The sequence below is a fragment of the Sander lucioperca genome, chromosome 18 (genome assembly GCF_008315115.2).
Source record: "Sander lucioperca isolate FBNREF2018 chromosome 18, SLUC_FBN_1.2, whole genome shotgun sequence".
NCBI lineage: Eukaryota > Metazoa > Chordata > Actinopteri > Perciformes > Percidae > Sander > Sander lucioperca.
The window spans coordinates 19590243-19877275 of NC_050190.1; the positions used below are offsets into that span (position 1 = coordinate 19590243).

General features: G+C 40.4%; 14 protein-coding genes and 1 long non-coding RNA gene across 28 annotated transcripts; 7 read left to right on the top strand and 8 right to left on the bottom strand.

Moving 5' to 3' along the window:
- Nucleotides 1-1111: 1111 nt before the first annotated feature.
- Nucleotides 1112-63021, bottom strand: LOC116057619. Of its 2 annotated transcripts, none has more exons than XR_004895763.1 (3): nt 62878-63021; nt 60879-61113; nt 1112-1877 (listed from the first exon to the last, which is right to left on the bottom strand). It is a non-coding gene; the product is annotated as an uncharacterized LOC116057619 (long non-coding RNA). The 2 variants fall into 2 exon arrangements; XR_004106858.2 differs by lacking the exon at nt 1112-1877 and adding an exon at nt 14870-15271 and having other exon boundaries at nt 62878-63019.
- Nucleotides 63022-66546: 3525 nt separating this feature from the next.
- On the top strand, nt 66547-70714 carry LOC116057642. The gene is made up of 6 exons (XM_031310202.2): nt 66547-66978; nt 67077-67151; nt 68220-68507; nt 69839-69967; nt 70055-70082; nt 70181-70714. Exons 1-6 carry the CDS (start codon nt 66933-66935, stop codon nt 70293-70295), a joined length of 681 nt encoding a protein of 226 aa, XP_031166062.1. The 5' UTR covers nt 66547-66932; the 3' UTR covers nt 70296-70714.
- ptafr (platelet-activating factor receptor) lies at nt 70712-73846 on the bottom strand. The gene is made up of 2 exons (XM_031310201.2): nt 73754-73846; nt 70712-72747 (listed from the first exon to the last, which is right to left on the bottom strand). Exon 2 carries the CDS (start codon nt 72739-72741, stop codon nt 71560-71562), a length of 1182 nt encoding a protein of 393 aa, XP_031166061.1. The 5' UTR covers nt 72742-72747; nt 73754-73846; the 3' UTR covers nt 70712-71559.
- A 7536-nt stretch (nt 73847-81382) lies between these two features.
- Nucleotides 81383-129642, top strand: luzp1 (leucine zipper protein 1). Its single transcript, XM_031310179.2, has 8 exons — nt 81383-81796; nt 99378-99432; nt 111352-111691; nt 111886-114163; nt 114394-114986; nt 115117-115293; nt 122610-122893; nt 123656-129642. Exons 3-7 carry the CDS (start codon nt 111560-111562, stop codon nt 122850-122852), a joined length of 3423 nt encoding a protein of 1140 aa, XP_031166039.1. The 5' UTR covers nt 81383-81796; nt 99378-99432; nt 111352-111559; the 3' UTR covers nt 122853-122893; nt 123656-129642.
- A 2975-nt stretch (nt 129643-132617) lies between these two features.
- Nucleotides 132618-146255, bottom strand: kdm1a (lysine (K)-specific demethylase 1a). Of its 4 annotated transcripts, none has more exons than XM_031310181.2 (22): nt 146038-146255; nt 145199-145250; nt 144314-144607; nt 143784-143952; nt 143361-143494; nt 143177-143255; nt 142969-143061; nt 142620-142726; nt 142247-142328; nt 141907-142001; nt 140925-140942; nt 140477-140619; nt 140238-140328; nt 139679-139813; nt 138293-138366; nt 137301-137412; nt 136963-137095; nt 136434-136621; nt 135061-135175; nt 134791-134918; nt 134088-134234; nt 132618-133620 (listed from the first exon to the last, which is right to left on the bottom strand). In XM_031310181.2, the coding sequence occupies exons 2-22, from the start codon at nt 145241-145243 to the stop codon at nt 133420-133422; spliced, it is 2583 nt and encodes an 860-aa protein (XP_031166041.1). In that variant the 5' UTR covers nt 145244-145250; nt 146038-146255; the 3' UTR covers nt 132618-133419. The 4 variants fall into 4 exon arrangements, with proteins under 4 accessions (XP_031166041.1, XP_031166043.1, XP_031166042.1 ...); XM_031310183.2 differs by having other exon boundaries at nt 133420-133620; nt 145214-145250; XM_031310182.2 differs by having other exon boundaries at nt 133420-133620; nt 143784-143949.
- A 105-nt stretch (nt 146256-146360) lies between these two features.
- On the top strand, nt 146361-152462 carry tmem30b (transmembrane protein 30B). Of its 2 annotated transcripts, XM_035994884.1 has the most exons (9): nt 146361-146545; nt 146999-147196; nt 147497-147604; nt 147704-147811; nt 149340-149430; nt 149516-149653; nt 149950-150156; nt 151686-151884; nt 152145-152462. In XM_035994884.1, the coding sequence occupies exons 2-8, from the start codon at nt 147008-147010 to the stop codon at nt 151877-151879; spliced, it is 1035 nt and encodes a 344-aa protein (XP_035850777.1). In that variant the 5' UTR covers nt 146361-146545; nt 146999-147007; the 3' UTR covers nt 151880-151884; nt 152145-152462. The 2 variants fall into 2 exon arrangements, with proteins under 2 accessions (XP_035850777.1, XP_031166045.1); XM_031310185.2 differs by having other exon boundaries at nt 151686-152462.
- Nucleotides 152463-152978: 516 nt separating this feature from the next.
- dync1h1 (dynein, cytoplasmic 1, heavy chain 1) lies at nt 152979-183629 on the top strand. 2 transcript variants are annotated; one of them, XM_031310203.2, is made up of 78 exons: nt 152979-153357; nt 154400-154487; nt 154686-154859; nt 154998-155253; nt 155366-155552; nt 157307-157578; nt 157762-157989; nt 158176-158829; nt 158987-159409; nt 159545-159724; nt 160252-160401; nt 160546-160692; nt 160887-161027; nt 161239-161415; nt 161895-162005; nt 162155-162274; nt 162391-162630; nt 162838-162993; nt 163178-163291; nt 163400-163510; nt 163610-163819; nt 163966-164112; nt 164204-164370; nt 164481-164654; nt 164809-165163; nt 165264-165458; nt 165556-165838; nt 165951-166051; nt 166152-166311; nt 166569-166809; nt 166898-167081; nt 167200-167412; nt 167621-167859; nt 167977-168133; nt 168225-168449; nt 168556-168786; nt 168923-169063; nt 169209-169442; nt 169715-169921; nt 170050-170171; nt 170287-170452; nt 170642-170805; nt 171034-171163; nt 171295-171428; nt 171541-171655; nt 171734-171895; nt 172045-172259; nt 172388-172592; nt 172676-172849; nt 173004-173123; nt 173332-173452; nt 173656-173851; nt 174605-174722; nt 174813-175028; nt 175127-175339; nt 175816-175943; nt 176084-176237; nt 176349-176495; nt 176674-176824; nt 176995-177248; nt 177442-177576; nt 177672-177766; nt 177863-178037; nt 178201-178276; nt 178400-178560; nt 178645-178756; nt 178849-178909; nt 178994-179117; nt 179239-179352; nt 179448-179618; nt 179836-180053; nt 180164-180267; nt 181439-181647; nt 181932-182085; nt 182248-182390; nt 182502-182670; nt 182891-183015; nt 183168-183629. In XM_031310203.2, exons 1-78 carry the CDS (start codon nt 153108-153110, stop codon nt 183294-183296), a joined length of 13923 nt encoding a protein of 4640 aa, XP_031166063.2. In that variant the 5' UTR covers nt 152979-153107; the 3' UTR covers nt 183297-183629. The 2 variants fall into 2 exon arrangements, with proteins under 2 accessions (XP_031166063.2, XP_031166065.2); XM_031310205.2 differs by lacking the exon at nt 173656-173851 and adding an exon at nt 174041-174236.
- Nucleotides 183630-184655: 1026 nt separating this feature from the next.
- Nucleotides 184656-186943, bottom strand: LOC116057732. 3 transcript variants are annotated; one of them, XM_031310326.2, is made up of 5 exons: nt 186705-186943; nt 186449-186504; nt 186228-186299; nt 185749-185841; nt 184656-185648 (listed from the first exon to the last, which is right to left on the bottom strand). In XM_031310326.2, exons 1-5 carry the CDS (start codon nt 186742-186744, stop codon nt 185010-185012), a joined length of 900 nt encoding a protein of 299 aa, XP_031166186.1. In that variant the 5' UTR covers nt 186745-186943; the 3' UTR covers nt 184656-185009. The 3 variants fall into 3 exon arrangements, with proteins under 3 accessions (XP_031166186.1, XP_031166185.1, XP_031166187.1); XM_031310325.2 differs by having other exon boundaries at nt 186228-186302; XM_031310327.2 differs by lacking the exon at nt 186449-186504 and having other exon boundaries at nt 186228-186302.
- Nucleotides 186944-187543: 600 nt separating this feature from the next.
- Nucleotides 187544-194931, top strand: wdr20a (WD repeat domain 20a). The gene is made up of 4 exons (XM_031310317.2): nt 187544-187850; nt 190333-190515; nt 191207-192547; nt 193854-194931. The coding sequence occupies exons 1-4, from the start codon at nt 187587-187589 to the stop codon at nt 193905-193907; spliced, it is 1842 nt and encodes a 613-aa protein (XP_031166177.1). The 5' UTR covers nt 187544-187586; the 3' UTR covers nt 193908-194931.
- An 880-nt stretch (nt 194932-195811) lies between these two features.
- On the bottom strand, nt 195812-202909 carry LOC116057729 (MAPK/MAK/MRK overlapping kinase). Of its 4 annotated transcripts, none has more exons than XM_031310319.2 (12): nt 202523-202909; nt 200569-200683; nt 199881-199970; nt 199717-199787; nt 199510-199588; nt 199367-199415; nt 199087-199265; nt 198717-198818; nt 198405-198578; nt 198073-198232; nt 197787-197984; nt 195812-197017 (listed from the first exon to the last, which is right to left on the bottom strand). In XM_031310319.2, the coding sequence occupies exons 1-12, from the start codon at nt 202704-202706 to the stop codon at nt 196940-196942; spliced, it is 1479 nt and encodes a 492-aa protein (XP_031166179.1). In that variant the 5' UTR covers nt 202707-202909; the 3' UTR covers nt 195812-196939. The 4 variants fall into 4 exon arrangements, with proteins under 4 accessions (XP_031166179.1, XP_031166178.1, XP_031166180.1 ...); XM_031310318.2 differs by having other exon boundaries at nt 198405-198581; XM_031310320.2 differs by lacking the exon at nt 202523-202909 and adding an exon at nt 202086-202299 and having other exon boundaries at nt 198405-198581.
- A 17-nt stretch (nt 202910-202926) lies between these two features.
- LOC116057727 (nuclear export mediator factor NEMF) lies at nt 202927-213233 on the top strand. The gene is made up of 32 exons (XM_031310316.2): nt 202927-203117; nt 203241-203309; nt 203699-203801; nt 203972-204097; nt 204223-204371; nt 204497-204564; nt 204664-204753; nt 204900-204973; nt 205074-205144; nt 205252-205327; nt 205459-205599; nt 205790-205998; nt 206089-206262; nt 206349-206412; nt 206656-206744; nt 206864-206967; nt 207066-207128; nt 207226-207338; nt 208101-208158; nt 208281-208339; nt 208418-208538; nt 208626-208890; nt 209023-209065; nt 209167-209216; nt 209398-209539; nt 210038-210115; nt 210297-210497; nt 210622-210657; nt 210858-210964; nt 211045-211088; nt 211173-211252; nt 213015-213233. Exons 1-32 carry the CDS (start codon nt 203059-203061, stop codon nt 213090-213092), a joined length of 3204 nt encoding a protein of 1067 aa, XP_031166176.2. The 5' UTR covers nt 202927-203058; the 3' UTR covers nt 213093-213233.
- A 6-nt stretch (nt 213234-213239) lies between these two features.
- Nucleotides 213240-220725, bottom strand: klhdc2 (kelch domain containing 2). 2 transcript variants are annotated; one of them, XM_031310323.2, is made up of 14 exons: nt 220615-220725; nt 219708-219992; nt 219528-219607; nt 219323-219440; nt 219005-219117; nt 218706-218790; nt 218418-218501; nt 218077-218157; nt 217882-217940; nt 216104-216213; nt 215944-216016; nt 215704-215791; nt 214882-214934; nt 213240-214795 (listed from the first exon to the last, which is right to left on the bottom strand). In XM_031310323.2, the coding sequence occupies exons 2-14, from the start codon at nt 219960-219962 to the stop codon at nt 214672-214674; spliced, it is 1323 nt and encodes a 440-aa protein (XP_031166183.1). In that variant the 5' UTR covers nt 219963-219992; nt 220615-220725; the 3' UTR covers nt 213240-214671. The 2 variants fall into 2 exon arrangements, with proteins under 2 accessions (XP_031166183.1, XP_031166182.1); XM_031310322.2 differs by having other exon boundaries at nt 219708-219989; nt 220615-220722.
- A 1649-nt stretch (nt 220726-222374) lies between these two features.
- pole2 (polymerase (DNA directed), epsilon 2) lies at nt 222375-229652 on the bottom strand. Its single transcript, XM_031310208.2, has 19 exons — nt 229530-229652; nt 228214-228314; nt 228002-228077; nt 227813-227890; nt 227556-227649; nt 227360-227434; nt 227172-227255; nt 227029-227085; nt 226883-226931; nt 226450-226522; nt 226091-226263; nt 225904-225993; nt 225733-225787; nt 225181-225240; nt 225019-225096; nt 224735-224843; nt 222893-223069; nt 222682-222749; nt 222375-222564 (listed from the first exon to the last, which is right to left on the bottom strand). The coding sequence occupies exons 1-19, from the start codon at nt 229598-229600 to the stop codon at nt 222546-222548; spliced, it is 1587 nt and encodes a 528-aa protein (XP_031166068.1). The 5' UTR covers nt 229601-229652; the 3' UTR covers nt 222375-222545.
- Nucleotides 229653-231297: 1645 nt separating this feature from the next.
- On the top strand, nt 231298-236659 carry LOC116057647 (kelch domain-containing protein 1). Of its 2 annotated transcripts, none has more exons than XM_031310210.2 (14): nt 231298-231394; nt 231757-231873; nt 232682-232752; nt 233008-233125; nt 233376-233488; nt 234124-234211; nt 234537-234620; nt 234776-234856; nt 234997-235055; nt 235176-235285; nt 235369-235441; nt 235530-235614; nt 235772-235824; nt 236268-236659. In XM_031310210.2, exons 2-14 carry the CDS (start codon nt 231766-231768, stop codon nt 236407-236409), a joined length of 1185 nt encoding a protein of 394 aa, XP_031166070.1. In that variant the 5' UTR covers nt 231298-231394; nt 231757-231765; the 3' UTR covers nt 236410-236659. The 2 variants fall into 2 exon arrangements, with proteins under 2 accessions (XP_031166070.1, XP_031166069.1); XM_031310209.2 differs by having other exon boundaries at nt 231309-231394; nt 231760-231873.
- A 168-nt stretch (nt 236660-236827) lies between these two features.
- Nucleotides 236828-239295, bottom strand: LOC116057702. The gene is made up of 3 exons (XM_035994807.1): nt 238506-239295; nt 238277-238344; nt 236828-237837 (listed from the first exon to the last, which is right to left on the bottom strand). Exons 1-3 carry the CDS (start codon nt 238998-239000, stop codon nt 237735-237737), a joined length of 666 nt encoding a protein of 221 aa, XP_035850700.1. The 5' UTR covers nt 239001-239295; the 3' UTR covers nt 236828-237734.
- Between the last annotated feature and the right edge of the window lie 47738 nt (nt 239296-287033).

Genomic DNA, 287033 nt, shown 5'->3' on the forward strand with positions numbered 1-287033 from the left:
ATGGGCACAGAGTTGCAAGGCCTCACTCACAAAGCCACAGTGTATTGATCTTCATGCATTATAGAAGCAGCTTAGAGGCCATCTGATGTTGGAAGGCATAGCTTGCTCCTCCTCTGAGCATACACTAACATGCCCACTGGACCATAGCAGCAATAATCAGACACAGGTTGGGATGATAAACATATGGATAATAGATCTATTATAGTATCGCTGCACTCTGGTTGATAATTGTTTATGTGATTATGTTCGTTACAGACACTTTAATGCGTCCTCTCTATGGGTAGTGTATGTCTCTTTGAAACTGTCAAAAGCTCACAGACTTTAATCTTAAATAGATTACAGGCCATAGTGTCACTGTGGGCCGTCAGGCTTTTTATTTTTTTTAGCCTGAATCGTCAAAGTAAGTCCATTGAATGCTGCATGCTTCAAAGTATGACCTCCCGGGTGGTGCTTTCAGCAGCCTTGGCAACACCTAACCAACCAGAGAATTGAGCTCTCCTGTCACCCACAGGTCAATGTCACATGAACCTGAATGTGTGAACAGTGACACCAGTCATCCCACCGGGACGCACAAAGGCTGGCTTCTTCAGCACACGCCTCCACTGTGGACATGGTGTTAGGGATAGTGAAGAAAGAGAGAGAAGGAGAGAGTGATGGGATAATGGTGTTTTTAAACTGTAGTACCTGCTTTGGAGAGTCCTATTAAAAAGCTCAGTGCTGGCTGTCAAAAACACACACAATTTAGCGTGAATAGAAGGCCAGGGGGGAAAGGTGTTTTCAAATGTCTCTGTTTAAGCTCCATATAATTGTCAGGTGATATCAACTATAATGAGATTGCCACTGCTGGTAGCTCAAGTCGGCCAGTAATTGTAATGTTGGTGGTTCGATCCCCTGTTCTTCTCGTGCACATGTTGACGTGTTCTATAGCAAGACACTGCTCCCCAAATGTAATTTACTATGGATACAATTGTCTAAAAATGTAATTTAATGTGATGACTGCACAACTATAAAACAGTGAATTAAATGTATACATTTATTTATAGAGCAGATTTTAAAAAGTGAGAATTCGAGATATAACCTGGCGTGAAATAGGAAGAAAGGCCATTCCCTTTTTATGTGACTGGCTGTATTGAAACTAATGAAAATAATGCCAGAGAAACTCGGAGGTGACATAGCTGAGTTTTCTTTACCACATCGTAGCCTCAAAGCACCCTTTTGTGTTTACCCAACTGCCATTAAAATAAGGAGAAGAAGAGATATTGATGTTGACAGAAAAATTTAAATAAGGATCTGAAAACACTGATATGCATTAGAAAAAACTTTCCACCCATAAATTATACATTTTCAAATTCATCCACATTAGTCAGTAACGTGAAGTGTATAAATGTCTGATTCTCTCCGTCTGAATACTTTTTTTTTAACAAACAATTCAAATGCCTTCTTCTTCACAGACACAAACACAAACAGAACATCCCTGCGGCGACAAACTGTGTATGGCAGGGCAAATGCAATTTGCTTTTATTTTAGAAAAAAAAACAGCATGCCTCTCATTCACCTGACTGATGCTTCTCGGCTCTGTGTAAAAACATTCAAATAGAAAGAGACAGGCATTTATAAAGCCGATATATTTCAAAGCAGATTCCCCTAAGTAAAGATGATACTGGGGATCCTTGCACATATGGGCAGATGGAGGTAGGGAAAGGGGGGACAAGAGGAGTTTTTTCCCTCCCGAGAACAGAAAAGTCATCTCTGCTCACATCACATCTGCCTCTCTTTTCCTGAAGCAGGAGGCTCGAAGCTTGCCTCTCCGGTGTTCCTGACATATTGGCTCCATTAATTGCAACGTTTGCCGGCCGTATTGGTATTCACGTTAGGCCCTGGAAACAGATGGCGCTTAACTTTAAATATTATTAACACTTCCCAGCATTCTAAGATCCTGGGTGGGGGTTATGAGGACAAGCAGACGCGCAGGTGAATTTAAAACAATTTCCATAACAGCATCAATGGAGGAAATTCATTGTATGGTTTTCCATTTGTCGTAATTGGTGTGTGTGTGTGTGTGTGTGTGTGTGTGTGTGTGTGTGTATTTAATTTTTTTTCATAACCACCCTTTTAATGTTTGTGTTTCTTGTGTGCATCATTATTCATAACATGTTTTCTATCTGTTTCTCTGTATGTTTATTTGTGTGTATGTAGCTATACTATATGTTGTATCAGTATTTCTAAAGGTTTCCACAATGGTAACCACACATCAAAAATGACAAACCATCTATCAAATAATATTGATTATTGCTATTTTATACTGACATGTATCTTACATATTACTGTAAATACTGTAGCTTCATCAGTAAATGAACATGCATAACTATTACAAATGCTATGTACTCTATGATTGTAAAATATAAATATATATATCAGTGAATTACAATAAGAAATATAGTTTATAATCATCAACAGTGTTTGAAGGAGAACCCTTTGAAGTTGTCTGCTTGTGTCATTTTAAAAATTTGTCATTTTGAAATGTTGTAGTAAATTAATAAATTATAACTTTTTTCCAATGAAAGACATCCCCTTAAGCCCATAGAAGACACGTCAAATATTGTATTGACCCACTGTGAAAAGCATAAGTACATTTTAATGCGAGAGCAAGGATTAGAGCATTACATTCAATGAATGTCTTATTCAAGAACGAAAAATGACTCCATAAAAGCCACAGTGTGAAGGTACGCCCTGTGTAGCCTCTGAATGCGCTTTGAAATGCCTTTGAATATATATATATATATATGACAGCCCTATCTGAGACAGTCTGCAAATGCACTTAACTGTTGGGTGGTAGGAAAGGTGTCGGAGAGGTGGGATGACGTGGAATGACTGGAAGTCATCACGGTGGAGAGGAGTGAGCAGGAGGAAAAGAGAAGCTGAGACCAGAGAGAATAAAAGCAAGCTGTTACTTTTACATAGTGTAGGGCAGAGCGGCTGCTTTTGATGACAGCCACAGGGGGAGTAGAGTGATGTGTGCGTGTGTGCGTGTGTGTGTGCGTGTGTGTGTGTGTGTGTGTGTGTGTGTGTGTGTGTGTGTGTGTGCATGTGTGTGTGTGTGTGTGTGTGTGCGTGTGCGTGTGCGTGTGTGTGTGTGTGTGTGTGTGTGTGTGTGTGTGTTCATGCAAGAGTGAGTAACTGCCTTTCTCTCTTTGAGTGCCTTTGTGTTTCTGTGTCTGGTTTTGTGAGAGAATAGAGAAAGCTTTTTTTCTTGTATTTATGTGTCTGTTCCTGTGTGTGTGTGGGTGTTTGGGTGCCAGAGACAGAAACAGAGGGGGTAAAAAAAAAAATAGTGCACCAGTATGAGTGAAAGAGGGCGATGTACTAGAGCATGCACTGACATGTCACATCGTATTTGTCACATTCGAAGGGAGAGCACCCATAGTCTCTGGTGCCCTGACCCTGCAGCTGGGTGGTGCTGTCTTGCTGTAGCCACACAACAGCTACCATCTCTGGGATTGTGGGGCTCCAGATCACTGACTCTCAGTAACCCCACCGGCAACCTCTGTAGAGCTTAGAAAACTGTCGTCTGCTCATCCCACATATATTGAACTCTTGTCTGTACCACGGAGAGGCATTGTATGTGAGGGCTCGTCTGTGTGTGCGCATGTGCGCACGAAAAGAGCAAAATATCACAGCCCCCTATCAAAATCAGCAAACATGTTCAGCTGATTGCTTAATACAATGCAGTTTAGCTAGATTCCCAACGTGATATCATGACTTTGCGTAAACATACACACCACTTTCACACGGGTGTTATCTGTACGCATTTTGAGCTATCCGCATGTATGTTTACGCTGTGACGTTGCAGACGGCAGTCTGCAACGTCACAGCATAAACATACATGCCATGTGGCACTTTCTAAAGTGTTATCGCGAGGCTACGGTTGGGTTTAGGGAACGTCACACGCAGGTTGGGTTTAGGAAAAGAAGAAACGGTTGAGATTAGGAAAAGAAGAACGGGGTTGGGTTTAGGAAAACAACAAATGTGGAAAGGAAACATCATACTCGGGACACAAAGCCACACACGGGACGCGATTCCCACTATCCTGGGTTAAAGTCCCGTGTTTTGCCCATCCTCCACCCCAACCAATCTCCCTATGAGGATTTTCGCCCTTTCATACTACTAGCTACGGCGTCAATTCACACTCACAATCACAAGGTAATATAAGTCAATGGAGGCCAAACGGCATTGATAAACATGCTAAAAAACGAGTATGCGTCTTGACAACACGCCAATAATGGCATACGAATTGGTCATACATACACCACTTCATGAGATCAGTCTGAGATTCCCCACCAACACTGCACAACACCCACTGAAATGCTGCAGGTCTGGTACTACAGGAGGTTATTAATCTATGAATAGAGGAGATGCAGTCTTGCTTCTATATCATCTGTTCTCTCTGTTCAGTACTTAACAGGTGCAAGAGTTACTGCTTTAGTTACCCTGGAGACAGCAGTTTGAAAGGGCAGACGAATCGGCTCCAGGATTCATTGGGTTAATGGGAAAAGGCTAAACTATAATGCTGCCACTGTGGAGACTTGAGTTTTCTGTGAAAAAATAAAGCGAATACCTATTTGTGTTTGTTCGACCTTTTTCTGAAAATAACACTGCATTTTATGTGCATTTATTGTAGCCTTTGCCACAATAGCTGTTTTAGCACCTTAAAACCTCATGCATGATGCAAAAGTACTGTGGCCCTGAAGTGCAACCATGGCACCAAATCCCACAATGCCACAGCAAATGCCACAATATGACAGCAATTCGCCACAACACTACAGCATTAGTAAGACTGAAGTGGAAAGGGTAGGTACATATTGGACACTGATCCTCATCCTGATAGGTTGCACTGTCTGTAATTTACAAATGGGTCCATATACATTTTGATAGTTTATTTTTTTCATTTGACAATCAAACATGAAAATGATGACAAAAATGATTTTCATTTCAATTCAAAAACGAAGAAATGAAAATGCAGAGCTGTATTTCCGTTTTTTGGTTTCTGATTTCAAAAAATTAGAAAATGACATTACGAGAGGATGTTACAGAATGGCCATTCTACACGCTTGGCTTTTATTTTGAAATATTTTACTTCTGTGTCACCTCACCCACCTCTCATAATGTCATTCAGTCAACGAAGAAAAGAAAAAAAGGAATTTGCTAAAAATGCAAATCAGAGCGTTTTTGGAGTTTGGGTTTCTCGTTTTTGAAATCAGAAACCAAAAACGGAAATACGGCTCTATATTTTTATTTCTTCCTTTTTTTAATTGAAAAAAATTCCCAAAAAAAAAATGCTATTTCTGTTTGATCGTTTCTTGGTTCAAATGAAAAAACACAAACGATCAAAATGTACACAGACCCATTTGCAAATGACAGACTCAGTCTCCAATATGTACCTACGCTTTCCGTTTAAGTCTTACTAATGCTGTGGTGTTGTGGTGAAATGCTGTTGTGTTGTGAGATTTGATGTTGTGTTGTGGGATTTGCTGCCGTGGTTTGCACTTTAGGGCCACCGTACAAAAGAGCACTGTGACAAATAAAAGAAAGCTCTATAAGCTTCTTCATGCTCTTTCACCCAGAAACACATGTGTACTGTACATGCTGGTAGAGAATAAGTAGGCTTGTGTGTTTCACTACTTCCCTCATCGATTTAAAATCTGTTTTCAATTTAGACATATTTTATATATATATATAATATTTGTCTAAGTTGCTTATTTACAGCAATCACAATGTGTTTTGTCTATTATTGAACTGTTGTGGGAATCAAACATGTGTCTTCTTATGGCTTCTCAACCACAATAGTGTGGGGAATTGCAAAAGCTTTTGCATTATGTTATAAAGGTAATAATGTTTAATTATGTAATTGCAGTGTGTTTAAAATTGATCATCTTCAAGTTCTTGAGTGTTTAGAGGAAATTACTAATATAATTTAGAATATAAATGAGGCCTTTGAGTATCTTGTTGTGCAGTATGAACACACGTACACAAACTTATTAAATCACAAAACAAAGAACAGTTTGTTTTCCGGCCTCCGTTCTGAGTTCAGGCAAATGAACAGACGGGTCATTCTGGTGTTTTGCTGGGCTCACCCCTGGGCTCCAACACCAGTCAAAGCAATTACACAAATAAGCCTCTGCAGTTCATTCCTGTGTGAGACGAACAGACGTGCCAGATAGCTTCGCAATTCTAATTGAGAGAAAGAAATCCTTCTGCAGACTCGCGCCTGTTAACAATGCCTCCCACTCGAGGCCCTCCTCACAGAAAGCGGCTGCTGTTTGCCATTTGCCACTGCTTGTGTTGTCCTTCATGTCAAGTGTTTATATAAGTTCTTTAATTAAATAGCTATTTATAAAAAAAAAAAAGGCTAATCACAAGCAGGTCAAAAGCTGTTTATGTATTGTACTGTCGTGGTGATAGAAATCTCATGTGTTCTGCTATTAAACATAGTTTTAATTAATTTATTGATAACCACAATGACGATGACACCTCACATGGGAACAATATGTGTATGTGAGAGTTTTTCTATTATCCTGTAAATTATTATTTTTTCATAAAGATAATAATGCATGAAACTACTAGGCAACATCGGTGCTGAAAAATGAAGCCAACGCTGAAGTGCCAAAAACTGCACTTCCTTAATGCCGCCCACATTGAGCTTCATTTTAGCTCTTCAGAAATCTATGGGTGATGTCACTGAGACTACGTCCATATTTTATATGGTCTATGGTCTCAGCACTATTATGCGCAATGCCATGACTATTGTGAAGAACACGTTATGCAAGAAGGAGAGAAATCCAGACCTAGTTTAATGAATTTGGAGTTTGATCAAATAAATTCACCAGAAATCAGTAGAAATCTGAACTTTAAAGCTGCTATAACCAATAGTTTTATATTAACAATTGAGCAAATGTGTAATGTGTAATGTGTCGTTCATAGTGATGACCCACAAAGAATTATCGTCCAACTCTCTCATATTTCAGGTGTTGGTGGAGACCAAAAACAGAGCTAAAAGAAAGTGGCTATTGGACTTACATTCACTAATGAATGCTAATGTTGTTCTGTATCTGCTGGATGTGTAAATGAGTAAATAAGTTTACCATATTAACTTTTTAAGGTGATATGTCACTGTTGTTTTTACAGCTTGTTTCCCCTGGCCCAAAGTGACCAAGAAATCAGATCATGCAGGTTTAAAGCATTTACAGAGGAAATTACCCCAAAGGCTAAGGTGATTATTAGTTCATAGGGATGTACACAAAGAAAAGAAATTGATATGATTGCTGGATTAAAAGGCACATATATTGGCCATATACAGTATCTGTTGTTTGTCCTGCCAATAATGCCATCAGTGAGCTGCAATAAGAATCCCCTGCAGGATGATTGAGTTGTAATAGTATAGCCATGACTCTTAATGTGTCCCTCTGTTTAGGACTTGACTGAATAATTTATGCATGAGTAAAATGATCAGAAGTAAAGCTTTTAGAATCAAGTGCTATTTCCATTTCTGCAACAACATCCTGCAGGGGCTATGACCTTTGCCTTGATGTACGATACCAGCTTGAAAGACTGAACTGTGGAAAAAAACAGATTAGCAGGGAAACTTGGAGGCAGAGAGACAAATGACAAGAGGCAGGCAAATAGAGGGACAGATTCAGCGAGAAAAGAGTTGGAAACAAAAGAGAGAGTGACGAAGCAGTGGGAGGTATATGCTGTTTGTCAGTACAAGGAGAGCAAAATGTCAGTTTTTGTGCCGCATCAGTGAGTGATGGCTGCTATTATCCCACCCAATGGGTATAAGGAGGCGATATTAGCATACTGTTTCCACACCCAGACAAAACAAGCAGAGTTCTCCACAGTGGGGATACCCAGAGCCAGCATGGAAAATGGAGTGTGAAAGCATGCGAGGCATAAAGATTGGTGGGGGGAGATATTAAAAGACTAGGGGAAGGGGGAAAAAGGAACTAAAGAGATAAGGAGCAGGTGTCGCCACGCACTAAACACAAAATCACAAGAAGGCTAGTGTCAAAAACGGAGGAAGAGAGGAAGTAAGAAACAAAGGAACTGAGTGTCCCTGTTGTTTCAGAAGATCCTGCAGTGTTTTAAATATAATGTTCTCTCTTAACATAGACCACATGGTGTGATCTGACATCCACTGAACAAAGTGGCTTAGGCAGATATGGTAGCACTGCAGAGGGATGCACACAAACTACCTGTGATTGTATTAGCAGTATGAATGGGTATGTATGCGTGTGAGAGAGAAAGGGAGAGAGAGAGAGAGAGGGGGGGGGGGCAGAGGTTATAATGCATGTAAATTGTGTGAACTGAAATCCGATACACATACTGCATGATACCTACAATCACATGCCTCTTAGGGGTGAAAAGTGTGTCATGTTCCCAGATGTAGTCATACGATTTTAGAAAGCACCTAGGATCTACTGTGTGTAGAAAACATTTCTGACATTTAATGCATATAAAGATCTGCATTGTTGCTACATGTTAAAATACAGACCCAACAGAGGAAACGAGAACTTCACAGTGACGGTTCAGTGTGGAAGATATTGCAGAACAGGTGTTTCTACATCAGTGTTGTATTTGTGTTGTACATGTGAAGTATTTTTACCCATGGAATGTAAACAAAGAGGCGTGACAAAGAGATAGAGAAGAAAAGAGGGAGAGAGGGAGAGAGGGAGAGAGAGAGAGAGAGAGAAATCATACCTAGAAATATCATTAAAAACCATGTTGTGTATTGTCAATAACATGATGATGTATACTTAAAATATCTGTCTAAGTAATAAAAGCAAACGCAAGATCATTTTATAATTATAATATGTATATATATATATATACACCACGTGGTGAACCTATGAACCTAACTCATATTTAGACATCTGACGTTAAAGATTTGTGTTGTTGTTGCCCAGATTAAATGACAGAGAAAAGAAAAACAGACATAAGATCCTTTTTCAGTACACCAAAACGCCAAGTAAGTACAATAAGTCCATATCAAGACAATTTGGTAACATCTTTATAAGAATGGGTGCTTATGGAAATACTAACGTCACTATGTCACAGGCAAAGGAGACAGAAAGAACTGAGGAAGGAGACCAGGGACAGTCAGGTGTAGAGTCTGAGGTAAGTGTGTTGAGCTTAGTTAATATTTTTGGAGGTGTGTGGCCGTCAGGGTTAGCAGATGAGCTTTACCAGTGGCTCACTAATTTACATTATGATCAGCTAATTTAACAAGTGTACAAAAGCATTGTATTTCTTTTATATGGGGACACTTTTTCAAAATAATTCATTATGTTTTAAGGTATTGTTATGGCTTGGTTGTAAACAACTTAAAAATAAATAAATGGTTTTTTTTGGTCAGTTTAGTCAGCTTTATCATTGAATCAAGAGAAACACTGAAAAGAAGGATAATGGTAAAGTCTCCATGCTACACTAATGATAGTATTAAGACAAGTATAAGTGTGGCTGTATTATTTGTGTCCCCTTCAAAAATTGCTCTTCAGAAATTTACAAAAAACTGTTAGATGAGATTTACGCCCATGGTTCTGGGTACTCTGTCAAGTTTATAACTGCAATTAGTTTGCTGCTTAAATGTCCGAAGATATTAGTTGCAGTGACACTACTGCACGCATGAAAACGTTTACAATAACGGAAAGCTGTGCCGCTCGTCATATATAATTGATGTCGCTTTGAGACGGCTTCGAGGCAAATATGTTTGTTAAATGCCTGTAGCCTTGACTCCTCTTTCCTTAATTCTCTTCCTCGACTCCTCAGCTCGAATCTCCTGTGGGCAGGACTAAAATGCAAAGAGAGGAGCTGAGGAGAGGAATCAAGGAGAGAAAACAGGGATGCACAAACTGGGAATTGGGAAAGGGCTTATGTCACTTTTTATTTTTGATTGTGGAACCGAAACTCTCCAAACCCACACCATTTATTTTAAATGGTATTTATTATTTGTTTTTCATGCCCTGCAAAAATAACCTGTGTATGCTAATTGTTCTTTCATTTTTCCACCAGTATTTTGGTAACGAGAGGAATCTGTGCCATCCATCACTGCAGGAAGCTACAATTCACAGTGTATTGAAATGACAAAGCCAGCAAATTAGAGAGGCATTAATACACAGGATATGTCCCATGTAGGATATATCCTGTCTATTGATTAGTTTCTCTTATACCATTTTCCAAGGCGAGCACCAGACCCAGTAGGTTCTCATCTTTGGAAGTTTTAATAGACACCTCCTGTGATTTGAACTTACGAGGAAGAGGTATTGTATCAAAATGCAAAATACTGTAATAATAGCATTGCTTTTTTATTGGCTTTAGCAGTTAATTGGCCTGAGAGGGTTCATCTTTTGGCAGATGAAAGCATGAGTAGGTGTTAGATTTAATGGCTGTGGTTTATTACAAGCTGGAGTACAATCTGGGAAGCCAGTTTGAAAGCCAGGCAAAATAATGACTGAGTTGGCATTGATCAATAACCCTGTCAAATCCCAGCAGACAGGCTATACTATGATGATTGTGTGATTGGACAGTAAAAATCGTATAAAAATCTTATGGTCCGTTCAATAACATTTATGACTTAAATTTAATAGTTGATACAGCCATGATAAGCCTTTATTTGCCTGTATTTGCCTTTGCGGTGCAGAATAACCAAACATTCAAGTGAAAGAAAATATGTTTTCCAGATACTCAGAAATGCTATTATTTTCTTGGCACAAACAGGACAACATGCTGGCATCTGCATGTGTCAAGATGTAGCTGCTGAGATGAATCTCAGATTCAGTCCCCTGAGCCTTCAATCAATGTTATTCTTCCTCTGAGATTTGTAATGGCACTTTTTTTTTACCTTCTTCTCTATGATGATGCAGATAAAAAACAAAAAGAATGACTCACATAATCAAACCATTAACAGAAAATGTCATGGTGAGTCAGAAGTACAGAGGAAGTTTGTACACTCTCAACAAGTAGCCCAGGTGCATACATCTTTTGAAATGGCGCACTTTCTTTGTCAATCTTGTCCACACTTAAGTGCAGCACAGATAAGGTTGAAATAGCAGGGGAATTCAGAAAGATGGGCCTTAGCAATTTCAGAGCCAACACATAGTTCAGCCTATATCTAACCACATCTCAGTCAATTCACAAGCTGCGTCTCACCTACTCTCTCTCTCTTCCTCAGTGTCTATCTCTATATAAAACAAGTCAACAACATGAAGGCAGCAAAGCAATCAAAACAAAGGCCTTGCTGTGTACATCTGATTGAGAACTCAGGGGAGGTGAAGAGAGGTGATGCTGAGAAAACTGTAATTCTAGACTACAAGACTTCCTCTCACGGGACACTTGGAAATGAACCGAAAATGGCAAGGTGTCAGCATCAAAAGGAGATTATTTGTTTTCAGCATTAGAGGAGGGTAGAAGCACAAGTCACACGTTAAGAACTGGAGAGGTGATGTGGTGGCACCATTTTGTCTTTAATACAACCACAGGCACAGCCATAGATGGGATTTCTGAACAGGCCTACCAGGGGCCCAAGGGTTCAGGGAGCCTCAAGGCCAAATCCTCTGTTTAAAGTGACTCTTGACTCTTTTTTGTTTGAAAGTCAAGCTAACGAATACTACTCAAAATGACTACAAAGAGACACAAAACTACTATAAAGAGACGCAAAACGACCACAAAGAGACACAAGACTACCACAGAGACACTTACTCACAAATAACTGAGACACATAGACAAAGACACATAAAGAGACGCTATAGAGCTTAACAGTGACCGGCCGCCACATTTTTTAAAGGCTCCGGTTCCAGAAGTGATTTTCCCCATTTAATTGCTCCATTGATGTTTCAGAATATGCTTGTGTAAAAAGTTTTAAGCCTGGAAGCAAGCCAACCAACTGCGAGATGATTTGTGAACATTAAACATTTAATTCGGCGCAAAAATACATTTTGAAAATTGAAAAAAAGGCAAAGGAACAAGACTGTGTACATAAACGATCATAGACTTCAGTGGTAGCAGCTCACTAGCCGTTCACGGGTTTGCGGGTGCGGTAAACACTTTCATGGTAACAGAGAGCTCCACCAATCAGAGACGTCGCTGCTACGCTTAAGATTGTGGGCAGTGTAGTACTTCTCCATCGCAAATTAAACATGTTTTTCTTAAAACAAGGTTGATTTCATGAGAACTTGTAGCTCATGGTAAATCTACCTTGGATGGTTAAGACATTTTGGCTAATACACAAAATCCTAATGCAGAATATGAATGGGATTTTCACCTCCGGAACCACACTGTTGAGCTCTATATGATCATAAAGAGACACAAAACTACCACACAGACAACTACAAAATGACTTCAAAGAACCCATAAAAAACGAGACAACAACAACTCCAAAGAGATGCAAAATGACCACAAAGAGACATACAAACTACCACAGAGACACTTAAATACTACAAAATTACTTTTTAAAGATGCAAAATTACTACGCAGAGACACAAAACTACAAGAAGATGTAAAATGTTGTTTTGCTTCTGGGTGTCTTGCTCTAATGTAGGAGGGATGGGGGGCCCTCTACATGTCTGTGCCCAGGGGCCCATTGTCTCATAATTTGTCTATGGGCACAGTACACACACAAACACACTCTATGGTTGGAAACTATTGATACAGATACTGGCGGATACAATAATGCCTCAGTGGTAACATTTCAACCTAAACTTAACAACAAACATATACACTTTTGTGTCTTCACCTCCCCTCTTACCTCGTCTTGTCTTGAGCGGTGACAGTTGGCAAGGCAATGAGAATCAGATCACAGGAGATGATTGTGCTTTTCCATCAACAACCAGCGAATGCGTTCATTGTGCCTGTGATTGTAAGAGTGCTGACAATTGGTTTAAAAAGATCTTTTTCCAACAATGTCTGCAAATGATGCTATCTCCCACCTGCTGTCAACCTTCTCTCATGTAAGCTTTAAACACCTCCTGCAGACATTTCTGGCAATATTCATCCAGATTGAACTAAATGAGAAAAGATGTCAGGGAGTTCCATTTTTGGGAAATGAGGACAGCGTATGCCTCTTCCTCTAAATCAGCTCCATCAGTTTGGTGAACTCCGTTCCTCGCTGTGACAATTGAATATGTGTGGGTGACAGTACAAACAAAGGTGAATCGATGCATTTCCCCGAGGAAAAGACAAAGAGAGGTTGAGAGGAAGACAGAGAGTAAGAGAAAGATCGGGAGAGATGAAGGTGGCAGCATGACATAGGGAGTGTGACAGTGTCATGCAAGCTGGTTTCATCGTTTCTCCCCAGCGCCCTAGGGAGATCATTAGCTCACAATATGGAGTCTATCAATCCTCACAGAATACCACTCTCCCCTCCGGATACATGTCCCGTCTGTCTGCCTCTCTCTCTCTCTCTATCTGTCTCTTTGTCTACATGCTGCTCATAGATATACATTCAGGATCATGAAAATCTAGTTAGTAGGGAAAGGGTTGCATGTTTTCTAGCCCTTGGGGGTCTTTAATGGAAAAAGACAGTAGCCTAAAGAGTAGCTATTATTCCCTATGAAAGTAAACCTCAACACTCAGTGTGTGCTTGTCAACATCCTGTCGTTTTATTTGACTTGACTTGAGGTTTAGGATTATATTGTCCACATGTTCAATTACTGAAGAATTGAACTGACAAATGTAGTAAATGTTGTTTGTTCAAAAACAAGGTCAGCAACAGGTAAAGGAGAGAGGCAGGCAAGCACAACACAAAACACAAAGGCTCAAAATAATGCAAATAAGTGAAGCTACTGTATGTATAGCTAGTGCCTAAATAAGGGTTAATGAGGGGCAGTTGTGCAGGAAACAACTCCTAGACATGATGGGTATGAAAGGGTCTGGAATGACAAAAAGGCATGGCAATGACAAGGCATGACGATGTTTAGAAAAGTGTAGAAATCAACTAAGGTGAAGCTGAGTGCTTGAAACACTCATATTTCACATACTATCTCTTCCATGGATGTATTTGTACATATTATACAGTGCAGTACAGTTTATCTGAAATAAAAATAAATACGTTTGAAGTCCATATAGAATAACAGAGTTGGTTTTGAGGATATGTGTTGGCTCATATACTGTATTATAGTACATATAAATGGTAACTATTACTAGGGGTGGGGATTCCTCGGTTTATTGGTCTATATTCAGTTTATATACCATTTTCCTATCTCATCATCTCCTGGGGTATTATAACTGTATCTCCCTGTGCACAAAAGAGTATTTCAGTGCATATGTGAAACTTTAAATTACAGAGCAAAGTAGAACTGTAAGCAAGCTGGTGGAGTTGGCAGGTGCACAACAAATGTTACGAGCTTGTACAGGTTTGATTTTATTGACATGGGTGTGTTCTTGTTGAAGAAATGTTGAAAATCATTTGGGAGTTCAGTTGCTGTGATTGATGAGGTTTCTTTCAAAAAATAATTGGTGCATAGCTGATCTATATCCACGGCATTCCACTTCGGGGATGGCTCTCATTCTGCCACGTAAATTCCGCCGGATGTCACTCTTTCGGATGTCCGTAACCTTCTGCTTTCTTTGTGTTGTAATTCTAAACTCCTATGGTTAACTGCTTCTCAGATCTCTGCAGGGTAAATCCAGACAGCTAGCTAGACTATCTGTCGAAACTGAGTTTTCTGTTGCACGACTAAAGCAACTTTTGAACGTACACGTTCCACCAAAACAAGAAATGGCAATAAACCAGAGCACGTTTTTCTCCCATCCCGGATTGCTCTGTGGACTAGCCAGACCCTCCTCCGCAGCACTGTGAAGAAAGGTCTGGCAATGCAAGACTAGTGCATAGCTAAAAATGATTATTATCCCTATTATCACAAAATACAGTACACTGTGTTGTCAATTAATGAAAGGTACACCTCTGTAGCATGTTTTCTCACAATGTTCGTACTGCCGAGTATTTAAAATACTTTAACAGCATAATGTCTTAAAATTTAGTCCAATTCTGCAGGCATTCAGTAGGGATGTGTTTTCCAAAAAGAGGATAATGTACCAATAACCCTGGTGGCAAAGAGGTGAATGTGTTCCTAATTGGAAAAGGATGTGACACACACACACACACACACCTACAGAGACCCTATGGGAGGTAATCTCTCTTCCTGTTCCGGCTATGCCTGGCCAGCCAAGCGGAGCTGCCACCTCATTGTGTCCTCCTGTACTAAGGCTCTGTGCGATCTTCCTGCAAGCAGAGAGAGAGAGAGAGAGAGAGAAAGAGAGAGATAGAGATAGAGATAGAGAGAGAGAGAGAGAGAGAGAGAGAGAGAGAGAGGCGATTTAGTCCGCACCAAGATGCATAGAACACACACATGGCTGCATGGAGCCTGATGCCCTGCAGTACAAACAAATAGATTTTAGGCTGCAGTATCAGATTCACAGTCTGCTATTTTCTTTGTGTGTGTATCTGTGCATGTGTCTCACCTGCGAGTGGCAGGTAAATGGCAAGTAAATGGTTTGACTATAAAAGCAGCTAAAAATAGTTGAGCATTAAATACCAGCTGCTCTAGAAGAAAAAACAATGACTGAAGAATTCTTGGCAGCAGTGTATTTTCTTTTAAATGTACAATATGTAACTTTCTGCCGCTAGGGGTCTCTCAACCAAAACAATGGATGGTAAAGACAGACGTTTGATGACGTTGGGAAGTTGCATGGAATTATGGGAGTTTTTATTGCTAAACACACTACACACTCGTTCACGGACGAGTTTACCCATTCAAATTTATTCACGTTACGTTTAGTAACGTTTATTCATGTCATACTAATAAAATAGCTGCAGTTTCCCCAACATAATTACGTTTTTCTTGATTCAATCTGTATTGGCAGCTAGCTGACCAGTTAGCTAGTGAGTCAGCAAGCTAACATTAGTGGCTAACGTTAGCAGGTTTTAGCTGCTGGCTAATGATTAGCCAGCAGCTAAAACCACATTATCACAGTATATTTCATATGCCAATGTCACCTTTTGGATTTTACCGGGCGGACGGGGTTTGTTGTAACACTAGCTAGCTAGCTACTCAATGAGGCTGAGAGACAGGTGTGGGTGGGGATTGCAGGGGGACTCTCCGCGACGGCGATGATGTTCGATTGCTGTTGTCAGCAGCATGAGAACATCTCCCAGCTGCCATATCTCCCCCTTTACTTTTCTATAATCTTAACTATTCGTTTTGTTGCTTAACCCACCTTTTGTCGGGTTAATTTAGCTAGCTAACTGTAAAGACAGCTAAACGCGAAGGGGGGAGAAATTCGGCAGGGAGGAGATTTACGGTACAAACACCAGTAACACTAACAGAGAAGTAGCTAGCTAACATTATGGATCGCCGATGTTGTGACTAGGGTGCCTGGGTCTGCTATTCTCTGTTTCCCGATGCTTCATTAAACTGCTGTTAGCGTCGTAAGCACACGGCACCGGCTGGGGCTAACGGTAACTAGTTATTGCTACATGTCCCGGATGTTGTCAGCTATCATCCCGAATGAAGTCTCTTGGTGCCGGGGGAGTGAGGCAGGCAGAGCGGGGTGTGCTAGCTGGCTAAATTAGCATGAGATTAATCGTCTATCTATACAGCTAACGTTAACGTTACTAGTGAACTTATTTGTGGGTCATCGCAGTGCTGCTTTTATCCATGGTTAAAACAATCATACTACTAATAACTTTATGAGCGTGATGAACGATGTTGTAACACTATAATGTTATCCACCAAGCATTAGCTAGCATTAATGTTAGCTACTTGTCAACCAGCACTCGAACGTAGCATCTGGGTGCCCGTGTTTTGACGGAAGAGTAACTAGATGGTGAAAGGTTATATGACGCCACTGACGGCGACTAAATGAAACGTGATGTGTCTGAAAATAAAATAACAGATTTCTCTGGGTTTGCCATTTGGTGGAAACATTTGGGATAGTGTAACTACACAACTCAAAAAATATATAACATATGGTCGTTTTTAGACATTTTAATGCAGAAAAGTTACATATTGTACCTTTAAACTGTCTTTTTTAAAACACAACATACTGTGTGTATATATAGAGATGGTTTAAATGACGCATGGGTCAAGAGAAAGTGAATCAGTAAAGACAGTTGAAACAGGTTGAAATACAATGTACTGTACATGATATAATGGAAGATGTGGTTGCAACAACAAAATGGCCAGATGGCATTTGACAATTTCAAAACATAGAATTTCTGTCCTTCATAATATGTGTTGTATTTATGAAAATAGCCAACCTCTATTTAATGCTGTAATGTGTGACTACTGTACCTAAAATGACACAAAGAAAATGCGTTTGTTCTGATTTTGCACACGGAACACCCAAAAGGCACTTTTGGGTGTTCCGTGGGAGGTCAAATAAAAAGGAAATGAGCCTGGGGCAATATGAAACACAAACTCACGATGCATCAATACATGTTTACAGTTATCAACACACACACACACACACACACACACACACACACACACACACACACTTTCATTAATGTATGCACACAGAAAAACTAATTTTGGCAATCTTTTTCATATCATTTAATTCAGTGTATCTGGCATCCAGCACCCTCCTCTTTACTTTCCTCAGTTTTTCAATTTGTTTCACCTAAGAGGTTTTTAAAAATTCATTAACATTTTGCTCAAAACACTTCTGGGAATCTTATATTGATTTCTTATTAATAGGTTGTTTGTTGTAATAAATTATTTTGTTCTTAAGGCAACAAATATGTTAAGTTGGAATGCAGTTGGTGGAAAAGGGTTAGGGCCCCAGGTGCTACAACCAGCAGAGAGGAAAAATGCCTTTATTTAATTAATAAAAATACAAAACAATGCTGAGGTAATCGTTAACTGTCATTTTCTACAACACATAAATGTATGATCGTTCTCACTCAGTTTTGCTCCCCGAGTGTTATACTTGTGATCAATATGCGTATATATCTGTGTGCGTGCATGTGTTGTCTGTAATATAAGAATGACATACAGCCACTACTGACACAATCCATTTCTATGAAACTGAATAAATATAAATAACACACTGCTTAGTGAAGGTTTTATACGATCAATATGGCCTTGTCACTTTCTAGCATCTCTGAATGTCTGTAGTTGGGACTGTTAGCAAAGACAGAGGTGAAGAAACAAAGATTGACTAAAAGAAAAGGAAATGCTACTTGTTTTTATTCCACACATTCCTAATCCTTGACGAAACCGGGTGCCTACATTACCCACGATGCAACCTGTCCACCGACATTGGTGTGTTATTTAGTAGCAGCTAATGTATCCTCAAGCAGAGATGAGGGCCATACAGATGTCAGGTAAACTCACTTCTTCTAGATTTCTTTCATTTTCAAACTTGTAGTCTTCAACCCCAACTAATGCTTTCTTATGTGACATCACTTGAGGCAATTATCAAACTTCATCCACCTCCCTCTGGAGCCATGAAAGCCTTTGTATAACTTTTCTTTTTTCACATATGCAGTAGTACCCCCCCCCCCCCCCCCCCAATATCTGTACACAGACTCCTTCCGACAACACAAAGCATATTAAGGCAGTGAAGACTGCAAATTCTCTGGCAGCTGTTTAAAAGCTCAGGGGGTGGACAAAATAACAAGAATATTTTACAATATTGTAATCCAATCCTCAATAAATGCTACCTCTGACAGAAGTTTATATAACTCTCGTATTTTCTGAGGCTGCTTGTGTCAGCTAAATGACATGTAATGTAATGTGTTAGTGTTAGTGTAGTTGTCATTGTTGATAGCATTATATATTGCCAGATAGTCCTACTATTGCACAGAAAGTCACGGTAAAACATTACCATAAGGAAGTAATTTAAAAGAATATTTACTTAATTATGATTTGGAATACATTCAGACAGAAACATGCCACATTCATACAGTGCACCCACAGTAGCTTGTCTTGAGCAGCCTAGCAGCTCTTGTTAATGCATTATTGGAGCTGCCATCCCGATTCAGTCTATTTATCGCCTTTTTCAAGTTTGTTTACTGCCGCCCGTAACTCATGGCAGCAACAGACAGACCATTCCTCTCTTCTGCCCGTATGAAACTTTTACTGGGCTAACAAACTGCAACCGTTGACAGGGACGCTGGTAGACGGTGGAGGGAGAGAGGAAAAGGAGGTAGAGAAGAAAAGGAAGGATTTATGGCTGCTTGTAAATTTGTCCATCAGGGCTTTCGTTCTTATCAGCTACATTTGCTCTCTTGGCTCCACAATGAGCCGTCGAGACTGCTGCAAATGAGATCAATTCTGCCCTTCACACACAGTATGTTCAACTTAAAATGAAAAGATGTTTCATTTACGGGAGAGGGAGAAAATAGAAGTCTTTTTCAAGCTGCTAAACATTTCATTAGCAGATGGATCCTGTTTCACACATAAGCGAGAATGAAATGAGAGGTAACAGAGAAAAAGCTTTAGAGATAAGACTTTATGCAAAGCCAGAAAAAAAGACCTTTGTGCCACACCAGAATCCCATTCATTAGCTTTATGAATTTAACATCATGGTGGAGAAAGCCAGATCCTTCAGCCAACCTGCTCTGTTTGTTAGGGGAGCTGGTGATTATTGTTTATTACTTCAATAAAAGCCATACAATCCTCAGCCTTCCTGTGCCCATCTGGTATAATGACAGCTTAAATATTCAGAGCTGTGCAGCCGTAAAATAAAAACAGAATGAATAAAAAAAATAAAGTGTGTGGAGACGCTGGCTAGCTTCTCTTCAGGGTTTATTTTTTTGTCATACACTTCCAGTTTTAGATTGAGAAATAGACGAGCATTTAAAAGCAGCCGCTTGGCTCTTCAACAATGATGCATTAGGGGTAATTTCTTTTTGTTTACCTGCATACATGCATGCACGTACGTATGCCCGTACACACTCCAACAAAGACATAGCCACACACAAACATGCACAAAGAACTACACACTAATCACATACCCAGAGGATATGATTTAACGAGATAAACCACAACAATTTTGCATGCACAATAATTACACCTAAGTATCATACGTACACTGCACCAATTAAGCTAACACAATTAACTCCAGGGCCATGGAGGCTCTTAGAGGCTTGGTGAACCTTGTGAGGGTTTGTAGCAGGTCCCAGTCAATCTTCATTTCATATAATTCTTCCAAGTATCATGTAACCGTCTGCGTTGTGCACCTGTGGAGTATTAGGAGGGCCATTTGGCTCTGATTACATTCTCTTTCACTGCCAAACTGTTGTGCTTTTGCAGGAACACTTAGTTCAACATATCTGTCTCTCTAGCTTTCTCTGTTCAAACCTTTCTGAAATCCTCACTGCATCATTTCTTCGCCTCTCTCTGCTCCCTCTTCACGTCCCTCTTCTACCCACCCTCCCTCCCTCCCTCTCGGTCTCCGTATGGCTGTGAAGAAGGCCACTGTAGGCAATCCATACCTGACAATGTGGCGAAATCATATATTTTTCCTCTTCTTTAGCAAATTCAATTTGGTCCTTAACATTCCAGTGGCTTTAATTAGATGCCCACGGTAGCAAATTGCAATTTACATTTTTATAGTTTTTCGAGTTAATTAGCTTGCTCACTCAGCCAGACCCGACTTGTTTATGCTCCCCCCCCACACAATTCCTTTTCTCATTCTGCCCCTCTTGCATACTTTTTGAGGCCTCTGCTTATGTTGTGTTTACAAGGGGAAAAAAAGCTTAATGTCACATAATTCCTTCTAGATAAACTAAATAAAACATTAAACCGACAAAACACTTCTTTTATTAGCCATTTAGAAGATAAGGTGCCAGCTTTGGTGTGTTGTTTTGACTATATGAAAAAGTTTCCCAGCCTCACCAATGTTACGTCCCATTGCACAAAAACATTTAATCATCTCTTTTATCAGAACAGACCTTTTCAAAACCAACTAACTTGCTTGGGGGTTTTTTCCTGTTAAAACTCTTTCCTTCAACTCCTTCTGGTCCAAAAGGATGTGTTGTATTGAGTTTTCTCTGGCACAGACCACTCCTGCTAGTCTTTAACAGCATCAGAGTGAGAATGATTGTTTCTTACTGATTTATGTACAGATGTACAGACATGATTCTGTCACTTAGCGATGAGAGCACAAAATGAATATGTCACTACCAGTCCAGTTTCGACTACATGTCAACTACATTTACCAAGCTTTTTAACTGGAAGATTGTTATGTTTATCTTTAACACATTAATATATTATTATATATACATTAATATATGTAAGCTAGTTAATGTCAATAAAAGGGGCTTTTCAAACTATGCAGACATGACGGAGGCAGTGTTTAAAAAGAACACAGGCTCTTTTGGTGGGGGCATGTTGTTTCAGGTACCAGTGAGACAATGAAATATGAACCAGGACGTCCAGTTTGAGTAACAGATCCGTGAGTTTGAAGGCTTATCAGATGACAAAACACTGCACAGCATGGTATTACAAGTACAGGATTTTACAACACTAGAAAGTTATCAGAGTGGCAATAATTTGATCTTCTCATGCAACGATTGCGAGGTAAACCGTAGTAATACATGCGTTAAAGTTACAACTTAATCTGCGTGCGCTTGCACATATGACTGTGATGCATTGTGTTCAACTTTTTTGCCAGATAACCTTACAGTGCCCTACGCATCAGCACCCTGGCTGCGTCAACAGAGTGGCCTCAGGGCTACTGTTGGTCTGAACATGGCCTTAGACAGCAGTGACTGCCATTCTTGTATGCTCGCAGCCATTTGTCACTGGCACCAGAGTTGATGATCATTGAACTCTTCCGGTTCGCACTGCAGCTTGACGTGTAACCGTGGCAACCACAGGAACCACTACAAGGAAAACAAATTATACCCAGTTAATGGTATCTGAGTCCTCTCGAGAACAATTACCTATACTACACCAGTTTGCAAAGATATTAATGAAGGAGAAGGGCTTGGAGCAACGTCAGCTTCAAAGTTAGATTATCCTTTATATAACCAAAAAACAATGTTTATATAGCCATTTTTCCAACCAGTCTCTCTCCTTTGTGCTACAACAACTGCATTTCACATATTATATGATGAGAGCAGAAATGTGACAACCACTTGCTGTCTGAAAGCACCTTCACTGCAGCTTTACAGTCGATTCAATTTAAAAAATAATCAAACTTCTCCTCAAGTCAAACTGCTGCCCCAGAAATATATACCTCTGTAGAGCTGCCCCCTGCCAAAAACAGCTGACCTAAACTGCTGGCAGCATTTGTGCAAAAAAATGAAATTGCAAAGTCAATGCTCTGACCTACTGTTGTCAAAGAAAAGACAAGAAACAGTATCTCCTTGTGTAACTTATGACAGTTTCTTTATCCCAACACATTATCATGTTTATTCCAAAACTAAACCTTCCTTTTAGATGACAGATATCCACAGAAGAGAGAGAGAGAGAGAGAGAGAGAGAGAGAGAGAGAGAGGGAGAGAGAGAGAGATGAAGGAGGAGAAGGGGTGGGGGGGGGAACAGAGTGGGAGATAAAGCAAGAGACGGGGAAAGTCTGTGAGTGCAAGAGAGTTAGATAAAAAAGCGAAAGACAGCAGGAGAGAGGGAGAGTCAGTCAGTCAGTGCTGCAATCAGCCAAGCAGACAGGCGAGTCACCTCTATTGTCAGTCACCACTCCCCTCCTGTGACCGGAGGACTAAATGAAACACGGCCTTAGAGGTCCTTCATGTTGTCTTCTGTTTCGTCCTCTTCCACTATCACTCCTCATCTCCTTAACAGACATCTACCATTTAGTCATGTAGCCCTGGAGACTGTGTGGCTGCTTGGTGGACCGAGGGTTTGCTGACTGCCAAGAGACCATGTAAGCACTGACCTCCATTACAATGCAATTAAACGCCTTGTGTCCTCCCGTGTTTGACTCTTCCCCCTTCTTTTCCTTTCCGTCTATTCCTGCTTCCCCCACCTCACTTATCTTTAACGGCATCCCTTTGTTCCTCATTAAAACATCACATGCATTTGCCGAAGTCTACACTGACATGTTGTTCAGCGTGTTGTTATTGTGTGACCCAGGCTGTAGCTTCCAGCACCTCCTGAAGGCAGCGAGGACAGACAGGAGCTAATGGCAATGTCAGCCACTAATTTAATTTTAATTTTTTTTAAATTTTTTGGGGCATTTCTGCCTTTATTGGATAGGAAAGCTGAGATATGAAAGGGGAGAGAGAGGGGGGAAGACATGCAGGAAAACCATAACAGGTCGGATTCAGATTCTGCGTCAAGGAATAAACCTCTGTATATGTGCGCCCACTCTACCAACTGAACTAAACGGCCACTAATTACGGTTTTTATGCTGATAAAAATGGGGTCAGAAGAAAAAAAATATCCGAAGATCTTCAGACATTCTCCTGGTAGCAAAACATGAATAGACAATACGTTATAACCTGCGGCTGTATGCTGCAATGATTGTGGAAATGGGGCAAGTAGAAGCGTTCCATCACTTGGCAAAGAGACAGTGAGAGCATCAGCATTTAAACATCAGCTGTCAGATCATTTCATGGACCAGAGAAAGCGAGAACGCATTTGTTCTTTCTGTGTGCTTTTAAATACCACAGAACAAATGAATGAATCAATCTTTCACTTTTACACTCAAGCAGGCTTTGCCAATTTAGGAAAGACAAATAACCCTGGTTAAGATCTTATAAAAAAAAAAAAAAAAAGGAAACTGGACCCATCCATGGGCTAAATTAACAGAACTCCTGATGGGGGAGAGGGAGTATTTTGAGTTTTGGAGTAGTGAGTGCAGAAAAAAATGCCTTAATTTTAAAGTCTGTGGGGATACTTCTACACCCCGCAGGCTGCATCATTATAGGCGATATGTTGGCCCAGGGAGCAGCTCCTGGCTCTGAGAGTACTGTTTGAAATCATACAGACTCTTTGAAAGCAAACTTTAGTGTTGGTTTGGAGTTTCCGAAGCCTCTCTTTCTTATCCAGTTATGCGCTCACCTCAATTGAAATTCACCCTTCTCCTCTAATTATAGACTACTTTTTTTCTATAAGCCCAGCTGTTACTTTGAATTCAGAATGCTATTCATCTTATTCTCCTGACAGCTTGTTGCTGGTTTTGTTTTGAAGTACCTTTCAATTGTCCTAACCTTATTTTGCTTCACACAGATGCTCTTTTTTCATTTGTTATACAACCATTCTGTCTTTAAGACAATCGCAAACACGAAGACAGCCAAGACACCAGTCCAAACAGCAGCATAATCTCAGCCTGAGGGATAGAGGGGCGACGGTGAGGACATGGGGGTGGAAGCAAGAGGAGAGCCTCTGACCTGATGTTCTCGCCCCTATCTGCTAATTACTCCTATTCACTAACCAGATGCTTATAATTAAATTTGCATGCAGTGCTGAATAGCCGGATAAAAAAAGAACAGATCCATCAGGAGGCCACGAAGGAGGCATTCAGCGACCATCACATGTTGTGTAAAATACACAAGAACATAAAAAGCTCATTAAGAGAGACAATAAAGGGAGTAGACCCCCAGAGCACTTCAAACACCATCTTTAGCTGTGCCCTGGAAGCATCCGCCCACCTTCACGCTCTCTTCTCAATCATGTTAGACCGTTGATTTGCACTTTCTCTCTTTCACTCTACACCTGTCGCTACGGTGGGTTGTTTGTTATCATGCAGACGATGTGCAACTACCAGAGGCAGACCCTCTCCCCTCTGGAGATGTTCAGAGGAGTAGAAGGGGAAGAAACAAACAGGCTCCCCTTTAATGCAGTTTTGGCACAGTGCCGTGGCTGATAGAACAAGCTGCAAGATGTAAACAACAACACCACTCCACAACAGTACAGCCTTACTCACTCACTTACTCCCACTTCGATGCTCTGGCTAGTTAATTATTGCTCAGAGCTATTTAAATACACCTAGGCTAATTAAAACAAATGTAAAGCAGATCATTAGTTGAAAGATGTTCGCTTCCTGTTGTAGGGAAACTGAGAGTGTGGGCACGCAAACAATAAGGCACCCTAGGTTGCTCTGTGGTCAGTGGCCGCTAAGAGGATTGAGGCCGATGGAGAATAAACTGGAACCAAAATGCCATTTCCTTTAGATTGTAAAAAGGCAAACACAAATTTAATTTCTAGCTAAAGACAGCGGCCAGCAGGCTGCATGCTGATCAAACCAAGTACATACAGAGGCCAGATCATCAAAAGTAAATATCAAAGGATCTGACAACCAGAGGTCTTATTCCTGTTATTTTTCTTGAGGTCTTCCCCTGTTCTATAGATAAATAAACTTGAGCACAGAAGACAGGCGGTGTAGATGCAGAGAGAACGCACAGAGCACTCAGCAGGATGAAGGAAAACTACATTTAATAGGCCATTTTCAAGGAAGACATTTGATATGTCATAGCAGGATGCACAAGTGTAATTTATAACATTAATAATGATGGCTGAATTTCATTTAGGTGTTTCAGTTTCATGCTATTTAGCTTGCTCATTGGCATAGATTACTGGTCCTTTAAATGGAACAGAGCCATCGTTAGGTCTCCTGCACTCCGCCTGCGTGGCGTGAGCGTGGCGTTTCTGTTGCGTGTCAGTAGCGTGGCGGCTGCGTGGCGTTTTCTATGTCTTTGCACACCAGAAACGTGTCTGACGCGGCGCTGCTGCTGCTAGCTTTGTCTGTACACATGTATCTTTCCCATTGTGTAAATTTACAGAATATTTCGTTCTGTATTGACAGGTGCAATATTTAAAAATCAATTTATTATTATTAATTTTTTTTTTTCTTTTTTTAATTACATTTATATCTGCATTTATGTCAAAACCTAGAGACTTTCAAACATCAAAATGTCATTTATTAAATGTATTCGTGTCAAAATGACATATTAACATCTTTTCGTATTCTATTTTGCCTGGAAACGCTTCCAACACGTGTTTGAAAAATAGGCGTCGATCCTATTTCTAGCACGCACGCGTTTTCGGCGTGTGACGTGTGTGTCACGCAGGCAGTGTGCAAGCTCTAACCTGTTAACATGGGAGCCGAAATAAAAACAGACACGCCACGCAGCTGACACGTTCCCGCCACGCAGGCAGTGTGCAGGAGCCCTTAGTGTATTTGTTTTATGACAAGTCAAATTGTCTGTAGTTGTGAATTTTCATGCACAACTATGTCAAGAAGGTATGTGTCATGTCTGCTCTGCTCTTATTGTGTTTTCTGTTTGTTTTCATGGACTTCCTGTTTTATTTTGTAATCCACTGTTTTTCTTCATTCACTTCACTTGTCTTCCTGTCTTTGTTTGTTTCCCGCCATTTTTGATTACCTGTCTCCGCCCTAATGTTATTCACCTGTCTAGTTGTCTTCCCCTCCCCGTGTATATATACTCACCTGTATTCACTTGTTCCCTGCCAGATTGTTGTTACTAGAGTTGAGCCGGATACTCGGCTGAAACGAGTATCCGGTACGGATAAAGCACTTTTGCCGAGTACGTGTATTATACGAGTAATACGAGTCAATATCTGTGCTCGGATTGAATAAAAATCTTCATTTCGCGTTCTGTGATAGGCTAGTCGTCACAGCGCCCCTCCCCTACACACATACAGATTTATTGTGTTGCTGTGTCCCGCTCTGCTCACTCACACAGAACAGCTCTCTCTCTCTCTCTCTGTCTGTCTCTCCCTCACTCAGGTTCGCGGGTCTTTTCCGTTAACGTTGAGGGTTTTTTCAGCTTCAGGTTTGTTTTTTACTTCGGTTTGTAGTACTTACTTATTAACCAGTAGAGTTCTGGTAAACGTGGGGTTTGTTCAGACGTGGTGCTTGGTAGAATGCGACTCGCGTTGCGTCTCTGCCTGTCGGAGATTTTTTTTCTTTTTTAAACCGTCAGCTGGCTCTAAACTGATCTGAAAAACAGCGTCGGACTATTTGATCCGTAGAACACAGTCCCCCCCACCCCCCTCTCTCTCTTTCTCTCTCTCTCTCTGTCTCTCTCTCTCTCTGTTACTCACTCACTCACTCACACACACACACACACACACACACACACACACATACCTGGTGTGGAAATAAAAAAAATAAAAAAGAACCAAAAAAAAATAAAAATCACACTGATCATAAAAAAATTAAAAGTTAAAAAAAGAAAGTTATGTTGAGTATAAAAACTCTTGTTCATTACATTTTACTTCATAATTGCAACCGCATGTGTTGTATTCATTGTTCTTGTTCTGTATATAGTTTGTTATCGTGATCAAAACCATTGATCTGAAGCTCATATGGTTAACAGATACAGATACAGATACAGATACAGATACAGATAATGCTGTTCTCGCTCATCCGTAGTTGTTACTCCTCGTGTGTCTCACTCTCCAGCGTTTCCTAGTGTTTGTTTTCCAGTGTTTCCCGAGGCCTGTACTACGAATCAAGATCAACATGTCCTGGATTTCTTTCAGTGATCCGGCTTCACCTAACCTAACAACCGCGGTCCCGCATAAGCTGTATCACGACGCTGGTTATCAACTAGTTCAATCAATCCAGGGTTTCCCAATCCAGCGGCGCGCACGTTCACATAAAAGAGGCGGTGTTTGCGCACTATGACCAATCGCAAACATCTACCAGAGCTGCATATTTTAAACAAGAAGAACAAACTATAATTCTACATAAATATGAAGAACACAGACACGGTTTTACAGGCAAAACGCAGGAAGGAAAGCTGGCAAAAAAAGCCGACGCTGTTATGCGTAAATCACAACGTTTAGCTTATCAATATCCAGTGGTGTAGTCTACGTGATAGTAAGCTCCAGAATTTCCATATACTCACTTAAAAATGCACAATGACACGTAACAACATACTTTCCATTATATGTTTGATATATTTTGAATTGTCATCTGTTCTTTATTCTTCACATAGGCTCAATGGAGGTATTTCACCATAAATTGGTGCATAAAAGTGTATCGGAATACGCCAAATCTCGCTTCGTAGTAAGGCCTCAGATCTTTTGTTTGTATTTTCGACCACATCTTCAGCCTACTGGATTTGTACCGTTGCCTGGATTGTTTATTTATTAATAAACAGACTTTCCTTCTACTCCGAGTTGAGTCCAGCATTTGAGTCCGACATTGTACCCGTGACAGTGACAAGACCCAAACTCCAGTCTTCTGCATGAACGCTCCATCCACCACTGGAACATAAAGGGCACACTACTTCCAGCACTGACGGTTGGTATTTGGCATAAATTGTAAAGTAAAGAATAATTGTCTGATGTGGATGTAATCCCAAGGCAATGATGGCCAAAACTATCTGTAATAAATTGTAAAAAAAAGAAAAAAAAAGAAATATCTTCAATGTAAAAAGAGAGAGAGGAGAAAAGAAGAATAAAGGTGTAAAGGTAGGCTAAATCAGGGAAGACCCGTTCCACCCTTCAGCAGTATGAGGGCCCTTCTCCCATGTCAGCCTTTAATTAACTATTGACCGTGCCACCAACAGGAACCAAGAAGCAGCAGACAAAAAAAATCTGAGCTAAAGGCTAATGGGCTGAGAACTTGATACATCCCTTAAAGGTCCTGCTCTGCTCATCACTTGTCCCAGTTTAGGCAGCGCTTCAAATCCACACTCAGTTCAGCCTCCTGCAGCCAGCACACACTAGCTATGTTTCCATCCACACGTTTTTATCCAAATTAAGTGATCGACTCAAAGGAAATACGATCGGTCTCATCGGATTTTATCTTGATCAATATACGGCTTATGCGATAAACGCTGATGGAAACGTTATTTGCCGAATAAATAATGAATTGTGATTAAGTTTTAGGTCATTTTATGGTTGCAACCCGCCACAAAACGAAGAAGAAGAAGTTTTAGTTCATTTCCGCCCAGTATTTCCGCTCTGTTTGCACACATGGCGGGTGTCAACAAAGACAGATGTAAGTGGACGAACGAGGAGACGAGAGACTTTTTGAATTTAATTTACAAGCAAAATATAACTCTGTCGTTCCCACACCACAGGCCGCCTCCGTTGTCGTCGGGCATTTACGTGCATCTGCATCATCATAGCATTGTGTTGATAGCGTCATTGTTTTCTTATTATAGCTTGATATGTCGCTATCAGCTGGCACATAAGCACTATTACAACTTTTGCAATATTGATCATTTGTTGGTAGATGGCGCGATCCATTTTGTGTAGCAAAACTTTGTTCGCAAATGTTTGCTTGAATGTTGTGCGATTCAGTGCGAAAATGAATGGAAACACCTTAAAATGTCTCAATTCAATTCGATATACCAATTTGACCGCAAAACAGCATGTGACGTCATTACGCACAGGTTTTTATTCGCTTTAAAGCCGTTAGATGGAAACACACTTTCACCAGCTTTAATCGCATGAGATTTTTTTATACCGAACTTCAGATAATTCGATTGACAAGTGGATGGAAACTTAGCTACTGTCAACAAGTTCAGTATTCCCAGAATCTACGATTTGTCTGATCCAAGTCTGACAACAATTACACACACTCATAAAGGCATCTCTGTGCACACACGCACACAAAGACATCTGTGTGTGTGTGTGTGTGTGTGTGTGTGTGTGTGTGTGTGTGTGTGTACCTGTATGATTGAATTGGCAGAAAGACAAAGCAAGTGAAAAAGAGGAAAGCTGAAAATGTCTCTGAATGCGGTAGAATATGCAAAGGCATTACTGCTGGCATAATTAGCATCATGTTGGAGGGACACAAGCACACACACACAAGTCACATGGACCCTGCTTTCACTGCCCACAGTCTGACAGGGGCACATACGCAAAACACATACGCCAACGCACAAACTATATATGCACAAAGGGAGAGAAACAAACAGTCTTTCATTTATGCACTGCAGCACGCCAGGGTCTGGTCCCTATGGACTGAAAACTTGAACCACCGACAATACGCATCTGATAACAAGTCAATCATTTTCTCTTACATAAAGAATAATTACCACCTGCAGCACAGACGTGATGGTGTACAGCGCCGCTTCATATGTGTAATTACAGTGACGTAATGCTTAGCAGAATGTATTACCACACATTTTATTGAAATATAAGCAAGCACATTTTGTACAGTATTTGCAGGCCAGGCAAAAGCAAGACAAGGTAAGTCAAAAGGTACTTGGAGGGGACACACGCTTGGTCCGCTGGTTCTCCTTTATATTATAATGAGTCTCCGTGGTCTACAAACATGCCCATACATTTTCATAACTGGTGGGTGGACCACAGTTGGCACAGAAATTGAGCAAATGGCTCAGTCTCAGGCATAATGAATATCAATGAAAGATGGGGAATATGACTGTCTTGACTAAGCTGGGACTGGGCAAACAATTCTCCACCACTTCCAAACCCTAAACTGGACCACACAATTGTCCCAAGGCTCATGAAGACCATCCTGTTTAATTCTGCCTTCATTATGTTTTTACAGTGTTTACAATAGAGTCCAAATCAAATGTGAGTTTCTGCTAAGACTATTGAGAACTAGTCAGCACCATTTCAGTGTGAAATGTTTGGTATGAAGTATGATATCTTAATTTGAAGGTATACATGCCTAAAGAAATGATCAAGCTGCACAATGTCAGACAATAGAAATCAGTTGATTACAGTCTAATTGTGGCTTATCGTGTTCAACCCTACTAAGCTAAACAAATTGTCCTAATGATTGTGCTAATACAATCATTGTTAACAATCTTGATCACTGCTAAGGAAATTGGCAGGGTGCTCCACAGTAGTTTGGGTGTTTGTTCAGATTTTTGCTGGAAAGAGGCAGGTTTGTTTCCCAGCACAAAACAGAAAGCCAGTTACCACTCTTCCTTCAAAAATGGAGCTGAAGCTTTGAGAGTTTCTCATGATGGCAGATGGTTGAATGGGTAAAAGGCTGATGGAAAACTCACTCATGATTAAACATGTTTATTCTCTTCAGACAGAGAAAACCTCGCAATAACAACTGGCATATGTGTGACAAGAAGCAGTGTGGTTTTAATGTGAATTGTACTACCAAATCAAGGCTATCAGTCATATTTTCCACAGTCTCATTTTTTCAGTAGTTATACCAATGTATCACTATTTTATTTGACAATGATATATTGATGTTTGATGTTTTGACCATTCTTTTTCAAATCTCGCTCTTGCAAGTCTCCTAACTTTATGGAAATACAATACTAAAACACTGGAGTGCTGTTGTTAAACGTACAATATGTAACTTTCTGCCGCTAGGGGTCTCTCAACCAAAACAATGGATTGTAAACACAGACGTTTGATGACGTAGGGAAGTTGCGTGGAATTATGGGAGTTTTTATTGCTAAACGCTATCGTTAATTAGAATGCTGTTCACGGACGAGTTTACCCATTCAAGTTTATTCACATTACGTTTATTCATATCATGCTAATAAAATGGCTGCAGTTTCCCCAACATAATTACGTTTTTCTTGATTCAATCTGTATTGGTAACTGACCAGTTAGCTAGTGAGCCGGCAAGCTAACATTAGCGGCTAACGTTAGCAGGTTTTACCACACTATCACAGTCTATTTCACATGCCAGTGTCACCTTTTGGATTTTACCGGGCGGACGGGGTTTGTTGTAACGCTAGCTAGCTACTCAACGAGGCTGAGAGACGGGTGTGGGTGGGGATTCTCCGCGATGGTGATGATGTTCGATGCCTGTTGTGCAGCAGCAGAACATCTCCCAGCTGCCCGATTTCCCCCTTCACTTTTCTTCACTTTTCGTTTTGGTGCTGAACACACCTGTTGTCGGGTTAATTTAGCTAGACGCGACGTGGGGAGAAATTTGGCAGGGAGGAGATTTTCGGTATAAACACCGTTAGCGTTTACGGAGACGTAGCTAGCTAGCTAACATTATGGATGGCCGATGTTGTGACTAGGATGCCTGGGTCTGATATTCTCTGTTTCCCGACGCTTCATTAAACTAGTGTAGGCTGGGGTAACTAGCTATTGCTACATGTCCCGGCTGTGTTGTCAGCTATCATCCTGAATGATGTCTCTTTGTGCCGGGGGAGTGAGGCAGGTGGAGCGGAGTGTGCTAGCTGGCTAAATTAGCATTAGATTAATTGTCTATCTATACAGCTAACGTTAACGTTACTAGTGAACTTATTCGTGGGTTAGCGCAGTGCTGCTTTTATCCATGGTCAAAACAATCATACTACTAATAACTTGATGAGCATGTTGAACGATGTTGTAACCCTATGATGTTATCCACCAAGCATTAGCTAGCATTAATGTTAGCTACTTGTCAACCAGCACATACATTGTAGTTAACATTAAGCTGGATTAATATTGATATGTATCAATAAATAAGGTTTCTGCTGTATTACTGTGTTGCAAAGTGGCATGTTATTAATCACAAAATGATGCATTTTGGCAGAAAAAGCAGTGTTACCAGTATTTTTCATAGACATATATAAGAATGGACCAACAGATCCCGTTGCTCTGGACGGAGACCAGTGAAGGCCATTAGAAGCACTTTTCCGGTGAGCGCCGAGCGTTACTGCACAGCCTCCAACTGAGAGAGACGACGTAAATGTGACGTGAGCAACGTGTCTGAAAGTTGTAAGTCTTCTGGTAGCTGTGCCAAGAGAAATCTCAATCATTCCCAATCTTGCAGAGACGGAGAGCGTAGGTAAGGAGATAACATAGACACAGGCTAATTATTGCTAACTAAAATGCTAGTTAATATTAGTAATTAAACGTAAACAGCTAATGTAAGTCGAAACTGCCTGCGAGCTTCTCGTGTACTATACGGTAATTCCTCTACTATGCGACAGTAAGTCGCGTGGTTATGACACAATCGTTTCATATTTTTACAAAAACGTCTGCTACGGAGCCATAACGTGAGATACAAGGTAATGGAGCCTTTTATACATTGTCGTGTTTCTTTAGAAATAAACAATGGACAAATAGAGTCTTTAAACGCTTTAGATGTAAAGTTATTCGCTGCCTTGGTATTTTTTTCTGTGACATTGTATGATTTACAATTACTCTCGAACATATCATCTAGATGCCCATGTGTTGACGGAAGTTACGAGTAACTAGATGGTGAAAGGTTATGACACCACTGACAGGCGACTAAATGAAACGTGACGTGTCTGAAAATAAAATAACAGATTTCTCTGGGTTTGCCATTTGATGGAAACATTTGGGATAGTGTAACTACACAACTCAAAAAAATATATAACATAGGTATGGTCGTTTTTAGACATTTTAATGCAGAAAAGTTACATATTGTACCTTTAAAGGCAGATTATTTTACACTTTATAAGTCAATCCTTAAAATGTATATCACTATACTATTAACTGTAAAACTGCCATTATAAAAGAAACAACTTAAATTCTTAATTGACATTTTATATTTTTGAATAATGACGTTTTAATACTTTAAAACTTTTCCAGAGCCTAAAAAAAGTCATTTTAATGTAATTTCAGTGCATGGGTCCAGTGGATGGCTCTGGGTAAGGCCAGGGGAAGAATAACACTATTATCTGAATCTAATGTTAGATTAAATGGTCTCCATCTAGTCTGGGATCCACTTCATCCATGTTTGGATCCTCACTGCTCGGTGAACCAAAATGTTTCTAACCTAATGTGAAAAATAAGTTATCAATCTGTTCATTCATACTTTAATGGATATACATTGTTTTATGTGAGCTTGTGTTGTGGGTATTACTGAATGTTCTACATATTGTTATCACACCGTTTGTGTATTTTGTCATGTTTTATGTTCAAGACTGTGTGTGTTTGGTGTTTTACTTGGCTGGAAGACAAATTTCACCTTGCCCCCAGGGGACAATAAAGTTAAAGTTGAATGCCTAAAAGCTATCATATGTATTTAATGTGCTCATCTAGCAAATCTAATGGACAAGCATTAATTAACTCAGAGCTGGTGTCAGTGTATTAGAATAAGTCTAACTGTGTCTGCTTGGAATAAATGAGAAAAGGGATTACGGGATTAAGGGGTTACCTGTTGGCTCCGATAGTTACAGGAGTCAATGGACAGTCGGCCCTTCCACTACAATACTATTATGAGCATGATGGATTGTTGAGTCATGACATCAATATCTATTTATCCATGTGTCCATCTAGAAATCGACTGAGAGGAATGTGATTAAAAGGCTGTGCGATTCATGCTTTCAATCCTATTGATCTCCTTATATAAACCATTAGTGGAGCCTCAAACACATTCACACACATATCACATAGGAACACACACAGGCCAAGAGAGAGAGAGAGAGAGAGAGAGAGAGACACACACACACACACACGCTCCGTCCATATCTATAAATATCAACCTGAGGTAGACTGACTGACGACCTTATTATTTCCTCTCCCTCACACATACAAACACACGCACACACACACACACTGAAGTAACGCAGGCTTTCATATTGCCGGGGCAAGCTAGACAGCTAGTTTGCTGTGAATTTAAAGCGATAAGCTGAGCAGTGGCGAGCTGTAGCTATTCCTGTATGTTAGGTGCACAAAACCGGGCACTGCCGGAAGATTTATCTTCTCCTCTGAAATTTCATTTGGGGAAGGAATAATAAGGCATAGGAAATGAAAGTTAATCACGAAGCCTGGCTCACTTTCTCCGTCTCCTCTCTCTCTCTCTGTGACATTGGCTTTGAGAGCTTAGCTGAGGCCTGCTTTATTTAGTTGGGAACCTTTGTGTGTGTCCCTCCAACCTTCTAATGCTTCATAAATCAGAAACAATGCGCACACGTCTGATGTTTTGTTTTCCTGCAGAAACTAATTACAATGAGAAAGCCTTTACACCAGTGAAACAAACTACAATGAATGATAGTTCGCTATCTAACGCCCATTAGAGGGGTAGGTTAAACAGCATAAGGAGAAGATTGGGAATGGGCATTCTTTCCCTTTAATCACATTTCTCAATTTCCTAGACAGTATATTATGATTATGTGGAATGTAACAGTATACTGTATAGAGCAATACTGTACATACTGATATAAAGTAATTATCTTTGAAATCTAGTTTGATTCAATCAGAAACAATATTACCTACACGCACAAAGCTACTGCCACGTTATTCTCCAGTTAAGCTCTCATTCTAGATGAAGGAATAGTTAACTCCGAAATGCAAATTCAATCAAGGTTTACCTCAAGCCATTCAAGGCATTTTATTCCACCAAAAAGCATCAAATGTCACTGGGCAAATGGCCTACACAAGCTTATTTTGAAGGATTACCTTGATGTTACTCAAAACCCAAACCTTAGATTCCGCTGGATAATTAAAATAGTTTTTGATTATAAATGTTTCAAATTTGTTTCTGAAAATCATGTAATTTTTTTTTAACATTTGGAACACGACAATTTTTTAGCTTAGAATTGATATCACGATCCTCTGCCACGATTTTTTTCTCACGAAGTGTAATGTTTATTGCACACATGAACCATGACAAAACAAAACAAATTGGCAGTACCAAACCTAGATATTTTTTTTGGTACCTATAGCACATTGCGCATCACCACAAGCCTGTAAACATAGAGGCGTCAATGAATAAAGAAAATAAAGTACATACTGGCCATTTAAGTACAGTAGGCTACCAAAAATAACGACATTTAACACAGTGAACTAAATATGGCCCTGATACAGGCTCTATCTATCTGAACTCCGTGAACATGTCTTAACATAATTAAAACATGTCAATGCAAATGCTTTCAATAAATTAATTGAAGGAGAAAAAAAAATAAAAAATTAAAGTCGTTTAAAAATTAAATTGCGAACAGGGGTGAATCGAGATCGCAATTATATAACGATTTATCATGCAGGCCTAACGACAATGTGCATATTCTGCTGCAATCGTGTCACTGTACCAGGGTTAGCAACTTTAAAGTGGATGGGTGGATGGTTGGACCTGTACAAATGCTTCAAAGCTCAAGCTATACACTTCTACTTTTCCACATCTCATTTCTCTTTTTCTATCTCTTTTAGAGAGTTTAATAGATTCATATTGGACTAATTTTTACACCTGACCTTCTGTTTTGATCACATGTAATTGAACAGGGCCAGTGGTGCCAAGATAAGAGAGGAAAAGGGAAGAAGTGAATTGAAGAGAATAAAAAACTAAATGAACCAAAGAGACGAGCACTAAAAGGTGTTTTTAATGCTCTAAAGTAAGACACAGAGCAGCTAGATTGAAATACCCTATTAAAATGACCTTGGGATCTGCAGCTACTCTTCAGTTCTCCAGTAAAACATTAAAATACACTTCATGCAAATAGGTGGAAACATGCAAACAGACTCCATATTAGCATAGTGGATATAGGGCTGTTTATTGCTGTAGTTTATGATGGGGAACCCAGAGAGTGATTTTTATAAGGCATGGGGATGTAAAGGCTTCAGGCTTTATGGTTGTTGAGCACTGATAGCAAAAACCAATAGCATATTACTCTAAAGCTGGTTTCCCTTATTGAGATCATAAGGTTTAGGCATTTAGTCAGACATACATGTGAGCAAACACACGGATAAATACACCACAAACACCTTCTAATTTGTTAGATGAAGTGTAGTCAAAAGCTTGAATGCAACCATTAAGCAGTGGTTGATGAATCCAATTTTCTTTGAATAAAGGAAAGCTGCTGTCTGTCATTCCTCTCAGCAAGTCCCTTAACCCGAATCGCTTGTGTAAACACACGGTGGGATAAATGGGTATTATCTTAGAGGAGGCCAAGAGCCGGCAAAGCAGAGGGGTGACGGAGATAACTAGAAAAAAAAAGCTATCGCTTCCATTTCCTGGACAATGTAATGAGAATTGTGTGTGTGTGTGTGTGTGTGTGTGTGTGTGTGTGTGTGTGTGTGTGTGTGTGTGTGTGTGTGTGTTCGAGGGGGAGCAGGAGAAGGATCGAGCAGCGGCGACTGGGAGAGCGAGACAGAGAATCGTAGGAAAAGAGAGAAAGCAATCACTGTAATGAGGTGTCTGGGATGCTGATGTGTTTTCAGCGATACACAGCGCAAAGCTAACAGTTCTCTGAGCATGGTGCTTTTACATATTACATATACTGACCAAGCCGAGCTGATTCAGATTGCCTATCAATGATGTGATTGCGGTGAGAATGGCTGTGATTGGCTGCTGTGCCTACCTGTTGGTTAGAAAAGTACACTTTTTGGGCGCCTGGATAGCTCAGTTAGTAGAGCGGGCACCCACTTGAAGTGCAGTAATAAATCACTTGAGTACCTTTTAAATGCCGTTTCTGTGTGTGGCATGCATAGTCAAAAATGTTTGTGTTTCCCATGAATTAAAAATAGCGTATAAAATATCTCTGCAGCTTTGGCACAGCAGCATTTTTTTTTTTGTCCGTAACTGTTGTCTTGTTAACATGGGCTGCACAAATGACACAAATGATCTCAAATGAGGTGTACTGATTATAAGATAACTCCAGAGATCTGTGACTGGTGAAAGTGATCAGGAAATTCTCACTGTATATGTTTGTCTGCGTCCTCCGTCTTTGCCCACTAATTGCCTGTTGCACTCTAATTGGACACTGTTCATCTCCCATCTCAGACTCATGGTAAAGATGGGTTTTGGAACCGCTTGAACAACCAAGAGCCTGAATTCTGTAATGACTCGAGGGGTTTTGGTCTCATATCCCCAAAGTTTATTTTTATTAGCAGTACTATCCCTTAAGCATTTTTCGTTTGGATTGCTTGGTGCTCTGTAGTCGATGCATCCCCCCACCCCGCTCTGTTATCTGTTCTCTCCTACCAAGGCCAAGTCTCCTGCCTTATGGAAAACCCTTGTCTGCCAGTGGAAGCTAACACAGCACTAACACATCACCCAGCGTGACACAACAGCCACAAAACTGTGCGTTTGTGTTTATGTACGTCGTACATGAATGTCTGTGTACATGTGCAAGTGTAGTCTCAAAAGCGTGTGTATGAGTGAGTAGGGAGCACTGCATGCATCGTTTTCCAGGCAGACAAATAAGAAAATGCATGACAACTCTTGCATGACAGCCCTGTCATCATCCATCCATCAATCAACTTTGCAACACACACACACACACACACACACACACACACACACACACACACACACACACACACATCATGTGAATGTAGAAATATGCTGATGGAATGTCATGTAATGTATTGTCCAATATACAGCAGAATGAGAAATGGTGAGAAATACATTGAGGGCTGAATAACTGAACATGACACCTCAAGAAACCTGGCCACAAAACCATTTTTCTCCTTATTTCTGTTCATTTGGTCATCACTGGATATTTGTAGGATGTCACACCAAATTCTGCTCCATCTTGGTCGACAGATGAAGACAGGAGCTACTATCCGGACAGGTGGATGGAGATGGTGAAGGAATAAAAGAAGCTGACAGATTAAAAAAAAAAAAGTACCTTAAAAGGCTCGTCTGCCGGTTACAATCTCACTCTTGAGTGAGCTGTCATTTGTTTTAGAATCATTTCAGGCGCTATCTGCCAGTCAACTATCCTTAATCTTACCAATACATCATTACAGTATGGAAATTACCAACCACAACTGTAATGTCAACCAGCAAGTCTCTCTCTCTCTCTCTCTCTCTCTCTCTCTCTCTCTCCTTATCTTTAAGCCATATATTGCCTTTTCCATTTGGCAATTTCCCCAAACTTAGCCCACCTCTCCCCTCAAGACTTTTGAAGATCGGGTTTTATTGGTTGGGGTCTCCTGCAAGTGGATTCAGAAAAGTATGAGATGGGCAGGAGAGGGGACATATAGATTTATTTGCGGTAGAGTCAGAGGAATGGGCTGCCTATTCAACCAGTATTTTTTTCAATTGTACACAGTAGATATGAAACTGGTGCTCCGCTGTACTGTGGAACTGTTTGGGAAAAGGTCACAGCGCTGCCTCGCTCACTGCATACAGTCAATTTGTTCAGTTTGAAGAGATTCAATTCTCAGCACAAGCTGAACCGGAATGAGAGGACAAGTGTAGCATTTCAAATGTGTCATCGTGCTTCACTTACTCACTTTAAAGAATAGTCATTAGTATGATTAAATGCCTTATCTAAAACACAGAACATGATGCATATTGATTATATCATTACTATTTGTGCCATATCCAATTGATTCTACTCCCAGCTTGATATTTTTTGCAGGGAGGCTGCAGTAATATCATTTGAGTGACAGCTGCAAGCAGCAAGGCTGAGATTGGAAAGGTTGTTATATGCCAAAGGCGTGGTCATACAGATAAAATATGGTTCCAGTCATTTTAAATATTAAATGTATTATGCATGGATGGCTCTCATTTATTTTGTGCGTTTTCAAGTTTGATAAGTCCATGTAAATGGATTGTGTTTTCAGCCACAGCAGAAGCTCATTGCAAATGGGACATCACACGAACACTGCCATCTTTCTGGGAATAATGACAAAAGCAGTGGGTGAAATTTTTCTGAGACTCTGTTTTATGGCGGTTTTCCATATAGCTTGAAATGCGGCTTATTATAATTGCTATTTGTATAATATGAAGCTTTAGTTTCTCAAAGTTATTGGGTTAATTTTTTTCTTTTTTATGAACTCAAAGAAAAAAAACACGGACGTTGTTAAAGAAATCTGCTAGATAACAGGAATCTTTCCATTCTATTCCATCCAGTGTGGAAGAGTAACATTTGTGGAACAGATCGGCAGAGCCCTGTGAGAGCAGAGCAGATTCACCATAATCTGCTGTATGATGTCAGCATGTTATTGTTCTCCTGTTTAGAGCCGTGATTAGACAGCAGATTGAAGACATTTGTTGTGTGCAGTCCCACAGATTACTAAGAGACACGGTGACAGAAAACAACCAGCGCTTCCAGCCATACATCCGAGAACAGAGGGGGGTTTCTGCTGCACAGTCGTGATAGAAAAATGAAATGCGCCGTGTGTCAAACACGTTTCAAACACATCAATAGAGATTACACACTCAACGACACATTATGCATGTTATTACACTCGGTAACACGTGTAAACAGCAGCATGCATACAAAAAAACTTTAAAAACTATTAAAAAATATTTTTTAAACTACAACTATAGACGTTCTAGAAAGTAGGAAATAAAATTGCTTCACAGTTGAAACTGCAACTCACAGAATATAACGAAATAAATTGGTAAAGGTGTATTATAGGATAAAGCCATGGCAGATTATGCAAATCTATACCTTGACTAATGACATGAAAATGACATACCACATAACCATACACACATATTCACACTCACACATACGTTAACAAGACTTACAAGAATGTGCTGATGTGCTGTCCGTGACAGATCTATATACACATGAGCTACTGCTTGTGTGTTGTCCGTGCCTGTGGGTGTGTTTTACTGCGTAGAAGTGCATGAGTCTGTGTGTATACAAGTGCCCAAGCACGTACGTGTGTGTTTTCCTCCCCCTGTCTAGCGCTCTAATAGTGTGTCCTCTGGATTAAGTGATATAAATGGATAGCTTTTCCTCCTGATGCACCATCCACCTGCAGGAAAAATGGGCCCCCTGAGGGGAAACATCGTCTCTCCCACCCCCCCCCCCCCCCCCCCCCCCACCCCCCGGAGCGTGGTTTTCCAGGGCCACTGCTGCAGTCGCTGAGGATAAGCAATGAGGGAGACAAATGGAGAAGCAGAGGTAATCAGCAATTCAGATCAGATTCAGTCTCGCTGTCAGAGGATGTGGGTCATAATTTGTATTGGTGTAAAAACGACAATGAGATGTGCCGCCAGGAGGGAGCAAAGGCAGTACTCAGTAGCAAAGACCTCTAAATGTGTGATCGTCGTCAAGATAAATAAGTCTTTATATTTTAATTTGAAAGGAAAAACCCTGCATCCTTCATTAATTGGTGTATTTTTCTGTAGGCATACAGTAATGACATACTTGGAGTATATTACTATGCATGGGTACAGTGGCAGAAAACTCTTCAGCTATCCAAAGCATCACTGGTAAATGTAACTTTTTTTAAATAGTGTTCCCCCGAGTCTAAAAGCAAGAGCTTTACTGTTTTCTATTTCTCAAACATGAAGAATTCCATTACAGAAGAATGATTTCTCCACTGAAAATAGAACATGAGACCATAATGCATTGGAGCAACATGGCTTGAATTGAAGAGATTTGAAGCTTAATTTGTCCTCAGTGGAAAAACTCACACTCTTGCTCTTACATTATAGCATCACTCTCTACCACAACACAGAGACCCAGCAAGTGTTCTCTTGGGTTTGTCAAAAGGCATCTCAGGAAATGTTGTAAAATAACTACCTGAAGCAGAATTTGGCAGCTGAGGGGAAGTGGATTCAGCACAAAAGTAGATTTCAGGGCTTGATCACTGGATTATTAATTAAATGCCTTTAACATCACAGATGGTTTATATCCAAGTATCTGAGGGTAAAATTTTACTTATGGCGAGAGTTATATAACCAATGTAAAAGAACGTCTGTTGCTTGTACCATTACAGAACACATTTTTAAATATTTTACTACAGATCATACGGAGCCGATGCAAAGTCGTCAGGTTTTCTACTTGCTCTCTGCAAGTATTTTAGCTTCACGCCTGTTTTGCAGAAATACAAAAGTTACATAAAACTCTATTTTTAAAAGGACTTTAACCTAAATTTGAATCATGCAAAAGTTTCTAATTTGCATCACAACATCTTCACGCCGTTTGCCTTCCCGTGGCTCTCCTCTGTCTTCCTCCTGTCTCCCTCCATCACCTCCACACCTTCTCTTACCTCGCTACCACACATCAGTAGCAATCTCATTTACCGCCCCATTAATTGCTGGAATCCCAGACACTGGTGTGTGTGTGTGTGTGTGTGTGTGTGTGTGTGTGTGTGTGTGTGTGTGTGTGTGTGTGTGTGTGTGTGTGTGTTTGCAAGTAGCAGCAGTGTATTGAGGGAGGAAAGCAGAGAAGCTACCCAGAATGTTTCAGTGACAGTAAACCTCCCCCTTGTGCTGTAAAACCACTCTGTGGTCTCGCTGATGAAAATCCATAAATGATGACATTAATACAGGTAAAAGCCATTATTCCTCATTCACCAATAGTCAAAGGATACATACTGTAGATAAAGAGCAGACGAGTTAGACAAATATTTAGTTTAAGACAGTTGAGATGTGGATTAATGAAATTCTAATACTTTTATGATTTGTACATTGAGTACTACTACTGCTGCAAAAGCAATGGCACACAAGTGCCTGTTTTCCCACCATATCATCTATATACTGTAGCTCCATTCAAACACACACACCACACACACACACACACAACAAAGACATTGGCAAACACACATAAAAAGCACAAAAAGTAGAGTGGCACATTAGCAGGAGGCTGTTAATGAAGTGAGTCCCTGCTGCAGTAATGAGTGTGCAGATTTAACTACATTAGAATCCCATTCCTCCTCAACAGTGCATCAGGTAGTGCATGACAGTGCACAGTCAGACACATTAAAGTTATTTTTCGCATCAGGATACTGCTGCTTTACTAGCAAAGGGGATGCAGCGTGAATTTTGTAGTAGTGTAAGTTTTGCGGATTCGCTTTCAGCTTTGTTTGTATTTGTGGTAATGCTTCGAAAAGGCTTCCCGTTTGCTGCAGTGTTTTCCTTTCATGAGCAGCACGGGGGAGACTTTCCTGATCCGAAAATGTGATATAAACCATTTTGAAAGGACAAAAAAAGAAGGCTCTTTTTTAACAAAACAAAGGCTGGCATAAAAGGAAACCACTAAACTGCTGAAATCATTATTATTAACATAACACACATTATTTGTTTAAAAAATGTAGATCATTGTCTTTTTTTAGAATGACATGGGAGCAAAAGCACTCTCTTTCATGACTCAGGGATGCCAGACTTCACAGTTCATCTGAAGCAAGAAGATACCTCCACTCAGTTATAACCGCCACATCTTTTGCTGAAGTTATTTTTGCCATTGTACCCTGACTTTACATACACTTGTGCTCTCTACAGGCAGATGCCAGTTACATTTCTGGTGTGCAATAACTCTAATGAGGGTCTCTGCATGCAGGGCACATCATGTGGATACTTGGCCATGAAATGAAAGCATAATTACACCAGGGAAGTGCTTTTGTCTCTTCATTTTCTCTCATCTTCACTATTCTGTGCTCCGTTGCTCTCAGGTGGCTCCGGTTCTTACATGAATGCACTCAGGGGCAGTCTCTCTCTCTCTGTCTCTCTCTCTGTCTCTCTCTCTCTCTCTCTCTCTCTCTCAGATACCCCAAACTATTTGTAACAATCATTGTCAGGGCAGGTTTGAAGAGAGTGAAATAAATTGAGAGAAAGGATCTGAGTGTATGATGGGCCTGAGTCCTGGATAAAGGTCAAGCAGATTGATGGTTGTAAAACAGTTGGCGCAAGGACGAAAGGTTATGACATCTTATATCACCACTGTCACTGCCGCCAATGCCATCAGCGTTGTCTCCATCACTGCAAGTTTTATATTACCAGTAAGTGGCAAGTGCTATCTGACATTCCAAGGCTTTTGCAAATTGTTCTCTCGACAGTTCCGAGTTAGTATTTCTCTCTCTCTCTCTCTCTCTCTCTCTCTCTCTCTCTCTCTCTCTCTCTCTCTCTCTCTCTCTCTCTCTCTCTCTCCTCTCCTCTCTCTCTCTCTCTCTCTCTCTCTCTCTCTCTCTCTCTCTCTCTCTCTCTCTCTCTCTCTCTCTCTCTCTCTCTCTCTCTCTCTCTCTCTCAGGTTTTAGTTCGAGATGAATAGGAATGTTTAAGTGGTGGCTCGGGACGCCGTCAAATCGTCCTTGAGTGTCATACAATAGACACAAAGCGAAGTAGAGAGGGTCGAGAATGGAAGGCGGAAAGAGATAAGAGGAAGAGGGTTAACAAAGAGGCTGTCAGAGACTGAGGCGCTTTGTCATTGTCTGGAGCATTTAATGAGCAAGAATTAAACAATGACAGCCCGTAATAACCTGAGAGCAGGGTGTGTTTGTGTATGTGTGTGGGTGTTTGTGTTGATACCTGAAGGTTTGCTTCTGCACTTATATTACATGTAAAATGATGAGAAATAACTGACCAGTTATGTTAAGCATTTAACTGAAATGAACACGCCAACCAAAAAGAATTGCGTTCATATACTAGCAGTATGTATGTACTGCTTGAGTTCTAATAACTAAATCACAAACACATTGCTGAATATGGTAAAGATTCAGGAAAACAAGTAGGCTACTCATGTTATGAGATTAATGATAACAGCTGTACCTGCTTAGGATGTTAATTGTGATGTCCTCTATTGGTTTTCTGTCAGCTATCTAATGATACAGACTAAATGTAATGTAAATAACCTAAAACAGGAGAAAAAAAAACAAGACTTAGCAGCCATGCTAGCAGCTCAGTGAGGCAGTACTTAGGCAAAGCAGTTCTTCAAGCTAAATGCTAATGTCAGCATGCTAACATACGCATAGCCTAATAACAATAATAACAAACGGATTGTTAGCAGGTAACGTACCATATTCAGCATCTTAGTTAGCGCACTAACACGTTGCTAAATACAAAAGTACAGCTGCAGAATTGGACAAACTAAAATTTTGTCCTGATGATGGCGCTGGCTAGATGAAGAGTTAAGGCGTGGCTGAAAATGTCTTATATAAAAGAGCAAAGGCAAGGACTGTTTTGCAACTGACAATTATTTTTATAATATATGATTAATTCAGCTGTGTGAAACACTGATCAGCAATACTGTAGTTTTCTCTAGACAGCATGTTTGTGAATCAGCGTGCTGCCTTTCATCTGACCAAACTGTAACAAAGGAAGGCTTTACGCTTGAATTTAAACATTGCAACATTCACACTGAAAAGGAGCAGAAGAGGCCACCCACAACTGCTAAAAACACTTCCTTTGTAATTGTTTAAAGGACCTACAAACATGGACACGGTGTATTTACTCATCCTAGTGTCAGTGGAATCCACGGTGAAGCTTGTATGCCAGTAAACCATAGAGGATATAACTGAGGTGGGTGAAATCATGTTTTTTTGAGGTCCAAAAAAGGCAACAAAGGACAATATAATGACTATACACAGATAATGCAGCATGAATTAAGTGTTTGAAAGGGTTTTAGGTGATAATAAAAACCCTTACCCACTGGTCAAATAACCCACTTACCCCAATAACAGAGATCTTCAACAGGGGGTCCGGGACCCCTTGGGGGTCCTCAGCGTTACTGCAGGGGGGCCACGAAATTATTGTGAATGTTTGTTGTAAGTTTTGTCAATAATTAAAATGTCTTAACATGAATCCAACATATTATTAGCGAATGTAAATCAGCCTATTCGTGAAAAAAACACAGATACAGTTAATCCTAAGGATTCATTGGGCCAAATTTATGTTTACCATTAAAAGATGATTGAGATGAGGTATATAAGGTGTATAAAGGCTTTAGGCTGCCTTAGGCCCAGTTTATCATGCAAATTAATTTTATACAATATATGCTGTCGGGGGTCCTTGATCCAAATTAGTCGGTACAAAGTTTGAAATAGAAACTGATTAAGGAACAGATATTTAAAAAAATAACCACTGTAACATTTTCACTGGCCTTCATGCTGCTTTCTACTGTTTACTTGTAAGAATTGTAAGGGTCACACATCTCTTTTGGTGAATAGAAGAGCCAGTACGTAGTGTGTGTGTGTGTGTGTGTGTGTGTGTGTGTGTGTGTGTGTGTGTGTGTGTGTGTGTGTGTGTGTGTGTGTGTGTGTGTGTGTGTGTGTGTAGTGAGGGAGAGAGTGACTCATTCGCAGTGAATGCAGAGCAATAGGGTCTGAGCGGTGGACAGTTTAAGTTTAGTAGCGAAGATATCAAGTGAATGTACAGCAGAGTTTGCAGTTTTGTGCACTATATCGAAAAGCTGTGGCAAGAAAAGTTAACATCTGTTTTTCGGCGTGTTTGTAACGTTGAACCAGAAACACCAGGGGAAAAAAACGAAAATAACTTCTGCGCCACAGTCTCTTAATGAGCATAATCCTCCATGTTTGAATCTTGCTGCCTAGTAAAATATTTGGCCACCCAGTTTCTCTGCTTTCCAGCTGATTCCAATTAGATGCTCCCATTAAATGATATTGTAATGCAGTGGTTTACTGAAAAGAGAACAGGACAGAGAGGAACAGAGCGCATTAAGGAAGCTTCTCGACTCCAGAGGTTAATCTTCCATTTTCAGCCTAATTTACAGAGCACCAGGAAACATGCAAATGAGAATGCAAAACAGGGAGAAAAAGGCAAGAGGCAGTACAATCAGTGGGGAGAAAGCAAAATTATAGATAAAGACAAGATGCGGGACATAGACTAAAAGAGATATATATATGTATATATATATATATAGGAGGAAACAGGGGAAAGGCCACAGCTCTTCCTGGATTCTGACCAGGCAGCAACGCTGCATGTAGCAGACATTTAATTTGCTGTCTATTTGAGTGGAAAATGACTGGTTGTGATCCAATCAGACTGCCTGTCACTGGGACGTGTGAGTGAGCAAGCGAATATGAGGAAACGTACACAGACCAGCCTTCTCTGCTGCAAGCATCAATCTCCCCCATCAGATTAAACACGCTGAAATTAATCCAGACCAACTGGGTGATATGCAGATCACACCGCCGTATGTAAATGATAGAGCAGATGTCTCAAAGGTGGATCGAAACCCAGCCTTGTGGTTTTGTCCAAAAAGTCACGAACAGTACAGATATAGATGTCTGCACTGATTGCTGTATCATAGGATCAAACGTTCCTACTCGGTAAAACGAAGGAGGATCATTCAGTTGAAGGTATCACATAAATGTCAAATGAGGCAACAATAAAGTTGTGAATATGTTGAAATAGGTCAAGTTGAGTGCAGTTGATCTGAGGTCTTTACACAGCAGGGTGAGCTGAACCCGTGAGGCAACTGTGTCAGAATTGAAAACACACCAACGCACGAACCAGACGACCCTTTCTCTCTGGATACACAGCACCTCCTAGAGGAAAATCCAAAACAGGGACTCCCTTCATGTGTGTCCGTGCGTGTGTGTCTGTGTCTGTGTCTGTGTCCGTGTGTGTGTGTGTGTGTGTGTGTGTGTGTGTGTGTGTGTGTGTGTGTGTGTATGTGTGTGTGTGTGTGTGTGTGTGTGTGTGTGCGCACTAAGCAGTAGGATAGGCCGATCTGAGAGGGAGACTCAGTGACTTTATACTCCTGATAATCTGGATTAAAACCCTCTGGGACAGCGTTAAACACCGCCGGCTGGGCATTACACACACACAGAGAGACACAGAGACACAGACACATCTCTCTCTCTCTCTCTCTCTGTAATTCTGTGTCTTTTTTAAAGACTACATGATTTATTTTACTAAGACTATAAGTGTACATTTGCATGAATGAAAATGAAATGCAGGCTTTACATGTATCTATTGATCAGAGTGTGTTGTAATACTGAATGTTCACACCTATTTCATCAAAAGTCTCTTGTACCAAACACCTACTTTAAATCCTTTCATACACTTAAACCAGTTGACGGTGAAGTCAGTTTTCGATGAGATGATGGGAGGGATGGAAAGTTGATGGGCTCTGCCATGCCTGGCCCAGTGGGGGTATTAGGTTTGATTGGATTGGGGTTGGGGATTTGTGTATTAAACTGAGATTACCATGTGATCCAGCATTTCACAGGGAAATCCCCACAGCAGAGCTTGCGAAGGGAGTTCGCTGACCTCCTGTACGCTGCCTGATTCAAATTTGCCTCCGTCCTGCTGGGTTCTGGCTTCTTGAGTTGTGTCGAGTTTACATTTTTATTTATTCTATCCCACTGTCTTCTGTTCCCTCTGTTTTGGTTCTGTTCTCCTGCCTACTCTATCTACCCGAGTCTGTCCCATTTCATTATGCTCAGTTCCGTTCAGTTCTTCCTTATCCTGTTTGTTCTGATAAGCATGTTGTGATCTGTCAGTGCCTTCAAAACCATCACAAATCCCAATTGCAAAAGTAAACAAGAAATACGCTTACTTTCATTTAGCGAGTTAGATGATGAGATTAATAACACTCTCACATGTGTGTAGTGTAAACGTGTAGCCAGAGCCATCTAACTCTATGCAAAAACACGAAAAAGCGTATTGCCCAAAATTTCAAACTATTCCTTTAAAGTTTGGTTAGGTTGAGGCACAACAATTACTGTCGTGGTTAAAAGAAACCAATGTTGACTGTCCAGAGATAACAGGAAGCAAAAAAAAACAAAAAAAAGTCAAAGTCCAACCATTTGTTGACCCATCCAAACACCCTGACTCACTTCCCCTGTGTGCTTTTGTGGCTCTACAACAGTGTCACTATTTCCTCCTTTGCTCTCGACAGTAGTGGTGTGCGATACTGCAATATTTGGTATTGATCCGATACCAAGTCAATACAGGGCCAGTATCGCCAATACCGATACAATACCGATACTTTTTAATAATTAAGGAGGATGAATTTTCATGACCTTTAGCGTGACCTTAAGTGTTTTTGTGATTTTACATTTGGATTATTAATAAGTTAAAACCAAGGACAGAATTTCCATATGCTTGTATACATTTGTTGTGTTACCACTGTATCTTACAGCCTTTTTACAAATTATACAGCTTGCCGTTGTTTCATTTTCGGCCTGAAAATGTAGCCACACAGTGCTCCTCTTCCTCTCTGCCATTCTTCTGCTCCGTCTCTATACTGCTTGTGTGTGTGCTGCTGTCCGCTGCCGAGCCTGGCTGCTTGCTTGCTTGTTTGCCTGGTGCCGCTGAGTCACGTGATGGTACAACATCAAATCACAAGAGGGGGGAGGAGCAGCAAAGTGTTGGTATCAATATTATCGATATCTGGATCGATCCGCCCACCACTACTCGAAAGACAAGAGTCATAATTTCCACAGTTGCTAAAGGTCTTTGTCACTTAAAAAAAAAAAACATTTTTTTGCGCCTTTGCTTAAACCTGTGATGATGTTGTTTTCCTTGGGAGGACAGTCTCATAGAACATTACGTTACATCCCTATATAATAAATTCATTTTTTGACAAAAAGAAGGAAAAGCTAATAAATTCACCTTGGGGTAAATGTTTTTTGACAAACTGCTTGAAGTAATTACTTTTTTTTCCGAGAAAACAATTTCACTAAAAGGCCCATTTAGTAGCTGTTCTGCTTTCGATCATATCACATGGGCTTCATCAACAGATGGAGTTTGCTCTGTTGTCATGCAATTGTAGACGTGCAAATTTCACCATCATCTGATATGATTAAAAGTTACTAAATGGACATTGTGGTGAGGCCGTTTTCTCAACTGCTGTTTCCAAGGTTGTGAATAAACTAACCCTCAGTAATTACATTTTATTTTACATATGCACGTGGTATAAAGCACATATTTATTTTTTCATAATCTATTTTACATGACAATCCCAAGCTGTGTGTATGAAAACTATAAGTAAATGTTCAGGCAGTTCATGTTCCTTACCTAGCTTTTGATATTTTTTGACTGCTTTTTGCATTTTTTTTTGCTTATTTAATATGTTCTATAAAGCTGTTTTTGCTGTTGAATCATATTACTTTTGCTGCTGCACCAAACTAATTCCCCCAAAGGGATCATTAAAGTTTCACTTTTTCTTATCTTAAAATTCAAATTGGAGTTCTCACACCTTCACTGCAGATTTTCACACCGCTCCCACATTACTTGCCTCAGATTCAGAAAGAACCACATTTGACTGCCAGAATGCACCATGAGACTGTGCACAACCTGTACTGTTTAAATCTGTTGATCTCTTCTTTCCATTTTCCTCATTTTTGTCGGCCTGTTGTGTTCTCCAACATCCTCCTCTAATGACTCTCTAAAGTTAAGCTTATCTGGTTAACCTGACCCCATTGTGGGACGTTATGATGGAAGTCTCTGGCCCTAATGCTTTTCAGAAATACAAATGGCATTGTGCATCCAGTGTACTAATCCAGTGTGTTGTCTCAGTCCACTTGGTTGTGTGCGAGCATGAGAAGATTACAGCTCACAATGGAAATTAAGATTCAGTGAAAGTAGATGTGTGACAACTCTGTCATACGCCACCGACATGAATCCATAGTGCTTACAAATGGTCAACCGTCCACCAGCCTTTATCCCTCTTTCTCCCTCTCTCTCAATGTACAGCAGTAGCAGTATTGGGCCTACCGAGTGGGTCATTGATTTTCTGTCAGCAATGCAAGGGCCGAAGCCCATTAGGCCTGGACCAGGCAGACGGACAGCTATGCACACACACACGTGCACCCAACACACAAACTCACGCACAAAGTTAGGCCATTTGATGTGCCACCATGTGCATCCAAATCAACTAATGTTTCTGCATACATTTCCAGTGTTACATTAGATCAGGCAGAGTTAAAAGAGATCTCCAGCAATTGCCATCTCTAGTTGTGTGTTTCACCTCTGACTACACCCAGTATAAGAGATAAGTGATGTGTGGTCAGAAGTGTGCTTTGTTTTCCATATGTAACATCTGTTATTGACCTACTCTGAGCAAACTATGGACATTGGCGAACAATACATCAGTCAAGGAAGGTCAGTGTATGCTGGATTTGCCCTATGTGTATGTGTAAAGCCAGGGGCTGATGTTCCGGGGGGGATGCATGGGGTTTCCCCATTTCTGATCTACATGTCCCTGCCTCTCTTTGAGACCGTTCTGTTTAACCAGAAACAGCTCTGAAGTCGCTAGCACTAAACCCACCAGACTCCATTAAAAAAAACAATACTTTTAGCATGTAAAGAGGTAAACTATGTGTTAACTTTAGGGATGCACCGAACCCAGATTTTTGGGGTTCGGCTGAATACCGAACCCACTGGTTAAAATTCTGCCGAACCCCGAACCGAACCGAACTCTACTCCCATTCTCTACTCCCATCTTTTATTTTATTTTTAATATTTTATTTTTAATTTAATACATACTGTATATTGTGTACATATACTTAACTTGTATTGTTTATATTCTATTTAGAGAATGTGTGACATGCACCAACAACACCAAAACAAATTCCTTGTATGTGTTAAAAACGTACTTGGCAATAAAGCTTTTCTGATTCTGATTCTGATCCTAACCAAGGGGGTAAGCTTCGCTTCAGAGCTCGAACGTCCTATGGCGCCATTTTGATGCTACAAATCGATCACCCGACGTTAGCATTCCATTGACTGCCATTCATTTTGACGTCACATCGAATAACTTTACATCTGAAGGGTTTAAAGACTTTATTTGTCTATTGTTTATTTCTAAAGAAACACGACAATGTATAAAAGGCTCCATTACCTTGTACCTCACGTTATGGCTCCATAGCAGACGTTTTTGTAAAAATAGGCTAACGATTGTGTCATAACCACGCAACTTACTGTCGCATAGTAGAGGAATTACTGTACAGTACAGGAGAAGCTCGCAGGCAGTTTCGACTTACATTAGCTGTTTAAGTTTAATTACTAATGTTAACTAGCATTTAGTTAGCATCATGTGTCCATGTTATCTCCTTACATATACCTACGCTCTCCGTCTCTGCAAGATTGGGAATGATTGAGATTTCTCTTGGCACAGCTACCAGAAGACTTACAACTTTCAGACACGTTGCTCACGGCACGTTTACGTCGTCTCTCTCAGTTGGAGGCTGCGCAGTAACGCTCAGCGCTCACCGGAAAAGTGCTTCTAACGGCCTTCACTGGTCTCCGTCCAGAGCAACAGGATCTGTTGGTCCATTCTTATATACTGTCTATGATCTTAACACAGTAAACACATTAATGAAGTAAACAACGTCCACAGCCTCTAAAATAGTTAAATGTAACAACTTAATGTTGAATACACACGCTCTTTTCACATCGTAAGAAGGCAAATTTTCACTATGATGAAGGCATGTTGGGTGGGTTGTGACTGTCCTTTCTTACCTGAAGTTGCTGCATTTTGGCTGCTCCTTCATGCATAACTCATACGCAAATGTCTTAACAGCGGCGATGTTATGTATTGTTTAGCCCCACGAGACAAATCAGCATTGCAAATTGAACATGTAGCTCTACTTGAATCACCTTCTTTTGACTGAAAGTACTGCCAAACAACACTTTTTCTGCTCACAAGTTCCATTTTCACTTTCTCACAGCCTACTGCATTGACCGCTCCACCTACGTAAACACCTTCCTGTAATCAACGGTGCCGTCATTACGTCGACCAGCATAGCGCGCATAGTGCAAGCGTAACTCTACAAAGAGTATAGAAGGAACAAGAGGCTAAACGCAATAAAACGTTGTGTTGCGTTCAGTCCAATATGGTGGAGCTGCACCTCGGTCATGGGTGCGTTTGTTGCAATGGAACGTTCTATTGAGTTTTGCCTCTTGTTTCTTCTATACTCTTTGACAAGAGCAGAAACTCAACTGCTCAACTCTCCCTCAACTCGCTTCTTGTTACTTCTCTTTGGTAGAGTTCGGTGGAAAAAAATTCTAAAGTTCGGCAGAACCCGAACTCCGTCAAAAAGCCCAAAGTTCGAATGTGTGATGGTTGGAAAAGTGGAAAGACGACCCAAAACGACGTTTCATAGTTTTATTTTGTTTCTGTCGAATTTGAATGAAGTGTATTTTACGTTGATTTACATGGAGTCTGGTGGGTTTAGCAAACGCAACTCTTCAACAGAAAGGTCGACCTCCTTAGAAAACCTTTACATAATGTTGTCAGACACTTAGAATATTAATCTGAGCCTGTCAGCGGCAAAACAAGCACATTTGTGAAGGTAAGTACAAGCTGGACAATTGCCCTATTAACTTACATTGTAGCTTGTTTTGCCTCTGCCGACTGCAGCGATCTTGCTTAATAATGGACCAGTTTCAAAGATTGTTGTTTCCATCAGTCACTTAGACACAAAAAGAGACAAGATAGGGTCCAGGTTGAAAAAAAACGGTAGTTACCCTTAAGTTTAGGCAACAAAACAACTAGTTAAGTTTAGGAACAAGATCGTGGTTAAAACACTCCAGAGGAACGAACGAGCGTTTCCTGGGTATAAGTATTATGTATTTCGCCGCAAAGTGAACTCCGCTCTCTGGCTTGAAAGCGCTGTGTTTTATGTTGACACCACATTGTGCTATTTCATTTTGAGATACTTTTCCATTGGATATTAAAATTCATAAATTAATGTTTTGGCATGGCTGGCCGAGAGGCACTATATCCATGGTATTGAAATGGGGATTTAATTCTTGCACGTTTTGTTTTGCATGATCAAAAAACATCCACTCCTCTGCTTTTTTCACAAATCGCACCCTGTGTAAAGCAATTATTTCTGAGTTGATCTGTCTACAAGTGTTGATGTATGTTTGTGTGAATATGCGTGTGTAGTTGTTGGGACTGTAATATGTCACTGTATCTGTTTAAAAAGTCAATAAACAACCACACCCAACAGTGATGTCACAGTGTATTGACACACCCTGTATACCTGTACATCACTGCAGCAAAACATGAAGTTAAACCACTGAAGTCCGGGAATGACAAGATCTTCCGCTGATGTAGTTGCTTTTGAAGGCCAGGGTATGCTTAACATTTGTTCAAAGAGTCTTTCGATAACGTCTATGGGCAAAAGGGTTGGGGTGGGGTGTAGAACACGGCCATAATATCGTGACATCAGAAAGGTTCACAGATCCAGCAAGCACTTCATTTGTAGAACAGTGATTCCTTTATTGGCAGCAGATTTTAAACATAATGGTTAAATCAAAGCAGCACAGGCCAAGAAAACCCCTAATTTCTTTCGTGACATAGGCTTTGCGTCAAAAAACATTACATTTTCAAGCCCTAGCTGGGTTACCCAAGGAATGTCACTTAAGTAATTTTCTCGGACTTGATAAAAATCCCTGAAGGACCGCAAAAGACATTATACAGCTATTTTCACAGGCTGTGTTGTACTTCCTGTGACGAGTCATTTGACTTTGCCATGTTTTAACAATGGTGTGCCCCTTTAAAGTAATAATCTCAAAGATTTTCATTTGAATGCCTCTAAGTCACTGTCTACTGCCGAATGAGGTAACACAATGGTGATTGAGCCTGTGGCCCACTGATGAAAGTCCTTGCATTTGCAGTATTACGAACTGGGTGTCTGTGACGACATACTCAGGAAGTGTTTGGTCCGCCAGAGAGGGTAGGCTGAGCTAACGCAACAGACTCGCTCTTCAACTTAATTGTGTGTGAAGTGCCGTACTGATTTTTTCCGGTCTCTGCTAGCAATGCGAGTAAACCGTTACTGTGGCCAAATAAACAAAGAAAAGAGCAATGAAACTTTAAAAGTCAAACGTAGATCCAAAAACCCACCTGCAGTTATCTCTTATCGCCATAGGTGCCGCCAAAGACAACAAAACGGAGATATTTGAGATTGTGACTTTAAGTATGAAATGGTGTAGCACAATTGTGTGAAAATCCTAAAATATTGCATGTTTGTTGATCATTCAATGTACTTATACATACAGTATTGTTACATGGTCGGTCTCTCTCTCTCTCTCTCTCTCTCTCTCTCTGACATTTGGTTGATTGATTGTGGTCCAGGCGTTGGTTAAGAGCCTCCAGGTGGAAAGCTGTTATCAGCTGTTGGCCACAAGATTACCTCCAGCAGCTTTCTGCTCCAACTTTTCCCTCCTAAATCCTCCCATTCACAAGCTTCTCCCAAGACACACACACACACACACACACACACACACACACACACACTTGTGCAGATGGCGACACACAACCACAGAACAGATTTCTTTTTTCTTTGATGTTTTTCCAACATATTTCAAACTCTCCTTCGTCTTTTTCTATCTATTTTTTCTGTCCGTCCAGTCAACATCTTTAAGTCAACACAGCGATACAGGATGTCTCAAAAAGACCTCAGACTAGAATACTTTGGTCCGACTCTCTTCCATGTATTGACCCTTGGATTCAATCTATCTGCCTCACATTTCCCTGTCACTCTGCATGATCTCCAACTGTTTGAGCTGTTAAAATATTAACGGAGGGTATATTCCGACTCGCTCTTTGAGTGGCACTCTGTGAAAGGTCTGACACCAGAATATGAGAGGAAGCTAACACCTTTAAAGAGTTTAGCAGCAGCCACAGTGAGAGTCAGTGTAGTGACGCCTTTCACCTCCAGGCTGCTTTTGACTCCGAACTGTAAACCCGAAAGCACGCAAGCAAGCAAGAACTTCATCATCAATTATCACCAAACTGGTGTTCTTTCATCTGTCAAGTTAGATTTTCTGTTCTCATCTTCTTTGTCATTTGTGTCACTCATTTCTGGTGCACAGTATGTCTTATTTGGATTTAGTGTAAGCACACAATGTCAGTTCCAGCCTTAAGGATGTGAAGATTGATGGGCTTCTGGTAGTGAAGCAGTACGTAAGAAACGTTGGGTAGGAGAGAGCAAGCCGACGGGCTGGCAGAGACACAGAGCTGCCATGCAGGCTGCTAAAGGGCATAGTACAGCCTGCAGAGGATGGCAGCAAGATGGATACAAAGACTATTATGCAGGCAAAGGAGATAAAAGCAGCCAGGTTGAAAGACTAAAGTGCTGTGAAGTCAAAGGTACTACTGTATCAAAGTGACTGGCAGTGTCAGAGGATAGACAGAGCTGCAATGCAAGGTGTTGTGCGAACAGCGATAAAATGTATATTTGTACAGGCTAAAACAGTATTTTTCACCACCAGCTTCTGTGGTTTGATTTGTTATGAGGACAGGGTTGGGACTCAAGAAAGATGTTCAGTAAGGTGAGAAAAGAAGTGAATATTTAATCACTTGCTGCAATACAGTCAATACTGGCCTTCTGTCTTACTCACTCTTCCTCCTTCCTCTCTGTCACTCTTTAGCTGTGTCCCATTTTAGACGTTGCCTTCATTGCAGTCTACGTTTAATGACCAAATACACAATAACTTGTGTTGTTGTCAGCATGTCCATCCCTGAGCAGTTGGGAGTTCAGTGCCTTGTTCAAGGGCACCTCGGCAGTGCCCAGGAGGCAAACTGGCACCTCTCCAGCAACCAGTCCACACTCTGTACTTGGCTTTGGAACCAGAAGGTTGCCAATTCAATTCCACCAAGTCCCCATGACCTGAGCTACTGCTGCCCCATCTGTATCTGTCCTGCACTCTCATTTGCATGCTCTCCATCCCTCCACCCCTCATTGCACTGTGGCACTTCTGGGTCAGCCTTCTATCACGACAACAGGCAGCGGTTCAAACTTGGAGAAAGACTGAGCACAAGGAGGGTACAGACAAGAGTAACAGAGAGAAAACAAAAACAAAAAGAGAAGGGAGACAGAGCCAGACAGAGGGGGATGGATGAAGTGAGGAGAGGAGACATACGGATGGACACAGTCCAACAGACGGAGAGCTATAGGGACATTTGGAGGATACATGAGGCAGTTATGAACCTATTTGGTTTCTTCTACAGGAGCGCCCGAGTGTCACTAATGGCAAAGTAGGGGCTGGTAAACACATTTCTGTGACGGCACGACACTGCCGAAAAACAAATTAAACTCTCTTCTCGCATTTCACACCCTCTCAACCCTTTTCTCTCTGTCTCCCTCAATTACTCATTTCTTGCCACTCTGGTTTTCCATCTCTGTCTCTTTCTTCTCTCAGTCTCTCTTCCTGTTCATCCGTCTTATTCAACCTATCCTTCTATCTTGTCTCTGTATTTCTGATGCTTTCCCCTCCTTCATTCATCCGCTCTACCTCCTTCTCTCTCTCCTCTTCTTTCCACTGTGTACACCCAAAAATGAAAAACAGGGCCATATGCGTAGGGACAGCTAGCCAAATTGCGCTCCTGATGTTCATGCTGTGGCAGTTAAGCAGCTCTTTTCAGACCGCGCCCACTTCAGCCTTGCCCAGGACATGGGGACAGTAAGCAAGCACTGCAGCGCCGAACAACACGGTGGCTGCTTTCTGGCTGCTTGTACTGTGATGAGACTGGGAAGTGGGAGTGTAATGTAGCTTCTGGGTCCTTGTGTTGACTCACTACTCCGTGTACAATGGCTGTCTGAGCTGCAGGTGCGGAACTGGATGAGGGGTGTGTAAGCTCCTCTTGCAAGAGAACAAAAGACGATGAGGATGGATCTGTATGTATGTATGGATGACCGGCGTGACCTGTGTTCATATGCACACAGATTCACACAAATTGTATTCACAATGAGAGAAAATGAAAAAAAAGTCCTCATTACAGGCTCGTGAGTTGCCTTAACTTGTCCCTTTCTGCATCCTCAAATGAATTCTTTCTTCAGTGGCTAGACGTGAAATGGCCTCAAAGTGGAATTTTGACATCAAATGAAAGCATGAAAGCCAGCGTTAGCCTCTCCCGAGACGCCTTCTCCTTTTCTCATAGACTTAACTTGGGTTAAAATAATTTCTAAACATAGCTTACCTCTTTCTGACCTTCACTTCGGGAGAGATTTAAGCATGTGTCTATGTGTCACTTCTCTTCACACTCACTGCCTGTTGTCCTTCAACATATCGATTGAGTTACATGTTCTTTCTTTCCTTCAAAGACTTCGGAGCTAATTTGTTTGACACTCTAACTAAAGCACTGCTGTATCCCCTGACCCTTGCAGTATTAGAGTACAATTTAGTGTGTAACATCACTGTCTTCAAGGTATATTGGAGGCTAATCTACCATGCTTATAGGGTACTGGTGCTTTTCAAAGACCAGATGATGCACTATGCAACACTGTGTTAAACTGCAAAACAGTGGCAGTATGTACAAACATGATGACAATAGAAAAAAAAAGTCCTTGCATGTAGTTCTAGCATATGAGTGATTCAGAAAAGCGTTCACAGCGAATCAGTGCAAGCGAGATTTGTATCTTTGAATGTTATGTTGTTGCTCCGTCACTGAGGATGATGCTATTTTAAACAGTCATCGATTGATCTTTTTTTACCATCACTCCATAACACTGTCAAATTTTGAATTTTACTAACTAACACATTAAGCTTTTATTGGTATGGATGCTGTAAACATGACTTTTCTGTCACTGATGGTTCTAGGAAAGTTTAGGAATATGCTCTAGATTCTTTGCTCAAAACTGTACAGTGAGGAAGTTGAACCACAGCGGGTTGCTGCGAACAGATGGAATTCAATTTTAAAGTTGGATGTTTCTCAGAATAACTTCAATGGTATGTACTACTTTTATGAAGATGGCTTACCAGAAGATGGCAAAAAAAATGAAAACAGGTTGTAAGAAAACTTTCACGGGGTATGTAATTTTTGCTTATAATTGTCAGATTTTTGAAGGTTAGTGTTAGTTAGTTGAGTTATGTGACTTCCCTTATTAAAGAAAGGGCCGAATCATGGCTATTATTTACTATTATTATTTGTGATTCTTTTACCTCAATAAGGTTGTTTTCCATCCTTTAAATGTGGGTAGAGTCTGCAAGGGAAATATGCAATTACCTTTATTTATATAACATGACATGACACATGCCACAACCTAACAATCACATAAAGCGCAATGTTACCAACAGGAAATCAGATTCCCAAGCCACAATAGTACTACTGTACTCCTTGTACATTAAAATACAGCTCAAGTGCTCAATGAGGCCTTGTTTTGACACCACATTACACTAATGCTGACAGTGTGACACAGCTGCTATTAGCTCTTCATTCAATCTCCCTTTACTCTTTTCCTCACTCCTCCCTACTCCTCATATCTCACCCCACATGCACTCGCTTATCAGGATAGGTGTCAGAGAAATGTGCTTAACACTTAGAGCAAGTAATGTCTGTATATGTGTGAGTGTGTGCCCGTATTTAGCGAGGTGACACTCTGGATCGACCATGCGCTACTACTGATGCCTGTGTGTGAGGGGTTGCATGGGTCACTAAGTCACTAACTACTGCTGAAGGAAAGCCAGTAGGTGGTTGCTGATGTTTACAGAGGCCCTCACTAACACCTATACTGAGCTGACAGTGTGTGTGTGTGTGTGTGTGTGTGTGTGTGTGTGTGTGTGTGCTAACCTCTTCCTGGACTTTAATTCTTCGGAGGAACATTAGTAACAGACCAGCACTTTCCCATCTGCCACTGCTCTGTCCTCCCATCCTTTTTTCTCTCCTTTTTTCTCTACTTGTTTAATCATCTCTGAGCTCCCTCTTCTCCACTCCCTCGCTGTATCAGTTTCTACTAAGTGGCTCCTATTTTCTTTTTGCTTTCAAGGTCTCTTTTCAAAAAGGTTCAGCCACTCCTTTGTGCATTTTCTTTCCATTTCCTCCTCTCCTCATTCTGTCATTCCCGCCACCTGTTCTTCTGTGTATCCATGTACCGTATCCCTCCCAGTGTGCTGCCATCCACTTCTACACCTCACACACATTTCAATACTTTCATTTATGTTCACATTTAAAAGTTAAATGTTGGATGATACACAACCAAAACAACCACCACTGTTGAGAGCCCTCTTTGTCTCTGCCACTGACTTTCTATCTAAATATTTCTCACTGTTTCTGTTTCATCACCTCTCTTTCTCTCTCTTTCTCTCTCTTTCTCTCTCTCTCTCTCTCTCTCTCTCTCTCTCTCTCTCTCTCTCTCTCTCTCTCTCTCTCTCTCTCTCTCTCTCTCTCTCTCTCTCTCTCTCTCTCACACACACACACACACACACCTGCCTCAGATGTGGTGAATAGTAAAACTGAACACAATAAACGTTATCACAACAGCCACTGAATTCGGAGAGATAAGAAATTCATTAGGCGCCAGCTTGCTAATGACGTGCACAGAGATGAAATTATGGCAAGGACAAAAACGATGTAAGAGATGGGAGTAGGGGAGGAAGGAGGGGAGGAGAAATGAAAAAGGATGTGCAGGAGAAAATGTTCCCCAGGATGGTACACCGTATTATGGCATGCTGTAATGGAAGTTCATAACCTTCTGCCATGGTGCAACGTGGGCAAAGAGAAAGTGAAAAAGAACCGTGTTTTTCATGTTTAGGGCTATTATCCACCTGCATCTAGTGTTGAGGATAATAGCCCTAGATGTGGCACATCAAAAACACACTAACATAATCCCAATGTCAGTGCCTCAGCATGCTTAACATTCCCTCTAACATACATACACATCCGCCATCTGGTGCCCGTCCTGCCCCATGTTATACCCCGCTCTGTCCCGTGCTGGATTACACCCTCAGTATTTTACATCTTGCAAATCCAGCCGGCAGCCTCTGATAGCCATCTGTAATCTGAAGGTCATATTTGCAGCATGTGTGTGTGTGTGTGTGTGTGTGTGTGTGTGTGTGTGTGTGTGTGTGTGTGTGTGTGTGTTCACGTGTGTATCAGCCTGTAATTTGTTCATGCTCAGCACAGGGACAGTATCAGCATCCACGACATCTGTTCAACACAGGGCCTACACAGCAGAACTGGGCACATCATTTGCACCGCGCAGCACAGGGATGAAGCTGTCACACACACACACACACACACACACACACACACGAAATTGGTGTGTTTTTCAGCTTTTATAATGCCTTTAATGTTGTTTCTTTCTGTTAACGTTGTTCGTTTAATCTTCCACTCTGTTGATAAGACATTGCATGCCTGCCCATCTCGGAAGAGGGATCCCTCCTCTCTTGCTAGTTTGTTCCTTTTAGTTTTTTCTCATCCGAACTGAGGATTAAAAAACTGATTTGTACACACTGTAATTGCCCTTTGAGGCAAGTTTGTTATTTGTTGAATGTAAACTGTCCAAGCTCAACCTGAACTCAAAATCACCCTGAAGACCTCCTCAGGGTTTTTTTTTTTTGTCTTTAGAAAGCTCCCCCAGAGGCACAGAGGCACAAATATTAGAGTTTGAATGCCCAATATTTCTTGCCAATGATGACAGCAACTGAAGTGGGATCCACGCAGAGAATAAGAACAAAAAAACTGAAAGGAATTTACAGCTCACCCGTTGGGGGATGGATGTGTCGAGGATGAAGTGATGATCATCTCTGTTCTCTGCTAAAATGAAATATGATGGCGAGGGAGCTCAGTGCCATTTCCTGCCTGGCACAGGAAGCGCCCATCTGGTGCTGAGTGCTGTCTGTCCTCTGCTGTTGTGTTGCATGGCGTTGTAATAGCTCTTGTCACCGCTGTTGCTGTTCTCAATGCTGTTATTATTTCTGAAGCACCACACAGGTCAGCTGAGGGAGATGGGGGAGAAAGAAATGATATTCATGGTTTAAGATGCTGTGTTGTGGATCGCTGAGGAGAGGACTGATAAAATGGACAATAAGTGAGGAGTTTATTATTTGAACTGGGGAGGGGGGGGTGTAATAGAGGCAGTGGAGGGGAGTCTGTAGGAGAAAGAGCAATGAGACGCATGCTGGCAGCTGCCCGTAATACTGTCACATCCCACCGCCCGCCACAAAAGCAGAAGGAAGCCACTCGTCATCACCGTGACAACCAACATGTGACAAGAGGAGGGAAAAAGTTATCCATCAAAAACATTTTACAGGGGTGAGTGCACTCCTCCATCTCTCTGCTTACACACACGCATACACACACAAAGACACACAGAATGTCATCATATTTCATTTGGGTCATCAGGAACAATTGTCTCCAAGAGGAAATCTCTGACTAGATTTCATGCTTTCTCCACTCAACAACATGATAATGTATTTTCCTCTGTAACGAAGTGACAGTAACCCCCCGCAGGGATAATGTTCAGAACTGTAATGTTCAGTTCAGAGAAACTGAAAGCACAAGAGGAGGGAAACAGCAATTCATGTGTGAACTAAAAACACCCCAGAGCCAGAGACAGTCACACTGAAGGCAAGTGTGTGGTTGTGCTGCAGACAAAAGAATTAATTCATTTGAAGGAAATTAATCTATAAATCAGAGAATAGTCTTCTCATACACATAGATTTTTTTATACATAATCTAAAACCAAAGAAGCAGACTGTAATCAAGATTTGAATTATATCTGACTCAATTTATCATCAAAACCAAAATGCTTGTTGTGTCAGACAAATTTAAATATATTCAATATCCCTGCAATTAAGTGACACTTTCCAATCTTCCAGTGCACTGGAAAACCTGCCTGATGGATTTCTCCTTAGTTACACAATTTAGATATGGGATTTATAGGCAGTCATCCATATGAAGCAGCTTCATCTAGCAACTAAAATTGCAGACTGATGGTTGGGGATCACATGGGAAAAGCCTGAAAGGAAGGCTACTGTACTCTCTGAGGCTTTGATGCATCAACATATAGAAAGGGATGGAAACTATGAGTGCTGAGCACCACCCAGTGGTTGATTATTTGCTCAGTTAAAGCTCTCAATGAGAAGAAACACACATTGAGGGCCTGTAGCTGCAGAGGACAATTGAAAGTCCACCCTCAAACGCACAAAGCTTGTACTTTTCACACTTTCAACAGGTTTCGTATGCTAAAATACACCTTTAAGGGTGACTGAAACGTAATCAAAGGGTCCTAATTTGTTTGTCACTGTTGCGCTTTGCATCGTCTATAACCGATATTTTGTAGCCTGTATACGATGTGTCAAATGTGAAAACAATGTACAACGTGAAAGAGGTCGAACAAGCTTTAAAGCCAGTTTGTTTAGCTGTACCCCGCCCTACAACTTTAACGTTTTGGCTCACTATCATGGCTCTCATGGCATCATTTGCAGCAAAAACAATGCTCCAAAAACCCACTGTATGCTACCTGCTCAGCACCATATGGCAGACAGTTAGCGGCTGCTGGTTAACAATTTAGCAGCTAAATGGCCAGATATTTCCCTCAGGAGTTCGTACAGACAAAAACCGAACTAAAAGAGACTAAATATTGGACTTAAATTCATCAGGTGGCCAGAAACACGGTTCCAAATGAATGCTAATGTTGCTACGTAACTTCTGGATGTGTAGCAAATTAAGCTGTTCGTTAACAAGTTCGCCATACTAACCTGGACAGGGCTTAAAAGGTGATGATTTGTCAATGTGTTCCCAGTTTGTTTCCGCTGTCTCCAAGTGGCCAAAATAAATATGGTATTGCAGGTTTAAAGCATGGGGTTTAAAGTGAGACTCTTTAAAGACTCTCTTCAAATTAAAAGTTGAATCCATAATTAATAAAATGCACCCATACTCATGGGTGCTGCTATAGCTTTAGCTTATGTTAGCGAATGTTAGGAAAGTTGATATTGCTGTGTAACTGACATTACGCCTGTTACTCTAAATAAATCTTCCATCAAACCTTAAATTTCATTCACTGGATCTCTGTTAAAAAAAATGTATGTTAGACATCTACTTTATGTATGGACCAAACTGATCCATAATCAAATTAAAGCTGTTTATTTTTCTTTATTGATTTCTTTATTTTGTTAAATGCACCAATGAAAATGTGCATTGTGTGTTTTTCTGTGCTGTTGGAGTGCTGAATACCCTCCTTAGTTATTAACTTTCTCTTTCCCTATTCATTTTTATTTTCTCTTTGCACACCTGGGAGTGCACAACAGCCTGGTGGTATTGTAGATGGTACTCTACTCTTGACATTATTTATCAAAGGAAAACTGGCAGGTGATGACTGTTAGAACTTCTTTTTCCTCATCACATTTCCCCACTCTTACCAGAATTCACACTATTCATTATCTGGTCTCAAATCAGCTTCATCAGTCACATGACAGATGATTCCCCCTAGAGATCAAACAGATAATATTCATAGGTAGTCACAGGAAGTCGATAAAGTATAACACTAATTATGCTATTTGCATTTGTCCAAGTCGATAAAAACAAATATAAACAAGTGCAACAATATTACATGTGTATATGCACATGCACACATCACACAAACTTCATTTCATTATTCCAATGTCATCTATTGGCAGGAGGGCCACAGTGGTGTCTGCTGTGCAAACCAACAGGCATGACTGTAGCCAGCGGTACAGGCAGAATAATAAATGAGTAATGAATAATAGAGGAATAATGAAGAATAATGACTTGGGGAAATGCATCATACACACACATGAGGGGAGTTATAGATAATTGTACGGTGTCATCATCTATCTTTCTTTTAGAGAAAAGAGGGAGGGAGAGAGAGAGAGAGAGAGGGAGGGAGAGAGAGAGAGAGAGAGAGAGAGAGGTGTTCCTCTTTCCCCTCTGTTATACACAACTTCATTAAGAGGAAGTCACAGATGAGCACAGGGTATGTTTAGAAACACTATCTAACACCATCTCTCTCTTTTAGTGCAAAAGAAAAAACATTTCAGGAAATAGGGGTGCAGATAAGTTCACCCTCTAAAAGTATCCTCATTTCTCAAAACAAATCATATTTCACATTTGATGCTGCTTTGAAAACATTAAGTCGTAATGCCATTTTAGCAATGTGACTTGTGTGCCTTTTTCCAACCATTTCTTCATTGTGTCTATTGCAAATTTCACAGTGACCATGTGGAAATGAAACCAAGTTGTTTTTTGTTGTTGATTTCAGACGTAATTCTGACATTAATTCTGATTTGCGCTGTTTATTTAGAGGCACTACAAAGAAGAATCATTGTTTGAAGCTGTAAACCTTGGCTACTATAAGTGCTAACTACAGCTGACTCGATATGATTGTAAAATGGGCCTCAATGTCAGGGTTTTGGTGTTTTGTCTTATTGTGGTAGTCTTGTTTTTCTGTTATGTTCTGTTTCCTGTTTTATTTTGTAGTCTGTCTTGTCTCCCTTGTCTATTTACTTCCTGTCTTTGTTTGTTTCCCACCTTTTTTGATTGTTCTGCCCCACCCTGATTTGGTCCACCTGTTGTATCACCTATCCCTTGTTAGTCCTCATTACCTCTTGTATTTAGTCTTTGTGTTCCCCTTGTCTTGTGTCAGGTCATTGTATTTTCTGTGGATGGTTTTTCTGTGTTGGAGTTTGTTTGTTCTACCCCTTTTTTGGTCTGGGTGTTCCTGTTATTTTGACTGTTCCAATTTTGGATTCTGCCTGTTCTGCTCGTACTCTGCCTGCTGTTTCAGGACACTTTGTTTGGTATGAACTGTGATTCATTATTAAATCTACTTACAAACCTACACTACCTGCCAGTCTCTGCATTTGGGTCCAACTCATTCTCTGTAGCCATGACACTCAACTCAAAGAAAAGATGATCACGATTAAGAAATGATAGGGTTAAACTATTAGAACGCTATGAAGCTGCTCCCGACAGTACATACTGAAGTACTGCACATAGGTCAAATTCAGTTTGCTCAAGTATTTTCATTTTTGTTACTTCACGTTTGACACTTTTTGTTGATAATACTCACTTGCATCATTGTGGCCCAAGCACCAACAACGTCAGTTGGCAAAGGAAAAAGGAAGTGGTTTGTAACTAGTTTACATTGTCCAAGCTGAAATTTGTAGGATGCATCATTGCACTCAGCACAGAGTTCCTTTTTTATTGGTGACAGTTTGCTCTGTCCTCTATACTTTAGCCACACCCCTTGCACAAACCATTTGTTGTAGACACTTATGGACACTGGTACATTTGTAATACATAATTTCCAATGCCACAGACTCCATGCAGGAAATACAGTCTTACTAGCGCAGTGTTCGACAGTTGCATAAATGCACGGCCCGCTTTGACCAACTTCCCGCCAGCACTACCGACATGCGAGGAGGTGCGGGGGCCCGTCATCGCTGCTTGCAGCTTAAATTTGAACTTATTTATTCTTGTACAAGTTTGTAGTGCTACATCTACTTCTGTAAACGTTTTGAATATGTATTTTATTACTTTGTGTTATGGAGCTGTTATCTGTTTACCTACAGTAGATGGTTTTGTTCTGTGGTGAGAAACGGAAGCTGTTAGTATATTTAAGTATAACAGTTTTATGATGCAAGAGAGAGCACTTCCTGCATTTCAGGGACATAACTGTAGGGTCTAACTTTGTTTGTGCCAAAGTGTATTATCACAAACATAGGCAGTTATCAGCATGAGAATTCAGGAATTTAATCAAGATGTGGACAAAAAGCTGTTTGCATAGTGACTATGTGATCAACCACCCATCTGGGGACAACCTTTACTTTGGTGTTAACACATGGAGACGATCATGGTTTGAACTGCACACAATGGTGATGGTTTGGTTGTGATTCAGCATGTAGTGGTTAAGGTTTGGGTGAGCTTTCAAGAAATACGCAATGTTCTCACATTGATGAAAACAAGTGGCCATATGTTTGTATGAATGTAACAAGTACACCGAACAATATTATGGAATTCAATACAACTAAACCATGAATTAGGGACTTTAATTTCTGTGGCACTTGTTTCTCCTAACCTGCTCTCCATACGCTCTGGCAGCCAGTGAGCGTTTGCCTCAGGTGAGAGGTCTGGTGTCAAACTGTCCAACAGCAACAATCTTAGCTGTCATCACAGCCTGAACCTGAACGTGACCACCATCGCAGATATGAAATGTTTAAAACCAAGTGTGTGTTGAGAGTCTAATAGAGTTGCCTGCCAGCTCTGAAATAAAAAGAAAACAAAAAACTGCAGTCTGGTTAACTGTTTTTCCTGAATTGAATGACAAATTTTAATTTCTACAAACTGAAGGCTTTCATGGATGAGATTAGGTTTAATTATGATTATCTTTATGCTCGTTTGTGCATTAGTATTTATATTTACTCTTATCCATTTGGTTAAGCTAAGGTTCTATGATTTTATGTATAATAGTTTTTCCTTTTCCTATTTTGACTTTCGTTTCTGCTTCCTGTGTACCTTGCTTATTCCAATAACATGGTATTGGAGGTGGATACATTGCATTCTGCTGCTTGCCCTGTATACAAAATTGGAGAATGTTCTTTTATTATTTCTGCACATTTGTTTTGCTGAATATTTGTAAAAAAAAAAAGGAACTTGAAACTTCGCTATCTTTCAGGTTCCTATTCTCATACTTCCTCCATTCTCACCTGTGCTTTGATTATAACATTTGATTCATTCTTGTACCTGTTTGCCTGAAGTGAGTGTTGCATTTACTTTTTGTTCATCTCAAAACAACATGCGGCTTAGCTTTTTTCTCCTGTTCTTTTTGTGTAAGAGCAAAGGTAAGGACATTTGTATAAGTGATTATAATAACAGAATCCAGGGTATAATTTTCAAATATACTGTCAACCTTTATTTGTGCTTCTTGTTGTATTTACAGGGACATCCACAACTACAACAATGCCTATAACCAATGTTACTTCCCTGAATATTTCTAATACTACAGCTGCAGAAGGTGATGCAGAATTACATTTTTCAGTAATTCCAATCAAATGAAACTATTAAAAACAAGACTAAGAGTATTTAGCCAAGCTGGCCGCTCTGTGAAGATGTACACTAATAGACACAGTAGTGTTTAAAGCTAAATGTTAATGTTAGCATGCTAAGGGGTGGGGGCTGGGTCCGCATACTGTGTTTCCATTTCAATTTTTTCTTGAAATGCCTTGCTCAAAGGTACTGAACACGGGACTCGCCCTGGATGATGTAACAATGCTTTAGGTTTATTTTACTAGTTTTAATGATTTCATTTCGGAGAAATCATGTCTTGTACTTAATTTTAGTCTTAACACTAATACCCATGAGCCTCAGCCACCATTGCCATAGAGAAGAGGCTAGTCAGAAGCGTGAATCAGAGTAGTTGTAAATTTAAAACACTTTATTGTTACAGTTGTGAATAACACACAATGCCATATATAGTAGCTGAATTTACCCACAATTGACCCAGAATTTTAAAGTTAATTGATTTAAGATGCAGATTGTGTTTTCAGTTTTCTTAACAGCGCAATCTTCCACACGCCATTAGTGGCACATGGAACTGAATTTTAAGCTACTACTTTGGAGTTCACATCTAACTCAAAGTTTTTATGAACACAGGCTTCTGCTTTTGTATATGGAAATAATTAATGGGACTTTTACTTCTGGAATCAGGGCAATATGCTAACATTTGTTCATTACCACTAAACACAGATGAGTCTGATGGGAATGGCATTCATTTTGCAGTTATTTGATAAGAAGCAAAGCAACATTTTGCCACGATAATGGAGCTAGATGAAAAGTTAGAGGATTGCCAAAGTCACCAGGACTCATTCTCTGGGGAACATGAATGTCTGTCTGTAGCCTACCGAATTTCATGGCAATCCATCCAATAGTTTCTGAGAAATTTAAGTCTGGACCAAAGTGGTGCATAGACCAACCAACAAGCGACATTGCCATCCCTAGAACAATGCCACTAGTGTGGCTGAAAAAAAGTATGCAATTGTTAAACTATTACCTCACCCTCCACCCCACCCTTCTTTCTCCCCAGAAAAGCTATATTCTCTGCAGCTGGTGGCCACACCAGACTACCCAGTTGCAGCAGGTCAGAAAGTTGACCTGCACTGCACGGCTTTCACCATCCCAGTGTCCATCAAGTGGTCCTTGCAACGCCTGAAAAATCAGACTTGGCAAGACGTGGGAACGGATAGGGATATGATGACCCTTACCAAACCGGAGCAGAGCGGGCTTTACAGGTGCCGTAGCGAGACCAGTTCCTCTCAGGAGAGCGTGGTGAGCGCTAACCACACTGTCTATATCATCTCCGTGAATGCAACAGGTTGGTGGTCTGTTTTGACACTGCCGTTTCCCTCAGCTCTAAGGAGCTTCATTGCATCTTTCAGCTCACTGTTTAGCTGTCCAGCCTCCAACTTGGCTGTTTTGGTTCCCTCTCAATGCTCTCATAGCTGTTTCTTGCAAGCTGTGTTTTAGCAAAAGGGCTCTAAAAACCTTGCTATCGGCTACCAGTTAGCATCTCTCTCCCCCTTTCATGTCTATCCACTGTCACTATATAATAAAGGGAAAAAGCCCCCAAAAAATTATCTTTAAAAAAAAAAAAAGTATGCAGTGTACAGATCATGTTAAGCAGATAACTAAGGATGTTAAGTTTCTATATGGGAGGGGCGCAGTCATTTGAACTGTTCTGCGCTGAGTGAAAATTGTCTCCCTGTTTAAGACATTTGAAATTTCCAATGTGTTGTGTATTGTTATCTCTTCTGCTTTATTGGAACAAATGTATTGAATATATTAATCTTAAAGCTATACTGCCACAAAGGACTTCTGTAGCATTGATAAGTAGCCTAATGTTTTGTTTTGTTAAATGTTTTGCATGTTCAACGCTATAGTGCGTAGTTTATGTGTGAATTCTAAGTAATGACGCAGTTGCTAGTAGCCAAGGAGGACACGGAGGATTAAAAAAACATGATGGACTCTTCAGAAGAGGTAATTATCTTCACTCGATTTTATGCGCGTGAAAGTCGTGGGATGACACCAGTTTCTGAACTTAGACATACTGACAAATACAGAGAGAGTTGTGTGGAGCTGATAGTCTTAATTAGCTTTGTAGCAACTCACTTGGCAATGGCTTGAATGTAACTGATGTTCATTAATATAAAAAATATACACACTAAAGCTTTAACTTAACATGCTTATTTCAGACAACATGACTCCAGAAAAAAAAAAGTTTAGTAATGATTACTTATGTATGATTTGTCTACTGCATCAACTTACTGCTCTGTGTTAATACAACTTGACCTGTTAAATTTCACCTTGTGTAAAAATTTAGACGGTCTCAGCTTTCCTATCCAATAAAGACAGAAATGCCCAAAAAAAAGAAAGAGAAAATGTAATTTGTCAGTGCCCTCTGGTAGACAAATAATGCAATGGTACCACTGTTTCTAAATTTCCATTTGCATTATACTGAGATTTCTTGTTACTTTTCAACTAACATATAAGATATCGATATATCTGCAGTATGCTAATATATCTGTTATTTGAACAACTAAGAAAAAGTTTAAAGTGCAGTTTTTGTCTTTTCAATTGTTTATCTTTTTTTTTTGGTGTGACCTACAACTAAGCCTTTCTCCTGCAATTCTTTGCTGTTTTTTGCAGTCGGTGAGTGTTTAGGAATTGCTGCCTTTGTCCTTTCTCTCCTGGCCTTGAGCATCAACCTTGCTATTCTTTTTTGGCTGGGCTGGCAAAGACTTGGCACCACACTGACCATCAACACTGCAGCTAAAGGTAAAGAACACCATAGAGCATTTCCTGTTGGGTTCAATTTTAAGCAAATGTTCTGTAGATGATTTTAATTTCTTGGTTTTCTTAAAGGTTTTCCTGGACCTGAAAAGTCACCAAAGTAAGTCTCAATAGGAATATATATAGAGATGTCTTTAAGCCAGCTGAGTTAGAAGGTTGTATATAATAAAAGTCTGATCACATTTTTCTACACACCAGGGGAGGTTTGCCACAGACTGAAAGTGACGGAGATGTGTACATGAATTACACAAGCCAAGCCTACTGTGATCTGGATCCCACCACTGTTGATAATGTGTACTCAAGTCTGTCATGAACATTCATGGAGACAAAAAGAGCATTTTGTTAGCAGCAGAATATCTGCAAATAGAGCTTAGCATTACATTTAACCATGTTTGATTTAATCTAATTTCACACAAAAAAAATTAAACACAATCTGCAGATCTATAGTTCTAACTAGGTAAAATGTTCCCACCAAACTTCCTTCTCTGTGTTTGTACATTTTAATGAAACCTGTAGTTTGCTATAATTTTCTGTCTCAAACTGCATGCACGGTTTTCTTTTTCTTTTTTGTGTACACAGATTGATAGATGTATCCCAGCTTGTTGATATGTCAGAAATTGACTTTTTAATTTACTTTAGTCATCACAATACAGCAAATGAAAGACAAATAAAATTGTAATTACAAGAATTGGCTGTATGGAGTAAAACCAGCATGTTTTCCTTTTGGGAGATCAGAATAACATTACACAAACCTTTGAGTACCATACAAGATAATGAAAAGTGTTCCACTGAATAAAAATGCTTCATACATCTGTTATTCAACAGTAAGTAATGACAGTATATAAAAAAAACACAGTAGATGGGTGAATATTAATACGTGTTGGGTTTCTTTGTCACATGAATCACGTGAATCATGGGATTTTTACCATGAGACATATCCAATGTCACAATATTGGATGCCAAAGGGGAAACATAGCTCAAGCATTACTGTTTCCCTTGTTTCACAATACCGAATACTGATATATCAGGTGTGGCGAGTAAACCTACTAAGTTGTGTGTGTAATCTATAGAGAATCTCCACTCTTAACACCCAAGATGACTAGGCTCTGTATATAGATGTGACATCTCTTTTGTGTTTAGTGCCCCACTTTGTGCAGAACAACAACTGTGGGAGGATTTAAATAATGTGTCTGGTCTTTCATCAGTTCATTTTACCAACTAAAGTGTCCTGCTGCAGAATTTTCAGTCATTGTCGATTTATTGATGTACTTATGCTTACAAAACGTCTGCTTTTCAGCTCGTACTTCAAACAGGAAGAGCAGGATGGCTACTGCAATTCTGACCGCAGCTCCTACAGTATGCGGTGATTAAATGTCAAGATAACGTGTGTGAGGTCACATTCAATTCAGAAGGTTGTGGAGTCACCAACACTAAATTACATTACAAGGAAAAACTGCTTATAGTTCTGGAGGTGCAAAAACAAAATACTGCATGTCATCTAATATTGAATCAGTGGCAACATGAATGTCACACAAGTGACAGATATCTACATTTTTGTACAAATATTACACATGTTCTTATCGATCCATTTCCGGCTGTTGGGGCTCGCTATTGAGTTTCTGGCTATGATTCCTGCTGTCCATGGAGAGCTGCGTGGTGAGCGTCTGGGAGCACCCCTCTCCCCTTACTACCTTTTTAATGTGGGCCATGATGAACCCTCTAAACTTCCTTGTGGCGAAATAGTAAACTACAGGATCCAAAATGCAGTTGAGGGCCATAAGAAGCAAAGTGAGCTGATGTACGTCGTTGAGTGTCTGACGAGTATTCTGGTCCCAGTCTACGTGGCCCCAGCCCTGTGTGATCTGCAACACCGCCAGTGTCCAGAAGGATTGAATGACATGGTGCGGCAGGAAACACAGAACAAACACTCCCACCACTGCTAACAACATCTGCAGAGCTCTCCGTTTCACCCCTCTGGGCCTTTTAGTTGATGAGGACATGGTCCTGTTGGACTTTCTTGATATAATCGTTGCAGACCGGAACTCTGACTGAGGAGGATTTTGAGAAAGTAACGCTCGAGCAATAAGGAAATTACACACCACGACCAGAAAAAAGACAACAAAAAACATTCCAGTTATTGCGAAATGAGTGGCAGCCACTTTTTTCTTGTAGATATCAGTTTGATTCTGGTACCCCTCAAAACAGCGAGTGACGTTCTCATCAGTGTTGGTCCCTGGAGATGCCAGAAATGGAATAGCCAACGCCACGGTAAACACCCAGATGACAACGCACACGATGATCCCACGACGTCTGTGGTTTGAAGAGGCCGCATCCAGGGGCCGGGTGACTGCCCAGTATCGGTTGATGCTGATGGCCCCGAGGAAGAGGATGGAAGAGTAGGTGTTGATGAAGAACAACGAACCGGTCAGCCGGCACATGAAGTCTGTGTAGACCCAGTTGCCATGCCGACTGTAATAGCCAACCCAGAAGGGAAGGGCACAGACAAAAAGGAGATCAGCGATGGTCAAGTTTGTCATGTAGATGCGGATTTCGCCCATGGCCTTGGCTTCACGGAGGCAGCGCAGGACAAACAGCACGTAGAGGTTAGCGAAGAGGCCCAGGATGAAGATGATGCCATAGACAACCGGGAAGAGGATGTAACGAAACTCAGAGTCAAGGAAGGTTGAGCCATTACCGGCTGAAGATCCCAGACCAGAGGTCCATGTTACGGCAACTTGTTCTGTAGTTGAGGCCAGCATTTCTGTCTGTGGGAGACAAAACACATCAACATCAGTGTAAAGCATTCTGGTGGTTCTTTAAGTGTGTGTGTGTGTGTGTGTGTGTGTGTGTGTGTGTGTGTGTGTGTGTGTGTGTGTGTGTGTGTGTGTGTGTGTGTGTGTGCGTGCGTGCGTGTGTGTGTGTGTGTGTGTGTGTGCATGTGTGTGTCCGTGCCCAAAAAACAAGATGTTTTTAGATAACAATAGGCCTAGATAGATAACAATTGAATTCCCCATTGCAGGGTTAATAAAGTATACCTCCTTCTTTATAATTTGGAGGCTGTGCCGTTGAATTGTACTGTTTCTATTATTTTGTCCACTATTTCTTTCAACAAAAACTAAACAGGTAATTAGTAGCAGGTAATTACTAAAAGTAGGCCTACGCCCTCTCTGTGGTGGCTTTTCTGAGAGCTGCATCGTCTAATTTATTAATGAATTGATAAAATTCAAGTCGCAGCTCATTTGTGAGTTTGAAGGCTGTTTCATTTTGTCCAAATCAGTTTCACAGTTTAAAACAGGCTTGATTTAATTTGCATGTTTTTTCTGAATTAATTGGATAACAGCAACAGAAACAGCTGTTCCATAGACGTACGGCGTACACTCACTTAGTTCCTTGATAAGGCTATTGCATGCTTAAATCATTTCATTCTTATTTTATGAAAAAAAAACGTCTGTCCGTCTGTCTGTCTGTCTGTCTGTCTATTTTATCTATCGCACATTCGCAGCAGGAAACGTATGCTACTTCATGAAGAGACCTTGATAATGAGAGAAAAACAGAGATTATTTTTCTCAGATAGGGATAATTAATATAATCTCTGAGATAATTATCTACCTAATTCAGAAAATCAAAGGAAAGTATTAGGCTACTGTTTTGTTTTTTAAGAAACAAATTAAAAAAAAAAATGTAGGTTTGTAACCATATACTGTTAATATTAATAATATGTATATATAATATTAATAATGTTAATATTAACAGTCTACGCTTGTAACTCACCAGACTGCTTGTTGTCCTCTCAGGAAGTGAACACTGACTGCCTCAGCAGCTGTAAAGTATCGTTAAATTGACGGAATGGGCGTGGGTCAGTGCTTCAAAATTCAAGACGAGGGAGGTGTGAACTACACGTCTTCTTCTTAGGAAAACCCCGTATGGTGCAACACGCACCACCTCCATGTTTTCATGTTTGTTCTTGTCTGTCAAAACGAAAAAAGAAAGCGCCCACTATGGAGAAATTTAAGAATTGTGCGGGTCTTTCTTCCCCTGATCATAAAAATGTGTTTTCATTTTTCTAAGCAAGTAGGGACATCGCCAATAATGTGGCGTAGTTACATTTTAACGTAACTTTTCAATGTAAAACATCAATGCTATATTTCAGAAAGCAACATCAGTTTCTTGTTTTCCCTTAAGAATAACTTAAATCATTATAGATACAATTATAGTTGAGCTATGAGGTTTACCGAAATTACAGTAGCCTACAAGAGAAAAATAGAATTTTGGTGGTTAAATATTTCAAGGATTTTGTTCAAATATTACACAACGTTAAGGTAGCCTATTATAAATCTAGTATAAACCATTATCACAACATGGCTACTGTATCTTGGGGCATAGGGTAAAAAACAACAACATGAATATCACTTTAAACTCACTTCTGGGCATTAAAAACAATCACTTTATTTCCCTCTAGAATTAGGTTATCACAACGCTAACTTCAATTTCCCCCAAATTGGAAACAAAAAATCAACTTCAAGTTTTACTTTCTTTTTATCTCCCACATTGAATTATGAACAGCTGTAACTGATTTACATGCTTGTCAGACCTCTGATCAAACCAATTTATATCTCCATGGTGAATCATGATTGGAGCTAATAGTCCGAATGATGACAATTAATCGTCTAGTCTAAATACAGCTATGACTTGCACAGACATTTGAGGGTCATATATATTTTTTGCAGGAACTGTTCTTATTCTGCTTTCTTGGCCGTTGCAGTAATGCATTCTAACCACACGGGGGAGGAAGAGGCTAAGGAATCTTGCTTCAAAAAGTGAACAGTGGTACTGTGGTTTTAGCCCGCAGGTAAAAAGGCTCCATACAGCACTGTGTGAACTGCATGAACTACCACTCTTGCTCTCTGCGTTTATTTCAGGCTCCTATGTACAAGCACATAACACAACACGTCCTACTCCCCCTGGTGCCACAGTGTAATTCCTAGATTAAGGTTAACGAGCCTCCCCAACCGTATTGCTGTTATTATGGCTTGGCGGTGGAACAAGACAGCAGAGCTTTTTGGTGGTTGTGCCCTGCGTAACTGCCAGACGTGCTGTGCCATTGCTGGGTATACAGGCTTCCACTGTAAAAAGAGAAAAAATATATTTTCGCGATACATCTTGCTGCTCGTGGTTTGGGTGGGGATTGAAAAGATTCCACAGCAAGCGAGTGAGATTTGTCTTGGTCATGAAATGGAGAGCAGTTTATGTGAGATGTGGTTTGGTTCAAAGTACGGTGTTGGATATGTATAATTGTTTGGAAATATATTGTATACAGTTTAAACACAATAATGCTCATACTTTTATTTTGTACTGCCTATGAATAATTCCAATTTCCCCTCTGGGGATAAATTTGGGGTGAAGAATGTACAAAACTATTGGCCACAGTTGGGGGGGGGTGGCAGGCATAATAAATCAGGGGCACTGACCCTCCCTTAAAACCGCCATTGCAGCCAGCAGCCTGTTAGCTTAGCACAAAGACTGGAAACTGGGGGAAACAGCAACTCTTGTGGGTTCCGTTACCTTATGACAGAGCCGGGCTAGCTGTTCCCCCTTGTTTTCACTCTTTGTGATAAGCAAAGCTAAACAGCTGCTGGCTGTAGCTTCATATTTACCATTCAGACACCACTCTCAGACGTGTGGGTCACGGTTGTTTCCTCTGATAATGAAAACAATGCAAACCATGATAAAGATTAGTATCTTCTGCCGTCTACCCCCTACACTGACTTCTGCAGTAGCAGAGACGGCCATAAGGCCCGTGTGACACAGGAAGAACTAGCTCTTCGAACTGAGAAAATATCACTGGTAGACAAATTTGACTATAATGGTTGCCATTGTGACTAAACAGTTGTTGATTCACTCACCTTTTTAACGTAGCATTTATCAATCAATTAAGGGAAACCTACTTTTTTTTAAGTTGAACCAGCTTGCAATGTTTTTGAGGGTAATGTTAAATAAATGTTGGATTCAAATACAGTACACATCCCACGTTACACTGGCAGTAGTGATATGCTTCACAAATTCTTGTATAGGCTGAACACCTGCGTCTGGCTCCTGCCTGCATGCCATCTGATTTTTTTTCTAAAACAAACTCCTACATTTGGCCTCTAAATGGCCCAGAAAAAAAATGTAAAATAATCAGATACAGATTCATGCAGGTGATCCCTGATGTTCTGCACTGCTGCACAGGTCAGTCCAAGGAATGTCCTTACTCCCAAGGAGTGGTTGTACTTTCAGTCCAGGTGTGCAGAGACAGGGAGAGGGAATACTGCCAGGGCCTCATAATGTTTTTTTCCTTTTTTTAATGGGATAGATGGCTATATAGTTAGAGTCATGCATTCCTCAGGGAGGCAGGAAGGGAGGGAGCTGCCTGTGTGCAGCTCCTCTTGTCCCATTAACACCTTTTCACAGTTGCTCCTTCACCTCACCTTGATTCATGGCACTTTGCTCTGGCAGACATGAAACGGCCCAGTAGGATATTTTACAGACGGGTAGGCCTTGGCTGTATGCTCAGGCCACTTATGAAGAACATGGAGAAGCTGAGAAATGATGCATAGCTAGCTGCACGTCTTGCTTGGCAGAGGGTTCATGGCAGAGCAGAGAGTGTAGGGTCAGGCAGATCTACTACATGCCAAAGGCTGAGGTTTGAGGAATTTCCCCCTGCAGTGAGAAAGAGAGGGCCATGGGAGGGTGAGCTAGACAGGCTAAGGCTTCTGTACTTCAAGAATAATATGGAACCTGACAGTAAAGACAAGCTATTTATTCCTATCAAAGGATTTGGAGATTTCTCTCTCTCATGGGACATTCTGTGTATTTCCAAATGAAGACAAAACCTCAAATATCAGTAAGAGCTGTTGGAAGTCACCCATTAGTGATTACAGTAGAAAAGACTGTCATGATTTTAAGCTATATAGATTCACATGACAGTATTGGACAAGTGATGCTGTCTTTAAAAAGCCTCCCCTCAAATATAGCACCTGCACGGCATGCTAGCCTACATTGATGTTAGCTTACACAATGTTGCACAGTGTTGTCAGTGTTGATGACATTAGATAAGTCCATGTTTCCCCTCCATGACAAGCTGTCCCACATTTTGATCCATCAGGGTTACATCTGTTTAAATACTGGCCAAACCCACTCAGAGAGGACAGTGAATTAAGCACATTAATCCTTATCCCGGCTGTAAAACAAACACAAAGTAGGAAAGCTTTAGTCATATTGTCGCATTAAATCCTCTTACTCTGTGCATATATTTTTCTTACAAGCTCATTTTGTAATGAAAATAATATTGGCAGGTGACTATTGACCTGATATTCGCATTGTAGTACTGGCTGCTTGTAGTTTTGGTGATCTATGCAGGGTTATTAGAGATTAGTCTGCTGCAGCCACTGCAAGCCGCTCTGGATAAGATAAAATACCCAAAATGTGAAATACAAACAGCAAAATCACAGGGCTTCCGTTTGAAGACAATCAAACAATGCCTTAATTTGATTATGCTTTGTGCTGTTCATCCACAAATTTGTATTTGAATAAACAAGTGAATGTTGTTGGGTAGTGAAGGATGTTTGTGATTAGGAAGGATGTTGGCTTGAACATTGCTCTTCCTGAATCCTGTGTGTGCTACAGTATGTGACATTACATTCCTTGCAATCCTGTCTTTGTGCATTAGTTTGCAGTCTGCATTATGCATTTGCATTTATATAATTTGATGTATTAAGGCAAATTCCCAGAATGACAGAAACTTGTCTGTGCATGAGCCAGGCCTCTCAAGACGGATGAAACATGGTTGATACACGGGCTCATAAAAAAAGGCATTTTCCATGCCTGACTTTACTTATATGTCATCTTACTGTTTCTATTGCCCTGATGGATTGTTTTGTGCTTTGCTTCTTCATAGATCAAGAGTTGTTTTAATGTCTAGAGCAGACCAGTAGCTCGGGAAACTGAGGGATAAGCCTGTCTTCTACGGCTCCTAAAACAATGTTTCTCTCTTACGCTGTGCCTTTATCTTTCAAGATACATTGACATAAGAACTATACAGACAGAGTTTATACAGCAATATGTATGCACACATATTTACATACACCTGCGCTTGGCTTTTCTGCTGTGGCGTCTGGGCATGCCTGGTTATGCCTTTAGCTTGCAGCAGCTTCTGAAATAATTTAATTGGTCTTTGATTACTTTGTATCTTTGGCCTGTTCCCCACCTGGAGAGAGTATGTGAAATGATATGATAGGGCGCTATGGCTTTTTACAAGGATGTTTAATGAGGGGGAAAACAATGGCTTGACTGTGGGGATCTCCACAAAAGACTGTTTAAGTCACACAAAACACAGTCATGGTCACTGATGAATGTGACGCTTTTGATATCCAATAACTGTATTTTCCAGTCTTTCGCTTTAACAGAGAGCAACAGTGTTTGAATTGCAATCAGGCAGTATAGATGTTGTTTTTGATAATACAACAGAGTTCTTAAAACAGAGTACTAAAATCGTGGCAGTGTATATGTCCTCCTCTGCTGCTGACTAAAGCAGTGTTACGTAAAAATTCTGTCTAAATTGTTCAAGAAATAGTGTGTGTGTGTGTGTGTGTGTGTGTGTGTGTGTGTGTATGTGTGTATAAGAGGTAGGAGGTATTTATCATCTTACTGAAATCATTTTCACAGTTATGTAACTGAAAGACAATGAAGAATTTACTGCCACATCATAATCATGCAGCAATACATAGAGTAAACAATAGGCTTCTGTTACAGTTATCACGCTGTATGACTGTAGTGCACTTGAAGTTAGCACACTCAATGGCACCAGTTAAAATCAGGAAGTATTTCATACCCAGCTACAGTGATAGAAGAGAGGTTGCACTGAGTGACAGCACAGATTGATCCGTCGCCTTGTTCAAGCTGCTGAACGATGTAGCAACTCTTCAACATGATCCACCATCACAGAGCCACAGATTGAGATTTAAAGTTAAATAGGAAGTAAGTGTCTTGTCATGTAAACCAATGTATGTACCACAACAATCTTGTGCTTTAATAAATATAGACAACTAAAACAAACTAAAGTATGATCAGATGACCATTAAGGGTCTTTAAATGGGTTCAAAAGGGTCCTGAGGAAAAGTAGGAATAGTTTATATCTAATTTCCGAGAGGGTCATGACAAGTCATTACATTTTACCACAAAAAAACATACAGAGAAACAGAAAAAGGAAGATTTTTTTTAATCCAGCAGAGGTTATGGTTTTCATTTGTGATGGTAAGTTACTTCAATCAAAAGATGCCTTAAAACATAGTGCTTTCTTACTTGTTTCTGTAGAAAGCGGATCAGTGTCAAATACATAAATAAATATATTTAATAATAAAAAGTAAATATATTGATGTATATGGCTATAAAAACTGCTTCAAATTAACTTGTCGTGCACCGACTTTTTGCATCAGAGGCTTAACTACCTTTGGGTATAAGGTTTAGTCCATATCAAGTCACATTTACCAAATGTCAAATTGGGGCCCATGGTTCTCAGTTGCAAATATTTTAGGCTACTGGAAAAGAACCCTTGCCTTAAATTCCACACAGAACATTAATCACAGCAATGCCACTTGCATTTCTCAACCTGACATCATAAAAGTTGCATAACTTTAATTGTGGTATTTGCACATTTATAAGCATATGCAGAATAATAAGCATTTTTATTCTTCTTCAGTTTATGGGCACTACACTGCACACGAACCAAAAAAAGCGTTATGACACTACAATGGGGATTTATGATATGTCTATGCTACTGGAAATATAGACCTAGTAATCAGTATTTATATGTTAGCATTATTGTTCCTTTTGCCTACTTATAGACTCTCTAACATTGCTACGGGTGTTGCTCACTAAGTTTATAGCTACTATATGATAATCTTGGTACTTAATTCCATGACTATATATATATATATTATATACGGGAAAATAAGTATTGAAAACATTTTTCCCAGTAAATATATTTCCAATGGGGCTATTGGAATGAAATTGTCAGTAACAACCCAAGTAATCCACACATACAAAGAAATCAAAACATGTATGTCCATGACAAATGTTATGTGTAATAAAGTGGAATGATAATGGGAATAAATATTGAACACATGAAGAAAAAGGGGAGTAAAAGGGCATGGGAAGCCAATAAACCAGCTGAAATCTGTCAGTATTTAGAAAGTAATCCTGCCCCCTATTAGTGCAAATTAATATCAGATGGATTAGTCCTAAATGATGGCCTATAAAAAGGTTTCTCATTACCAATGTGTCACTCAAGAAGCATTTCATGATGAGTAAAAGCAAAGAGCTGTCCCAAGACCTTCGCAAGCATATTGAAGAAGCAGGTACAGTTGTTTCAAAGAAAACAATTAGTACTGCACTCAATCACCATGGCATCTATGCACACACACCATGCAATACACCACTGCTCAAGAAAAGGCATGTGGAAGCTTGCTTAAAGTTTGCTGCACAACATCTGGACAAGCCAATGACATACTGGGAGAATATAATCTGGTCAGATGAGACCAAAATTGAACTCTTTGGCTGTCATAGCATACACCATGTTTGGAGGAGAAATGGCACTGCACATCACCCTAAAAACACCATACCAACAGTGAAGTTTGGAGGTGGGAGCATCATGGTGTGCGGCTGTTTTTCAGCATCTGGCACTGGCAGACTTCATATTATTGAAGGAAGGATGAATGGAGAAATGTACCGTGACATTCTTGATAAGAATCTGCTGCCATCCACCAGGATGCTGAAGATGAAACGAGGGTGGACATTTCTGCAAGACAATGATCCCAAACACACAGCCAAGGTCAACTGGTTTCAGAAAAAGAAAATTAGAATGGCCCAGTCAATCACCCGACTTGAATCCAATTGAAAACCTCTGGAAAGAACTGAAGATCAGAGTTCATAGAAGATGCCCTCGGAACCATCAAGATTTGAAGACAGTTTGTGTAGAAGAATGGGCAAAATCCACAGCTGAGCAATGTGTGCGACTAGTTTCTTCATACAGGAGGCGTCTTGAAGCGTCATTACCAACAAAGGCTTTTCTACTAAGTATTAAACAAATTTCAGCAAGTGTGTTCAATACTTTTTCCCTGTGTTATTTCACTTTATTACACACAACTTAATTTATGGACTTATTTGTTTTTATATCTTTGTATTTGTACGCTGTATATATATATATATATATATATATATATATATATATATATATATATATTATATTTGAATACACTCCGAGTTAATCTCTCTTCACACACAATATATAAACTAGGAGTATATTAAAATACTCGGACTATCCACACAACCTCAGTTTGGATTCATCCTCCCACCGGCCAGACTTGCCTAGGTTATGTGGGGAAGAGAGGCGGGACCTCGCAGCCGGGAAGGGCGTTCTCTTTGCGGTCAGACAGGGCAGAGTCATCCCGAGGGGTGGGTCCTCCGGCAGCAGTAAAGGAAAACCCACCTTTTTTCATTGTTAAGGACGCGGTGGAATGTGATGGTTTGATCTCAAACGGACCAGGGAGGGGAATATCTGAGAGGAAAGAACTGACGAAAGTGATTTAGGGAAAGTGGGAAGCCTAAAAACGCAGTCCCCCCTGTCGCCTCAACTCTCTGGTTGTATCTGAGGATATGTGGATGAACTTGTTCTCGCCGTGTCGGCAGCAGCGAGTCCTACCGTCCGCATGAGCTCAAATCGTGTGAAGTTGTGGATTTACCGCTGCGTTTTTCTGACCCGGCGGTGGACCAGCTAAGGTAAATTTGAATCTTTATTTTTTGTGTGTTTGGGTTTGATTGGGAACGGTTTTGGGGGTTCAGACAACGGCTTCCTGAGTTGGATCCACTCAGTCGGGACTGCAGAAGTCTGAACTGCGGCAAGTTCTTTAACCCTCCTCCTCCTTGTCCTTCTCCTCCTCCTCTGCTCGTTTTGTAGCCAAAAGGAAGCAACCAGGACTGCGGCGAAAACCTCAGGTGGTTAAAATGTAGCGGTGCATACAACATTTACATCTTATTTCGTTAACACGTCGAAGTTTTTACAAGGTTTTAAGCATTTGGCGGCATAATTGTTTCATGTTTGCGATTCGCTTGCGTCTACGCACTTAATAACGCCAAGCTTTTTCATATAGGCTGCTGCATAACAAGCTATGTAGTTCAGAACATGGGGTTAATGAAAACTATTTAAAAAAAGTGTTGGCTACTCGAAACGTTACATGCTCTTGATATTAATGTGCATACTAGTCTATGTTTTGGAAAGGATATTATCTTCAAAATGTAACTTACCAAACTGTCTAACTGTTTCATTAGGGATTTTAGGTTATTTTTATGAATGAAGTCAAAGTGTTTCAGTTTCTTTTGGTGATATTCAGGATCAGCCACACAAGCTAGCATTTCTAGACTTTGTACCAGACTGCCAGAGGCACTGTTTTTGGCCCTTTTTACCATCAGGAAGCATGAAAACAGTTTAACCATACAAACAAATATAGCCTATTTTCTACACTTTAGAGTCAGTGTGTAACCAGAAAGGAGATACTGTAAGCTATATGTAGTAAATATGATATTATGTTAGTAGCTGCTGCAGTTGTTTTTGTAACTTGGCATACAGTATATTGACTGGCTAAATTATATTTTGGGGTTAGCTAAATCACACTTAGGGCACTATAAAATCATCATAAGGACATTACCCTCACCCAGGAATGGATTACATACCACTGAAATAATATTATAGTGGTTTTACACTGAATGCCATTTGAACACCACCTGTATTTAGGTCTTTAATCTGTTGAATGAGTTCACTGTTAATTAAGTCATTTTGACAGCAGCTGGAAGACAGTAATGATAAGTGAGCTGTGCACATGTTCCTGTGTGCATGGGTCAGTTTTGGATGGTGGACAACCTCAATGTAAAAGAATTGAATCCGCTTTTGATCTCATGCATCAATAGACAGAACATTAGTAATTTATCAAGGACAGTGCCAAATGGTTCCAGCTTCTCAAATGTGAGGATGTGTTGCTTTTCTCTGTCTAAAAAAAAAAAAAAAAAAACAACTAAAAAAACACACACAATTTGAAGATGTCACCTACAGCTTTAGGAGAATATGATAGGTGTTTTACACAATGTTTTGACAAAACATTTTATAGGCTAAATTAATTCAAGTTGACACATTAAACCATAACTAAAAACCAATAACTAATAACGAGAAGTTGCGAAACATGCTTTGTTCTGTTTGAGTATGTGTGTGTTTGTTTTCCTTCATGTGAGGTGGAATGTGTTGTGCTGCATAGGCTACACATACATTTATGAAACTAAGGTGGCAGAGCCCAATGTCTGAACAGTATGTGCCCTGTGCTGCCTCACCAGAATGTGTGTGTGTGTGTGTGTGTGTGTGTGTGTGTACAGCAGAAAAGGTAGTTGTAGTGGTGGAATACTTATCTGCCAGGTGGGGCTTGTAAAGAGCAGCACAGTGAGGGAAGGAGATGGAAGGGGACCTGCCTTGACCTGTTTCAGACATGAAGGAGACAAAAAAAAATCACTGATGACTTTCCAGTAAGGCTCGCCCTCCCAGCCACCTGTAGATTAAACCAGCTGAGCTACCAGCTTGAGCTGCTGTGAACCCCCTTTACTCCTGGACTCTGCACAGGAACTTAGCATGGCAGTTTGTCATGGCGGAAGATGTGCGAATAGGGTTTCCTATGGTATTTTCAAGGGGATTGTGACACCGCATGTGGAGGGAATGTCTGCAGTTTATGCTGTCAGTTTTGGAATGTTGGGATAAATGCAAAAGGAAAGTTAAATGAGAGTACCAGCAAAGTGAAGAGTGAGATGTCTTAAGGCGCTGACACACCAACCCGATTATTGGCTGTCGGACAGTCTGGCGAGGTCAGTGACTCGAGTCTGTTCGGTGTGTTCCGTGCCGTCGTCAGTCGACGGAACCGTCGGCCTTCATTTGGGCCAATTTTACTTGTTGAATCGGCCAGTGGGCAGTCGGACTCAATGACAAATCTGATTGGTGGGGTGCTAACCCGGAAATGAAGAGCATGATGAGCGTGATGAACGCCTCTCAAAATCTGACAAAAATCTTTTAAACTGACCTTTGTCGATCTGAAATGAAGACAGATTCAGCAACTGCATGGCCTATTTCTCATTTAAAATGTTTTCAGAAACACGTTTCAGTGAACTGATCTGAACTGATACAGATTAGCGCCGCCTGCTGTTATGGAGACGTATTACGTCTCGCGCACGCGCAGAACGTACGCTCAAGTCGGCGTCGCTTCGGTGTGTTCCGAGGCACTTTTTTTGACCAAGTCGGGGAGGCAGTCAGTCCGACTGCCTTTTCTGCCAACGGTCGGTCGTCACTTTCCCTGATCACTGCTTGATCCATGCGTTTACAGTCTTGGGAAATCATACTCCAAGTTAGGTTTGGTTAAATTGGCTTTCAGGAAAGATTCATTTCCAAGTAAACATGATTCCTTAGTGCAGTGATAGAGTGAAGAGTGCCACCACCACCACCTGTTTTGTGATCTTTAAAGGGATCTCGTTGCTAACAAGGGAAAGACAGAGTTTGCACCATGTCCTGTCCAGGAGTTGTCGCCTGCCATGCAAAGTAATAATCATACCCCTCGCTAGTCTTTTATGACCTGGGCTATACCACGCATGATTGGTTTTCCACTCCGCAGAACGCCGCGACCGCCCTATGAAACTGCCTGCACTGCTTTGGGTGAAACCAAAAACTAATCATTATGGGTGTCCAATAAGGGTAATTATCAGACTAAGCACTGGACCTGGGGATTACGGAGTGGCTAAATGACTGCTCCGGGGATTAAATTAAAATATTGAGGTTTTCTGCCTGGGAGAATCAAACCGCTGGGAATGTCAAACCCAGCTTGTCGGTGGTAATATTACTGCTACTCTGCACATCAAGGTTTATGCACAGAGCCCCTGCTGTTTGTGTAGTACCATCACATCAGTGTGGAATTACAGTACGTGGACATTGACGTCATTTGTTGCAAGTGCATCAAATGATGCAAATAAAAAATAAAAAACAGTTGCAGATTAATTTACTGACGATTGATTAATTGTAAACATAATGAAGACAACTTAAATTGTCACTTGTTCCTTATCATAGGAATACTGTAAAACGGTAAAAGCAAAACCGGATGGTGTTAGTTATTATTAGTGGTAGACTCTCACTTTTAGCCTCCGTAACCCTCTCACCCAGGAATAGAGCAGCGGAGGATGCACACACAGGACACAGAGTGATATTACAGGCATTACAATTTGTGGACCTCCTTGAAATAGCACAGATAAATCATGGTCTTTTAGAGGCTTGTATTAAAGCCCACACACAGCCTGTGTGTGTAGTGTATATCCTTTTGTGAGTGTGTGTGTATGTTTGTGTTTTGTGATAATGCAATAATGGGCTCAGGATCCGGGACAGACGCTGCTGTTGACAATACGCAGACCAGCTGGAGTTGCTGTCTGTCTATTACCAGACGTGGAGGAGGATTGCTTAATACCATAAAGACGCCTAAATGAGACTGTGCATGTACATACTCTATCTCTGGAGTGTGTTATGTGTTGGAGGCGTAAGTCTATTAGTCAATTGACAGAAAATGAAGCTGCAATAATTTTGACAGTTGTTTTATAAGCAAAAAATCTAAAACATCTTCCAATTTCTCGGTTGTTGAACTTAATGTTGGGTTCTGAGAACTTGAAATAATAATCACATATTTCATAATAAAAAGTATATCAGACTCTTGAAATGGTTCTTCTTCAACCTTTTCTTTCCCCATCACTTCCTTCTATTTTGTCTCTCTCTTCTACTAAACGCATTACATTTACTTTTTATTCTTACTCCTTTTTCCCCTCTCTTCCCTCTCCTCTTCCTGTCTGCCCTTCCTGCCAACTTTCTTTATCAGTGGTGGGCCAGTGACAGGACAGGGTTCTGTGATTTCAGCCGGAGTTCTGTGTGTGTGTGTGTGTGTGTGTGTGTGTGTGTGGCCAAAGCACTTTTGCTCACTGCTGTTCCCAGCCATGTCGATCTGTCATCAGATACTAGAGGCAGAGAGTGTCAATCACTCAGCGAGTAGTAGCCAGAACTCCATCTCAGCTGTGAAGATTCACACCCCTGTGACACACAGAGCAACAGATATGTGCTCTCGCTATTTAAGAATTCAAAGCAAGAATGGATTCTGTTCATACAATTTCTTCTGCGTGTGTGAATGAATCCCCCTCGTTAGTCTCCAAAACGTGCCAAACAGCCCCCTCATTACCAGCTGCTCTGCTGGGCTTTCTGTCCTGTGGTGGCGTGGTCACTCACTGAGGCCTAACCACACACACACACACACACACACACACACAGGTGACTGTGACCCAACAGTTTCATCACGGAGATCTGCTCCAGCCCAGGGTGCAGGTGTGGTTAATGTGGTTAAATCCAAATATGTAATTGTATTTACTGTATATATGATGACAAACTTTTGTGTGATAACATAACCAGACTCTATCTCTGATGAAAACTCAAATCACTTTGACAAAGTTTGTCATTCATTTTCTTTAATTTGAACAAGTATTCACGTCTCAGAGTCTTATCACCTCCCAACCTCTCTGACTGTATTTAGTATCTTGTATTTGGTCATAATCTTCAGCAACATTGCCGGATTGTGTCACCATGACTCCTATTTAAGCAGTCAGCCAAACTGACATCTGACCTGTTATTGAGTTACTATGTGTGGCTATTGAACCTGTTACATGAGTGGGTGGTTATGAAATAGGATTTTTTTTTTGGGCAAATTAGGCTGTTGTTAAATGTTCAACTTTGAACACTTGGCACAAACTTTTGGTCAGAGCCAAAATCTGAGGTCCATAAAATCAAAGCTCTGCCACTGAGTAGCTGACAACAATGAGTCATCAAGTTTGAGGATATACGTGTGTCTTTAAAACATTTACTGAAACTTTACCCAGGCCTCTGCTCCCTGGGTACTGCTGGGCACTCTGAATTACACATTTCCTTGTATTCTTTTATATGTGACAAGCTGGCTAGCCAGTTATCAGCAGTTTTGGCACATGGACATTGCCTTTGTCATTATGAAGAAATCCTCACAGCTCAACGCAGAGCTATAATCGTACCAAATTAAGTTTGTAAATAATTTTGCTCTGTATGTAGCTGAACGCCACATACCAAGCCAAGAGGATACCATGACAGCATTCAGACCTTTTAGCTGCTAAATGTACCTTGGGCTCCGTAAATGATGTTATGTCGATAGAGAAGTTAAAAACTGTAAAACGTTGACTTAAACTAGGCCCAAACATGTGGCTGTTAGAACACAACCCTGATTATTAGCAGAACCCTGATAAGAAATGCAATTCTGGGCATCCTTTTATGTTAAATGATAAAACTGGCTCAGATACTAGACTCACTCTTCAGCGTACTGCGTCAAAACAGATGTTTTCAATGCTCCTCTATCACGATTTCTCAGAAATTATCTGTCGGTTGTAATGCAGACCTGTACCAGGCTTCCAACCTGCTTCCTAGTGCTATATTTCAGGAATTTTAATTTATGAACACCTATTGCTCCCCCGAACCCATTAAACCTAGGCATCTGCCCTGCTGTTGACCATGTGGTGGTTCTAAAGCTAAGGTAACTGAAGAGGGGAAAAAAAATCACCATCTGGTCCTTATTTTGCCTTCCTGACCCTCTACCATTTCCTTATCACATGGGAGCAGAGGGAGACGTACTTAGGATCGAGTCCATATATGCTACTGTATACCAGAATGTCATTTATTATTTGTGGTACTTTTGATTGATATTTCATGTATTCTTTCCCATGTTTTCCCCACTGCTTCCAGTTGATCTTAAATCTAGGCTCAAGCTAACTGTGAATCAGACTTTGCTCTAAAGGTTTCTCACGAGAGTCATATTTTGAAGTCTCATGTCTGCCTCTTTGTCTTACTTGTGCAAACAATAACATTATCTGGTGCGGATGTAAACTTGTTGCAGCTTATCACTGGCGTCAACATGGTCGTCAACATGGTTGATATCCTGTTATCACAATGGAGTTCTATGATTTTTAGGCTCTTGCATGTAAATCGTGGCTTTGTCTGTCTTTCTTTTAAACTGTCTCCTTCTCTCACACCCCCTGCCCTCCATGCTGAGAGCCAGTTTATTTAGCAAAACACTCCGGCCAAGAATGTGTTTGTGGCCATTAGATATACCCTGATAGCTGCAGGTGATAAGTCCTATAATGTTTAATCAACAGCCTGGCCAGCAGCCACACATGGCTGGAGTTTGGACCACATTGACTAATAATGTGGGTCACTCTGCTACTGTGTTTGTGTTTTACATGCTTGCAGGTTGACCTGAAACACAAGTTCCCTCTTGGTTTTGGGATTTAAAAAAAAAAAAAAAAAAAAAATTCCATCTGGTTTATGTGTGGGATTTAGGTTTCTGTTGGACATTTCAGCCTCCAATAAGTTGTTTTACAGAAGCTCCCCTGCGCGCCTGTTTCATTCCTACACTGTACAAGCTTCTCAAAAAATGGCTACCTCGTCGATCCTGGAAGAAAAGGAAAAAGAAGTGCAACGAAGACTTCAAAAGCATGTAGGAGAAGAGAAAGGGATTGAGACGGGTTTTTTTACAGGGGAGAGCTACAGTTAAGATTTCTTGTAAATTCCTCAGCCACACTTTTATTTTTTTTAGGTGTTCTCCTCAACGGGCCAATATTTCTCCTCTCTTTCTGATTGTTATCTTGTCCCACTCACTCTCTCCTTCTCTTTTCACCTCACTAACTAGGAGACCCTGTCACTCCCACTTCTCCCGCCTGGGCCAGGAGTATTTTTGGAACAAAACGAAAAGAGAAATCTGAACTGCTTACCCTTAAAAGGCATGTCTGGGTCAGCTGGGTGGAAACTTGTGTTATTAATGTCCTTAACATTTTCTATGTGAGAGAGTCATCTGTGATGGTAAGTTAGCATGCAGAGTACAGTGCAGGAATGCTGTGGGTTGGGGGGCTGGAAGGGAAGGAGGGTGGGCTAGCAAGCAGGCCTACGTCTTCAGGAAAGGAGGGGGGTTAGGGGCATATTTGGCATATTTCAGGAGCCATTCCAGTCTGGTTCATGATGCTTTCTTCTTCCTCGAGATCTGGCCGAGCAGCCAGACAAACAATGATCAAGGGAGGGGAAGAAAGGTGGACATCCTGCACTCGAAAATACCTCCTCATGCCACCTACATACTGACACAGATGTCTTACCCCCAAAACAGGTATATAACCTCAATAATATCCATAAAAGGCTAAATGTTGAACCAAAGTCCTTCACCCAGCAGCAGGGTTTGTATGTCTTGGGTACCGTCACTACAATTGAATGAGTGTTTATATGCAGAGAACTGTAATATGTCTCTTTCAACCTCTCTTCTGTGGCCTTATATTCACTGCTTTCACTCCCCTAGAATTTATGATGTTTTAGCCTGTTATTTGCAGTCGGATGGCTACTGACTGACGTGACAGTGGTTGGCAGGAGTTCACTGCGGCGGTACCAGTCCAGTGCTCAGCAGAGGTCAGGTTCATCGTGAGGTCTTGAGTCTGTGTTGAGGACTGGGTTGGAGCAGAGTGTACGGATGCATTTCTAACCAGCCAAAACTTCGGTTTAATCCTTACATTTCTGAAACCTGCAGAAAAACATTTCCTTTATTCTACTGCGTCTCGACTCAAAATGACAGAGCGAGTGCCCATATGCAGAGGCTCAGTCCTCGACGCAGCGGCTACGTGTTCGGTTCCAACCTGCGGCCCTTTGATACATGTCATTCCCCATATCCCTCCCCTTTCATGTCTAAAGCTGTCCTGTCGATAATAAAGGCCTAAAAATGCCAACAAAATAATCTAAAAAAAAAAAATAAAAAAAAAAAATAAGAATATCACATACTTCTACTTTGTGTTTATGTCCTGACTCTGATGCTGCTGTTTCTGGGTTAGGCCCAGAGAGACGACCTCAAATGTGCCTGCTGTCTGTCTTGTGCTTTGATGCGTCTGATATTTTTTCTTATGATTAGGGAACCACCACAACTGTCGCAAAGGAAAAACCTGAATAAATGAGTGCAGAACAACTGCAGATGCTTACAGAATGAAATGTTTGAGTATGAAAACAATGTGTCATTTAGATCTCAAGCTAATTGAATACCTATGAGAGATCAATGTTGTAAACAGAACTCTCCACCATCATCAAAACACCAAATGTAGAGCCGCATTGACTTTTAGAATCTATGCCAAGGAGCAATAAAGTTGCCGTGGCCTAAGACACTTTGGGCCCTATTTTTTGCACGGCGTGAAACGCCTGGCGCAGGTGCGTTTAGGGCATGTACGAATCCACTTTTGCTAGTTTAACAGAGTAAAAAAGGGTCCGTGCGCCAGGCGCATGGTTTAAAAGGGTTGTACTTAATCAAAGGTGTGTTTTGGGTGTAACATGCAATAAACCAATCAGTGTCATCTCCCATTCCCTTCTAAATGCCAGGCGCGTTTGTACCTTGGCGCATTGCTATTATGATGGCGGATTTGCTAAGCAGGAAGGAGAGATTTTCAGAAGAAGAAACTGATCTGCTTGTGCGTGAAGTGAAAGCGTGCAAGCGGATCATATAATACTATTTCACATTGTAATATATTTATTTTTAATCTTTTGCATGTTTGTGTGCTGCTGCGCATCCCTGTGTGTAACAAGCATAGTGTGCACGCGCTGTGTACGAGCCTAGGCGCATTTTACTAATGCGCTGTTAAAATAACAATGAAATGCTGCGTTATTGACTTTAGACCAGGTTTTTGTTGGTCAATGGCGCGATCACTTTGCGTGGCCTCAAGATAGTAATACGCCAAGAATGCACCTGAACACACCTCCCTGTAAGACCAGCATGCCCATGGGCGCACAGATGGCCGCAGGTGCATTTGCTATTAAATTTGTCATCTATTTGTACTCTTAGTGAGTCTCACGAAATGGTGTTGACCTTCTGAATGAATATAACTTCAAATTTGAGATATATGCATACAAAATAGTCTTTTGAAGACAGAGGCAGGCAACCAGGAGAGAGGAAGTTACTGGTCTCAACTAAAAAGATATACTGTATGTTGACACATAACTCTGTAAAAACGCTTTGACACTTTAGTTTTTGTACCTTTTTTAAACAAACAAGATATAAATTGGTGAGCTGTAGACGTGCTTTTTTTTTTTTTTTATTCACTTCAAACGGAAGAAATCAACAGACTGAGAAGTTTGGTGAAAAGAAAGATGGACTTTGAACTTGTGATACCTGTGTCAACATCCTCAAAAGTGGCCTTCATAAATTCACTTTGTTGTACAGTGTGTGTGGGTGTGAATGTTTGTTCACTTGAACAGTCTGTGTTTGGATCCTCACATGCTCTTCCTTTGCAAATGATCTGTCTCATGATAGTCTTTGCTCCTGTTCCTCCACCTCAACTGTACTAGGGCTATACACACTCACATCCACACACACACACACACACACACACACTCTCACATACTCATGTCTGACCTGTTATAATCCTTGGATCTCCAGGGCGGCTCTCAAAATAAAATTCCTCTCGCAGATTATTTTTCTTGTGATCAAAAAATATACATGTTCTCAGAGAGAGAGGAATGTTCAGATGCCATGGCAACCTGACGATTGCTCACTTCCCCCTCTTCTGTTTCTCTCGTCCCCGACTATTTTGTCTTATGTGCTGTGTTTCTACCTAACTTTATTTTTTGTTCCTTTTACTTATTTACTTTGTAGACAGTTCTACAATAGGTTGGTGAAGCTATAAACCTTCAAAAACTTGTCACAACCTTCGTCATGTACATGACCTTTTATTTAACTAAGTTCCTATATTTTTTGTTTGTCCCTTGTTCTCACCTACTCTCCTTTTTAAACTGGTAAGATGTTTTTCTTCTTTCCAACAGACATCCCTCCCTCCGTTCCTCCATCCATCCATCCATGCATTAGCAAGGTTTTAGGAGCTTTTATCATTGTGGTGCTGATGCATGCACCCCGACTGCAAGGCTATTTTCAGCCTCTCTTTCCCCTCCTCTGTACCCTTTCCCCCCCTCTTCTCTTGTATTTTGGAGGAGATCTCTACACTGCTGCCTTTTGTAAAGGGCAGTTAAGGGCTGGGTTGGCCGTTTTTTCCCCCATGCCAACATTGCTCCTTCTCATGCTAGCTGTCCCAACCAGGGGAAGTGAAGCGGCACAATGTGAGCCATGGCGAGGCCATAAAAATAGACTACGGCCGAAGTGCAATTTTTCCTTCAAGAGGCATGCTTGAAACCCTTTCATGTCCAATATTTTTGTAGTAGTGGTAGAAGAAGAAGTTCATTTTTGTTTTCTGTTTTTCATCTTTGTGTAATAGTCAGACAGGAAACAAGGGAAGTATGACATGCAACAAAGGCTACAAGTTCCCCCATTTAATGATTATTTTAATTGATTCACTTGTTGATAGTCTTTTCGATTAATTAAGTTAAATAAATGTCCAAAAATAGTGAAACAATGTCCTCCATTTCCCAGAGCCCACGAGGATGTTTTCAAATTAGCGCTGCAACTAATGATTATTTTCATTATCGATTAATCTCATTTTCTCAATCGATTTGTTTGGTTCATAAAACACAAGAAACCGTGCAATGTTCATCCCACGTTGTGAAGGTCCAGGGTGAAATTTCTTGTTTTGTCTGACTAACAGTTCAAGCCCCCAAATCATTCAATTCATTACAACATAAAACCAAGAAAAGCAGTAAATTCTCAGAAATCTTTGCTTGATTTATTGATTAACTGACTAATTGTTTCAGAACTTTTTCTGAGTTTAAAATAGCCCGAATCACTGGAGCATCTCTGTAGTAACCAAAACACATTGAACCACTCAGTGATAACACACACGGTGGTCCCTGTGCTAACATTTGGATTTTGTATAACAAAAGACACAATTTAACCAAATTGTAGTTTGTATTAACTGTATAGTAAAGACAGTAATTATTTATCTAGTTGAATTTACCTTTTTATTATCGAACGTCACACTTTTAACTGGTATAGCATTGAATGTCTGGCAACAGTTAAGTTTTGTGTTTGTGTGTGTGTGTGTGTGTGTGTGTGTGTGTGTGTGTGTGTGTGTGTGTGTGTGTGTGTGTGTGTGTGTGTGTGTGTGTGCGCGCATGTGGACACATTCAGACACAGGAGCCTCACAGGAATCCCATAACACTCCCAAGTCCCTGAGTGGCTCATTTGTGCACTGTGGAACATTATGGAATACCAGGCATATTTTATGATCCAACCTTCAGCTGGCTCCCTCTCTTTCTCCCAGGTCTGGGTTTATTTGTGAAGCTAAGCCGGTCTGGCCATCCATGCCCCCCTCCTCTCTCCTTCCCTCTTCAGCAGAATATTTCAACATTGCCTTATAGACATTTAGCTGGTGCCTTTTATTCAGAGTAACGTACAGTGAGAGGGTACAGTACGCTTCTCAGGATTGTTCTCCTCGAATTTGGAATCAAATGTGAACTTGAGACCATGGGATGATTTACACAGCATGGTTTGTCACACTGTGAGAAGTTTAGGTCTCTACGTGGGTTGACATGTATGCTTGTATAATGTATATGTGTATGTGTATACGCTCTTCTTGTGGCCTTGACAAACAGGCCTACCACATGTGGTGGCATGTTTTGACCGCCTCGGCAAACAAGGGTACAGCAGAGCTCGGTGCCCGTGGCAAAGAGCAACTCTCGCCCACCCACTTAGACAAACTCGCTGTAGTTTTTACCTTTTTTGTTTTCACCCTCTAGTCATACATTTTTTCTTCTGTCTGTCTAAACCTCTTCAAATCTTTTGCTTTGCAACCTCCTGTTGCCTATCTCTTTCCCACTTGTCTTAAATACTCTTTCTATTTCCATCTTTTTCTCTGCCTGCGTCCCTTCCTCCATCTCTCTCTAGGTGTGGACTGCACAGAAGAATGCAGTTAAATTAGTGTTTCTTCTCTCCTGCCAGCCAGCTAGCAGCATCTTACACTCTCAGCCATGCCAAGCATCTGAGACACAATTGACCTTAAAAGGAAACCATAGCAGCCTATCAATTCTGCTCTGCCAGTCAAGGAATGGCTCACTCCTGCATGGGCAGGGTCCAGCTCGCACACACACAACAGAAGGAAGTGTTTGGAAACTGAACTTTGTGTGTGTTTCAAATGTTTTCCCAGGTCTGTAAAACCCGCAAATTGCCAGAAAACATACACATGACCATAGTGTCTTCAATGTGTGTATTTAAAAAAAAAAATACTTCTACTAAACTAACACAACATGTATATGAATTAACTTGAGCATAACCCACTTTGCCATGTAAGTGTCAAGCTTGTGTAGCTGTAAGGCAGTTGCATTTACCTTTATCCATCCATGTCAGAGTGACTGCATTTTGGGAATGCCTCTGCTTGAGTACAATGCTCGACCTGTTTTGCATATACACTGAGAATGTTTAGCTCTATCAGTAGATAGATAGATAGATAGTAGATAGAGATTAGCATCTATTCAGTAATTTGTCAATTTTAACAATTGACAACCCTGATGTGTATGAACAACTTTATCATCCTTAGATATATCATCCTAAGAACTATTGTGCCAGCAAGTGCTGACTTTGCTTAAGTGTTCTTGAGCAAGACACTACATCTTCAAAATGCTTTAAAATCCCATTTGCTGGATTTTTTCAGCAGACTGGCACTCCTTTTCTAAGTCTTGTTTATAGTGGATTTGACCTTTTTAAAGACTCCTGACATGTTGCCTAGTTTACATGCCAGGAGGTTCCTATATTGTTAAGGGTGTCCTGTGACATTGCTAGTTGTCATACTACTGTTTGTTGTATAAATGAAAAATAGTCGACACTAATCTATCTGTGTAGTCAGCAGTAGTGTGCGAAAGCCTCAGCTGTTATTTGTGGAACAGGCAGGGCTGAAAATCATTAGATATTAGGACAGGTTCTGCAGGTTTACGGTGAAGTTAAAGAGGTGGATGGTTTTCTATTTGACAGCTCATCAGCTTGTAGACCAATTCTTACAAAACCTTTGCTGCTCAGCTAGAATGCAAATAGCAGCAGGAGAAATGCTGTTTGCAGTCTTCACTGGCAGCGAATAAAAACATCAATCCTTTGCAAAGCCACCAAGCTCTCAGGCTAGCAGGATGCCCAGCAGAGAATTCAATGTCGGTGTTCAATTCTTCCACACTTGCCTCTGCCCCCTTTTGATAGCGATGGACACAGAGATGGACTTACTTGTCTACGTAGTCGGGATCGTAGCCATAGGTCGTAGCTGATGGCCATCTTCACCTTTTCTTCTGTGTCTACTCTGAAGTTTACATTTGAAAACGTTGACCAGCCAGTCTAGCAGAGTCCGCAGAAGGCTAGTGAGTTGATGTCCCTATCCTGATGAGCGACTCGTCATCATGACATGGCCGCAGAGATGGTCTTGCTAGTTTGAGCTCATCTTCTCCACCTTTTCCTCAGTGTTTACTCTGATGTTTACAACCGAAAACTTGACCGGCCAGCTGGCTAGCTAGCCCAGGCTAGCAGAGTCAGCGGGAGTTAGTTTTTCTCTTGTGCTCCCACCTTTCTTTTGTTTTTTAGCTTCTTCTGTCTGCTACTCTCTAGATCTCTGACTGCTTCCTGTCTCTCCCCATCTTTCTCTTCACTGTGTATCTGCTTACTCTTTCTGCCACTCTGTCTTGTTCCCTTGTCCCTCTCTGTCTCTAGGCATCCTGTTCACTGTGTTTGATTTGGGCATTCCTTTCCTCCCCAAGCAGACAAAACAACCCCAGACCTCTCTGAACTGCAACCCCCAGTATGCGCGCAACACACACACACACACACACACACACACACACACACACACACACACACACACACACACACACACACACAGACAGACACACTCCCTTCTGCTAATCACACACAGGAAATGGGCTCCCATGCAAACGAGGCCTGCTTGGCCAGTGGAACCCAGGATGGAGTTTCAGGCCTTGAAATGTTCTCTAGGGGAGGAAATTGAACATGATCTCTCTCTTCCCCCTTCTTTCATTCTCCCTTATTTCCCCTCTTGTTTTACTCGCCGTGGTTCCTCTGTCCTTTTCTTTTGACACTCACATGCTTCTGTTTTGCTTTGAGACATTGCCATTAATTAAGACCCAACTAATGGGCACATACAGAGTTTCTCCTTCTTGGAAGCGTTGGTGAATGTCACATTTTCTGTGCTTGTATTGAAGTGAAGCATTATTGTGTGTGTGTGTGTGTGTGTGTGTGTGTGTGATAACTTATCACATTATACGTAGGTGGGATAAAGCTGCACTCAAAGATAAACTTAACATAATAAAAATGTTTATATAGAATGAAAAGGTGAAAAGGGAGGAGAGGGTTATTTGTGCTCTTTTAACACATTGTTAAGTTTGTAGTTAGGTAAGAAATATTGTGTTGCTTTGTAATAGTTGCACACTTACTGGACATGTATTGTGGGCCAGGACTAGAAGTGCTTAAATACAACTAGATCGATAAAGATACAGAAATGTCTCTTGATGACATTGGGACAGAGGTGTTTTGACAGATCATCATATCACAGAGTGACACAGATTGTACAGGTTTCCTTTGGTACAATGCAGAGCCTGATAATGTTGTCAGGACAGGCAATAAGTGACACAGTGTCACAGAATATCTGTTTTTGAATATATATGAAAATGGATAGAATATGGTCCAGAACCATGAGTTAGCTCTTCACAGAATACCAAAAAATTATTAAAGGTTGCTGTGTTTTATTTTGAGTAAAAAGGGTGCACTCATTTCTGATTGTCTTTTCTCATTTTTGACTGAAATCATTTTGTAAAAAAGTTTAAATTCAGCATTAAAAAAAACAACCAGATAATGGATAGGGTTACCACATCAGATAATAAAGATATTAGGGCTGGGCAATGTCGGTATTATGGTTTGTAAATGTATTAATAATGTGATGATATGATCTGGATTATTTTGTGTGTGATATTGCATGCATTTGGAAAATATGCTCATCAGTCATAATTATTTCAAGACTGTATAAGTTCCTAAGTTCTGTTGATTAAGTTCTGTTCATATGTTACATATGCATGTAAATATTGTATTGTATTGTGCTGGAAATGACAAAAAGTGTTAAGGGAGCTGACGGCTGGTTCAGAGACGACCCTGGAGGACGTGCCACCTCATACTGTTTCACTTTATTCTGCTGAGTAATGAATGAATCCTCCCCATCCTTAGATGCGGTGTGCGTGAGGGGAAGCAAGTGGGAGCAAGGGATGAGAAAGAGACAGCTGTTTTTCTTGGTTACGGGTTGGCTAACTGTCTGAATGAATGGCTCCGACCCCCTCTCCACACACGCAGCCCAACAACACATTCAAACATGTGGTCTCTGGTCACCAGGGTATTTGGCTTCTTCTGGATTGCTAAGAATGTGTCGAATCTCATTTGTAAAATCACATATTTTCATTAAAAGCAGTGTTTTATTGATCCCACGGCACACCAAAAAGCTGCCGTTGCACTCTGCACAATAACACATTTTGTTGAGTGCAGCCGAGAAGCATTGTGGTGTAGCGTGAGAACATCAGATGATTCAGCAAACCTGTGCCGGTGTTGTGCCGCTGTCCTCATGAATCTCGCATGACAAAGCTAAGTCCAGAGCAGCAGGACTGTCTCCTTCTTGTAAAGAAAAGATATGGAGAAAGGATGACACAGACAGGACTTCAGAGTGGCAGGAGCTACTAAAAGACTGGTTGTTTCCGTCCATCAGTAGCTACTTACATGATCGAAGTGTCTTAGAGCACATCACTTGCCTCTGCTTTCTCAGTTAAAGAGAACCCTCTTTCTAAGTCAAAAGAGAACCCTCTTTCTGAACAGTTTATGAATATTTCATGCTTTTAGAGCTGAAAACGATAAGTTGATTAATTTGCAACAGTTTTGATAATAAGTTACTCTTTAAAGTCATGTTCCAGCTGCTTAAATGTGAGTATTTGCAGATTAATCCTCGTCTTTTGTGGTGGTAAATTGAAGCTGTTTGGGTTTTGGACTGTTGGTTGAAAAAAAATCATCAATATGAAGACGTAACCTTTTATGGCAGACCAAAGGGGCCAAAAACATGTTTAAACTGACAGCAGAAATAACGTGTTGACTTGTCAACATGAGGAAAAATGAGAAAAAAACGTGGAAATTAGCTGCATTTTCCCCTATTTTCAAATAACAATCCATTAATGAAGTGCATGAATAATCAGGAGATTAATCCATAATGAAAATAATCATTAGCTGCAGCCCTACATGCTTTTACAACAGTTTTTCTTGCATCTTTTTTCCCATTTCCTCTTCTTCCGTGTTATAGTAAAAGTCTTAATGTACAGGTGTCGAAATCTTTTTCAACTTAATGATTACTTGATTGCTTGTTCTGGAGCTTTTAAACGTCTCACACAGACTTCCTCAGCTGATTGAGTTTCCTTAGTGAAACTGTAGATGTTCAAGCTTTCCATTATTCCGAGCACCTCCTGGACTTAGTAGTCCGTTCTTCAATGTATGTTGTATGCAATGTTCCTGTTTCTGTACCAGAGTGGGCTGTTGCTGCTTACAGTTCACAGGAATGTTCCCTTTCTCCTTCAACCTCCCCCTCCTCTTCCCCATTTCTCCCCCTCCCTCCGCTTCCCTCTCTCATCCTTTAAATTCAGTCCAGACTTCAGTCTTAAATCTGGATTCTCTGTGCTTAACCAAACATATGGAATGCTACTGTAGTGGAATGCTCCAAGTCTGGTGTGTGTGTGTGTGTGTGTGTGTGTGTGTGTGTGTGTGTGTGTGTGTGTGTGTGTGTGTGTGTGTGTGTGTGTGTGTGTGTGTGTGTGTGTGTGTGTGTGTGTGTGTGTGTGTGTGTGTGTGTGTGTGTGTGTGTGTGTGTGTGTGACCATGCACATGCACATGCACATGTTTTGAAGCAGATGAGAGCTTCTAGGATGATGATGATTATGATAATGGTGCGTGTGTGTTTGTGTGCCTCCTCAGAGAACTGAATAGGGCCTTCTGTTGTCGTGGCCAAACACTACTTGTCTGCTCATGCATGAGTCTATTGCAAAGCCTTCCGAATGTGTCCCATATCTGAGCAGTTAGCTCATTCTTTAGCCCGATAGCTTGACTGTGAACAATCTCCCCCACAGTGACTGCATTGTCAGCCCAGCCACAGGCTCAGGGCCTTGCCAACTGCCAAACATAACAAGGGTAAAAGATTGTGTGTGTTTGTGTGTTGTGTGTGCATTTACTAACCTTATGCCCTGCTTGTGTGTTTTACACCACAGGATGGAGACTTTGCGAAGAGGAGCTTAACGTGCGACCGCCAAAAGGATCTAAAATGTAAGTTATGCATTCATATTGATTCATTTCTGCTCTTTCCTGTTTGTGCACATATTCGGGGTGTCTCTGGGTCACCGAATGTCTGTTTGCAGTGAACGATTTACATATTGCCCTAATGCAGGGTTCGTACCTTATGCAATCTATATGCTTCACTCAACACAATTGTAATTTATGTCTCTCAAAGGAATAGTTAAACATTTTAATAAATATGGTTGGTCTTTAATTTTTCTCTTCGAGAGTGAAGATTGATATCACTCATGTCCGTGTGTTCAGTATGGAGGTAGAGCCGGGGGGAGGGGTGATTAGCTTAGCTTAGCATGAAGAATCGGAAAAAAGGGGGAAACAGCAAGTCTGGTGTTTAGCAAAGTTTTAAAATACGCCTACCAGCACCTATAAAGCTTAGACATTTGATCGTATTTGTTTAATCCGTACAGAGAAAGTGAATGTAAAAACAGTTTGCAGTTTTTTTCTGTCTCCCTAGTACTTCTCTACAGAGCTTTTCCAGTTATAGCGCTGCTTGTCTGACAACTTTGACTCCGGAAAGTCGGTGTGTTGTTTGCCAAGGAATAGTTACAGCACGTAACTAACCCTAACCTCAGACTGTTGTTTTTTTTAAGAGTATTTCTTTACTTTACAGATAGCCATGCCAGCTGTTTCCCCATGCTTCTAGCAGCAGAGGGATAATGCTAAGCAAAGCTAATTGCTTCCTTGCTCCAACGCACAGACATGAGAGTGGTTTAGCTCTTTTCATTTAACTTACAGAAAGAAAGACAAGAAGTCCATTTTCCCAAAATGTTGATTATTTCTTAAAATGTATCGATCTCCTGCTGTCTTTTTTTATTGTAGTCACATTTAATGCTGTGTAAAATTGACGCAGCGCGCCCAGGTTCGACTCCGACCTGTGGCCCTTTACTGCGTGTCATTCCCCCTCTCTCCCCTTTCATGTCTTCAGCCGTCCTGTCGAATAACGGCCTACAAATGCCCAAAAATAATCTTTAAAAGAAAAAGAAAAACATGGCTTTCTAAAACCTAGAGATACCTTAGTATAGCTATTCGTGTAATTGTGTTTGCCAGTCAGACAAAATCGATTCACAGCATTGATAATGTTTATTTAGTTTAGTTCAGTTTAGTTTATTATAGGCATTGCCTGAAATGAGTACCAGCACTTCAGATTTTTGTCCACGAGTACACTTACTTCTAATTGTTATTACCAGTTTTATTAATAGGCTGGTATTTATACCAAAATTGGCTGTATATCATGATTTATTGAGAAAAAACAAGCAGCTCTATGTAAAATGAGGCATTCTGCACCCCCATATAGCCCGAATGGAACGATCCTTTGTTTCATAACCACATTTTCAGACACTGCAACTATTCAACTATGAGATTGGTAGTCTAATAGACTCCTTAGATGGAATCATCAAATAGTCAACTATTCGGGGTCCCCCTTACAAGCTATACATATAAATATTATATCCAAGACACATTCAATGATTTGCTCACCTTTTGCTCTATTCCTTCTCCTCCTCCTCCTCCTCCTCCTCGCCTCTTCCGCCCCTCCTCTGCTCTTTGTGAGTCTGTTTCCTGTTGGGCACAAACGCTGGCGCCGCATTTCCTTCCCTGTAGCCTGAAGTCACATTAGCGTGGCAAACAAACATATATACCATACTGTATATATTCTGTAACATATGGGTCAGTGCGTTCAAGTGCATAAACATTCACACTGCTTTCAGGGAAAGCAGCTTGCGTGTGTGTGTGATCAGGCCAGGTTAGTAAGCAGAGACAGTATACAGTATGTGTCACTCTCTTACCATGTCTACTTGGCTGTCTGCTCACACAACAGTTTAAGGTCAATATGTGGCCAAGGCGTGTTCTGTGCATCTTCACTGAGCTGCATTTACATGTACTTATTATTCCGGATGCTAGTTCACATCCTGCTTGAGCTGAATTCATCCTAAATAGTCCGAAACTAACAAAGAAAAGTAAAACAGGAAAAGGAGCTTCTCATGTCAGTGTTCTGCTACTAAAGGCACGTCCCACTTGTACTTTGGGTTTTCATACAATTAATCACACATCATGAGCTTGATTCTTTTAAAAGGGGATGTAATGACATCCCCTTTTAAAAGAATGAATTTGTCTTATTACATTATCTGAGTCACATAACAGTGAGCAAAAGATGCATCCTGGATCCTTTAATTTGTTTAAAAAATGTATTAATATAATTTTTTTTTTTTTAAATTTGACTGAAAGAGACAGTTATATTGTTAATTGCAATTATTTCCGATACAATTAATTGTACAGCAAAATTTGGAATCGTTACAGCTCTAGATTCAGTATCTCACGTCTGATATATAACTTCATTATTTTACATCCTGCTCCTCTTCCCTACCTCCATCCTGCAGCCAGTGCTGCATTCCTGCTGCAGTAATCCACTCTGGCAGTTACCTGCTCTGCATTCTGTGGAGTCACTCCCTTTATCTCACTCTCTCCCTCCTGCTTGTATGTTTTCCTCCCTCTCTATCTTTCTTTGCTTACTTCGCATTATTAGATACATTTCTGCAAATTTGCCCTATCTAAGCTTTTCCGCTGCTACATCTCTCTCTCTCTCTCTCTCTCTCTCTCTCTCTGTGTTCTGTTTCTTCCTCATCAGAGAGCCACTGAGGTCTCCATTCAGCCGCAGCAGGCAGCTAATGCCAAGGCTCAGGCTGATGAAGCCCTGCCAAGCTCCGCCAACCAGCTCTGTGTGTGTTCGTGTGTTTGTGTGTGCGTGTGTGGAACTGTGTGCTCTGCTAGGATGGGAAAGCAGTGAATGAGCTGGATGTCAAGCAGCCAGGCAGAAGGTTGAAGGGCTGTATGTTGAGAGCTATTGATGTGTCTATTAATCAACAGTGTTGGTAGGCAGTTGTCGCCAGCCATCAGAGGGGGCTAGGCTGGTAAAATGCCCGATGCATCATCACTGGAGAATTTGATGATCAGCCGTCACCTCCTCCTCTCTTAAGCACAGTGGCAAGGATGTATAAAAGCAGCAGGAATGCAGGGGAATAAGGACGAAGGGCAAGGGAAGGAAACAGAAGGAATGCAGCAGCAGAAATGGGAGGGTTTGGGGGGGTATTTAGAGGTAGAGGTCACATCAAGTGACTGAGACTGATGGTAAATAGGAGAGAAAAAGAGAACATGAGGAAAGAAAATAATAAATAGTAATAAGATGGTGTTCTTCTCTACCTTTCACTGTAGGAAATATACAATATATAATTGCTGACCTTCCAGCTCAATTTCCCACACAAGTCATTTCTTTAATTGTGAGACTGACTTGCCTTTTTTTAAAGTGTCAAATACACCACCATCATTACATTCAAATTACATTATCATTGACCACATATAGTTTACTACATGATTTGTTTGCTGTGTTATGTGCCACAAACCTATGCTTAATTTACATTCTTTAACCTTACGCTGCACAATCCTCAAAATGTGTTGGAAAATGTGTTTAATAAGCATCTGGATTTTTTATTTTGATCTATGTAAGTGCAGGAGTTTGAGAGAAAAGCATTTTTGAACACATCTAGCAATATAAAGAAATCCTGGAACTAGCTCCCACACAGATCACTTTTTCTTTGGCTTTCCACCAGATTTCATTGATTTATTTTAAGGTTTTTGCGACATCGTGCTAACTCATAAACAAAGAGACAAACAAATAGTATAGGAGGAAGTCTGATATTTTCTGTTCTTATCACTCTTTAGCTCTCTCTTAACTTTGTCTGCCTCGCCTCATTCTTTCTCTGCCTGACTCATACTTACTATTCACACAGACACACACACACACAGACTGTTAGTAACCCAGTGCTGAGTCTGACAAGTGTCATCATGTTGAGATGTTTTCATGTTCTCTTATTGGTATGAAACGTTGAGAGACACACACACACACACACACACACACACACATATTCCTGAGCAGTTTATCGTTGTGTGTGTGTGTGTGCACTCATTCAGTCGTATAACGTTTTTGCTGACGTCTGCTGACACCCGAGAGTGTCTGAACAGCTATTAAGCATAGCTTTAAATAGGTAGCTGGTGTTGGTCAGAAAACACTGTGTTAATGGGAGGTCAAAGAGTTTCTCTTCAGTTAAATTATTCAGAATGATGCTCTTTTGTTATCAAAGCAAGCTAACCACAAGGTCAATGTTGTAGCTATTCTGGAGCTTTTGATCGTATCACAGGATCTTTGCGCACTGCAAACCTATACCTATAACCTATAATGTTGTTGGACTCACGATAGACAGTTTGAAAAAAGTCTAAAAATTGATGCAGCAGAACCAGATATTTGAGATGCTGACAGGCTCTCTCTCTCTCTCTCTCTCTCTCTCTCTCTCTCTCTCTCTCTCTCTCTCTCTCTCTCTCTCTCTCTCTCTCTCTATCTATCCCTCTCTCTCTCTCTCTCTCTCTCTATCCCTCTCTCTATCCCTCTCTCGCTCTCTCTATCCCTCTCTCGCTCTCTCTCTCTCTCTATCCCTCTCTCTCTCTCGCTCTCTATCCCTCTCTCTATCCCTCTCTCTCTCTCTCTCTCTCTCTCTCTCTCTCTCTCTCTCTCTCTCTCTCTCTCTTCTCTGATCATCCTATCTGATCACAGCTCATATTAATGTCACAGTGTGGTTGGACAGTTGTGTCTCCTACTGGAGTCTTCTTGTCATCACTTCACAACTGGGACTTTCTGTGATTGCAAACCCATGCAGAAGTTTACTGACCCTTAAAGTCTGAACTTATTAAAATAAAAATGTATGGCCTTGACGCATTTTATTCTTAAATGTAGTTTAGTTTTTTGTGCAGCTGGCTTTTACTCATTACTCACTAAGCACGACTCAAGTGCATTTATTTCACTCATGTTAAGTCTGACTTCAGTAACTCATTTGTTAGAGAATATTATTAACATTTCATTGTCTCCCATATTTGAGGTATCCATGGGTCTTTTGTTATCCGTACAAAAACCACACTAGCAACAACGCTTTATTCTCATTTCCCACATTCTGGTCAGGCTAATGCAGTTCAGCTCAGTTTGGTTTGGCTTAGCTGCAGTACAAAACAACACAATATGCTCTCCTAATGAGGACCTCACTCCTGTTTGCCCCAGTGTTGTGTCGAGTATTTTTCATGTTTACAGTGTCAGTGACCTCTGACCTCAAACACAGAGGGCAGCAGGCTGAGGGCATGCTGGATTAGAGTTGGAAAATATTTCATGGAAACATGACGGCAAGTCACATGGGACATACATTTGTGTTTTCATCAAGTATTGGCAAAAGTACTGTTTATATATATATATATATATATATATATATATATATATATATATATATATATACATACATACAGTAGTATTATTTATACATTATAGCAGGTTTAAGACAGTCAGCGAGTGGACATTTTAATTATGGTCTGAGAATGGACACATACGTTTGGGCTAATATGTTTGTTTGGGAGTCCGTCTGGAATCATTTGTGTATTGGACATAATTTGACATGGGATCAGTTATCAGGAAAATAATCTGCAACTATTTTAATACATTCTTTATTGTTAAAGTCAATTTTCAAGCAGTAATTCCCCCTTTTAGCTTCTGTTGTGAATATTGGTTTAATTTCAAACTGAACATCTTTGGGTTTTGGACTGTTGGTCAAACAAGACATTCGAAACTGTCACCTTGGACTTTAATAAACGGGGATGGACTTTTTTTTTCTTGTATTTTTTATATATATATATCTCTAATCATATTAATCTAATCTAATCATACCGTAAGTCCTATGTAATTAATCATATTAATATGTATGTATGCTATACTGTACAATAATCAACATATTAATCTATAATGAAAACAACCGTTTGTTGCTGCCCTAACTGACTCAATGCTGAGACCAATACAGTACAACTCAACCCAATGAGACTGAATATGATTTAGACGAATTGTTAGCTTTATACACTACAAATGATGTGACTGTTTTTTTGTTTGTGCCGTTTTGGGGCGAGTGTTCAACTGGACTGGAAGAATGGTAGAAGAGTAGCATGGAAATGTAGCGAGTGTAGCAATCTTTGACCTGTTTTGGTGAGCATCCATCTGGTGTGTGATATTCTGTGTTTCTATCAGAACTGATTACATTTAAGTTGCTCCAGATCTCCTTGGCTGTAGATCTGCCCGAGGCCTAGCTAGCAACTGACTGGCTAGTATTTTCGGTTGCTGCTCTTTTTTAAATAGAGCATCTGATTTTCTTCCCCTGCTCTGCTTCTTTGTTGCAGCAACAGTGAATGTTGCAAGTACTCCTATGTGTTGTGGTGATGTTTGATCAAGAACATGCTCTAATTTACTGTTATGCCACCAAGATCAGGAGCCGGGATGAGAAGCTCTGAGGGCATTGAGTTTGATTCAACCTCTTCAAAGTTACATCTGCAATTAGGTCATAAACAGAGAAGCCAAACATGTAGTGCATGTGTAAAACCATCATACTCTTGCATGACAGCTGACGGATCAGACACCGTAAGTCCTCTGGCTCTCCCTGTTCTCTGTCATGTCTGTCTTACCCTCTCTTCCAACTTTCCCTGGCAATTCTTATCCCCCTCCCCATCTTTCCTTCTCTCATATTCTTATAATGCCCCCTTGCATAAGCACAGTGCTGGTTTTAAGCCCCAGCAACAAGACTCTTGATGTAGACAGACAGGGGAGGGGAGGAGAGACCTAGAAAAGGCTCTGGGTTACTGGGCTAAGACCGGAGAGAGAACTGTTACTTTACAGCCACGTTTTCCATCTGAAACTGATCATGATGTTCACATATATGTTTGTCATAAGGACAACATTCATCTTAAGCTTCACCTTTGGACCACACTGGCCTAAAGGTGTCAAGTTTGACCTTATCTCACTTTCTTTTTTGGGATACAGAAGAATAGTGCATTGCTATTAAGATTTACAGTCATATTTATTATTATAACCTTTCATGATTCAGTGTATGTGTGTGTGCTTTATTTGCATCAATTCAAGTTTTTTTTTTTTTTGTATCCTGCACCTGTACCAAACTGGGGTTAGTTGTGCATGTTATCCACCTTCTTTGCAACTTACAGGTATTTCCATGTATGTAAGAATGTCATAGGGACTTTTATTTAAAAAATGTACTTCACAATTTCCAGATATAAAGAATACATTTTTTTTTTTTTTATACATAGGATTGATATTCGGCTGTTGATGTCTGGTCAATCCAGACAGCAGCTTCCTTACCCAACAATAGACTTTTTCTTGCACTGTCTTCATTTTCATTTTTTTTCTTCCTGCTCTGTTATTTTGGCTTTGTAACTCCCTGTGTTCAAAACCATAAAGAGCCACTGTTTCTCTTAAATTGTAAAATGAGTTCAGACTGTTAACAAATGACAGGAAATCCAAACTGAAATGAAGCTAAGTGTCCATGCTGATCATTTCCAGTCATTGGCAGCAAAGCCTTGTAGGAAAGACCCTCAAGAGTAATGGAGCAAAACTGTGATGTATCAACTCAGTTTCTATATTATTCTTTTAAGAGGATAGATGAATGGTGGAAAAAAGGGAAATAATGTCACTAAGGAATATCTTAACCTTAAGTGATTTTGCCCTAACAAACAGAAAGCATCTGCTTATTCGTTAGTGGTATTGTGGTTAACTTCCATGTCCTCTTCCATAAACAAATCTATTTTTCTACCAGAGACGACGTTTTATTTACCCACTATTTCGCCACATTTCAATACTTATACCGTAAGTTGTCATTTCAGCTGGGATTTTAAGGAAAAATCCAAGGAGAGTAGGTATTCCCATCCCATTTCAGGTTGCTCTAATGAATACGCCACATGACCTTAGTTCCTTATCCATTTTTCTGCTGAAATGCAACACTGCTTTTCATTTCTTTACCATTTTTCCAGAAGCTGTGCAAAACTGAAAGGGTGAAAAAAAACAGAGAAAAAAGGAACATGACAGCACAGGAAACGACAAACCGAACATTATGGGATGCCGGTTTTCTCTTTCTTGGAAAAATGAAAAAATGCAGGCCAAGCATCAGGTCTCCACCATCTTGTGGCTTCCAGTGCTGCGCCAGCATCCATCCACTGCAGTCGTCCCTCCACACACACACACACACGCACACATGCACGCACACACGCACATGCACGCACACACGCACATGCACGCAAAGTACTGTCACATATCCACAAATGCAAACTGACGATAACCCCCTACATGAAGATGTGGTTGAGGCATTTTGATTGGACTGCAGCCCTTTATTAACTACTGTTTATGAGGCAGAAGAGCTTCAAACCCATAAGTTCCAACGTCAAGTGCAAGAGAGAGGGGATTTCTTTTTCTTTTTCTTTCCTTCTCTTTTTCATGGAGAGAACAGAATGTACTAAAGGCAACAGGCAGGCAGGAAGAGAGTGGCTAAAGCCCTAATGATATAGTGTATGATTGTAACCTTGGTGTGTGTGTGTGTGTGTGTGTGTGTGTGTGTGTGTGTGTGTGTGTGTGTGTGTGTGTGTGTGTGGCAGAACCAGTTTAGACCTGCAAATGTTGCCATATTGATGTTGCCTCCTATAGGCAAAGAAAGTAATGGCTGCTGCAGTTTTAACACTTGCACCTGCAGGGAATGAGTGTTACAGTTTCTTTATAGATGTGGTTAGCTTGTGTGTTTGTATTATTTCCAGTATCCTAGAAAATATGTTCAAGTTAACAAAATCCATACATTTGAAATGTAAAACCTTAAACTCCAGTTGTAATACTCCCTGAAGGTGGTACAATAGTCAACATTGCAGAAGCTGGTGGCCGGGTGGTTTCAGGAAGTGGAAGCTGTTAAGTCGTACAGTAGTGGACTGAGCATTTGAGTTTAAGCTGTTTTCAGTGTTCTCTTTAATTTATATGGGGTTGTGAATTTACTTACAGATGCTGAATCACCTTACATGGCAAAGACAATCGCAGGAATATGTTCACTGAAATCCAATCTGGACTCCAAATTATCCTGATACAGAATAAAGTAACATCTTAGAAATATTTGTATATACTCCCTGGGCCCTTGCCATCAAACCTAGACAATGCCTTGGTTAGGAATGGGCTTCTGCAGAGAGAAGGCTTTGAGAGAGCCTGTGAGTGGCCTGGTTAAGAGCAGACAAGGCAGAGCAAGGGACTGGCAGTGCCCTGGTTAGTCCGTCATTAGGAATGTGTCTGCGTAAAAGGGGTCAGTTCCCCTGCCTCGCAGCTCATACCCCCTCCAGGTTTTTCATAATTGTCAAACAACGCACCGAACAGGGGAATGAAACTGAGTTCAGTTTGAGCTGCCTCAGCGACTCTCCTGCAAAACTTCCTTCCCTTCATTCCCTCCCTTCTCCACGTTTTCAAACATGTTCTTGGCCGAACAGCATCAACCTTTTTGCTTGAAGATGAATAATAAATCAAAGAAATACAGGAATATTAGTGTTCATGAACACTAATCTATGTGGGTCATGGTCCTCCTTCACTCCTCCATAATTTCTTCAGCTCTAATCTCTCCCCCCAGTTTTTCCTTCGACATCTTCTCATTTCTTCTCTCCTTTCCATCTCACCCACCATTCTTCTTATTCCCTCCTGTCTTGTCCCGAATGTAGCTAATGAGGCCCCAGCCTTGCGATAAGTGAATCAGGTATGTTGATTGGTTTGGCAGAGGCTGGCCCTTGCCAGAGTCGCTATGCACGCACGGTCGGCTCTTTTAAAGTGCCCACTTGGCCGTGCTGGTGTTCGTGTCTGAGAGAGATGGAGGGGAGAGATGAGAGAGGGAGGTAGAGAGCTGGCAAAGAAATAAAGGGAGAATGAAAGGAGAGGTAGGCAGCCTGCCAAGACAGGAGTAGCTGGACCTAGTGAAACACCATTATTAACCAGGACAAGCCTCAACCAGAGCTGCTCCTTGAGTTGTTGAATTTCAGAAATCGTGCAGAGGCCCAAAACTCAACCCGAAGATAATCAGAAATCTGTTAAAGGCAAAATAATTAAGACTGAACTTAAAGGACGTTTTATTGTTGAATGGGTAGTTGTAGGACCACCATCTACCATCTGCAAATACATGCTGCTCAACATCAGAAGGATGTGTCCCCTTCTAACCCAGAAGGTGGCTCAGGTTCTTTTTTCAGGCTCTTGTCATCTCATGTCTAAGACTACTGTAACTCCCTCCTGGCTGGCCCAAAATTACTTTATTGACTAAGGTGTTTTCACATTCAAGTGGACAGCTAGGCTAGCTGTTTTCTCTTAACATTTTTCCCAATTTGTCTCTTTTTCCTACTCCCTATTCAGTCCATGTACGTTGCAGTATTTCCTCAAAGTCTTGTACTCACTGAGAAGATTACCAAACCACTAGACCTCATGAAAGTAAAGCATAATTAAAACGCTACAGCTAAACGCTTTGAGTTCCCATTGTGCTTTTTCTTAAAGTAATCGTTGCCATATTGACTTTCAAAGCTTATTGCATTGGTTTATGTTTAATAAGACATTTAATGAATTGTGGGAAGAGTGGTTCGGGCTTTTTACACCAAATGAAACGATAGAAAATATATGAAACTATGCTGGAGTAAACCCTAATGGCAAGTTATACCTTGTTGTATACCATGTACGCACATAGATACAAAAAATCTACTAAATTTACTGCATCAGTTGATGTTTTTACAGCAGTAAAAGTTATTTAAGGTACAGGAAAACTACAGTAGTCTTTATATGTAGTGGTTTGTAGCTTCAGAGAGGCAATCTTTGAACATGGTATTGTAGATGAGGGGAAAAAGGAGGCATGGCGCCAGTTTTCAGGGGGTCGATAAGTGATTATGTGTGCAGATGTTTTGTCCTACCCTCAGGTCGATTTTCCCTCGCGGTCAGTGGGGGGAAGCTCAGTAGAATGAGGGGGGAAGGGGAGAAATAGGATTTAGGAAAGCACGCTACCTGAATAATGCATGAGACAAAAGCTTTAGCTGTTAGATGTATGTAGGCCATGCCGATAGACATACTGCTGTGTGCTAATAATCTTTTTTCTCATCACATAGAGCCATGCTGGGCCCACAGATGGGTAATGGCACATTGTAATGGCTGTAGAAATAGAACCTCTGATATAATTGTACTGATTAACAAGGCAAAGGACAACGCAGCTTCAATATCCTTCTTTGCGATTATATTTCTGATCTCGTATCGGAGCTAAATAATTTCTGCCTTACAGTCTCTGTCGCAGAGTGAAACACTTTTCTTTTATCATCGCATCCGTCCTGTTCAACCATGAATGGTGTAGTGCTGTGACGGGCCTGTGATGTTGTGGTTGCCGCGGTGACGGCTGTGTATGTGAAGGAGGCAGTGTTATTGAGATATGCTACTGTCAGCGGAAGCAAGCATAAATCGATGTTGGATACAACAGTGTGCCTGTGCAGGTATGTTGGAACCCCCATCTCCTTCAAAGGACAGGCAAGGTGAAATACATGGGGGTTCAGTGGCAAAAAGGAAGAGAGGTGCAGTGTGTGTGTTATGGCCACTTAATGCACACTTGTTTGTCATGATGATGAATGGTACACCACGGATAATGTAATATTTATTTTTATAAGTGAAAAGAATGTAAACTATAACTTCATGGTGATTGAGATACTAATTCCTTGTCAAATTTGTAATTGTTATAAAATGTAGCAAGAGAGAAATTAGTTTCTGTATTTGTACGAATGTGTTTTTATTGTACATGCGTCTCTTGCGCTTCTTTGAGTCTCTTCCTATGGTTTGTGTCATAGCAATTAGATTGAAGTGTAAAATCATACAGTATTCTACTGACTGTTTTGGTGTGCAATCCTTCTCCTCACCTACTGAGCTACTTTTTGAGAATCCAAATGACATGTCATTGACACATTAGGGATGACTAAGTGTTATTTCCTCTCTCCCTCCTACAGATGACAGATTTGTCTGCTAAACACCACTCTCAAACTTCAAAGTCTTAAAGTGACAGTGACAGACAGACCGCTGAGAGGAAAGAGTATTTCCCCAAGAACCTAAAGGACGTCATAACACTACCACACAAATGTGGACCTCCCAAAACATTGTCATCAAATAATCTGAACAAAAAAAAACATAAGATATAACACAAAGTATTTTGTAGCCATGTCTGACCATAAAGACATGACACATCGCCACCTGCGGCACAAGCTACAGAGTCTCAGTCGAAGACTGGATGAACTGGAAGAAGCAACCAACAAGCTGCAGAAGTCTGAGGATGAGCTACTTGACCTGCAGGTCAGTACTGGTTGACTTCAGACAGTGTTTGTTTGTGTGTGCATATCAGAAGCAATGAGTGGAAAGAGGTGAAATTGATATACACTATATGAAAAGAGTAATGACTGGTTGAACTCTCTCTCTCTCTCTCTCTCTCTCTCTCTCTCTCTCTCTCTCTCTCTCTCTCTCTCTCTCTCTCTCTCTCTCTTCTACAGGACAAAGTCATCCAGGGAGAAGGCAGCAACTCAGCCCTGCTTGGAGATGTGGAGGACCTGAGGAAACGTCTCCTAAAGATCCAGGGTAAGGATGAGGAGGTGCGCAAAGCTGAGGATCTCTGCCGCACAGTCAGAGAGAAACTGGAGGAAGAGGAAAGCCTGACACAGGAGCTAAAGGCAGAGATTGAACGTCTACAGCGGAGGATGGCTGAACTGGAGAAACTGGAAGAAGCTTTTGGGAAAAGCAAGTCTGACTGCAGCCAGCTCTGTCTAAGCCTCAATGAGGAAAAGAACTTGACCAAGAAGCTCTCGTCTGAGTTGGAGGCCCTCAAAGCACGTTTGAAGGAGGTGGAGGGGTCTGAGACAAAGCTAGACAAAGCAGAGCAGGCTTTGGCTATGGAGCTTGAGAAACTGAAAGGATTCACCCAGACCTTTATGAGTGAGCGTAAGAGGCTACTGGAGAAGCAGAGGGAAGACGAGAAGATCATTCTCAAGCTGACAGAAAAATTGGAGCACCAGAAAACCCTGGCAGACCCTGGTCGGGCAGATTTCATGAGGTCACGAATTGAGGATGAGCTTTCATCCACAGTGCCCCTCACAGGTAAACTGGCTGGACGCAAGAAGAGCCTTGAGTACTTGAAGTTGGCTGATGACAACATTGGTCTTGTGAACAAATCGGAGAATGAAAAAAACAGCGGCCTTGAAAGCTTGCAGGAGGACAACAAAGTAAAGGAGCTGACACAGGAAGTAGAGAGGCTGAAGAACCGCCTTAAACAGATGGAGATAGTGGAGGAGGATCTAAAGAACTCCGAGTCCAAAAATGGCGAACTTCATGAGAAGTTCCAGATGGAACAAAACCGGGCTCGCCAACTGAGCGAGCAGGTGGAACAACTCAGGACGCAGCTGTGCGGAAAAGGTGGAATAGGAAGAAATGGAACCAGTAATGTGGATAAACACGGCAATGGGAGCACTAACATTTGCCCCAACAACCCCGCCAAGGTCCTGGAGAATGGCAAAGCTGAGAATGAAGAGATTATTGTGAAGGGAGGTTTCAGACAAGAGAAGCCCAAATATAGGAGTGCTGCAACTGTCTCAGAGCCGAGTTCCCCCAAACACAGGAACAGGGAGCTCTCTCCTCAGCATAAGAGAGAGACCAAACTGAGAAGCAAAGATCACAGCCACTCAGAGGAGATCTCTCCTAAGTCTGTGAGGAGACCTCTCAGTCCTGCTCACAAGAGTAGAAGGACACCCAAAACCCCAACTACTGCAATTTCATCTAATAATGGAATAAGAGACACAGGACGAGGAAATGAGGAAAAGACAAGAGGATCCATGTCCTGCTCTGTAAACACATCCTCTACTGATATTAAGAAAGCGCCTGTTCTTAGTCGCTACCCTCCAGCAGCTAATGACCAGAAGCCACTGAGGACAACTCACAAACAGACAGATGGGGAGAATAAAAAGAGCAGAGTAGAAAAGTATTCCAAATTGTACGTAGGTAGTGATAGCGAATCAAACAACTCTGACGTAGTTCCTGACAGTACCAGTAACATCAACAGTATCTCTGCTTTAGAGAAGGACACAGCGTCTGCCTCAGATCAGGAATCAACAGACCAGGTTCAAGAATCTGTCTCTGCGTCCGCCGCCTCCACCCTGTCCAAAGCCAATGGATCCTACACAGCCTACAGATCCCGCATCACTCCACTGTTGCCCAACGACCAGGGATCAGAGGGTCATTCATCTGCCTCCGAAACAGAATCTACTGGTTCAAGGCCCTCTGAACCAGAGCCCGTTACTGAGACGACTACTGCAACAACCCTAAACAGTAAGACTCCAACCTCCAGATATCCCAGATACTCCCTTGTCCATGACTCTCATTCAGAGGGTTCTTCTTCCCGGAGCTCGTTTGATGAGGAGCTCCACAACAGACCACTGTTAGCTGAGGGAGGCCAACAGGGGCCCACGCATACTGCATCAGGGATTGGGATCCAGCGAGTGTGCAGCCCACGGGAGGCGCTGAGGTCAAAAGCTATCATCAAGCCTGCGATTGTTGAGATTGACAGGAAGGAAGTGATGATTTCAGAACCTTTGTCTACAAATGGCAAACCCAAAATCTCCACCAAACCTATCGTGACCACCACAAGTAAAATGACCAGTAGTATAACCATCTACCCCAATGACCCAAGCTCTTCCAGAACAAGCAGTCGTAGCAGCAGTGTGTCCAGTGAACCTGTGCCGATTAAAGAACGCCACACCTCCACCAGTAACATCCTCATAGGTAAGTACCACATGAGGTTTTATGTAATGCACTTCGATACGATTTAACAACTGGATTAGCACATGAGGTGTAAAAACAATACTAAGAGTCTACAGCCATGTTATCTGCTGTGAGGCTGTATTCACAGAAGTGCTCTGAGCTGTCAGCATGCTAACATGCGTCAGTCACACTGTCAACTTGTTGTGTCTTTGAATTGTTTTGATTAAAAAAACAATTTTACTTATTGCCAGGCCCCAGCAGTGAGCACCATGGCAGTATCTCCATCCCGTACGAGATCTCCATTCCTAAGAGCGAGATCACCTTGCGGTCGTGCCTGGACCAGGACTGTGGGCCGGACGAAAGCAGTGATTCCTCATCAAAGTCCAAACTCCACAACACTTCCAGAGTGGAGACCACCACCAGCCACCTGTGCTGCCAACGCAGCAACATCAGCCTCCAGTCCTCGGACACCACTCCCGCAGACTTTAACGACACAGAGTCGGGCTTCGAAAGCAGCAGCAGCAGCACCACCACCACGTTCACCAGCTGGAGACACCAAAGACAAGGCCATCACTCCCAAGACGACAGTTTACCAGACATGAAGAATGTGACTATGAGAAGCACCTGGAAGAACCGGGGCACTTCGTCAGTGGATGAGACAAGACGAGGAAGAGGGGGTGCAAGAACAATGGCTGATGGTGGGTCGGAAGATGAAGCAGAAGCCGCGACAACATGGAGGGCTTACCGGGCAACCACCATTGATACAGAAGAAACGATACACAGTGGAACAGGAGCTGGAGGGAATGCTGAGTCACAGAAGGGAGCCAAGCCATCCCCTGCAGAGGTGAGCTATTGAATACATGTATGAGACAAATGAGTACATTCTTCACACAAAGGTAATAATAAGTTGCAGGATAGGAGTGAACTACTTCATAGCTGCATAATGTTGCTCTGTGTGTTGCTCCCTGTCCCAGGTGTACATGCGTAGAATCAACAGTACTACTAACACCAGAGAAGTTGAGGAACCAGTGCTTCGCCGAGGCAAACAGTCACAGTCTCCCACCATGGAAGCAAGTGGCCTGGGAAGGACCATACCCCACGCACCTGTTACCTCTCAGTCCTGGGCCCGATCCTACACACAGGAACCACAGGTAGGACGACCAACTTTAGGTTTTTACACTTTGCTGCTCTCATAAGATGTTGTTTTTAAATGATGCAGGTAGAAAGAAAGTGTTAATATAAATTGATTATTTATTAGTCTTCATCAAATGGTAAGCACAAAACAAGTGTCAATTTTCGGCAAAATTTCACTGATGATTTTACATGCTTGGTGTATATAGTGTTTGACAATATGAAAGGACAACTCACTTAAATAAACTGAATCACTATTTCATTTCTCCCTTGGAAAATTAGTCCTTGTTTCTGCTTTAAATTTCTCAAACATTTCTGACATTAAACCAACATGTGCCTGCACTATTACTGCATGGTGTGGCTTTTAAAGTACCCTGCATTACTGTGCAGGTGGAGGCATTATCCGCACCACTCTGGAAATAGTTTTGTCTTGAAGATAAAAGTCCAGAAAGTACAACCGCAGGGCTAAGCTCCTGGTGTGTCCACTTTGCATGAGAGCTCAGCTTGTATTTTTCCCTGACGCCAGGCTCTGTGACTTCAAGCTTAGCGCAGCAGTTCTGTAGGCCCCACTCCTGCTGCCCCAGTAAGCACAAAGAGAAAAGGGTGGGACAAAAAAGAGAGGGAGGATGGAAATGAAAAAGACCTCAACAGGGGGAAAAGAAGGTTAGGAAAACCTCAAGGAGAAGAAAATAGCTTTCTTGTATTTAAATGTGCCACCACAGTCTGTGCCCCAGTCAGGCGACATTGCTATTCTACGCAAACATTACTGAAAATAACAGTTTGAATACTCACCCCCACATAGTGCATGTATAGGATTAATGTGTTTGTGTATAGATTCACATCTATGCTTCTTTCATCACTGGGCAAGAGCTTATATCAGGTGGTTTTAATTTGAAGTTATTATCTGCCATTAGTTATTATGAGATATTTAGTTTTTTTCTTTTCACATCTCGTATGGGAAAATGTCCACCACTGTAAGCACAACCTGACATATAACTTCTCCAACACTTAAGACTGATTGTGGAGCTACGTTATAAACAACAAATTTCTGTGCAAAGAGCCAGATTGAGCCCTCTGATTTCATGTATGTGTGCCTATGCATCAACATGTAAGATTGTATGCATAGCTACAATTTAATTAATGTAGTGTGAAAGTTTATACAAGTCATCAGAATGATAAGGTGAAAACTACTAATGGGGTACAGTATTAACTTACTTGTCTATTGGTATATAATATATTCAAAGTTGAAGTCAAATGGCTGTAGTACTGCTTACAGAGTGGGCTCCATGGCTACACTAACATGTCAGTCTGTCAGTTTGACAAATTATGCTGGACTAGAGACCTTTGGGTAAAATCTCTTGTGTTTTCCCCTATAAATAAACTGGACGTTGCCACGGAGACAGACACACACATGCAAAGTGTACGCTGTCTCATTCATCATCTTTGCTCACATTTGCAATCTAGAGCAATAACGTTCTCTGGAGTTAAACTCTTTTTGTCTTGCATTTATACAGCACACTGAGATCTGCTATAGAAGATAATCCTAGAGAGATTTCTTAAGACTTAATTATTTTTTTGTCTTACACGGTATACTATGCACGAGTAGATATACCGTTGTTTTTGTAGCTGTTATGCTGAAGTCATGATTTAAGGGTCTTCTTTTAGAAGTAGTGCACTCAAGAGTTATTGACCAGGTCAGTCCAATTTCAAGGGGTTACAGGGTCGGGGTTGTGTTTTGCACCAAAGTCGTGTACTGCTGTTCGGGATTTATTGTCGGGGCCAGTTTTCAGCTCATGGGTTCTCTTCCTCTGAGAACTTTCACTAAGGCTGGGCATCCACTCTTTAGGTAGAGACCAAAATGTTTCAGAAAATGTGCCTAAAAGCTAACATTGATTGTCTGTCTGGTCAAGTTCGTAATTACTTACTCTTTGATCAGATAGTTCTTAATTTAAATAATGTTTTTGCCAAGTTTGGACTGTTTGATTTAAGGTATTGTACAGTCACTTGTGTGTAGACATCATTTTATACAGTGGCACTCATAAGTTTATGAACCCATGCTAAAGTTGACTAAAAAGAGGAATAAAAAAATCATCTTTTGGAAATTGATCTTAATGCCTTAATTAAAATTAAAATTAGGAAAAATCCAACCTTTAAGGACACCAATTTTCTTTGTGAATGAATAATGTATCGTAAATAAATAAATGTTCTTCCTTAAAATACAGGGGGCATAAGTAAGTTCACCCCTATGTTAAATTCCCATAGAGGCAGACATATTTTTATTTTTAAAGGCCAGTTATTTCATGGATCCAGGATACTATGCTTTCTGATAAAGTTCCCTTGGCCTTTGGAATTAAAATAGCCCCACATCATCACATACCCTTCACCATACCTAGAGATTGGCATGGTTATATTTCAGTTAGCCTAATAGCTCATTTGATTTGCATTGAGAGATGATTTTATGAAAAGTACCCCATGCCAATCTCTAGGTATGGTGAACGGCATGTGATGATGTGGAGCTATTTTAATTCCAAAGGCCAAGGGAACTTTATCAGGATGCATAGTATCCTGGATCCATGAAATATGTGATCGCGCATGCGCCCCCACCCCATCTCCACACAGTTGCTAGTAGCCAAGGAGGACATGGAGGATTGAAAAAACATGATGGACTTTTCAGAAGAGGTAATTATCGTCACTCGAGCTTCTGCGCGGGAAAGTCACCGGACATCACAATCTTCTGAACATAGCCATACTGAGAAATACAGAGAGTTGTGTGGAGCTGATAGTTTTAATTAGCTTTGTAGCAACTCATTTGGCAATGGCTTGAATGTAACGGATGTTCATTAATATCAAAATGTTACGCACTAAAGCTTTAAGAACTCTGCTGCTTATGTTCAATGAGCAAAGCACTTGTTAACATGTTTTTCAGTTCGACGTGAACATCAGTTGGAGTATCATACAAACACTCACACGAACACACTCCAGTATGCTCCAGTCACAGCAAAGATAATGAACATAGCTGGGGTCTCATCTCCAGCTAGATGATACGTTGCATAGAAACATACCAACTCCTATGACCTTAGAGCTGTAATTGCCTACAGGGCCCCTCCCTCTTTTTAGCTTCAGCGGGCTCAGTGAAATCTGTCTATCACTGAGCCTTAACACCCGCCTTTAGCACTGATATAGACAGGTAGAAAAAGCATTAGGCACAACCACCTTTTGTCATGTCTCCGACTCCTCCCCTCCCTTCCTCTCTTTTCAACCCGTCCCCCATCCCCACCTATTTAATTTGTCATCCAAGCCCTGACATGAACAAAGTGGTTTCAAGTCATGTATTTGAGGAGCTCTGTCAGGGTCAGTGCCTACATCAGTTCTACAACATGGCCTTGACCCCAGCTCCACATTATTCTTTTCTCACTTCAATTCATAAGTCTCCTGCTCTCTTTTTTTCTGACCCTGTCCCACATCACTAACCCTTCAGCCCTGGTTATCCTCCAGCCCTGAGTCAGTGTCCTGTCTCTGATGTAGTGAATTAGCAGTGAGCTGACGAACTGCCTTTCTTGTTGTCACTTCTCCATTTGTGTCCGTTATGCACTTCGTTATGGGAATTTCCCAAACCCACTTAGTTGACTCTGTGGTACAGTAAAACCTTGTTCATCCTGATATTTGATGCACGAACTGGTCACTCCATTTGGATAGCAATTATGAACCAAAATTGCTACAGTGCAAAAAAAACATACTTCAATTCATAATTGGACTTTGAAGCATGTCTTGGAGCACAGCCGATCATCCATGGTTTGGATTTTCAGAACATTTCAGTGGTCTGAACAGCGTCCATTCCCATGAGGTTTGGATAAATACAGCTGTAGTTAGGACAGTGGGAGGTTGGGATTAGTTTGTGATTACAGTGTCAAAGGTTGATAGAAGAGGTTTGTGTTATTACAAGTTTGTAGATGGAGGCGAATGGGTTGATGGAAGAGGAATGTAGCTAGTCATCATTATCTGACTTCCCATCTATCTTTCTTTCAGCACTGCTTCAGCTAAGGCTTGATCTATTAAAATTACAGTCTGCATGTTAATAGCAGCTGTTTATCTATGATGTTATTGTTTTAGACATATAGATATTAGAGATTAAAATCTGTCTACATGACTTGCATTTCTTTTAATGACCATTCGCGTGAAAGGTTTGCCAGTGTTGAGAGTAAAACAGACTGAAAATCAGCTATCGATAAATAGTCGTTAAGAAGGAGACAACACTCCCTGTTCCTTTAAGCACCCTGGGCAAACTGATAGCTTATTGATTGGCTTTCTTTTTTAAACCTCATGTATACTGTATTTAGATGTAATTTATTCAAACCTCTATGGGACAGAGAATGACATCTTTTCATCTAGTGAAAGGTCAGGATCGTTATCATCGTGGTCCAAATCCATGGCTGCTGTTTAACCTTTACTGTTGCCTCTAGTTTGTCCAAACCAGTATTGGCATGGCTCTATGAATGGCAGTGTCAGTCTGTTCGTCCACCACATTGGTCCAGAACGAAATATAGCACCACCATGATGTTGATAATTTAGATTTTTTTTAGTGAAATATCTCAACAACCAATGGATGGATTGGCACAAAGTTTTGTACATTTCCCAGACAACTTATTCGATGACTTTGGTGATCCCCTGACTTTTCCTCTAGTGTCACCATGAGGTTGACATTTTTTTTTTAGTTTTGAGTGAAATGTTACCGTATTATTGGAAGGATTGCCATGACATTTAGTACAGACAATCACGTCCCCACTGGATAAATTGTACAGCAGAACAGGTAGCACAGAAGGACATACAGGACTTGGTCCAAATCACACTTTAAGGCCAATTATGATATGAATGATGATATGAATAAACAGGTCAGTGTTAGAATGGGGAGTGCATGCTTTCTGTAGCAGTCACTCCACACCTCAGAACAGAACAGTATTGTAGTAATTCCTCCCAGTCCCCGCTGTAGCAGTAGGAAACCTCAGCCTGTACATGAATGAACCGTGAATTATGTTTGGCTGAGGACAGCGGGGCCGATATGGCCGATGAACGAGATACCAAAACATCCTTTGTTGAGTCAAAAGCCAGTGGCAGCAAGGTAAAGTGTGGGATCAGAGCTGTTCTACTATTCTCTGGTCACCTGATGTGACCTGTGCAACAAAAAAAAAGCCCTTTGGAATAACAGTCTGTGCAGCAGCTGAAGTTGGACTGTGTAATGCTTTCAGTTGTAGATCAGACAACAGCACTGTAAAAATGCAAATAAAGCATAAATGTAACCTTTTCTGAAAAATTTCACCAGGAGTGTCAAAAGTGTTGTCTTGCTGGAGAGGTGATTTAAGAGTTTGGGTTGGCAAGACAACACCATTCCTCAAAATTGGGCAAGAGACCAAGGGCAGACAGATTTAAAGTAGAGATATAATTCCTTCTGCAGATGCTCTGACACGCTACTTTCTGCTGGCCTTCATTCGGTATTAGAAAGCAGAGTCTTCTCACAGCGTCTGTTTGGTTGTCAAGGTGAACTCTTGAAACTGTATTGATAATTCTTGAACAGAAAGCCTCCTTTTCTCATTAACCTATGTCTACACATAAAACCTAAAACACCCACCACTCTGTCTGTATGATAAATGAAAAAAATGAAACTGCAGCTAGCAGCTGGTTAGCTTAGCTTAGCATAAAGACTGGCCAAGAAATAGACCAGCCCATAACTTGTTGTACAGAATAAACAAACTTAGGATCAATAAATATCTATCTATCTATCTATCTATCTATCTATCTATCTATCTCATGATAATTAGGGAGCTTTAGAAGTGCTGGTACGCAGGTTTTGATACTGGCTCCTGCCTCCAACTACATATTCACTTTACAGATATCAAATTCTCGGCGAGAAAATGAATAAGCATATTGCGCCAAAATGTCAAACTATTTCTTTAAATATCACCGAATATGACTGTCCTGTTCATTTGATATATACAAGTTGGTACAAGTTATGTACCTAACCGCACTCCTTCTCTTAGTCCCACCTTTTCTGTTTTTTTTTTTCCTTTTTTGTGTCAAATCATCATGCTGTGCTGCCAGACGTGATTTAGTGTTTCTGATTATAACAGCCTATAAAAGTGGGTTTTCCAAGCTGAAGGCATTCTGGTGTGAGCTGGAGCAGGTCTGTGATGACAGCAGCACTTGCTGTTCCAGTAGATTTCCTCTGCTGTTGCACATCAACTTACTTAACAGCATTTATTACAGGCTGACGTTGCTCTTGCTCGAATATTTTCTTAAATTAACTTTCAGCCACTTGGGGAAAAGCTCTCCGTTGGCACACACACAGAAGTTACTAATTTTCCTTTGACTGAAGTCACAGATCTTTTAAAAGCCATTTAGTTCTATAGAGCATTACACTTCTTGTCATTTACGAACTTTTGCTGTTAACTTTCAGCTAAAACATGCCAAATCTTTATTGTTGTGTATTTGTATTAACTTTTGCTATTTTAAGTCTGTTACAATGTGTTGAACAATGCACAAGCCTCCTGTTGAGTGTAGGAGGAACACTGGAAGTGCATTACATGGCAACCTTGTGAAAGCCCCCGGTCTTGCAGCAGTAGCTTACCATAGAAGGAGAATATGCCACTCTGCCGTTTCCTCCCCTCGGTGACTGGAGCAGGAAGTGACCACACTGAACACGCCTATTTGGCAGGGTTTGCTGGTGACTGATTTCCTGTCTGTTACCCTTGGAGACCAAGGGAGTCCAGCAGGGCTCCATTAAAGCCAATTAGTGAGGATGCATTCTAAAACTGCATGAGAAGCCAACTCCAACCCACCAAATGTCACTAATTATGGTGCTTTTTTAAAGCTGAAATTACAGGAGCGGGGTGCTGTTTCTGTGTGCTTTAGGAACTGCATCGTCATCTAACTCTCGTTTTCGTAGAGCAGGGTTACTGAGGTTATGAGAGGGGACGTGCGGCTGTAGCCACCACAGACTAGTAACGTGGGGTTTGTTTTCTAGTCAGCCCACCAAATTATAAATCTCTCAGCTTGGGGTATGTTTGGGGTTTCTGGTTGGGGATTTTTACCCTGGCAGAAGTCCACATGGCAGTTTTTCCTTGTCACACACCAGTTAACATAAGCAGCATGTATTTAATGCCCACATAATACAAAAGTCGAAACAAGGCCCCAAACCGTCCAAACATATGGGATTGAATGAACTAGTCTCTGTTGTGATGTTTGTTTCTGACCATGCCAATGCCAAAGCAATCCATGTATTAAACTTACTGCAGCTGCCAATTCAGACTGTGAATCTTACTATCAAATGTTCTAACCTTTCCAGGCTGCTGATAGTGTAGAGCCCAGTCCAAACCCGAGCCACAGCCCAGCCTCCTGGAGGCGGCAGCTACCCAGCAGCGACTCTCACCACCTGGGGAGCTCTTATGACCGGGCATCCAAGACAGCAGGGGCCTCCTCCAGAGGGGATCTGTGGTCCAGTCGGGGTCAGGGGTCAGGGGCCAGAGCAGAGGGGAGGAGTGGAGCGGGGAGCAGACCGTGGAGCCATCGCCACTCTGAGCATCATTAGACCAGCTGGGTCTGAGCAGGACTTCTACAGCAAGAGGACAGGTAGGAGAGGGCAGGACCTTTTCTTTTCTTTTTACTCCTGAAACGCAATGATTAAAGGAAACAGATGTTAATTACCGCTGTTACAATGATGTCACATCTCTTAAGGGGGTTTTAAATCAAATTTTCAATATTAAGCTGAACCAACACTGCTGTAGCACATTTAGCTGCACTGGGTTTAGCACATCCATCATGGTGGTTTAATAAGTAAGCCCCAGCTTCACTGCATGTTAACAGTTAGCATCCACCCTGCTAAGGTGTCCCTGAGCAAGGCATTTCCAGATGAACTGTACTGTAGCTAGAAACCTGCAAGTGAGAAAAAAAATCCTGTATTGTTCGTAATTCTGAATATTTTCCTCAGCAGTTCCCTGGGAAGAATGTACTTCAGCAGTAATTAGGAGACATTTTAAGTTTTCTTGAAAGAAAAGCTCATTTTTAATATTCAGTGATTATTCATTTCTTTTTGGATACTTTATTCTTCATACATGTTGACTTGTATACTAAGAAATTCCAAATGTTTACATGTTCAGCTGATCTGCTGTGCGCTGAGTAGAAGACTGGAAATTGATTTTAATTGGAAGTGAACCAACTGAACAGTGTCTCTATTTTCCCTATAGTTAATGCCAAATTACCTTGTTCTTTCTGGCAAACATTCTAGGAAATTATTTGGAAATTACAGAACAATCATGTGTCTAAAGTAGATGAATAGTTGTGTTAAAAGGAGGAATTAAGCAAGCTCTTTCTCTTCATTTCTTTTCTTAACAGCACTCCATTAAGCTCTCAATGGCACAAGGAAGGCCAAACATCAATCTCCCATCAACTAATGGCTTCTACCATCTCCAAAAGTCAACATCTGCAGCTTTTATAGCAAGTAAAGCAAAGAAAAATAGCAGTTGCAGCCATATAGAACAACAAACCACAGACCTGACATCCTTACTCTGACCTTAAATGTACGCTGAGATGTGAACAGCTTTTACTATCCGGACGTTTCTCTGTCCCAAAAGAGGCATGAATGGAAAGACAGTGCCTGTACAGTGTTTTTGGAGGTTGCCTCACCAGCCCATGTATCCTCTTCTGCTTCTCGTGTTGGATGTATAATAGTGTAATCCCGAAACTTGACAAGGGAGAGGTTGGCATGCTGGGGACGGCTGGGGATTTTTCTGCGTGCCAGAGGGTTTAAAGAGAGTGAGAGGAAGAAGGACTCAAACGTTGAGAATGCCTTTCTCAGAGGACCATTACAGTGACCTCAGTGGATATATATCGCTTCTATGTCAGAATTTCAACCTTTCTCCATCACTGAAAAAAACAACTCAATATTCAATCAACAGCAGTGCAATGTTTAAGATGCATTTTCATCTCACAGGGCTGGATCTTCATGCAGAATTCTTCACAAACTAAAGGATCTTTTACCTTTTTAATGTGACCAAAAACAGGAAGCGAACCCATCTATGCTGACTCGTACCATGATATTTACTTTTGCTTTGAACGTGCTTTTTTCAGATTTTCTCACACATACAATACACAAAACCATACAAACACATGCTCATTTTTAACTTTTGATTCATTTTTAAGCTGTGTGTCACCACTTTCTGGCATGCAGCCTCAAACTGGATTTAATTTGGGGTCTTAGATGTTGAGCGAACATTTGCATGTTTCTAAGTTAAAAAAAAAAAAAAAAAAAAGAAGAGCACTTGAAAGATTGTGACTCAGCATGCACTCTGCTTAAATGATTGCTGGTTGGCTGCATTTAAGGAGCACCAACACACCGGGACCTTATTTATGCTTTTTGCCATTTTCACCAGTTATTTTGATTCTTTGGAATTCGCTTCCTGTTCTGCATTATGCTTTTCCTTTCTGCTCAGCCATATCAAAACAAAAAACATAGTTTGCACGCAATAAAATGCAATGCACATGTAGAAAGAAAGAATAATTTGGGGGGGGGGGGGGGATTATAACCTCATCCATGCTACAATTTCCATGGTGCTTTGTTTTACAACTGTTGCAATTGTCCTCATTCATGTATTTTGACAGAGCCATAGCAAAATGGAGTTTCTGTTTTAACTGAACATTGGACTTGGTATTACCAGCAAACCTGGCCTGGTGAGGCGGACATTTTTTCAGTGCTGCTGTAAATACTGTGTACATGCGAGCCAGTCATTGGAAGACACAAGACTCCCAAACACAAGGAACTGACAGCTTGTATGTGACTGGGTTCGCCGTGCGAATCGTCCCAGCTTATTTCCATTTCTTATTTCTATAGAGGTGTACTATTTTGTTACATCATAAAATATCAACTTGTGGTTGGTATTTTGGAACAGTCTCTCATTGGAGGGTGCCACTGCAGCAATGGGGGTGCCATAGAAACCAGTTTAGTAGTGACCAGTTTGGGTGTTTTCATTGAGGTAAATGGTGCAAATCTATGACAGAAACCGTGTCAATCTTTTAACAGGCTCCTACATTTATTGCAGTATGACAGGCGATGTAAACTCAGATCCCACAACAAAATGTATGAATTGAATGGAGCTGAGAATGACCAATTGCTTGATGCACCAATCCAACAACAACTGCATTGTTTGTTTATCTGACAAGATTGTGTAACCATAACTGTGACAACTTGGGACACATGAAATCTGTTAAAGAACTTGGGACTTTTAAAGCTCCATCTGGTTCCTCTGCTGTTATGGATTTTAATGCTGTGTTGTGTCAGACCCTGCTGGGGATGGCCTGTTTCAGTCAGTGCATTTCTCAGTTCTCCAGTATTCTACTAGCCACCATCTAGCTGTAATATTTATTAGTCTCCATACATGTACAGCTTCTTTTATTGTGAAGAGGTCTGCTGGGTGGCAGGAACCCAGTATGTCGCAGCTTTGTCACTTTACTGTTTATGCAAGCAGGAGATTATATGCAATCAATAAACTGTCGCCCCATGCATTGTAAGTAATCATGCTGTACATACAGATCGGTGATAACTTTCAAACTAAAATGTTTGTTTACGTTCAGAATGCACATGTTCAAAATGTTCGTTTCCATTACTTTTAGCCAGAAAAATCTGTGCCTTGAGATAATGTAAGGGAGGTAGATTTTCCCAATAAATTTAGACTTTAGACCATATTTTTATTCTCGCTGTGCATATAAATGACATGCAATTCTGATCGTGAGGTTCAGGTTTTTTTTTTTTTTTTTTTTACATTATTTGATCTCCTTTAGGTGATCGTTGTATGGAACATCGTAAAAGTATTTTGGTTTAAGCGTGAAAAGAGGTTCTTGGAGGGAACTAATCCCTGAGGGATGTCAAAGCAAGGTTCCCTGAGAAAAAGCTTTTTTTTTAATTTATTTTTTACCCAACTTCAAAGTACCCCTTTAAAGAATACAGACCGCACTGCCCAAAATCTATGTCCTTTGGATTTGTCTGTCAGAGTCGCAGGGTGCAGCGCAGCCTCAGAAAGGATTGCCATGTGGCCTTTTCATGGCCACTGCTGGCTTTATGATGGAGCAAAAACAGACCAGACATACTGTTCAGAGCTCTTAGTGCACATGCCAAGACTTGATGATCATATAGTCTTTCTATGCTTTCTCTGTTACTGTTTCTACTGCCACTCACACATTACCAAAAGGGAATGCCATCTTTTCCCCAATCTCTCATCTTTTCAATCGATTCCAATTTTCCTTTTAGTATTTTAGAGAAGTCAAGTGTCCCTCCCTCCCCCTTTCCTCTCTTCCTCCTTCTTCCTCTGTTTCTGTGCATCTTTCTTGGATTCATATTTCCGAAAGGGAAAGCCGAGTCCTAAGAAGTGGTGATATGTGTTGTTAGTTCAGAGGGTTGTTTTATTGAAGACCTGTCACAAGATTGTGATGGGCAGCTCCCTGGGTAGCTGGAAGGTCAGAGGTCAGGGCTGCATCTTATCCTGTCTCTTCGTCTTGACTCAGGGCTTCTAAATACAGGAGAGAGGAAGACCCACAGCTTGGCAGCGATAGCCACTTAGGGATAATTAAAACAGACGAAGGTATCGAATGTCCAGTTCTGACTGCGCTCATGCTGCCGGAGATAGACGTAGTGTGGTCATTCGTCAGTGTGTTGTTATTAATATGTCCGTGAGGGCTCACGTTTTAAAGCTGGCCATGTGAACTGGTGTGTTGTAAGCTGCTGCAGATCCCCGGGTAAGAAGTTGCTGACTGATACATGTGCAGGGCCGGAGATTGTTTATTTTTTATCTTTTGAAGCAGATCACTGTGGGTCAGGATTACTGTATATAGCAACTCAGTGATGCAAGTGCTAACATGAATGCCCTCCTCAACCTTTATCCTGCCTTACTTCCACCATGTGTCACCTGTTTCCCTCCGCTCAATAAATAATAGTCTACCATGCAGACAATCCTCCAGTTTCACCAGTCCTTACTGCATTCTGTGCAACCTCTATCATTTGTCTCTTTCACTTTCCTTCATTCTTTAACCTTTCTTACCTTCTGGTCTTAAACCTGTCTTTCACCCTGAAGAGAGCATTTGAGTCTGGGGTCCCAGGAAGGGCCCAGCTGTCGGAAACTGTAGGTTTTATGACGCGTTGGAGGGTTTCCCTCCTGGAGACCGGCTTCAAAGAAAGCAGGGCTTTTTAAAGTGCAAAGTTGAAACTCCATCCTCTGCTATGCATGATGCCTTTCTTCCTTACAAGGCTCCAAAGTACACTAACACCGACTGTACATCCACTCTGTCCACTGAAGCCTAGCTGGACTCTGTGTGCCAGGATGAATACCAGTTTCTACCTATATGGGTTTTGGGCTACATGCCACTTGCATATTATAGCTCTTATTCGTTGAGTCCAGTGACGAGAGCCTGTATAGTGTTGACATGGTGGAATGTACAGACTGGTCATCTGGGACTCAAGTGAAGACTTTACAGGTTTCAAGACTTCTATGGTTTTTGTGGCGCTATAAAGAAACCGCTGGGGGCTGTTTCCGAGGTTTTGTCGGTTCCTCTCCTCCCTGAATGATGGCAGTTTTGCAGAACATTTATTGAATGAGAGAATCTGTATGGAAGCTGCTGCTGGAGCAAAATATTTAGGACATGGCTGCGAATGATACAAAAGCAAATTCCTACAAGGACATGAGGTGGTTAAGCAGTGGAGAGAAAAGCGTCTGCTTCCGCTTTCCTGCTCAAATACCAACTAAAGCGTTAGCAGAAATCCTCTTAAGCTCTGGTGGTGTATGTATAAACATCCGTTATTTACAAGTCATTGTTTTTTCCCTTTTTATAAAGTAGACTAGAATGTACTTAGTAGAGATTAGAGTGGCAATGCAGAAATGGCTCTCAGGCAGCGAGCAGGCCCTTGTCCTCAAAGGCCTCCATTGTAAAGCCAGGGTCATGGTGTCATTGGGTGGCGTAGGCTATAATCTGCACTTAACCAGCACTTAACTTTAAGACCTCAAACGACTAATGCCCCCTTAGTCAAAAAGTTTCCTCTGTTGTGTCCCAGAATTGTACTTTAACTCTGTTTTAGTAGCCGTTTGCTGAATGTACCACAGACAGATATGTGTTTTTGCACCAGCCAAGTTAGAGTATTTAAGAATCATCTCACAAGTTAAAGAAAGGAAATTGGCATGCACTCAGTGGACGAATCATGTTTGAACATATCTTTTGAGGTATGGCACCCTGTTATGCCTGCATCTCAGCCTTCTAACATTGTGCCAAAATCATTCCACAGTATTTCCAGTTTACAGTTGGAGACAGTGCTAATGCTTCCCCAGATGGTCACCCTGTCTCTAAAATACTGAAATTAAGGGGAAATATTCAATTTGAGGGTTTTCCTTTTTTTAGTTTTCTGCTTAATTGTTCTTATTTCTTTGTTAAACAAAAGATGTCTTATTTTGGAAACTATATCGGATAGATTTTATTTAAGGAATCTCTTGTAATTTTGTAAAGTGGGCCTTATTATTGAAATATATTAAGTATTTGCAAGATAATGTATCTTCCTCATTGTAATTACACTCCTGGAGAGTACTTATTCCTGTATTTTGTGTTTGTTATTTTAATGCAAGACATTTCTCACGACCTGGAGCTATGATGACACACCACGGATCAGAGAGAGAGAGAAGCCAGAGTTGTGTCATAGTCATTGAAGAATGAGAGCCATGTGCGTTTTATCAGAGCTGAGCAGGTTCCCAACGCTGAGTGGTTCACCATGTGTCGTCCCGTTGTTATCGGGGACCATTCAGTGCTCCGGCCTCCATGCTGCTCTGTTCTCCCTCGCTCATAAATTCAGGGTTTGTACATCTTCTGTGCTGTATTTGTAAGTGCTGCCAAAGAAAGAAGCGTGCAGGCCCCAGACACACGTGTATATATAAACACACACAAATCATCTGATAGGAATTTAAAAAGCAACATATAACTGGATCTCATCTCTCTTACACACATACATGCACAAATACAAGAATTTCAGGCCTGTACAATCAACTGTTTTTATTGCTGAGTTTTTGAGTTCATTTTGTGTGCAGAAGAAGGAGACAGAGGTGTCAAACACAAAACTATATGTAATGAAATCAGATCAAAAGGGTTTTATGATTTAATCTTGCTTCTCAGTTTGTCAGCAATGCCAAGTGGACTGTGTGGGGAGGGGTTTTTTTTCTGTTTTAGACTTAATACATTGTGCATGTTTTAACCTTACTGTGGCTGGCGCACTCTGCATGTAGGTCTCTTGAAGCTGCCAACTGTACAGCAGACCATATGTATTCCAATAAAAATAAAAACCAACCTGTTTGTAACACGTCTCCATGTTGGAACCTGTCAGTATGTGTGTGCGTAGCTGATCGTGCGTAAAACTCAACCATGTATGTTAATGTCTTTAATGCTTTTTACTGAACAAGCTCAGCAAGTTTTGATTTTGTGTGTGTGTGTGTGGGGTTTGAACAGAGCAGGGAGATCAGCAGCTGACGGTATGCAAAAATAAGCAGGCAGACAAATGAGGCAAATTTGGTCAGGTACAAAGAGGAAAACCACAAGCTGTTGTGGAATGCAAAGTCAGCACACACAACTTTCTCTTAAACGGCTCTGCCTCACTTTGTGAAAGCCAGCACTTCTGTTCCTGTGACTGTAGGTTGCTTTAAATCATCTAATCTACACAATCTAGTCTGATATATCTGACTTTTAATGTGAAAATAACCAACCTCTGATTCTTAAGTTATTTTAGTATCCATCGGTAATGCTCGGTGCATTTCAGGAGGTCTTTTTTTTAATGGTGCAACTTCTTCACCACAAGCTGCCTAGCAATTTCCATCATTGCGCGGAACAGTTTTGTACAACTCCAGAATACAAGCCTGAACGTGTTGAATTCAGCTGCATGGCCTTTATGTGTAGGTGGAGAGAGTTCTAGAGCAAAGGATCAACCTGTTCTGGTTGAGAACAAGTGACTCCTGGTGTTCAGCTGCTTCAGCTAACAGTAGCCTTAAAATGACCAGAATGCAATATTCTGGTCTATTGAGGCTACTGTTAGTGGACAACACCCCCTGCTCTGGGATTTGAAAATGACAGTTTTACACTAATAATCCCAATGATATCAAACTGATTATTACACACATGTATTATCAACTATACTACTCCTGATACAAGACCCCATTGACGTTTTGGCATGTCACAGTAGGAAAAGCAAAAGAAGAAAAGAAAAGTTGGCTGAATTTGAGTTTGCTGCTTTAGTCTCAGGCTCCTGACATTATGCATGCTTGAATAGGACAAAGCCATCGTTAATGTTATCAGTAACAGCCGTGCCTTACCTACAATGACCAGTTAAAATGTCAAATGCTGTGGAAAAAAGGCCTATTTTGAATCACAAATGCTTGCAGTATCAAGGCTTCTTTCAGAGTAAAGAGTAGAGGCACAAGAAAAAAAGATCATCACTTATCATGAGAGTTCACCATTTAGTTGAGAGAATCAAGAGTAGGTCCTGGTTTGTTTGTGGGGTGTCATGAGTCAAATGGTTGAGAGGCAGGGGTTAACACTGTCTCCTGCTTGTGTGGTTTAATCTGTCCCAAGTTCAGATGCAGGGAGGTGCTACCCTAACACACCGGTGCCTGTTTAGACCCTGGTACTCCTGAGCCTCAGCACCGATGCCTGACCTGAATTAGTGCTGTGAAGTCAACCATGGAAATGACTCAGTGGCACTCCAGGCAAGTGGAGGAAGATGGAGAAGTGAGAGTGAAAAAGAGGAGGCCTCACTGCCTACAACAGGTGTCACTGGAAAGACTGAGGAGGATGTTGACTGTGAGAATACATACAAAGGTTCGCTGAGGTCGAGTCTGCAGCTTTGAATAACTTTAGAGGTGAACCTAGCTTGAATATTGTGCATGTGGAATTTTATTTAATTTAGAAAACTGATTATCAACAAGACTAAAGTCTACAGCCATGTGCAGGGTTCAAAGTTAACTTTTTTGTCCACCAGCCAAATGGCTAGTGAATGTTCAAATTTGACCAGAAACTAAATAGATTACCATTGTTTTGTTTTTGGCTGGTGAGTGAAGCAAATCTACCAGCCACTTGCATATTTTGCTAGTAGATGGTGCTAATTTTGAACCCTGCATGTTAGTGACTCTGAGGTTGTACGTGCTAACATCAGCATGCAAACATTTGCACAGTGTCAACAGCAACATGCTGATGTTATGCAGTTAAAATGTTGACCGTGTTCGCAATCATAGTTTAGCGTTTCAGCATGCTAACAATTTCTAAATAGCACACACAAAGTACAGCTGAGGCTAATGGGACTGTCATTAGTTTTGTGGGTTTTTAGTCATAGACAACAGGTATTGGACACATACATTTTAAGCTGATGGCGGCCTGTCTGTACAAACTCTCATGACAATCAAATAGCTATAGCTATTTCAGTCTGGACCAACATTACCATCCATAAAGCCATGAAGCCAGAATGGCTAAAATATTGTAGCCTACTGACATTAAATGAAACCATTGTACAGTCAAAATGTAACCTCTGGATTTATTTTATATTTGATTATAATGGATGATGTCCAAAAATGCTTGAAAAAGCATGTGGGAGGTGTTAGCATCTGTGTTGGTGTACATTCCACCACACACCTATGAATCACATGAGATGTGCTCAGACACGCTGTGGTCTCTCATCCAAAGGACTCCAATAACATTCTACGTCTCTGCTTCTCTATCAAGTAATCAGTTGATGTGGGCGTAAGGCTATTATCAAAAATAACCTCACCAGTCAACAGTTACACATTGCTCTGAGCCCATGGTTTACCAGGGAGGTGAAAATACCCGAGTGCTGCAGTCCAAAACCTCAGCTGAAATTACTGTTGTTACATCAAACAGCTCCTTTGGTCACGACAATAATAACCGCATCTCTGGAGGAAAACAAGGCCTGTGGCACTCGAGTGCATGGAAACACAGGGGCACAGAGCCCTGAAATACAACTCCACAGAAAAGCTCATAGCTCATGGTTGACCAATTTTAATCTCCCCCTCATTCATAAGATCCCCCATTATGGGGAGCTGCTGCCAGGGACCCTCAACTCTCTCTCTCTCTCTCACTCACACTCACACACACACACACACACAATGAAGGAGGGTCAAAGCAGAAGCAGCCATGTTACTTTTGTACAAGCATGTACAAAATAAACTACACATTTGCAGGTGATAGGGCAGGAAGCACTTTGTTCTGTGTTTAAAAACCTTCAGAATTAGTCTGCATACACACTTCATCACTTTCAAGAAGAACACGCTGATTTCAAGATACAATTTCTTCTTTTAATAACAAAACAACTGACAATATAAAAAAAAAGTATGTGGTGACAACCATAATAAAATACTTGAACTGCTATGGCAACAAAAACATTCACAATTCTTTCAACATATCTGTGTTTTTAACCTTTAATACAAACGATTTTCACTACACTCTGCAACCTAAATCATGTAGGAGGCATACAGCTACAGTACATAGCAATGTCTTAAGAATGAACACAACCAGCACAAGGCATTGAGATTGAAACTGCTACCAGGTTGGTCATCTGTTTTATATGATATCTGGCTCTAGGTTCTGTGTACATTAAGGATTTAGACAAGAGCATATAAATAGATGTTGGGTTTTGCAGACATGCTCCACAAATTAAATACATATAATGCCATGCTTCTGATTTTAAGACTGAAATCACACATTTCTAAAGATGAGTTATATTACATTACTATATAACAAAATTGGGATTTATTCTTTAGCAGTCTTTGTGGTAGGTTACATCTGTTTCCATATTTAGCTGGAAATGTGAACAGTCACTAGCTTTCCAAAATAAGTCTGAGGAACTGAAATGCTCCAGTTAAGGAAACTCAATTTCACATCATACCTAAAGCCAGAAAATAAATTCTCTGTGTCAGTACTTGCATAAAGGCAATGATGCAAAGTGTTGTCAGGGACTTCCAAGACCTTTCACGTACAGAAATATCAACACTTTGTAGGTAAACGTTTGTATTTTCTTATTAACTGCTATAGTTGGTCCCGCGGTCCTGAGTTGGCAGGAACTGGGAGGGGCAATTTCAGACGCTGGGAGTTGGCTGAGCCTGCTGAGGGTTGCTGGCAGTTGTGGGAGTGGCCTGTCGGGGAAGTGTGTACATGGCACCCAGGAACTGATCTGCAATGCGTCCGGCCTCGCGGAGCCCGCTGAGCAGGGCGCCGTGAACTGTAGCGGGGTAATTCCTGATCGTGTGCTCCCCCGAGAAGAAGAGACGAGGGACAGGCTAAGAGGAAAAAAAAATAACCACATTGAGATCAATGTCGGATTGTCCCAACATAATAAGGAATTGTAAGAAAGTAGGGGATTTGTGAGAGAAGAAAAAGTGTGGTCGTAAACTGCCAGAACTCATCAGCCAACACATAAATATGACTCAATTGGCATGTCAACATCAAAACAGCCAAAAAGACATCTGTGTGGAGAATAAACAGCTCTGCTTTGGTTTGGTTGAGTGTTGGGCAGGCAGGGATGCCTTCTCTCCCTCACTTTCTCACACACATTCATTATATATATATATATATATATATATATATATATATATATATATATATATATATATATATATATATATATATATATATATATATAAAATAATATACACACACACACTCACCCAAACACAAACTCAACACTAAGGACTGAGGTGTGTGTGTGTGTGTGTGTGTGTGTGTGTGTGTGTGTGTGTGTGTTTACCTGTGAGGCTCCCGGTATAGCAGGGCCAGGTGTGATGGGTTGTGCCATAAGGTCATAGTCGTTACCCGAAGAACCTGCTGCGACGTACGAGTAGGAGCCCCGGGCCCAGGGGTCTGCACGCCAACGAGTGACCACAGTTTCCTTTGGCTGCCATGACGACAAACAACACATACTTTTTAGGAGTTTCCATGATGATATTAGAGGGACCTGTAAACAGCTGGATGGAACAGTTCCAATACTGGCCTCCATGCATATGATTTTATCCCATTTGAAACCATAAGCAAATGATTTATAATGACTGGTGGTTTGGATACGACTCCACTTGTAAGTGCCTTTCACATGTGCTCGCTGTGTAAAGTTGTGCTGGTTATGGGGGTCGATTTTAGAAACAGATTTGACATTCCACTCAAAGTAGTGGAAAAAAAAACAGAGAAAACACTAATGATGGAGCTTGAAAAATATAATCAACCACTATTTTGCTATAAACAACAAACGTGATGAAGTTGTAATTGAACAAAACTCTTGAATTATGTAGACATTGGGTTTAAGAAGATAAACAATTTGGCATGTGGCTTGTTTTCAAGTTAAAGAATAACTCAAAGCAAAAGGTCAAGCCAAAGAAAGACAAAACTTGACAAATGTCACAGTGAACACTGATGGATTGGAAATAAGTCTTTGTCACAGATGATGCACAAACATGTACCTGTGGTACAGCGCTGCTTCCGAATATTCCTTTGAGGATGGCCAGGCAGCGTCCCACAATCACGTCATCACTGATGTTCTCCATGATGCCAGCGGCCTCACCAGCCATCAGAGCGAGCAGGATCGGGGCTATCAAGAGAAAAAGGCACAATTTGTTAGAGTCTTTATATGAATGCATTAAGCGAAGCAAAGAGCATACTGTATATGGACAGGAAAATATCTCAATACCACATGAATCTGCAGTGTGAAACTAAAAGGGATCTCGTGTCACCTTTGTAGAGGTTCCAGAAGAGGAAGAGTTCGCCCCGACTTGCTGTGGTGGAGCCGACATGACCAAACAGGTTGACGCTGGGATCCCAGAACACTCGGTCAAAACACAACACCACCTTCAAACAGGGAGGAGCACAACATACAAACAGTCAGTGCTTATTTTAATCAAAAGCTCAATGGCATGTGAAGCACATCTCAGGTTCAGTACATTGACTGCCATTGCATTATGGTTATGCATGTATGGATGGTAGAGCGCCCTCTGCTGGAGACACAGCATTGGTAACATCTCAGATTGCATAATAATGCAGTATTCTCCTCTGTGCTGCAGTAGAATTAGGAGATAAAGTACTCTGCTGCAGATGATGCTCAGCAACAGTGAGAGAGAGAGCTGGTGGGTCAGGAGTGACGCAGGATGAGCACTCCCACATGATCCGCTTACAAACACACTGGCAAAAAGCACCTTTCACTTGCACGCCATCAGGCTCCGACTGCCTCTCCACTCCTACACATTAGACATTGCCCATGCCACCCTTTGATTCCCACGCCCCATCTTCCGTCTGAGCGCAGATGTAAACCCGGATAAAGCAGTATCACCTAGGCAAATTAGAGGAAGGAGGGAATTCCTTCTGTCTGAATTACTGTCTCTGTGCGAATACCTGTTGGGATTTTTCTGGGGAAGGAAGGGACAGGAAGGAGTTCATGCTGGTTGCTGCTGACTTATCAATTATTAACCCTAATGGACAATGATATATGAACCTGCAAGGAGAAAAAAAAAAGCATTCAAATCTCTGGCGTCCCACTTAAATGTCACGACTACTTAGGGCTGTCTTCACTATCGAGCTGCAAAGATTAATCGATTAGTTGTCAACTATTAAATTAATCGCCAACTATTCTGATAATCGATTAATTGGTGGAGCTGCTACCCCCGCGACCCGATACCGGATAAGCGGACGAAGATGGATGGATGGATGGATGGTTTGAGTCATTTTCTTATAAAGAAGAAAGAAAAAAAAAAAGAAGTAAAAATTCTCTGATTTCACCAAATGTGAATATTTTCTGGTTTCTTTATTACTCTATGACAGTAAGCTGAATATCTTTGAGTTGTGGACAAAACAAGACGTTTGAGAACGTCATATTGGGCTATGGTAAACACTGACCGACTTTCACCCACTTTTCTGACTTTTTATAGACCAAACAATTAATCGAGAAAATAATCGTCAGATTATTCGACAATGAAAATAACTGTTAGTTGCAGCCCTACTTCACTATATCAAACATGTTCAGGTTTTACAACTACGATATGGACAAATCAGAATGAGGTTAGGGATAACAGGACAGAAGGAAACAAGGTCTGACAAATGCTTAGCACCATACCTTATTGAGGTTGCCAAAGCCCATCCTCTGTATAGCCGATGTCTTCCACTCAGGCAGCGGGGGAACAAACTGCACAGCAGGGGGTTGCTGCTTCAACACGCCGAGAGGCAAGGTGCACAGCACAGCATCACACTTGTATATGAAGGTCTGGGTTGTGGAGCGAGTGTTGACGGCTATCACCTCACAGCCTGGAGAATAAACAGATGAACATTCATTGTACATCTATATGCAAGAAGAAACTTCATTATTCGTCACATACACATCGTACAGTACAATGTAGTAATATTCAATCTCTGCATTTAACCCATCCTAAGCATTAGGAGCAGTGGACAACCAAACATTCAGCGTCCGTGGGGTTCAGTGTCTTGCTCAGGACACTTTGACATGTGCTGAGGGAAGCCTGGGATCGAACCGCCAATCTTGTGGTTGAGGGCTGACCCACTCTACCTTTGAGCCACAGCCACATGTACATCAATAAAAAAAATCCATAATGGAACTTGTGGCCAAAAGTGGCAGAAGACAAACGTACCAGAGGCTGTGTATCGGACCTGCCGCACTGCTGTGTTTAGTTTGATGTCCAAGCCTTCAGCCAGGGCCACGGGAACACAAGAGTAACCATTCCTTACTGTCAGGTGGCTGCCAGTGAACTCAAAGTCATCATCCTGTGGATAAATTAATAACCTGTTACCCCAGTGGCACAATTAACTACCTACTGTCCTAAAACAGACTGGCAGAAGCATCTCACAGTTAAACTAGCAATAACTTTATATGCACATGGGACTGTAAGAGGCCTCAGGGTCTTCGCAATGGAAGACCATTGTTAGGACTACACAGTTATGACATTTCAAAATGGGTACATGTATATACCTGATCCCAATGCTTGAGAGAAAGAGTGGAGAGAGGCGTAGCGTTGGCAAACTCCAAGTTGGCAAAGTGCCAGTCGAGGATCTGCCGATCCCTGGATGACAGGTAAACATCACTGTGGGAAAGAAGGGAAGGACAGAGACATGGTGATGTATACTGACAGCTATTCAGACATCAGAGGGACAGGTTTACTCATGCACAAGCTGAAAAAGCTTAACTCAAAACTGGTGCTAACGTCATTATACATATTTGAATACATAGCATTAACTGGAAACAAAAAATAGGCAAATTGCCACAGGCATACACATCTGTGTGGGATGCAGGGCTCCGACATAAAAATGAGTTTGTATTACCATTTAGGACTATTTTACTGCAGTACATAAGCTAATGTTGCTTCAACATAGCCAGTCTAACATACTTAGTCTGGATAGCTTCTGATTAGAACAATTAATATAAGAATGCTAATGAACTGATCCAAACCAGATCAACAAGCTGCTGCTGCCTCTGTTCCTATCCATTCCTATTCAAATAAGTGCTTTATGTATTTATCTATTAAACCGAACCAATGGGGATGCTCAACCCTGGGATGTTTTTGCCTTAGGGTCTCAAACATACTTTGAATAAATAAAGTTTTACTGAAAAAAAAATAGAAACACATGTTAAAGATGTAGGCTTGGGCATTTCTAATGACAAAATAGAGCAAACAATTATATTATGTAGTAATTTGACTATTGTCCAGTAATGACATATATCCCATGGATGTATATAGTTTTGCTGCTCATAATAAATTGTGATTTAACTGTTACACAAAAGAATGTTAAGAAAAGATGGATGAACAAATAGAGACCAGCTCAATTTCATTCTGGCCACTACACCCTCATCCATCCCTACTGGTTAACACACAGTGAATTGTCATGGTGCACTTTAACTAATGTGATACCAAATAAAAGGAGGAGCAACAGCAGTTTAGGAGATTATGCTCAAGTATTGGTTACCTGGGTGGATTTGCCTCCAGCTCCTGCAGCTTCTCCTCCAGCTTGACCTGCATCTCCACCAACTCGTCATACTCCTACACAGAGACAAGGTGGACAGCAAGGAGATGTATAAACATCTACATTTCATCCATGTAGTATCGCTGCTGGAAAATGCTGATATGACGAGAATTCTTTTATTTTCGAGATTTTATGATCCTGAATATTTATCTCAATGAAATCTAATGAGCTAAAACTAATGAGAAAATTAATTGAGATGCTAAACTGTTTGTTACACTTTGAGCTGGTGAAGTATTTAACTAGGTGTGTGTGTGTATGTGTGTATACCCAGAGGGTTTCAGGTCATGCAGAAAGGACAAGCAGTTTTGACAGAATGGGCTGAGTCAACCTGTTTATCAGTTCACCACAATATAACCAACTACAGCAGCAGTGCAGAGTCCGGTAATACCTCCTACCACGCCAGGCCCCAGGACACAGCTACACTGAGTCAAGTCTAGAAAACTTTACATCCTAATGAATGAAGAATGCTGGAAAATATCCTAGCAAAAATATCCTGACACAGCCTTAAACTCTTGGTATATGGTGTCATGCATGACTCACACACACACACTCTTAAATGCTAATTTCTGTCTTGCTGAAAGTGTGTGTGTACATCTGCAGACATCAAGACAGTCAGACCGTGATTTAAAGCTTTGAAGTGGTTTCTCAGACAGTGGATGGGTAGCAGACAAATTCAGTTTAGACACCAGCTGTGTTTAAACCGACTAAAACATCCCTTTAAATACACACATAGCAGTAGTGGAGGGGATTTATCTGAAGCAAAAATAAAACAGCAGCCCTCACTCTAATAATACATCCTACCGAGGCATTAAACCACTTAAACACAGCCTGTCTGGTTAACTTAAAGAGCATGGCATTACAATTCTGTGAGGCATCCTGACCTAGTAGTCCATAAAATATCCATCGTACAAGCTAGTACTTCTGCATAATACTGCTACACATTATTTGATCTTCAGAACAAATACAATGTTTCTATTGTGGTGGTCGACCTTCTGACCTGCACATACACCTAATAATCAACAAAGAAAATCTAACATTGTTTCAAAGTAGTTCAAACTACAGCACCTGAAAACACACTACGTAATGCCCACAACACAACAAACACAGTTGGAAATAGTTAGCTTTTAAACTTAACTGCATTCACTAGAGTATTCTAAGTCCTAAAGGCTGATTTCAGCCTGGAAGTAATGAAAGCGTCACATAAGAATCTGTTCTAGGCGACAACCAGTCTAGATAACTGCCCACAGCTTGTAAATATTTGTAACTTTCTTCTAGCTTTTTGATGATAACATTTCTCTTTCTTTTATCTGAAACGGCGTTTGAGCTCACTTTGCAGAGCGCTGTGAGGTCACGGTGCTTGCTCTTCACAAGGAACTCAGCTGTGATATCTCTGGGTGGTTTGACTTCGCTGGCCTCTTTATACTGCTGATGGAGCTCCTTCACCCGTTCCTTAGTGGTCACCATCTAAAAGGGAGAGGGAGGAAAAGAGAGGGAGGGGAAGCCGGAAGTCATGAGATGATGGTGGATGCAGATCAGCCGGAAATTGAAACCAGTAGTGTTCCAGTCTAAAGCCTGCTTTTCGTACCATAACTTTTAGACTGCCATCAGATCTGTCAGCAATTCACTACAAATATTTGGTTTGCAAGTTAAAGGTACTCTAAGCGATGTCACGCGTTGTTTAGGCTACAACATGTTTTGTCACATACAGCAAACATCTCCTCACTATCCGCGAGCTGCCGGTCCCCTAAACACACTGTAAAAAAACATCGCTTAGAGCATCTTTAAGTCTTGTGGCACTGTGGGAAATTCTGGCACCACCAACTTGATGGCATAATAAAATGTGTTTGGGACTACTGCTGGTCCCCCAAAAAACTTGACGTGTGCTCACCTTGTTGAGAAGATCTCGGAGATCTTCCTGAGTCTTTACAATCTTCTTCCAGTGTTCTATCTGCTCATCTTTTACATGCTTCTCCTGAAGCCTACACACACACACACACACACACAATTAGGATTAGAGTGTTTGTGTGTATCTGTATATACACATCTCTTTTTTGGGTACACACATGCAGAATACATCTGTCACCATCTCCTGTGTGTGAGCTCATGTAGTGTGCACCATATACTCACTGTATGACCACCTCCAGCGCCTGTCCCAGAGAAACAGGTTTGTTGTTCAGGAAGTTAAAGTCCAGCTGGTGACTGAGGAAGGAGGTGGCCTCCAGCAATCTGTTGAACTCTTGCTCCACCATCTCATCTTTTTCTTTTGGCACCTGGATACACACACACAAATACACAAACAATCAATGACAGAAGTGATGGAATAGGAAAAACAAACAGTAGGAAAAGCATGCCAAATTCAACTAAAGCTGAAGACACAGGAAGTATTATAACTGGTACAATATGCAGAACTTCACTTGAAAATGTATGTTGTTTTGTTTTGATGTCATTTATGATCCAACTTGTAACTGAGTCTACTTCTTCTCTTACTGGGACATGAATTTAAGTCACTGATTCACTAATATAAGCAGAAGAAGCATAGGTAAGGAATGTATTACGTAAATAAACCAATACATACACTGGTGCACCGTTCACCCTTGAGTAGTTCACCAAAAGATTATCATGGAAGAGGTTGAGAAGACAAGAGGGGAGAGAAAGAGAGAAAGAGAACATATTAAGTAAACACAACTTCAACCTCAAACAGATTTTCCCAAAAGTAAAACATGTACATTTAATTTGCCTTTTCCTGCAGAGGAGGAAACCAGTTACACATGATGTGGATGCTTCAAGAGCCCTGCTGGCTAGTCTCTACTTCAATGGAAGTGCCCTGAACATGAACCTAAACATCCTACTACTGTTGCTGCCACATGACGGACAGAACAAAAATGAGAGGGGAAAACACTGTTTATTTCTGATTAAATGACATTAGGCTGGATCTGTTTTCTGTTCTGCTCTGCTGTGAAAGGAACTGGAGCTGTTGTTGATGACACGCAACGGTAAGCAGTTAAATGAATCCACCATCCATTGTGTTTTTTTGGCTCATGGAAAGCCAGATTCCTGCCTCAGGACAACAACTATAAACCCAAACACAGAGCACTTCTATGCCAAGAGGGAAATCTTGTGCACAACATCTTCTGTCAAAGGAAGTAAATAACACCAGGTCTTAGTTTCAAAAATGTAATTTGGATACACATGTCTAATGCAGCTGTAGCCAGAGGTTAGCTGTTTGATCATAGCTAAAAAATGTGAGTAGGACTGAAGCAGGTGGACAGTTTTCAGGCATCAGCTGGCTGGATCAAATAACATGCATGGCCCTGCTGCCATTAACCTCTTGCCACTGTTAAACAACTTCTTGGCTTTCAGAGTAAACCTGGGATTTATGCAAATGACAATCAACAGAAAATGAAAACTTTTTACAACTACTGTAAATATTGAATCACTTATAAAGTAATTCTGGATTCTACTTGTTTGTATAAGAACACCCCCAGGAGCTTGGCTATGGCAGGATATTGTACAATAGGCAACTCTCTTTAATGATTAAGGAATGTCGTTATACTCACTGCCTGGCCATTGGCTTCATACAGTGGACACTTCTGTTTGATCTTGGCCAGCTCCATGTTAACCTGCTTGCTGATTACTGCCATGGGATTCCCTCCTGAACAAGCACAAACACACACGCAATTGACAATGACACAGCATAAACATGGACAATAACACCCTCTACAGGTACACTTAAGTAACTGTAGAATAGTATCTGACTGTTAAAAGCAACTGCCTCAAAGCATGAGTCTATGATGGTCTGTCATGAGAAGACACTAAAGGTTTATAGGATGCTTTGACTTGTCACTGTTGTGACTGACTTCAGTATTCACATTAAAAAAAACTGGATCTGAATCTTACCCAGCCCTGTCACCACCATGGCTCCCAGATCAGCAACATAGTTGCCTTTTCTAAATGTGGCCACTCTGCCTCCAACACGATCCTGCATGGAAAAAAGATTTCTATGGTAATACGATACACTTGTGGCAATTATAAACTTTATTACAAAACACAAGGTAAGTTAAGGTCACTCAATTGGTTATCATCTAACCCTTTATACTGTATAAAGTGTATAGAGGGTGGCACTAATCTCACTATGCTATCAATTATACAAATACAGTAAATGTTTTACAATCATAAAATGATTTATACCAATAGCTGGTTAAGAAAATGTGACAAAAAACACAAATATACCTGAAATAACAGATTGATAGAAACCCTGTTGATGACCTACCCTGGCCTCCAACACGGTAACATCCATCCCGAAGCTCTGCAGCTGCCTGGCTGCAGCTAGGCCAGACACACCTCCACCAATGACTATAACCTTCCCAGTCTTCTTAGCTGCAAGCAGAGAGTACATTACCTGGGTATCCTTACTACTGACCATTCCCAGGTCAGTTTCTCTTAAAATGATTTTGTCTACAAGCAAGAGTAGCTACTAAATCCCAACATTAGCAAATCAAAACAGATTTAATCTTTTGGGGTATAAATCCAAGATACTTTGCCTTCAGCCCAAAGTGAATTGTAGAATACATAAATTGTATTAACTTATTTTACCACTGCAATAAATGAAGTGAACTTACTGGGCAAAGGCTTGACCCTCTTGTAAATGCCAAAGTTAATGAGACCATGCCTTTCTAAGTAGCTGTGTATTCTGTGGACCAGCACAGCATCACCTAAAAAGAGAATAAAAGCACACAAATCACAACTTCTATATGACTAAAAGTATTCTTGTAAAAATAAATAGAATTAAAAATATAGAAAAATAAAAGATAAATAATGTTTATTCACTGTTGTATGGAGCTTCAAGCTGCTGTGCTGTGGCCTCAAAGGTCAGCTGGATTTTAGGGTTGTCCAGCCACAGTTGGAGCTGCACAAGGTTAAAATGAATTAAGACACACATGTAGGTTTAAAACAATGATCCCATAGTCCTTAGTGTTTTAACACAAAGTAATGTGTCTACACTGGCACTTACCGTACGGTTGCGGATGTAGAGGAAGACCTTCTGAGTCTGCTGGGGACCGCTGATGATGTCAGGGAAGCAGGCGGCCTCCTGGGATGTCATACGGTCATGAGGAAGACGGCTCTGGAAAGCAGCTCCTTCTACGCCTAAAAATAAAAAATATTATCACTATTCTATTAACAGCATTGCATTGTCATTTATGACCAATTCAAGACCAAAAAAAAAAAGAGCATTCGTGTGCAATGAACTCCGAAATGTAACCAAACGTAGGGTAACTGTGAATGACACAGCCTTCATGTTAGTAGAGAAGAATCTCTGCATTCTGGCCTAAAGAAAAGATCAGGATTTTTATTACACATTTTGAGTTTCTTTCCTCAACAAAAACATCAGTTTCATTTCACTGCTTTGATATGATTAATCAAGTTTCACACTCACCAGAAGGCTCCTCTGGTTCACTGTCATTCTCTTCTTCTGGTGGTGGAGGTGGTGGAGGGATGACCTGCTTCCTCTCTTTCTCTGCCTTGGCATTCCTCTCCTCCTCAGAGTAATATTCGTCCTCCGACAGATTAGCCAGGCTCTCGTCCATCTCGCGGTACTCCACCTGCAACGGTAGGCACAATAAAAGCATCATTAAAACCAGCGTTGCCATCAATTGGTCGGTGTGCTCCCACGTTACAAGTGCCAAAACCTTTCTGGGAATAAGAAACAAATATCATAAACATCATGCTGCAAAGATGATGAGAAATTACCTCTGTCTGCTAAATTTAGATTGAGAGCAATATTACACCTACGGTTGAAATGATGATACATGTATTGATCCTTTAAAGCAAACAAATGGTCATGAAAAACAGTAAAAATCTGCCAGATGAAACTCCTTTTCCATTTCAATTTTCACTCCTCAAAATCAGTTTTGGCAGAATGTTGTCCTCCCTAAGCGGGAGGAAGCACATCCCTAAAATATTTACTTTTGCTCGCTTGCGACGACTTGTTCTGCGAACTTCAGCTGAGTCTTGGTCTGCCCCCCCCGGGCCTGCTTGGTGAGGCAAAGGAGCTCCTCCAGGTTCCCCACTAGGGGATGACCTCTCCTTTTTCTTTACATCCATAGGGCCTGCCGCTGAGGCCGATGGACCAGTCTGGGCATCAGAAACCGTGGCCCTATCCCCTCCCGCTGCTCCCGCAGAAGATGAAGAGGAGGAGGAAGATGAGCCAGCGTCTGACTTCTTGCTAGACAGCATTATGGAGGATATTGGAGGCCTCTCCTGAACAAAGGGGGAACAGAAATTTGATGACATTTGTCAAAATAAAACATACAAGAGCTCAAGTTACAATGTTTTTAAGGGCAATGGTCGAAATCTGAATGTTCAAAATAGAATAATCAATGAAAAAAAGATTACAAAATATTCCTAAAAGAAAAGATGAAAATGATCAAGTGTGGGTTGTGCGTTCTGAAAGCAAACAGCCAAAACATTCATTTTTTAAAATTTTATTTACGTTTGTGCCCTTTGTGGCATTCCCAAATTTGTTTGAAATGTATAGCCTACAATAGTTCAAATGTAAAACCTACAAATTCCATGCCAAATGGTGATATCACTCACTTACTAGTGGTTTTCACACAAATTAGATCCAAGCAGAAAGATTAGTTTACAACCCCCTGTCAACTGGTTACTTTGCTTTTGGGGGCAGTGAATGCACCTCCAACAAAAGGCTAACGTCCACCAAACAATGTCGGCCTTTGGGAGATGCTCCACCCAAAAATGTCACATCTGCTTCGCTGGATGATTTAAGTAACGTTAGCTAACTGTGCATGAATGTCATGGTTTATGAAATGAGGACTCCATGGTTATAGTAACCTTTTCTTGTTTTACCCATTTCTCCGTGCACCTGGTAATATCCATTCAAACACTAAGAAATGAAGACAGAACCAGAAATATTGTTACGAACAGGACCAACTGGACAAAACATGTTGGCCTTTCACATTACATCCATTGAGATTTAGCTAAACATTTTTGAAAACCTGTTAGCAAATATCCACTGAATATTACAAGGGAATCAGATCAAATGTATTTCGCCGTAGCTCAGTGGTTTATCAGGATTGGCCAATTGAGAATAACCACTCGAGAAAACCTGAAAGAGCTAAACGCGTGAACCCTGGTGTTTATTTGATTAATTCATTTAAACAGGACAGCCGTTCGTCAGACACCTTTGTTGTGCAAAGACCGTTAGTAATTCCTAGATTGCCATCCTGATCAAATGTGACTTTTGTTAGCTAGCAAGCTGCAAAGCTAGCAGCCGAATGGTAACGTTAGCTATGGCTATCCACGTTAGCTTGCGTTAGCTACCAGTGGCTTTGTTTCTTGACAGCGACTTGCATATAGCACAGATGAATATATTATTATATTCATTTAATATGATTGCAACAAAGCGGCACTACACACATCGTTTGGATCGCTTCTAAATTAAATTTCTTCTAAATTTACATTACGAGACCATGCTATGTTAGCTAACGCCGCTAACAATGAGACCTGTAGCACCAACATTGGCACAGTAGCAGGTGCACCGGCTTCGCTTCCAAAATGAATCTGCATTTCTAAACTGACCGAATGTTAGGCAGACTTCCCTACACCAGGGAGCATGTTTTTTTTTTTTGTTAAATGAAGGCGAGCATAAATATTGAACATATTAATATTACCTCTAAGTCCTCCGAAGATGTCAACACAAAGACGGCACAGTAGCAGGTCTCCTTTCAATGAACTCTGTTGTGATTGGTGGATCGAAAACGTTACCCTGTACCACTCAGCGAAGCGATTGGTCAAAATAATTGTCAATCAAAAAGTAGGCGGGGATTTAATACTCAGCTACTGCAATGGATCTGTTTTTTAAATGCACAATGTGTTTCAAACACATATCGGCTTTGCTTTTCAGGATATAGAAGTAAAACAATTGGGTTTAAAGTTTCCCTTTTGTTGCTGATCCAGCGTTTCCGCACCGCTTATCTTCCGTCTATCGACAAACCAGTTCTGCAAAACAACTGACGTCAGTCAGGAGGAAGAAGAAGAAAAAGAACAGTATGGGCAGGGAGAGGAAGGTGGGGGGGGTTTCCACCCAGACAGGTAAAGGTGAGCGCTGTCGCGACTACTACTCGGGAAAACATACCGACGTTTTGACTCCTTTGTTTCTCCATTTTGAGCCGACTCTGTGTAAGTATAACACCTAAAATCTAGATGTCGTGAATATATAGGCTATGTTTGTGCCTCACTGTAACCATTTAGCTTTACCAGCGTGTTTTAAAGTTTAAAGTGAGCGAAAATCATAGGCGAAAAGTCTGTCTGTGTTTTGTTCTTGGCTAATTTGTCTTTTTGGTAGTTTACGATTCAAGATTTTTTTTTTTTATGTGATAAAAACTTTTAGGGGTGGGGACATTTGTAACATGCAAAGTCGTAGCCTAATTAAAAATGAGAGTAGGCACTTCACGTAGCAGACATGGGGGAGTCTTTAGTGTCAGAACAGGGAAAATAAAGGCTCATTAGAGTGTTTCGTATGTTGCCCATGCTATTATATAATACACTTTAAAGTAAGATGTAGGCCTACTTAGGCTACTACAAACAAAGTAGCCTACAAACTGGTGAGCTGATTAACAATCTATCCAACAGAACCAAAAAATGGTAAAAGAAGAGCAGGAGTTGGCCAACCGGCCTGACAACACCGCCTTCACTCAGCAGAGGCTTCCGGCATGGCAGCCTATGCTCTCCGCTGGCATTGTCATCCCAGGGTTTGTCCTCATCGGCCTGGCATTCATTGGCATTGGCGTCGCTCTCTTTGTCACTTCACGGAGCATCCAGGTGTTGGAGGTATGATTGTGACCACCGAACACACTAATCATTTAGGGGGCATGCTGGAAATCAAGGGTCAGACATCACCAGCAAAAAGGGAGGAAGAGACAGTAAAAATGTGTTAACTGGGTTGAAACATAGCGCTTGAAAGGAAACAAACCTTAATAAAACAATCCATGTTTTCAGTGTTGAGATGAACTGAACTGTACACTGCTATCTGCTCACTTGTAAGCAATATCACACGGAGTTCAAAGAGATGGAGATAGGTGTTGTAGCCATCAATCATTAATAACCTTTCTTGTTCTTTCCTATACACAGTTCGACTACACTGGGGTTGACCAAAACTCACCATGCTTTAAGTGCTCTGACCCAAAGGTCTTGAACTGTGTGTGCAACCTGAACTTCTCCATTGACAGTCTATTTAAGGTAGCATTGGAGCATACATACATACGGTAACACAGTTTAACTGTACTCCTGCTGCTGACACTGAAGGCTGTGTTTTTGTGATTCTGTTTTCCTCCACAGGGAACCGTGTTCTTTTATTATGGTTTGTCCAACTACTACCAGAACTTCAGAAAGTACGGTGTTTCCAAAGATGATGTGCAGCTGTCTGGAGACCTGACTAACTTTAAAGTGGGTTAACAACATGGGATATTGAAGAAAAACACACACACACACACCACTCTGGTTTTAATTTCTATGGGAAAAACTAAATCTATATGTTCTCAGTTGGAATAAAAATACGTTAAAGGTCCTATGACATGCTGCTTTTTGGATGCTTTCATATAGACCTTAGTGGTCCCCTAATACTGTATCTGAAGTCTCTTTCCTGAAATTCAGCCTTGGTTACAGAATTACAGCCACTAGAGCCAGTCCCACAATGAGCTTTCCTTAGGATGTGCCATTTCTGTGTCTGTAGCTTTAAATGCTAAGGAGGCAAGAGGGGGGGCAAGGTGGAGGGTGGGAGTGTGGCCTTGACCAACTACCATGCTTCGTTTGTTTTCAAGCCATGATAGGCTCGTTCGAGATGAGCCAGGTCTGCGCAGAATCGATCACCGGCGATCGGCGCCCAATGCGTGCCGGTTAGATTTGTGTCCGACTTGATCCTGACTTGCTCTGACGTCGTGCACACGTGGGCAACGATAACCTCACGAGATCAAGGCGGCTGCAGTTCTGAGACGCAGGCAGCGCAGTTGCTTTTCACCGACTGCAAGGCCCAGACGGACAAAGGGCATGCTGGGAAACGACTGCCTCTCAGCTGATCTAACAGCTGATTGGTTCAAAATCGACTCAACATGATGACGTTTTATATAAATTTTTTACTGTTTTTGAATTGGAGGGATTTTAATTGCTATTTGTCTGATTTAAAGGCTAATTCTGTACAAACCACGTGTGGCTGATAGTGATGTCTAGAAGTCAGAGAGACTAAATCTGTTCAGATTACGGATCATCTACAGTGTGTTGTTAATTAAAATCAGCAACATATCGCATGTAGAGCATTTGAGAGCTACTCTGTCATAATTAAAACAACTGGAGACTGTGTAGCTACAAGCTGATACATGGGTCTGATAACATTTTATTAAATCGGAATCGGACCACAGTGTTTGTCACTTCCTGTTCAGCCTGAAGGCTGCTGGAAACCGCTGGAAACTGTCCGACTTGACAGCGGATTTTTGTCACCGGCCCCGGCTGCTGCTGCCTGCTCTCGTCCATTTTACAAGCGAGGTGCAGTTCATCTCGAACCGAGCATGATGTCTCTCTGTTTCTCATGGGTGGGCCAAATTCTCTGGGCGGGCAAAGCAGAAAAAGGGGAGGTAACCTTCCTCCTTATGACGTCATAAGGAGGAGATTCCAGATCAGCCCATCTGAGCTTTCATTTTCTCAAAGGCAGAGCAGGATACCCAGGGCTCGCTATTTCTAGCCACTGGGGGACCATAGGCAGTCTAGGGGAACTCACATTAATGTTAAAAAACCTCAAAGTGACATTTTCATGCCATGGGACCTTTTTTAAGAATGGAAAACAGAATGGAGTACAAATATGCTAAGTTGTCACCTTGGTTCAACATATCGGTATCTCATGCTGTTGCCCATCTGTCATACAAACTAAATATCAGATTATTTATTTGAACAATAAAAACACTGTTCTCTGTCTCTCTTGAAGACTCCCAGTGACACCTGTTCACCCTATGCGTATGACAGCAACAACCAACCAATTGTACCGTGTGGATCAATTGCAAACAGCATGTTCAATGGTATGTAAGAACATTTAAATTCATTTGGAATTAAGTGTATTTGCTGTGTTATGGAAAAACTAATTATTGTGCTGTTTTTTTAAAGACGCCTTCAAACTATATCAAATAATCAATGGAACAAATACACTGGTTCCCTTTGATGGAAAAGGGATTGCTTGGTGGACAGACTACAACATCAAATACAGAAACCCCAGCATCACACCTCTGAAGAACGCATTCAACAGTAATTACTTACTTTACTTGCTCTCTGTTCTATTTAAGTAGTGCTAGTGTGCATATTAATTGTCTTTAATGAGGGGTTCCCAGTCTGCTCAAAAATAATTTGGAATTTACAAAAAAGGATTTTACAAAGTGGTAAAGGAGTTTTATTGAAGTGCGCCTAGTATTGTGGATGAAAGGAGTAACTTAGTTTAGTGCAGTAAATAAGGGGTCCTTTTTAGATGAAATCACATTTAATATAACGTGAATTTAATATTATGTTTGAGAAACATGACCACTGATTAAAAGTTTGACTTCCAGATACCGTGAAACCCATATTTTGGTCCAAGCCTGCGTATGAGTTGGACACATCAGACCCAGCTAACAATGGCTTCATCAATCAAAATTTCCTGGTGTGGATGAGGAGGGCGGCCCTGCCAAATTTCAGAAAGCTGTATGGGCGTATCAACGAGGGTGATTATGCACAGGGTCTTCCTGCTGGAAATTACTCCCTTGAAATTGCCTACAGTATCCTTTTTATACACGTTACAGATTCTGGGATGATTTTGAGGATGGTGCTTGGAGGTATGGGCAGTTATGTATGTTTAGCATGAGTCCTGTGTTTGAAGATTACACTAACCATTTTTCACTTGGATCATATTTCCATTACACAAATTAGTACTGTATAGCTTTTTCTGTCTAATGCAGGCTTAACGGACACCAAAAATCAATGTCTAAAGCCAAAACGCGTCCTTTTCAACATATTGATACTCATTAATGAGACATTTCACTGGGGCATGTAGATGGCAGCAGCTGTCAGTAGTGCCAAGTGAATGGCCATCAAAACTTAAACAAAGGCCCATCTTAAATTATTTTCATATATAACTTTTATTTTTTTTTTAAACATCACAGAGTGAGCAATCAAATATCTTGCAAAACCACTTAAAAATGTTATTTTATTCAATATTTAGAAATGATTCACATGAAAGGGGTGATAAGTTATTCAAACGCATCACTGTGTAATTGTGTCATTTTCACATTGTTGTATGACACATTGTGCCATTCCTTGTGTTGGGTATGTGGAAGAGGATGCTTTTTACTTATTTTAAACAGCATTATAAGTCTGGGTAATCAATCTTATCATCATGCTTTAAACAAGAACATCTGTGTGGTTAAAAGAGTTTTACACGGTTCCATCCACATGAGGAGATTTACTAAGCTTGAATTCTACATAAAGGGGTCAGCCATGGATTTGGTCACGTGTTTTTTGTGTCATGTTAGAACAACAGCAGCTTGGTCTAACTTGTTTCACCGGTTGGGTGTGGTTCTGTTTAAACTTGGGCAGAGTGAATGCAATGACTCAGGAGTTCCTAAAGTTAAGGAAAAACAAGGCAAATTTTCTGACATACGTAAATGTGCTACGCAAATAATCTTCATGTAATAATCGCTGTCTACCTGAAGCCATGAAGGCCTATGTAAATACCTCAAAGGCATTTAGATTTTGCTAAGGATCATACCACTGTGTTTCCAAGTTTAAACCCCTTAACTACTTGTAAATATTACCAATTTTAATGCAAACCAGACAATTTGAGTTGATAGGATTTATTTTTTTCTACAGTTTCTATTCTTTTCTGTAAACATTAGAAATCAATTCTTTGAATATTGAGCCTTGGTTCAGTTGTTATCACAACACCAGGCAGTTTAAAAACTTGTTTTGAAAAGTTTGCGCTGCAATAAGTCATTACAATAATGTAACTCGGATGAATTATACAGCTCAAGAAAATGTCAAGTCTGCTGATTTTTATATATAATGCTGAAATGAATGGAAGCCAATGCCTTTAAAAAATGCATTCAAAATGAAAGCTCAGTCAAATGTACATGATTAGTATAAATGGGTTAAAACATGCAAAACCATTGGTTGTTTTTATACAGTATCTTAACAGTGTTGTATATTTAATACTACAGTGAAGTATTGGCACATGGACACTTTTTTTGTCTTTTTTTTGAAATGACGTGTTTCCATTTTTGCTGTAAAATCCTTAACATTTGTCCCCCAGACTATCCTGTTCTGAGCTTTGATGGGAGAAAGAAGGTAGTGTTCAGCAACGTGTCCTGGATGGGTGGCAAGAATGAGTTCCTGGGCATTGCCTACCTCGTGATTGGTTCAATGTGCGTCTTTATGTCCATAGTCATGCTCATTGTCTATGCTAAATTCAAGTTTCCTGAGGAAGACGGAGTGCCTGGTCATTAACTGTCATTTGCTGAAGGTTTATCTACCTTATCAACATTTTTTTTTCAACTTTTTTCCCTTTTTACTTAATGGGATGATGAAAGCACAGTCCAGTGCTTACACAAAGGGGAGCACAGAGCTGGACTCCACCTAAGAACACATGTTATTCTGGACATGAAGATGTATCCTAAGGTGTAGAAGAAGCCTGGTGTTATTTTTGCGAGGCAAGACTTGACACTGGATTTTCCCCACGACTGCAAAATAGGATGATTTCCAATATGGGTACATATACTTGTCTGTAAGCAGCTGCAAGAGGTGTCTCTTAAATTAGTGCATTAGGTCATCACACAACTAGCTGCCTCCTCATTTTAGGTCAGTAATACAATTAAAGCCATAAACCATTTGATAAGCCATATGATACTGGACAAGAATGTATACTTGATTCTGAGATGTGTAGCTTAGCTTGGAAATAATGCTGTAAAATGTGGGAATATTAACTCAGGGATCTGGTTTACAGGCTATGCAAGCTCATGTTTTAACTCTTACTATTGTTGTAGAAATTTTACTTCATGTTGATATTTATTTAATAAAACAACATCAAAACTCAGCTGACTCAAGTCCAAGCTCCAGGTGCTCTTTTATTCTGGATGGGTTGGATGTTTGGGTAAAATATGTAGAAGCAATGAACAACCTTTTATAAGATGCATAACAAATTCATGCATTAATAGCATTCATTCGTGATAGCATGAGTCTGCAAAAAAGTGAACTAATGCTAATGCCAGTCAAATTGTGACAGAAGTTGTAATTATCTTAAGGCAAATATAAGTGTATTATTACTGAATTAGTAAAACCATTATTAAAGGTTTATCACTTTGTTCATATTAACTGTTGTAAAATCTGTATTGTTGTAGCTAAATATCATTATAGCTGCATCATTGGAGGCAACTCCCATTCTCCCCCTATCTGTCATACACGGTTAAAAGAAGAAAAGAGAAAACAATATTTATTCGATTGCATTGTGGGTATTGTAGTTTTCAGCATGTATAGTCCAGTGATTTACCCAACCTCTTAAACGACAAGTACCACAATCCATTGCACAAATAAACCTGACGTCCACTGATGCGGCGTTTTGACAGCGGCAGTCAGTCTCTGAGCAGCTCGGTAGTGACTGCAGATAGCGACATAACGTTAGCATCGTTTCTTTGTTCACTTTCACACCGCTACCGGTCGTTGTTGACCGCTTCAAAGAATGTCTGACGGTGGGGGGACGGAGGAAAACTCCGGCACCATGGAGGTGTCGGCCGTTCAGACGGTCGCTGATACATCGGTGCTGCAGAAGCACATGAGGAAATTGGTACCGCTGCTCCTGGAAGATGGCGGCGATGCCCCGGCCGCACTGGAAACCGCCCTGGAGGAGAAGAGCGCAGTGGAGCAGATGAAGAAATTTCTGGCCGATCCCCAAGTGCACACCATCCTGGTAGAGAGAAGTGCACTTAAAGGTACATTTAGCAATAAGTGATCAGCTAGCTAGCTAACAACATGATTTAAATAACAGGACTATTACTAATTTGTACAGTGCTAACGTAACGCAATGAGTCTGCATTAACGTTAGCTGTTAATTTCGTCTCCAACAAAATGGCTTTAAACCGTGTTAGTTTAGTTGACTTTGTATGAGAGTTAGTATTAGCCTATTTGACAGCAATGTTAACGTAGCTTGCTTTCTCAATCCATCACATTGTTAAATTTTAAGGCAACTTCGCCATTATAGGTGGGCAAGATATAACCGAGCCAATGACAACACAGCACACTCCAATGAAGGTGCCCAAATGTTTGCTTTCATTTTAGGCAGCAGTTAATACATATTTAATAATTTGTGCTATGATAGTGTTGAATTGAATGCAAGTTACTTGTTGACAAATGACTGTGCCACAGTGCTTATAACAACACAAGCCCGAATTTAAAAAGAAAAACACCAAAATCATTGAACATTCAAAGAGAATTAATTCTTTGTTATAACTGCAAGTCACGTTGTGTGCACCTTCTTGGGGGTTTATCATGTGAAACAGCTTGTGTCAATGAATACAGTATCTTCAGTCTTCTCCAGGCGAATTAATCCTGAGCTTCAGAGCCGCTTGCCCCTTCCTTATGTTTTATGAGTGCTGAACATTGATCCCTTGATACAGCACATGACAAGCCACTGAGTCTAAGCCTGCAGCTTTTGGATTCTATCCATTTTCTTGCACTGAAAATACTGATGCTGCAATGCAGAAGGTGCTGTTTCTTTTCCTACATGCCATGAACAACAAAGAAGGGTGGGGACACAGATGGAGGGATGGATGTCAGATTGTCATCCTACTGTGACATGGCTCATTATATTCTGATAAACTCGACTCCTGTCTAGCATCCAAATCATTTTTTTTTTTTTTTTTTACCATCAACAGCAGCAGATTAATTTTGTTTGGCAATGTGAAGAATATTATATTATTTTTTGAGTTGATAACTTGTTCAGGTAAGACTTATTTTTATTTATTCTTCACACAGAGGATGTTGGAGATGAAGGAGAGGAGGAGAAGGAATGCATTACTTATAATATCAGCACTGACATACACTACGGGATAAAGTCCAACAGGTAAATGATGCATCTAATGCACTGAACAGAGGTCTTCTTTTCAGCCATGCAATTCTATGTGATTTCATCACTAAAACTATAAAAGTCTCCCTTTCTATATATTTACCTGTACTCCAAAAGAGAATTTGTTATTTACTGTATATCACTCAGCTTCTACCTAAGTTCTGTTAATTCTCAACTGAATGTTCTTCCCTGCAGCTTGGCTTTCATCAAGAGGGCAATCGTCATTGATGCAGACAAGCCCATATCAACCCAAGTTCGAGTTCTGACCTTGAGTGAGGACTCTCCCTACGAGACACTCCATTCTTTCATCAGCAATGCTGTCGCTCCTTTCTTCAAGTCCTACATCCGAGAGTCTGGCAAGGCAGACAGGTAATCCTCAAAATGTATCTTGTATTTAGATAAAAAACCTTTCATCAAGTAAACTGGATCATGAACTCTGCATAGAGAAATAATGTAACTTTGATGGGAGAATTCATCTGCAATATCATCTCTGTCCTAACCTTCTAGAGATGGGGATAAGATGGCTCCATCAGTGGAGAAAAAGATTGCTGAGCTGGAGATGGGCCTTCTCCACCTGCAGCAGAACATTGAGATTCCTGAGATCAGCCTGCTCATCCACCCCATCATCGCAAACATTGCCAAGCAGTGCTACGAGCGCGGGGAGAAGCCCAAGGTCACAGACTTTGGCGACAAAGTGGAGGACCCAACCTTCCTTAACCAGCTGCAATCTGGAGTCAACCGCTGGATTAGGGAGATCCAAAAGGTAAAAGGCTTTCCCATGTTTGTTTTTCAAATTTCATAACCGGTATATGGAAAGTTGTTTTTTTTGTACTCACCGCTGGGTTTATTTGTCTCCTCCACCCACCCTTTATCAGGTGACAAAGCTTGATCGTGACCCAGCTTCCGGCACAGCCTTGCAGGAGATCAGTTTCTGGCTGAATCTGGAGAGAGCACTCAACAGGATCCAGGAGAAGAGAGAGAGCCCCGAGGTTCTGCTAACACTGGATATCCTCAAACACGGCAAACGTTTCCATGCTACTGTCAGCTTTGACACAGACACTGGTGAGTGACAACACGTTGAAACAAAAATTTCCTGGTCTTGTTTAGGTTTGGTACCGAGATCAGTTGCTAATATGACACCGGTGCCTTAACAACTGGTATCTACCGGACCGAATAGCAACGCGGATTTCGGTGCCTCATTTCGGTGCCACGTAAAGGGTAACTACTGGTTTTTTTTTTTTTTTTCCAACCTGGACCCTATTTTCCTATGTTTTTGTGTCTAAGTGACTGATGGGAACAACGATCTTTGACATTGGTCCAGTGTAAAGTGAGATCGCTGCAATCGGCAACTGCAAAACAAGCTACAATGTAAGTTAATAGGGCAATTGTCCAGCTTGTATTTACCTTCACAAATGTGCTCTTTTTGCCACTGACAGGCTCAGATTAATATTGTAAGTGTCTTACAGCATTATGGAAAGGATCCCTTCAGAGATAGACCTTTAAAACCTCTTTGAGACCGTTCTGTTTAACCAGAAACAGCTCTGAAGTCGCTAGCGCTAAACCCACCAGACTCCATTTAAAAAAAGTAATACTTTTAGCGTGTATAGAGCCAACATATTTTCACATGTAAATCGGTAAACTATGTGTTATTATAACTGAAACTACAGGTGTGATGGTTGGAAAAGTGGAAAGACGACCCAAAACAGCGTTTCATAGTTTTATTTTGTTTCTGTCGACTTTGAATGAAGTGTATTTTACGATGTTAAAATTACTGTTTATTTACATGGAGTCTGGTGGGTTTAGCGAACGCAATTTCGCGGATGTTTTTATTTTAAAAAAAATTATCTTACTCTTTAACAGAAAGGTCGACCTCGTTAGAAATCCTTTCCATAATGTTGTCAGACACTTAGAATCTTAATCTGAGCACTTTTGTGAAGGTAAATACAAGATGGACAGTTGCCCTTTTAACTTGCATTGTAGCTTATTTCCCCGCTGCCGACTGCAGCGATCTTGCTTAATACTGGACTAATTTCAAAGATTTGTTGTTCCCATCAGTCACTTAGACACAAAAACATAGGAAAATAGGGTCCAGGTTGAAAAAAACGGTAGTTACCCTTTAAATGCCTGCGCTGCCCTTTGATGCTCCGAAACGGAAGTTCAAGGCAAACGGAAACATCGCTGCATGTGACGCTAGTTAACATTACACTTGGCAGCAGATAAGGTTAGCCTACCGTTAGCTAGCAGCTGGATTAAACACGGTTAAAATGCTGACAGCTCAACGGTGTAAAGTGTGACCGTATTGCACTGTAGAGGATTCCAACGGTCTGCAGCTGCCGTTGTCGGAAAAACAACACAGACGGAATATTTACTTAAAACTTGTCTCACCAGCCTCGTGGTGCATTCAAGTTATTGTAAAATACCCTTTTTCCATCTAGTGGTTGTTTTTGTCGTTTACCAGCAATTTTATTGGTGAAATAAGTTATTGTTATAAGTTATTGTAAACCATTTAATTTTTGACCATATGGCCTTAGCAATAGATAAGCTATTCTTAAATGTTGCCGACTGTTGTTTTGTGCTCCTTTTTTTTTATATCTGTCTGTCTATCTGTCTGTATCTATATATCTATATCATATATACACATAAATATTTTTGAATTGGTTTAGGCACGGGCATCGTTTTAAGAGTATTGTTTTAGCAGCAGTATCGGAAAAAATCCAAACAATACCCAACCCTAGCCTAGTTTCACGTCTGCTGCCTTTTCTGGCAGTATTGTTTATACAGTATGATTAATTGTTTATCCTTTCTACTTCTGACAGGTCTGAAACAGGCTGTAGAAACAGTCAATGACTACAATCCTCTGATGAAGGACTTCCCTCTCAACGACCTACTCTCTGCTTCGGAGCTTGATAAGATCCGCCAGGCCCTGATGGCCATATTCACTCACTTGAAAAAGATTAGGAACACCAAGTACCCTATCCAGAGAGCCCTGCGTCTCGTAGAGGCCATCTCCAGGGACTTGAGCTCCCAGCTCCTCAAGGTGTTGGGCACCAGGAAGCTCATGCATGTTGCCTATGAGGAATTTGAAAAGGTTGGTGTGGTTTGGTCTCTAGCATAAATAAAACCAACCCTTTATTATTCCCTAAGAAGTGTGTTTTATTAAGAGCCCCATTAGCTTCTGTCTGTCTTAAACAGAAGCTACTCTGCCTGGGGTCTAAGTACACACAAAAAAATGATACATCTTCCTAAATGTCCTTTTAACATCGATTTGCAGGTGATGGTGGCATGCTTCGAGGTGTTCCAGACCTGGGAGGATGAGTATGAGAAACTGCAGGTGCTTTTGAGGGACATTGTGAAGAGAAAGAGAGAGGAGAACTTGAAGATGGTGTGGCGCTTGAGTCCAGCTCACAGGAAGCTCCAATCACGTCTGGATCACATGAGACGTTTCAGAAGACAGCATGAGCAGTTGAGGGCTGTCATCGTCCGTGTGCTGAGGCCTCAGGTGAAGTACCATCAGCATCTGTAATAGACATGCTTAAACTGGCATGTCTTGCCATTATTTACTTCATGATCCTTTTTAATGTTGTTTTCCTGTAGATCCTGACAAAAATGGAATTATCTAGTTTTGTCCACCATTGATTGAGATTTGTTTTTTTTTTTAATTTTTTTTTTTACTTTTTGTCTCCAGGTTTCTGCTGTGCCACAACACGCCCCTGGAGAGACAGTTGAGCCTCAAGATATGAAGGTAGCTGGAGTTCTCTTTGATGCTGCTGATGCCAATGCTATCGAGGAGGTCAACCTGGCATATGAGAATGTCAAAGAGGTCGATGGTCTGGATGTGTCCAAGGAAGGCATGGAAGCCTGGGAAGCCGCCATGAAGCGTTACGATGAACGCATCGACCGCGTGGAGACCCGTATCACTGCCCGGCTGCGTGATCAGCTGGGAACCGCCAAGAACGCCAACGAGATGTTTCGCATCTTCTCCCGCTTCAATGCTCTCTTTGTGCGTCCCCACATCCGCGGTGCCATTCGCGAGTACCAGACGCAGCTCATCCAGCGTGTGAAAGATGACATTGAGTCACTGCATGACAAGTTCAAAGTGCAGTACCCTCAGAGCCAGGCCTGTAAGATGAGCCATGTCCGAGACCTGCCACCTGTGTCTGGCTCCATCATCTGGGCCAAGCAGATCGACCGTCAGCTGACTGCGTATATGAAGAGAGTGGAGGATGTTCTGGGAAAAGGCTGGGAGAACCATGTGGAGGGGCTGAAGCTGAAGCAGGATGGAGATAGCTTCAGGGCAAAACTCAATACTCAAGAGATATTTGATGACTGGGCTCGCAAGGTATGAAGCTGAATATAGACATTGATATAATGTAGCGCTTTTCCTCCAATATTTGAAAAATGTTCAAGTTTTTGCCTCTTACAATGCATGTTTTCATTGTTTTGTCAACGCTTTTTCTGTTTTTTAATATTTGTCACTCCTTTCTGTTGTAAATCAGGTGCAGCAGCGTAACCTTGGCGTGTCTGGCCGCATCTTCACAATTGAGAGTACTCGTGCCCGTGGACGTACCGGAAACATGCTCAAGCTCAAAGTCAACTTCCTCCCAGAGATCATCACCTTGTCCAAAGAGGTCCGCAACCTCAAGTGGTTGAGCTTCCGTGTTCCTTTGGCCATCGTCAACAAAGCCCACCAAGCTAACCAGCTGTACCCATTTGCCATCTCTTTGATCGAGAGTGTGCGCACCTACGAGCGCACTTGTGAGAAGGTGGAAGAGAGGTCCTCCATCTCCCTGCTGGTGGCTGGGCTTAAGAAAGAGGTTCAGGCTCTCGTTACTGAAGGCATCACTCTGGTCTGGGAGTCCTACAAGCTGGATCCCTATGTTCAGAGGCTGGCTGAGACAGTCTTCAACTTCCAGGAAAAGGTCAGTGTGTCACTATAAAAGGGTTACATACATAAGTACAGACTCTCCTTAGTGTCATTTTAAAATGGAACAAGTGCTATTTTTGAATTGCCCCCTAATAGTCATTCTAATGTTTTTGTTGTATGTTGTTTCCAGGTGGACGACCTCCTACTGATTGAGGAGAAAATAGATCTCGAGGTTCGCTCTTTGGAGACCTGCATGTTCGAGAACAAGACCTTCTCTGACATCCTCAACCGAGTCCAGAAGGCTGTTGACGACCTCAATCTCCACTCCTATTCCAACCTGCCCATCTGGGTCAACAAGCTCGACATTGAGGTTGGTACCACAAAGCAATACAAGGGTTATTTGTTCTTTGTGTTCAGTTGGATTGTGACTGTTTGAGTCCAAATGGAAATGACCTGAACATTTTAACCCTTGTGTTGTCTTCCCGTCGTCTCTGCAACTTTTCGTTTTTCTGGGTCATAATTCAAAATTAAAACTTTTTTTTCAACGTTTTGGTCATCTTTTTAGACACTTTTGTTGTTTTTCCTGACGTTTTATCATTTTTCCGATGTTTTAGTCGACTTTTTCGTCACTTTTTTTTAATGTTCTTTTAGCAATTATTTTTCCCCAAAAGCCATAAAATCGAATAAAGCACCCAAATTCAATGAAAGTAGTGAAGTGATCATTCATTTTACTTGTGAAGAGCATTGTAGGGAACCATCCCAAATGTCTGATATAGAAACTTTTTAAAAATGGGTCAAATTTGACCCAAGGACAACAGGAGGGTTAACTTTTTTTGTTTCTTTTTACATAAGGTTGGTCTGAATGGTTTCAGAAATGGTTTTTGTTATGTTTCATAGATTGAACGTATCCTGGGAGTGCGTCTGCAGGCTGGCCTTAAGGCCTGGACCCAGGTGCTCCGTGGCCAGGTAGAGGACAAAGCTGATGTGGACATGGACACAGAGGCTCCACAAGTGAGCCACAAACCTGGAGGGGAGCCCAGGATCAAGGTATTGTGACTGTAGTGACTGTGTTGTCTTATGCCATGTTTTGTTTTAATGATTAAATATTTCTAATAAAAACCCAGGGAAACCTTTTGATTTCTGGACACAGCTCACTATCTGTTATAACAAACTATTCTGTTCTTTTCCCAGAATGTTGTCCATGAGTTGAGGATTACTAACCAGGTGATCTACCTGAACCCACCGATTGAAGACTGTCGCTACAAGCTCTACCAGGAGATGTTTGCCTGGAAGATGGTCATCCTTTCTCTTCCCAGGATTCAGAGCCAGAGATACCAGGTAAGGGATGTTTGAACAGTTTGAGTAGGAGGACTTTGATGATTGATGAGAATGAATGGCTGTAGCTACCAAATATAAAATAAGCTCTGGTTTATTTTTGTTCAAATATGATGCATTGAGAGAAGAATTGATATTGTGTCTTATTGCACTTGTGCTGTTGCCTTGATCTAAGTAAATGTGTCCTTCCTCACCAGGTGGGAGTCCATTATGAGCTGTCGGAGGAAGAGAAGTTCTACAGAAATGCCCTGACCAGGATGCCAGATGGGCCTGCAGGCTTAGAGGAGGCCTACAATGCAGTCGAAGACATTGTCAGTGAGGTGGAGCAGTATGTCAAGGTAAGAGTCCTCTATATTGTGTTATCATATCTTAGGTTTACTTCTGATAGAATTACTTTGTTTGAGGACCAAATTTAAAGAAATGAAATGCCAAACTACGGTTTTCTTTTGTACTTCTTTGCCAAGTTTTTATATCATAAACATGCATAAAATACACTTTCATGTACATTAGATTGAGTATCCATCTCTTTTCTTTGCCGCCCCTGTGCAGGTGTGGCTGCAGTACCAGTGCTTGTGGGACATGCAAGCCGAGAACATCTACAACCGTCTGGGTGAAGACCTCACCAAGTGGCAGGCCTTGCTGGTCCAGATCCGCAAAGCACGTGGAACCTTTGACAATGCAGAGACACGGAAAGAGTTTGGACCTGTGGTCATCGACTATGGCAAGGTAATAATTAGTGACAGTTCCAGGTGTCCATGTTAAGAGATTACATGTAATGGTTATCAAAACAAGACATTTTAGAATTTTTTTTTTTTTTTTTTTTTTTTTTTTAAACATTATTTTAAGGCACAACGTTATTTTAAAGTGTGAAATCTTTTACTTAAACCCCCTTATTTGTGCAAATTAGTTTCATTACAATGCATAATTTCTTTTTTTACTTTATTTACTTTATTTGTACTTTTCCAATTATCACATAAAACAATCATTCTCTATTTTACAAATAACCATAGAAAAACAATCCCAACAAGAGAGAGACAAAGACAGACCAAACCCCAAATCAACCTGACATGTCTGACTTGTCACAGACAACAGATGGACAAAACAAAAAAAAACAATGCATCATTTTTGTTTGTAATATATGTTCTACTTTCCTTTTCTATGTCTTTGTCTTATTATCAAATGTTCGTATTTGTCCCTGACAACAGGTGCAGTCCAAGGTGAACTTGAAGTACGACTCCTGGCACAAAGAAGTGCTCAGCAAGTTTGGCCAGATGCTTGGCCAAAACATGCAAGACTTCCATTCCCAGATCTCCAAGGTAACACATAATATGATTGAGAAATTGTTCCTTCGACCAGTTTAGTAACATTGACTTCCATGAGACACTGATCAGAAGATTATTCTATGAACTGGATTTTTTTTTTCTTGTCACTATCACCTTTCTTTTTGTTTTTGTTTCCGCAATAGTCCCGTCAAGAACTGGAGCAACATTCTGTGGACACGGCTAGCACTTCAGATGCCGTCAACTTCATAACATATGTCCAGACGCTGAAGCGCAAGATCAAACAGTTTGAGAAAAATGTGGATGTAAGTACTCTAAAACATTCATTCAATAATTTTTTTCTTCATTCTTTTGCATCACTGCATGCTTCATTAAAAACAGTTTAGGGTTCTAATCAGAGTCTCCCTCCTTTCACCCATAGTTGTTCCGTAATGGACAGCGTTTGCTGGAGAAGCAGAGATTCCAGTTCCCTCCATCTTGGCTCTACATTGACAACATCGAAGGTGAATGGGGGGCCTTCAGTGACATAATGAAGCGCAAGGATACCGCTATCCAGCAGCAGGTGGCCAACCTGCAGATGAAGATTGTCCAGGAGGACAAAGCTGTGGAAAACCGCACCACCGACTTGCTCAATGACTGGGAGAAGACCAAACCAGTTGCTGTAAGAGAAATGGATTGAAATTAAATTTGAAATACAGTACAATCACCCATGGATGGATTCTGATTGAACTGATGACCGCTAATTGTTAAATTAGAATACCATTAGCAGTTGAAGCATTTGCTGTTGTGACTGAAATAACCTCATCAAATCTTTTTAAACAAAATCATTTGGCTTTATTGATGCCTAACGGATAATGTGTTTCAACAGGGTAACCTGCGTCCAGAGGAGGCTCTTCAGTCTCTGACGATCTACGAGGGCAACTTTGGCCGTCTGAAGGTTGAAAGAGAGAAGTGTGCCCGAGCAAAAGAAGCTCTGGAGCTCACCGACACTGGCCTACTCAGCGGCAGTGAAGAGAGGGTGCAGGTAATGCCAGCAAACATTCACATAAAAGCATTTTTAAATCCCCAATTAAAGACCAAATGAAATACAGCAAGTATCTCACAAACATCTAACGGACACTAATTTGAAATAGGAGTAATTTTTTAACCCACTATGCACAAGTTACAGCTTTCTTTGGACTAATTTGTGTCTTTGTGGAAACTTGTAGGTGGCACTAGAGGAGCTGCATGACCTGAAGGAGGTTTGGTCCGAGCTGTCAAAGGTCTGGGAGCAGATCGACCAGATGAAAGAGCAGCCGTGGGTGTCTGTACAGCCTCGCAAGGTAACAAATCCACAATAATCATTCAGATCATTCAGTTTCTACGGTTTCTTTTTAAAAATTCTTAGTTAAATGACAACATATAACTATTCTTGTGTTGTGTGTTTGTAGCTTCGCCAGAGTCTGGATGGTCTTCTGAACCAGCTGAAGAACTTCCAAGCAAGACTGAGACAGTATGCTTCCTACGAGTTTGTCCAGAGGCTGCTTAAAGGATACCTGAAGGTCAGACAGCTAGTTTATTCTACTCAGCAGACATTTTGACTCAAAATAAAACTTAAAAATGGGTTATTAAATGCTCTACCTATTCCTTTCACCCACCAGGTTAACATGTTGGTGATTGAGCTGAAATCAGAGGCTCTGAAGGACCGCCACTGGAAGCAACTGATGAAGCGTTTGCATGTAAACTGGGTCCCATCAGAGCTGACCCTGGGACAGATCTGGGACGTGGATCTGCAGAGGAACGAGATGGTGGTGAAGGACGTCCTCCTTGTAGCCCAGGGAGAGATGGCTTTGGAGGAGTTCCTCAAACAGGTGAAGAGAGAGGGCCTTTAAGAGATGATGCAATGTAGTTGTGATGCTCATATGAGGCCACTAATCTACAGATTCCAATCCAAATGATTATAAAGTACTCTGGTTTGTAGACCTACTAATAACAATTCCGTGGTTTTGGCCCTCAGATTCGTGAAGTGTGGAACTCGTATGAGCTCGACCTGGTGAACTACCAGAACAAGTGTCGTCTAATTAGAGGCTGGGATGACCTCTTCAACAAGGTCAAAGAACATATCAACAGTGTGTCTGCCATGAAATTGTCTCCATACTACAAGGTAAACCCAATTACATGTTGTGTTCGCTAAGACTTTACTCAAGTTTTGATGGCTGCATCAACACCATGCTCTTCTTCTTTTTTTCTCCAAGGTGTTTGAGGAAGATGCCCTGAGCTGGGAGGACAAGCTGAATCGCATCATGGCTCTGTTTGACGTTTGGATTGACGTCCAGCGTCGCTGGGTCTATCTGGAAGGCATCTTCACTGGCAGTGCTGACATCAAACATCTGCTGCCTGTAGAAACCCAGAGATTCCAGAGGTAAATGAAGGACCCTTATTTTTCCACTCTATTTTACCAAGCCAGAATTTATTTATGAATTCCAATATTTTCTACTAGAACTTACTAATATGTCTCTGTTTATTCCACAGTATCAGCACAGAGTTCTTGGCCCTGATGAAGAAGGTGACAAAGTCTCCTTTAGTGATGGATGTGCTGAACATACAGGGAGTGCAGAGGTCTCTGGAGCGACTGGCTGACCTTCTGGGAAAAATCCAGAAAGCCCTTGGAGAATACTTGGAGAGAGAGAGATCCTCATTCCCAAGGTAAGACGATTATATGGGTTTTATATGTGCATACAAATCACATAGCTTAGACGTTCATAGTTATGTTGAATATTCAGAAATCCTTTCACTGATCAATACATTCATTTATAAACTATCCTTAATTGATCCATCACACTTTTCTTTTTTTCTCCAGGTTTTACTTTGTGGGAGACGAGGACCTGCTCGAAATCATCGGCAACAGCAAGAATGTGGCCAAACTGCAGAAGCACTTCAAGAAGATGTTTGCAGGTGTTTCCAGCATCTTGCTCAACGAGGACAACACTGTGGTGCTGGGAATCTCTTCCCGCGAGGGTGAGGAGATTCACTACAAGACACCAGTCTCCATCACAGAGCACCCCAAGATCAACGAGTGGCTGACGCTGGTGGAGAAAGAGATGAGGGTGACGCTGGCCAAGCTGTTGGCGGAGTCTGTCACAGAGGTCACATCCTTCAACAAAGGTGCCGCCATTGACCTGAGCCAGTACATCAACTGGATTGATCGTTACCAGGTTGGTTTTAGGAGCATTCATTCTACACACATTTCAACATATATTGAAATCAGGCAATGTGTTGATTTAATTCCATTTTATCTGTTTCGTCTCATCACAGGCCCAGCTGGTGGTCCTATCCACTCAGATCGCCTGGTCTGAGAACATTGATTATGCCTTGACCACCATCTCTGGTGGTGGGGACATTAACCTAATGCAGGGAGTGCTGTCAAATGTGCAGGCCACCCTTAACGTGTTGGCTGACACCGTGCTGATGGAGCAGCCTCCACTCCGCAGGAGGAAACTGGAGCACCTGGTTAGAATGATTTTTTTTTTTTTTTTTTTAAAGTACATTTAAAAAGATGTTGTCCAATGGAAAGTGTGTCTGAAATCCTTCTTCTGCTCCATCTTAGATCACCGAGCTGGTGCACCAACGTGATGTGACCAGGTCTCTAATCAAGAACAAGATCGACAACCCCAAGTCCTTTGAGTGGCTCAGCCAGATGCGCTTCTATTTTGACCCCAAGCAGACAGATGTCCTGCAACAGCTGTCCATTCAGATGGCCAATGCCAAGTTTAACTATGGCTTTGAGTACTTGGGTGTCCAGGACAAGCTCGTCCAGACCCCTCTGACAGACCGCTGCTATCTCACCATGACCCAGGCTCTGGAGGCCCGCCTTGGAGGGTCACCATTTGGTATGGAAGTTTGTTTTTTTTGTACTCGTAAGAAATGGAGATTTAGATTTTTAAGAAAATTACAGATTTACATATAAAACGATCAACTTCACTGAGTTTGTCTTCCATCTAGGTCCTGCTGGCACAGGAAAGACTGAGTCAGTGAAAGCTCTTGGTCACCAGCTTGGCCGCTTTGTCCTGGTCTTCAACTGTGATGAGACATTTGACTTCCAGGTACATAACTGCACACAGATTCTTCATTCCTAGGCTATTTTAGACAGGACATCAACAACGACCTTTTTATAGTGTTTACCTGTTTCTCTCTTTTTTTAAGGCCATGGGTCGTATCTTCGTGGGTCTGTGCCAGGTGGGAGCATGGGGCTGCTTTGACGAGTTCAATCGTCTGGAGGAGAGAATGCTCTCTGCCGTATCCCAGCAGGTCCAGTACATCCAGGTGGCCTTGAGGGAGCACAGCAACCCCAACAGAGACAGGAGTATGTATAATATGTGTGGAAACTTAGGTGTCATGATGACATAACATGTTGTGATTCAACTTAGTATCCATGAGCACCAATTGCCAAGAAAGAGAAAGGCAATTCAACAAAATAGCTTACTAAAAAAGAGCACTGCAGAGTAAAATGTTTAAAGCATACAATTCAGATGAGATACAGCTAATCAGTCTGTCAACACCATTTTTAAAATTTCACATGAGAACTGCTTGGTAAACAACTACACATCTCTCACCCCTCAGGTGTGCCAGTCACCACAGAGCTCCTGAACAAGCAGGTAAAGGTCAGTCCAGACATGGCCATCTTCATTACCATGAACCCTGGCTACGCTGGTCGCTCCAACCTGCCAGACAATCTGAAGAAGCTGTTCCGCAGTTTGGCCATGACCAAGCCCGACCGCCAGCTCATCGCCCAGGTCATGCTCTACTCTCAAGGTTTCCGCACAGCCGAGATCCTGGCCAAGAAGATTGTGCCCTTCTTCAAGTATGTACTTTTTAAGAAAAATGTACATAGTTTGAGAGAAATTTGAGATGTCTTTCTTCTCTGAATTTATCCCATTCATCTGTTTCAGACTGTGTGATGAGCAGCTGTCATCCCAGAGTCACTACGATTTCGGCCTCCGAGCTCTCAAGAGCGTGCTGATCAGTGCTGGTAATGTCAAGCGTGAGCGCATCCAGAAGATCAAAAGGGAGAAGCTAGAGCGCGGAGAGGTTGTTGATGAGAATGACATCGCTGAGAACCTTCCTGAACAGGAGGTACAGACAATTTGAAATTGTAGAACTTGCTTTTTCTGTATTGTTTTATTGAATTGGCAAATTAGTTTTTAGAATCAAATCTAGAGATTTTAGGAGCTTGAATGTCTTGTTTCTGTAGATCCTGATCCAGAGTGTGTGCGAGACAATGGTTCCCAAGCTGGTGGCAGAGGACATCCCTCTGCTGTTCAGCCTGCTTTCGGATGTCTTCCCTGGAGTCCAGTACATGCGTGGAGAGATGACTGCGCTGAGGGAGGAGCTGAAGAAAGTCTGCGCGGAGATGTATCTCACCTACGGAGACGGTGACGATGTGGGCAGCAATTGGGTGGAGAAGGTATGTAGCTAAACTGAGTCAACATATACTGTATCTTATTGAGTGTGCCCACACATACTGAGTTATGCAGCCCTGCTATCTCCTAGAGACACAGAAGTCTCCAACATTGCTAGGGTAAAATCCCTGCTTGACAGCGAAGTATTTAAGATGTTTGCATTGTAAGTAGTTACTCAAATTTTCTGAAACTTTGTCATTCATCCTCTTGCAGGTGCTCCAGCTGTTCCAAATCACACAGATCAACCATGGTTTGATGATGGTGGGACCTTCCGGTAGTGGGAAGACCATGGCATGGAGGGTGCTGCTCAAGGCCCTGGAGAGGCTGGAGGGTGTTGAGGGTGTGGCCCACATCATTGACCCCAAGGCCATCAGCAAGGACCACCTGTATGGAACCCTGGACCCCAACACCCGTGAATGGACAGATGGCTTGTTCACACACATCCTCAGAAAGTCAGTTCTGTAACACATTTCATTGTTAAGGGTATAAATCAACTCAGTTCAGCTTTATTTTGCTAAACAGGACTCTTTAAAAATAACTGTTGTAAAATATTGTTTCTTCAATTTTAGGATTATTGACAATGTTCGAGGTGAACTGCAAAAGCGTCAGTGGATTATTTTCGATGGTGATGTTGACCCTGAGTGGGTTGAAAATCTTAACTCGGTCCTGGATGACAACAAGCTGCTGACCCTTCCCAATGGAGAGCGTCTCAGTTTGCCACCAAATGTAAGAGCATAGCACTTCAAACACTCATGTCTGTTGTTTTCTCATTATAGTCTAAGTTGTATTGACCTGGAATTATTCCCTCTCTCTCCAGGTGCGTGTAATGTTTGAAGTACAGGACCTGAAGTATGCCACCTTGGCCACTGTCTCTCGCTGTGGTATGGTCTGGTTCAGTGAGGATGTCCTCAGCACTGACATGATCTTCAACCACTTCCTGGCTCGCATTCGCAGCATCCCATTGGACGAGGGAGAGGATGAAGCTCAGCGCCAGAGGAAGGGCACAGAAGACGAGGAAGAGGCTGCATCACCAATGTTGCAGGTAATTAAAGGAAATACAAAACCAGGTAAATAGCAGCAGTTCATTCAAGAAGAATATTATATGACATTTTGTCTTAACGGACGTCCTATTGCATGTTCTACTCTAGATTCAGCGTGATACTGCAGCTGTCCTGCAGCCTTACTTCACCTCCACAGGCCTGGTGATCAAGGCCTTAGAGCATGCATCCAAGATGGAGCACATCATGGACTTCACCCGTCTGCGCTGCTTGGGATCCCTGTTCTCAATGCTGCACCAGGCCTGCCGTAATGTGGCGCTCTACAACAACAACCATCCTGACTTCCCCATGCCCATTGATCAGCTGGAAAGATACATGCAGGTAATGTTCGGCTCTCCATATAACTAAAAGAATCATACATGTCTTATTCTCGTTATATAAACTTGGAACTTAATCACTGCAAAAATATATGCTTTTTCTTAAAGCTGATACATTTTGTGGCTTTATCTCTCTACAGAGGTATCTGATCTACGCTGTGCTGTGGTCCTTCTCTGGTGATGGACGATTGAAGATGAGGGCTGAGCTTGGAGAATACATCCGTCGCATCACCACTGTACCCCTCCCGTCTGCTCCCAATGTCCCTATCATTGACTATGAGGTACAGCCTCTTAGTGTTAAAACCGATATTGATTGTTCTCTTGGGTCAATTTTAAAGAAAATGTTTGATTCTCTGCAAACCAGAACTACTGCAGTCTTGTAATTTCAGAATAACCATTGCATTGTTTTTTCATTGCGTTGTGCAGGTGTGCATCTCTGGTGAATGGCAGTCCTGGCAGGGCAAGGTTCCCCAGATTGAGGTAGAGACCCACAAAGTGGCATCCCCCGATGTTGTGGTTCCCACCCTGGACACTGTTCGCCATGAGGCTTTGCTTTACACATGGCTGGCAGAGCACAAACCACTGGTGCTGTGTGGACCTCCCGGCTCTGGAAAGACTATGACTCTGTTTAGCGCCCTCAGAGCCTTGCCTGATATGGAGGTGAGACACTGGAAGTGTATTCTAAACCTTAAAAATCTGTTTAACCTGAACATGAAACTGATGAATTGTTAATAATTCTACATCACTATAGGAATGTTAACAGAAAGCTCTTCTCCTTCTTAACATTTTATTTAAACGTTTAAATAATTATGTCTATTGGATTTTAACATATCCTAATCTACTGAGTATAAATAAACTAGGTTAAAATGAGGAGAATATTTTGTAATCGTCAACATTTGCAATTTCCAAATGTTTGTCCTACTCTCTACCAGGTTGTGGGTCTGAACTTCTCCAGTGCCACCACCCCAGAGCTGCTGCTGAAGACCTTTGATCATTACTGTGAGTACCGCCGTACCCCCAACGGTGTGGTCCTTGCCCCTGTCCAGCTGGGCAAGTGGCTGGTGTTGTTCTGTGATGAGATCAATCTGCCAGACATGGACAAGTACGGCACACAGAGAGTCATCTCTTTCCTCAGACAGGTATGATCCATTGTTTACAAACTGCTATTTAATTTTACCTTGTCTATTTTATCAGACAGTGAAGTGTGCATAACATTTGGTATCCCTCCTTATATGTGAAAGGCTCCTGTGTTGTGTTTTCTTTGCAGATGGTGGAACATGGAGGTTTCTACCGCACCTCAGACCAGACTTGGGTCAAGTTGGAGAGGATCCAGTTTGTTGGAGCTTGTAATCCTCCCACTGACCCTGGCAGAAAGCCTCTCACACACAGGTACAGTGCCCAGACTTATTAGAACAATAATAGAATTGAAAACCATGATTACCAGAAAAAAAGGAATGAGCATTGCATATGACAAGTTGTTGCATGTTGTGGTTACTGTTTGTAGGTTCCTGCGTCATGTTCCTGTGGTGTATGTGGACTATCCAGGCCCAGCCTCTCTAACTCAGATTTATGGAACCTTCAACCGTGCCATGCTGCGCCTCATCCCCTCTCTACGTACCTATGCCGAGCCTCTTACTGCTGCTATGGTTGAATTCTACACCATGTCTCAGGTAAAGGAGATTACTAAATATCTATATAAAAATCAAATATGTAAACATCAAGTTTACTTAATATAGTCACAGGAAACTAGTATACAAATGAGAGATAAGACGTATGTTTTATTGATAATTTTTCAGTCCTTTTATTCACACAATTACTAATTTATTCACATATTTTATTTCCATCCTTTTTCCATTCAGGAGCGGTTTACCCAGGACACCCAACCTCACTACATCTACTCTCCCAGAGAGATGACCCGCTGGGTTAGGGGTATCTTCGAGGCCCTGCGGCCACTTGAAACTCTGCCTGTGGAGGGACTCATTCGCATCTGGGCCCATGAAGCGCTCCGTCTCTTCCAGGACAGGTGAGCGCATGTTTCTGGGAGGCTGAAGAAGTGGCTATTCTTATCTATTCGGATAGAGTTTTTAGGGAGTTTTGTGTGCAGTCTGTAAAGTATTGTGTAATCAATGGTCTAGATATGGTATGTGTTGGTTTTTATTAACTGATTAATCTGATGAAGTGCCACCTAAGGCAAGTATTAAAATAATGATAATATTGGTGATAATGTTGCTCGTCTTCCACCTTTTTCCAGGCTGGTTGATGACGAAGAGAGAAGATGGACAGATGAAAACATTGACATGGTTGCTCTCAAACACTTTCCCAACATTGATAAGGAGAAGGGTCTCAACAGGCCTATTCTCTACAGCAACTGGCTCTCCAAGGTAAACCAGAAACAGGTTGACCATGCTGTGATAGTCCTGCTTTGGTAATGATGCTGAAAGATTGAGAATTGACCTCAAGTCTTCTGCAGTTAGAGTTCTATTGTTACTGAGCGTATTGTTTGTGGATGCAGGACTACATCCCAGTGGAACAGGAGGAGCTGAGGGACTATGTGAAGGCCCGTCTGAAGGTCTTCTATGAAGAGGAGCTGGACGTCCCTCTGGTGCTCTTCAATGAGGTCCTGGACCACGTCCTCAGAATTGACCGGTGAGTAACAGCCTCTGAGCACATTGACTTCTCATCTGGTGTTGGTGTAGAAATATTCAGGTCTGAAATAATTGTTTTGGAGTAAATTTTAAAATTTAATTTCCTCCTCCAGAATCTTCCGGCAGCCTCAGGGCCATCTGCTGTTGATCGGTGTGAGTGGAGCAGGAAAGACTACTCTGTCTCGCTTCGTAGCCTGGATGAACGGACTTAGTGTATACCAGATCAAGGTTGGTACAACACATGAAGATATGTGCAGCCATATCACTACAGTTGCCTGTCTGTATTTATCTTTTTTGTGTTTTCAGGTTCACAGAAAATACACTGGAGAGGACTTTGATGAGGACCTGCGTACAGTGCTGCGTCGCTCAGGTTGTAAGAACGAGAAGATTGCCTTCATCATGGATGAGTCCAACGTGTTGGATTCTGGTTTCCTTGAGAGAATGAACACACTGCTGGCCAACGGAGAGGTAACTTGCCGCCATCATGATCCGTCATACAACTCATTGTACATCAAATGACAACACTGCCTTTAGTGTTCTGAGATAAAACATCTATTTGGGTTGTGCGTGCCTAATTTTCTGGTTCCTAATATGTTAATGTTACCTGTTTTTCGTAGGTTCCTGGGCTGTTTGAGGGAGATGAGTATGCCACCCTGATGACTCAGTGTAAGGAGGGAGCCCAGAAAGAGGGCCTTATGCTCGACACACACGAGGAGCTGTACAAATGGTTCACCAGCCAGGTTATCAGGAACCTTCATGTTGTTTTCACCATGAACCCTTCATCAGAGGGCCTGAAGGACAGGGCTGCCACATCTCCTGCCCTCTTCAACAGGTATAGAGACACATGCTGAACACTGAGCATGAATTCATTTATTACATCACAAGCGGGGAATAGATACTACAACGTTAAAATGACAAGATGCAGTTTCTTAGCTATCTGAACACTTTTCTTTGTGTTAGGTGTGTGCTGAACTGGTTTGGAGATTGGTCCACAGAGGCCCTTTATCAGGTGGGTAAGGAGTTCACCAGCAAGATGGATCTGGAAAAACCAAACTACAAGGTGCCAGACTACATGCCCATCGTCTATGACAAGCTGCCCCAGCCACCATCTCACCGCGAGGCTATTGTCAATGGCTGTGTGTTTGTACACCAGACACTTCACCAGGTAGGGATGTTTGCAAGTTTGCAGTGGTGGTTAATGAGGTGATTGGGTGGTATACTTCATATGTTGTTGTTAACTATACACAGGCTAACAACCGTCTGGCTAAGCGAGGTGGCCACACGATGGCCATCACTCCTCGCCACTACCTGGACTTCATCAACCAGTATGCCAACCTGTTCAATGAGAAACGCAGCGAGTTGGAGGAGCAGCAGATGCACCTCAATGTTGGTCTCCGCAAGATTAAGGAGACTGTCGATCAGGTAAAGTTTTGCATTTTATTTAATTTAATATGCCATCTATTCTACATATTTCTCAAAACCCCAGAAGAGTTGGGTCTCTAAAAAAACCAAAGACTTTCCAACTGCTGCTTGCTCTTGTCTGACTCCCTGATTGTACTTGTGCCTTCTCATCAAGGTGGAGGAGCTTCGTCGTGACCTGAGAATCAAGAGCCAGGAGTTGGAGGCAAAGAACGCTGCTGCCAATGACAAACTGAAGAAGATGGTCAAAGACCAGCAGGAGGCGGAAAAGAAAAAGGTATACAGGAAGGAATTTAACACTTACAACACTTCAAGACGAAGAAAAAAAAAATCGCAGTAGAGTAATTATCTTCTTTTGGGGACAAACCTAAGTCCTTGGTCATGTTTTTTTTTTTTTTAACTTGTTGTAAAGTGATCCCTTTAGCCTTGCTTATCTGGATTGAATCAAAACTCTTAATCCTATACTGTTACTGTTGTGATTCCAGGTGATGAGCCAGGAGATCCAGGAAGCTGTGTACAAGCAGCAGGAGCGGATCAAGGACAAACAGCTGAATGTCAAAGAGGACTTGGACCAAGTGGAGCCTGCTGTTATTGAGGCTCAGAATGGTACAGTGATATATTGTGTGACTTATTGTTCATCCCTGTACAAACATTTTTTTTATTTTTTTTATTACAAGGTTATAAATACTTATGGGCTTCCAGTTAACTTATGGGCTTCCAGTTAACAACTTGATCTTTACCTGCATCCTCCCTTCATCACTGCCCCTTCCTTGTCATAATCCACATCCTTGTTCACCTGATGTTGATAGCTGTTAAGTCCATTAAGAAGCAGCACCTGGTGGAGGTGCGTTCCATGGCCAATCCACCTGCGGCCGTGAAGCTGGCCCTCGAGTCCATCTGCTTGCTCCTGGGAGAGAGCACGACTGACTGGAAGCAGATCCGTTCCATCATCATGAGGGAGAACTTCATCCCAACTATTGTTAACTTCTCTGCTGAAGAGATCAGGTGAAATAAGAAAGAATGTATTGTACTTTGATTGTTCACTAAAGCTCTCTCCCTCTCTGTCTTCTCCCTGACTTTTCAACCCCTGAGTCTGTTTCAAATTGCTCCCTTCTTTTGCCCTACATGCTCCCCTTCTCCCTCCCCTCTTACTTCTGCTTTCTTTCAAACACATTCCTTCTTCCACCTAACTAGCGGTGAGTTCTATTAAGCGGCATCACCTAGTAGAAGTGCGGGCTATGACCAATCCCCCAGCTGCAGTCAAGCTGGCCCTGGAGTCTATCTGCCTTATGCTTGGCGAGGAGACCAATGACTGGAAAAAAATCAGACAAGTTATTATCAGTGACAATTTCATCAGCAGCATAGTCAACTTTTCCTCTGAGGAAATGAGGTACCGGTGTCAGAACGTCTGTCTAGTCTTTAATGGAAGCACAAATCATATTAATCAGTATATTAATCAAGTGGCACCTGTGATCAGAAATTGATTTTAGGATTCATATCAGTTAATATAGCTAAATTAGCGGATGGGAACAATGACCAATATCCTTGGTTGTTGTCATGATTTTGCATTTCTCACAGTGAAGATGGTAGAAATTGCCCCCCTTCCCCTCTCCAAACTAAATTTAAATGATCCTGTGCAATAGGTCTTCTTTCATTCCCTGTGATTCATGATCATTGTTCCACACTTCACATTGGAGTATTTGTCTGAGTAAAGTCCTGCTATATTCCAACTTCTTGGCCTGTTTCTATTTTATCCAGTGACTCCATCCGTGAGAAGATGAAGAAGAACTACCTCTCCAACCCAAGCTACAACTACGAACAAGTCAACAGGGCATCTCTGGCCTGTGGACCTATGGTCAAATGGGCGATTGCTCAGGTAAGGAAGCCTAAACAATATGATAATGGAAGATAATTGGGTAAATAGGGTACTCCTTTTAATGTATACCATGTTCTTCCACTCCCCTAGCTTAATTATGCGGACATGCTGAAGCGCGTGGAGCCTCTGCGTAATGAACTGCAGAAGCTTGAGGATGACGCCACGGACAACAAGACAAAGGCAGAAGAGGTGGAGCAGATGATCCGAGACCTGGAGGCTAGCATCGCTCGCTACAAGGAGGAATACGCCATCCTCATCTCAGAGGCCCAGGCCATCAAGGCCGACCTGGCTGCTGTCGAGGCGAAGGTAACTGGTCATCAAACCCTCTGAATCTCTCTTTTAATCCATCTTAAACTGAAGGATCTTGCAGCACATATTTCTGAACTCTTGCTCTCTTCTCCAAGGTGAATCGCAGCACAGCCCTACTGAAGAGTCTGTCAGCTGAAAGGGACCGCTGGGAAAAGACCAGTGAGACCTTCAAGAACCAGATGTCCACCATCGCTGGAGACTGTCTGCTCTCTGCAGCTTTCATTACCTATGCCGGCTACTTTGAACAAAAGATGAGGCAGAACCTGTTCACTACTTGGTCTCACCACCTGCAGCAGGCCAACATTCAGGTAGTAAAGGCTCTGAAGCCATTTTGGACCATCACACCTACAAATCCAGGCTTCACTCACATTACCAGTATGGACGTAGAAACTTCCTTTGTAACTGTTGTTCTGTGTTTTTCATATCATCTTAGTGAGTTTAGTTGTTGGTGAATTTAAAGATGCTGTTGACCAATTATGGATCAGGCCTTTTAATATGATGTTTTTATTGACTGTTTTAAAACATGTCTTATCACTTTTTTTTCTTTTTTTTTTAAACACTTTATTTGTACTTTTCCAATTACCACATAAAACAATCGTATTCTCTATTTTACAAATAACCATAGAAAAACAATCCCCAACAAGAGAAATCTTATCACATTTTGAGGACCTCTGCCACATACCCTACTATGTGCACAACCACATTTTGCATTTTTATTTTAATCTGATATCAGAAGACATGTTTTATTCTAAACTCCCATGGATGTACATTTGTTTCCCCCCAGTTCCGTACTGATATTGCCAGAACTGAGTACCTGTCCAATGCTGATGAGAGGCTCCGCTGGCAAGCCAACTCTCTCCCAGCTGATGACCTCTGCACTGAGAACGCCATCATGCTCAACCGGTACAACAGGTCAGTATCTTTCTCTTCTTCTGGCAATGTTTTTAGGTTTTATTACTATTGTGAAAACACTAAGCGTTCCTTAGTATTAATTAGCCTTGAGTTGATTTCCCCTCCCATGTTCATCTATTCTATACCATTCCCCTCTCTAGGTACCCGCTAATCATCGATCCATCAGGCCAAGCCACAGAGTTCATAATGAATGAGTACAAAGAACGCAAGATCACCAGAACCAGTTTCCTGGATGATGCCTTCAGGAAGAACCTGGAGAGTGCCTTGCGTTTCGGAAACCCACTGTTGGTCCAGGTATGAACGGCTACTTCTCAGTGCCAACATAAAATTGTCTCTGTCCAAGGCCCACGTAGTCATCACAGATTTGCTTATTTATAATAATGTATTCTTTTTTTTGCCCTTCAGGATGTAGAAAGCTACGACCCCATCCTAAACCCGGTGTTGAACAGAGAAGTACGCAGGACTGGAGGACGTGTCCTCATCACCCTGGGAGACCAGGACATCGATCTGTCACCTTCGTTCGTCATCTTCCTTTCTACACGAGACCCAACGGTGAGTAGATTCATCATTTAGATTTTATCTATAGATAATGTAAGATCATTACAGTATTTTACCAATTTTAATAGGTATAAGTCTATTAACAAAATACATTATAAACAAAGTTAGCTTTCATTAAAACTATTATACAATAAGGTTAATCTTTGTTATGTGGTGTCTCTTTTGTATGCAGGTCGAGTTCCCACCAGACTTGTGTTCTCGTGTTACATTTGTAAACTTCACTGTGACACGCAGCAGCCTTCAGAGCCAGTGTCTCAACAAGGTCCTAAAGGCTGAGAGGCCTGATGTGGATGAGAAACGCTCCGACCTCCTCAAACTGCAGGGTGAGACAGAAAATGGCAGATGTGCTAACACAATGACAGGGCACAGCTGGGTTTGATGAGGACGGTGAACACTGACAGTGATGCAACATAATTTAGACTTGAGTCACGGTGGAAAAAGAATTCAGTGAAATGATAAAGCCGATCAACAACTGTCCTTCTGTTTCTTGTAGGCGAGTTCCAGCTGCGTCTGCGTCAGCTGGAGAAATCGCTGCTGCAGGCCCTCAATGAGGTTAAAGGCCGCATCCTAGATGATGACACCATCATCACCACGCTGGAGAACTTGAAGAAGGAGGCTGCTGAGGTGACCAGGAAGGTGGAGGAGACTGATATCGTCATGGCAGAGGTGGAGGCAGTGTCACAGCAATACCTGTCTCTGTCCTCTGCCTGCAGCAGCATCTACTTCACCATGGAATCTCTCAACCAGGTCTGGACATATCTTACCAGCTCTTTCACACAATCTTTTTATTTTTTATTTTTTTTGGGCTATAGCTTTTTTTTTATCTCACTATCACTAAACACACATGCACACTAAACTATTCTGCCTAATATGTGCATACTTGTAAACCAGCCAAGCAACCATTTAATCAACACATCTTTTTCTTTGTATCTTTCACCAGATGCACTTCCTGTACCAGTACTCCCTTCACTTTTTCCTGGATACCTACCACACGGTGCTATATGAGAACCCCAACCTCAAGGGCATCACCGATCATACACAGAGACTCGATGTCATCACCAAGGACCTCTTCCAGGTTTGGTGAACCACACATTTTGAAAACGACCACACCTTTTCCTTTGGTGGTATTATTGTAATAGACATAATTTGCTTATGTCTCTTTTCATGTAGGTGGTGTTCAACAGAGCAGCCAGAGGTATGCTGCACCTGGATCACATCTCTTTTGCCATGCTGCTGGCTAAAATCAGCATAAAGGGCATAACCAGGTAAGATGCTAGACTAATGTCCGACCAGTGGTAGTATTACATAAAGCAAGGTTTCTCAGTAATATCAGACAACATAAATCGTCCATTTCTTTCCAGTGAGCCCTCCTATGATGCAGAGTTCCAGCACTACCTGCGTGGTAAGGAGATTGTTCTGACTGGCATGACACTGCCCAAAGTCAAAGGTCTGACCACGGAGCAGAGTGAGGCCATGGTCCGCCTCAGCCGCCTGCCAGCATTCAGCGACTTGGTGGAAAAGGTTCAGGCAGATGAGGTGAGTATTGATTCCATCTGCTATAACTTACTGTATATTGTAATAATGAAACGGAAGCTGCATATGAACAAACATGTATTAATAGGCATACCTTTTAATTAACTACTTTATTTTCAATACAAACTGTATCAGTGATCCTTGTTGCTTTCTTTGGTCACTTCAGCAATTCTTCATGTGGCTTGAGAGCAACACTCCAGATCTGTCTGTTCCTTATCTGTGGTCAGAGGAGAAGCAGTCCAGTAAGTATAGATTTGTCATATTTTGCAAATGATGCATGCCAAGCAGATATTGATTTAAATATACTGTAAATTGAATGTATATATTCTCTGTATACCTGACCTGCTCTGCTCTTCCTTGTTCAGCTGCCATTGGCCAGGCAGTGCACCAGCTGTTGCTGATTCAGGCCTTCCGCCCCGACCGTCTGCTGGCTATGTCCCACATTTTTGTCTCAAAGGTGCTGGGAGAGACCTTCATGAACATCATCGAGCAGCCTCTTGACCTGGCTCATATTGTGGATAGCGAGGTAGTAACCAATATTTCTCCGATCATTGTCTCTCCAGATGCGTTTGCCATTGTCAGTGTTGTTTAATCTGTCTTGTGTCTATAGGTGAAGCCCAGCACTCCAGTGCTGATGTGTTCTGTACCAGGTTACGATGCCAGTGGCCTGGTCAGAGATCTGGCTGTTGAGGAGAACCAACAAATCACCTCCATCTCTATTGGTTAGGATAGAATAAGCTTGACACACAAATGATATTCTAAAGTTTAGTGAGGATATCGATGATAAATGTTTGTGTTCCTACACTGTGCACAGGTTCGGCTGAGGGCTTCAATAAGGCAGACAGAGACATAAACACTGCTGTCAAGTCTGGCAGGTGGGTAATGTTTGTTCTGTGTATTTTCTCAGAATGAACAATTTGTTTTGTTGTGCTGGTATCCTGATTGTTTTCGTCCTGCAGGTGGGTGATGTTGGAGAACGTCCACTTGGCCCCTGGATGGCTGATGCAGCTGGAAAAGAAGCTCCACTCCATGCAGCCTCATGCCAGCTTCAGGCTTTTCCTAACAATGGAGATCAACCCTAAGGTAAACCACATCACTTGTAATTTTTTTCCATATTACAAATTCTGTAAATGAATTCTCAGTTCTAGCCATTTTAATTTTTTCTTTCACTCCTCAAAGTCTCAGTACTGTGTTTTCCCGCCAGGTTCCAGTGAATCTGCTTCGCGCCGGTCGTATCTTTGTGTTTGAGCCTCCTCCTGGTGTCAAGGCCAACATGCTCAGAACCTTCAGCAGCATCCCTGTGGCTCGCATGTGCAAGGTGACTTAATCTGGGATTACTATCACATACGATCACGCCAAAAGCTTTTGATTGCACCTGCTATCTAAAATAAATGTTCCCATCTCTCTCTACAGGCTCCCAACGAGCGTGCTCGTCTCTACTTCCTGCTGGCTTGGTTCCATGCAGTCATTCAGGAGCGTCTGCGCTATGCACCACTGGGCTGGTCCAAGAAATATGAGTTTGGAGAGTCTGACCTCCGCTCTGCCTGCGACACCGTTGACACCTGGCTGGATGACACTGCTAAGGTTGGAGATTATTTCAGAAATCAGTGCTTTTAAATGTGTCGGCATAAAAATGATTTGTTGCCAATTACCCATAAATTCAATTACCCAAAAATTCATACAGTTCAAACAGTAAATTCATCAAATAAATTACTTAGCATTAGAGCTTTGTTTAGTGTGTTAATATGTTAAATATGACAACCTTGTCACACTTTACCTCTACACACACACATACACACAGGGCCGTCAAAATATTGCACCAGACAAGATCCCCTGGGCGGCTCTAAAAACCCTGATGGCCCAGTCCATCTATGGCGGCCGCATTGACAATGAGTTTGACCAGCGTCTGCTCAACACCTTCCTGGATCGCATCTTCACCAAGCGAAGCTTCGACAGCGAGTTCAAACTGGCTCTCAAGGTTGACGGGCACAAGGACATCAAGATGCCCGATGGCATTAGGTCAGTACTGTCTTTTCTTAGAATTACCTCACTTTATATATTTATTTTGAAAGTATGTTTTCCTGATGACCTCAACCAGGTAAATCGTTTATGATTTTGATTTATTACAGGCGTGAGGAGTTCATTCACTGGGTAGAGATGCTTCCCGACACTCAGACTCCATCGTGGCTCGGGTTGCCTAGCAATGCTGAGAAGGTCCTGCTCACCACTCAGGGTACGCCACAGCCGGTCATCTTCATCATCTGTACTCGGTGTTCTGTCACAGTAACTGGACCACAACACATCCTGAATCTTATTCCTTAATCCATCCGTTCAGATTTCATGTTTTCACAGCGGATCATTAACCATCTCTCTCTCTGTTCTAGTGTCTACTTTTATTTTGACAGGGTGACTGAGTGCAACGAGCGGTCAAGATCTTATATTTTTGCATCTGCCTTGGGCAGAATACTGTGTGTGTTTGTGTGTGATGGTGAAGAATATAGGAAAGGGATACTTTGCTGATTTAAAACCAGCACTGTGTCGTCATCACTGGCGCCATGAAAGCCAAACACTGTTTTATCTAAACACACTGCCATGACACGGAGCTGGATTTAAATCTGCAAAATCTCTCTTTAAGGTTGCTCCCTTTACTAATCTCTCATCTTGTCATGGGTTCACTTCACCAGTTAGTTTTCTGTAATAGCACAAGTAGCATCTAGTATCAGTCTTGTATATCATACTCATACAGTTTAGCTAACTGTAGCTTAGTTGTAGCCTTCAGTAGTCATAGCCATCATACTTTAGAAGGTGCTCTGTCCAAAGGAAGGGTGTCCTCACCCTCCAGCAGCTGTATTTCACATCCATCATGTCGCTTTGCTAAAATATTATCCCCACCCTCAGTATTCACACTCCTCCCCATCCCCTCAATTATACCCTCACTCCCTTTTTTTTTGTTGGATTGATTTCCAAACCCTCTCTAAACTCCCACAATCCCAGCTGCCAAAGCATCCACCCCTTGGCCAACCGGCCACACTCCACCTCTCCCTCATCCTCACTCCTACTCCTTAGTTTATGTTACCCTACCTTGGTTATGTTCATTTCTTTTACAGATCCAGACAGTCCAGAATGCAGTTAATTTGTCCACTTGGGAACTTGATTGTTGAATGTACATTTGATGGAAATATTGCCTGAAGCCTTGTGTGTCTATCGTCCTACCCAGTGTAATCCTAATTTGTTTCTTGTTCTTCTGGCAAACTCCTTTTTTGATAAAAACAAACCTTTTATTAACACATCCTCAAGGTAAGCTGTTTGTGTCTTTGTTCCACTATTAATTTCTTCTCCCCCTACCTTCCACCATGGCCTTGTCTTCCACCTCCCCCCCCCGCTCCCTCCGTCCGGCTGCGTAGGCATTGACATGATGGGTAAGATGCTGAAAATGCAGACGTTGGAGGATGAGGATGACCTTGCCTACGAGACAGAGATAAAGGAGCGCGCTTCGTCCACACCTGAAGCCCAGCCGGCCTGGATGAGGACCCTCCACACCACTGCCTGCAACTGGCTGCAGCTCATGCCCCAAACAGTCAATCCACTCAAACGCACAGTGGAGAACATCAAGGTAATGGCAGAAATAGGAGGAAAGGTGGTTGGCAAGCAGACTTCAGGAGACATACCTATAATATTGTGTTCTGTACAAGAAGCTGTACATCTTTGGCAGTTACTGTTATGTTGATTAGTTGTTTCATGTTTTAACGTTTTGTGCTAGACTCGTGAAGTAACGAGGTAAAATGAAACCAACTATAATCGCAGGTTTGAATTTCAGCAGGTGAACATGTACTTCATTTCTTTTTGTCATCCTATATTTGATTTAATGTCCAATGTGTCCAAACACACACACACCAGGACCCACTGTTCCGGTTCTTCGAGCGTGAGGTGAAGATGGGTTGCAATATGCTGCAGGAGGTCCGTCAGGATCTAGCCGATGTGGTGCAAGTGTGCGAGGGCAAGAAGAAGCAGACTAACGACCTGCGCACACTCATTAGCGAACTTGTTAAAGGTAAAATCTTACTTGTTGACTGAGATTTATTCATGTGTTTTGTGAATATAGGAAAATCACTGCACACTTAAAATCCTCATTGTCGGTCTTCACCAGCATGTCCTTGAACAGATTATACTTTGAGGGAATAACACATATACACTTGTTTTTCTTTCTCCCCAGGCATCCTCCCTCACAGCTGGTGTCGCTACACAGTTCCAGCTTCCATGACTGTGATCCAGTGGGTGGCAGACTTCAGTGAGCGAATCAAACAGCTGCAGCAGATCTCCCAGGGAGCTGCCAGTGGTGGTGCTAAGGAACTGAAGGTACTGTTTGGTTAACAGTTTGTGTACAGCATCAAACAACCTGTAGCTAAGTAGTATCGATAGGTTCCTTAACCACTTACAGTACTGTTATTTTGATTTTCTCCTCTTTAGAACATCCATGTGTGCCTCGGCGGCCTGTTTGTGCCAGAGGCTTACATTACCGCTACACGCCAGTATGTGGCCCAGGCAAACAGCTGGTCCCTGGAAGAGCTGTGTCTGGAGGTCAATGTCACCACCGCCCAGGGTGCCGCACTGGATGCCTGCAGTTTCGGCATCAAAGGTCAGACGAGCAGGGTCCCACTAATTATTTACCGCCCTAGACATGAGTGTGGCAAATACTCCCATAACTCTTGAAAATGTGAATCCAGTTGATTGTCACCAAAATAATTTTTTTTTCTAATATATATTGTGGATTTGTAAAAAAAAACAAACAAAAAAAACCAAACAAGATAAATAAATTCAAGGGTTCTAATGCAGAATATGCTCACGGTTTCTCTCAGGTTTGAAACTGCAGGGAGCTACTTGTGCCAACAACAAGCTGTCGCTGTCCACCTCCATCTCCACTGAGCTGCCTCTCACTCAGCTCCGCTGGATCAAGCAAAGCAACACTGAGCAGAGACACATGGTATGAACAAGATGTGTATACACAATATAAAACTGCATCTTTCTATCAAATAATCTATATTCAGACGATTTAGAAAAATGTATAATGATGCCGTTAAATTCAGCTTTTGCAATAGTTTTGGCTGTTTCATCCCGTTTTTCTTCTCATTACAGGTGACTCTTCCCGTGTACCTGAACTTCACCAGGTCTGACCTCATCTTCACTGTTGACTTTGACATTGCCACCAAGGAAGATCCACATAGCTTCTATGAGCGTGGCGTTGCTGTCTTGTGCACCGAGTAGATAGAACATTCATCATTCCTCAAGAGACCAGAGAGTCTTGATTATTAAACCACCCATAATCACTTGCATTCATTGCTTATTAACCACAATTTAAAAAGTAGTTTGTAGCCTGTTGCATTCCAATAGAAACGTAATTACGAATATTCTTGGAGCAGTAATTAGCATGTCGCCATTCTTAGTGTTTTTGGAAAGTGTCTTAGAAGGTCAAGAGAACGTTGTCAGATGGATGAAGAGAAGATGAAATGTTGGAAAGGAAAGTTGAAAGTAAAATGTTTTTATGATGGAAACTGTATGTTTTTAGATTGAATAAAGCCTGATGGAATTAAATGAACTGCATTAATGACTGCAGCGTGGTCTTTCAAGATAAATGAAATTAACACAAACGGTAAAACAGATTGTCCTAATTAAAAAGTCTAAACAATTTGTTAGAATAGATTACCTTTGTCATTAACGACACTTCTGAGGGGAATCCTACTCTCGTGTTCTATAAATTAGGTTCAGCAAACTGGAATAGTGGACAGCATCACACATACTGTAATATACCCAATGACTTTCATAGTTTCTTGTTTTAGCCCAGATCATTTCCTGACCTCTGGACATGGTATTGGACATTAACTTTGTGCTGAATTTCAGTTCTTGCCCTCTGTCTTCATGACAGTTGTACAACATTTTATTAGCTAATATCAGCAAAGCTACTGAAGGTTTCACTAACCAGATTAGGAGCTGTGAAAGTTACATTTCAGTATTACTGCCATTTGCTGGTTGGAGGGATAAACTTGTTTTTGCTAAAGAAAAAGTACATACAATAGAAAATGTAACCATAACTTAAGATATTAAGGAAAACTGAAGTTTCACAACACTTATGTGACATGTCAGACATAAGGATATGAGATTTAGGTTCTCGTCTGTGGCAAAAATGTGGAATATATAATGCTGTATGTTCTTCAAGACTGAAGAAAATGAAAAATATAGATACTATCGTTGACTTCCAACATAAATTTACACAGCCTTTTTATAGGCTGTGTAAATTAGTATCCTACAGTACTGCAGTTTGCAAGAGAACCCCAAACAAAGCCAAAGTTATACAGGAATGGCTTTAACAATGCTTCAGCCTGGAGAATATGGTACTTTTGCAATCTAAATATTTCTCATTGGGATACATTTTGCAAAAGTAGAATTTGATCAGCTCATAATTTTAACAAAATTAGATTGTGATGAAACACCTGTAGCTAAAATTCAGTGGAGCTATAGTTACTCATAGCCATCTTTATCATTAAAATCAGGTGCTCAAACTTTACTATTCAGTGTAGCAGTAGATACTTATTTAGCTTATGTGGACAATAAACAACAACCAGTATTATGTATTAATTTTCTTTTTGAAATATGTTTCACTTTTATTGGTCTCTGGAAAATACAGTTTCTTCATTGGCTGTACTTTGCTCTATTATGGAGACTGAGGTTACTATGGTTATTCTCCCAACAAAAATCATAATTGCTTAAAGACAATCAGCACATTATGTGACACCTGTGAGACACTCAAAATAACTGGAGGTAGAAATACAAACCCTCAGGTCTCAACACCATTTTATCTATACATTCGTAAACAAAGTGCATTGCCAAGTAACTATTTATAGTCTTTCATTCTACCTTAAATTGTTAAGGCGTTGAATAAGACTGCAGTACTTTAGTCGGTCAGTCAATGGCTAGATGGCTCTAACATGGTTCAGATGCTGAGTCCCTTTCTTGTTGTTGTTGTTCGTCCTCCATGTTGACAACACACTGCCTCTTTCTTTGCCCCAGCTCCACCACTTCTGCTCCAGGGAAACTCATCTTTCTCTTGGAAAGCGATCGGAGGTTACATGGGCAGGGGGGTCTCTCAGAGGAGCTATCCAGCATCTGGGACGAACATCCTCCCACTGGGGTTACAGGTCCAGGTGTTGAGGATCTTGTAGCATGCAAGTCTGAATCGTCAAATTGGCAATGCAATTCTATACCCATGGTTTGGGTGTGCATTGTTGAATCATTGGCCATTTCCTCTGTAAGACCATCCCTGTCACTGTGGGCTGGCATAATGTCAAGCTCAGAGACACACAGCTCAGAGTCACTCTCACATTTCATCTGGACATCCAGAAGATGTTGCTGCTCTGTTACAGGATCTCGCTTCCCATTTTTCACCACTTCCCTGAGGGAAACGGAAGCAGGGTGATGAAGGCTAAACCTCCTGCTCCTGCCTGAGAACCGACAGCCTCCTCCTCCACTTTTTCCCTGCTGCCTCGTTCGCCTGCTGGAGACACCCACATCGATGTTTGACTTGTCAGAATCCTCAGAGCTCCCATCGTATGGGTCCAAAAACTACAGTCACAAGCACACATGCATTCATTCATAAACACAAAGATCAGCAGGATGCTTCTGCAGCAGAAGTAGATGGATTAGACAAAAGGAGAATGCTTACCAAAGAATAACAGCCATGCCTTCCTGCAGGCTTATGTGTTACCGGCAGTGTCCGATGAAAAGTCCCACTCTCTGGTGTGCTGCTCACACATCCCTGCTCAACAAGGAATTCAGTGATTTTTGATTGCATTGAGGAAACTGTTATACATTTTTAAACCAAAAAGCTCTATGCTTGCTCGAGCCATTCCAGTGTGCCCTTCCCAAATGATGTTACTGACATCACAAAAGACAAGTCTGTGGACATAAGAGGGTTTGTATGTGTGCAGTGTTCAGTGGTCTTCTGCGGTTCTGACTCAATTTGATCCCATTTTAAAAATAAACTTCATGAAGATATCCAGTGGAAAATATCCTGAGTCTGGGACTGGGTGTAATCTATTTTAATTTATTTAAAATATATGTATACTACAATCAAGTTTATATTGTCACTTCCATTTGTGCTTATTGTGTGTGTAATGTTTACAATCAGACATAAAGCAATACCATAGTGCTGGTGTCTGACCATCTTGGACTGATCTCGGAGTCAGAATCGGTGCTGGACTCCACTTTACACATCTCCTGACAGAAAACAGTGTCACTAAGGTCCACATTTGTATGTCAAAGGGAAAAAAACAGTCAAATGCAAGTGATCTTGAATTTTCAGATTGAAAAAAGGGGCAAGAGCACTCTCTATGTGGTGATGAAATGTGGCTAACTGATCTCACCATGTATTTGAAAGCAAGCTGGTCCATGTTGTTGGGCACATGTCTATTCCTGTGATCTAATTTGAGACAATAAATAGGAAGTTGTTGCGCATTAATGCAATTCAGCACATTCAGAAGACCCCCCCAAAAAAAAACAATATGTAGAAAAAGCTTCCCAACCCATATTACAACATCTAACGTTAGTATGGTATGTTTTTTAATTCTGCAAAAAAGAAAAAAAAAAAAAGAGAAAAAAAAGAAAGACAAATATTGATACCTGGAAGTAAGATCTGTCGTCTTCTTCTTCTATATGCCATGGCATTAAGCGCGTATAACTTTTTTGGACCACGATAAAGTAGAAGATACTTAAAATAACTTGTTTGAGCCAGTAGGTTAATTAACTAGCAGTGTATCAGGTGCCTTTGATATGATGCAGCCAAGTGTGGCCACAGGTGAGCAGTCTACGCACGATAAACAGCATTGACACGAGTTCAAAACGCTTGCTAATTACAAGATTTTAACAAAATAATACGTCCGGTGACTTATTTTTCAAAATAAAACTCATATTGACCTTGCTGCTGCACGACAGCCGACATGATAGTTTTTAAATGTGGTCATCCTTACCTAGTTTTATATACAGTCTATGATCCTGACCAACTTGATTCGTCTGTTTTTTCATATGTATATTTTGAAACGTTATATTTTGTAATATGGTATTTAAAGAGTTTCTAAATCCGCACATGCCAGAAAGCGGTAAATTACTTCAAGGCAAAAAGTTGTGGCAACTGTCGTATCCTCCTACAAGGAAAATAGAAAGAAGGAGCTGTCATTATCAGAGAGGATCATTGTCATTACTCATCACCGTGCTCATCCCTACGACATTGATGTCAAGCACGTGTGTTTGATTGTAATAGATCATCTTTGCTATCCGAACTAACCAACCATCAAACTGTTAATGATATTTAATAATATTCAGGAGGGCTAACGTTAGCCAGCTGTATCCATAATTATGACTTTTCATTTTTTTCTATTTTCCTTGCTCTATCAGTTCCCTTCGTGAACCGTTAGGGGGAACGGGAGAGCTGGAATACCGCTATACGGCCCGCTCCCCGGCCAGCTCCCCTACGTGCGTAAGATCCGGCCTGGGGGAAAGGGATGAATGTTAATTTCAAAGATGGCGGCGGAGGGAGGAGGGAAGGAGATGAACGAAATTAAAACTCAGTTCACCACTCGGGAAGGCGTCTACAAACTCCTCACTCACTCCGAATACAGCCGTCCTAACAGGGTGCCTTTCAACTCGCAAGGTTCCAACCCCGTCAAGGTCTCCTTCGTGAACGTCAACGACCAGTCGGGCAACGGCGACAGGATCTGTTTCAATGTGGGCCGTGAGCTCTACTTCTACATCTACAAAGGCGTTAGAAAGGTAACGTTAGCCTGGCTAACGTGGCTATTGCAAACGGAAATTCGTGATACTGCATGTTAATAAACATCACTGCTGACTTAGCTGTTACTAAACTTCGGACTTGTGTTGGCTGTATTGAATAACTCTGGCAGGTGCTTGACTTTGAAATTAGCTGGCAGCTAGTTAGCTTGAAGCTACGATGAAGCTAGCCCAACGCAACTTGCTAACGTTAGCAGCAGCTACTCCGAGGCCAGGGGCTAAATTCCGTCCCCAGTCAGTCAACTGTTTTTGGTTTGCTGGACAGTAGGATTCGTGAGTTTGGATAACGAGGGTGAAGTTGACCTTTTGATTTAAGTTGTCAGGGCTGACATTGTTGCTGCAACGATTATAGTTTGTGATGACAGTGACAGTTCGTACGTTCCCACCCATAACACCTGTCGACGCCTTTTGACTGACAGATGTCGACAAATCACAATGATGCCGGTTAGGGCTGGGTATGTTTAAAGAAAATGTCGATCCCGGTTCCTGAACGATACTTTTTTTCGATACCAATTCGATAAAATCCTTTTTTTACAAAAAAAATTATAACCTTACACATTTTTATTTTTCAGCTCCTTTAACGTTACACCGGTACCACGCACACTGTAGTCAAGCATCTCAAAATACAACAACACACACCTTCATGAATTGCTTGGCATGTAGGGATATTATAACGTTAGCTAGTTCGTTGTGACCTTTATGGCGGAGCTTTTAGTTTGGTAAATCATTTGTATTTCCAAGGGATACACGCCTTTGAAAGCTCTCACCGCGCAACTCATGGTGATCGTGACCATAGACTGTAAATATTAACAGTCTATGGTCCTGACAACTATGTGATTTCCACTCGTTCCCCAACTTCTGTTCAACTAGAAAATCATAATTCGCTATCCTGAGTTATCGATAGGTGCCTACAATATGCTGGTGTCATTTAGGAGTATAGTGGTACAGGCTCTACCACGTGCTGCATTTAAAAAAACAAAGAAGTTGTATATATTTTGTCACTAATGATATATATATATATATATATATATATATATATATATATATATATATATATATATATATATATATATATATATATATATATAAAGTGGTTCCCGCTAACAGCTGACTTGACATCACAAGTTGACAGGAATCAGTTGACTTCTAACTTGAAGCAATGTGTCATACTAGCCTTTTAATTATTCACACTGAAACGTGTCATGTGTGTCATCATTCCACTGTAAAACCGCATTAGAACTGCTAAAGTAAGGCAAGGCAATTCATTTATATAGCACAATTCAAAGGCAATTCAAAGTGCTTTACATGAGCATAAACACACAAAACAGATTAAACTGAAAATACAACAGGTCATTAAAGAGAGAAACTAAAACAAAAAAACAGTAGATTTAAAATTCTTTAGAAGTATAGGAATGACCATCTCTAAAAGACCTCAGGGAAAGCAATGGCAAACGGAAAAAGGCTGAACTACTAGTACCAGAAGTTAGAACAATCCCAGAGTTTGTATTACAAAAAAACTTGAAAAAGAAATAGTGTGTAATAGTAATTCTAGTATTGTTAATCCTGGCAATATAAGCTTGACAGAACATGTGAAAATGGCCAGTTCTTACAGCACAAGCATAGTCATATGCCTGTTAAAGACAATGATATTTGCTTTCAGTGTATTAACAAATTCTAAGAGAATGTTCACAATACATCACCAGATTGATTATTTGTCTACTCCTAAGGTGCAGCTAAAATATTTTTATTCCTCTGGTATGTTTTGCTGGAGCAGATACATGGCTACATGTTTACAGCAAAAATAGCAAGACTGTCCTTACTATTATTACAGCCAACAGTTAACAAATCTAGCAGCTCACGAGGACCTGTTTATTTCCTGTACATGTATATCCATAAACCCTCTTACTTCAAAGTATCATTCACCACTGTTGACATAGGCTTATTATTTACCCTTTTTGCTGATAATGTCAATCATCAAAGCACTGTCTAATACCCTGCATGTTGTTGTGAAGCATAGGAGCTGTGTTTTTGACTGGACTCTTGATTTGAACTACTTTTAGGATTTAGTTTGACATTTTGTCTCTCTGATGAAGACAAAAAATGTCTGAAGACAAAAAACAAACTGCACATCATACACTCAGTGACTGACAGCTTTTTGATGTGTTGCTAAATGTCGTACATAACTATTTTGAGTTCAGATGTCACATCTTGTACACTTTGGTTGCAAGTCACTTGATTTAAGAAGGATTTGACCAACTTGAATGTCAGCTCCTCTATAGTCAGTGTCAGTGTGTTTTGAGATGAAGCACATGAAGAAACAATATAACTGTACACTCTGCTCCAATGGTTTCTAACTAACAGTTTAACCAACGATAGCCTTTGTCATGCATAAAGTGCATTGTCATTTTAGCTATTTAAAGGTTACTCCACTCACTTCATGTGCTTTCATGCTTTCTCTCTTCAGGCTGCTGACCTGAGCAAGCCCATAGACAAGCGTATCTACAAGGGAACGCAGCCCACCTGTCATGACTTCAACCACCTTACAGCCACAGCAGAGAGTGTGTCCTTGCTTGTGGGTTTCTCTGCAGGACAGGTACAGCTCATTGACCCCATCAAGAAGGAGACAAGCAAGCTCTTCAATGAGGAGGTAGGTCTATGTGGGACAGAGGTTAGTTTAGATGTTAGAGTTCTGTGTATTGCGCCAGTGGCGGAAAAATTGGGAGAGACAGTGGATTTTCACATATTTCACCAAATTGACCGTATTACTGTTAATGTTGAGCCTTGTTGTCAGAAAGACATCTGATTTTTTTTTTTCTGCAATTACAGGTGAAAGGGTATTTATTTTTGTTGCATCTTATCCAATCCCAAAGAGATAAGTGAACCTATGCCCACATGAAAACCATGAATTAGTCTACACATCATAACAGATTGAGCTGTATTAAAAATAATCTCTCATTGGTCTAAAATGTTTCAGTATTGCTCTTAAACTGTAATGTCATTTTTCTATTTATCCTTGTAGTAAACTCTTCCACCTTCTTATGTAGAGGATTTAAAGCATCTGAATGGCAACAAGTTTAATGTGTTTAAAGGATAGCTTTCTTTTAGTTTATGCTACTTTTTGTATTTTTTCATGCCCAACACCTTTTAAACAGAATATTATCAAGTGGCCTGGGACTATTGAGAGTATTCTTTGTGAAAATTGTGAGACTTTCAACATGTTCAGATGATTGATTTATTGATGGTATTGTGCTGACATTTTTTTTTCCCACTCCCCTTCTTCCTCCACTCTCTCCTCCCCTGTCTGCCTCTCAAACTTCAACCTTCCTCTCTCCTGTCAGAGACTAATAGACAAGTCCAGAGTAACATGCGTGAAATGGGTGCCAGGCTCTGAGAGCCTGTTTCTGGTCTCTCATGCCAGTGGAAATATGTACCTGTACAACGTGGAGCATACTTGTGGCACCACAGCTCCACACTACCAGCTGCTTAAACAGGGAGAGAACTACTCTGTACACACTTGTAAGAGTAAATCCACACGGAACCCTCTCCTTAAATGGACAGTGGGTGAGGGGGCTCTGAATGAGTTTGCCTTCTCTCCAGATGGGAAGTTCCTTGCCTGTGTTAGCCAAGACGGCTTCCTACGAGTCTTCAACTTTGACGCGGTCGAGCTTCATGGCACCATGAAGAGCTACTTTGGTGGCTTGTTGTGTGTGTGCTGGAGCCCTGATGGAAAGTACATAGTTGCAGGTGGAGAGGACGATTTAGTGACAGTGTGGTCGTTTTTGGACTGCAGAGTCATTGCCCGAGGTCATGGGCACAAGTCATGGGTTAGTGTGGTGGCATTTGACCATTACACCACCAGTGTGGAAGAGAGTGACCCAATGGAGTTCAGTGGCAGCGATGAGGACTTCCAGGATCAGATGATCCACTTTGGACGAGACCGGGCCAACAGTACGCAGTCCCGACTCTCCAAGCGCAACTCCACGGACAGTCGGCCTGTTAGTGTCACATACCGGTTTGGCTCAGTGGGCCAGGACACTCAGCTGTGCCTATGGGACCTCACTGAGGACATCCTTTTCCCCCATCTTCCACTCTCACGGACACGGACACACACTAACGTGATGAATGCTACCAGCCCCCCTGCGGGTGCTACAATAATCACTAACGCCTCTAGTAACACTACTAATGGAAACAACAGTGGTGCCAATACTCCTGGCATTAACTCCCTCTCTACTACATTACCACGCTCCAACAGCTTACCCCATTCAGCTGGCACCACAACAACGGCAAACAATACCAACAAGGCTGGCAGTGGTGGTGGCGTCGGCAGTGGTATTATGGACAGTGCGATTGCTACAGGTGTGAGTAAGTTTGCCACGCTGTCACTCCATGATCGGAAGGAACGCCACCACGAGAAGGACCACAAACGCAACCACAGCATGGGTCACATCAGCAGCAAGAGCAGTGACAAGCTCAACCTGCTGACAAAAACCAAAACAGACCCTGCTAAGACTCTGGGCACTCTGCTGTGCCCACGCATGGAGGATGTGCCCCTTCTTGAGCCTCTCATCTGTAAAAAGATAGCACACGAGAGACTGACTGTACTCATATTTTTAGAGGACTGTTTAGTGACTGCTTGTCAGGAGGGATTTATTTGCACATGGGCGAGGCCAGGCAAAGTGGTAAGTTCTTTTTAATGTAGGAAATGTGGGAGAAATTGAAGTGTCTTTCAATCTTAAGCTGTCCTAAAATCAGTTGGTGGGCTGTAACTTAACATAAAGACATATTCTGAAAAAGTATGGCCATTAGGAATAGCATTTTTAGCTTTATAGTCAGATTGTCACTCTCTGCAGGCAGGCAAGTAACATATCAGACTTTGTTTAATGTACATCTGCTTTCCAATGAAAAACCTATTATGCCTAAGTTTCAAATATAACCAATGCTATAGAAATAATAGTCTGGTTATATAATACATTCTAATAAGGAGGGTTTCCTGTGTAGACCTGTGAGGGGAAAGAGGACGATAATCCATATGAAGTGTGTTCATTGGTTCATCATAATCATCCCACAATGCATAGCAGCATAGCCAAGAAGTCATCTGCATACACTCTCACATTTCAGCTTTTATGCAAATGGCTCTGTATTTGCCCAAATAATCTCTGCAGTTCCTCACATGCTTACTGCTTAATATGTGTATACACCCTTGTATACTTCCCTTTTCTCTGTGTTTCGAGAGACTTTGCCAGAACAAGGCACATGATAGTCTGGATCCGGAACATATTGTACGTCTGAAGGCTAGTTAGTCCAGTGAGTTACTACGTTAACAGGCGCTTAGAGGCAAGAATGCGCTTGACATTTACTCAAATGTCTCATAAGTTAAAATGAGAAAACAAACAATGGCATGATATTTAGGAGTACACTTGTATCTTCTGAAAAAATAAATAAATAAAAAAAAAAAAATCAGAAGCAGTAAAAGATTATGGCACCACAGAGCCTGTAGCGGCTACACATTCTGAGGAATACAAACCACTTAATACAACTAAAGTGCAATTAGAATTCAGTAATAGGAAATAAGTTCAAACAACCCCCACTTTTATGGTTAAGGTATTGAGTGTAAAAGCAGAAGTGCATGTTTAACGGTTTAAGTCTGCCTTGTAAAAAAAAAAAAAAAAAAAAAAAAAACAAAGACAAAAATGCCCTTGAAGGTCAGATCAAGAGGTTATAAAAGCCCTCTGGAAAAACAAGTTAATTATGTGGTCATGTACATTAGAAGTGCCTTGATCAAGCAAACCTTTCAAAGACATTAGTCTTGCACTGTATACTCGGCATCCACTTTAACTGCTGTGCACAGGCTTTAATGAAATGCAGGGGACCGGGATATGAAAAGAAGAGGCTAGAGGCAAATTTCTAATGAGCTATTTGTTACTTGATTTTTGCTACAGTATGTGAACTTTCCCAATGCAAATCTCCTTGTTTTCCTTTTTCCAGGGTTTATTGTCATCCCAAAACCAAGCCAGCTCTCCCAGTGGAACAGTAGTATAGCCACAATATTTCTGCTGCTAAAGAACCCTGCAACCCAGAGTCTGATGCTGCTCTTCACCCTGCAAGCATTGCAAGTTTTCCTTTTTTTTTTTTTTTTTTTTTAATACCCCCTGATTTTGTTAATGGCTTTTCTGTTCTTTTTGTTTATCACTCACTTGACCTAGTGGAGGGATGAAGCAAGAAAAGGTGTGGTGCAGTTGTGGACTATTGCGCTAATGTACTATTGTTCTCTGGAGTTTTAACACATTTTAGATTTTTTTTAAATCTTTCATGTCAAATCTCATCAGACTTTTGTCCCCTCTGGAAATGAAGCTTGGCTTTGTTAGATGCAAACCAGACAAGTGTGGCTTGAGATTAAAGGGATAGTTAATTTAATTTTCAGAATTTGTATGTAGCCCAGTCTTGGCTCAGGGTTACGGACTCAAATATGAATTTTGGATGAACTATCCTTTTAAGACCAAGTGCGTGAGCATCTGAAAATATTTGCATCCATCCACGTTCACCCACCACTTCTCTTTTGAATAGAATCTGCCCATCAACGACTTTGCACTGATTTTGTTATTTTGTTGTTTGTTTTTATAACTACTCTAATGGATCAAAAAAGAGGGTTGAGGACTGCCTTGTTGCACTCGGCTTTAACATCCTCAGTCTTGAAACCTGAATCTATAAAGTTGGATGCTGCAATCATAGTCTTTCTAAAGAAAAAAAAATTGTTTGCACTTAAATTAGTTTATTAGAAGAAAATTGCTTTACATTTTTGGGTGTGCTCAAAACTCATAGATGGCTAATAACAGTAGGTGAAGAAAAATGATAAAAACTATTAAAACCTTATCTATTGAGCATTTATTTTAATATTATTTCAGATTCAAATCTGCTCTGTATCATAATGTGTATATTGTAATTAATTGATTTGATGGGGGCCTAAGCAAACTACCATTACTCCAGTGGAAGTTTTGTCATTGATAGTTATATTTCTAAAGCCTAAAGTATACATATTAATAATATTAAAATAATCTTGAATACACCGTTTTTCTGTTCCTTTTTTTGTTCACCAACATGTTTGTATTTACAAAACAAAGCTGTAATCCTATGGCATGGAAATTGTTTACATTGTCAAAAAAGAAGCGGTCGAGTATTCAAGTCTTTGAAGCTCAGGAAGACAATGATTGAATCTCAAAAGACTTGATACATGCTCGCTTTATGCTTCAGTTACAAAAATACTAAGGAGAAAACATGGAGCTCTATATCCAAACAAAAGCCACATGAAAGTTTCAGATAAGAAACTTCCACTAAAAAGTTTTTCCCATTCAACACTGCTGCAGTATGCATGTCATTTTTGTGTGATGATAACCAATTATTGTTGACGCCATGAAGAGTTCAGCGACCCCCTTACACTAGACAGAAAGTTGGTGAAGCAAATACATTTTTTGAAGTGGTTAACATTTTACATTTATTTTATTCATTAAAAAATGATTTTTCAGTTGGTTGTACATACATTTGTGAAAAGAGATTTAAGTATTTGTAATGCAGGCTAATGACACCATCACACAAATGACACCCCAGTTTTTTATTCTGATTGTGTCACAATAACCAACAAGGTGCTGACTGAGTCACAGTCAGGTCACAGTCCATTTTAATGAGCTACAGCTCTGAATTAATTATATATTTTTAAGCCATAATGCTTTAATTGAAGGTACTGGCTGAGCTACATTCTAAACAAAACATAAAAAAAAATCTAGACTTTCTTAAGGCTATATAAAATACAGATGTATTGCAGGGGGCTATTTATTTACATTACAGTTGGATCATTGAATGTGCCTTTAAAATACTTCGCCAAAGACAATGTTGTGGCTTACTGTGGAATAATTGTGAAGCACTTAAAGTGAATGTTTTTGCTGCGTTCCTTTTGCACAGGAGGACTATCGCCCTACAAGTCAGTTTGTCTCGAGGAGTTCATTCACAGCTATTGAAAAGAGACTCTATAACAAGTATACAGTGCCTATAAAAAGTATTCAACCCCGCCCTTGGAGTTTTTCATGTTTATTGCTCTACAACTTTTAATTGGAGCTAATTTATTAGTCACTGTGTGTAGTCCTGCCACAAATTCTAGATTGGATTTAGGTGTGGACTCTGACTTGGCCGCTCCAGGACACTAACATAGTCTAGTGTAGTTTACAAATTTCTTGTATCCTATCCCAGAATGATTGACTTTTTAATCTTTTTCTTCTCGTCTTCATGATATAGTTTTCCAGGACATTGACTAACCAGCTGTTGGATCTTCCAGATTTACCCTACTTGTCAAACCACAATTACATATATGTGATCTCACTCTACTTATTTAAAATGTGAGATGTGTCACAGCAAAGGGTGAAGAATACTTACAGTATATATACTTATAGTTGCACTTCATTCACATCAGTTTGTAGACATTTGTATTCACTTTGACAAAGTATTTTTGGTTGATCAGTATAAAAAAAGGAGCTTATTTAATCAATTGTAATTAAAGTTGTAAAATAATACAACCAGAACAAGTCCAAGGGGTGTGATGACTTTAACGGCCCTTATTTTCTAGGAAGCTGACTATGGTCCTCATCAACGATGTTATACTATTTCTTTCACCAATGATGAATGGCTGCCAACATATCTTATTGCTTGTGTAATAGACTCCCATTGAAATATATTTCTAAACAGTTGTAAACATGTAACACCTGACTAAATCAAGTAAAACTGAGGTCATGACTACTCTACGCACTCTCAATCCAACATAATATGACAGACTCAAATATTGTTTGTGTAGATATCCCATTGAATTTCATCATTACAGTGAGGGTTGAACAAAACAAAATGTTTGATGCAGCAGTCATAACTGGTAAGATGACAGGCAATGCCATTTTTTTGTCAAACATGTTAACGTTACAGATTTTGACATCAGGCCTTTCCAATCCTTTTTTCTCTCAACAATGTGTTTAACAGTAACAGGTCTATCCTGTTTTAAGGGGCATTTTTTAATCAAACAAAAGGGTTTTTGGCTCTCAGTAGCCTCCATGTTTCCTATCCAGAGGTGGAATGTAGTAGGTCTTGAAAGCTGCGCGGTGTGACTCATCCCGGGGCTGTGAAGAGAGGAAATGCAGCCTGAATGCCAAATCAAATCCCTTAACCCTTGTGTTGTCTTCCCGTCGATCATAAACTTGTCCTTTTTGGGTCAAAATTGAAAATGAATTTTTGTTGCTTTTTTGGATGCTTTTGGTGCTTTTTTAAACATTTTTGTCACTTTCAAAAAAAAAATGTAATTCATGGTCAATCAACCTAATTTAAATTACATTTTATCCTTAATTTTGAGTTTAAAAAAAGCAGAAATTATGAATTATTTTAACAGAGTTAAGATCAGAGGATGTTGAGTGGATCACAGACTGGTTTATGTCGAAGTTTAGTCAGGATACTGTTTTAAAACCTTTTTTATTTTTTTTTCACGTGCTATCAAATTGAATAAAACACCCACAATTCAATGGAAGTAATCATTAATGTTAACTGCGAAGAATGTTGTATGGGTTCCATACAACGTACACCCACGCATCCATGACATTTTTGGGCAATTTGGTTGAAAGAAACCCATATTTCTGTTATAAAAAACTTTGAAAACTGGTCAAATTTGGCCCAAGGACAACACAAGGGTTAATGAAAGCACTACTGAGGCACTTAATAATTTTATGGTTCCTCATGCATTTTTTGTCTTGCAACATCTGATACGCAAAACAAACCTGTCAGCTGTGTTTTACAATAATTCCCACACTGCCCTTGGTAGATGTGACTCCCCCTAAATGACTGAATGATTCAAAACATGTAAAAAGCCTGATGTCTGTGTAGCACTCCTGTGTTTACCTTGGCCAACTGTGACTGGCACTTCTTTGACGTGATGGTTGGCAGTGTGCCTCGGTGAGTGACAGTAAATGCAGGTATGGTGGAGACTGGGAAGGAGATCTGTGGTCCTGGTACAACCATGTTGAGCTTGGGCAGCTCTGTGGGATAATGAGGGATGTTCCGTCGGATGAGGGGCTCTGCTACATGCTTCAGGTTGTGCTGAAGAGGGAGGAATTGTTACGATGGTACCAGTTGTATTCATATTTCTTTGGACTTTTCAACTCGGTTGACTTGAACATTGACTTACGCTTATTAAAGGGGTTTGCCTTGTGTGTCTTCCCCTCAGCTGTTTGCCAAGTCTGGTTGGGCGCCAGATGTGGTCTAATGAGTTGTGCGACCCACTACTATCTAGTCCATCCATAGTCCCAGAAACTCTGTGAAGAGTCTCGGCTTTCTTCTCTGCCAGCCTGGTAGAAAAAAAGCAAGAGCAAGCAAGACTTATATTACAAATGACAGGATTTGAGTATTTAAATTAAAAGTCATTTGTCTCCACAGTTAGACTTACCAATATTTTGTCATCTAAATTTGATTTAATAAGTTACAAGGTGATGAATTGTTTCTTTATGATTCATTTTTTACCTGATTTCCCTAAAGTATGTGTGCCGCAGGGCTGTTTCTGCAGTGATGCGTTCATCGGGGTCATAGGCGAGCATCTGATAGAGCAGCGACAGAGCTGGAGCCGGGCAGTGAGGGACTAACCGTGAGATACCGCTGCCTTTTTTAGAGGGGAAGGTGAAATGCATCGCTCTAACCCTGCCGGACATTAATAAACCATGAGAAGCCTTTGTTTTCTAAGCACAGAACAAAAATTGATATTCACAATTTGTTTGTACAAGTTCTGTAACAAAGACACACACTCTTCAAACAACATATTTGAGGAAGAACACCTACTGCTTGAACTTTTGGAGGATACTTTCATCCGGTGTCCCCAACACGTCATGGATCTTGGCTACCTGGTCCAACTCATTGGTTCCAGGGAAGAGAGGATTCAAACTGAAACACACAGGTATCTGACTGCCATGACAAAACCATTTACATAGCATTTATTTGACATTTGTTCGTGCTTGTGGTGGCAGACAGGATTGATCAAATAGAAGAGGAAAACTGAATGGAGACATTGATAACATCGTAATTGCACATTTAATCAAGTACAACTCTGTGAAATTACATGTGTATAACCTCACAAGAGTTTTCCTATCCCATCTCATTAACTCATAAACTGTTGTCCTGTTTAGGTACTACAGATGAAATGCAGAGGTACCTCATGATCTCAAAGAAGACACAACCAGCACTCCACAGGTCCATCTTTAAGCCATAGTACCCATCAGTGAGGAGGCACTCTGGGGCTCTGTACCAGCGTGTGGAGATGTACTCTGTATGCGGGGGCTTGGAATACACGCTCCGACATGAGCCGAAGTCACCAAGCTTCAGACCATTTTGCTGCGATTTGTACAAAATCATTTTTAAAATGCGTATGACACAAAACCTGATTACCACTGTTATGTTTCCGTAAAGCAAGTTATGATAATGATGCATCCTACTTTGATGAGAATGTTTTCTGGCTTCACATCTCTGTGAAAGATCCCACAGCTGTTAAAACAAAACAAAAAAAAACAATCTCGACATAGTTTGTATTATGTTTTATTTTACCATTTAATGTGAACTGAAGCTTTTTCATAACTACCTGTGCATATGTTCAAGTGACTTGCAAAGCTGGTACATGTAGTTCTTTACTGTATTGTCAGGCAGTGGCGTTTTTCTTCCTGTAAGGAATAGAGTACCAATATCAGCCCATAATTCACCCAAATATTTACAGAAAGACTACATGTACATCTTCAAATTCCAGTTTATCCTTATAAGAATTTATTATATGCTCATACACTTCACTTACCTTGTATGAACTCATAGATGTTCATCTCCATCAGCTCACAAATCAAAGACACAGTTCCAGTTTCTTTGTCACTGAAACATTGTATTAGATTAATATGACGTGCCACAAGAAACTAGCTTGAGGCAATACAATAACTTCATAATAGACAACACTCTAGTACTCACAAAATCAGTTCATGTAGCTGGATGATATTTGCATGCGGGCTCAGTCTCTTCATTGCCTGGACTTCCCGCAGGTTGTTGGCTTGCTCCAAGCTTGATGACAGAGAACAGATGACATTTATACATTTGATTTGACAGGTGTATACATATAATATTGTTAATTGTACATTTAAATAACATATCTGCTGTGCATATGGACAATGTAACAATTTAACAAGATAAATGACAGATTGAAAAGGGCACAGTTGATGTTAAAAACCAGTGCACTGACAACTCACATTTCAAGCAGAGATGTCTATTGCTACCTCATCACTACAAAATCAAAGGTGGAGTAAGCTGACATCTAATAGGATACTTGTGTTGTCTTCCCGTCAACCTTGAAAAAAACACTTTTTTCCCCCGACGTTTTTGGTGCCTTTTTTTCACAGTTTGTTTTTGCTTTTTCCAACGTTTTAAATTGTTAAATTTTTCTTCTACACATTTTCAGCGCTTATTTCTACGTCCCATATTTTCTGATATAAAACAAAAATTAAAACCGGATCAATGTGACCCGAAGTCAACACAAGGGTTAAGACAAAGGGGGTGTGAAGCTGCTGACTCAAGTTACAAGGGTGCATTGACAACAGAGTATGGTGAAAATGCACCACTGATTGCCTGTGCGCAGGACAACATTTAGTTGGAGAATACATACCTGTTAATTGTCTGCTTCATGGTTTTACATGCGTAGAACTTCCCATCTTTCAGGCTCTGAGTTTTCACCACCTCTGAAAATGTGCCCTCCCCGATTTTCTTGATTGTTTTGTAGCCTGCACAACAACAACAAATACAAAGACTGATAGGGAAGGTTTTGCACAAACACATTTATATAATATTACTAATGTATGTCAGTTGAAATTTGTGAATAGCTGAACTCCCTCTCTGAACATTAAAGCCCATGATGATTTATTGGGATAGGAAATTGGGACTTTTTGACTTACAGCTGAAAGCCCTACATTCATAAAGGGCTGCTGCAACCAATCATTATTTTCATTAACGATTTGTCTGTTGAGTATTTTCTTGATCAACCGTTTGGTCTATAAAATGTCAGAAAATAATGAAAAATGCCTTTCTTAATTTCCCAGAACCCAAACTGACGTATTCAAGTGTCTTGTTTTGTCCGACCAACAGTCCAAAACCCAAAGAAATTTAGTTTATTAGCATTGAAAACTAAGGAAAGTAGCAAATAGACCTTTTAATATTGTAAAGACAGGATGTATATTGTATTTTGGCATTTTTGGATAAACGTGTTTCTCTAGTTGTCTGCAGTTTGACTTATTGATCCACGAATCATTTTAGCTGTACATTCGATTAGATACTTCTGACAAAATACTTCACAAGAAGTTTGAAACAGGGCTGCAACTAACCATTATTTTAATTATCTGCTGATTATTTTCTTGGTTGATCCAAACCACTGACTAATCGTCTAATTGTTGCAGCTTTAACCTTATCTCTTAAAGCCTACAGTTCAATAATAATAATAAACTTTATTTGTATAGCACCTTTCATAAAATAAAATGCAACACAAAGTGCTTTACAATAAGGGGAATTAATCATAGAATGAACATAAAAACAGGGATAGATTGTCATAGATGGAAAATAAAATAAACTTGATAATATAGTATAGGTAAAAATAAGATAAAATAGATTATAGTGTTAGTGTAAATTCTCACGAGACAACACCATCTTTGTTCAGTGACTTCAGACAGAGTTTTACTGGCTTGTGTCCAAAAGCATTTAAAAAACAGAATAAGTGTTTTTTTTAAGTGGATTTCCCCTTTAACAGGCTAAATGTTAACAAGCCAAACTAGCTATAACACTTAATAAGTAAGGCCAGGTGTATGACTTTGTTGTTCATATACGGTCACCATTTTCAAAACAATAACGTTACTAGCTAGTTAAAACTAAGCTAACTTTAAGCTACGCCAAAAACTAACGTTAAGCGTTAAATGAAAAAATAAAAACATGATTATAAAGGATAATGGTCATTACCATGCATGTGTGAGTTATTTGAACAGACGTAGCTAATGAACTCACAGCTAGCTACTCCTAAAGGTTAAAACAGCTGAAACAAACCAAACAACAAAACATAAGAATCTTTGAAGAGAAACGTGTCGACCGCCGCCTGTCAAACCTGTCATCACGCTGCTCACCCGTTAACTCACAACTTACAATGCATCCCTTTGTGTCTCAGCCGCTGCATGTAAGTCGATTATCCATAACATGCGTATCTGGAAAAATCTGGACAAAACATTTCAATGTGAAGGTTGAAAATGTAAGGGTTTTTTTGCGCATCGAGGTGTCAAAAGGACATGAAACTCGCCTTAAGGTTGCTAGCCTATCCCCGCTAGCCCTGTTAGCTGACCGTCGCCTTGGTAACGGAGCACGCCTTCGCCCTCCACTCTGACCTGAGGAGGAAACTGGAAACTCCGGCTGAATGTTTGACTCTCTCTGGCCTTACCGCAGAAAATATTCGGAAAGAGAAGCAACAATGCAGCACAATATGCCCTGCCTTTCATAAAAAAAATTCCAGTCAAGGTTTTTATTCGCTGCAGGCCCAGATATTTGAAGCGGCGGTGTTTTTACAGCTACATAATTCACCTAATTACCTTTTTTCCAGAGGTGGGTGGCGACCGCTAGCTCGGATGTCTTTTCATTAGGCTGCGGATTGTTGTTCTGCATGTCGACAACATTTCCCCTGTTGTTCCAGTCGACGTTAGGTGGTGTTTTGCATGCATTTCGAAGGCTTGCCCTGTCTTTTACGCCAATAAGCCAGTTTGAGTAGTGCATCATTAGTGCACTTTTAATGCTAAAGAGCCTACCATGAGCTTAATAATATCTAGAAAAACTAACAGTCCCTGGAAGAACACCGCTGGTCCACTGCATTCATGTCATAGCATAACGTTACCAAGCACCAGCGCATCCCATACACAATCAATGCATTCTATTTACTTAATGCTACATCTAGTGTGTGGAAAAGGCGTGGACATGCTCATTTTTGCTCCACGTCGGCTTCCGTAAAAACCTATCACTTCTGCGCATGTTCAGTAATTCCCTGCATGTTTTCCTTGCTGATGTTGCACCAGAAATGTGAATTTAACAGTGTTTACCTTTCTTTTTATTGGTAGTCAGCTTTTCGGTCACCATGAAAACAAGATTCACCACCGTGGATATCAGGGCAGTTATTGCCGAGATCAATGCCAAGTAGGTGATATGTGTTATTCATTATTGCCTCTAGCATCCTGGTGGCTATAAGCTAACCATCGGTAATGTGGATTTGTCTACAAATGATCAGCCATTCATTTATTTTGCTTCACTCTATCACAGCTACATTGGCATGAGAGTAAACAACGTGTACGACATCGACAACAAGACGTATCTCATCCGTCTGCAAAAGTAAGGACAGTTTGAATAACTTGCCTCCGAAAGTTTCACTGTAATTAATTTATATGGCATAAATATACTCCCTTCTTTACTAATTGTGAGTATAATTAGTAAAGAAGTATTATCCATAACATGGTGTCCAAGTATACAAAAGTATTATTAACTGACAGGACCACTGATATTTTATTAGTTCACCATATGTTGTGTATGTAAAAAGTACAGTATTTTCCTCTGACATGTAGTGGAGGAGAAGTAAAAACAAGAAGCATGAAACAGAAGTACTCAAGTAAAGTACACGTACCTCAAAACTGTACTTAAGTACAGCACCTACTAAATATACTTTGTTAAATTCCACCACTTTCAGTTAGTGTGTATAACTCAGTGTCATATTTTTGTCTCAGGCCTGACAGCAAAGCTATTCTCCTGATTGAGTCTGGGAGTCGTATTCACTCCACAGACTTTGAATGGCCCAAGAACATGATGCCTTCGGGCTTTGCAATGAAAGTAAGAACATCTCATTTACTGAATAACACTGACCAACTTTTTTTTTTTTTTTAATCATTACTGTATAATTCTAACCATATTTTAGGCTTTTAAAATATTTTGATTTGTGATTCAAGTCACATTTCACTGAGAATTCCATTCCTGAATGTCAAAAGCAACTTTCTCTGTAGTGTCGAAAACACCTGAAGTCACGGCGGTTGACCCAAATTAAGCAGCTCGGGATTGACAGGATTGTTGACATCCAGTTTGGCTCAGATGAGGCTGCCTACCATTTGATTATTGAACTGTATGACAGGGTGAGAAAACATTGTGAGATGTGTATATCAAACTTCTGATCATATCAGCCCTGATCCCGAACCAGGACATTGATACATGCCAATGTGTTTGTGTATGTGTGCATTTGTTTCTAATCCATCTTCAGGGTAACGTCATTCTTGCAGACCATGAGTACACCATCCTGAACCTGCTGCGGTTTCGTACAGCAGAGGCAGAAGATGTTAAGATTGCTGTGAGAGAGCGGTACCATGTGGAGAGCGCCCGACCGCCTGAACCTCTCATCAGTTTAGAGCGGTAACCACATCTTTACATATGCTTGTTGACTTTGTGGACCAGATGGACATCCATCAGATTTCAATAAACGTATATTATTCCTACACCAGTGAAAACAAATTCTCTCCTATTGGTTTTTTATATAGACTGACTGAAATCCTCAGCAAAGCACCGAATGGAGAGCAAGTGAAAAGGGTCCTGAACCCTCACCTTCGTAAGTAGCCAGGCAAACAGTCCTCAATCAAAACTTTTTTTTATTAAGTAAATGAACAGACTGAATCATGTTTTTTGTCCTTTCCAAACACACCTCCAGCCTATGGATCCACTCTGATAGAACACAGTTTGATAGAGGTGGGACTGCCGGGCTCTGTCAAAGTTGACAGCCAAGTTGATGCTGCCCAAGGTATAGAAGAGTTAATTGCAGTATAATTGCAGTAACAGACCAGTGGATGTAGTGGTTCAAGTTTAAGATTTGTTTTTGTTTTTGAATTTATTTGTAATGTTGTTTATTTGCAAAAAAAACTGTATTTGATCTGACTGATTTTTCAGTTGCACCTAAAATCCTGGAAGCCATGCAGATTGCAGAAACCTATATGGAAAAAACGGAGAACTTCAGTGGCAAAGTAAGGAATCTTTCAGAAGCAGTCTTTATTTTGAGGAAACAAATTCTTTAGGATGCTGTAATAGATGTGTTATATTCACGAGCTAATTAATTAATTCAAGGGTTACATCATACAAAAGAGTGAGAAGAAACCAAGCTTAACTCCTGGAAAACCCAGCGAAGAACTGCTCACGTATGTCAAGTTTTGTTTAACACACAATTTGTTACTATACATACTTTTCTTTAGCTGCTTTTTTATAATATGGTTAATTAATTCATGTCAATAATATCTACTTACAGATATGATGAATTCCACCCATTCCTCTTTGCCCAGCATGCAAAGAGCCCCTATTTGGAGTTTGATACTTTTGATAAGGTAAATACTGACATGGCTGCTTATTTGGTTTTATTTCTTGATTCTTTGTTTAGGAAAGAATATTGATCTTTTCTCCTTTACAATGTGAATTCACCCTTTTGATATGACTCTAATGTGATCCTCTCATGTAGGCAGTGGATGAGTTCTTTTCTAAGATGGAGAGTCAGAAGATTGACATGAAGGCCTTGCAGCAGGAGAAACAGGCTCTGAAGAAGTTGGAGAATGTTAAAAGGGACCACGAGCAGAGACTGGAGGCCTTGCACCAAGTACAGGTCAGCGTTTCTGTCAACTTTTAGGTTTGTGTGCTCTAAACGCTGCACAGAATGGCTCCTGCTTTTTCATATGTATGTATTTGTGGAACGTTAATGTTGGCGCTGTTGAGAAGATTTAACTGAAACTTGCAAACACAGGTCAGGCAAATCATCAGCTGAAATACAAGAAATCTTGTCTTGTGTGTTGCAGGAGGTGGACAGAATAAAGGGAGAACTGGTGGAGATGAACCTGCCTGTGGTAGAGAGGGCGCTGCAGGTGGTGCGCAGTGCACTCGCGAATCAGGTGGACTGGACTGAAATCGGCATTATCGTCAAAGACGCACAAGCTGCTGGAGACCCGGTGGCCTGCGCCATCAAGGAGCTGAAGCTGCAGACCAATCATATCACCATGCTTTTAAAGTGAGACCATCTGATACAGAAACTTAAGTCCCTCAGACCACTCTGCTCATTGTTACAGCATTTGGCTCATGTGTGTCTTTTTCCCTCTAGGAATCCATATATTTCTGAGGAAGACCAGGAAGAGGAAGAGAAAAAAGATGTAGTGGAGGAGAAAGGGAAGAAAAACAAAAATAAAGACAAAGGACAGAACAAGAAGGTGCAAAGGAACAAGCCCATGTTAGTGGACGTGGATCTTGGCCTGTCGGCTTATGCCAATGCCAAAAAGTAGGTTTAGATGTAATCCCCAATTGAGCATTATGTGGGGAAGGTGTTGTTTTTACAGCTGATGCTTGTCATTGTGCTTTTTTTAGGTACTATGACTTCAAACGCACTGCTGAAAAGAAGGAACATAAAACCATTGAAGCAGCAGATAAGGTAAGAAAGCTGTTTCAGCCTTTGTCCATATCCAAACTCTGAAATTCCTGCCGTTTTTAAAGGTTATGGTCACAAATTATTGTATGATCAGCAAGGAACATCTTTAAGATCAAAGAAAGGCCTGTTTGGGGGTTTTTTCAGGAACATTGCTTGCAATGTATTGACACACGACAGCTTTCCAGTTGACAAGTCGTCATACTTTTGTATACTGTTGAATGGGCTTTTATTTTCATGTCATTCAAGGCTATGAAATCTGCAGAGAAAAAAACACAAAAAACACTGAAAGAGGTTCAGACTGTGACCACCATTCAGAAGGCTAGGAAAGTCTACTGGTAAGACACACATCACCATTTTGTGCCTATGCATATTCAGACGTTGATGCAGTATTTTTGCACATATGTTCGCGCAGTGGAGCCTTTCATTCTCTCAACCATTTCTCCCCTTTTGGCAGGTTTGAGAAGTTCTTGTGGTTCATCAGCTCAGAGAATTATCTCGTCATCGCAGGAAGGGATCAGCAGCAGAACGAGATAATTGTCAAACGCTATCTCCGGGCAGGTAATGAAAGAACCTATACACACACTCTTGCCTTTACAAAGTAAGCACCTTCAAAACGGGGCTGGTGTATCCCGTCACGTGTGCCTTTACTTTGTCAGGTGATGTCTATGTTCATGCTGACCTCCATGGAGCGACTAGCTGTGTCATCAAGAACCCTTCAGGTAAACCTGCACATTTCCATCCGCTATGGGAACATACTAGATGTTAGTTCTTCCACTCATTTGTTTGTGTCTCTCCCTCTCCATCTTCCTGCTCCAGGTGACCCCGTCCCTCCTCGTACCCTGACAGAAGCTGGCACTATGGCTGTGTGCTACAGTGCTGCCTGGGATGCCAAGATCATCACCAGTGCTTGGTGGGTTCATCATCATCAGGTAAGTTATCAATAACAAGCAACTAAATTTGCTAGCTTGTATGCATGTATCTATATACTGTATATTTAATACAAATTATTTCTCAGTCACTGCCCACTATAATTAGATAAAATTAGGTATGGAGAATGATGTATTCTACCATGTTCCATACATTTAAAATGAAATGACTGGCTTAAAGGGGTTGCTAGAGTTTAGGTTAAAACAAGGTAGCATATTTTGCTTCTAACAAGCCACAAGGCAAAATATATTTTGATATGTTTGCTGTTTATTTATTACCATCATATTGTATAAATGTTTTTATTCTGTAACATATTTTAGAACTGTGTGCCATAACTTACTGTAAGTTTTTAAGTTATATTCACATTCAGTGGTTCTGACCAAAACACATTGTGTGTATATTTGAGGCCTAATATATGCGTATTATTTGTATTATTATATCTTTCTCATCAAACATTTGTAAAGCTGTTTTTTATATTATAAATTGTGCATTGTTTACATTCCTTTTTGACTTCTTAAGTCTTCTTGACATGTTATGTACAAAAAAAGGGGACCAACTTATAAAACCATATTGCTATTGCTCCATATTGCTACTAGTGAGAGAAACTCCAAAGAGTAACTTGAACATTCAGGTTCATAGTGTGTTACTAGACATGGGGGAAAAAAATAGACTATAAGCAGCAAAATTATTTAATCACATTGATACAGTAGAAATGTTGGCATTTATTCCTAATTAGCAGTGTTATATCAATTATTTGTGTTCAGGTGTCTAAAACAGCTCCCACTGGAGAGTACCTGACCACTGGAAGTTTCATGATCAGAGGTATGGAACATTAAAATATTTGTTGTATTCATTCTGTAAGGCACCAGAGTAAAATATGAAAAGTATAATTGCTAATGATGATGTCTAACAGAGGACCTAACATTAGACATATTTCTCTCCAGGAAAGAAAAACTTTTTGCCACCTTCTTACTTGATTATGGGCTTCGGATTCCTCTTCAAGGTAAATACCATCATGAGCTGTGAGTTCATGTTTAACTCTTTGTATTGAAACAATGACGTTTCACCCTGGTCTGTGCAGGTCGATGAGCAGAGTGTGTTTCGGCACCGAGGGGAGAGAAAGGTGAAGACTGTAGAGGAGGACATGGAGGACGTCACATCCAGAACTGCTGAGCTGTTAGAGGAGGGAGAGGAGCTGATAGGTAGCAGATACCAAAATGATTGATTTCATTTACTGTGTATGTAACGACGACAGTCGGGTGTTGGTACTGATTCTGTTGCCTCTGCAGGTGATGACAGCAGTAATGAAGATCAGGGTGAGGAAAGGGCGGGAGGAAATGGAGAGACGGTAAAGCAGATTAAAAAAGTGGTTGAGGGGGAGGATGGTGCGAGAGGAGAACTGGCTGCTGTTCCTGAAGAGGACGACATGGAGGCAGAGGGAGAGGAGGATGGAGAGGAAGACAGTGGGGAGGAAAAGGAGATGAAGAATGAAGAAAGTGAAGAATTCAGCTTTCCGGATACGACCATCTCCCTCTCTCATTTACAGCCCAGCAGGTAATGTTACCACTACAATGCTAACACTATAATAATGGAAAGGCCTTGTCCTGCTTTCTACACGCCTTATAGTTCCATCCTTGCACCCAACGATGAATGGTACTTAATACAAGTGTCTCTCCCTATTTCTAGAAATACTCAGAACCCTGGTTTCAAAAAGGAAGTGACCACTCAGGTAATTAGTCGCCATCTTAGGCCACATACATTGCAGCAATTTCATCTAAGTGAAAGCATAAAGGTATAACATTCAAACTCATGTTGATGAATTCTCTACAGGTTGAGGTAGACTCACAGGGGAGGAAACACATGACTGCCAAGCAGAGAAGGTGAATGAATGGTATAAAATAACAACACACAGTTAGCATGTACTTCTTCCTGTTAAGCCCATACCACAAACTTTCAGAATTTCATTAACAGGTAGTGTTGAGACATGTGGTTGGTTTATTAAAAAAAACGTATCATTGATCATTCAGTCATTGATTCAATCCTTTTTATCTTTGTCACTAGAGAAGAGAAGAAGAAGAAGCAGAAACAGGAAGGGTGTGACACTGGGGAGAAGACTGAGATTTCATCTGCTGGATCAGCAGTCGACCAGGGATCCAAAGGTGGAGGAGGCCCCTCCCAGCAGCCACCGAAGAGAGGCCAAAAGGTGAGAGAGGAGTTTGATAAGATCAGATGTTCTGTTCTTAAGACCAAATCTAAAACAAAGTAACAATAATACCTTCGCCAATACATGGTGCTTTTAAGTTTACAAATCTTTCCAAAGGAGATACAGTTTACATGAGAAAAATAAAATCCGAGACTAAAACCTACACAATAGAAATAAAACCTATAACAAACCAAAGTAAATTTACAAGGGACTAAGAGGCAAACAACACCAGTATAATGATTAAAAGCATGAGTAGGAACATGTTTTTTTTTTTCATCATCTGCAGCTACAATAAGAAAAAACATTTTTTTTTATCACATCACAACATGAGTATCAAAAGCTGAAACAAAATATAATTATTCAAGCCATGACTGAACAACATCTCTGATAAAGCCAAGAGTTTTTGGTAACATTACCTTTTGTGTTACATGTCATAGTGAGTTTATTTGATGGAGCAATCTGGTTTCTGTGTGTAATTTGTGCCTGTTATCACTGCAGAACAAGTTAAAGAAGATCAAAGAGAAGTACAAGGACCAGGATGAAGAGGACAGGGAGCTGATGATGCAGCTGCTCGGGGTGAGGATGACTAAAAAAATGATCCTCAACACAGTCGTTACTATGTACTGTACAGTGACACGTGGTAGCACACCATCTGCAACATTTAGTAGGAACTGCAACTCGGGTCTACACAGTTGTCATGTGCACAGTCCTTGATACTGACACAGTAAATAACAGTAGAAGCGCTTTTCTTCTGTAGTCAGCTGGTTCCACTAAGGAGGAGAAAGATAAGGGGAAGAAAGGAAAGAAGGGGAAGGGTAGAGACGAACCCATCAGGAAAGCAGCCCCTCAGAAACAACCCCCGAAACCTCGTAATGTGGAGGCCGCTGTGACAGAAGGAATGGAGGGTGATGAGGAGAAACCGCCTGGAGAGGAGGCCAGTCCTGCCGAGGAGGACAAGGTATGGGACACAATCAAGATCCAATTCCAGTGTCTGAAATGTAATATTTGTCTGGTGATGGTTATGAAGTTACCTGCCACAACAAACAACCTTATATTTTATATGTTATTTCTTTTCCTTTCAGGAAGATGATGTGGACCAAGACAATCCTGGAGCAGAGGTGAGTTTGACTGTGGATAAATATTTCTAATAGTTAATAGAAATTAATCATTATTCCCTCTTTGATATATGTATTTTTTTTTTTTAATAATTCAAAGAACATTTTGGGTATAAATGCATGTTCATTCTGCATCGTTCATTTTAACCCACCAGTAAGTTTACTACTGCATGAGTCTTCAGTTTTCCTTTGTGCTGCCTCAGGAAGCAGAGGATCTGCTAACCTCTCTGTCGGGCCAGCCCCATCCTGAAGATGTGCTGTTGTTTGCTGTGCCAGTCTGTGCTCCATACACCGCCCTGTCTAACTACAAGTATGTGCAAATAACCTTTTGGTGTGTTAAGAGACAAAGTGAAGCTTGCAGGGGCTAAATGAGTCATTTGTTTTTCACAGACACAAGGTGAAACTGACACCAGGTTCTCAGAAGAAAGGAAAAGGTAAGAATATCCATTCTAATATTCATGTTTTTACAGTGAAAATTATTGCTTTTAGAATTGATTTTATTTTTATGTTTCTACCAGCTGCACGCACTGCAGTTTTGAGCTTCATGAAAGCCAGAGATGCCTCAACCAGAGAGAAAGACCTGTTCCGCAGTGTCAAGGTAAAGAAGTTCACTGCATTTCTTTGACATTTTTATGACATACTATACTATGACATTTTATGGCTTTTTATGACATACTATACTATGACTTTTTATGACATACTTTACTATGACTTTTTATGACATACTTTACTATGACTTTTTTATATTTTTATGACGTACTATAGTATGAGATTATTTAAGACATATTTATGACGTACTTTATGACTTTAAAAAAAAAAATATATATATATATATTATTATGACATACTACAGACTTTTTTATGACATGCTATAATATTCTTTTGAAATCTTTATGACATACTATACTATGACTTTTTATAACATACTTTACTATGACTTTTTTATATTTGTATGATGTACTATAGTATGAAATTATTTAAAGGTGCTCTAAGCGATGTTGGGTGACGTTACTTCTTGTTGACGTTCAAAGTATTTTCAGACAAAACGAGACTAGCTCGCCCCTCCCTCTTTCTCATCCCGTCCCCTCCCCCTCCCTTCCGCCCACTAACCCCCCAACCCCCACCGCAAAATCCTTCTTGTCGGTTATTGGCTGGAACGCTGGAACACTGTTTGTGTATATTCTGTGGTGCAGGTTTACAGAGACCGCGTTTTTTTACAGTGTGTTCAGGGGACAGGCAGCTCACGGATAGTGAGGAGATGTTTGCTGTATGTGACAAAAAATGTTGTAGCCTAAAAAACGCGTGACATCGCTTAGAGCACCTTTAAGACATATTTATGATGTACTTTATGACTTTAAAAATATATATATAATATATATTATTATGACATACTACAGATGTACTATGACATTTTATGAATTTTTATGACATACTATGAATTTTTATGACATACTATACTATTCTTTTGAAATTTTTAAGACATACTATTACTTTTATATGACATTTTTATAACATACTATACTATGACTTTATATGAACTATACTATTATTTAAGACATGTTTTTCTGACATAATACACTGACTTTTTTATGACATACCATACTACGACTTTTTATGACAATACTATTGACTTTTTATGTTCTATTACTACACTGACTTCTTTATATTTTTATGACATACTATACAATGAAATTCTTTATATACTATGATTTTTTCAACATACTATACTATGACTATTTTATCACTTTTTTCAACATACTATACTATGGTTTTTTTATATTACTTTTTTCAACATACTATACTATAATTTCTTTTTTCGACATACTATACTATGGCTTTTTTATCACTTTTTCCGACATACTATGACTTTTTCCGACATACTATACTATGACATTTTTTTAGACATACTATACAATGGCTTTTTTTTTATCACTTTTTTCGACATACTATGACATTTTTTTCGACATACTATACTATGGGTTTTTTTCAACATACAATCCTGTCTTTTTATGACTTTTTTCAACATACTATTCTGTCTTTTTTATAACTTTTTTTCGACATACTATACTATTTTTAATAACTTTTTAGACATACTGTACTATGACGTTTTTGGACATACTATACTATGACTTTTTTCAACATATTATACTATGTCTTTTTTCGCCATACTATACTATGACTTTTTTCGACATACTATTCTGTCTTTTTTATGACTTTTTTCGACATACTATGACTTTTGTATCACTTTTTCCGACATACTATACTATGACCTTTTATAAGTTTCAGCACTAATAACAGGGTAGTTTGTTTTTTTTATAATTTAACTTAAACTGTATCCCCTCTAATATCCTGTGTTACAGGATACTGATCTATCCAGAAACATGCCAGGCAAAGTTAAAGTGTCTGCTCCAAACCTGCTGGCTGCCAAGAAGAAATGAGACGGGTGAACACAGACTTATGTGACTCGGCTGACTTCATCTACATTTCAAGCATGAGCGGTACCGGTTAAGATCTGATCATCAGCGTACAGTTCCCTTGTTGGATATCAATTTTATTTTAAATATACAAAGCTGAAAAAACAATTCATGGTATGCGTTTATTTGAGTACGAAATAACAGTATCCATTGCATTCTACAATAAAAAACACTAAGGGAACATTGTGCAAACCAGGCAAATACAAACAAAGCCCTACTGACAATTAGGCATTTCAGTGCAATGTGGCTCAACATCCAATACACTTAGGGTAGTATTTTAAGTTATTGTTAAAACAAGATTTAAATGCTACAGGAGCCACTCATGACAATGTAAAAAAGGCTTTAAAAGCCTCTTTCAGAATAAAGAACCCACACATTTCCTCAACTATATAAATACACAAATAAAAATTAACATTTCTGGGGCTTCAAAGGAGATAGTCTTGCGTAACAAAGCACTAGTTTTAGGTCTGTGAGAACTTAAACTACAAGATTTAGCAAACATCTGTATTAAAGATTGTGCCAAACAGTTATAGCTATCATATATTAAAGCAACAGGCTCCCTAAACAAATTCAGTTAAAGCAAACATGTTTCAGCCTTGCACCACTGTGTTTAGTGTTAAGACATTAGACTAATATTTTCAGTTGGTTCAATTTCTGAGGAAGACCAGTGGAAACTATGTCAACAAGCGACTGGAGTATGGCGTTTGTTCTAAAAGACTATTTCCTTGACTCTTGGGTATACCTACACAATGTGCTACAATCTTGTGGAGGAAAGGAAAGTCCTGCCCAATTTCCAAACTATATTTTCCTCCACTCCATAACACAGTATTTTCTCACAGGGTTTCTTTCTATGGTTTTCATGAAAAGCTGATCATGAGATTGTGTTTTTTGTTCATAATCTTAGTTTAGGCAGGTATCCACTACTTTACTGGCTAGTACAATATTAACATCTTGTATTAACAAGATAAAATACATTTTTGTGAGCATTAAACAACAAAACCTCTCTGGAATCTTAAACACAGAAGCACTGTCATAACTTCACTGTACTTGCAGTTACTAAATGCTGACAAAAATACCTTATCTTAAATCAAGTTCTCTTATCCAGTACAGAAGTAGCAAACCATTTATCTTGGAATACAGGAATAGAAACCATGCCATTATATTTTGGCTTTTCAGAAGGAAGTATGCTTAGCAAAGAAATTGGATTTTTCTAGATTTTCTGCTCTCTTTTATATGCTGTGCATCGTCTGCACTGTTACACCACTAAAGATTCTACTGGCTTTGCAATAGTTTGACCTATAAGATAATAAACAAAAAAGGTAATAAACAGGACAAGGATGGCCTGTGAACATAAGCGCTGTCAGTTACACAGCTGTTCACTATTGCTTAGAGATTTTTTAAATATGTCCACACACATTAAACTAATGCTCAAATAGGACTACCTGCTTTGAGAGTAACACTCATCTCATACATGCATACATACATACAGACTCTATACTCTACCCTATAAACCTCTGGACTAGATTCACGGTTTCCTCTTAGCCTAGGAGCCCAGTGTGTTGACACGTGCCATTCTCTGTTTGAGGCTGTGTAGGAGGTGTTTAGGCAAGCAGTCCCAGTAACTAGACAAACGCTCCCTGTGCTGCAGAACGGCTTCCATACAGAACCTGGAGAGTGGGGACAGGAAAATATAAGCACAAAATAATAAATGGAGAACATCTCAGCTTCAGGTATAAAATAAGTTCACACTTACCGCACTAGTGATTTGGGCTGAACATTAAAAACCAGTAACTCGTTACTGTGAGCCTGTCGAGTAAGCATAAAGGAGTCAAATTCAGTAAAAAAAGATTGCAATGTATGTAAAATGAAAAAAAAGATTGTTATATTTTGATTAGTGCTGTCAGTTAAACGCGTTATTAACGGTGTTAACGCAAACCCATTTTAATGGTGTCAATTTTTTTAATGCGAGATTAACGTTCTTTTTGGCATAACAAACATTGTAGTTTCACATGCTGTTGCAACAACTAGTAACGTTAGAAAAACTACAACACCACACCGGATCTAGCTAGACCGGAAACAAAACAACAGGCACACACTTGTTTGGGCTTGCGAGCCGGCCAAAGAGTAGTAGGCTAACGTTACGTTTTGAGTGGATGGCAAGCGCAAGACGCCGAAATGGATGCCAATAAGATTCTGAATGGAAAGTTTACTTTTAAAAAGTTGCCAAATGGTTCCATTGACAAGACCAAAGTGATCTGTGCGTTTTGTCGTTGTGAACTGAGCTATCATCGCAGCACGTCCAGTCTGAAATACCACTTGATGGCCAAGCACACAGCTGATGCGAATTCTTCGCCCCCTCGTCAAAGCCAGGCGACAAAAGCACAAAGCAAGCCGATCCACTTTTCCACTTTGATAAGAGCATTAAAATGAGAAAAAAATAATTGAACAAAAAGAAATCTAGGGACTTTAGAATAGATAAAAATGTGCGATTAATTGCGAGTTAACTATGACATTAATCGCGATTAAATATTTTAATCGTTTGACAGCACTATTTTTTATATGACTTGCAGCTTACCGCTTTGTGATGAGACAACAGGTTGTTGGCACACCCTCCAAACACAAACACCTCTCCATCAGGACCGGAGCATGCTGTGTGCCACAGCCTGAAATACACAGCACAATGTCAAGAATTGTCGACATACAGTATGTTGCTCATAGACACGCACCCAAATGAGTGGTCATCCCTCAGAATCATTTAGCTGAAACTTAATCTCCAAGCACACTAACAGTGTTCACAGTAAGACGAGAGGATTACCTTGGACTCTCTGTGTGACTGTGTTTGAAAGGCTTCCATTCATTTTTGCTTACATAGTACAGCCAAGCATCACCTGAAAACATAATAACTCTGTAAAACCAGTGACCATTTTGAGGTGGCGAGGGATTATTTGGTACTTCAGAACAAGTGTCAGACTCACTCAGTGTCTCTCTGTCTGTGGTGAAGCCTCCAAATAAGAAGATGTGGTCTGGTGACACAGGAGTGAAGGAGTGCCAAGACCGTCCCAGAGGACCCTGCTGGGGAACGCTCCTGCAACCAGATCAGAGGGGAACATTAGAGACAAACACATCTAGAAAATGCATTTCCTGCAGAAAATGCTTGTGAATGCTGAAAAGCTAAATTGGATTGGTGGCATAATTGTGTAGGTAGGTGAAGTAGTGAGAATAGTTGGAAAACTGGGAATGGTTTTATTAGTACGTATTTCATTGAAATGTTGAATAATAAAATAAACAAAAGTGAAATGTTTTAAGGTGAAAAGAAAAGCTTTAGTAGAGTATGTTGAAAAAGCCATAGTATATAGAAAATGCCATAGTATAGCATGTCGAAAAAAGTCATAGTATTGCATGTCAAAAAATGATGAAAAAAATCATATAGTATGTCGAAAAAAAGTGATAAAAACGTCACATAGTATGTATGTCGAAAAAAGTGATAAAAAAGCCATAGTATAGCACGTTGAAAAAAAGTTATAAAGAAGTCATATTATATTATGTTAAAAAAATGTTAGCATAGAAAAGTCATAGTATAGCATGTTAAAAAAAGTCATAGTATAGCATGTCGAAAAAAGTCATAGTATATATTGCGAAAAAGGTGATAAAAAAAGTCATAGAATAGTATGTCAAAAAAGTCATAGAATAGTATGTCAAAAAAGTCATAGAATAGTATGTCAAAAAAGTCATAGAATAGTATGTCGAAAAAAGTGGTGAAAAAGTCCTAGTATTGCATATCGAAAAAAAGTCCTAGTATGTTGAAAAATGTCATAGTATAGATCGCAAAAAAAGTGATAGTATTGCATGTTGAAAGAAGTGATAGTATAGTATGTCGAAAAGTTATAAAAACAAGTCATAGAATAGCATGTTGAAAAAAGTGATAAAAAAGTCATAGTATTGCAAAAAAGTGATAGTAAAATAAAGTTGGCAATGGTGCTAAATTTGAAAAAGATGAATAGTATAGTATGTCGAAAAAAGACAATAGTCAAAGTGTAGTATGTTGACAAAAGCCATTAAAAAGTCAAAGCGTAGTATGTCGAAAAAAGTGATACAAAAAGTCAAAGTATAGTATGTTGAAAAAAACCAGCCTGGACTGGGTATTGAACCTGGGTCTGAGTCTGCAGAAAAAGCCTAAAGAAGCACTAAACTTAAACAGTGATAACACAAAAAAGATATCAATAGCTGAATTCATTCTGATTTCAAATAGCTGAATGTTTTGTGAATAGTTTGAAGTTTGAATGACATCTGTAGGTGAAAGTGTGTTGGAGCAGTAGCACTTAGAAGTGGAAGAAGCCTGAAGAGGATTTAAAGATTGCTCTATGACTTTCAATGTGAAAAGAAAAAAGCTTAATATTTAAAAAAAAATAGAAATGGTGGAGAAAGTCGAATACAAGCACAAATGTCCTTAAAGAGCAGAACATTTTGATATTTGAATGGCTTTTGTAGCTGAAAGTATGCCGAATAGTAGGCGACCGAAATTGAAGAATTGGATAACAATACTGTGAATACTGCTGAATCAGCATTCACACAATTAAGAGAAAGCTCAAGGGTGAGCATGTTCCAATGGAACAAGTGGAAGAAAGATGTATAACTTTTGAAGCATGTTAGACTCACCCATTCACAAAAGATGACCTGATATTAAGATGTTTTTTAGTTTAAACTATCGTCTGCCCAGATGATTTAGAATATTGTGAAAATAAACAATACTTACATTTCATGCCACTCCCATGTGTCCAGGTCAATGTAGTACAGGTCATTTAGTCTGTAGTTCTGTGGACCAAAAGGAGATTGGAGTAGGAAACAATCATTTATAGTGAAAAGGTAGGTAATATTAACCGTATGACAAGAATCGACGAAAAGAGGCTAAAGACCCACATCTTGAATTCCTAGTTTTAAATTCCCTTACCTTGTATCTTCCCCCAAACACATAGCCTCTGTTACCAACTGTGGCACAAGCATGAGCTGCCCTGGGCGATGGGGTGTTCCCCTACATCAGGACATACCAACAGAGAGAATGCATCATTTTTCAGCGTTGTTTATTCTAATATTCCTCAAGAGTCAAAGGAAAAATTCTGATTATGGCAGGATTAAGGCAGGGACAATGGATGAAAATTGGAGAGACTGGTTTAAGTGGATGAGGCTTTTGTTGCTATTGGGCAGTGGGTTGGCTCTCAACACGTGCATGCATGTGATGTGTGTGATTACATTGTGTGAGGTGATATTGGTAGTGTCTGTGGATGTGTTTACCTTGGTGTTGGGTTGGCTCCATGTAGATGTCTCCAGGTCTAGGATGTGGATGTGGTTGTTCCAGCCTCGTCCAGGGCTGTCCCACTGCAGCAGCAAACAAATTAAATATATTTAGGTAAAATGTAATCAAATTGACTTTAAAAGGAAATAAGACACTCTAGCTGTTTTGTATAACTTGCTATGAAAGATGTTCCTTTAAACTAATCACATTTAGAAATATACAATGATAAAAAGATGTAACACTTGAAAGCAGTGTTTATCACATGAAGAGGATTTTTGTTTACAGACCACAAGTGAAGATGATTCATCATATTCAAAAGTCCCTTGATGAAGTCCTTGAGCAGCGTAGCCATAGCCACCAAAGAATATAAGTCTATGAAAACAATATAAGACAAAACTCCTTTAAAATAGATAACAATCTGTGATTACTCGTATTCATTTATTATTTTGTATTAACCACTCATACTATGGTTAATGTGATCACATGGCTGAAACTTGATGGCCACATTAACATTTTCTGAAGTGTGCCAGATGTTTAACATTCATGTTTACTTCAACATCAAAATAAAAAGGTAGTCATTACTCACTTGTTCTTCTGAACCCAGCACCCAAGCTTGTCCTTGCAGGATGGAGGGAGTCCTTTAAGATCCCTCATTTCCTCCCAAACTAGGCTGGGAGCTCTCAGGGGCAGGCGGTAGATCTGCAAAGCACAGCACAAAATACAGGAGTTCTGAAATATAATCGCAAACAGCAGACTGACGAGCTTCAGTGTTATGATTAACCATAAGGCAATCATTTGAAAATAACAGGATGTTAAGAAAGACGCACGCACGCGCGCACAGACACACACACACAGACACACAGACACACACACACACACACACACACACACACACACACAGTACCCTATTTGTGTTTCCCCTGGCGTGATGACCTCCAAATAAGTAGAGGACTCCATCAACACACACCCCACAGCTGCCTGACATGGATGTGTGCAGGTTACCTCCGGCTAAATGCTTTGTCCTGTGAACATTTAGGTTTTGTTTTTAATTTAAATTTAGTGGTGATGACAATGGTATCAATAGGGAACTTAAATGTAACAGCTATTACCATACTCCTGACTCCATGTTGTACGTCCAGATCTCATTTCTTGGCAGATAGAAGTCAAAGAATCCGTGGTTTTGAGCATTCTTGTACAGAGAGAGAAAAAAAGAAGTAATTTAAATAAATATGTAGACTGTAGTAAAAATGCAATGTTTAAGACATGTATCTAGCTAATAAACTCCTTACCTTGTATCCACCCCAAACATACATGCTGTTTCTGTCAACCACTGCTATATGACCACTGCGCTCAGCTGGGGTATCTAACTCAAACGATTCAGATGCTTCAGTGTCCAAGGGCTGTTCATCCTCCACCTCCTCATCTTCTTCATCCATATCGTCATTTACCATCCAAGCAAACAGTCTGTCATCTTCTTCTCTGTCGGAGTCATTGTCATCCTCTTCGGCTGGCAGATCTCCAATGTCTTCCTCCATCTCTGCCATTATCTCTGCTATGTCAGTCTCTTCTGTCTGTTGTCATGGCAAGAGGCGAGAAAGAGAAAACATCTAGGTTACTGCTGACAGGATTATTTAAATAAGTTAGCTACTTACAATAATTTACAATAATCGAATTTAAAAATAGGCGAACAGAAAAAAATACCCATATTCAAAACACTGGATGTCAGGAAAATTATGTTCAGCTAGTCATATGAAAATAGGCAACATCGACCTGTTTTCTCTGTGTGAGTAAGCTAGAGTTTATACGTAACATCCACAATTGTTTGCTCCTCTTTTAGTCACTGTGTTAGCTTGAATTCTGCTAATGCAGGACAGATAACGATAGCTGGCAGCACGATAAATGCTGACCTACTTTGCTAGCTCGTCTATTTAGGTTACTACAACAACGTGCAGTTAGCTAAGCCTTTGTCTTAGAAAGAAGGCGAAGGTCTAGAACAACCGATTTAGCTGTGTTTAAAATACCCCCAAACTACTGGTCACAGCTGTTCGTCAGTTACATTGGCTAGCTAACGTTACAGAACGTTGAAACTTGAAAATACAAAACATGCTCTAAAATTATATTGGTCACGTTAGTGTCCAATATAACTGCAACATGCAATTGCAGTTCTGGGTATAAATGAATTGCAGCCGTCTTTACCTTGAGATGTTTGTTTTTCCTGCAAATTTCAAAACGCCATGTATATGAGGTCACGCAAGTATTTTGGGGGCACGACCGGAAGTTGTCGACTTCTTAAATCCGCCATCTTGATAAGGTCGGCATACAGCCCCAGTCCCAATTTCATTAGTCCAACAAAATTTTAAAGAAATTAGGAGGTCTTTATTTTATTTTCTAATTTCTTGTAACTTTTACAATAACAAATTACCAGTTATCTAAATTTGATCAACAGGCAGCCTGTCCCCCATTGCTTGGAAATTGTGCTACACACATAACCTTTCCTCATACAAAACCATCATATGGAATAATAGTGACATTACTGTTGGGAAAAAAAAATCTATCTTTAGGCAAAATTGGGTTGATAAAGGTATTGTTTATGTATTGTCTTTGATACCAATGTTTAGTTATGAACAATTCCTTCTTGTTAAATCCTTTCCTGTAACAAGCAGAGAATTTAATGGGTTTATCCCATCTAATTTGCAAAGAAACTGTCTAAGTGCAAAGAATACAAAGTTTAATAGTAAAACGTTTCGGTACTAGACCATCTTCAGGCAAATGGTGTTACCCCCCATGGTATCCCATCTAATGAAAAGTAATCTATTTCAAGAAGCACTGAGGTTAGAATCTTCTTTGATGATAAATGGTATTGACATTTTGAATGCTTAATGCAACAATAAACATATATGTATACATTTTATGAAATAAGGAAAATCACTCCTAGAGTGACTTTGAGTCCTTGAAAAGCGCTATACAAATTCAATTTGTTATTATTACTAGAGGAAAAGCTTTTTGGAATAAATTTTTTTAGTGGCACTGATTGGCAAAGGGCATGGCTATTACCATATCAATTCTGTATTACCAATAAGATTAAAGAAGTACACATACATATATATCCTACAAATCTATATCTCTAAATTCTTAAATATTGAAAACAAATGCAGGTTTTGCAATGATGAATCAGAATCTATACTATATCTATTTTACTTTTCTATACATTCAATTACTTTTTGGACTCAAATTATGCATTATATATTTTTTGGACTCAAATTATGCATTATATATTGTGTCAAACCAATAATAATGTCAAAATTGAATATATATATATATATATATATATATATATATATATATATATATATATATATATATATATTTATTATTTTGAACATGAGAAATTTAACAGTGAATTTGTTTTTATCTTGCAAATTGTACTTACATAAATGCAAAACAAATGTTACTCCCAATTTCACAGCTTTTTTATAAGAATTCAAGTAATATATTAAGTCTCTAAAACTTTATAGTTTAAAGAGATTATTATTTTGAGTATGTCTCTGAAATGTTGTATATTTTAATGTACTTTTTCAATAAAGTAGGAAAAAAAAGGTTGGCATACATAAGCAGAGTACACATGGATGTATTATATTAAGGGAGTACACTATCAGCTCAGCTGAGGTGGTTAAATACCTATTTTTATTTTCTACCTGGTGGTTTTTAACACCTCCTAGGGTGTCACTTCTCATATAAAACAACCACAGTCAATTTTCAAAGTAAAAGTCTTTACTTTGCCCTTTTCATTAACAGTTTAAATACATCAACAGTCCACTGCTTGCAAATATGAAGAATAAAAATCCTAATTTGGCACTCTATTATGACTAACTTTGAAGACATGCAAGGTAGACTACAGTTTCTGAGATTGCTCAAAGTAGGTCTAATCATTGTGCATGCACTAAGAAGTCAGGATGTTCAGTACCAAGAATAAAACCTTTATTATTCATGACAGAACATACATACAATACATACAAAATAAAACACTACAGCGATTTGATTACCAATCCATTTTAAGCTTACAGTATCATACACAAGCAATGTACAAAACAATGGAAACGGATCAATTTCTAAATCCATAATTTCCTTTACAATCCTTGAAGTTTGCTGTGAACACACAAGAACATAACCGATTAGTATGAGCATTAGTGATGGTTGAAATGAAAGTTATCTGTAGTGAATGATGGGGAGAGAAAAGAGAAACCTCCCCAGAACACATCCTACCTGTCCTCAACAGTTCTGCTGGATGGGTAGTACACTTTGAATGTGAAGCCACTTCTTGGGAATGAACCCTGTAGAAAAAAAATGACAAATACAACATGAGTCCATATTGAGACAAGACCATGATATACAGCAACTTAAAAAAAACAACCACTGTTATCATTTTTGCCAATAGATTATTTGAAGTTCCCTCACTGGGGTTTCTGTTTCTTACCGGGTTGACACAGAGGCAGTCTGTGTTTTTGATGCTGAATGGGTCGTATTTGTCTGCAAAAACGATGACATCAGGGACTGGGTAAACACGCAGGGAGTAGTCGTACGCCCAGAAAACAGGACTGACATACAGAGGCAGTGGAGTCAAGTGACCCTGGGATAGAATAGTCTTAACAAACTGCAGAGAGGAGGATGAAAATGACAAGGTCATTTATTTACAAAAATAAAAGGACATTTCACATTGTGTTTTGTTAGAAATGAGACCAGACTATGTAGTTTACCAACATCTTTGCAGCAACAACTCCTTATCCTTATAGGGATACTTCACCGATTTAGCATTAAGCTTTGTATCAGTAGAAACATGGTAGTATTTTTGAATGACCGTGCTTCCCTCCCTCATGTCCCCCTGAGATGAGAGATCTCTGTATTGTGTGTCTGGAAAAAATCTTCCGATGACGTAAAACGATAATTTTTGCGTCATTGGAAGATTTTTTGCCCAGAGGCAATGGACTACAGCCAGTAGTAGGAGCTACTTCTGCGTATTTTCAACCCGCCCATAGGGCTGTCGTCTTTCTCCGAAGATTCCCGAACCAAAACGAATGTCAGCCGTCTTGAATTTTCGCTACTCCCTTCTCAGCAGAAAACTTTTAGATAGATAGATAGATTTATTCATCCCAAAGGAAATTTTAGAACAACAATGATGTGCATTCAAACTACCGCTCACGTGTACCACCGGGATACATTGGTACAGATCGGAGAATATGCAGGGCACTTTATAACAGACGGAATACTCGACACAGCTTCGCCCGCCTGCTATGGAGACCAGCGGTGTTGCTCGATGCCTCTGGCTGGTAAAGGGACATCATCAGCGGGGAACGTTGAACGAGTGTGACGGTGGAAACGCTAGCTGGCCACCTGTTCCATCAATCCTGCTTGCAAGTGTCCGCTCATTAGACCACAAACTGGACTACATTCAACTTCAACGAAACTCCCAACGCGAGTTCAGAGACTGTGTTGTGTTTTTGTGGAAACATTGCTGAACAACAGCTTTCCAGCTACCAGGCCGGCTGCTCTGTCGCTGGGTAAGACTAGTGGAGGAGGGCTGTGTTAACACGGACTGGTGCTTGTATCCAACTAACTGCTAACTGCTGGTGGAGTTTGTGACTGTTAAATGCCGACCATTCTACATTCCACGCAAATATATTAGTTTATACTCGATGTTTACAGCCCACCAAGCGCTAATGCTAGTAGCTATGTGTTAGCTGAACTTTACAGAGCATATGTGTGTGCACTAAATGTTGCCTGTTTCGTATGTCGTTTTTATATAATGTCGTTTTTATTTATTTTTAATTGTGTAACCACTTGAGCCACGGTGAAACATTGTTTCGTGTATATGGTTGAAATGACAATAAAACACACTAAAGTTGAATACTGCCTCACTGTCTGTCTGTAAACGGTAGGCGTGGCTTGGGAGTAGACGCTAAAGCAGCGAAGCAAGTGCATTCTGGGATTTGGTGTCTTTCATCCACATGAGCCAAAAACACATTTTCTGGCTTTTCTCAGCCTAGAAGCCACCCATTTCTAAAAAAAAATTCACATTTCTACTACATAAGTGACCCAATTTAAAGATATATTCATCTTTCCAATAGTGAAAATTATATTATTATAATAATTATTATATATATATATATTATAGTGAAATATCCCTTTAAGGAGCACTTAGAAAGGATGACAAAACTTGAAATACTATGTACAAAGGCAAGTAATACCTCTGACAACACAACTGTTTGATGAGAGTACCTTCACTCGGCATGAAGGTTTGTTCAGAGAAGCTGAAACTCACATGGTTTGGAATGTCAAGATTGTTACTGGGCAACCGGACACAGTTCCTGCACATCTTGTTGACCAGGTCTTCCCTGATGACGACGATCTCCTGGCTGCAGTATTGGATCCTGACAGGAAAACAAAGCAGTTCACTTTTAGTTTCTAGAACAGAGAACAGAAGTACTATGTCAAGACAATGTCATGACTCCAGTCACAAATTTCTCAAAAGGCTTACAAATCAATCTTGTTTACAACAGAACCATAACAAATATTTTGACATAAAAAAAGCCTTATATGTTTTACCTGCATGGGTTAGTAGTGAACACTGAAAATGGCACCCTCTGTCGGAACTCCTCCGTGATGTGATCTGCCAAAGGAGGCCTAAGAAAAACATATTTATCCACATTTGTCACCGAACAAAACTCACATAATTATGTCAAAAAACAGATGCCTCTTAATGTTTACCGTGGCAGGATCGTGCCTGGACCAGGGTCTTCAGGGCCAGGAACAAACACAAAGCGACAACTGCAGGATAAGAGAGAATACATTTAAGTCAACCATATTGAAACTAATTTAAGGTGCCCCGTGGAGTTTTCTTATAAACAAACAAAACTTGTGATAACATTCATTGTTACTCACCAAATGCAATGTGTGTATCCTTGAGCTTTAACAAACACATTGATTGCATTTCCTTCTTTATAAAACATTTGAATAGCTGATTTATTAAGTTTACATTCAAATCCAGAATTGTTTACATCCATGTTAACTAGCTTGCAGTTTGGTGGCGCATTGCAGCATATCTTGGCATTTTACTGCCACACGTAGATCAGTGGAATAGTGTGAAACCATGGACAGTAATATGTATCGGGACACCCGTGTGCATGTACATCCTCATGCACAAGATAAACCCACTCATAGAAAAACAGCTCCATAGCACTACTAGAGGTCCAAAACTCCACAGGAAAGCTTTAAGAATAAACCAGAGCAGACTACAGTAACAACGCTATATGATCCTACCTGTTGTGAATGCTGGGGTATGCACATATAGCATCAGCAAGTGCCTTCAATGACTCTGAAAAGAGAAAAATTTGTTAAGATTTTTGAAATGCTGTCCATTTATCCCTTCATTACACATCTCATCTCAAAATCTACAGTATGTTATGAGTGATGAGGACCCAAAAGTCTCACCTTTGAGTGATTTGATCTGGGTTTTTCCATATGGGGCAGAAGAGAAGTTACCACACAAAATGAAACAGGTGGGGGGCATCGAAGCATAGCCTGTAGGAAAAAACAAAGTGAAGCTAAATGTGACTGGTGTCTCATGAAGTGCCAATACTTTACCAGTGAAGTCTAAAACTATGGTGCAATACCAGACCTGAGAACATGATGTTGAGCTTTTCCATCACTTCAACGCTATCCAGCCACACATCAGAAACAATTACAAACATGGCGTCCTCATTCTCCTCCTCCAGCTGCTTCAGCTTGGCTGAAGCCTTCACCGAAGTGGTGGATGGACCACCAAAGAAGTTGAGATTGCCGTAATATGCCCTGGCAATAAAGCAAGGGATGTCAGTGACTCACTGTTCTTTTACATGAAGCTGTGTCCTTTATAAACTAAACAATTTCTACAAGAGTTAAGTATCCTGTAAAAGGTAACCTAATGCTAAACTTCAAGCTGAAATACATCATTTTTAAATGAATTTATAATATTGTAATTGGAGACTCAATACTGACCTTGTGCCTGATGACGGCTCTGTTGGTGGAAACCCGAAGCCATTGACGTGGAAAACCGAGTCCTCATACCAACCTTAATAAATAAAAATACTTTAATAAATATATAAATTGTTCTTATCCACCCATGTACCTGTGCACTTCTCTTGTTATACTTGTTGACTGCTGTCTGTGTTCTTATTGCCAATTTTAGTTGTTAAATCAAATTGTATTTTATGTAATTTTAAACTGTATGCATGTCTAATGTATTTTATCTCCTACTACTCCTTCCCTTCTGCTAAGTGGCTTTTCTTGCTTGTCAGGCCACCATTGCAAATACAAACTTGTTCTTAATGACTTGCCTGTAAAAATAAAGGTGGAATAAATGAAATAAAAATCTTATTGCATCTTTTTTAAATTTGCTTTACTGCAGTTGTAGTAGTAGGTGTTATCTTACCCTCTGCCAGTACAAAGCAGGACTCTGTGTACAGGCCATTATGAAACTGGTGAGAATCTAGTTAAGGAATCGACTTTAAAAGCAACACGATTGTATAATATAAAGTATTTTTTTTGAGCCGCTCCAACAAATATATGAAAGGATATTGCTTTGGACATGTCGAGCTGTACTGTTCCACTTGGGTCCTCCAAGAAAAATTTACCCTTAAAAAATAAGAAATGTTTCAGAAACTAGAAATATACATTGTATTGAAATACTGACAGGAAAGAACTCTTCATCATGAACTCACCTCTTTCATTTGTGTGACCATCCCTAGTACAATCACCTCTCCCAGTTTAGATGTGCTACCAAGCAGTGCTTCAATTGTCTTGAGCTAGAAAAGACAAATCACAAACAACATACAAACAAAAAATCTGTTAGCCAAATGCAAAACAGTAAGATACGCTTAATTTAAATTCATGTTTTAAGATGCGTTACCTGAAATTTGTTTTGACCTTCTTCAACAGCAGCACCTATTGCAGGTGGGGTGAAGAGCTGGTGCCGATGTATACGCTACAAAAAATATGTCTGTATAAATACAACATGATGCAAGGTACACATAATGGGCATAGCTGTAAAGAGAGTGGGTCAGTTCGCCAGTCTGTAAATTTGGTAATGAACTGTGCTCACTCACCTGTTGTAAGATGGTGTAGCGCTCCCTAAACAGTTCAGCTTTGTCTTTGGCCAAACCACACAGACTGGGTGCTGAATGGCTTGTCATACTAATGCTGGATAAAAAAAGTCAAAATGACAACTTTTAAAACTTTGTCTGCAGTACATGTAAGTGTATACACTTGGTCTAACACCAGCAGCAAAAAAAATAGCATTTCTAATTGAAATAATTCTGGATTTATTTTAAAACAAAGAGAAAGACACTGTCCCTTTACTCACGGTACAAATTTCTTCCGCTCCACACTGTAAATGTATCTGGGCACATCAAAAGCTCCAATGATGTTGAAAACATTATCTCTGGAAGAGAGGTAAACAACTTTTAGCTAAAGCTATACAACCTCGCAAAATGTAGTTTGTAGTGAAATTGTTGCATTATTGATCGATCAAATCAATAGGAAAAACACTTACATGGTTTCATCACAAGACTGAGTGCAATCCTGAACAGCAATCTCCACCACAGACAGCTCTATCATACTAGAGGACACTGTTAGAAAACACAAACTGTGGTCACAACCTGCAAGCACGCTTCAGGAATACACAGAAACACAGTAAGTAGTGCATTCAGCAGATTGTGCACGAAACACACTGTGATCTGTAGAGACACATAGGACTTTACTTACATGGTTGCTTTTCAACTGCATCCAGGACCTTTTCAATAATATCATCCAGTTCAGAGGCATTGACAGACTCCAGGGCCTCCACAAGGTATCTGCTGGCGTCACTGGAGCACAAAACAAGGAAACATGCATATGTTGTTATTGTTTCTTCCTCTTTGACTGCTGATATGAGAAAATTTGGCTTTAGAAATAACATTAACAGCCTTAAATGTTTTAAAATGCCAATTGTTTGCTTGTTATATATTATACAACAGTTTAAATTTAAGCTGGAGCACATAAGGATTTGAAGTGTCACCTTAAGTATGAGCATGAAAGGAGTTGAAGTGTCAGTTAAAGTGTAGCCTATGTAATGAATGCAGTTGAGGTTAATCAGGGCTCTAACATACACTATTCAAGAGTAAGCACTGTTACACACACACACACACACACACACACACACACACACACGGAGAAGGTGATTAGGCATGATCTGAAGAACACATTAAATGAAATACTTGATAGTAGGGCAAGCATGTGTATCCCTATCTATGACTTTTGCTAGGAATTAACTAGAAATGTCTCCAAATTCACTAAGGGTATTAGGCATGATCTGAAGTATTTTATTTTCTATATACTCAGAATCAGAATTCTGATTCTGAGTATATAGAAAATAAAATACTTGATGGTAGGTCAGCATCTGTGCATTATAGAGATGGGGATACATTTTGTGGCAGACCAAAAGGAACGTGTATCCCACTATTACTTTTGCTAGAAAAGATAAACATCTCCATATTCACCAAGGTTATTAGGCAAAGTATAGACAAAATAAAATACTTGATGTTAGGGCAGAGACTGTGCATTATAGAGAGGTATGTTTTGTGGCAAACCGAAAATGCAATCTGAAAGAATGTGTATGATCCCTGCAACCAGCTGATGATTCAGTTTAAGTTAAAGTGCTGGAATTGGATATAGTTAGTTTAAATGCCTGCAGTAATTCCTCTTCAACTAAGAGTGCAAGATTAAAGCAGTTTAAATATCAGTTAGAGTAACGTTAACGTTAGTTAGCTAATGGTCAGTTCAAGTGTAATGTTAAGCGATTAAAGGTACCACAAGGTACCACAAGGTACCTCCAGGCTTCAGTGGACTACCAAACAGTTAAGAAAATATGAAAATCTACACAAAAACACAGCCTGCACCGTGTTACTATTTCCTGTACCGCGTCCAGACTATCGCTGCCTTTAAAGTGACATGGTGTTAGTTCTCCTGCTGCACGAATGGCAATAACGTTACATTTGCAAAAAAACATTATAACAACGTTTAACTATTATTAAAATACATACGGTCGTAGTATAAGTCCCCGCATTTTGAATCCAGCGGACACTTTTGTCTTTATTTTGCGAGCAACATCCATGGCTGTTACAGTCCAACTCAAGATTTGGCGCTAAATACATGTCAACTTCCGCATATGTGTCATCACTTCCGCTGAATAATCCTCCACGCACTCCTCACAGACCCAGACCACCAGAAAACGTATAACATTTTTTTTTAATTTTTTTTTTTTATCTTAAATCATTTGAATGTACAATTTTTCAACTCTGCTCCTACATGTTATATATTCTTTTTTGCCTGTTTACGTCACATGTAGGCTACATGATGTTATGGGTTTAACAACATAAAAATGTAAGTGTATTGTAGCTTGAGTACTTACAGAGCTTTAAAAAAAAATGTATTTACAACTTTGTTTTATTATTGAGAATTCATAATATGGTGTTGTTTTTTTAACCTGCTACTCCGTTGCCCTCTGGTGCTGTAGGTTGTTTGCAAGTTCTTTTTACAACTTCTGGCAAATGCTGTGGCATATTTTCTACTTGCCTCTTGCCCTCTATTCTAGTAAAATGTGTGAACCGTCTAGCCGAACTAAAAATAGTGTGTTTAGAGATGAGTAATTTTTATAATGTCTCGCATAAAAACACATCCTTCCTTTACATTTACAGCTACCAGGCATGGATTCCGCATCTTGGCATTTGAGAGGCACTGCTCGGAGCTGTTGCCCCCTCAGAGGTGCGGACATACGGCTGTGGTGCAGGAAACCCTGCTTGTCTTACTTAAGACAAACCGATAGCATACTGACAAACAACAAAACAGAAATAATAAATAAATAATAAATATAGGTCAAAAGAAAGAATATAAACTATTGTTTTCCCGTTACATTTCTTTTTTCTTATGATTATTTTCATTATTTTTCAGACAAAGTTGTACTTTGTTTGGAATGATAAGTAGTTTAAAGTAAAAAGTTTACATTGTACATGATTCAGCGTGATCCAACACAAGAGAAGTTTGCATGATTACAGGTGTCAAACAAAATACTCAATACAAAAACACCAATCAAAGTCTGCTGTGCTGCTCTTTTTTTAAATGCAGGAAAACATGACGAGTGACATTCACTGCCTAGACCTTGAAACATGTAGTGGTCAGAAATGTATGTAGCCTATATGATTGAGACACGTTGTCATGACCGTCTTAAATCATGTTGAAGTTTGAGCCTCCATCCTGTATTTTATTAGTTTTTTTTTTATTTAGGTTTACATAATATACACAGTGAAGAGATGAAGAGAGGCAGAAAAACATTCATAGACAGCACAGACACAGGAGTTGGACCAGCATAGAATATGCCTGCATTCAGATACTGTACTTATGCTGTCCTCTAAGCTACAAATGTGCTCTGTTAAGCAATGCTGCAGTGGCAAACATACATTCACCCCATGAAACAAAAATAATGTATGTTCAAGTACTGTATCAAAGATTGTTTAACCAGCAGTGGGCATATGTTTAAATGTGGCTGAATCTTGTCATCAGATGAGAAGCAGCTGGGTCAAACTGAGCCTGATTGAAGGTCTCTGTTTCCATACATTCCCACTTCATAAAGCTGGAGCCCTGCAGACACTGAGTGACTCTTTAAAAATGAACCCCAGCTCAGTTACTGCTGGGTTGCCATTTATTAAAAGCTATAGCCTTAAACAGGAGAACAGCAGAAAGCTTTTATTTTGACAAGCAAAAAAAGGCCGGAAGTCGTTTTTTTAAAGCTGTTTTGACATATGTTTTTGACAGCTTGTGGAGTGGAACGACGATCTCTTCTACTGTGTTGTGGCGTTCACAACATGAGAAAACAACTATACCTCATCTAAAAGCGTACTGCAGCACTCAAGTATGTTTATAATTGTTTTTGTGGAAAAAAAAAAAGTTCAACATATTACTGTATGTGGACACCGTTTGTTAGTGACTGTATCTGCTACTAACATTAGCTAGCCCTCTGGATATGTTACGCAGGCTTCCAATTTTGTACAAATATACCATACTTCAGTAATGTTTATGTTTTAACCGATTACAACATCAGGGAATTGAAAGCCTGTAGGCTATTGTGTCAGCTCTACTCTGTTTTATGTTACTATGGTCATATACTACATTACTTTCCTTACTATTAAAACTGCAGCTAAGAATTTAGGTGTAGATTTTTTGTAATTATTTTAGGCTCAAAGGCACATTCTTTCACTCTCTTTTTATTAATAGCAGCCAGTCATGGATTCCGCATTTGAGAGGCACTGCTCGGAGCTGGTGGCCCGAGAGAGGAGCGGACACACGGCTGTGGTGGAGGAAACCCTGCTGTATGTGTGGGGAGGTTACATGGTGAGAAAAACAAACTAACACACATTACCAAAACAGCTGTTTTACGTGCTCTTTAACCAGCTTGCTCAATGCCAATTTCTGCGTCATATATGTAAGGGAAATAAATACATTTACTCAAGTTTACTGGCTAAAGTAATCTTAAAGTACTACTCTACAGTAACTTTTCAGATGAAAATATTGCACTTTTTACTCCACTACATTTATGTTTTTTTTTTTTTAACTTTCTGATTAAAATGTTACTGAAAACATATGATCAGCTTGTGAAATATGATCCATGGTTACAGATAACACTACAAGATGCTGCTTGTTGGTGCATTATTGATAATACGTCAATAATAATACTGTAATGGAATAAATATAATGAAATGGCCCGGGTCATTATGCATAACAAGTACTTTTACTTTTGATACTTAATGTACAATGCAGATAATACTTCTGTACTTGTACTAACATTTTAAATGTAGAACTTTTACTTGTCACAGAGTATTTTTTACGAGGTGGTGTTACTACATTTACTTGAGTAAAATATCTGACTACTTCCTCCACCACGTTTGTGCAATACATATATACACACACTACAAAACATACAGGCTATGTATAAGTAAATAAACAAAACTGAGCAAACCATCAGTTAGCATGCTGATGTGGTTTAGAGTACATTTTCAGAATTTTACTTACATGCTTTTGCATTGGTCATAATTATTTTCTTTTGTATTGACAGGCTATATTTCTGTAGCTATGACAGATTTACGTATTGCTACTACACATTTTTTTTGGAATAATAATAGACATGTTGTATTCTCTACAGTCAATTGCTGACAATGAAGTGTTCCTTCCCAATGATGAAATCTGGGTGTATGACTTAGAACGAGGTGTATGGTAAGAATATTAAAAACTTCCAAATGTGCCTGTTTGTGGTCAAAACAAAGAAAAGGAAAATGACAAATGACTTTGTTTTGACAGCTTTCTGGTGATTTCCCTACTAATTCTGACACAACCCAGTCATGTCACATGTTAAGAATGACAAGCACTTGCCAGAAGCTTTCTGCTGAATAGTTGGCATTGTAAAAAAAGTGTCATTAAATAAGTGAATGTGAGTAGTTTATCCACATTTTCTACACTCTGTTTTTGAAGGGAAGTGTTTCACATGTCAGGGGAAGTCCCTCCCTCTATGTCCGGGACCTGCGGCTGCTCTCTGAATGGACACTTGTACATATTTGGAGGTTGTAATGACAATGGACAGACCAATCAGGTGAGGCTGATAACTGATGCTCCACACAGCTCATGACACCTTAATTATGGTTTACTCTGCATAAACTACATGCTTTTTAAATTGTTTTTTCTGTGATTAAATAATAACTATGAACACCGAAGTATGTGTAAAATATCCTGTAGGGTGTGAGTACACTGACGCAATAAATCAGTGTGAACACACCCAAAGGTCACAGCTTAGACTGAGCAATGTTGACATGAAGAAGTGATCAGTGTTTGACTTCAAACAGATCTATTGTGTCAACCTGACAGACGGTAAATACACGTGGAGGAAGATCATACATGAGACCGGTTCTGCTCCTTCACCTCGAGACAAACTGTCCTGCTGGGTTTACAATGGACAGTAAGCACTATGAAAATTTGAATTTTTACTGACTTCTATTTCCAGGACTGTATGACTGCATAATGCACTGCTGGGCAAGTTGTGGTTGTAACTTTATAAACTACTGCTTCATTATTACTGGAAAAAAATTTGGAGGGTTGGACACTGACTTTATGGGAATGGGTAGTTGTGTGCTATAAATTTGGCTTCTGTATCCTTTCTCCATGTTTTTTTTTCAGTTGCATACTGATTGTTTCCATGTGTGGATTTATTTTTGATATAAGAAAAGAAGAGGCTGTCCGCACACTGATATTTTCAAGAGTTTGCCTGACGAAGACCTTGCAGGTCAAAACGTTGCACTAAAAAAACTTGGGAGCATGAACATTTCAGTGTGTGGACAGCCTCTCCTTTTCCTTTGTTGCTGTTTTGTCCTGCACCTGTACCCAACTGTGGTTGTATGTTGATGTTATACATTCCATTCCCCCTTTCTTTGTCTCAGTAAATTAAAAGCCATAATCTTACATTTTTCATATCCTTGCTAGCATTTTTTGCTTTGTTCTTTAATCATTGTTGCTGTAATGACTAAACATCCAAGTGGTATTTTGTCTGCGCTTGCATGATAGTAATTGTAATCATTTTTGTTTAATGTTCTCCAGGATCATCTACTTTGGAGGATATGGTCACAAACTGCTGACTAATGTCGATAGCAGAAACAGAAGCTTCATTGTGGATGAAGCATCATGGGTAATGTTTTTTATTGACTATAAATCTGTCATAGGTGTCCATAGATGTTTGCTACAACTACATCCATGGTTTGCTATCCCAATAGTGCAGTGTAGGCATTGAATATATTTTCAAAACAACATCAGTGACACATATTCAGTAATTTAGAGTTCTTGTTATTTTTTCCTGCATTTCAATGAAATTTTGTTCTAAAATGTGTCAGGTCGGAAAGTGAGAAATTTCAGCATCTGGTGACACAATTGTTAAATGACTGGTACTGAACAAGAATACCCTTAAATTGCTTCATAAAAATAGGAATCATTGTATTTTAAAATTTTGTTTTCAGGTGGAGGATGTCCTCTGGGGATGGAACAACGAGGTTCATATATTTGACCCCATGCAAGCGAGTTGGAGTGAACCACAAACCAATGTGAGTCAGTGTGATTCATGCTTTTATACACTGAATGCAATGCAAAGATTCTTATTAGTGATATGAGAAACAAGGGAAGTTTGACAGTTTTGGAAATCTGTTAAGACAATTTCAAAATTCTCAGATGATTTTACAGTGACAGTTGTTGTGTGCAGGGCCGTGCTCCAGCCCCCAGGGCCGCCCACGCCAGTGCCACAATGGGATGTAGAGGATACATTTGTGGAGGCAGAGTCATGGTGGGAGCTCTACATGGTTTTCAGTTCTTCTCATATATTCATAAGTAGGCAACAAGAAGTTAAAAGCACAGATACACAAATCAGATACACAAAACAAAGTCTGCCATTAGTAACTTGTGCCCCTCTTTTTTTAAATGCAGGAAACCAGGACGAGTGACATTCACTGCCTAGACTTTCAATCATGGAAGTGGTCAGAAATGTACGTATGGGAAGTGTGCCCAAATGACTTCTATTCCTAACATTGTCATTGATATTTAAAGCGGCCTAATCTGTTGCCAGGTTTGTCTTTGACAACATAGTGCAAAATTATGTTTTCCAGAATCCCAGTGTCCACCACTCCTGTGGGCAGATCGTGGCATACGCTCACAGCTGTATCAGACGGCGCCTTGTTCCTGTTTGGAGGTCTCAGTGTAGACTGCAAACCAATGAGTAAGAAAATGTACCCACTTCTTCACTTTTATTCTCCTTGTTCTTTTGGTCATTTTATGGTCTCACATATTTTTCTCAATCAGGTGATGGGTGGTTGCTTGATGTTGAAACAAAGAAATGGAGAGAAGTCGAGCATCCCTTTAAGAATAAACCTAGGTAGCAATTAATGAATATTTGCAAACTTAACAGATTGTTACTGTAAATTGTGGATACATTTTAAATAGCATAATTTCTCTGGTCTAAGGTTGTGGCACACAGCATGTCCAGGCAAAGACTCTGATGTGATTGTGTTTGGTGGAAGTTGCGACTACATCCTCCTTGTCGACACCGTAAGTATGACAGATACACTTTAGAAGCTGAAAAAGACATGTGAAATTATTCTAACTTTACAGGCCTGATATCATCACGACAAACTAATACTAACTGCTGAATTCACATTAACACAGGCACAGTGGACCTTTACACACCTTGCATATTGTTTTTCAGGGTCACTGCAATGATGCACTTGTTTTCCAAACACAGCCATATTCTCTATTCAGGTAAAACACTGTTATATTTAACAAATCTCAAAAATATAATTTATATATACAATCACAGAAAGAAAATTCAAATAATTGTATAGCTAAAATAGTGCATTCTGTCTTGTCAAACATAGTTCAAATTAGTAACATTAATTAACGATGGCTACAAATTTTAATTTTGCTGTGTTGGTTCCAAAGCTCTGATAATATGCGCACTGGTTAGAGCCATCATTAATGATATTATTATATTGTTTCACTGGTGCTTCTCCTGTTATTGCAAGTGAAAAATATCTGCTGTTAAAAAGGACAATTTCTTTGTAAGTCATAATATAAATCAAATGTATTGCATCAGGATAAACCCCTTGCGATGTATCATCTCCTATTCAAGGGTTATATTTACTTTGTTTATGTAATCTTTTTCCCAAAATAGATGAGAAATTACCATATTTTTCTTCTAACAGGATTTGTGAGGATTACATTGCAAAGAATGCAAGAAACTATGAGATGCTAAGAAGTCAGCTTTCTCTCCTGCCTCCCAAACTACTGACGGCAGTACAGAGGAGGATGTCTTTCTACAGGCCTTCAAAGAAGCACAAATATTAGTTCAAAGAATGTCTCAATTGCCAAAAACAATGCAGTATTATAGAATTTCTTAATTACATACTGTAGTCCCTTCAGTGTGAACATGTCAGTCACACTGTGCGGTAGCGTTTTTATTTTTTAAATATATTGTGCAAAATAATTTAAGGTGTTATATTTTGTTTTAGAGATGCACATTTTATTTTGTACAGTCTGCTTGCTAAAACACACTTACAAACTGTTATGTGATGATTAAATGGCCTATCAAACTGTTTTTGCCTGATGTGGATTATTAGACTAGACAGGTATTTTAAGTATTGGCCAACTAAGTCAACACATGCATATCGATTCTCCCAGAAACTTCACACATGATCAAATATAAAGCAATAATCATTTTTTATTAAAACTCTTCTTCTACATTTCTGGTTGAAATTCACCTTTCGTTAAAACAGTGCAGTTTGTTGACACATACAGTATTCACATCAGTGTTCAAGTATGTGTTCATGCACACAACTACTGTGTTCCACCACTAAGTGGCAGCAGGCCTTTAGGTTTGAATGTGGCTGAAACACAGCAGGGTCAAACAGCCTGACTGAAAGTCTCTGCTGCCACACATTCCTTCTTCATAAGGGTGGAAAAGTGCAGGAACTGTGGTCAGGAAGGAAACCTTAAATAAACAATCCCAGCTCATACCTTTGCAGGGTTGCCACTCAAGAAAAACTATATCCTACATATACACTGCGCTGCACGCACAAAACTGCTGGTGAAAATGTTATTTTATGCATATAGCATGGCCACAAGAATGTGCCTTTACTGCTAGATTTCAGTTTTAGCAACCAGAGAAATATCAGTGCTCTCTCCTTTTCCTATTAACAGACAAGTTAAAGTAAAGAACATAATAGGTAACTATAAGTAGGCATGTGCTCTGCGGGAGTCCAGCAGCGTTGAGGGAGGGACAGTGACACCTTACCACTGCAGATAACAAACCAAGGAGGCTTCTCTCAGTTCACTGACTTGGTCTGTGAGGAGAACCTCCTGGCACCCGTTCAAGTTGGTGTTATAACTCTGCGATTACACTGCTTCATGTAGTTAAATAAGACTTGGGTAAATGCGAAGGCTTGGAGTGCAGCAGTTTAAATTTAACACAAACCATGTTAAATGTATCCTGGAAATCCTGCTTAAATACAGTGAATGTAGCCTTTCTTAGTGGCAGAAAATTGTCAAAAGAAACCCTGCTTCCCTTTCTCTTTTTTTTTTTTTTTTTTTTTAAATGTCCTCTGCAAACTGCTGTGTGCCATGAGGACAGCTGAGAAGGACAACAACTTTGCTGCAGCACTCTCAGCTGGGGGTCAACTAAACTCTTTCTCAATAGTGTCCATCAGCTCTTCTTCTGACCCATCGTACATGGTGATTGGCATGGTGAGAGAGGAGCTATGGCAGCTGCCAAAAGTCCTGGGGAGAGTGGAGAAACATGTCAGCAATATGGTAATAAAGAAAACACTGATACTTTATATTTTTATGTTAATTTCACACTAGATGTATTATTTTTTTTGAATAAATCAACCCACAACATCAATCAACTGATGAATTTCCAATTAATATGATGCTCTAAAGGGCTATAAAGGACTAGTGGTGTGAAATATATTCTGCCTAGTTGTGCTTAAGGCACGTTATGGAAATGTTTTCTTAGTTGTGCTTCCGGTTTTCACACTCCACTCGAACAAAGCTGCAACGACAGACACATGTTTGTGTCTGTCTGACTAATCTGATCTGCCCTGAGAATAATGGGTTGGTAGTTCGATCCCTTTAAGGTTAATTTGATCTGGCTCTGCTCGGCTTTTACTACTCCACTGACTCGGAAATCCATTATTTATTAGAGCTGTCTACTTACGATTGTTTTTCTGATGTGGGAACAGCTTCCAACAAAGCCCCTCTTGTCAAAAAGCCCTGAGAGGAGGAGTGACATAAACCAGAGAGGAGAGAAGAGATATCATGTGTTTCCATCTTAGCACTGAACAATTCTTGAGACTTATTGCTATTCAAAAAACCATATGCTATAATAACATGTTACAAAAACAATCAGATAAATCATCCAATAATAATGATCAAATAGTCCTTACACTGTGCTGACTGGGGCACGCCGGTGTGTGTTTTTTAGAGTGTGTGAAAGCATCATTGCTCATTTTGTTTACATCTCTTGATCCACCGTGTGAGCCACGTGGCTCCTCGGCTCGGGACCGAGGAGCTGAGCTGAAGTCCTCGTCATCCTCCCGACCAAAATGGCACAGTCCGTATGTTTTGGATCTGACGATCGTCTTCTTAGGAGGGTTTGTCTTCACGGAAGCTCTCCCTCGCTCCTCGTAATCCGCAAGCACTGTGTCCATCTCTCCATCAATGTCATCGTCCTCCCGAGAAAAGTCAGAGTCGTGCCCCTCGCTGTGGCAGTCCGGTTGCGCACGGTTGCGCGTGTTGCGCAAAATTGCATGGATTTTGAGAGGCTTGAATGGACGGCTGTCCTGTTTGGGTGAAGTGACACCGCCAGTTGTTTTGGTCACGTTCACTTCGCTGCCACACGCAGGTGCAACTTTCTTCCCTCGGCTTGTCCCGCTGCCCATGTCCGCCCGTCTGGCTGCTTTCACAATCTAAATGCAGATAGTCTCATTTCCAAATTCCTCTTCAGGCACACCAAGAGCTTTCAGAGTTGAACATTAACCAGCAATGATCCATGGCAGTCTGTTTAAGGTCAGTTTTCAATTAGGTTTACGGCTGTAAGACAGTTATTTGGCTAAAAACCAGCTCTAGGGGCCGATTTTCTTTAAAATGTCCCGCTACCGATCTGCAGACGAACTGCTGAGATGATCTCCATGTACGCAGACCCGCTGCCTGTAAACTTTTTGTAACTGCACATCAGGATGAGAAGCAGTGTATCAGTTACATAACAGCAGTTTGGCTCAGGACCCCAGGGAGAAAACTCCGCCTTCTCATAGCGGTAAACACACCCTTTATGTTTCCATTATTTCTACCGGGCAAAAATAACTTCCACTAACTTTAGAACCTCTGCCTCTTCATGTTTTATTATTTATCATAGACTTTAAACATTTTTTTAATGAAAAACTTTTAAAAAAAAGAACAGCATTTAAATATTCGGCCATTCCCTGGATTGAGAAAGATTACATAAGGATTTAGACAGTGGGACCATGAACAGGGGCCAATTAGTTTGATTTATCTGTATCACATCATGACCAGCCTTTTGCCCCTCTGTGTTCTGCTAATAGATTTTATTGAGGCAAGTGAGGTTAGGAGTGAGTGAGTTGCTGTCCGCCCGCCAGGTCCAGGAGGCCCCAGCTCACCAGCCCCTCTGGTGACTGATTAAGACTGAAGCACTGAGCCACAAGACAAGAGGGGGCATTCCTTTCCGACAGCTTGGGCTTCCCAGAGATTCCTCAATAAGCTTTTGTTTGATCCACTTGGACATACAAAAGACACAGCGGGAGCATCTCCCTGCCAGAGCTGTCCAACAGGAACCCAGAGTTCACTTGAGTAAAGGAGTTGTTTGCTATCTTTCATTAAGTGCCTCTTTCTCTCTCTTCTCTTGCTTGTGTGTGCACATATGTGTGTGTGTATGTATGTGTGTGTGCCAGACAGCTGTGCAACCTGTTCTCTCTGGAGGATGACCAAGTCAAAGACACCTGCTGTGTAAGCAACTGGCATTTTTCAAACTGTGAATGTGAGAGGGGGGAACAAATCAGCCTGCAAGTCCCAGATGTCCCATCAAGGAAATTCCTGCTTTACTTTTTGATTTTTTTTGGAGAACATGCCAGGGGAAAGATCTACGCTGTTGTTCCTTTACTTAAATGTTACTCAAACAGGATGCTTACGCTGAAAACATGTAAAAGTAGCTCTTTTGAAGACTACTTTCAGTAGCAGTTATTCTTCATGAAAGGCCCAGTGTGTTATCCTGATTATAACCATTTCAATATGAATACCTATCTCTAACCAATCTCTCCATTTTAGTAAGGTCCAAAGATAATCATTTCTTTATGAAAAGGTTTTCTTATAGATTGTCTTATAGGGAAAATAGCTTCAGAGCAAAACTGGGACATCCTCCTGATTGTGCAATAATAGCATAAATGTATACTATAGTTCTTGCCTCTCCAAAAGTCCAATAAAATCCACTTAAGTTAAAGTAGAAGTCCTCATTTTAGATTGTACCCAAAAGTAAAAGTACACAAACAAGCTTCCTTTTCATCCCTACTTCTCATGGAGTTTTGTTTTTGTAGTTTTTTGACCCCCATTTTTGTTATGCTCTGTCTGCAACAGTGTATCATTAAAAGAATCAGGCGGCCACATCTGGAAGAGAACTCAACAGCTTCCAGACGAGGGGGAGGATCTGCCGCAAGACGGAGGCCACAGCCCAGCTCGCTGCATAACTGTGGCTTCTCTGACTTCTTCCAGATTCAAGAATATTCCTCCTCCCATGCCACTTGATAGACTGGGGAACATTCTTGTTATGGATTCTGCATGTCTTTGTGCATTAAACCCTCCAAAACTTTGTGAATTGAAATGATTTCGGGACAATGTGTTCGCTGCTTTAGTAACTGTCACGAATAAAAATGCCCTTTGTTCCCTAAAACGTGAACATTTCTTATTATTATGACTCAACTGCTCATTTGAAGGGCAACAACTTAAACTATTGTTGTCATCTTTGAGTCAAAGACACATTTCTGCCATATGTCTGGCGAAACCAAATCTCTGGAGAGTATTTAACAAGCCAGCTGCCTGCTGATAGGCATTCCAGTAAAACTGTCTGGGCCTCTTATCCTGCCAGGTACACAAACATGAACATGACAGTGTCACGAAGAATTACACACCAACATAAACACACCGCATCCTGTAGTACTATTTTTCTGTTTACTAGTACATCATTAGCCTCTACTCAGACCTAAACCTTAAAATGTAAAACTGTGAGGATCTGTAATTCCTAAAAAAATAGCCAAAATGCACCCTCTCTTTACAGACGTTATGTACAATTTTGAATTTACACAATATACTGTACATAAGACATTTCCTACAGAGGAAGACACAAAATCTTCTTTCGTCCATCGAGCCACTGCACAGACGTAATTAACTGAACAGATGAGCAAAGCTGAGACAGAGGGATATTGTAACTCTGACATGGTGACATAAAGTTGTCAGGGTAACAGTCAATGCAGCTAGGAGGAGTTCAACTGTAGTAAAAGAACCGGGGGCAGCCCTGTTTAACTTTGAGCTATCCGTCTTAATCTTCTGCATTACTAAATGTAAGTGAAGGCTCTTGCAGTTGTGTTGACGTTGAAAGTACGTCACAGAAATGAACTTATGACCTCTGGAGGAGATTTGCAGGAGGTTTCTGTGCTCGCTACAAACCTTTTACTCCCAGTCAACACATTTATAATGACGTACCCAGTATAATTCTCATTGACAACTGTAAGAGATGAGGCATCAACTTATGTTCTGATTTCATGATTTAGTTCATGTTGCCCGAGCAGCACATGGTGAAAGGAGTGTTGAGGTTAAAACCAGCAGATGGAGCCAGCATTCAAGAAAAGCAAACCACACAGCCTCTCCCCTGCTGATTATTGCCAGTAAAGAGACTGAAGGGTCCTTGAAAAGGACAATGGTGGCTCGCACTGCATATGCAAGGACAACTTTACTTTCTAGGTTTAACATGTGAGGAAGGCTCTGCAAAGCTCACTGGGGGTCTTACAATTTTAATCAAGAAAAGTAAGCCAAACTGTCAACAAAGAGCTCCATGTACGAGAGTTGTTTGAGCCAAAATATTCTGTATTGATAGTGTTTTTTGGTCAGTATTTTGAATAGTAATGTAAGAGTAACACTATTTATGTTAAATCATTTGTAATTAATCATGACTTCACTTGGTAAAAGCAATGGACTAATTCATGACAACATGACCTAGGAAGCACACTGTAACCATTAAAATGCACTGAGGACCAACCAATCAATCAAGCGATCAATCAAGACAAATAAGAGAATGTGGTAATAGAGACAAAAGCCAAAGCACTATACACATTAAAGTGAGACTATGTGACTTTTGCTAAATGGCAGCCATTGTGGCTGGTCGCTCACTGTGTCTGTCTGCTGTTTGGTGCTGAGCAGTATTGTACAGTGGATTTGAAAACAGTTGCCTGCTGCGGCCGAAAACGGTGCTATGAGAGCAGTGATAGTGAACTAAAAGAGTAAAGTTATGGGCCGGACAGCTAAACAATGAACTGAAACTTGCAATAGATCTGTAAAGATGAGGGGAGCTGCAGATTCAGGTGATAATTTCCTGTAGGTTCATTACTACAAGCAACACCTTACACATTGTCATTTGAAAAATATCCATTTTAGCGGCTTTTTTTTTTTTTTTTTTTTTAGCACAACCCTGAGTTTGAGGATGCAGTTACAGTATATACAGTGTAAATAAATAGTCTCAACTTTCCACTCTTTCCCATGCTTCTGTGCTTGTTGTAACACTGTGTGCTGGAAGGTCTTCTCAGTAGTCCAGTAGTCTTTGGTCACTATTCTGCAGTGACCCATTTTTCTGTCAAAAGGCCATGTAATCAACAAAAAACAATTACTGCCTCTCGCAGGCACTCAAAGCACTCAATACCAGCATCTGCTCACTTCTTAATTACCTACTAGGTAAGAGGCTTCATTCGGAGAGGAACTCACAGCAATCAATCCTTGCATTATACTTGGCTTGTTTGTCAGCATCCTAATGTGTCAGATTGGTAGTGTTAGGTATGTTCAGTTCTATTACATTTGATTAACTTTACCTATATGCCTTCATTTATTTTCTTGCATTTATTGTTACTTTTTCCTTTTGTAACTTAATAAACTGTAAACTTGAAAGTATATCCTGGCTGCCCGTTTTACTCCTTAGGCTAATTTCACCCGTTTGCTCTCAGGCTTGTGCTAACCTGGTTCTGCCTCCACAACACATCGTTTTAAATGCATCTCCTTTGTTTAGTGATGTTTCTTTTTTGTTTTTTTCCCCTCCTCTGGCAAACAGTGGGTCATGTCAATTAGAGCAAGTTGCTGTGAAGCATTGGCTCAGTCAAGTCCTGGCTCCAATGTTGATGTGAAAAGAATACACCAAAGTAAAACTGTAGTACAGCTGTTTCTCAGAAATCCCTTGTGTTGTCATTGGCTGCATTGTGTGTCTTTGTGCATTTGTAATGATGCGTTGGAAGCTTTTTGGAAAATCAAGCACGTAAAGGTGGAAATGAAGCGGTGAAGTCCTAAAAAGTCTATACTATGAAGTTAAATACATGCGTTTGTTATTTTTGCTTGCTTTAAAGTGCTCATATTATGCATTTTGGCTTTTCCCCTTTCCTTTATTGTGTTGTATATCTTTTTGTGCACGTTATAGGTTTACAAAGTGAAAAAGCCCAAAGTCCATCCCAAAGGGACTTACCATCTCCAACAGAAAACACTGTTCACAAACTGCTCCAAACAGCTCTATTGTAGTCCAGCCTTTACTTCCGTGATGAACGTGCGTCACTTTGTAACACATGTTATAATGCTCGCCTAGTTGCTAGCGTGGCACTCCCTCATGCTCCGCAACTGACTAGCTAGCAGTACTTACTGCGCATGTGCAACTCCCAACAAAGATGGAACAGAAGTGAGATGTCTCACTCTGTAGCTAAAACAGAGAGCTCAACACACAGGGTGAAAAGAGGAGCTGCAGCAATGTGCAGTACAACAAAAATATGGTGTTTTCTGAAAATGAAACCACATAAACATATTCTGGTACAACCTCTAAATACAATTATGAACCTGAAAATTAGCATAATATGAGCACTTTAAGCAAAACTAGCATCGCAGCTTTAAGGATGGCAATGTTGGTTTGTCAGTCCACTACTTTGGTCCAGATGGTCTCAACACCTTGGATGGATTGCCATGAAGTTTTGTGCAGACGTTCATGATCCCCAGAGGATAAATCCTGCTGACTTTGATGATCCCGTGACTGTTCCTGTAGTGCCACGAGCAGGTTGACATTAGCAGTTTATAATGGAAATAGCTCAACAACTAATCAAATTTCGTGCAGACATTTAGTCCCCATCCAGATGAATGATCATAACTTTGGTGATCACTTTACTTTTCCTGTATCATTATCGTCCGGTCAGTATTTAAATTTCCAATACTTTGGTTTATGACTAAACACCTACAGAACTTTCCCAGCAGCCTTATTTTTTGTTTAATACTAATTAGCAAACGTTAGCATGCTAAAATGCTAACCTAAGATTATAAACATTATACCTGCTAAACATCAACATGTTAGCATGGTCATTGTGTGCATACTGCCATTCTGATGCTGAGATTAATCCTGTTTTTGCTGAGCAATCATTTTAATTGGGCTGATGTCTGTATCTGCTAGTGCTCAAATCAATTCAGCTTTCAGTAAACTCTCTTAGTAACACTACAACTTCCTAAACACATCTGTTTTGTTTTATCCTTCATGGCTTCAGTAGATTTCTCCCAGTGGATGGCATGGTAAATTACAATCAAAAGCAAGATTTTAATAACTGTAAATAATTCACAATTCTGATTAACTAGACTAAAAATCTAACTAAAGAACTAATATATAAAGCAAGCAGTTCCACAAAATATGGCAAAGTAAGAAGCTATGCTGCTAAGATACAGTTTCCACTGTGACAAAAACAGCTGCTGAACAGCACCTCAAACAGTTTTTGTCAGTGATTTCCTGTCCTTTCTCCTTTACTCGCTGTCAGAACAACACAGAGAATATGAAACTTGATCTGATTCCTTCCCTAGGTATTTCTGATCCAAAAACATTTTGAAGGCAGAGGAAAAATACCGAAGGACCAAAGGAGGAAGCAACACCAGTGTGATGCTGTCCATGGTGCTGACAGACTACAGATGGCACTGAATGGACAGCTGTACTAAAAACCTTACTATTTAATAGATAAAGTCCCTAGGGGTATGTCAAGGATTTCGTGCAGACCTTTTAAATTCCCAAGTCCTATAAAATGTACGTGGATTACAATAACCTTACATAATTGTCACATTTAGAAATCTTCTACAGCAGCTCTGTGCAACACATTTCTTTCTAACTGATTTGTATTGGGAAAACCTTCACAGGTGGCTAAACAATAAACACCCATGTTTGGTTTTGTTGCAAAGTTGCCAGACAACAAAGCAGGTGGTGGGTTGTAGAAAGAGTATACTTCTCTACAAAAACAAGTCCAACACAGCCCAATGTTTACTGTGCATCTGAATGTTTGTACCTGCCTGCCAGATATGGGAAAAGTGTGCAGTTGAAAAAGGTACCATGCATGTGCATACCCCTCTCTTCATGTTATATAATGGGACTATTGATGGCTGGCATCATTATCGGCCCTGTCTATGCCAGTCTAAAAATATGGTTGAGCACTCCAAAAGTATGTGGCATTAATGTAACTGAGGAGAACAGGAGAGGGGTTTGGATCACAAGCTGTTTCTATAACAGTCCAGAGCCAATGTGACAGAGAGGGCAGGGCGAGGATAAAAGATCCAGACTGGAGTAAAAAGAGAGCAGGAGGGAGTGAATATGTGTGTGTGTGTGTGTGCGGAGGGGGGTGTTGTTGAGAGAGTAGTAGCTGAGGTGCGGAGGAGGTGGAGGCAGGCTACCTCAGCTCCAATATGCACATTTTAGATATATACCTGCCAGGGCCACCTGCAAAGTAACATTCACTGGTCTGCAGCATATTTCTTCAAACTGTGGCTCCTCTTCTGCTAAGGCAAAATTATGTTACATAAACAGCCTTTACAGGTTTTATTCCAATAACATTTATGCAAGTCATGCAAACTAACAGCACTCTCAACTGAAAGTGGAATTCAATTCAATTTCAACTTGTAAGTAAAGTTTAACAAATTAAAGGAAAAGTCCTGAATATCGGTAGAGGACAATGATAAATCTGCATCCAACATGTTTTCTTAATCAGCTTTCGTTCTTCTGACTGGTTTGAAGTGGGCAGGGTGTGCACCAATCAGAATTGAGCAACATTTGATTCAAAATCTGACAGTTGTGGGGTTGTTTGTTTATGTTGACAGGCCAATAACAATGACATCTGACACCACCACACCAACACAGTCTTCATGAAGCAGATTAGCTGAGAGTAAAACTCTTCAGTCAGTGCGTTTACATGCAGTTTAAAAAAACAATTATATTCAGGTTAAGGCTTTACCCCGATCTCTCAAACGCCATGTAAACACCCCACCCCGGTTAAAATCAGAGTTCTCATTATAGAGGTAGAGAACTCCTTCAGTAACCGGGTTATTACTCCATGTATACACCTTAACCAGGCTATGATAAGTTTAAGCGTCTGCACATGCTTCAACTGCCCTCCCTACTCCGCTGGATAGTTTTTGAACCAGATATACTCCGTCAGCGTGCTGTGAGTCGTAGTCGTTGCTATGACACCATACAACAAAACAGCGTTACCCGAATCAGCGGGCCATTGGCAGCAAAAAGGCTGCGGTCCATCGGTTTTACTTTCTGCCGAGGCAGCAGTGGACATCGGGAGATGGCTAAACCGATTGTCCATCTCTGGGGCTGTCAACGCTGTGTCTTAGCAAAAAAGTGGAGGGACTGAGCAGCCTCCGGCTAATGTTAATGTTAGTTAGCTAGCTAGCTAGCTAACAAAGTTATTAGCTGAACAAGTTTTCCGTCATCTGGTGAGAACACTGTCCAGTATTTTATCCTTGGTTAACACATCTCTCAGCTCAGGGTGTGTTCCAGCTGCTTTTAAACATGCTGTCGTGCAACCACTTTTAAAAAAGAAAAATCTGGATCCTTCAGTTTTGTCTAATTTTAGACCTATTTCTAAACTTCCCTTCTTATCTAAAATCTTGGAGAAGGTTGTTTTTAATCAACTACAATCATTTTTAGATGTTTTTAGTATTTATGAAAAGTTCCAGTCTGGTTTTAAGCCCCGCCACAGTACTGAAACTGCCCTTCTAAGAGTTGCATTTATTACGTCCCGTTTAGATTACTGTAACTCTTTGTATGTTGGATTGGATCAGTCATCCCTTTGTCGGTTACAGTTAGTCCAGAACGCAGCAGCTCGACTTTTAACTGGGACTAAAAAGTGCGACCACATCACACCGGTTTTGGCCACGCTCCACTGGCTTCCTGTTTGTTTCAGGATCAAATGTAAAATTGTATTAATTGTTTTCAAGATCTTAAATGGGTTGTCGCCTTATTTATCAGAGCTTTTACATGTCCACACACCTGTCAGAGCACTGAGGTCTTCCAATCAGATGCTCCTCGATGTGCCCAGATCCAGGTTAAAAAATAAAGGTGACTGAGCCTTTGCAGTGGCTGCTCCAAACCTCTGGAATGGTCTACCTATTAATGTAAGAACAGCTCAGACCATTGAAACATTCAAGTCCTTGCTTAAGACCCATTACTATGCATTGGCTTTCAAATCAAGTTGAGCTTTGATATCTTGACCTTGTTGTTGTGCTGTTGGTTATTTTGTATTGTATACTGTGTATTGTTTGTGTATATTATCTCTTTGATTTTGAACTTTGTTAAGCACTTTGGTCAACTATGGTTGTTTTTGAACGTGCTATATAAATAAAATTGAACTGAACTGAACTGAACTGTGCTGTCCTATGCTGAGATAATGTGTAAATTAAACATTAAAGTGATGGTTCGGAGTAATTTCACCCTAGGGTCCTTTGCACCATTACCTTGAGCCAAACAACCCCCCATAAGCTTTTTTTCCCTTGGTCTAACATTTGGCGAGTTAGCATTAATGGATCCAATAGTGTATCTCGTAAATTACCCCACTAATAATGCCCGGAATGATACCAAACTTCTTCAGTAGTACAAATAGGTTCTGTACTCATAAAATGAGGCATTAGAACGTTTGTAAGTACACCAGGAGTTTATTTAAATAGCACTTGTCTGATGGCTTCTACTCTCTGCTGCTAGTGCTGGTAGCTAGCGTTGCTAGCTAGCTCTCCAATTCTCCTCCATTAGTTGTAGCTCCTCGTCCGTGTATTCAAGCACGAATAGGTACGGGCAACCTCATTTTCTTGATCTAGTCGCAGTAGCAGAGAGGAGTATCCATCACTTGGTTTCGGCAAGAGTTTGATATATCGTTGATCTGATTGGTTGATTTGGCCCGTCTATCATCAACATATGTAGTGATAGACAGATGGTTTATCCAATCAGCTAACCAGTATTTTCGCCCCTTCCCAAAAGTTCTCAGATGGATATGCCGAGCAAATCCATCTGGCGGAGTCAGGTTAAAGGTGCAAAGCAGCCTAGGGTGAAATTACTCCGAACCATCACTTTAAGTTGTTAAATTTTACTAATTTACTGATTAGTCTGCGTGTTGTTGACATAGGTCAACCGGAAGAAAAAGCGTTGTGCGTTGGCAGAGCGCCACCTACTGTACCGAAGGTGGAGTTACTCCTGTCATTCTCTTCTTCCCCGCTCAAGTATACGGGGAGAACTGGCATAACCCGGTTATTCACTTAACCGGGGTAAGACCATAGCTTGGTTACTGCTGTGCATGTAAACGCACTGATTGACCTCACTAAAACCCTACCCTAAACAATGATTGCCAAATCACAGCATAGTAACGGTAGCTAGAAACGGCGGGAATGTAAGCTTCTGATTTCTTCACATGTTAAAGTGATTTGCATGGTGCTTGAAGAGCAATATTCGGTATCTCAAGACTTACCTTTCCAAAAGCAAAAACAAAAGAGCAAAAGTGTAAGGTTCTCTATGATTAAACATTGTGTATGTCGGTATACGTGCAGTTTAGTGTCCCAAATTCCCTATGGAAGATTCTATGTGCAGTTTGGTGTCCCAAATTCCCCCATACAATGTCCTTAATAATGAACCTGCTAAACCACCTGTGTTGTTTAACGGGTGTTTTATAGTAGGCCTAATTAATGTGCGCGTGACAAGTTTGCCGCTCAAAAAGTCATTTATTAAGTAATTTTGTTGCAAATGTGCCACAATTTACAGTGTAGCCTAAAGAAATCATGATAAGCCTACTTGCCCAACCCCCACCCCTCAAAACTCGTTTTATAAACACTACGGCGCTTTTCCGGCCGCACCCCGACCCAGTCACGAACGGCTCTGCTCACCCGGACCTGAGGGCCCGGGCTACTCCAGACCAACCGAAGCACTTAGGCGCATGGGTATCGCATACGTCTGGGAGGGATTCTGACTTAGAGGCGTTCAGTCATAATTCCGCAGATGGTAGCTTTATGGTAGCTTTCGGACACTCAGTTTTTGGAAAATAATAAACTAACCTGTCTCAAGTAAGACCCTCATCATTTGGGACACTCAGTTTTTGGAAAATAATTTGGGACACTAAACTGCACGTATACCGTGTATGTTTACTAACATAAACCACAATTCTAAGCTGCCTACAGTAAGAGCATATTATTTAGTGGGATTACAAGTTATGTTAGAAAAAGCCTTGTTCAGGGGTAAGTAACCAACATTTTTACCTGTTTCTTATTTAGTCATAATATTTAGGATTATAAAAACAAACTAACATTTAAGAAATCTAAATCTTATTTCCTTGTTGATCAATATATTAACTAGAACCTCAGGGAGGGAACATCACTTTGCCTCTTGATCACCTCTCTTGAACAATAAAATACATCTCAACAGTTTTGTGACATTGTAAACATCACAAATAATCCTTTACTATCAGGTAGAAGCATCTGGATGCAGTGAGGTAATTCCTCCTTGTGTAGAGAGAGGCTATCCTCTGTTCCCTCTGCAGCATCTTGTGCTTACAGATCAGACTCCGGGGAGGGAATCTACTCAAGTGTGATTAGAGCAGCATTATTGACTAAACGTTTCCCCTAATTAACATGCAGTTTAAGTCAACTATAAGACCTCATTGTCATTTGCAGCATTCATAAGCCCTGCTTTCATTTCCAACATCCTTGAGAAGCTGGCATACACACTTATACAGTCAAAAGAAATACATGTTTATACAGATAGGCTATCTGTCCTAGTTTTGTGTACAGACAAGAAAAGGATTACCTTGTATTAGGTAATGAGCCTTTGATCTACCTCCTAATTGACCTCTTGATTGACTGATTGGAGGACTTCTGGAAGAGCGGTTTATGGTGTTGGCATTACAAAATTGCATATTTTAGAATTTTAAATCTGGTCTTAAACTTTCCACTGACATTGTTATCAAGTTATTATATATTTATGTTATTATTACTTTCACCATATGCAATATTATCAGTAAACATTGCCACTTGAAATTAGACTTATTGAGCTAATTTTCATTGTCCATTGGCAGACAGTTGTGGAAGAATTCAGATACATTGTTTAAGTAAAAGAAGCAATACTACAACATAGTATTATAGTATTAATTATATTTTTTTATATTTTATATCCACACACATTTTAATATATTAATATAATAAGTATTACTGATTTATCAATTTAATGTAGCTAGTCAAGGTAAAGCAAGTTTTACATATTTTACTTCTATTTATATGTATCATATTTTATTAGATGATATGTTTTGTACTTAAACATTTGCAAAGTAACTACAGCTGTCAAATAATTTTGGTGGTGTAAAAAGTACAGTAGTTCTGTATCCATACAAAGTAGTATAGAATAGGAATACTCGAGTAAAGTACAAGTACCTGAAAACTGTTCCTAAGTAATTAACTGAATATACTTTTGTCAGGTTACAATCGAAAGCATACAGTACATCTTGGAATTTTATGATTTGTGTGTATAATTGTAAAACTGTAAAGATCCCAAGCATCATGATATAATAACAAAATATTGGCATGCTATCATTTTTGTGGCATTGGTTCTGAGTAAAGACACCTTGCATTGTCTTGTCTCTGTCTTGATAACAAATCTGCCATGGCCTGATGTAGAAATGCCACACAGAACAACAAACCTAACGGCTGCACGGGGCTACTGAAGCAGAAGGCTGTGCTCTGTGTGGAACAGAGTTACCCATTCTTGACAAATTACACATGGTAAGCAAGTCTGAAGCACGTTACCTCAGTGTTTGTAAGATTTATGAGCATGTCTGAATACACATCTAATTCACTTGGACCTGGCAGACACGGCAGAAAGTCCATGATGAAAAAAAAAGGAGATTTCAACGTTTTTTTGTGAAGACGTATGCACTTCCCCCGTCATTCAAAAGAGGTTGTAAAAGTTAACAACCTCTGCATATAATAGGAATGCAGTAAACATACTCTGACATATGGCAGGTTATGCTGATCAAAGCCCTACGATGGGGCTTAGATGAGGGGGAGGGCAGTAAGATTTCAGCATTTCTTCACTTTATGACATTTTTAAAATGTGAATCTGGAGCAAAGCCTGTAATGTCAAACAAATTATATTGTATGTGATTTATGAAATATATGTAAAGATGTTTGTATGATTTTATAAGAAGCTGCCCTACAAAAATGTTGCAAAAATGTTGTTTTTTAAGCATGAGTCCCTCTTGAGCCCATGTAACCTATAAGAATGGCCAGCCATTCATGACATTTCTTCTTTTCATATATTTCTGATTTAAAAAGAGTGAATGGAGCTAACTCAGGGTGCGAGGTATTGCCCATATGAACTGATTTGGCTTTCCGGCTGTCTTGCACAGAGCTCTATATGCTGCTGTTGTTCTGCTTGTGTTATCAGAGCTCAGCGGACTAGGCTGAATAATTCAATGCTCCCAGAAGCCCCGCTCTCTCTCTTTCTTCGTACCGACCTAGTTTACGTCAGTTTACAGGTTGGGCAGGGGGCTGGAGACTTGCCACCCTGTAGCCTTGGCTATCAACCCTGGTCTGAAAAAAACCCTCTGTATACAAGATCAGCCTTTGACAGTCTTGTAAATTAAAGTTAAAATGTATTATCCTGTGTCAGCTGTGTAGCTCCATTAATGTACATTTTTGGTAATGCCCTCAGTCAGAGTTGGACTAAAAACGACAGTCACAGCGGCACAATTTCAGAAGTCAAATAGGACTTTACTTTGAGCTCCATCCATAGGCACAGTGTTAGTTCAACCACCTGCCAGGCTGACAAGGAGAAATGTTACGCCTGTTAAACATACCACCAACATCCGAAAGCTCAGCTCAGTGACAAGCCTGATGGTGCTCATAGCTCTCCTTTGACCTGCCAAGACTGTTGAGCCCAAATGAGCTTAAAACGCAGCATGAAACATAGGCTGTCGACGCTCATCTGTGAGTGGGAGTCTGCTCGCCACAAGCTCCGGATTGAAGAGTTGTTGAGAGGTGACAGTACAGATCTGTCACGCAAAATCATGTTTTGGAGCACAACGTTTTTGGAATGTAAATGCATGTATTACTTAGTGCAGTGCACTTCAGTTCGTGAAAATAGACTTTTCCCATGCTTTCCTTTTTAACTAAACTAAGGGTGGAGCAACAGATGCCAAGCACCAGAGTAAAGAGTTAATGAAATTTCCGAGAGAGAGAGAGAGAGAGAGAGAGAGAGAGAGAGAGAGAGAGAGAGAGAGAGAGAGAGAGAGAGAGAGAGAGAGATGAAAAATCCAACTAAGAAAAATGTAATTGGGTAGACTCAGGTTCAGGGAAGCCAAGGTTAAGGAAATGAAACAAAGCAGTGCAGTGTTTTCATTGAAAATCAATACTGTGCTTTTCATTAATGTCGTCATACTGCTGTGTAGAAGACAGGTCAGATTTTTCAACATTCAGGGAAAACTGACGGAAAGAGAGTGCAGTCTGTGTCGGTGTTAGAGGTCCATGCTTCACCAGTTTTTTCTGTAAATACACTAACAACACAATATGTTTGCCACAAAAACACAACAGGAGAGAAAATTATTTTCTCAACAAACTCCTCTTATGTTCGCAGCACAGTTCCCACTTTCTTTTGACCTCTGGCTGACCTCCCATTAGCAACAGCTATCATTGTCTTACATGAATATCACAGCTTCAGGTCAATATTCAAATCACACCGCAGATGTAGAGCGGCCTCCCTTGCCAAGTTTCTGTTAATCCATCCTAGGCAAAAATGAAAGAATTATCTCCCCATTTGCCAAAAAAACTCTTTCCTAAAACCCTTGCAAGATGTTTTTATGGAACACTGATTAGAAGTGAGAAATTAGAAATCAGGTGGCCCAGTATAACTGAAAATGTCTCTCACCAGACTTTGAAGATGTTTGATTTCTGGAATACAGATGGTTTTTGTTTTCACTTTCATATAAGAAACATGATTTCTAAGAGACATTACATTTTCTCTTATAATTTCTTTTGATGCCATTAGCAATTGATCACTCAATTAGTTCCCTCTTAGTTGCTGCTATGCCTGTCAAGTCTCTCAATATTCTATTCTATAAATGAGTCATTGATTTCCAACTGAGATAGACAAAACTAGGCTTCTCATATATAATTGGTGACTGTTGATTTTGCTGGCTGAAACAACTGTCACTGGCAGTTTTTAACAGCTGTAGCAAGCCATGACTTGGCTGAAAACGCCATCTCGGGTTGACTTTGAATATTTTAAGATGGCTCATTTTAACATTAGAAACGAGTAAAGGGGTCTGAAAGCAATTGATGGCTACATGCGTGATATTGTGCTAAAAGAGTAAGGCTAAAGCTGCATATGTTCCAACATCCTCACCAGTTGATGATCCATATAAAGAAAGAGCACTGGGCCTCATTCACCAAGTTTTTTCTTAAATTTGTTCTTAAGAAATTTTCTCAGAAAAGTCTACATCTGATTCATGACGTGCTCTTAAACAGCAAAATTGTTTGCAGGTGTGTTCTAAGTAAGCACCCCGTTAATTCCCATAAAAGGGCATGAGATGGCAGGGCCGTGTAGACGTGGTAAAGACGGGGGAGGCCTCGACTCCAAAAAGAGAAAAACTTTAGTAATTCTGAAGTGGAGGTACTGCTGTACTGCTGCTCAAGATACAAAGCAGCAAATAAAACTGATGGTTGGAATGCAATTACTCATGCAGTGAACACTGTATCTGGAGAAGGGCGCAGAACTGATGTAGTATATAGGCCTAGCACAACTCATACACAATAGCAATTCAAAGTGCTTTACAAATGAGCAAAAGTGTAAACGTAGTGTATTTTTATTAAAACAAAAACATTTCATTATGTGTAAAATAATTAGTTACAAAATTATAAAGGAGAGAAATATTACATTTTAAATTAGAATGGACGAAAACTACTTATTTTGCACCAACATGTCAGCTCTCAATTGTGCGTAAGAGTGCTCCTGAGTGTGGGTAGATTCTGTTCTTACCTAAGAACAAATCCCAGATCCCAGAAGATATCTATAGCTATTCAAGCCATTTCGGTTTACAGTAGCAGTCAATTGCAAGTATGGTTTCATTTATGACAATGACAAAACAATTACAATAGTGATCGTTTTTTTGTCACCTTTTAGCATTTCATGAAGTTTTCTGGTCTGATGTCATTTTCACTGTTGTTTTGCCATAATGGACAACAACATCCCTGCTTCTAACAAACACAGCTGAAGGTCAAGCTACTTCTTGTGCCAGCATCCCAAAACAAAAGACTACATATTACCTCTGTAAGTGCTACCAACAATATGTCACAGTAAATTAAATTCCCCCTAGCACAAAGGGTGGATCTGCTGCTTGATCCCCTCAGACACTGCCCTCTCTTTGCCGGTCAGTGCAGTCAGGCAGGAGAATGAAGTGAACGAGCCCCAGCCACAACTCCCTGCTTAGCTCGCGATCTGCACTGCCAGGGCTGACATCAGAGGTGTTATTACCATATAAATGAGATAAGGTCTTCGGTAATGGCTGGCTGAAATTAAAGCCAAATAGTAATGCTTTGGAGACAGTTTGTCTGCATGTGGAAGGAAATTGTGATGCCTTACAGTAGATTGACTGGGATTTCTTGATGTAATGTATTTCTTAAAAGACTATAAGATTATACTTGCCCCAGCTATTGTCTTTGTTAAAACAAAGTGTGATAAACAACAACATAAAACAGGTAGAAATCTACTCTATCATGACATCATGGCAGTGTTTACTTAAACTGCTGTCTATTGCAAGATATTCCTGAACAGAAAAATCTGATTTAATACCATAAAGCGATTAAACATGCATATAAGAGCAAATGAAAACATTAACATTGATAAACTGCGTAATTTAAAATCCTGTTAATCCCCTTAAAGCTATCTGATTACAAAGAGCAATAAAACACCAATCACATACCAAATTAGTCCAAAGTTAGCGATTAAATTAAATCTTGAAGTGCTGCTAATTACATCTGCTGTGAGGTGTGTGTCATCTGCTGATTTTTACGAGTGCTGTGCCATATTATGTTATGGTGCGTTGGTACTGAAAGAGGGGCAATGGCATTTATTAGTTGATGGAATAGCCCACCTGGGATAAGAGCAGGCGTGACATTTCAGCAGTGGAGCAGGGCAATTACCCCGGGCGTCAGCAGCAACAGAGCAAGCTGGCCTTCTGTTGTAGCTCAACTCATCTAGGCTTTGATTTGTACATAGATTTCTCTGGTTGGACATTTAGAGATGAAAAAAAAACAAAAAAAAAACAAAAACATCCGCCTTTGTTATTTAGGCCAAAATCTAATGTAGTGTTTTAAAACCAGAGGTTGCAACTTAAACATTGATTATAAGATTGTTTCATGTCAAAAAAAATATATCATATAAGCTATTATAAGGTTTTTTGTTTTCTTTTTACCGCTAATCTTATTGCTTGGGTGGGCATTACTGCAGGAATAAACCTATGATATTTTGTGAGTCCAAAATTGTAGTCAACAGCCTGCTGCAGTTTTTTTTTTTTTTTTTTTTAAAACGTACATTTTTTCCTCAACCTTTATTGTTCGGCTGTTTAGTCTTATTCACAGTTTTTTAATATCCAATGCTGTCCAAACTGCTCCAAAATCCATACCCCAAGTTCATTGGGTACCCAGGAAACCAAGTGTGAAGTAGACTGGATGAACGGTTCATGAGATATTTCAAAGTCACACACACACACACACACACACACACACACACACACACACACACACACACACACACACACACACACACACACACACACACACACACACACACTTATTAGATAGATCCGTTCCATGGGAGATGAACTGGTGAAGGGTACTAAAATGTAAAATTAGGATGTGTCTACAGTAGCCAACAAATTTGGGCATTTAATATTGCTATACTGTTATTGTGAGCCTTAAACTCCCATGCATTCACTCTTAGCCACTATAACGCTAATTTAACAAATTAATCACATTACTAGCACACCTGAATAAACATTAAACCACATTGATTGAATGTCATACCAGAAAAGGTTTATTCCAGAATCAGGCAATTTGACCCTTTAAAATGTCCTTATGACCCAACAGAAAAAGAAAGAAAACTACACCCGGGGATTTTAACCCGGGTTTGTTGTTGCAGTAAGTAGCAGTCTTTTCAAACCCTCTGTCCAGCGGGAAGCTATCGTAGCGTCACACTCATCGTCTGCACGTGCTGTTGCACAGCGCTGTTATCATGTTAAAAATTATGATGTTGCAGTCCATAATAAATTTACGAATGGTGATCCGCAGCTGAAGATCATCCATTTTGTTTGCTAAAGACATACGTACATTGGCGAGGAAAATGCTGCGTATTGATAGCCGATAAGGAGTTAGCCTTAGCTTAACGTTAGCCCTCCTCTTTGTTTACCGTCTTAACTAGGGGTGTAACGGATCACAAAGCTCACGGTTCGGATCATGTTTTTGAGTCATGGATTGGATCAATTTTCGGATCGGCACAAAACGGGAAATTTAAATGATTTATTAAAAATTTAATAACATTAACTTTCAACAATAATTACTTCTTTCCCCAGTAAATTGCGGTTAAACGACAAACAGATGAAAAAAGGGTATTTTAAAATAACTTTGAATGCACCACGAGGTTGACAACAGTGACCAAGTGCTAGTTTGAGTCTTTTAGCTCTTAGCGGCAGACTGTTGTACGTCCCGGTGTTGGAATCCTCTACAGTGAAATACAGACACACTTTACGCCGTTTACAGTTTAGCTGTCAGCATTTTAACCGTGTTTAATCCAGCCACTAGCTAACGGTAGGCTAACGTTACCCAATGCCAAGTGTATTGTTAGTGTTTACTAGCATGAAATGCAGCGATGCTTTTGTTGTTGCCTGTAACGTCGGTTTCGGAGCATCAGAGAACAGCGCAGACATTTAAGTGGCACCGAAACGAGGCACCGAAATCCGCGTTAGATGCCGCTCGTTAAGGCACCGGTGCCATATAAGCACCGGATTTTAACATGCGCCATTCACATGAAATGAAAATGTTGTTGCCTGTATCTTTTCACAGCAACCCTTGATAAAGATTTATCAGCTTACATTAAGTAACAGCGACAGTAAAAATGCATTTCACACACACTATTATGGTTAAACTTTGCAACTGATCCGCGGTTCACATGCATTCCGAACCGTGAGTGTTGATCCCTACGGAGCGCGGATCAACTATGGTCCGTTACACCACTAGTCTTAACCCCGCTTGCCTGCACTTCTGGTCGGTGGCGCTGTGTTGATAGACCTCAGCAGTGCTGTTGTATTCGGTCTCGTCACAAAATCGAACGCATGTTTACTGAGTATTGTCTGGGTCTCAGACAAAAAGGACAAAACTGCAGATTATCTCTTAAATGCCTGTGCATTCACTGATTGATTTGCATTTTTACATCAATGCTAATGTCAGCGCAGACATTTGCCACACGCGGGTGAGAGAGGTAACGTTAGAGACGGCAGAGTGGAGACCGCTTCTTTGAAAAAACAAAAACAAAACAAACACAGAGGCTGCTAAATATATAACTAATATATTTACCTCACAAAAACAAATAGTGCTTGTGTGTCACTCAATACACCCACACTGGGTGTTAGATACCAACCCCTTTCCATGAAAGTCTAATCACCTAGATATGATTGCTATTTCAGTGTAAGCAAAAACAGACAGGAGTGAGGGAAACCCTGTATGAGGCTGAGGCAATAATGTTATAATTGACAATAATACTTTTAGATTTCTGAATGTGCATTTGGTATGCACCATTCAGTTAAAATGTGACTGAACTAAAATAAAACAGCACATTGTAGTTTCTGTATTTATACCCAAAGCACTATCACTAAAACAGTTAAAAATCTGGGAAATGTGAAAAATTGCGTTGCAGGTCGATTTAAGGTGTAGCCCCTATATTTTCTGCATGTGCCCCTAAACGTTTTTAGTCAGGGGCTACAGTGCTCCTAGTAAAAAAAAGTTAGTCTGGAGCCCTGTAGTGAGGAGATTGCATTCTGTGTACAGATCTGGAGCAGTGGGTGGAGCAGGAGTAGGGTGAAGCACACCTGTAACATCAGCTAAAGTCTTCCCTTCATTGGCTAGGAATGAAAGTAGCTTGGACTGGAAGCTTCCTTCTTCACCAGGAGCCTCATGTATAAAAGATTGCAAGGCTTTCATACCAGAAGATTTAGAAGACGTACGCCCAAAACCTGAAAAGTACCTTCGCAGAGAAATATTCACATGTATAAAACCGGGCATACGCCAGGTCCTGCACAGCTTACCTTTATACATCACAATCAACGTGAAATTGAGCGCACGTGAACGAGCCACTGACCCTGTCTTGCCTCCTCCCATAAATGAATATGGAAATGACTATAAATGCGTCCCTGATGTCATTCCTTGTCCAATCACAACGGGTAATCCCGCTGCAGATGGAAAAAAAACTTCAACTTTGAGATTGAGGTGCTGATCGCGGAGGTTTAGGGAAGGAAAAAAAACACACACCTCTCTCTTATTTCACAACGACCAAATATTTCAACCCCATCCAGTACTTTATAAATGGTCTCATCAGTAGCTTCCAGAGAAACCTCACTAGGCACGATTGCTTTTCTTACATCAATACTTTTATCTTCACACCATTTGAATATCTGTTGTGACTCCATGTTACATTAGCTTCACGCACATTAAGTCATGAAATGCACCCCCAAAATACACTAGCGGCTAAAGATTATAGCTACCTCATTTGGCAGTGGCTTTTCTTTTCATGAATATGCTCACAAATACAAAAGGAACAGTAAACACAATCCCGGACCGAGTCCCCACGAGTAGCCCACTCACTCAATTCTAATTGGTTACAGGATTATGTGCCTCTGATAGATCCGTTGCATGGGAGATGAATTGGTGAGGACTGAGGAGTACTAAAATGTAAAATTAGGATGCGTTTCAAGTAGCCAACAAATTCGGGCATATGACTCTGAATAGGATGAGAGGCCTAGTTAGCTTATTATATCAATATACTGTTATTGTGAGTCTTAAATAGGAGGTTGACCGATATGGGTTTTCTCTGGCCGATGCCGACGCCAATCTTTAGAAATCAGGGTCAGCCGATGGCCGATAAATGCTGCCGATTTATTTTGGCCGATATTTGACCAATATGTGCTTGTTTTTAAACCTCTATTTGAAAGATAAAATGTAACACTAACATACACAGAATTTCTCAACAAAAACATTTATTGAACACTTCACCAATCTACACTTGTATACTTCAATTAAAAATGTATAATGTAAAAACACTGTATATTGTATAATGTATGAAAAATATATTAAACGAAACAGGTAAGAAGAAAATAAACTGTCAAATAAACTTTTCAATGAAAAAATAAGTTTAGTGCACAGCATTTATTAAACTTCTGAGAATACAAATCTGCAAGCTTCACAGAAAGTGACATGTTATTAATCTCAACACTATTTCCTCCTAACTCCTGTTGAATCACATAAAACTAGGGCTATCTAAAGTCAATTCTTGTTCAGCTTGTTTGTTAGATCATTGTTCATTTGTTTGTGTGTTTTATCTGTGTTTTGGGGACCCTACTGTTACATGTTCTGTTGACCTCATTAGGATCTTATCTGAGCAGATTTCTGTCATTCAAACAACTCTTAGTTGTAATTTAAAACTCATCCAGCCAATTTAATAAAATTAAGGGTTTTATTCGTGCTCGAGTCCATAGATGCAGTTAATGGATACAGGCACGGAGAACTGAAGGCTCTGTTAGCAACGATTAGCTCCGTTAGCGGTTAGCTCCGTTAGCGGTTAGCTCCAGTTAGCTCCGTTTTAGGAGTGGATGAGACTGCCACGGACAGGGGTAACAACCAGACTCTGATAAATGACATTCGGGGAGCTTCCACAGCGATGTGGCCGCGTTGTTTTGTACGGTTTTATTAGTACAGTTAATCCCAAGGCAAGAACACCAGCAACATGCTACTACTAACGGTAGCGTCTGAGCCTGAAGTGACTGTGCGAGACACACGGTGCAAGACTTCACGAGGGGAGTGGCCGGAGGCAGCTGGTCTGGGTGCAAAATGTCGCCTATTCATGTTTTTAACACTAGGCTGCCCGCAGATGCGCCTGCCTATTAATCGGCTTGATATAGTGGGATATTGGCCGATGCAGATTATGTAAAAAAAAAAATGCCAAAAACCGTTCGATTAATCGGTCGACCTCTAGCCTTAAACTCCCATGCATTCACTCTTACGGTACAGATCCATTTTTGCGACACAACTGAAGCGTGGTGTCGCGACGTAATACATCTACGGTTGATGCTCCACGCCCCTGACCGGCAGCTGATTGGACGAACACGTCACGTGGGTCTGGCTGCTCGAGAATTTCTAATCGACCGTCATGGCGACTCGGACGTAATATGATCTCATATTTTGCGAAAATAGTTCACCGAAACGTGTTTCTGAAAACATTTTAAGTGAGAAATAGGCCATACAGTTGCTGAATTGGTCATTTCAGATCGACAAAGGTCAGTTTGAAAGATTTTTGTCTACTTCTACTGGATAGTCGCGTCGCTTTCAACGGATTAATTTGCATAAAGATGGGCATCGGCCAGCTTTTTTGATGCGCAGCATTTTTTCAAATGCAGCGCAGCCTTTTTTCAAATGCAGCGCCGCCTTCCCGGGATGCTTTGCGGGCGCGTAAAAGTTGCTTGACGTCACCCATAGGAATAAAGTGGAGCGCGGCGCGACAGAAGCGTTGCACGGCCAGGTGGATCTGCACCGTTAGCCACTATAACATTTATTTAACACATAAATCACATTACTAATCACACCTGAATAAACATTAAACAACATTGATTGAATGTCATACAAGAAAAAAAAAATGTTTATTCCACAATCAGACAATTTGAGCCTTTAAATAGTCCTTATGATCCAACAGAAATCAAACAAATACACTCAGGGTTTTTAATACCCAGTTTGTGGTACCACAACGTTGGCGCGCTTGTTGGTGTTCATTTGAAATCCTCAAGGAAAATATGGTCTGTACTCACTGTTCCTCGGCAACTCAGAAAGCTGCACGATGAAGAAACCTGTCCTGAGTCTTTGTTTGTGTGCATAACGCTCTTCTGCCATGCAGCGGCAAGTCCTGAACACCTCTACTGCAGCATCACGTTTGGCAGCATCTGATGTACACTATCCAGAAATTCACAAACACTAATGAGCCTACTAAGCTTACCTATACATGTCCATATCATTACCGTTATCAATGTACATACTCAATCAGAAACTTGGTAGAAAAATGGGTTTCGGCATACACATACAGTCTCTTCTTCCAGCTCCTGCTTATTAGCACCCGTCCACTCGTGGCTATGGCGTTAGCTCCACTTCATTAGCATTACCGTTGCCGATTGAAACAGCTACAAACCACAGTTTACCCTCCCGTTTCAGCAGGGTTACACACTGACACAAATCCCCCCGGTCTTAACTTTAATGAACATTAATTTAACCGATGTACTGAATTTACAGCCAACTCTTGGCGTTTCTCTGACTGTTCCCCGATTCTCTCACTCTCAGTCTGTTTCTCGTTCCGTTAAGTCCCGCCCCCTCAAAAGAACCTGGTAGGTTAGGCACCTCTCTGATTGGTACTGATTGGCTGTTAACAACATTTGACACCTGGCCGCACAGAAGAAAAGCACCTGTGAGGTTCATGGGCTACTTACAAAAGAGGACATTTCAGCATCTTACTAAACTATGTGTTTCTCTATATTTATGCAAAAGTTATTATATACCAGGGATAACTGAACCAGCCCATATATTTGTGTTAACAGAAATACATATAGAACAATAGAACAATATATAAACAAATTTAGCAGGGTGCTACATTAGTTTAGCTCAGAAATGGGACAATAGGTTTACACTGTTTATTCAAAAGATGTTTTTGAACCATTGACTCCTGTCTCATAACTCCTCTTTTGCAGAGCTGTCTTCACTCTGACAGAGGAGGTTTAATAAAAGTGCATGGTGCAACACAGCTAATAAGCTACACAGCTTCCTTTTCTTTATTTTGGGAGCTCTGTCACCTCAAAGGTCAGTATTGTCAAGACAGCTTGTTATTGGTCAATGGTGGAACTTGACACCAAATGTTTGCATGGATTTATTTCAAGTAAATCACAGCGATTCCACTGGAATCAATTGAAATCACCACAAACCTTCACCACTTTAAATAGAGTAACCAGTCTATGGGGAAAATGGGTTGTTTGCATGATCTCTGTGTCTTGTGTTTCATCTGGCTACAAGAAAAATTTCCCTCCTCAAAACAATTAAAGTTGTAGTTGAAGTTCAAGTTGAAGTGGTGATGAAATAATAGCGGTGTTATATGAAAACAGACCTTGGAAAAAAGAACGTTTTAAAATAATAGATTCTGTGATGAAATAAAAAATGACCTGAAATAAACTACCATTGGTAAAAAAAAAGCAGAATTAAATAACATTTATTAATATTGAATTATTGGATTTTTTTTTCGCAGTTTCATGTTCAAATGTTTTATTCATATTTCATGAAGTCTATTTTTTTTTTTTTATCTATGTTTTAATATTGAACACTTTCGGTCTCCATACATGAAAACCTCACTAAAATGACCATGTTCTCTCACATTGGTAGATTTCTGAATGCTTTGAGCTTTTAAAGGACTAACTTTAACAAATTATCACAGTTTGAATAATTTGTTGTCATTACTTTTTTTTCTGCTTTTAGAAAAAATTAAAGGGTTCTGTCTATATTTGCAAAGTTGTTTAACCATCTGAAAGACACTAACTTTACTGTAGTGTAACTTTACTTCACCTTATTTTATAGTGTGTGCCTGTGGACAATTTTTTTGAATTTAAAAACATGAGGGGAGTAAAGCCAGTGTATTCAGACTACTTGATTATCTCTTGATAAGGAGCAAGCTGCGAACTATTGATCCTCTTCACTGTGATAACATCAGGGTTGAAAACCATCTGCCGCGATAATTCAAGTGAAAATGGATGATTTCCTGTAACTACATTTCTTCTATTTTATTAGATTAAAAAAAGAAAATCTGTTTCATTGACGACTACATTTAACTTAGATCATTATTTTGCAGTCTTTGCCACCTGTGATATATACATCAGCTGTGCAAGATACAAGATCAAAATGACAACCTTGGATTTCTTGCGACCTTTCACTATCATGAAGTCACGAATAAAAACCTCCACTAATCACAGCACTGTATTTCAATTACCCCCATACCGCCACTCTCCTTTTCCCAGAATGCCACTGCCTGAAGGTCATGGCAGCCTTTTAGTATCGCATGCTGTCTAGGACTTTTCGTGGTTGACCTTTCGCTGTGTGTCGCTTCACAGGATAACACCAATCACCATGCAAGGATTTGATTGCATGCAGGGTTACATCATGAGGTCCCGGTACATGTTTTGTACAGTATATTAGTCATGCAGTTTGTGGTCATTGTTGAGATGTCATCCTGTCTGTTGTGTTGAAAAAAGACACAGAGAATGACAGACTAGAAAGAAAGAGTTGTTAGTATGCAGTGGTGAAAGAAGTATTCAGATCCTTTACTTAAGTAAAAGTACTAATACCACACTGTAAAAAATACTCTGTTACAAGTAAAAGTCCTGCATTAAAAAAATCTCTATTTAAAAAAAGAAAATCATATTTTCTTAATCGTAACACAAGTAAATAATAAATCTCCACTATAAAAACGTCAGTCACTTAAAAATTCTATTTTTTGTTGCATAATGTTCAGGTACACATGCAGCCAGTGACGAGGGGTCACAAGCTTTGTTGTGAAGGATCACAAGCCACAGCCAAACACCATGTATTGTAAGTCTTCTAGAAATAACAACACATACCATGCCATTCTACCATGTCATTCATTCCCTGAAATTCCATTCACAAATTCAGAGCACAGTCACAATTTATGTTTGAACATTGAGCACGTCAGGCCTGCTAATCATTCACAGTCCTCTTTGGGCATTATGAATATTCAGAGTGGTAGCCAAATGTCACCAAGCTATCCCGTAACAATAATGGAGCTTGAAGTCTGCTGACAAGTGGGCAAGAAACTGAGGCGAGCTAATGAATGTAGCTGCCTCGCCTTGATAGTTTGGATGACAAATGTTTTGATAGAGACGGCTCTCCGAGGCTTCATCTGCATCACATCATTTTCTTAGTAGTAGTTTTCATAGTAACAAACAAAAAGAGGCATTAAGTACAAAGGCTTTTTAACAATTAGAAACAAGACACAACATAAAAGGACAGAAAAAGACAAATAGAAGTCTACTCCTATTAATATCTAAAACAAAATGAAGTCACTGACTAAAGAGGTATGGCTCCTAGTAATGGATAAATGTCCACAAGCTCAAGTCAGGATATGTGGGCCAAAACCACCAAATAACAAAAAAAAACATCAATTTCTTTGTCAATGCTGCATGTTGCACTATGGGACAGGAAAGACTAAATGATGTTGTTTGAAGGGATGGCGCACTTTAGAAACGTGGCCCACATAGCTGAGTTTATTGTAAATATAATTTATACCTGACACTCTGCCACTTTTTCACAGGGAATCTCATAGCCGAGCTAGCATCAGCCTAATTACTTGGGAATAGTGCCTGTCAGGAATTTAGGGCAGGACCTGCAATATGGCACAAACATTAACATAAAGGATGTTGAAAAAGATTTAATGGGATTTTCAGCTTTCAGGTGAACAAAATGATGGCAAAACAGTCGTCCATACAAGAAAATGCAGATGTACCACAGTTATTCTGACAACAAATCAGCTGACTATTTTATAGGCGACTGTAAAGCCTAAGACATGCTAATTCACTCTTGTGAATATACACAGACTTACACAATATATATATATATATATATATACATTCAGTATTTACATATGGCAACATTTACATACACACACACACACACACACACACACACACACACACACTGTATACCCTACAGAAAGTAGTCATGTAGAGTTTTAACTGTCCAAAAATGTCAATACTGATATTTACAAATGTCACGTTTTTGTAAGCAGACATCTACTCATGCAATAAGCCTCCACGGGGAGTTCTACTTCGATGGGAGCAATCGTTTTGAAAGAGTAAACGATGCTTTGTATGATGGTGGATATTTGGAAAGTAACTCTTTGTGTCACTAATTAGTGTATTTGGCTGTCCTGTGATTGCATGTGTGGTAAACTCAGATCCAGCTGAGGTCCTTCATGTGTCCACATAGAAGACCAGATGGGATCCACAGTGATTCCTTGCTTTCTGGACAGCTCCACTGGCCCTGATCTGGGTCATCGGTGCTTTTCACTGGACCGCTGTGGGCCAAGAAAGAAAAAAAACTCTAAAAACCAACTGACACACAATTTGTAATTTGAATGTGAAACAGCTGTTAACCTCACTAGAACTGCTTTATATTGACTTCTCATGTGACACATTTTTTTATAAGAGTCCAGTTTCAAACAACATTGCATTTAATTGGGGGTTCTTTGTATAAGGATATGTTGGGGGTTCTTTGTTTAAGGATATGATGGGATTGCCAAGGTTTGCACCAGGAGTCAGAGGAAACCGTTAAATATTAAAGCACCGCAGCCTGCTATGGGGCGAAGCTCTGCTCATGCAATAACAAGAAGGCTGCTTACTTATCCTCATCTTGCAGTTGAGCGCTTCATTTTTCCATTAATATTTTTGATCATAGAGGTTTGGAAAAAGTTGGACACTCTTATTGAAAAAGATCTGATTACTTCTGCCACCACTGTTAACTGTTCACTGTCTTAATGTACTGATTTTGAGCTTTGAATGGCATTAAGAAGACAGCTTAAGTGTAAACAAGTTTCTATCTTCTGTTTTGTAGATTCAATATTACATTGTTAATCAAAACATGCTGTAAATACTCCTGATGGTGGATCTGTTTTTGCTTTAACATGTAAGACATCTATCAACTGGTACAAGAGTTGGTAAATGCATAATAGAGCAGATTCAAAACCATTAAATAAAACCCAAGAAAAATATAAGTATAAATAGCCACAGGGGCTGCAGCAAATATGAATTCCTTTTGGGATATAAAACAGAGGGTCAGCTGTTGTGTTATGCATCAACAGTTCTGGATAACAATGAAAACAGATTTCTACATCAAAGTGGATTTTACATTGCACCTAAATGGATTCCCCTACAGGGACAGACAGGAGGTGCTAAATTGCACTTTCCCTGACTGTAGCATTAATTAGACATAGTAGCATTAATTAGACATAGTAAATAATGAGCTGAATGTATAAAATATTTCCTTGGTGCCATTTTGATACTGACCAAAGGAAAAAATAAATGTGAGCAGGAAGGCTCATAAATGGACTACAAGACGAAAAGGTTGTGATGCATGTGTAGTAGAACCCTTGTTTACATGGAAGCAGCATTAGGGGTCAAAAGTTAACTTGCATGTATAACCTTTGTGATAACCTTTTCTCATTAGTCACAGTGATGAGCTTCTGTATTTGAGCTTTTAGTAAAGTCAGCTTTATTCTATAACCAGGGACACCATCTGCCAGTGTGTGAAAATAAATGCAAGATCATTTAACGGCATCCTGCCTTGGATTTAACGACATTTGAGTAAAACTGGAGAAAGAGATAGAAAGATAGAAACGTGACGCTTGGGGGCTGCAGAGTTGGTGAAGCCACCAGAGACAGAAATACAATAACTTTATGATTTATGAATTCATTCACCAATTACTTTTTCTTTTTAGCCAGGCTGGTGTTGTTGCTCTGGGGCTGTTAAGTCGGTCAGTTGATCCACCACTTTGGTCCAGAATGAAACATCTCAACAACTATATTCATGTCCCACTCAGGATGAATTATAATAATGTTTGTGATCTTATAACTTTTCATCTACCACCATCATCAGATCAACATTTTAATTCTTCCATTAATTTGGTGTAAGACCTAATACCTGCAAAATTAAGTGTCATTCCCATCAACTGTACTTTGTGTTTAGTGCTTATTACTAAATGTTAGCATGCTCATACGCTAAATTAAGAAATTGTTAAACATGATACCTGCTAAACGCATGTTAGCATTATCACTGTGAGCATGTGAGCATGCTGATGTTTGCATTTAGTTCAAAGCACCAAGGTGCCTACAAGTACAGCCTCACAGAGCTGCTAGTGTGGCTGCAGACTTGTTTACTCGTAAAGACAATTTCAAACTACACACTGATTCTAACCTGGTTTTGAGTATATCATGTGTTCACACCGGAAAACTGACAAAATAGTATACTAAAAGCAGACATGTGTATTAAATATAGTTGATTTGTGGTGCTATTAAAGCACACTATTGTTTCACAATGCAATGCACAAAGGAGATGGAGGAGCTGCTCACAGCTGGAAAAACTAAAATAAATTGTGGGTGGTTGTGAAACAGCTCCCAAAAAACTCTCATTTCATTTTAGGAATTTAGCGTTTAAGTGGCAGTATCTCCTCAAAGTTGCAGTTTGATTGACATCCAATGTCCCACATTGGCATTTCCTGTTAGTCTAAAGTATGTTGACATTTTTGTATACTAACTGCTATATCAGTATACTACGTCGATTAGCATATTAGTATGTTGTGTTGACACAGTGCGTGTCTTGTTCAAGCATAATTTGGGAACAAGGAAGGGATGTCAAAAGATGAATTACTCCTTTGCTCCTTTTGGAAACCTAATACTTATGGGTCATTAAAAGCACTGCTGGTGTTGTTGGGATGTAAAGAGTTACAGCTTTGCCCTATGAGATCCTTGAAGCTCTCTTAACTAAATGTGTTTGTATTTTTTATGTCTCGGTGCCAACCTCTATTAGTATCATGTCACTAAGTGTCCTTGACTCCAGTCAAGCAGCGCTGTGCCTGTTGGTGAGGTCCGGGTTGCATTTACAGTCTACGCCCCCAAACCACAGAGCTCTGCACAACGCAGGGCAGATGAAGGATACTAGCTTTAAAAACATCTCGTTTTTTTTTGTAGCTTTTACAGTAAGACAGTGAATGTCTATAGGTCGCCTTCCTACTTTAATGGTAAATGTCATATAGCCTACAGTATCCCTATGGTACATTGCACTAATATTGGTAAGACTGTATAAAATACTGTTATTACATCTTGTGTGATGACAGCTCTATTTTACTTAGAGGGCTGCCCATTATTCTTTACAGCATTACATTAGCTGCTCAGTGAAAGTGTTGTGTGGGCGGCTGAATCACACAGGGATTATATGTGCAGGTTCATTAAACTATTCAGCCATACTTTTATGTCATTAAGTTTCACGACATCACTTGAGAGTGAAAGGTACCCCCCAAATATTTTTCACAGCAGTAGGGAGGTCTGCTCTTTCCTTCCCAGGTGGTTTAATGGCAATTTTCTAAAATATCAGCATGAAATGATTGCATCTGACAGAAAATATTAGTGTTTAAATGCTTTAAATTATGTTTTATTATTATTGTATTCGATGAAGACCGTTGGTTTTACAGTGTCAATATTGCATTCAAAAACTACAGTAACCGTGTAGCTAAGTTGAGATTGCTTACTTTATACTTTAACTTCACTACATTTCAGATGGAAATACAACACGTTTTCTCCATTACATTTATCTGACAGTTTTACTTACTAATTCATTTTCTAATGAAGATTTTACATAAAAAAACACAAGCTTTCAAAAAACAATACATATATTTCCCCTCTCACATTGACATATAAGGTGTGTTGATTGATTCACGACGTCAACTCATGCATTGAGTAACATGCTAGAAAACATTCCACCTGAAAAGTTTGGTAGCTGCAGGTGGTAGCCTTTGAGCAGCACAGTAAATTAAATATTTATTTTCTGAGTCTATAGCTAGCTAACTATTAACTAGTAAAGATGAAAAGGCAGCAAAACATTCTTTCGTTTTATAGTTATAGTTAACTACGTAATGTATGTAAACCTGCCATCTTAGGAACAGTGGTTACACAACCTTCAAAATGAGCCTCAACTTTACTGCGCAAAGGTGCACTCCAGTACAAATAGCACTACACCCCTGCTCATGACACCTCAGATTTATCTTGTGATCCTTTAAGGGGTCCTGTCCCCTAGTTTGGATACCAACTCAACCAGCTGTAAAACTGAACATTACACAATATTGCATTAGTATCAACAATCTAATAATCACTGTATTTTGCAACTTATGTACTTGATGTTTAAGGATCTGAGTACTTCTACCAGCACTGACAATGCAAAGTTAATACAATATTTTCCTGCAGAATCACAAAAGAAAAAAGAGCAGTAGGTTCATGTGTGTCAGCTGCTACTTAATGATTTGTGTCTGCACTTCACTTGAGTCTCGCCCCCGACTGAGCTCTGCTTGGAGCTGTACAAAACAGACGAGAAGTGCTGTGGCATCCAAACACAGAAAACCTTGCCTGTTGGACCCAGAAAGACATCTTGTACTTGGGTCAGCAATCCTTCTACCCCTAAAAAGTGCAGCCGGAGCCTCTCTAGAAAGATTAATGACCATTGATCCCCAGCAGTAGCCACTAGGGCAGCAGACCACTGTTTTTCTCCGGTCCCCATGAGCAGTAAAATCCTCATTACACACTTTCTGAGTCTTTAGGTTGCCCCTCTGCCCAGCCTGAACCAAGCCCAAGGACGGTTGTTGGTGTTTGTTTTGTTTTGTTCAGCGAAGTGTGTTGATGTTTGCTTATTGGTGCATTTTAGTAGTGCGCTTTATTGTGATTTCTATGTCTGAATTTTATGTTAACAACATATTTCTAAGTAAACAATGTAGAAATGCAAGATGAGAAGGAGCAAAGCACTGATGACCAATGTGATTCAGATAAAACTGCACAGCCTGAACTACATTTTTTTAAAGAGATATGTACTTTGCAGATGAAACAGGAAGCTGGTATAATCATCTGTGTGTTTCCTGATCAGATGAGCATTTCAAAAGCACAAGGGGCAGAGGGTCACTGCCAATATGGAGCTGAAACAGCAAATTACCATTCAGTGGGAATAATACTCCTGTGAATCAGCTCAAACTCTATTCCAATCTTTAGCTAACTGTCTGACTTCTGCCCCAAACACTGTCTTTGATGTTGGGAGAAGGCTTGAAGAAAAGTGATTAAAATATAACAGCATGGGCTTTGTATACGCTGTAAGTAGGTTTCTATGCAGGAATAATTTGTCTTTTTTAAATTGTTTATTTTGAAGCTAACTGACTGCTTTCATTGATAATTAATATCTGACTAACGAACAGCATAACATGGGTTGATCGTGACTAATAATTTATATTTTTGCATATTGGATACTAATGATTTCTCAGTTTCCTCATGTTGTGAAACATAGTTCACAGTTTTGATGATATCAAACCCAGCAGGGAATCTGCAAAATGATCTTAATAAAAGATCTACCTTACATGCCAGACATTAAAAAGTAAAAGATACATGAAAGCTGTAAAAGCTGTTTGTATCTGTTAAATGAGCACAGACATTTAAATGAAAATACCTAAGTATTTTACAGTTTTAGTTCATTAAATACTGTCTGTGTTTGGTTTCCATTTTTAGTCTTCTATTGCTTGTTGTTTTGAGCTCTTTCCAAAAGAGTTGGCAACACTGTCGACTTTGTGTCAAACGATAGACAGTTAAGTAGTCTACGCATTTGATATTAAAACAGGTTTGTGTAAAATGTGTTTCCAAAAGTCCAAAGCACTCGCTGTAGTAATATGTTATGTTACTACTGAGGTGATAAAATGTTTACCATCATATGGACTACACTAACCCACTGTAATCCTGGGATCCTGGGCCTGGGGTTCGGGGCGCTGGGTCTCTGGGTTTGGGGTGGGTCTACAGGCGGCGGGGTCCTGGTGTCCCCTGGGCCTGCCCTTGAGTTGGATAGCGTGGTTGGCTCTTGCCACGAGCCCCTGGGTTGATGGAGGGGGGGGGTCATCTCTGCCTTGCCCCCGTGTGACTCTTACCACCTCTCCCCTCTGTTTGAGTCTTATTACATACATCCTTAGGGTTCTCGGGGGCGAGCATGATGCAGGGTGTTTGGTGGGTGGGGCAACTTAATTGCGGCCTCGCCCTCATTTATACCCACTCCACTGGTTGCCCCTCAATTTTAATCACCCATTAGACATTCAGGGCTCCGGAGGTAGGACGGCCTGTACCGCGACGTCCACCCAATTTTAACTGCACCTTATTTTCACCCCAACCCACTACACTTCACAAACCATTACATGCATCCAATACAGCATAATACAACTACATGTACACAGGCATGCAGGGGGGTTGATAATGGGGGGGCTTTCCTTGGCCCCATCTCCTGCCCCTGGAGCCCCGGGGTGTCGGTGATGTCATGCATGTGGTCTTGAGTCCTTCACGCTCTGTAGGGGCTGCGGGGTGCCCTGGCTGCTTGGGTTCGTGTCTGCCTACCACTGGGATCGGTGAGGCACTGTCGCGGCGTCCTACTCTCACTAACGGCTACATTTCGTGACAGGCTTAAACACTCTCACACTCTCACACACACACACACACACACACACACACACACACACACACACACACACACACACACACACACACACACACACACACACACACACACACACACACACACACACACACGCACAGGTTTGTGGCACTATCTTTGTGGGGACCCGTCATTGACATAATGCATTCCCTAGCCCCTTACCCTAACCTTAACCATCACAACTAAATGCCTAACCTTAACCCTTATCCTCACCCTAACCATAACCTAATTATAGCCCTAATCCTACAACCAAGTCTTAACCCTCAAACAGCTCTTTAAACTTGTGGGGTCCAGCATTTTGGCCCCACAAAGCTGTTGGGACTCCACAAGTATACTGGACTCCCGGTTTGTGGACCCCACGAATATAGTTAAACAAGCACAAACACACACACACACACACACACACACACACACACACACACACACACACACACACACACACACACACACACACAAATGTAATTTGTCTGTGGTTGCCATTGTAGTTGTGATTTATTGTATTTATGTATTTTTTAAAATTAATTATATACAGATGTATGTTTGTGTATTATATATATATATATATATATATATATATATATATATATATATATATATATATATATATCCCCTATTTTTTTCTCTTTTCTTTCTTTTCTCTGCTGTTTATTGTGAGGCTAGTTGTCTCCTGTTGTCTCTCCCCCCCATTGTCTTGTAGGTGCTGTCCTCCCTTTGCTGTCTTTTTTGAGTTGTTTGTGTCCCCCCCCCCCCCCTTTTTTTCCTTATTCCCCTCTCTCTCCTGCCTCTCCCCATCCCCCACACTAAACCCCCCCTTTCACCCCCTAATTTCGACCCCCTGTCCGGCCTGGCGGCGGATAAATGAAAACATATTTTAAATAAATAATAAAGACAAAGATCATATAACAGGGGAAATTAAACACTCCCCCCTTGTCAAGAAAACTCTGCCTGGCACTACATGGTATCCAGCTTCTCATGCTGCATACCAAGCTGCTGGCAGGACAGGATAAAAAAATAAATAAAACAATGCATACCCTTACTTACTTTCCACCTTGCTTAAGGGCAAACTACCTTCTTCACTGGCACTAAATGGGGCTGATGTGACAAGAAGATTTGGTGGCAAGAGTTTTATCCAAAGAATGAAAATTACAGCCAAAGTTGATTGTGGTACTTTTGCTAGCCTGCAGCTTTAACATTTTAAAAACACAATTTCAATCCTCAAGATATATGTTATGCTGGTTGGTAATGATACCAACCAGCATCACATATATCTTAAGATGTTTGGCTATTTTCCCTCACTTCCTGTTTCAACTTAACATGGCTGAAAATTCATGCTCATTAAGTGTAAACTTTCCCAGCATTTAGTAGTTTCAAAGGTTTTATTTTTTCGGTATTTTGCCAATTCCCTTCAGAAGCCTAGCAGGATTAGATGTGACTCATATCCATTCAGTCACTGTTAGGAAAGTATCAGAGATGAATTTACTGCCAATCTCTCCACATATACTGGAGAAATATCAATATAAAAATCGGTGTAGTCCTTGAAAAATACTGGCTGCTGCTAACCTATAAGCTTGCATGAAAAGAGGGTTGTGTGATGGTTCGGGGAGACACTTGTCTAACAGATTAGCTCTGCCTTAAAGCGTTTGACCCAGCATCTACCTCGGCCCGGCCCTGGGAATTCAACTATAACTGACCTTTGATTTCCTCCGTGGGTACTAAGAGTAGGTCAAGGGGAGGTGAGAGCAACTGTGCACTTTCTAAACCTAGTTAAAAATATGTACTGTATATTTCTGACTTTTTTTTGGACTGACTGGTAAGATAAATCTGTTTTCTGTCAGGTAAAACACAAGTTGTACATCTACTGATGTTGCTGAATTAATGTTGTTCTCTGTGCATCCACATGAGTTGATTATACTCCACTGCACATTATAAATTGACCTACAGTGCTGACATCAGTGATCTGGAACTGGTAATGGTGTGTGGATAAGTTGCCCATAAAACCCAGCATGAGGAAACACGCTGTCACAGCAGCCCGATCATTAGGACACCAAACAAGGAAATGCTCTGATGGACACTAATCATTCAAGATCAAATGCATTTCAAGTAACCAATAACATCTGCTCACACAGCCATTCTGCTGGTTCGCCATATGTTTCACAACCTTAAAATAGCGATGTTGAGAGATGGATGTCTGACGATCTGTTGCCAAAATTAAGAAACCTAATACATAGAGAATATTAAAATCCATGAATTCTGATGTTTTTTTCACCCACAGTCTTGAACATATGTGACTGGAAAAAGAAAGATCCTTGAATGTGACTTTGAAAGGCCCAAACTGTACTGTGAGTTAGAAGAAAATTACATCTTTATCATTTTTGAACATACGGTTTAACAGGAACTGTTGCGCAGTCATGGAGATACTTGGATAAGCTGAATTCAACATAACTCACAATCCGCTTTACAATACGGATACCTGGGGGTTTACCTTGTACAGATGGGCTAAAAATAACAGTTAAACAAACATAGAATTTTCAATATCTTCTCTGTGAATCAAGGCATTGAGATTTCAACACATCAACACGTCATGTAATATCACAACCAAATTGGATTCATTCATTTAAATAATTGCATTTGTTCCTGTTTTTGTCCCAAGTTAATTAGCAAACATTTTAACTTAGAGAAAAAAAAATCTGCTCTTTTTAAGTGGGATAAACAAGGGCTGTCAGCACATCTTTACAGGCCTTATGTGTAATACAAATAAGCGTGGCTGCTTGTAGGTGCCGTAGCTCCAAGTGGGTTTTCACCCATAGCTGAACAATTTTCTGCTCCTGTGGGATCCTTTGCATCAATTCAATTTGTTTCAGTAAATGGACCAATTCATCAGGGAAATTTGGTATGTCATTTGTGTTTTTCATCAAGCGATACCTTCCTCTGCTTTTTCCCCCTCGAACACAAATGGATTAAACACTTTCTGTGCAGACATCTTGGACCTACAGTATATCGGCATGAGAAGTTATTGTGTGCTGGCAGTATAAAGGAGAAAAAATGAGTGCATGTATATGGAGGCATTGTAATATTAATATAATCAGGTGGTGTTTACCGCTCATTCACTGTGAGCTAATATTGATTGTTAAGTTAGGAGAGAAAACACATGTTCTGATGTTGCATGATAAATTGGTTTGACTTTTAATCAGTAAAGAGATCAGCTTCAAAATCCAGGCTTAGGGAGCACACTTTGCCAGTGTAAAGATATTAAAAAAATGGTTAAAAAAATGAAGTTACATAAAATCCAACAGAAACCAGCTCAGGTAATATTAAGTTCTTTCCTTGAAAAGGCAGCGAGCGGCTGGTGCTCCATATCCTTCCAGATGTCTGTGTGCGATACGCTGCTCCCCGCTGGCCCACACTGACAAGCCCATGTCATCCCTGTGACATTTCCAGAGCCTTCACATTTCATCAGAACGGTAATTAATCATTTCCGAAACAATGTGGTTGCTTGGAACACCGAGGCTGCCGTGGTGCCGAGGAGGAGAGCTAGTGCTGCCAGGGGCCTCCTTGGTGTGCGACAGGCAAAGCGTTGCCATGGTGAAGCCTTGGCAGCATCTGGGACCATCATCCCACTGTGACTGTGACACTGTTGGCATCACAGGCTGCAACTCTAACCTACGAGCAGGATTTAGATACTCAGGCTGCTCCATGTCTGCACAAATGGCAATGACCAGATCTGGAAAACACTTTTCCAAACACACTCACTCAAGAAATCCATAACTGTGACAAGGACAGCTTGCAAAAATAAGGCTTGTAAAGATATTTTAATGATATATATTATATACCATTATTGTCATGTGAAACCTTGATACTTCTCACGTTTCAACCTCCTGAATTCTACAACTCGTATCCCTATGAAAGCATTTCCCAAGAAACCCACATGCAGTTTACCAATATCATGTAGCACGACTTAATGCTATTAAAGTTTAAAAAAGTAGTTATCCATCTTTGCAGTTTGGAGACTTCTGTGCAAATTTCCCAGTCTTAAAAGTTGTGGTAAATGTGCATGTGTGGAGGTGACTGTTGAAACCAATGCAATCAACTTTTTCTTCTGGGTGGATCCAGCTAATGAAAGCTACCCTCATAAAAGAATATTTGCAGAGAATTGCAATACTATAATTTGTATTAAAGCTGTGGTAGGCAATTTATTTGTGGTATCGTTAGGCAAAAATTCTATTATTATCTTTTAGCATATTGTACTGTAAGTGTTCTGAGCGAAAACTAGTCAGCTTGACTAGACTTCATCTCTGCTTGCCTCTGTTTTCAGGCTTAAGAAAACCTAGTCCGTGATGGGACACTTTGGCTAATCAAAGGTCATTTCAGAGAGATAGAGAGAGCGTTCCTACTGGCTGTTCTGCACATGCATATGCCCATGTACCAGAGAGGGGAGAGCTGCAGGAAGAGGTCTTACTGTACTTCAAATTTTTTTTTTGCTTTCTTTCTGTGTTATAAATGCATTGGTTATAAAATCCACTTTGGCATAAAGTAAAGTAAATGGTAAACAAAATGTATCCTTACATTTGGCATTTAAAAAAATGTCAGTTTAACAGCATTGTCTATGTCCACAAAGCTAGATACCAGCATGCTGAAACCTGTATTGCACTTCTACAGCAATTGTAATCAACAGCTTTCTTAACCCATTCAGTGCATTGCCCAATGAAAGTCTCAATACAACAATAAATAAATACTCTTTAGGCTATATACTCATTATTAAGTATTATTCTTTTAATATAAATGAAAAGTGCATGAAGTCAACTACAAAAACAATACTGAGTAATTGCATAGTTTATTTTCTTTTGAAATCTAATAACGGAAAAGTAGAAATTGTCACAAAAACAAAATACTCTAGTAAAGTACCTCGATATTTAAGATAGAGTACTCAAGTAAATGTATTTGCCACCTCTGGTGCCTTGTCAGGCAGTAAAACGTAGTGTACAAGGCATGATAAGGAACACAGCCTGAAGGCATAAATAAAGGCTGAAAGAGAGCCAGATGTGGCCCGGACTTTCAGGGTGTGTTAAGTGTAATAGTACAGATAACCTACTTCAGGTCTGTCAACTGTACACACATTCCCTGAAACGCCACTATGAATAAATCAAAAGCATAAGCAACTTTTCCCTCAAGTGTCATTATTATTCATGAAAGTTACATTATAATGTATAGAGCCTTTAGGAGTTTTTCCATCCATATTTTGCATTAAATCAATAGAAAAATCCAGGTTATTTGGCTTTTATTTTTGCCAAAGTTCACAGTTATCACCAAGTTGTCACCATGTCACGGTGACCTTTTAACGTGTTGTTCCTGTGTGTTTATTAGGGAACTATAATAAAAATAGAGGTGCCATCTCTTGCCAGCTTTTAATGTTGATTGGCAGAGATTTGTGAGAAAAAAAATGGCCTCAGTCCAGGCGACACTGCATTAGACGAGTTGTTGTCACAAAACAACCTTTGTAAAATAAAGGAGGGTTAAGGCAGCAAGATGAATACTCACTCCCACTTTGCAGTGTTCACACAGCATACAGAATGAAAATCAAAACTCCCCAAGTCAACCAAACAGGTGAGGTCAGATTATTATCAAAGCTGCTGAACCAGAAAGTTGATACAGTGTGCTGTATGTGCTCGAGGGGGAAGACACTGACAGTTCAAGGCCTTTGAGTCTGCAAGAAAACAGGGAGCTTGGTAGAAATGCATCCGCAAGCACTGGAATTATTAACATAGAGGTATGCTTACAAGACAGTATTAAATCAAAGTAAGCACAAAAAAGCAGTGCTGTGTAGATGGACGCTCACATCCATAATTTTTTTTCTCACTCATTTACAATTCATGTCAAGTCACGACCACCAAACTGCACCCTGCTGCTCGACCCCCTTCTGCCTTTTGGAGAGGGGGAAACGGTGTCAGAAGAAGAAGTAGAAAATGAAGCAAGGCGAAAGGAGCCTCTGGGCACATCTTCAAACTGACCTTCGCATGGAGTCGATCATCCAGCAGACTGTTTTTGACAGGTTTTTGAAACCACTAAAGAACATGTTTTGAACATCTCAACAGAGCTGATGGTGAGAGTCAAACAAAGACTGGACAATGATCCAATTAACGTTGTTCTTTTTGACATACTAAACACTGGATTAGTTGACATTGACTATTAATGTGCTAATACATTACTTTGTTTTTCATTTCCCCCGAATTGTACTGATTCATAATATATGTTCATGTCCAGTTTTATAACCTGGATCCATATTGATTTCAGATTGTTTTTTATTGTTTAATATGTTCTGTGTTTGCTTTGACAAGCAGTCGACATTTCATTTGCTATTTCTCTCTGTAACTTTGCAACAGAATCAGATCCACAAACCCTCAGTCTTGAAGGCTCAGGGTTTTGTTTAGTCTACAAAACAGCGTATGCAACCAGCCTGCCTTGATTTTCCTTGAGAATCTGCTGGCAGTTGGTACAGTGGCAGCTGAGGATCTGAGTCAGTTAGACAATCTATCCCTCCAATCCTTCAAGGCAGTCCGCTGGCCTGATGGATGAGAATTGAAAGGCGAATCAATAGAGATCACAGCTTAAATGAAGAGTGATTTTAATTGGCTTACTGATATTGACGTGTGCTTCCCTCAGCTCCTTGGACTTGCTCCGGGGCCACATGAGGGCCTATGCTGTCGCTCCAGCAAGTGAAGATTTGCTGATACTCAGCTGTTTGCTGAATGAAATGACGACTAACGAGGGGTGACAATAGCAATTCAGATAAATGTTTATCAGGGGAATTTTAGTATGCCCGCGTCTGTCCGTGGTACATCTATTTTCAGGGGATGTTAAGAGATTAATGAACACACTTGAGTTGACAAACAGTCCGATTCTCACAAATCAAAATGTGCACTTCTGAGTTTTAAGTACGCGTCCTTTGTCTGCCTGTGAAAACACAATTTTCCATCCATAACAGCAAATACTTTAAAGTGCCCATATTATGAAAAAAACACTTTTTCTGGGATTTATTTTGTGTCTCTGGTGCTTTCATACGCATACAAACTTGGAACAAAAACCATCCATGCTGTTTTGAGTGAGATACGGGTTTCTGAATGTGTCCTGCCTTCAGTCTCCGGGTGAGCTGGTCAAAATCGGCAGGGCCGTCTACGTCATTGACACATTTGGTGTGTGCTAACCACTTTAGCTAATACCACATCAGCTAGCTGTTTCTCCAACTTCGGTCAGTACAAGGCAGGATTAGCCGGGAGACTTCTTCTAAACGAGAGCGCACTTCCAACTTTGCGTGGAATACCTGCAGACGAGGGACATGTAAGTAGTTCTATAGTGTTGTAGCAGTGTTTTGCCATTGAGAACGAGATGGCTAACTGCTAGCAGCGCTAGCTTCTAGCTAGTAGTCCTTACCTAGCTACAGCGCATGTGCGACTCCCAACAAAGATGGGATAGAAGTGTGATGCCTCACTCTGTAGCTAAAACAGAGAGTTCAACACACAGGGTCAAAAGAGGAGCTGCAGCAATGTGCAGTACAACAAAAATATGGTGTTTTTTTGAAAACTAAACCATGTAAACCTATTCTGGTACAACCTCAAAATACAATTATGAACCTGAAAATGAGCATAATATGGGTGCTTTAAAGCAAGCAGTCATAGAAATATGTTGTTCCTATTAAAATTAAGTGTAATATAAATCAAGGTAGAAGCTGAAAAAAGCAAAGCAAAAGCATAATCATTCCTCTAATGTTGTTTTATGAAATTGTTGGAGATGGCTTTGACAGTCAAAGTTACTCATGGATCCTAATAAATTCTCTAAATGTGCTGATGAAATCTCTTTTGCATAAAGAGGTGGGATATTTAACACTCTCAAAAACTTAACACAAGAGGGAGAGAAGATGTAGAGTGCAATTTTAATTTTACATTTACTGTCTGACACTGCTGTAGATGTTGTAAAACTTGTGGGGTAGTTTATAGATTTTCTAATGCTAATGTTTATAAAACTGTATCTCAATTATTACAGTCTGCTGGAGAAACAAAATGTATTTGCTGTTGCTCGTGAGCTTAGAAATTAGCATATTCTTGCACAACTATGTGGACATTCATCCAATCCCTAGTCTAAGTGACTGTTGTAACATTAGATATAACTGCCATCTATTTTTTTTGTAGATCCCCCTACTATATTTTCAAACATGAAAAGATGAATTTGTCACTTAAGTAATCTTTTCTGATATCTATATACGGATGTAAAAGATAGATAGAATAGAGTGTCAGGATCCCCCCTCTTCTGAAATCTTCAGTAAAATATGCAAACGCAGCACATGATTATGAAATAAGACAAGAAACATAGCCACTAACTTTTGATACGCGCATAGTCAGCAGCAGGGAGCGTGGAGGACCCCTCTCCTTATTGCGTTAGGGATGCCTGAACAGGCCGTTTTAATAATGCATACTCACTCATGGATATTCTGCACGCTGTGTCAAGTACAGTGGAATTAAACTAGTTTATCAACTAAAAAATGACATGTTCCATATCAGCCTTTTTCAGTGAGCGGCCAACGAATGGCGAGCTCAGTTTTCGGCCATCGTGAAGATGCTGAAATAAGACGGCTATCAGCAGTCGTCAAAAATGTATAATTTCCTACAGGGGCCAATATCTTCAGAGCTTAATAACTAAGGAACAGTTTTAATGCTGGGGGAGGTTTAGTGGTGGGGAACTGGCCCTCTGAGGCTACAGGGAATGGATGAGTGTTCAGAACAACATGCCACTGTCCTCATTATGGAATCGACATGACAAAAACAGACACAAAAATGAATTGTGGAATTGCATATATGATGAATTTTATCAATGAAATTAGGACCATTCCTTTATTTAGTGACACATCTTGATTTGTAATGTAATGCACTGCACTGACACAAAAACCGTTATCTGAAATGTCTCTTAACAAACAAGAAAAAGGGAGGTGTATTTTTAGTTTTCAGTTTTGAAATATTGAATAAAATCACACCACAAAGCATGCAGCAATACATCCTAAAGTCATTTTTCTTTTAATTTTTAGTTATAGTTATTTTTAGTTAGTTATGGCCACAGCAGTATCCATACTTTATGAACGACAAGCCAGAACCAAAGAGGTGTATCAAAACAATAATTGGTAGAAGTTTCAGATTTCATCAGATTTTTAGAAACATCTGAATTTGGGACACAAATTCAATAGGCTAAAAATCATCTGAATAAAACTGTAAAAATGCAAAATAAAATGTCCACAACTTTGAACTCTTTTTATAACTATTTAACCAGTTTAAGGTCTTTCAGGTAAAAAGCCGATCTTAAATCATATAGAAATAAAAGTGCAGTATAGTTTAATCCAATTTTATTTATAGTGTCAAATCATAACAGAAGTTATCTCAGGACACTGTACAGATTAGAGACATTACAGTGTAGGACTAAACCACACTATATACTTTGATTTTCAAATAATTTGATGTGCCAAACATGGCAAATGATCTATAGTAACTGGGAGTTTGACTGATGTGGTGTCTGTAATGGTCTAGTTCAGTTGTTCCCAACCTTTCAGGCTTGTGGTCCCTTCTTTCGAACCCTTATTACCAGTTGACCACTTCAAAGAGTGATTTTTTACTTGTTTTACTGAATAATTTGAGTCCCAAAAAATTTAAATTATCAAGTTATTTACAAAACAAAGAAACAATTAAAGGGACATCTGAGTAATTATAGTCATAACTTTGCTTATTTCTTTCTCTGTGCAAGTGACAGAGACTCATTCTATTGAGTCATTTACAAACTGTGAATCCAACACTCAGACTGCCCATCACACCCTTCAGCAAAACCCAGCAAAAGGCTGAGCTCTACTGTTGTATCGATAAAAAATAGGTTCTCAGCGAGAGGCTTGAATTCAGTCCAAAGGTGCGACCAATAATCTCTCATGTCTGAGTGAGAACTGGTGTTTCTTTGTGTGCATGTGTGTGAAAAAAAGAGAATGGTCAGAAAGAGGAAGACTTATCATCCCGCAGGATCAGTACTATTGTTAAACCTCCTATATCACCTGCAGTGAGCGGAGCAGAACAGAGCTGTGTGTTGCTGCAAGCTTTCTTATTTCATTTTTAATACCTCCAGATCGGTTCCATCCAGGATGGTGTTGCTGTAATCCCTTGGCTCGATATCCCCCATATTCAATATGTTAATGTCTCCCACCAAATGGATCATTTGTCAGACAGACTTGGCAGATGGGCTTGTAACCGTTTCAGAAAAGACAGATGTATCAACACCCCTTTTTAAAACCTCTGTGTGCTTTTCAACACTTGACTCACCATCAACACAACAATAAACACGTGTATTTGTGTCTATATCGGAAGAGCAGTGATTGCATTTTAAGCAGGAGCAGTGAGTTACCCCAGATAATTTTTTCCAGGCGTTTAAAAGATGGTGCACAGCGGAGGATGATTACATTGTCACTACCCAGAAGACCGAACATAAAAAGGTTTTTGTATGTTTGAATTGCCAGGATCATTTCTCAGCACATTATTTTTCAAGCCTGATAATGATCTATTTTTCTGTTCCACAGTGTCCTACTTAACCTACTTATCTAAGTTGGAGAGAAAAATAATGATTTGATGTGGAGGATGCTTCATAGCCTTGCTAATGCTGTTCTGTCCTTGATTATTATCCTTATTATTTAACAGCTTAAGGCTAATTTCTTTTTTATTGCGATTATATATGCCAGATGCTATATTGAGCGAGGACAACACTGTGCATTTGTTGATTTGAATAAAGTGCAATGATAATGGTGGAGAAAGAGCTGAGGGAAAAATCCACCGGAATATCAAATCGATGTTTTGAAAAAATTGTTTTCAAAGAGACGCAGAATGAAGGCTGTTCTCTGATTCAGGCCTCAGCATCTCAATATTGAATAACCTGTGGGCTATTATGATGCTTTTCTATGCAACACATGATTTATTACTGCACCTTCTGTTGTACCGTGAGAGCCTGAGAATACAGCGGGCTGTTAGAGAAACTCTCCTCAGCAAACTCAAACTGCTTTTGGTATTTTTTTCTATTAAACAACTGTTTAAAATGATGGGACTGATTAATTTGCAACCTATTTTCTACCTGCAGCTGCTGGTAATGTGAAATTGTATCATCTTGACGCACTCACCCATTCATTCATGTCATTTATACTCAAAAACCAACACATACACACCACAAGATTTATATATTATTATATATTTATATACACAGTCTACATGAATTTGTATTGCATGAGTAAATGTGTGCAATAGAGGCATTTTCCCACAAAGCCAGCTGTTGTTTACTGTATCTATTGAGTGTCAATGCGTCATATTCCTGCTGGAAAACAAAGATGGACCCCATTGCTGACTTTGAAAGTTGACAGTAATATTGAACGAGCTCAACATCAAAGCTGATTGCCTCATGCCGTTTTATCACAAGTATGAGCCGATTGATGATAAGGTTTTGTCTGTGGTGCAGAAGTTCAGACTTTATAGTTTACGCTGAAGGAAGGATGTAAACGGGAATACATTTACATGTATTGCTTTTGGAAGAAAACACTTATAAAGCGTATATGTGCTGACCCACAGACATCTCAGGATGGGATACCACATACGCTCCTCTGTAGAATGTTTGGTGGATAAAAATTAAAGCTGCGTTGAGTGTTCCAGTCGGACGACTAGCAGCTCTCAGAAAACAGGCTTTCATGTGCTTAGACTGACAGGCTTTTGATGTAAGTAGCAGAGTCTGAGATTAGGCTCAGAGGATATCAGGCTGGCCGTTAGAGAAAGAGAAGAGGAGGAGAGACAGACAGAGGAAGACAGAGAGGATAAGAAAGGTGTGCGCGATTAAGATCTTTAAGATCTATAACCAATATATTGTTTGACATTTATTTATTGAAGAGGAATAACCCCTTGAGATGAACCATCTCGTTTTCGAGGGGGTCCTCGAGTCCAGATACAGAAATTAACATTGACCTTACAGCGACACTCAAACAGAAGAAAGGAAAAAAAACAAACAAACAAAAAAAAAAAAAAACAATAATAAAAAACAACAGCTTACTTTACAATAATGGTAAGTGCAAAAATATATAATACATGTCTCATACAAACAAGACATTCACTCATACAAGACTCTCCAAAGGTTGCTCACTCTTCCCTCAACAAAGTAAACACATGAGATATATATGTACCGAAACACACATCTAGACACCAGTAAACACGTAAGCACACATAAATGTAAGAGCTTAAGAGATTAATGCATTAATGCATATTGAGATGTGTAGTTTTATAAACAGTTTCTCAGCCACAGATATTGAAAAGAAAAATCAAACCCTTCGGGTTAAAAGTCTTAAAGCTCTCATTAGTATTCTTGCCAGCTGTTTTTTGGCTCTTCCCTTGACATAGACAATAGAGAGAGAGAGAGAGAGAGAGAGAGAGAGAGAGAGAGAGAGAGAGAGTGAGCATGTCAGAAGCTTCATTCTCAGAGAGAAAAGACTCCTATGCTCAAGCCATGTCATCCTCTCTATTCTCACCATGTGTGCTGACCGAAATATCACATTGTTCATTCCGGACCTTCGAAATAGTCAACAATTTCACAAATAGGCCTTTATACAAAATATATTTTATATGATGCACATGGTCTTCCTGGACAGATGGCGTTTAGTCATGGAATCTTTCTGAGGAAGATGATGTGATCTGCTCAGAAGCTACAAAACAGACTTTGTGGTGAAATTGTTTTTTCCAACTACTGTTTCTAAAGTTAAAACTAAGTGCTAATTCAAGCTTTTAAACCAACCTGGATGACTAGTGCTGCAACTGTTGTTAGTAAATTGTATTAGCTGTCGCTAGCTAGCTAATTAATCTAACATTAGCTCCATGAGTTGGTTGAAAACATGTTCTTTGGCTGATTTTTTTAACCAATTATGAACTAATGGTGCATTCACATGCTCCTCAGATCACCAGCGCTGGAAATGGGGGGCTTTAGGGGCTGCAGCCCCCCCTCGTGCTGGGTGCAGCTTTCACTTGGCAATAACCTTAAACATGTAAACAATCTCACCGGGGACAGGACAGCATCGGAACAGCACAGCTGTTAGCTTTCAGAGGATGAAGACGTTAAGGAGCCGGCGTTTACCGATGTGAGGTTATTAAATCATCAATAAACTACCATATATGACAAGCTCGGTCTCAGAGGGTTTAAGCCATGCACATATATAATAAGGGGACCAGATGGTTCAAACAGTTATTTTAATTCAGTGATCTTTTGTCTATTATTGGGTTGGAAAAAGTGGTTATGGTTGGTGATTTTGATATTCACGTCGATGACATTTCTTGCACCTTTGCTGGTCCTACACACGTTAGGGGTCACGCTTTGGACCCTGTTTTTACACTTGGTCTTAAAGGACAATTCTGCCGCAAAACGAACCTAGGGGTTATTAACAGATGTGTACCCACTCGATCGCTCTCTGGGACATGTTTCCATGCTAATCGAATGTGTTTGTAGCTTGAAAGAAGCTAGCGCGGACCGCTGATTAGCTTACAACGCTAGTATTCGGGGCACAGAGAAAGTAAAAACAAATCGCTATTTATACTACTAAAAAGGCTCAAAATATCACCAAACTTCAACGGTAGCATGATGAGGGTCCCTAAATGTTAACCAAAGCATTGAGAACATTGTTTATTGAACGAAGAGCTGCGGGAGCTCTGTGAAAGGGCTATGAGAGAGAGAGAGCTACTGGTAGTCAATGCCGCAACACAGCCTCGTACTTTGGGAAACTGGTGGTGTACCTGCTGACATTGTGAAGCTATGGCCACCGAACAGGAGTGTCTGTGTTGCACGGAGTGGGACCTGTTGCGTCACGACACCCAAGAGACACAGTGTTTTGTACAGTCTGAAGATTTCCCCTCTCTGATAAACAGGGCTGTACTTGAAACTTTTTTCCATGTCCCGAAAATAAATTGGAGACGGCGACCCAGACCGGAGGGCTCAGATGGACAGTTATCCACTGAGTAAGTACACTAGACAAGTTATGGTTTACATCGGTGCGATTATTTCAGATATATTGAGCAAATTGCTTTTGATTTTAGTGGCCGCCACAGTTCTCAATGTTTCGGTTAACATTTAGGGACCCTCATTATGCTACTGTTGAAGTTTGGTGATATTTTGAGCCTTTTTAGTGGTACAAAATAGCGATTTGGTTTTACTTTCCCTGTTCCCCGAATACTAGCGTTGTAAGCTAATCAGCAGTCCGCGCTAGCTTCTTTCAAGCTACAAACACATTCGATTAGCATGAAAACATGTCCCAGAGAACGATCGACACATCTGTTATTAACCCCTAGGTTCATTTTGCGCCGGAATTGTCCTTTAATCTTGACTCTATTTGCTCTGAGGAGCTGCATGTTACTGACTGCATTTTATTCAGCCTGTCTTTTAACTTAGATTTACGGCACAGTAAACGTATAAGCTGTTCTCGCATCTTAAATCGCTTCTCAGCTGAAAGGTTTTCTGCAGTTTTTGACCAAAGTGCAGTGTTGTCTTCTAATGCTGACATTAATTGTGGCTCCAAGTAAAATGTGACTTGTTCCCTCCGTCAACTCATCCCCATGGTTAAATGACTACACACTACACGTTTTTGGCGTATATGTCGGAGGGCTGAACGACAGTGGACCACCAAGCTTCATGTTCACCGGATCTATCACAAATAACTATTATCTGAATATAATAAT

Bases quoted from the DNA above. Each gene is read 5' to 3' on its own strand.
- LOC116057642 (XM_031310202.2), top strand. From the start codon at position 66,933: ATGCGGCTTAGCTTTTTTCTCCTGTTCTTTTTGTGTAAGAGCAAAG. The intron at 67,152-68,219 runs GTGATGCAGAAT...CTTTCTCCCCAG, and splicing joins TAATACTACAGCTGCAGAAG to AAAAGCTATATTCTCTGCAG. The intron at 69,968-70,054 runs GTAAAGAACACC...GTTTTCTTAAAG, and splicing joins CATCAACACTGCAGCTAAAG to GTTTTCCTGGACCTGAAAAG.
- ptafr (XM_031310201.2), bottom strand. From the start codon at position 72,741: ATGCTGGCCTCAACTACAGAACAAGTTGCCGTAACATGGACCTCTGGT.
- luzp1 (XM_031310179.2), top strand. From the start codon at position 111,560: ATGTCTGACCATAAAGACATGACACATCGCCACCTGCGGCACAAGCTA. The intron at 111,692-111,885 runs GTCAGTACTGGT...TCTCTTCTACAG, and splicing joins ATGAGCTACTTGACCTGCAG to GACAAAGTCATCCAGGGAGA. The intron at 114,987-115,116 runs GTGAGCTATTGA...TCCCTGTCCCAG, and splicing joins CCAAGCCATCCCCTGCAGAG to GTGTACATGCGTAGAATCAA.
- kdm1a (XM_031310181.2), bottom strand. From the start codon at position 145,243: ATGGATATTACCAGGTGCACGGAGAAATGGGTAAAACAAGAAAAG. The intron at 134,919-135,060 runs GTGACACGAGAT...TTCTCTTGATAG, and splicing joins CTTCTGGAACCTCTACAAAG to CCCCGATCCTGCTCGCTCTG. The intron at 134,235-134,790 runs GTACATGTTTGT...TCGTCATGGCAG, and splicing joins GAAGCAGCGCTGTACCACAG to CCAAAGGAAACTGTGGTCAC.
- tmem30b (XM_031310185.2), top strand. From the start codon at position 147,008: ATGGTAAAAGAAGAGCAGGAGTTGGCCAACCGGCCTGACAACACCGCC. The intron at 147,812-149,339 runs GTGGGTTAACAA...TCTCTCTTGAAG, and splicing joins GAGACCTGACTAACTTTAAA to ACTCCCAGTGACACCTGTTC. The intron at 149,431-149,515 runs GTATGTAAGAAC...GTTTTTTTAAAG, and splicing joins TGCAAACAGCATGTTCAATG to ACGCCTTCAAACTATATCAA.
- dync1h1 (XM_031310203.2), top strand. From the start codon at position 153,108: ATGTCTGACGGTGGGGGGACGGAGGAAAACTCCGGCACCATGGAGGTG. The intron at 168,787-168,922 runs GTAATGTTCGGC...ATCTCTCTACAG, and splicing joins AGCTGGAAAGATACATGCAG to AGGTATCTGATCTACGCTGT. The intron at 181,648-181,931 runs GTAATGGCAGAA...CACACACACCAG, and splicing joins GCACAGTGGAGAACATCAAG to GACCCACTGTTCCGGTTCTT.
- LOC116057732 (XM_031310325.2), bottom strand. From the start codon at position 186,744: ATGGCATATAGAAGAAGAAGACGACAGATCTTACTTCCAG. The intron at 186,303-186,448 runs GTGAGATCAGTT...GTTTTCTGTCAG, and splicing joins AGCTTGCTTTCAAATACATG to GAGATGTGTAAAGTGGAGTC. The intron at 185,842-186,227 runs GTATTGCTTTAT...CTTGTTGAGCAG, and splicing joins GGTCAGACACCAGCACTATG to GGATGTGTGAGCAGCACACC.
- wdr20a (XM_031310317.2), top strand. From the start codon at position 187,587: ATGTTAATTTCAAAGATGGCGGCGGAGGGAGGAGGGAAGGAGATGAAC. The intron at 190,516-191,206 runs GTAGGTCTATGT...CTCTCCTGTCAG, and splicing joins GCAAGCTCTTCAATGAGGAG to AGACTAATAGACAAGTCCAG. The intron at 192,548-193,853 runs GTAAGTTCTTTT...TCCTTTTTCCAG, and splicing joins GGGCGAGGCCAGGCAAAGTG to GGTTTATTGTCATCCCAAAA.
- LOC116057729 (XM_031310318.2), bottom strand. From the start codon at position 202,706: ATGATGCACTACTCAAACTGGCTTATTGGCGTAAAAGACAGGGCAAGC. The intron at 200,684-202,522 runs GTAATTAGGTGA...GTTGTTGTGCAG, and splicing joins CACCCACCTCTGGAAAAAAG to GCTACAAAACAATCAAGAAA. The intron at 197,985-198,072 runs GTAAGTCAATGT...CTCCCTCTTCAG, and splicing joins GGCAAACCCCTTTAATAAGC to CACAACCTGAAGCATGTAGC.
- LOC116057727 (XM_031310316.2), top strand. From the start codon at position 203,059: ATGAAAACAAGATTCACCACCGTGGATATCAGGGCAGTTATTGCCGAG. The intron at 204,372-204,496 runs GTAACCACATCT...TTTTTTATATAG, and splicing joins CCTCTCATCAGTTTAGAGCG to ACTGACTGAAATCCTCAGCA. The intron at 204,565-204,663 runs GTAAGTAGCCAG...ACACACCTCCAG, and splicing joins GGTCCTGAACCCTCACCTTC to CCTATGGATCCACTCTGATA.
- klhdc2 (XM_031310323.2), bottom strand. From the start codon at position 219,962: ATGGCAGAGATGGAGGAAGACATTGGAGATCTGCCAGCCGAAGAGGAT. The intron at 219,118-219,322 runs GTACTGTGTGTG...TGTGCTTTGCAG, and splicing joins CCAGGGGAAACACAAATAGG to ATCTACCGCCTGCCCCTGAG. The intron at 218,791-219,004 runs GTGAGTAATGAC...TTGTTTTCATAG, and splicing joins TGCTGGGTTCAGAAGAACAA to ACTTATATTCTTTGGTGGCT.
- pole2 (XM_031310208.2), bottom strand. From the start codon at position 229,600: ATGGATGTTGCTCGCAAAATAAAGACAAAAGTGTCCGCTGGATTCAAA. The intron at 227,891-228,001 runs GTAAGTGTTTTT...CCTCTCTTCCAG, and splicing joins CAGTCTTGTGATGAAACCAT to AGATAATGTTTTCAACATCA. The intron at 223,070-224,734 runs GTGAGTTTCAGC...TCCTCTCTGCAG, and splicing joins ATCTTGACATTCCAAACCAT to TTTGTTAAGACTATTCTATC.
- LOC116057647 (XM_031310210.2), top strand. From the start codon at position 231,766: ATGGATTCCGCATTTGAGAGGCACTGCTCGGAGCTGGTGGCCCGAGAG. The intron at 234,621-234,775 runs GTGAGTCAGTGT...TGTTGTGTGCAG, and splicing joins GGAGTGAACCACAAACCAAT to GGCCGTGCTCCAGCCCCCAG. The intron at 235,825-236,267 runs GTAAAACACTGT...TTCTTCTAACAG, and splicing joins CAGCCATATTCTCTATTCAG to GATTTGTGAGGATTACATTG.
- LOC116057702 (XM_035994807.1), bottom strand. From the start codon at position 239,000: ATGGGCAGCGGGACAAGCCGAGGGAAGAAAGTTGCACCTGCGTGTGGC. The intron at 238,345-238,505 runs GTAAGGACTATT...GGTTTATGTCAC, and splicing joins CGTGCCCCAGTCAGCACAGT to TCCTCCTCTCAGGGCTTTTT. The intron at 237,838-238,276 runs GTAAGTAGACAG...CACTCTCCCCAG, and splicing joins CCCACATCAGAAAAACAATC to GACTTTTGGCAGCTGCCATA.